The sequence below is a fragment of the Dromaius novaehollandiae genome, chromosome 5 (genome assembly GCF_036370855.1).
Source record: "Dromaius novaehollandiae isolate bDroNov1 chromosome 5, bDroNov1.hap1, whole genome shotgun sequence".
NCBI classification, from domain to species: domain Eukaryota; kingdom Metazoa; phylum Chordata; class Aves; order Casuariiformes; family Dromaiidae; genus Dromaius; species Dromaius novaehollandiae.
Window position 1 is genome coordinate 64,621,722 of NC_088102.1, and position 242,574 is coordinate 64,864,295.

The following is a 242,574-nucleotide window of genomic DNA, read 5'->3' on the forward strand; positions in this document are numbered from 1 at the left end:
ACTGTGCTTCCCTATTCCCTGATACATTTACATAACCCCAGAGCATCCCTTAAAAGAACATTTGATAGCTTCACTCACCTGCATCGTCACAGAGCACAGATGGCTGCAATATGCAGGCAGCAGGGAGCCAGAGCAGCAGCAGCAGCACATCCTGCCGTAATTTCCCCTCTGGTGCTGATCTTGATGCATTTGGATAGTCTGTTGGTTAGGAAGTCTACAGCTTTGGGTGGAAGCACCCAAAGACCTAGCAAGGGAAGCACAAGGGAGCAGCTGCACTGCAGCTTGCCCACTAACAGATGAACACAGATTTGCCAATAAAAACCTCAGTAAAAGGTAACTGCCACTAAGGCCAGTGACTATTCACTACTACGCACAGTGAATTTTCTTTTCGCTTCCAGAAGGTTGGTATTCTGTTGCAAATGGGCCGGTTCTTAAAAATTAACTCAGAAATCTGTGCATTTCAGCAGATTAACCATTATTACTATGTAGAAAACCCCGAGCAAAGAGGAAACAAGACTTCTTGCATTTGGCAAAATCAATTTTATTTCTGGATTAGTTGTAAGAGTTAAAATTTTAAACATTCTAACATGTGCACCCTACCAGACATGTTAATTGACTTACTGGAACAATACTGCAAATAAAACAAAAAAGTCAACATAATTACTCATCTCCATATAAGTACAGAGTTCTCAGGAATGTAATTGTTATTTTTCTGTGTTACATAAAGGAGGGTTTGCAAACTTTGAGAAGATAAGACAACTTGATACTTGATATGTCACAGAAATATAAACTTTTGCTCTCATTAGCTCAGGTTAGAAAAATCTGAACATGTTATGAAGACCACTATGCAAACTGGCAAATACAATGCCTTTGCACAGCTGTTCTGAAGTCTGGTATTTCAAGAGGTTTATGACAACATTCGGTCTTATTATATAACAAAGCTACTACAGTTTGCCTCTTGCCTTCTATATTTAAAGCTACAAGGTGTGGAATAGGTCAGATTTTATGGCTAATTAAAAAAACATTTAAATAACATTAAAAAGAAAAAAAAAAGGTTAAAGCTAATGCTAGATTTAAAGTGTCTGAGTTTTTGTATTGCTTATCTATCTGTGTATATTTTTAGGTATTATTATCTATGTAAAACAAGTACATTTCCAAGGAGAGCTCTTGATAATTTAAAGAAATGACTAATTGATAATTTAAAGAAATGACTAAGTCTACAATTTTAATCAGACTTATTTGAAATCAGGTTAATATAGATTCTATGGTCTAGAGGGAGTTAAGCAGAAGACAGGTAGTCCCTGACAGTAAAGTTTTATACTTGGTGTCTTCCTGCAAAGTTTGCTTTTGTGAATAGCCTCGCTGAGAACAAAGTACGTAAGTACAGACTGTGAATCACACTCAAATTTTTCACCCATGAATATCTGAAGCAGCAATTTCCACCAACGGTATGAAGACTCAGTAGTATAAATGCAACTGCACGTAATGATTTTATCTGGAATACTTGCTAGCTAAGGAAAATGGACAAAATTTACTTTGCTGTTAGAGAAGATCCCTTATACAACATAAGCATCACTAAAATTATTCAATATAATGCTAGCACTCCTGGTATAGCTGATACAGAGGGCCCTTCTGGAGGCAGAGTTTTCATACTCAAAACATATGGGCAACAGAATCAAACATTAGAGACTTACAGGGATATCAGTGAGAGCAGAAGCCACCCATATACAGCCCCATTTCCCCATGGAAAAATACTACATTAAGAATAAAAATATAATCCTTTTGCCACCCAAACTAGCCTGTGAACATGTAATCACAAATGTTGCATGTGGGAACAGACATCTGTGTTCAATCTACATTTGTCATTCTGGTGTCCATTTCCAGGAAAATTAGAAGATAGTTTGCAAAATTTGGCCCTCCAAAATGGAGAAAAACAGATTTTGAGTTCTCACAGACCAAACTACGTTCATTGGCAGTCTCTCTCAATCGTCTCAATTTATTGCTGTATGTTTATAGAAAGATTTGCAATTACTCAAATTACCTGAAGAATCTAAAGTCTCTAGTTCAATTTTCAGATCTGACTGTTCATATTTCTGACAAAGATGGATTCTACATGGCTATTAATTTGATGTGAATTTACAGAGCAGCAGGTTTCTACAAGGGAAAGACTTCATTTCTCCTGCGTAGCCTTCTTTATTTTAAAAAAAAGTCCTGATTAAAAGAAAAAAAAAAAAAGAGAGAGAGAGAGAGAGAGAGAGAGAGAGAGAGAGAGAGAGAGAGAGAGAGAGAGAGAGAGGGTGGGGGAGAGAAAAAAACAGCTGCAGTTAGCTGTAGTGGTTTGTTTGTTTTTTTTGTTTTTTTTGTTTTTTTTTGTCTTTCTGCTAAGTACAGTTTTATATAACTAGATCTCAGCTGGCTCATTTTGATCTATATTATAAGTAGAAACCGAGAAGACCACAAATGCTTCACGCAACAGGAACTCTTACCTGTCTTTTCTAGAGATCTACAACTGTACTTACAGAAATGACAACATAGAAAAAGTATACATGGTGAACTGAGTTTGTGAAACAAGGATCATTTTTGGACAAACCCAGAATATGACGACAAATTAATATAAGCCAATTTCAGTGAAAAACAAAAAGACATGAATATTTGTTTACATGCACATTGTAGTATAATACAAATGGAAATTTGTTCTTTGGACAAGCCTTATGGATGAAGTAACTTTCTAGTTACCTTTTTACTTATGAATTCACAAAGCCACAGCAGTGGTCCTCAGATAAGGAAAAAAAGAACATAGAGATTGTCTAGGCAGGGCATATTTGTAGTTAGGTGGATGATGAACCAATTCTGTAGAGGATCTCCAGGGCATACTATGAAGTGTAAACTAAATACTTAAATTTTGTCAGGACAGGCATGGCAAAAGCCCAAAGAACGCTCCAACATGCTATGAACAAACGCAAACTGTGGCATGCAACGCACAGGCAGGCACATGCTGGAAAATAACGCAGCCTCACAATGGACAGTCATGTTAACCCAGGTCTGGCTATTCACCATGAGGGAACACTGCAGTGGCTACAGCTGCAGGAGATACCCTTGTCTGTACACGGGTGCACTGCCTTCAAAAACCTTTCTGTGTGTGTTGGGACTGACTGTTGATGAGGGAATAGTAGGGCTAAATATACAGAATATGAAAACACAAATAATGAAAGTTATTTCCTTGTTTGTCAGCTTATGTACAGGTATTAAACACAATTTTACAGCAATCTTCAGTTGGTGTTAGCCAGTAAAACTATACTGATTTAGAACAGCTAATTATCTAGCACTCTGCATAGAAGAAGAGTCCGAGCTAACAGTGACTACAAAACTTCCCTCTACCATTTTACCTGGTAGCAAGGGTATCTTCAAATCTTTTCCTTCAGTCAAGTTAGAAAACAATGGTCTTGCTTTGGAAAGCTAGTTGTATCAGTTTGATTTATCTATCAAACTTTAAGCCATGGATTCTTCTGTTTCACACCTACACTGATTGTCTTTAAAAGAAGGAGTCTTTCTGAATGTCACAAATTGCCAAGACACCCAAAACACTTAGTTCTTTTGAAAATGTTACAGTTAGGTTGGTTAGTTCACTTAGACAAAGATAACTGCAATATAACAATAATAATAGTAAAACCCAGAATTAAATCTCTGGATGTGATGAAGAATGTTTGTAGCCACTTGTTTCCCCAAATTATGATCCATGGGACCACAGTAAATGATCCAAACTTGAAATAAGCAATTTCTCCAAAAACGTCCTCAAACTGTAAACCAAAAATAAGAACGTGTGGCCATGTATGACCAATTTTGAGATTCACCATTTCAAAAAGTCTGGGAACCACTGCTGTATTGCATGATAGCTAATTCAATAACCATGTGATGCAGAAGGTTATATAGTCCACAGTAAGAAAGTATTTTAAACATTATCTGTCTGATAAAGGGCAAACTGTACAGATTCTTGTTAGAAGCCATTTAATCCCCACAGAAAGAAAGGTTATGCACTTACATTTCATCATCATATTCCTTTGGAGGTGACACAGCAATGACTAAGTCAATCCAATCCTGCAACAGAAAAGCACAGGCAAATGTCTGCTGCTAAATACTGCTGTCAGAGATGGTTATTGTACCACGACAGAATATCAGATTGAGAATCAGCAATGTAATCTAGCCCTGGAAAAGTACAGGCAGCAACAGAAAGATCTCTTTTAAACAGTTCTATAGGATGGCTGTTTTAACATTCAGCTGTTCAATTTGCATCCTTAAAGAAAGGTCTACTCACTTTACAGCAAGCTTTTAAAATAATAATTTCAAAAAAAAAAGTCATCCTGTATTTGCAATTATTTCCAGCTTAGTAATTACTTCTTTCCAACTGAGCAATTAATACACTTCTTGCAGAGAAAATGCTCATGTAGCTGAAGTGCAATATTATCTGTACATTATTTCTCAAGGATTAGATAAACTAAAATGTTATCTTCAGGTTCCTAGCAGCTTCAAAATCATTTTCAACGTTAAAGAGAGATTCTACAGATAAATATATATAAACACTCAAAAAGTAATGCATCTAAATACAGATCCTGACACATGGCTAAACATCATCAATTTTCAGAGTAAATTATACGCATGACTTTCAGAGTTGCTATATATCAGTATCTTTTGCAGATGTCAGCTCACTTTAGTGATACATGGCATATCTACACCTTTAACCTTTGCTACCTTATTTGTACGGATGTGGCAAAACAACACGAAACAAAAATACGTATCATATAAGAATTGTAAGTAGAATAGAAAAGTATGCCCAGGTACTTACCCCACCCATGTTCCAAGCTTTTGCTAGAGTTGCCTGTGCTTCTGCCAGTGTATCATCGACTAAAATCTTGCCATTTACAGCCAGTATTTCATCCCCTTTCACTATGCCTCCTGGTGAAAGACCAACCAGGCATACATACCATAGTAAGCAAAATAATTTCTACAAGAGTTTTCTGTCCCACATTTATTTAGTACTGCATAGCACTAATCACTACAGTGAAAAGTAGCTTCACTAGATGCCTAGGTTTGTACTACAAGTTGACATAGATGAGAAGGTTTGCTACAGGCAAAAGAAAAAGGAAGCTTTAGGTATGGAAGAGACGCCAATCTTCTTTTATTGATCATGACCTGTAAGACACTCGTTCAATGAGATTTTCTGAAGCAGCAGTTTGCCTGAGTAACCATCAATGCAGCTTATAAATTCTGATCAATTGTAGGTCTGATGCTACTGCCATGAAAATGGCAGCAATACTTAACCACCTCAATGTATAAGTGGTTTTGTCAAGAGTTTGCAAGACTATCACACCTCTGCAAAAGCATGTGCAATGTTTAGCCCTAAGAACTGATTTTGACTTGCTGATCTGGAACAAAGCACAATCAGCTAACTGGGACTGGATTTGAAGAGGGGAGAACAAAGATCACAAAGGGACAGCCTCAGTTATAAGAGGAGCCCACAACAGGGGAAGAGTCAGCGAGGAATAGGGCACTTGGGGCAAGAGATCAAGCAGCTGAGATGTTTTCATAGCAAGAGTGACTTGAACTTAGCTGCAGGTCTGGACAATGTTAAAAAAAGACAAGCTAAGGAGATACTGTCCTATTCATCTACCCAATCATCACCAGGGTGCTTCTAGGAAAGGGTGGAGAGACTGGACACTCCAAAACAAAGCCTGGATGCATTGGGATGCCTGCATGTTCTCATGGCTTCCAGAGAGCTAAGCCTTAAGTCAGAAGGCTCTGGCCTTTACTGGGATTTTGAGAGTGGGGTCAAATTTTTACAGAACAAACTACTACTAGAAGTAGCAATAAGAACAGGCCTAAGCAGCGTAGTGTAGCCATGGCCTAGTTAACTGCTTTGCACATTTACACCCTACAAATGTTATTGTTTAGGAAATGTGAGATAATGGAGACCAGATTCCTCTTTCCTCAGTTAACTGACTCCCTCACAGAGTCAGTAACTTTTTGATGTCAGACTGGACAAGGAGACTTTTTAAGAGAACAGCTCTACATTTTTGGGCTATATTACTGAAACTTCTACTGTCATAAAAAGTGTTTAAACACCATTCAAACAGTTGACTATTTAAACACCATTTAAACAGTTTGCATAGTTATTAACGTAAGCAGCTTCAAATCTTTGGCCTCTCTCTGAGCTGCCCTTACAGCTGAGAGGGACCCTGGCTGCTTTGGACAATCTGAGTATGCCTGTCAGTAGCAGCCATAGCTATGAAGCCAGCCAACTCTCAGTCAGCATAAGGAGTCACATTGCTGCAGCATTCAAATCCCCCATAGTTACTCACCATGTCTGTCTGCAGCACCACCCTCATAGATGGCAGACACGACTATCTTTCCAATCGGAGAATCAATCCCTCCTTCAACTGCAAGGTCTAGTGATCCTTCCTATTAATGGGGTTTATTCAGAAAATGCTGTTAACAATTCTTACCATCACTGCATGCTTAATATTTCCTTCTTCCCAGTAAAAGCTGTTCTACAGGAAAAGCAAAGCATAGCAAATCAGTTTTGCTTTTTTCCAGTAAAGACATTTAATAGTAAAAGGAATTGGCCATTATTTTTACATTATAGTAAAAAAAAAAAGATTAAAGACAGCAGCAATATGATGAAGTACTCTGACCTGCTCATCCCAAGTTCTTCTGCTTTACTGCAGAACAACTCCAATACTGCAAGACTGCATAGAAATAAACTGCATCACACACTGCTATCACACAGAAAGAGGCAGTGCTTACCAGAATCCTCCAAATATCTGCAGTCAGTAACACAATATTTACCTTTTTAATGCGTAACAGTCGTACATCTTTTCCCATAATCTGCTCTGGGGTAAACTATGAAAAGACATCATGGTTAGTCACTTCAACCTTGAAGAATTGGAAGCATACAATGGTTAAGATGGTGTATGAAGTTTACAAGGGAAAATGGACCTTTCCCAGCTCCAAAATAGTGTTAGAGAATGACCAGAATGCTGGACCATCTTTTCCTGTAAGAAAACTCTGTTTCAATGTGACTAGAAAAACAGTAAGCAAGCCCAAGCAAACCAACTAGCAAGAATCCTACCCCCTCCTCCCAGTTCTCAAAGTCAAGGATATGTTTTTCCAGTATATTTCATATTAAACAATGAGACATAACTTGAATTCTCTCCTTACCATTGAATACGGGTCAAAATCTTCCACATACTTCTGGAAGCCCTGAGAATAAAACAATGCTTAGTTATAAAAATATCAGGCTCGTGCACACACTTAGCACACAAATTCCATTTCATTTTTTAGTGAGAGAACATACAACTCTGTAAGCTATAAAAGACAACCATAAATGGAGAAAAGCACAGAGAGAATTGCAGACAGTCCATCCTGACAGTCAGAAGACATTTCAAAACCTTACGATAGGTCAGCAGTTACAGGTGGTTGTACTGTGGAGCAACTCTACGGAATGGTTCACCACCCCGTAGGCTCAGCACTTCCTCTCTGCACTTGACAGAACAAATCCTGAAAGCATTTTGGGCAGGTTCTGCTATGCTTTTCTGAGCAGCCTTTTTGGGCCTATCATCATGTTGGGCGCTACCTGACACAGGCAGAAGTGACAGGCTCCAGTCCTCCTCCGTCAGCAACACTGCTCCATGGTGTCTGGGTTGTAGTACTCTCTTCCAACCTCCTCCTTTTCTCCTTCCCATGGAGTTTCAGGGAACTGAGTTGACTCCGTACCCCAAATGAACGTAGGATAACAACTGATTTTGTTTTCATAGGATTTGTGGAGGACTTGCAAAGCTTTGGCAAGGGGTGTCCGAAATAATAAAGATGCTACTGCAGATAAGCTGAGCAAGGTTTAAGCTTTGAGAGGACCCATACCTTCTTCAACCTTCAAAACCTCATTACCCTTGTCAGACCAACAGTGCAGGGAAAAGCATGAGCTACTTTTCTGCACAGGGGAGAGATCATGAATCAGCAATCAGGAATCAATGGTGCTTGGGTGGTGGTTTCTTAAGGAGGATTAGGAGTTACTGGGTGAGACTGTGGGTGAGGTTGCAGATTTATAAAAACTCAACACTTGTTTTGCATGCTAGAGTTAGGACTTTGGGATCTAACAGAAATCTTTACTGAGGCACCCAAATTTATCTGCCACACTACTCCTGTAGCTTTAGGCTGCCATAACCCGGTGAAGTGGGAACAATGCAGAACCATGCAACTCTTCACTGACACAGCAGGCAAGCCAATACCTGACTTGGGCCAGGGGTTCAGTGCTCACCAACAGCTCCAGTTGTCAGGCTCAATATCTCTATTATCAGACTTTTCCCTAATGGATCCATCTGACAAAGTCTATTCCAGTCTCAAACTCAGCTAAGCTTCTTTCCCCACTTGTAAATCAGATGAACAACTTACAGTTTCTCCTGTATCTTTAAGTGCTGTTAAATGACCAAGTTGCAGCAGAAAACACTCATGCCTCCTCCCTTATGATCTCTCTGTTGCCTATATAATTTTTATGACTGTGAATGCTCCTCTGGAGCCAGATCTCATCCTTATCACCAATATCTCCAACAGTCAGTGAGTACTACTGAAGTACACCAGGCTGCATCAGACTACCTTCAGAAGTAGAACAGTGCTGCCCATTTATCTCACCGTGTTTATTACACAGAGCATGCAACACTGGTGCTGATGCCTCTTGCATGGATTAGCAACCATTATACTCAGGCCCTCTAATTTGCACAGCATAAATCCCAGCTTTCTTGGAGGCTGCCTCTCTCCTCACCTTTCCTCTTGAGATCAGAAGATCAGCTTAAATAAACGGCATCTTCATTTTGTGACTACAGACAGAGGAAACACTTGCAAGGGTGGAAGCCTGACTGTTTACAAAGGCTCAAGAGAACTAAGTCTTCAGGGCATAACTGTAAGGCTTTTGTTTACTGTCACCAGCTTTTTTTCCTCACAAGTAAAAAGGTACTAAAAGCTTCTTTTGAGAAGAGGACCATGAGAGATCTTGTTCAGTCTTTAAATGAGCACGGGTTGCATTTGTTAACTGCTAGCTTTGAAGAACTAGATCTTAGTGCCATCTCTTTGCCACTCCAAAAATCAATGGGAATTTGATCACTGACTTTAGTGAGGCTAGGAATTCATCTTGGGAGAAGAAAAATTGTGTATTTAAAAGTATATTAATATTACAGGCACTTTTGCTAAAACTGTAAGACAAATGTTTTGCAATAATGGTTAGGTAAACAACCGATAGCTTGAATAAGTGAATCTGTATTTGACCTTTGCAATCATGGCTGAAGTAGACATCAACGATCTTGGAGCAAACAACTTAGAGCAAAGAATCCTAATTTGAGCAAAGTCACTAATTCATTATGTAATCTAAAGCATGTCATTGAACTTTGTCCCAGGTCGCCCTCATGAAAAACAGATGTTTGCCCTTGAAAAAAGTTTTCCTGGGAAAATAAATTTTAAACAGGGGGAAAAAATCCCCACCCCGCCCCCACAACAAAATACCTGCCAACAAAGAAATGATACACTCTGCAAATAAGCATACAAGTATGGCCATGATACAATGCAGGCATTCAGTGAACTGTAATAAATCTTCCCAGAGATGGGCATCACTAATCCACAGAGCAGAGAGGGCACTCCATATCCAAACAGGGGCTAATGAACCAATCAACACTACGTGGAAACCGTAAGGCTAATTCGACTTCCTGCTACTCAGCATGCGTCTGAGAAAAAGTTAAGACTATTGTAGTCCTTTCTTGACTTACTATAATTGTGTTCATAGGACTGAACATTAGTAGAGTATGGTACACTAGATATTCAACTGCACCAAAACAGCTCTCTGTGGACTTTTAGATGAAAGATAAAGCTGCTACTTTGAAAAAAATCTAAGCCAGTGGTACTGCCCCACTGAAGTTTCTAGCATCAATAGCCAATAGCAAGTGAGACCCGATTTCAACAAAAACCACCCCCCCACCCCCACACACACTAAAAGAGAAACCTATGACCAGACATAACTGACTTTTCAGAAAAACATTTGCCGAGAGCACAACTGTTCATATACAGAACATATTAACATTCAATAGCAACTGAACAGTCCTACATTTGTTATGCAAGTCAAATCCAAACTTTCCCTTCTGACACAAAGTTGCAGCTCATGCAATCTGAAGTGGGTGATTCCTCAAGGGATATAAGAGCTGATCGGGGGCCTGTTTGCAGAACCACAGCCTCACAAATGGAGCCTTACACACTTGAAGAACCCCACTGAAGTGGGGGTTTCTCTTCACCAACACCACGGAAAACATTTACTATCAAAGCTCATCTTCCATTTATTATAGCAGACTAATTTCTACTATGAAGTAATGGAAATATTAATATTTGACATTTTGCCAGCATTTCACATATTAATTTGACCACACCTATAAAATAGCCCTAATTCACCATTTTCATAAGAATGCATTATGTTTCAAGTTGTCAAAAAATCTTTATTTTTCCTTCTGATGTATAACAGCTTCACTTGTCTGGAAAAAAAGGTCTATAAAACCATTTTATTAAGAGATCCATGTTAAATGTCAGGAAAGATTGGAACTGATCAAAAGAAAAAAAAAGTTTTAATTTTCATGTTTTTTTCCACACAGTGGCCTTTTGAATTCAAGCAACTGTGCTACAACATTTTCATACAACATGGCAATCCATCTAATAACTTCCACCAGTCAAGGCGCTTTGCACAGAACCTGGCACATTTAACAGCAGCAGAGAAGTTAAACACAAAATATATTTCCTTAAAGGACAACCTATTGAACCACAGAACAGTCCACCAAAAAGAAAGAAATGAAAGCTTCACCACTTTAGTTATTCGAAGTTTGACAGAGGGAAGCAATAAAAGTAGTATTATGACAGAAAAATCCTGCACAATAAGGAGGAAAGGCTAAATGAATAGCTGTTTTCCATCCTCAGTTCCTCCGATTTCCTACCAATAACTACGGTATGATAATAGCTCTATTTGTTGAACTAATAAAATAGTTTATTACTGGAAGCATTGTAACTGGAAACTAAAATACACAAAAAGAAACAGGAATACTAAAAAAAACTTGCCCAATATCTGATAAAAGTTCAACTATCCTAAAGATTGCACTAAACATGTAAGTACCTACCAAAGATTCATCCTGAGGTGTTTACTATCCTCTCATTCCTCACTTGTCGAAGCTAGCAGAAGCTACATGCACACACTGAAAATTTACAGAGACTAACAGTTTTCATGCACTAAGGTGGCATTGCATTCTGTCGTAGAAGTTGAACAGCAGAGAAAGGAAGGAAAGTTTATAAGCTCTGATCAGTCAAAACAAGTACCACACAAAACAGGGAAAGTGTTATTTTACTTGTTTTTTGTTAGATCTAAATGATGAATTGTAAACCACCATCCTTTTAAACATCTCTTGTGGCTGCAAAAGAAAGAAAATTGCCAAACCAGATATTAACTTTTCTCTGTAAATAAGTATCACCTAAACACAAATAACCTCATTGCTTTGTTGCTCCCAAAAGGCTTGAATCACACTTGCAGTTGTTAGTGCTCATTCCCCACGTGATTTCAAAATGGGAGAACACACATAGTGAGATGGTACTAAATATAAAGAGGAAAGAATTCTAGAGAATCTACGAAAATAAGGCACATGTCCATACCACAAGATTTCTTAAAAACATTTTCCATAACTCATCTATCTCCTCTTCAGTTTCTACAAAACCGTGTTGGGGTCTCTGTTGTGTCATTTCTGATCAAATCTTTGAAAATAAACAAACAAACAAAGAGCCAAAACCGACATAAAAAAGCTAGATCAGTAATTTCCAGACTATTGAAAACTGATGATAAACATACATTATACACGTCACATTTTCTATCCTGTGAGGGAATTTCCTGTACTGAAGGGTGAATTTCATTATAAAACATATTTGAGTCTTGTGAAACAACAACGTCTTCCTACAAACTAAACTATGGTAGTTACATTTCCAAACCAAGTTCCCATTAAAACAAATAATTATCTACCAATTTCACTACTGATTCCATCTGAGGGGCCTATGTTCATATCATCTTTTTGGAAAAATCTATCTATTCCGGAGCTGATGAAAGATTTGCAGTCTGAGTGTGTATTAATACAAAGACTTAAATAAGAAATAAGCTTTTATGTCTCCAAGGACTTCTGGCAAGTCAGGCCAGATCTTCAACAACACCCCTCTCTAGCCACTGGAGAGAACGCTTTTGTTTATTTTATTATGAACACAGATGTTTTTGGCATAACTATGGCCAATAATAACCGAAATTTCTGAACATCACAGACTTGCTTTACTGCATAGGATCTAAATACCTGTCTCAGGTCCCCTGACTGCAGTCCTGCAGAATCAAGTCTCAAATCTTGCAAATTAGAGGAAAGCTTACAAATTCTTCTTTTCTGAAAATGCTTTTTCTGAAATGCTGCATCCAACCACAAAGGAGTTGGGAAAGGAAATCTTAAGCAGCAGCAATTGCATCAAAGCCTTCTAACTCGCACAACAGGATGTTTGAGATAGATGGGAGAGAATGGCCTGGTATTCACGTTGGTTTGGCTTTGAAAACTCCACTACTAAATCATAGCAATCCTCTCCCGTTCTCTGAGCCAAAACTTGAATAGCTTTGCCATGACTGTATTCCAATTCACTCTCCGGTACAGCGGAGACATGCAGTTTGCACTGATTTTGACCCAAACAGCCCTAGGCATTCAAGGCCACACAAGATTTAACTTCCACAAGAAATCAAGTTATTATTATTGTTATTTTTTTAAAACACATTTCTGGAAAAAGGCAGGTACCTATATGTCTCTAGTTTAAGCTGACATTTTCATTTTTAACTCATAAAAGTTGCCTCCTTCTTCTTACATTACTTCAGTATCCATGCAAGTCTTACTGCACACACTACTGAAAGTTTTATATGGAAGTTTGAGAAAGAAGATGATTGACATCTGAAACATTTTAGCAGTCTTGTGGTTTGGAAAACATGCGTATATGCACAGCAGATCATGAGAAATTTCCCTATGGAGGTAGCTTTTCACAATTCTTCCAATTAATGTAAGCAGTAAGTTACAATAAACTAAGCAACATTTTCAGCTTGTACCAGGACTGCTTAATCATACATAAAGGCATTCTCAGTTTTTCAAACTATACTTGCATCAGATATTTATTTTCAAAAGTTGATAATATTAACTGTACATTATGGATTTTACTCTTCATTCCTCCTCTAAGGAATGTAAAATGGCTCAGTGATAGTGAATTACTGAACACAATCAAAATAAAAGCAGGATGCATATAACTGAAGGAAATACACTGAAGGGTTCTTGTACCTATATTTAGCTCATGTACCTGCCTTCTCTTGAGAAAGCAGGAAATTAACCTTAACTTGCAAAAGCTGTTTTCTTTTATCATTTGAACCCATTTATAATAGAGAAGTTCTGAGACAAGAATGTCTGTGGTAAAACTGGTTACTAAGTATCTTTTGAACCTGTCCAAACTGTAATTAGGGAAATAAAGGAACAAAAGTATCTAAACTATTAAAGCACAAAACGATGAAGAAGTCCATTCCAGTAGGGATATGGTGCACATCATTTACTCTGAGATATCACACAAGATAGTAAATAAGTGAAATATAAATGTTAACACATTAGACGACATGTGAAAACACATGACTAAATGTGACAACACGCTCACATTCTGCAATACACTACCTCCCTCGTATATATGTGTATATATGCACATGTCCACAAATATATGGACACACGACTCTAATTGTAATAGCGAAAGTCACAGCTACCATCAAGAACAAATACTACCAAGCAGATCATCAGTTATGCTAGATGAATTTTCAGGGCTGTCATTTGGGAGTTATCAGTTAGACTAGAATGATTTCTTTCTTTTCAGACAGCCATGGCTCATCATCTTTCCTATAATACAGTTCCCAAAGACGCTACAATACTTGGTCCAAAAATATTTAGTTTAAGATTTTTTTCTTCATTTACATCTGAAGCAGATGTGAAGAAAACAAGAAAAAGAATGTGACCATGAATCAACTTTGCACAAACACCACATGACTATTATACTGGAGGCTAAGATATTAACAATGGAAAGTTTTTCTTTGGAAACGCAAAAATGGGAGATGCTTGAAATAAATATATATATATATTTCAAGTATGTTCATGATTACTTAGGAAAGAAAAATACAGTATAATTAACTTTTTACTATTTCAATTCTGACAAATGCAGAATTTGCAAAAATACAAATCAACATAAATAAAGGAAAAGTAAGATCTACAGAGTCTAAGGCTCTACGCTTCTCTGGAGTTACATATCCCGGTACAAAAACTGTCATTAAGAGCGACTTCTGGATCATGAAAAACAGCAAAATACCATTTTATACTTACCATTACTGATCACTTGAAAAATCTGCATAGATTTTATTTAGCAGAAGACAAGTTGAGCATTGGTTCTTTGAGGACAAGTCAACCAGAACAAATCCCACAGTACTGCAGCACTCAGAAAAGTACATAAAAGGCTTACCAGGGCCTCTGATTTGATTGTTGGCCTGACCATTAAGTTTGGATCAGGTTGCAGCATGACTGGTTTAGAGACTATTGGTACCCCTGGACGTCGTTGGGTAGGTGGACTTGGAGCAAATTGCTATGGGTATCAATTTAAGAAAGTTACAATTCACCATGTATTTTGCGCAAAGCCATCATTTCACCAAGACCACCCAACATAAATAGCTTACCGATATCAATTTATTACCTCTAATACAACAAAATACGTACAGAAGTATTTTAACTAATCGACCTACAAAGGTAACAAACCAAAACATAACTTCTCTTGCACCCAGAAAGCAGCTTTTTTCCCCCTTAAACTTCCTTCACCAGCAAGATTATGGAAAAATCTCATCCCTGCTTTTGGCATTAATCCCATAAAGGCAATGAACTGAATGAGAAACTACAGGAAAAAATGCTGGAATTTGAGAGTAAGAATGCAGTGTACCTGAAATAAAATTTTAGCCAAACGATGCTAAACAGATCTTTTAAGGCGAAATTCACCAGGGCTGCAATGATCAGCATTCTACATAAAGTATTTCAACATAACTTCTCCTGAGTTACCAAGGGTTACTTACACAAATTACTTCCCCTTAACTCTACAAAGTACAATAGATATCCAGGGGCATTTGAGAGCTAATCATTCAGCATGTACTGAACCCGATTCTATATTTCTTACTCAGTCAAAACTCCCACTGACATCAAGCATAGTTTTATTCAAGTAAAGAGTTCAGAACTGAGTCCTGTGGGTTTAGTTTCCGACTCAACCCCAGCAGCTCCCAGCACACTCTTGTTGATGTTTCTCATAGGAATTGTGATGTATTCCAGATATCATTCATACAGTACAAGCTGTATCTTTGGAAATTATTTGAATTACTGCCAGTAAATTGGTTAAGTCACCTTATCTGTCTCCTAAATTTTTTTAAAAAGTTTGGAACCAGATATTTGAAAGTCCCCGTGGAAAAACTAATGTTGTTTTCCCCCACAAAATATCTTGTTAAACTTTCTGAAAATTTTCTGAATTCTCAGAAGAATCTGAAGATTCACAGATATTAACCTGTTAAAGCTGCACTGAAACTGGATGATTTCCCCTAGAGCTGCACACTTGAGAGAGAGACTTCTCTAGAGCACCTCAGAGTGGGGAAAATTGATATCCAGCCATCCTTGAATCAAAAGCAGTGCTAACAGTGGTCAGGCAAACTGTTCTCAGAACAGTTTGCTTTTTAGCATCCATTATGTTTAAAATATACTTTGGTCCTAGCTCTATCTGCCTTGACAGAAGAACCAAACATACATTCCAAAACACCCAGGCTTCACATGGAATATGCCAGCTTGGACCTTATATTCCTGAAGGGTTGAAACATGATGTCTTCAGACCTTTAGGAGTCACTTCCACTAGGTGATATCACTCATCTTGTAAAAATGAGGAATCCGCATATATAAATACAAGTGCCGAATTTTAAATAAATTGGTCATGCAGAATCAGACCCCTGACATTTCCTTGACATTAGCATTACATGCAAAGTTCATAAAACTACATTCATTATTAACTATACAGGACATACCAGAGGACTGCTTGACACAGAAGATACTTTGCCGACATGGGAGGTGTTTCTTACAACCTAAACAATAACAGATTCAGTACTATGTTCAGCTAACAATAATTTTGAGAAACAGATCAATTTATACCAGGTACTTCAACAGTTGGCTGCTAAGAATATAAGATAATTGACAAGAAATTTTATTCCTTTCATCAGGTATTTGTTAGTATTGAATTTGAAATTAAATGATCCGGGGGGAAAGTTATCAATACCAAGAAGATTTACTAGTCTGAGTAACAGTGGAGAAGTCTACTTATGGGACAACAATAGTAAGTCTTCACTGTTCTCAGCTTTGGCAGGCATAAACACAAGATCTTTTATTGTTGAAGACAAAAAAATATACTGTTTCTCTTTATATATGGTATTAAAACAAGACCAAAAAAAAAAAAAAAGTCAAGGAGAAATTGTCCAGCTTCTGATTTTCTTCCATGTCTGATACCACACTGAAAACATGGGGTTAGCCGCTTATAAACAAAGCGGCTTTGGCTCAGTATTAACATTTTATGAAGAGTTTAAGTTCTTTCCTCATATCCACTGCTTATCATCTTCAGGGACAACCGCCTTATCACTTTTGAAAGTTAGGTTACTTTTTGGTAGCCTGATTTGTTTATTTTTTTTAATTGTTGACCTGTTTTGTCTGATGTACCTGGCAGTGAAAACTGCCAGAAACATACAGCAGAATAAATGGATTTGGGGTCTGATCCAGTATGGTAGTTTTTATATTCATTTCTTTATGTGAATAATTTCTATTAGCAGTAGGAGAATATATTTCTCCTCTGAATACAGATGTTTTGTACACTTGTGTGTGGTATCACATAAATATTTTCATTTGTGAACTACTTGGGAAACTTGTCATCCATAAGAACATCTAACTGACATTTCATTTTAGCGGATCCGGCATATTCTTGACACTTCAAACATGTAACACACACTGATGCAGCACTATCAGAGGTCTACTCAAGTTGATAAGAAAAAAAAAGATTCGTAGTTCACACTATGGCAACTATTCAAACAGAAGTAATCTGCCAGTTTCTATTAAGAAATGATTAATTGCCATATCCTTCCCCACCCCAGTTGAAATCATGCAAAAGCAAAGCCCATTATTCCCAGGTAAACATGCAGAAAAATGAAATCCAAAAAAAAAAAAAAAAGAAAAAAAAAAAAAGTAGTCAATCAATCCATGCAGAAAGATGTGTAGGAAAGAAATGACTATATGGGAGGTCTGAAATAAATATAAGAATCCTTTGCCACAAAAACTGGAGTATGCGAATGCTATTACACTCCCTAGCAAAGGGAAGCATCACTATGATGAAGCACCCGACATTTCTGTCCTAAAATAATGAGATCTTGCGCAAAATTTCTTATATTGTCCCTCTTTTGGGCTGAGACTGTAATAAGAAGAAAGTCAGAATGTTTCCTCAAAAAAAAAAAAAAAAAAAAAAAAAAAAAAAAAAAAAAAAAAAGCCTCTTTTGCTTACAAAAAGACCAGCACGCTTCATTTGCAAAGGGATTAGTGGCTCTTGTTCATTTAAAAATACTTTACTGATAATTTATACTGTGTTAAAATTTTAAAAGTTTCTGAGCTTCTGATTTCAAGGCTAATTTTCTTTGTCCACTCTTTTCCTCTAATAAAGCCATTTGGTGACACATTTAAAACACTTGAGAAGAGTGATTTTCACTACAGATATTTTCTCCTCAAATTGAACTATCAGTAACCCTGCTGCTGCTTTTTAAATATTGTGCAGATTTGCTATATGTCCTAACAGTCTAGTCCAAATTTTATTTTTAACTAATACACCCTGCATCTGATACCTGCACGTGGTGGGTTGGCAAACACATGTAGTGAGAAGAGAGCAAAACCCACTGGACTTAATAAAAAAGTAAAATTAAAACCATTTCTGGACTTATGGAACTGCATTCACTACTGTGCAACATAATGAAATCAGCTCATTCCTTCATTTAACGTTGTGTGTGACAGACAGATGGGCAGATGCAGCAGATAAAGTGGGTGATGGAGCAGAGGAGGGAAGCCAGGTAGGGCAACGTAAAGATGCATGCATCCAAAGAGACAATGAGGTCACCTGGGAAGTTGATGAGACTGATGGGGCTGGACCTCTTGAAAGTGGAGCATTTGATGCAGACAGCAGATGAGCTGATGATGCTGGAGTAACAGAGGGTGGTGGTGGTGGAGGTGGCACCACACGTGGTTTAGGCTTATCAACTTCATCTAAATTAATATCGTCAAGATCTGTGGTATGAAGCTGCAGGCCACCGGCAAACTGCCGCATTGATGTGGCGGAAGGAGAAGCAGAAGGGCGTGCACCTGCCAACTATGTGCAAGAGAACAGAGATTTGCCGTACTGGCTCATCTGCCTGCAACAGACCTTACAAATTAATGGCAAATCATAGCATACCACTCCACCTAACTGCTCCTGTACTAAAAGCTCTTAGCCTCTCATTCACAGACCTTTTTCTAAAAGCCTTTCTAAAAGCACTCCCAAAGATTACAGTTTAAAAAGAAAATTGGAGTGTAGTGACAGTAATATGGCTATCGGGAAAGGGGGCAGGAGGAGACAAAATCCTGCATGAAGTCTTCAGATAGAGTCATGACATAATCACAGAAAACATAGACTCTTACCTTTTTAGCCCTTAAGAACAAAAAGCAAGAATTGCAGAGGCGATCTTTATAAAAAGAAAGTAATTGAAGGCAGGCCCTAGAATTCCAAGTCATTAAAAATAAAAGGAGATTAATGAATCTGGAGTAAAGGTTGTAACTAAACCCTAGTAAAAGAAAGGGGAGGTAAACTTAAGGAGCTATCAAAACAATATATACAATGGTTTCCTTTTACTTTTCAATAAATGGGACAAAGATATAGCAGAACACAGCCAGGTCAAGTTCGGTAGTAAGAGAAAACTTGGCATAATCATTTCCTTGTCCTAGAGACCTCAAAGACTCTTGCACTGAAAAGCCACACGGTTCCAAGCTTAAGGACAGGAAGAAGAGAAGACCAGCTGCTTTTTTCAGTGGTGCTCCACATTGACCTGAAGGAAATCCAAGAGAGAGCGCTCCCCAAGGGTCCCCTCTGCGGTTGCAATTGCTCAGTGATCCCAGGGGAGTTCAGCAGATTGCAGTGTTCTCCTGGAAGCAGCTGTGCTTGGAGGAGAGCCCGAGCAGCAGGATGGTGGGAAAGCTGCTCTCCACATGTAGAGCCATCTGGCTCTAAGGCTCAATCACTGCCTGCAACTCTCTTCATCTGAGGGGATAATTCAAAAAACATCTTTGGGAGCTTCCTTATCATTCTCTTAAATATTTGCAAGGGCTATAATACCTGCCCATTTATTATTTATGATTCTGTGGAATCATACACAAAGAAGCATTTAAGAGCATCATCAATGATGATGTTATTTGCACAGGATACTAAAAAATATGGCTGGTTGTTCTAGCCTCAGTTTTATTATAGCCAGCATGTCCAACCTAGCCGAAACAGTACCCAGGAGCAAACAAAATCATGAATTCTGTGGTCATAATCCACTTATATGGACACAATAAAAGCATTCACTAACAGTGATACCCTTATCAAATACCATCGTCCCTCTGAAATGTGTGAACATTAAATGATTGTCAGTTGTTGGCTACTGACAGTTTTTTTCACCCTCCTAGAATGAGGGCTGAGAAAGAAACAACAAGACAAATTTTTCCTCAGTTCTGTCTTGTAAAAACTGTTACTTATAGGAGACGACTAATGAGTTATTTAGAGATTATACGATATATGGAGAAGCCAGGATGTTACCTCAGGAGACTCATTCTCCACAGAGGAAATCTGTTCTAACCGTGTCTGACAAAGTCTTTCCACCCAATGCTGCACCTTTTCTGATTCCTCCAGGTCTTCTCGTTCTGTCTCAGACACCTTAACCATATCACCAATGTGTGAAAAAAGATTAGAGACACAGTTACAATACAAATAACTTTCAGAAGTCAGAGATATCATTTCAGTTTTAAAATTAATTACGCTTTTGGGAATGATTTCCTATTTTGCTGTCTTTCATATATTCATCACTGCACATAGATGTTTGTTAAATGTAGAGGTATCCTCGTTTGGGCAAAAGCTGATTGTAAAAACAAGCAAACTTGGAAACAGAGCTTTTGCAACAAAATAATGATTCTTTTAAACTTCATTATCTTTTACACGATTAAACAAACTTTCTGCTAAAATACTTCCACTGAAGATTCGAATCGTTCTCTTTAAAGCACAAAAAGAGCAAATAAAGTTTCTAATAGAGTTCTAAACATATTTTCCTGATTTTTTTTTTTCAATACACTGTTCTAAATTGTTTTGACCTGTCACGGGTATACAGGTATACTTTCTAAAAATGGCTGAGCTGCATCCTTAATTCTACAGCTAATATGATTTTGCACTTGATAACAGAACACAACATACCTCTTGCACAAGACGATTAATTTTCAGTTGTTTTTCTTTTTCCAACATTCCTTCTTTCTCCTTGGCAAGTTTTTGTTCAAACTCCATTTCTTTTTTATTTTTCTTCTGTTCACACAGACTGTCACTTTTTGATTTCTTTCGCTCTTTCCCTTTCTGGGAAGTTTTTTTTTGGTTAATCAGATTTTTATATCAGCTAAAAACATGGCAAACTTCAAGCTTGGTACATGAGTGCCTGCCTTGGAAGTTTAATTACAGTCTGTGCAAATATAACGATGGTCTTTTAAAAGCAGTTCTAAAGTCCATTTGCTCAGCAATTTGCATGAAACGCAACCTTTTTTGGAGGGCCCATACAGCATCACTTAAGCCATACAACACCAGACAGTTCAACTCTTTTGCTCCTCTGCAAAGTTACAACATTAGGGCACATAAACCCACTACAAAAGTTTGAATTTTCAAACAGATTTGGTTGTCTTGATTTATCATCTCTCTGTTCTGTCGTTATTACATAAATGCAAGACTGACCGCTTTCAGGTGACAGACACTCATGTATAGGTAGGATGTTTCTACATGTAAAACACCTTCACGCTTCATATATTCTAAACACAGCACAACATGCCTTAATAGAAATGAAACAAGCAGTTACAAGGAAAAGGCAGTTTAGTGCAGAAACTGAAGTGCTTCTAGGCAAGAACTCTGCATCATGAAAACAAAGCACCATCTGCGACCACAAGATAAAATCTATTCATGTGAGAGACCTAATATAGCACAAAGCAGCCCTAAGATTTTACATGTACAGTATAAGCAAAGGGAAGAACTTCATAGTCTTTTTGAAGCCTATGTTCCTATAGTCTTAGAAACACAACTGGCTACTTATTTCTACTTTTAGTCATGTCATATTTCTACTACCCTTCCCTGTTTGTACTGGTAGGGCCTAGTTCATGCTGAAAAGCCTGTGTTTTGCTTTCTTTCCTGAAAAAGGAAGAGAAGCAACTGGCTACTTATTGTGGATTGCTGTCAATGCACAGAAAGGTTAGGCTTCAAGTTTGATTTTTTGCTCTGCTCATCTCAACAGCCACCGGCTTTTCCTTATGGTTTGGTGAACTCAAAGCATAAGCGTTCTTCATCTTGCACAGAATTAGCTGTCACCCTCCCACCTCTTGCATCCCACACAGATAACACCACTATCATTTTCCCTGGCAGCTACAAAAGTCAGTTCTTCCAGGCAAGTAGGTAATTAGAACTTTGTACCGCTGAGTTCAATGGGATGTTGTCTAGTGCTTCATGGTTAAATGTTGCTGATGTTGGGGGAGAAAAAAAAACCCACCCCAACAACAACAATCTTAAAAAGTAAAAATAAAAAAAAAAGTTTCAGCCCAAGTCGAACACCTAAGTTTTCACACTAACATTTTAACATGAACATCACACTCCTGGCATGTTTTCTTCAGGGCCAGTTAGTTCATACCTTAATACCAGTTTCTGATCTAATTTTATCCTCTAATAAATTAGAACATACATGTCTACGAAGTGTAACAAGGCAGCAGGAGAACCTGCTAGATATCAAAATCAGAAAAATGATTGAAATTAAAAGCACACTAAGCAGTACCTATGCCAAAGTGCTCCAGAATATGAACATGTATCAATCTTAGCTGTATTCCCTGTATGCAGATACATTAGGATGAGTCATTCTTTCTACCTGTTTTCCCCACGGATTCAGTTTATTTCCTATTAAAGACTTTTGAGTACAGAGGGAATTTTTGCTTTTAAAATAAACATTGATTTGCAATTTGGAGCAGGATAAGAATTCATCAGTTTCAGATTTTAAAAATATTTCAAAAAGCAAAAGAAACTACAATTAAAAGTATTTTTTTCCAAGCTTCTAGCCCACACTGTTGGAGAGTTTAACAGGACCTGGGTGAGATCTTTCAATATATGAAAAGGTATCTGGAGGTGATCTTGGTCAGCAGCAAAACAGAATATAACCTATTTGTGTTAAGAGAGAATTTTTATAACTTGCAGTTATATTTTTCAGAAATAAATCCTAACTGTACTGGCTCCAGTACCAGTTACAGCTCCAGGATGATTTACAGTCATTAGGAATACAAAATGGTATCAGCATAGAGTCATTTCTCATTCTCTACTCAAGAAAAACACACTGGCATTTCCCACCCTGCCAAGAGGTTGAAGTAACACTCCTAAATGGTAACTCGAAGACTTCACCTGTTCAATACAATCCTGATCTCCTCAGAAATCTAGATTTCTCAGGAGGCTGATGTATGAACTTTCCTTGACAGTTCCACCCCTGTTAATGACCAAAATGACTCTGTACATCGGCCATCAGAAAAATCTATAATATTGCTGAGATTTATTGCAATAAAGAGAATAAAGTAACAGCAGGAAGAGGGTGTTATTTGAAACTACAATAATTTAAATTGCAATATTTTAGAGGCAATTTTACAGACATAATAAAGTTCCATCAAGCGTAAAGACATTCAGTTGTTTTTGTCCTTTCTATGTGATACACATGCCAGAAAACCTTTTGCCTTGAACACTCCTCTTACAGGGAGATCTGCCAAGGTATAAATGGGAACTATATACTTGAATTTTTGAACTGAATTTGTCTCTGTACACTTTTTTTTTTTTTTTTTTTAAAGACTATTCTGAGCATTTTGGGAAAACATAAGACACATGTTGCCCACCTGTGCTGAACACCACCTGCAGAGTATTGACACACTCAATTCCCCCTGCAGCTGATGGGACTTAAGAATTCCAGAGTATTCAAATGGACAATTTCTAAGCAGTTGCATCCCAAAAGCATCTTAATTTTTGCATGTTAAATGAAGAAGCATTTTACTATATGGAACATCTAGGAATAATGGAGGAAGAGAAGAAAAGAGGAATTGATATTCAAACACAGCAAACTAATTTACAGACCAACAAACTTTGTACCTTGCGGATTGTGGGAAATTTTCCATCATAACGATAAAACCATCCAAAAGCTACAAAAAGTTAAAGGAAAAGGTGTTTGTCGAAGAAAAGTCAAATTTGGATCAGCCCATGCTGATACATGTACCTGATCAAAATTTATTTCAAGAAGCAAAACCAAATGTCTGATATTACATGTAAAGTTCTTATACCACTTCTTGATCGATGTTCTATAGATGTTTAGTCACAAATTGCCCATGTTTTACTGATACACGTTCTATGTTAAGCGAAGAAAACACAACAGTAAATCTTCATACAAAACCATATATCCATGGTCACAATCCTACTATACACTAGTTGTAATAAGCCTTCTTAAAATGAATCGAGTTTTCAGAGTCATTTGAGCTTGTGGCAGAACACTGTGACATTCAAAGAGACAAGAAAAGCTCCATTCCCTTGGATGAAATATTTTGAGCAAAGTGCATAAAAACACTGCTAATTAAAAGAATAACATAAACATAAAATAAAAGAACATAAAAAATCCGTTATTATTATTTCATAAACAAACACTGATGACCCACGTTTCTCAACACAATCCACCTTTGTGTAGGACTGACAGGCTTTACATTCATGTCAAAGTGTCTTTAGAAAGCAGTGACCGCAACAATGTTATAAGCTTTCATCATTTAGCCAAGGACCACAGGTACTGTCCTAGGAAGACCAAATGATCAGTTCAGCATCAAGACTGACTGTCAGGAGGAAGTGAAACACAGGAAGAATATGAATCATGATAGCAAGTTAAGGCTGAGTGGCAAACCTGTTCATCCTCTTTCATGATCACTTCATCCATGTCATCTGTTGCAAGTTGGTCATGTGCAACTCCCTTTAAATCTTCTAGAGAAACAAAGGATGAAAGGAATGAGGAGACAGAAATGACAGTGTAACTGGAGGTACCCATGAAATAAAGAGATCAGTACTGGTCAACTGGGAGTTTCCATGAAATAAAAAGAAATTAGCAATGTGATATTTTTCACATAACTGAAAGAAAACTCAGCTCCTGAACCTTCCTCTAACCCTCAAGAAGAGTCAGGATAGACGCAGATGGCTTTTCCCATAACTAAACTGTCAGTAGCTCTGGGATATCTGGCCTCAAAGAGAAACACCAGCCTCTACCATGCTGTTACCATGGCAAGAACTATACGGAGAGGGGGGAAAAAAAAAAAAAAAAACCACCAAAAAAACCCACAACTGTCCTGAAGAGCCAGAAAATTAAATGGATAAGAGACAAGGTAGCAGAAAAAACATTTCCGCACCTCAGCTTCTCAGCCATATAAAGTTAAGTGGCTTGTCTGAAGTCAACACAGAAATACTTTAATCAGGAACCAACCCAGGTCTCCCCTGAGCTATATACTGCTCTACAAGCACTTCCTCCTTTTTGCTTTGCTTAAAGCCATTTTAGAACACTTCTCACATATTACCTATAGCTCCCACTTTAGATTCTTAATTGCAAAGTAAGCTCCAGGCATATTAAATTCCTTTGGAGAGCTGAGTGATTTCCTTGTGAAAATCCTTGTGAAAATTCCTTGTAAAAAAGTTACAGTGTACAAATGGTACCTCCTCAGTCTCCCGACTAATTCTGAAGCAGGCTGCCCCATGACATAAACGAGTTTTCAGCCTGTGCAGACTACAGAATTGGGGTTAAACACTTGCTGCAATGCAAATGGATGAGAACAGGAAAAAGGAAAAAAAAAAAGAGAAGAGGAAGGAGGACAGGGGAGGAGAGAAAGGTAGTTTGGGAAGGAAGATGATAATAGGAGGGGAATAGAAAACCAAAGACTAAAGAAAATGTGCTTCAAAATAGCCAGGTAATCCATATTAGGAAAAGCACGATCTTTTTCACTCTAATGGTTGATCTATTTAAGCTATTAACAGAACTTCTACACAAATCACCTTACGGACACATTCCTGAATTTTGCAAGTTCTTGCAAGTGTGCTTAGCTTTCTCATGCAATTATGTCACCGGGAATTGGTTCTCAAGTTCTGACTGCACACTTTCATGCCCTGAGTAGACGCCTTGCTACCCAAGCATGCAGGATCTCAGGTACAAGAAAAGTCACGCTGATCAGAAACAGATTTGTGAAATGAGTAGGAAAAAATACTTAAAGTCATGGATTCCTAAAAAGATTTCGATTTTTCTGTTTTTCTCCTAGTGTTCCTGTCCCTTTGCAATAATGGCTTCTGTTGCATTGTTGTATCACATTCAGTGCATCAAATTGTTTACTCAAAGGTTTACTTTGGTTATGGTTAAAGTTGTATTTCAGCCTTGCAGTACAATTTGTAGGTCTGTATAAGAACTGAGGATTTTTTTGAAGCGATGGAAAGCAGTTGGCCATTCAGGCTGAGTGAGAAAGGGAGAGATGCTGAGAGCAGCCCAGTCGTTCCTTCCTCATGGAAGAGAAGCAAAGCAAACATTCCTACATTCCCCCAATCCCAGACATTCTCACAGTCCCCAAAGACTGCCCAGGTAGAGAGGGCTGAAGTCCTACTGAAGAGAAGATGAAAAAGATTTGTAGATTTTTCTGTGAACTAAACATTGTAGAAGTGTCAAACTTCTATGTTTTTCAATTCGAAAAAACCTCATGACTCAAAATTTAGAGGTTTCTCTTAGCTCTCCAGCTCATTTAACTTCCTCCAAGCCAAAAGCAAGTATTCCCTATGCATCTTTAATTAGTAGCAAGCCAACAAAAAACCTAAAATCCTAACCCCACCCTCCATTATACACTGATTTAGAGCAAGGGAGAAGAAACAGAAGAAATAGCATTAGGAATAGCACAAAGACCATTCATTAACTCCAACTCAAACTGTTTTCTATCTTTAAAACATGGTTTCTGCCCTCACTGTACCTCCCAAAAATCTCTTCCCAAATATAAAAATGATGTGAAATTATTCACTGATGCGCTTAATGCAGAAAGCTCAAAAGAAAAAACAAAAAACCCCACACACTTTAAAATTGCCCCTCTTCTTCTTACCTCCTTCCTTTTCAAAAGGCCCAGTAATAAAATGCCCACAAAACCTCTGATTCACTGTGAGTAACATTTCCTTCACTGAGATGAAAGCTCACATATGTATGTAACTTAGCATTTGAATCTCAGCTTAGCCACATGCACATTAAAACAGCCATTAAATTCATATATTGCACTCTTCCAGTCTTCTGAAAATAACCGAGTCATAGCTAGCTTGGCTTGGATACGAGCTAGTCATATATTCCCTACAGCTCAGTGATGTTGTGTCTGAAATAAATACTTTCTGTAGCAAGCAGGTTAAAATCAATTACTTACTCTTGTGTTTAGAAGGAGGGGCAGGGTGCACTTCTGCAGTTACAGTTTTTAGAGATTTAGGAGGCTTTTTAGGCCCCCAGTCTTCTTCCCACTCCTTTTTAAATTTCTCTTCCTCTGCTGTTATCCTATAGGAAAAAAAAAGCAGCTAAGGATTCCGAGCATAAAAGTAACATGATCGATGTAAATTCATTATAATTACTTAGTGTTCAGTATATACTTTTTTTTTTTAATAAAGGCATCATAACCTGTCCCTTTGCCCCCCCAAAAAATTCTTTTTGTCAATTTAAGTGTCATTTTACTGACCAACTTTAACACTTTTTAAATTTATTGGAAATATGTTCAAACTTTAAATGAGCAGGCACTCACATATATCTATCTTTGAGATGTGAAAAAACATTATTTTATTTTAATATAATCTATTCACAGTCTCTAGCATTTCAATGGCTATTAAGACAATCTGTTAAATGAGGTTTAACCATGTACGACATTCTTATTTTTTATTAAGGTTATAAAAGTTTTGACGTTTTTGAGGCCAGTTATAAACACAAACACCTTCACAGATTTTAAGTGCAGAGGGATACACTATAACGCTCTGACTGTCAACTTAAAACAAGCCAAAAACCATGCCTCACCTAACAATTTTTAATATTTTGAACTGTGAAGTACCCATTAGAAAAAAATTCAGGTGTATTTTTGACTTCAGCATGTCTTGAACTGGTAGATTGATACACGGTGCCAAAATTTACTAGGTCTCAGATTTATATAATGCTATTTATGTCTGAAATTTCCTCTGGATCTCTAAATTAGTTAAGTTAAATATTAAAATACCCACACGTGGTCAAAGCATTGTTAAATCTTCATCTGAGGTTAGGCTGGCATTTAAATTTTGTACCATAGCTGAGAGCAGGACACATTGTACAGAATATTTAGGCTAGCTATTACTTTTTACTTCAATAAAAAAAGGTAACTCAAAGTCCATCGAGAGTTAAGGACCTCTGTCCATGGAATACTAATATACACTGTGTTGACTTTGTAGGAGGAATTTCTGCAGAAAGGATTTTAGAAATGGAGCAAAGGGTCATCCACACAAGCTGTTAATACAAGAAAGCATCACATTCTAATGAAACTGCCTGCAACTCCTTACTAAATTTAAGCTTTACAGTATGTAAATTCCTGTACTACCATCCTCCTCCCTTCCACCATTGAAACTAAGATTGATTTATGTAATTTGGGTTGTGTTACGGAAATACTTAACAATTGTCTGAGTAGCACTTTGAAGTTACACAAGGAAGTATAAAGCTACAAAAAGTATAAAACTACAATGAGCATGCCCAAAGGCAGCCTGATCATGTAAATCTCACTGAGGGAGTAAAGATGCATTTAAATTCAGAAAGATACTGCAGATATCAAACATGCATTAAGGCAAAGAGACAGGCGATCTGGCTTTTAAGAGCAGAATCATTCCTCACTTGCGATGGTCTGCTTTTATAACATGCTTCCATTGCTATTGCAGGAATTTCTACAGCATACCACAACTAAGAACATGGTATCTGTTTCCCAGGAATTAGAAAAAGAAAACGTGTCAGAATTCATCTGTGTGCTGCTGTATAAAGCCCATAGCAGGACTGTCAGAAGATGGGGTGGTTTTTTTGGTAACAGCTGGGGAATACATTCCCTTTGCACCTTATGGAATCAGAGATCCCTGCATATGTTCCACCCACAGGCAGAGAATTTTAGCTAATACAGATACATGAAAAGGAACTTAAGTGAATGAATAAAAATGAAAAACCATTTAACATGTCAAAGGTGCTAAGCTGAACACTTCAGAGTCAATCTTAGCTCTAAAGAGCTGTATCAGAACAGATATTTTGCAGTTTCATGCTACCTTTCATAAAATTTCTCCATTCTCATTTAGCAGGGAAATCAATTAATGTGATAACAGCAGCAAATAACAACTGGTTATTTTTTAAAGTTCCAAATGTAAAACAATGCTTAAGTTGCATTTATAGTACTGACCTTAATGCAATATGATCTTTGACAGAATTTGGCTAGTTCCTAGAATCACAGATTTTTCTTTAAGACCAGAACAGACTGTGCTAATCAAAATCTGATTTTTTGGATAAAATAGGTTGTAGATTTTCCTGCCTTCAATGTAATAGTTGTAATTTAATTCAATCTCTTTCTCAGAAAAACAGAAGTCTACTTAAAATTTATGATTACAAACTCCTATTCAAGATCCCCAGATACTTAAAAATGTAGGCCTTATTTCTAATCTAAATCTACATAGCTTTGGTTTTCAGAACTTTTATAGACTGAAAACGCTATTAAATTCTACTCCCTGTATTTTCTTACAGATGGTGAACAAATTACCAGCTTGTTTTGTTAATAATGTAAGCTAAATGAATGTCATTAAACGCCCAAGTATATTTTCCAACTCTTTAGTCATTCTTCTGTGTCTTCCCTGATCTATCTCTAGCTCTGCATTATTCATTTCTTCATTCTGCTAGAAATAAATGTAGTAGTCCAGTGACAGCAACAGACTAAATAAGTTCTGAGACACAGGAGTTCCTTATTCTTAAGTTTCTGCATGCATTTATAGAGCAGATTTTAAATAATTGCTCAACTTCCAGTTCACGTTGAGTTTATCATCACCATAACCCTCATGTGCTTCCAGGTGCTGGTTTTCAGGTCACCTTCCTATCCTCTAAGTCTGATGTACTGATTCAGATATATTGGACCCTACATTTAGCTAAATGGAATATGCATGATTTTAATATAAAAAATACACAGAACATTTTCAACTAGATCTAACATATAAGCGCCTTTTTTAGGACACTATACTGCATACATAGCTTGTTACTTACTGCTCTATTTCTCTGCGATATCTTTCTTCTTCCTCTGCAGCCTTTTGGGAAATCTCCAGTTTTCTTCTATAATAAAAGAAATTAGGACACCATGATAAAAATAGTATTTTCTGAGTAAGAGTTTGCACAAAAAGTGTCAGGACATAGTTGATAAAATATATACAGGAAGTACATATGCACTGAGAAAAATGAATAATGAGCTCCCACCTCCTTTATAGAAGTTGAAAAGATATCAGGGGTTCAACATACATTCCTTGGAACCTTAAAGACATTCATGACCATCTGGATAACAAGGGTACATCATCTATTTAACTCTAAGTCACTCTCTCCTTCTGAGACAGTTCCTTACCACATTTTTGTGAGAGTATGGATTTGTAACTGTCCTGCTAAAGATAACCAAGTGGGGGGGGTGGCATCAAGAAAATATCTGATATTTCATTAAACCATAGGAGGATGACAGTTGGGGAACAAAATAACCCTTCTATTCAAGAGGTGCATTTAAATGATTTTGGCTTTGAAAACCCAGAACATCGACACCACCAAGGGATAAGGAATTATGAACGGGCTCCACAACAGCAAAATCAAGCTAACCTCAGTTGAATACCTCCTCATAGTTACCCTAATCCTCCACACCCTTTCCAAATCGAAGCTAAATTTTCCACTCTCCTATGCAGAGTCCTTACAATCTCTCTTTCTCTTGCTGCTCTTTGAGGATTTTGTTTGTCTCAAGTGCAATTCGCTTCTGATGCATTAACTCCTGGCGTTCTTGCTCACGGAGACGTGCTTCTCTCTGCCTCTCTTCTTCAGTCATGAACAGCTCCTTTCCCTGCAATCAGAGCCCCCACCCAAAAAAATCATGAAAAAGTCTCATGAATGTAGTTCTTTTAGAAAATGATTCCGAATTGACTACGTAATAGTTCACCTGCCCTTTCCTCCCATTACTTTTACTGAGGAATACTTTCTGTAAGAAAAAAAATAATTTTGGTAAAAGATCAGATCACTTAGTTCAAAAGAGCTATTTCAGTTTGGGTCCCAAAGTTGCAATGTGCTGAATGCCTCATAAGAGACATGCAGCTACTAAATTCAGCAGTACTTCAGTGGGTTCATACAAAAGATGTGCTCAGTAAGTCAGCAGGAAGAAGCTCAACGGTCTATATTCTTGAAATCTAACTGAGCAACGCTAGTTAGAATGAAGTCCTTGGGTGAAACCAACTACCCAGCTATTTTGTTGTTAATGCTGTCATGCCTGGCTACCTGTGTAAATGCTGTATCACCCAAGGAATCTAAAAACAGTGTGCATCGCAGAAAGTTGCACAGTCGATGAAAATGTTTATCTAATTCTCATAACTGAAGTTAAATGTCCTTGTCAATTAGGAAGGAAGAATTTTTTGTTTCTCTCAGGTTCCAAGTAGATGGCTCTTGAACAGAAACAGCCAGTGAAGAATGCCTTTGCACTTTGGTCTTTGCTGATGAGAAAACAGGAGTAGAGAAGCTATCTCCTTTTGCAGTCTCTCCTTCAATACAAGATGTGTACTGGGAAGAAGAGAGGCAGGCAAGGAGATGAGCTGAAGCTGGGCAGAACAGAAGAGAGTCCCATATCACACATTCACCATTCTAACAATGCAATCCCAACACTACACACTGAAGTAAAACTCAAACTTTTCTAATAGTTGATAACATAACTGGGAGTTGAAAGGAAGTTCTTAGGATATTCATTTCCTGGAGCCTAATAAATTAGTTTGGAACATGTTTAAACAATGTTTGCAATGCCTTGGACAACTGCATCTTTTGTTATTGTAAAAGTCACTTAATTAAACCATGCATTCCTTAATATGGCTACATAGCATACCCCGAGCCCTTAGGACATAGCTTAAGTAACTTATTAAATCTTGTTTTCTCTATTTAATTCAGTCGTGTAGCAATTAGTAAATACTAGCTTTGATTAGTCTATGGAGCTTGAGTATTCTATTGTATATAACCTTGCATTTTATTACAAAAAGATTAAAGTACTAAAAACATTAAAACAGTTATTCAAAGCCACACTGAAGTCAGTGGAAAGATTTAATTAATTTCACTTGGCTTTAGATCAGGCCCTAAAGGCATATAGTTCTGTTGTACAGAACAATATAAATGGAAAATTGAAATTTTTAATTTGTTAATACATTAAAAGAGGTCGAATTAACAGTTAAATGAGGAATTAATTTGGAACAAGACTGTAATACAGTAGCTATTTAGGAGGAAAAAATTAATTGACTCTAATCCAGTCCACCTTTAATGTTTCATCAAAAGAAGCCATTTATCAGAGCACAAGCTCTAAAATATGAGAAACCATTACTGTAAAATTAATTCCTGATCCTTGTCAAGCGAACATTTTTGTATGGCACTCATGGGAACAAACCCACCATCATGATGTTGTTCTATTTGAGAATACTGTGGATAGCTTTCAATGAAATAATCAGAAGGTATTCCAAACCGCCCTGGTTAGATTAGAGTTAGCAGTATAAATACTATCACAAAACGTACAGCTTTACTTCTGATCTATTTTCGTTATTTATTTGCCCATATAATAGCTTTCACAACTGTTCTGCTTTTGTAAGTTTACTACTTACAGCTCCTGCCACAACAGAGATAGTCAAGGTATGACTGCTTTTTAGCACTCTGACAGCCTGCAAATTAAACAAACAAAAAAACCAGTTTGCATTTAGTGATAAAAGTCTTGTATATTCAGGATGACAGATGCTGGTTGTCAAAGCTGGAATTTCAAGATCAATTTAAACTAAAAGCCTGGTAGATATTCAAGTCCCCAAATCCCCATGTTCATTACACAACCCCTTTGTTTAACTGGCACAGTATCAACACACATTTGTGGAGAAACGGTGAACAGATTCTTAAGAAATGGACTACTATTTATTCATCAAGTCAGAAAGTTTTAATCTTACCTCTTTATGATCCACATTAGAAAAATCCACTCCATTTACCTCTACAATCTGATCACCAACCTAAAGAAATCAACCCAAATCTTAGTATAGATGCTAAATTAGTACAGATACTAAAGCAAAATTTAGAGATACACACCCTGTAACATGCCTAATACAATAATAATGGATACAGACGGAGTACGAGGGGAACAGACTGTGGAAATTGGCCAGGCTTGTTGGCATTTTTATTGCCTCTGTTTGAGGCAAAACATTGAGCTAGGTAGTCTACTGGTCTGACCCAGGAGGGCACTTTTTATGTTCTAAAAATTTAGGAAACGTGCTTCATTTAAAGGCTTACCACACAGTATTTCTTTCCTGTGAAAAAAATCACAACTAGTGACTTTACACTGATCCAGAACTTTTTAAGAAGAAAACGCCAAATAACACTGTCTTGTGGTACCTACGTTGGAAAACAGCATACTTACCTCTAAGCCCACCTCTGCTGAAAGAGAACCTGGCTTAACATTGCTGATAAAAATGCCCGGTTTTTGCGTTGGGCCACTGGAAATACTGGTGTAAAAACAAACAAAAAAGCAAATATTGTTGTAGGATAATTCAGTGTAAGGAAGAGGTCTTTGTTTTCTTGTCATTTGTTTCTGATTCAAGAACCTTTTTGTGATATCAGCATGTTCTGAAACAATCACTGTCATTTGCCAGTATATACCACAACGGTTTAGCATGCTACTTGTCTACACTTTACACCACAGAACTACAATTAAGAGAAAAATATTCAAATTTCTGGTTAAGTTCTTAGACGCTGTAACACCCGTTCTTAGATTTTGTAACATAATACACTGATCTATACCATCTAAGGCACAGAGTCGCTGACAGCATTGGAAAGTTTGCACGTAACACAGTGAACAATTAGTAATTGCTTGCATAGTTACTCACTGAGCTGTGGTATACTGAATGTATAACATTACTATAAGTATTTATTAAAAGCAAAAAAGATGTTGCAACCAGGGGTCAACATTCGGGGTGAAAGCTAAGCTGAAGCCAAACACAGGAATAATTTCTGTGGATAATATATCCAGCAGGTGATAGTGAACTACCTTTCCATATTTGTAAATAATTTTTTTCAACTAAAATCTGCCAAACAATATGAAAGGAGTAGTTATGCTTCAGAAAATATTCTGTGCAGCCAAATCTTGCTAACTTCAACTATCATATGTTCCTAAATATATAAGAAATCTTACAATATCCCTCCTCCCCCAACTTCTCTATAACTAGCTGCAAGGACATGAGTCTTAGAAGCATCTGTTCATGTATCTGAAAACCTTGCAAATTCAGCCTTAGCTTTAGGAACTGTATACTGCTGGGTGACGGATTCTCAGTTCCGAAAAGGATCAAGAAAGGCGTCTAAGTTCAGGGAGCTGGCTTGACACCGGACAGTGCTGGAACCTACCATGCCACAGAGCAGCATTTATAAGTACACAGATCCAGTTCCATTACACAACTTGTATTAGGTCACTAAGTCTGCTCTTATTTTTAATTTTTTTTTGTTTTAAGACAGAACTTGGCACACAGATAGTCATATTTTCTTTAATAACACATAACATATGTCACAAATGTCCTCCTGATCCAGTCTGAATCTCCGTGACAGCATACCAATGAAGGAAGGGAACGACAGTCCTTGATGGCTCACTTAGATCAGCGAGGTGCTTTGCAAATGACGTTAAATAAAAATCACCTACCCACCTGCATCCCATGCCTTTGGTACCAATCAAGCTAAGGAAGACTTTCTTCTCTTTACTGTCTCTCCCTCCAGATGAAGCAAGACCAGCAACACTGCCCTTTCCTTCCTGTAGGGGGATTAAAAAAAGCTGCAGACATTGCACTGTGTTACAGTCATAGCAAGACTGCTATTAAACTTCATGAAATCAGGAACAAACCCCAGTACCGAGGTTAGATCCCCGCATGGCTCTACCGGAGTTGAATGTGAAGTGCTATGATGTCAGAGGAGATGTATGACTGAGGTGAAAAACTGAACTTATCTTTCTGTTTGGAGGGAATCACTTAAACAGTCAAACTTTGTCTCCAGAGAAGGGCGAATGAAAATTAGAGGAAAGTGATAGGGCAAATTAACGAATTAGGTGTACCCTGACAAAAGAGCTCATAAAATACATGATAGCGCTCACTATTTAAACTGAACCTTTCTTCCTGAAACCAAAGGAATGGAAGTCTCTCTCTTCATTGCCACAACCCATTGAAGTCACTTGCATTCGTACCTGTCATTCCAATCTCCACCAAAATAGCTAAGATAGGTCAAATAAACTGTTAAAGATTAATATAACAGAGCAAATGGCATGGTAAGTTAATAACCTCAAACAAAATAAGGTACCAATTAACAAGAAAATACTCCATTTGTATCATGTACTTTCCACATCCAATGATTCTAGAATTGTTTCATATCACAAAAGATGTTTCTTCTAGCACACTTCTAACAAGGCTTTGCACCATAAAAAAAAACCAAAAAAACCCAGTAACTTCTGTGATAAGCTCAGAGGACAAGGCATTTCAGAACCGTTACGCATTTTCCCAGAAGACATTTTAGTAAAATATTGATCTCTTACCCCAGAGTCCGACACAAACTGGTCCACATATTGCCATTTAAGGGGTTCATCTGCCGAACTAGAAGGAAAGAGTGATTAAAAATAATGGTGAGAAAATAAATGTGAATGTATTCAAGAAGCTAATTTGGAATGCAGCGTCCTGTTTTGCATCCACAAGCTCCTTTGGACAGCATTCACAACAACTGGTATATTTCTGCAGCTATTTAAATAAAACATCAAGCATGTATGCAATTATTTACACTAGTAAAGCTGGTCAAAAATAGAACTGAACAAACCTCAAGTGAAACAATTTCGGGAAACTGTACAAGAAATAATAATAAAAGCTTGAACAGTTTATACGATTGTCTATGCAGAGACACACCTCCCCATCAATAACATTTGAAAGGCATTCCAGTTATATTATAAAGAACCAACCTTTCAACAAAAATTGGAAAAAGACATTAACAGTAATTTGAATTTCTTCTAAGCGCTGCTGCTTCTCTAAAGCAATCCTCAAATGTTACATGCACACGGAAGCAGTGGAGCTCTCTGCTAAGCTAGGCACATGGATAATGACACTTCCAGGTAACATAAGCTATAATAAAGAAATAGAAATTGGTTCATTTAAGTAAGCACCTGGCATAAAAAGCCAGATTCATCAAACAAGACATCTGCCTGGGTATTACACAAGACATAAGCCATTTTAATCATTTACAGAGCTGATTTACAAATTTATCCTACAAAAGAAACTACAAATTTTCAGAAATACGGAAAAACACCGAGAGATTATTTAGATATTGAAAAGGCTATGTGAAAATGAATTAATCTGTATTCAAATTAAACAATAATTGGTAGATACAATTGTTTAATTTACCTTTTGACAGGTATCATGCCAATATCTGAAAAAGAAAAATACTGTGTTAAGTAACACTTTCTACAGATCGTTAGCCACCTATTAACAGCAACCTTTAGCGGTACAGGTGATTTTTGATGTTACTTACGTCTTACTTTTATGGACACTATTTTCTTCGTGCGGATGAGATTTATCACTTCCTCGTGTGTGCAGGAAGAGATGGAATATCCATTTATACGAACTATTTCATCTCCAACCTCAGAAATAAAATGTAGAAGGAAAAAACGTGAATCAATGTAAAAAAAAAGTCAAAGCAATGGTATGATCTGGCAACAAGTTTGATGCAGAGGTTTGATATGTTGAGCCCTGAACATTTCTGGAATTTCAGATAAAGTCCGGATGAGAATTACCTGTATTTGTTTGAACTTAATATGCACCAACTGGGTATATTAATGGCCAGAATAACAATTTTACAGACACGCAAGTATTTGGATTCAGATCACTTTGCAGTCATTTTCTTTTATTATACTTCGGTAGCTTAAGTTTGCTTTTACTATATACTCATCTGAGATACTTTTTTCATTATTTTGATCCTTAGGAAGCTACACTTGATCTGATTAACTCGCCTGATTCTGAATTAGTAGCCCAAGTCTTCTTGGGTCTTCTACATTAGTTAAGAAATTGCAAGCTATTGATATAGCTGACAGCTTTTCAAGTGTTTCACAGCCACAAACCATGTTTCCTCCTCCATTTACTATGGTCAGGAAGATGGTACTGCCACCCTGTTGCGGCCCCTAGGCTGTGGCATTCCTCCTGTATTATGACATAGAAAAAAAAATGGAAAAACTTGAGAGAAAAACAGAAGCAAGCTCCCACTAGATAGAAGGCAATTCAGTTACTTACTCCCAAGCTTACACAGGCCTCTGTGTATATGCAATATATGTTTGGGCTCCATGGATGCGAGGGAGCATGGTCAGCTACAGAACAAACCAAGAAAGAGCACTCTGAATATCAGAGACAAAACCACGGTTATGCCCAAAACAAATTCAGATGAAGAGACCTTAACTCAAAGCAGCAGGAACTGCCACTTATGCTCCCCACTCCAAAGGGTTGGTTCTGGGTCACTGCACAGAGAGGCAGGCCCACTTCAATTTTCAAGTCCTTCCAAACCTATCTGCCTTTTGTCTCACAAGTGGGGTGTAATATACTGAAAAAATCAACTGGAATTTTCCACACAGGTTTCACCTGTTGTACAGCAAAATATGCAGACTTTCAAGAAACATGATTGTCCTCATACAACTCTCTACTCAGAGAGAGAGAGAAAAAAAAGAGAGTTATTACAGAGAACAAACAATATTGTATTCTATGGGATAGCACCCATTGCTAGCATATACCACGTAGCTCAGAACAACTCAGTGTTTTTTCTAAACAAACAACAGAAAAACACATCAAAAAACCTCATTAAGGAATAAGCAGAAAAAAAGACAAATTATCCTCTAGCCTCTTTATAACAAAGTAGTGTACTACTGCCAGACAGAAGTAAGATAGCTAGATGCAAAAGAACTGTAGAAACAAAGGTACGTGATGCACTCAGTTCATCTCCAAAGCTTATTATCATATCCCGAAAGGACTGGCTATACACAGGGACAACATCTGCACCAGCACATTAAGTATGGAGACTGTTCTCTAGCACTGAAGACAACTGTCATGGGAACAGTCCACATTCTGAACATCAACTCTCATCTTCAAAAGCAGGGTGGCTCCATGTGAACTGTCCCCTAGCAATAGCCTTTTGCCTCTGTGATCTCCCCAGCTGTGCCTAGGAATTGATGGGAAGTGCTGCCTGGCACGGATCAAAGCCACCTCAGGGACCACACTACCTTTTACCAGCAGACAATCAAAAGGCAGTAGTGCAAGAATATTCCCTGGCACCATTCAATTTACCTGTGTAGAATAGCTGCTTTTTTTTTTTTTCTTAATTTAAAACCCCATTTACCAGCATACACATAAGAGCAAATACACCTAATACTTATTTTGTGATAAAATGGCAATATATCACCAGAAAGCTTTTATTTCAAAAGCCATCCTTTTCCCTAATTTAAATCCAAGTTAGGAATTAGATCTGACGTGACAACTAGACTAGAAGTCTCCTAGTTTCTCTGAACTCTGCCTAATGCTCATCTTAGCTAGTCAGCCTGGGAAGGAATCAGTGATGGAGACATTAACTACTTCACTTGAGGTTGTATTTCATTAGCTGCTCAAGATGATATTGAAGAATGCCAGGCCCTTGGTTAGAGCATTATAAGCAAAGACTTATCTATCATGAATCACCATGTGACATGACTGCATGAAACTACTACATACTCTCTTCCGCTAGGCAATGCAAATTAATCCTCTGCACAGAAGGATATATAAATGATTACCAGAAAATGGCTTCAATAAGAAACCATCAGTGATACCCTCATGCCACCGCACTTTGATCTTCACCCATGGCTGTACTGCTCTCCAGTAGCTTTTCTTACAAGCTACCCGATATTATTATTGTGAACATGCATTATGCAAAATGGATCAAAATGCCACTCTAACAGTTGACAGAACTTTTCTCATTAACATCAACAGAACAAGATTACATTCTTAATCAATGAAACTTTGTTTGCCCTCTTGCAAATATGTCTGTTTGGACATGAAGCTTTCATAGCAGCATTGTTCCTAGTTAATGATTGCCTAACGTTTTCCACCTAAAGATGCAGTCTCAAGCTGCCAAATTTCAGCTATTTAGGCTTAAATATTCACAGAATCATGGAATGGTTGAGGTTGGAAGGGACCTCTGGAGATCATCTAGTCCAATCACCCTGCTGGTATCTGCCTCAGGCTGCTTTTAAGTTTCAGCAAAGCTAAAACAATTCCTTCTGAAGAACAAAGTTTGGGTAGAATGCATTGTCGCGTTCATTTAAAAGAGTACATACAGTCACTTTGTTGAGAGGCTCTATGCTTTAAGTTTGGAACAGGTACTTATACTACTAATTGACTACTAAAAGATAGCTTTTTTTTTTTTTTTTTTTTTTAAACACTCTTAGCGAACATCATCATTAACTAAAACCTTTAGGGGGAGAGGGAGGTTAATCATAACACACATTTGGTGGAAGTTTGTTAATATAAAGATTCTGGCTATAATAATTATATTCTGGAGGGAATACCATTTCATCCAGTTGCTTTGGGACTGCTGGGGCACCAGCCACTGGTACTAAAATCAGTTGTGAACACTTTCAACTGTTGCTATGGGAAAGTGGAGAAGAAGTTAGCTTTTCTCAAATGCATGGGCAAAAGAGTCTTGGGGGAAACAAAGGGATGAGAAGCATCATTCATTCTTAAATGCTAAGTGAGGTAATGCAATTGTGTGAAAAATAGTATCTGTTTACATAATTAAAGAGTTGATTGTAGTATTTATACAACAATATAACAATAAAGTGTCATCTTTAACACAATGTTGGTTAAGACTGTACAGGCAACTGCCATCTAGACGACCCTGCAATCGGAATGTTTTTTAATATAACATACCAATAATTTTTTCCGGTAAGCCAGATTCTTCCAGTCTCACTGAGACTTTCCAATTTTACTGCTACTGGAAGGTCAGAAGGTAACACTGCCAGTCTTACTTATATTGAGAATGATGTTGTGTGGCCATACAGACTAAATTATGCAACGTGTCCACTGGGAAGTTTTCTATCGAACAAGTCAAAAACAAAACTAACCAACTGAACAAAAAAGTCAGTCTAGCTCACTGAGGTCTAGCTACCTTGGACCTTGCTGCCAGTCTCAGGGAGCAGAAGGGTACAGCTAGAGGCTGCTTCTCCTCCAGCACTGCACAGCTCAGCACTGAAAGCCTAAATTCACATTGCCACATTCACACGGGAGGAGGAAGTGGAACTGGAAGCAGTGACACCTCGATGTGGCCTGTGTCTTAGAGACTGTCATATAAACGCAGACTGATAGGTCTGCCTCTGGAGAAGGGAACAGTAGGACATGCTGTTGACCACTGTCTCTGTTCTTCTTCATATGTAATAAACATTATCACGCCTTCCTGCTGTGATCTGTTCATGTGAAAAGAAAGGTCTTCTCTCTTTTCTGAGAAGCACCATACCCTCTGTAATAGCATGCAAAATACTAACATGTCTATTCTACTAGCATACCTCACGTATTTCAGTCTCCTCTCCATCGCACTTAAAGATTTTTAACTGACACGACACAGCATCATAAGACTACAAAAGTGAAAAATGCAATGAAGTGCAGGGAAAGCATGAATCTCCTGAAAGAAAAAAATCGCAGAGGCCAAACAGGACTGCTGTCCCCGTCCCCAAACCAGTGGGCCTGCTCCACCTGCTGGACACCTGAAATCTCGCTCCTGCATGCAATTCTCAGCACTCCTAAGAGCTTAACTCTACCTCTGTACCTGTAGTCAGGTTTTTAATACGATCGTCCATAAGAGCAGAGGTAGGACAGTACCAGGGGCTTTTCAAAATACAGTCTGTGGTAGAAACACAGAAGCAGATGAGGAAAAAGCACATGGGGTCTGCAATTTAGTGTTGCACCCCTCACAGTTCCCATTACAAGAGTCATGCTAATGCTCACAGACCCAACTTGTTCCGAACGCTCAAAGCCACATCCATCCTTTCATACCAGAGATCTGATAGCTGTGCCCCTGTACTACCCTTCTGCCATAAATACATAGTGAAATAACAGTACAGTAACTCCCTGTCCCAAACCCAAGGAATAATATAGTCTAGAACTGCCATGTTGCCTTCTACATTTTCAGGAAATACATAGTAAATAATTTGTTTTAATGGCTGGGATTAGCACTGGCAACATGATTGTACTGTAAAGAAGCAAAACAGCTCACAGATAAATCAAACTAAGCATAACGGCTTAACATCCTGTACAAGCCATACAGATTCTCAATCCATTCAGGCTTCTGCTGGAATCTGCGGTTATTCTGGGAAATGCTAGGAAAGCAAGTGAATCCTGCTTGCCAAAGAAAGGCTGACAGGTTATCTCAGTACTAAAGCATTGGCAAATCTTGCTCCATTCCCATCTCTGGCCTTTCTCTAGACTACTCACTTGCAAAAATACCAGAAGTTTGTGTATAACTATTTAACCCTGAATGTGTAATTTATTTTATTTCATTTTTACAACTTATTCTCCACAAGACTAAATGGATTCTTGATGAGAACCAAGTTAAATAAGACCAAAACCAGAAAAGTTTAGTTAGATCCCTCCTTCACTGTCATCTTGCGAGCCATGCAGGCTATAATGGACCTGGAGGCCTGGGCTTGCATAAACCCAGCTTTTTTACAGAACAGCTTAACCTACTGTGATTAACTGCAATGTCATGACAATCATCCCAGTTTTAAGTCTGCAAATGGCATTGCTGCCATTTGCTTGCCACTTGTCAGTCTCCACACAGCTTTTGCATTAGTAGAACTTGCATTGCTTGGTAGATGTCACTACTTGCCAGAGTAGTTATACCTATTAGTATTATATTATCTCCCTAACAGGCACGCATTTTAAAAATTATAAATGCACCTAACAGAACGTTTTATTTTTTCCTCCCATATGGGATATGAATTTCCCTGTACAAAGAATTTCACCATTCATCTTTGCTGAGCTTCAAAAATGAAATGAAAAGACAACCTAGCATTTTCCGCTCATTCTGATGACATTTCTGTCACTCACTGATGATGTATAATTGACAGTGGCTGAGAAAAATCCTACCCTAGACTGAAACCACAGGAGACATCACAGGCACGTAACAAACTACTTCTGATCAGAACACTTCAATTACTTTTCCCTCAAAAAAGTGTCTATATACTTAAGTAATAACTGTTTTAATTGCTGCTGTTACTTTTGTACTAGTACTACTGTATACCAACCTTCTGAATCAGAAGCAGCAGAGAAAAGTCTGCAGGACTGAGATGAGTACAAGACTAAAAATTATTTTGATATTATGCAATGTTTTCACTTTCCCTCTCTAACAGGGAGCTGACAGATTTTTTAAAAGAGAACCTGCAAAAACAACTTTTCCCAAGTCAAATACCCATTACCTGTGACTTTTAACATAAGAAATACAGTATTTAGTGTTCTGAGGAAATTGGAAAGTTTTAAATAATCACATTGCTGTTTCAAATTTCTCATTTTGTATACTTCTACTTTCATCATTCATACCAATCTCAAACACTCTGTATTCAAAAGAATCCCCACAAATATAAGTATCTGAGAAAGCAGGGATGGGGGGAAGGGGAAGGAAGTGAAGTATTCTTCTGCATGAAAGGACTAAACACTTGCCTTTTAGAGAAACTGTAAAAAGAAGGGTCAAAACTACAAGTGCCTCAGTTAAGTTCCACGATTATTCAATCATTTTAACGCAACTTGGAAACTACTTCAAGGAAAATTCATTGTGTAAAGTGAATTAGAATTACAAAAAAGGTAGCAAGATGTAAAACTAATGTTATAATAGAAGATCATTATACTTTTCTCAGACAGCATTTTTCAGCTAGAGTATGTGTAGAGATTTAGTTAAATAAAGCAGGTGGATGAAATTTCAGAAGCAGTTGGCTTTACTGTGAGACAGCAATTCAGAACAATGGACTGCCTGTCAATTCTTGTTATTTAGCTGGTTTTAGAAAGCGTCCAGTGCCACCTATTATGAAGGCACTTTAAGCTGATCTTTAACACCATGTTTAAACAAATTGAAGCCAGACAGTTAGATTAGCTGCAAAGCACCATCTGTTCATATTATTACATATAATCTAACCTTAAATTCACAGTAAGAAACCTGAGGACTTCCCCTCTTTTGTCCCTACTTTGTCTTCCAAACGCTAGTGAAGTACTGTTGCAGCACAATTCGTAAAACTGGCAAAGAGATCCCATACAATCCCATCCACTGTCAAACACCAACATGGAGCATGATGGCCACAGTCATAGGGAAAGCTACTAATACCTCATTTGCACCCAGAAAAAAATGCATATTGACATCCATACAGCAGCATAATACCTGAGCGTAAACTCTGTATGTATCGATTGTGTCTATATATTACTCTGAGACAAACTGACAGAGCAGCAACACAGCGTTAAGATTAATGTACTAGCAAGGCAGTTTAAGAGAGTGGCCATTAAATCCTTTATTGCTCAGCCCCATTAAACCCTTCCAGTATTTTCCAGGGGATGTTTTCAAAAGCAATATAAATGACTGATCTTTGTCTTTTCTCAGTTCTCTGGCAGTGGAGGAAGGATATAACTGGAATAACTCACAGCCCAGGAACCCGTTGTCTATACTCCCCATTCGCACTGTATGAAATAGTGCATGAGGTACATGAGTTTCCAAACTCTGGGAAGCTGTGTGAATGTCCTTTTCTGAAGTTTCCCCATCTGCAAACCCCATCCTTACAGGCAGGCTTCTGACACAGCCACACATTTGTGGTCCTATGCCACCCTCTCAATTCTAACTAAACAAATATTTTGCACGAGTGTATTTTGTTGAACTTTTGGTTTTGTTCCAAGAGCAAGCTTCTACAAGTGTCCAGAGAGTGGCTCATGTAGCTGGTCAGAGCAGGTAGCTGGAAAACGGTACTAATCCAGCAGTGATTCTGAATTAGTAGATGGGATATATAGGTATGAATGCATAAGGACAAATGTATGCACACATATCCAGAGAGGAACATTTATTTCACTTTTAGAAACATCTGAGTGAATTATATAAATATGGAACTCTAATTGTGACTGCCTAACTTGTGGAACAGGCACTTTTTGATTTCTCAGAATTGTGCCAGTCTGGCATGTTTTCGACTCATGTTAAATATAATCCTTAAACATCAGCACTTCCAGCAACTATTCACTCTACAGATGGAAATCAATCAGACATATCAGCGCTATTGCTTTCTACTGAGAAACACACCAATACTTCACTTGACCAGCTACACGGGCACAGAAGAGGCAGACATTTCCCACAGCAATTGCTCACTTTTCTTTTAGCTAAGGTATATGCATAAACAATATACGACACATTAAAAATAGATTTTTTTCTAAGTCTGTACATCTGTAATGCACCTTAACAAAGATTTTTTTTTTATATATATTTGTCAACCTTGTTACAGTTCATGTATCTAGAATTTAAACACTGAAAGAGCAATTGCATGCAGCTCAAAGGATATTGGAAAGGGTTAAAACTGGGTTATTGCTTTTATGCACTTCCACAGAATAAACAAAAAACAATCTATGCTTGGAAGTTTAACTAGACATCTCATTACACAAATGATATCACTGCAAATTGGAATTAACATTTTTAGTAATTTTGTACTATGTCCTACATTTAATCAGAATTTGGTAGCTTGAAACATTCTCTCATAGGCAGTTAGAAAAGACCTTTTGTTCCACCTGCTTACACTTAATTGTTCCTAGGCAAGAAGTATAAACACTCCGGAAAGCCCTTTTATCTTCAAAACTTATCATACCCCAAACAAGAAGAAAGGTTTATATGTCATTATAATTGGCAGGGGAAACAAAACAAAATAACCAATAACTTAATTCACCATTGGTGTTAATGATAATTACTATGACTTAAGTATTTTATCAATTTTACTACAAGAAGCAAAGAGCATGTTAGTGACAGCTATCCATAAACATTAAAGAATGTTTCTTACCGGATGCATCCCTATCATTATAGTAAAAACGCTTTTTTTTCCTCAGCACAATCACCACAAATATCATTTTCTTACCTGAAGACCAACATTGTCTGCTTGTCCTCCTTTAACTAACTGGGAGATAAAGAGGCCGCAGCTAAATTCCACTCCACCTCTCACACTTATTCCAAGTCCTTCAGGATGCAAACGATCCAACCTCACCTCTTTCAGCTTTCTGCAAAGTTAAAAGACATCTGGCTGTTCAGCTGCATAATACTTTGTGGCAATAATGCTTCATACTAAAATTATGGATTACTTCTCTCTTGTCACATTTACACTTGGAAAAAAGCAAGCTGACTGAAGCTTTGATGGAGGTGTTTGCTAAAACTATTAAGGTTTTTTTTCCCCCCCTTTTAAAACCTGCTACTGTTGAAGCTGTGTATGCTTCTAGAGGGCTACAGCTATAAGAAAATTTATTATTAATTGCAGGAAAAATGAAAGAAGGATTGTTTCAGCTGGGGAACATTGTTTTTGGACTCCCATACCCTACTTCCACTAGATTAAACTATATGGCAAACAATCTCAGGTAGCTCAAAACTGTTCTTCTGGCAATTATAGCAAATGTCAAAAAATTGTGGCCAACTTTAGAGAGGTGACAGGTCTTTTGCTCAGAGTTTATTTGAATAAGAAATAATTCTTTAACAGTTATTGTTTGTATTTATCTGAAATTAGTTACATTGTTCTGCATTCCCTTACCGTGATCTTTTGGGTGTAAGCTGATCATACTCCACCTGGTGTTTTAATGGGATAAGTGGGCGGATAGCATCAAACAGAGGCAATCTGCTTGGTTCATTAATCACAAGCTTTAGGTCCCCCACAAGCACTGGGAGATTCATAGATCTACAAAATTACAGTAAGAAAAAAGGCTTAGCTAACCAACATAACAACACAAATTATTATTAAATAACTAGTTCTACATGTGACTTAAATATCTGTGTACCTCTTCAACCTACTAAGGAAATTATTTATGTAGTTCTTGGTTAAAAGAAAGCAAAATAGCCTTTGAAAAACTAAAACTTCTGTAAGCAAACAGGAACAGTAACCACATCTTTAAAAATAACTGAAGTCTCCTATACCTTACCTTTATCTTTTAAGGTCACGTACATCACATCTTTATAGAAGACATCTTTAGTTTCATTCTCAGAGTCCCCAGAAGATTTATGGAATTGTTCAGAAGTAACTTTCCAGACCAGTTATACCTACTGTACATATACCTACTGTATTTCTATTTCCTTGCTAGTTTGCAATCTTTCCAAGTGAATTAGGGCCACAAAATGTTTCCTCTCCTGAATTCAGGAGACTAACTAATTGTTTCCACACAGTAAGAAATCACATGACACTCAGTAGAGAAAAGACCTGTTTTAAGATTTGTTTCAAAGCAAAACAAATCAAAGTTGAAGTGCCATTAACCAAGTTAACCATCAACAAAATCTACAGAAGTAAAACCATTGTGACCATCTGTTTTCATGAGAGCTATGCTCATGAGAGCTTGATATTGTCAGCACTGAGATACTCACAGCTCTAAAAAAAACGGTCTTTGTTGCCCAGCTGGAAGTGTGGAACAGCCTACATAAGTAGAGCTATTCCTACATAGCATCTGGTTAAGCTTAATCTACAGTATCTGCTGTTCTCTCTCTTACCATTTAGATTTCCTGGCATTAAATATTTTTGAGCTCTCTTTACTGAAAATACAGATCAGGAATGGCTATTACATGAAACTAGAGGTCAAATGCTTTGATTCGCAAATGTTATTCACAGTGAAGTGGATACTAAATGTTAACTCCAATAGCAATTGTATATATTTTTGTCCTTGAAATGCTTTGTAATTAATTAAAAAAAAGAAGAAAAAATTTAGTCAGTAAATCCTCATAGCAATATTCAAAGTTTTACTCAAAAGTTATTGCAGTTCTGAAAATTGAGGAAAAGTTACTATATGCATTGTTAATTTTGTAACTGCAAGAAGATTTTAAATAATTAAGAGCTACCAACTCTACCTGCTTTCCGAACAACAGGCATTATGAATGGAGAAGCTATTAGACAGACTCGACTGAAATGGAATCAGATATGCAGCTGAATACACCCAAAATGATAGCTCAGTACAAACACTGCATGGAAACATCTACATTTCACTCAACTGAGATGCTATTAATTAAGATATGAATGGAAACAAGGTCTATCAGAGCCAGTTGTCTGTGATGAGTGGAAAATACATTCTCATATTCTTCAAGAAACAATGGATCAGATGCTGATCTCATTTGCAGTGATATAAGTCCTAAGCAACCATGGTTTAAATCAGTTCAGTAAAAGGACTGGTAATTGGCCTATCATCTTACAATTTTTTTTCTTTTCATTATGTCTTAATAAACCAAAGTTGTTAAACATGCTAGACAGATTCCCAGCCTAATTTTTTTTTTAGCTTTCAGATAAAACAGTTGAAAATAATTCTTAATCTGGATAGTTTACAAAAATCTTTAGAAAAGCAAACTCAGCAAAAGCCTCTGACCAAAATAAATATGCATTCTTTGAAAACATTAATGAATTTGATCAATACTCTCTTCCTTTTTCTTAAGTACAGCTTTATCACCTACATTCTTTTTTTCCCCAATAGAAGTCCACAAAACTGACAAGTCATAAAAACAAAGTAACTTTAACATTAGCTATAGTAATGCTTCTTTTTCGTCAGGAGGCAACACTGTGAAAATATAAGACTTCGTTAAACAGAATTAGAAATTATCACTTTAATTTCTAGATGGTATTCAGAAAGACTACTTAAATAAAATCTTGAATGTTCATTCTTTAAATGTAAAAACATTGCTAAAATTCAACACAAACATATATAAAGCTAGATCTTACTGGTGGTACATCCGCAGCACATCATAAAGGTAATCCTTCTCGGCTTCATTGTCAATTAGCAGATTAACCTGAAAATCCAAAGACTTTATTGTAATTTTGTTACTAAGTAGCTACAAATATTGAACATAGAAGGCTTTCACTAAATTCCTAAGCCTCAGACCAAAGATTTCAACAGAGAAAGACTTTTTTAAAAAAAATAAATAAAAAATAAACACACTTTTGCAAGAAGGTATTCTCTCAAAATATGAAGCTTATGACAAGATTTTTTAAAATTAATATTGCAGCAACTGAACAAAACAGTAAATACTGAAGTCACATATTCTGTATGCTAGATTTCCTCTCGGTAGAGCAATGTCATTACAATAATATCACATTTATCTTACCTGATAATCACTGTACTGTTGAATAAATGTTTTCAGAAACCTTTTTGGCCATTCATTAATATAGCACATGCTGTCACAGATAAAAACATCACACTACTATAATCATAATCTATGCCCTGTGGCTCCAAACCACTGATTTCAGCATCTCACTTAAACATTATGCAAACTTCTACACTACTGTTGCTCTTCGCTCCAGCTCTGAAGCAACAGAACTTGTTAGTTATTCTTTCCTTCCTTAGTAATAGTACATTTACTTAAACCAGTGTCACATTACGACGCTTGCTCTTGGATAATTACAGTAAAATAAATAAAAAAAACCCAGAAATCTGATATGAGGAGCTAAATTTATATTCAGTGACATCAGTGAGACCCCAACAGATCTTACTTGCAGTAAGAGTTCATATCACAACAACGTTACATTTAGACAAGTTTAATGTTTAGGAAAACAATTTACATCTGACCTAAAGGGTAATATTACTGTGACGTGCAGTCTGAAGACCAATTTGCATACTTAAACAAAATCCCTTTCTTTCTAGATTTTCACCAGTTTGTTTTATACTGTAAACTAAATAAATGCTTCATAGTCTCTTCAACCCCTTCTGCTCTCTAAAGTCAGCAAGACTCCATTTATAAGTGATTTTTTATTAATTATATCCTGTGGAAGAGAACACTTTCAAAACAATTGAAGGCTTCAAAAATTACATACAGGATGAGACTACTTGAGTCCTACTTAAGATTGCTTTACCAGTAAGTAAACTAATTTATTCACAGTGAATTTCAAAACACAAAAGAGAAAGCTTGCCTTAAAAGAAAATAACACATTTGCATTCATAACTGACTGGTTCACCAGTGCCACACACAGAAAAAATTCAAAGTGATAAATACAAATCTAAATCCAATACTCATTCCTCCCTTCCCCATCAGTAAAAATGCTCACAGCATGAATCAGCTTAGGGCCTATTCTAAGGGACTCAACTTCTACTGCCAACTATGGTTCTGGATAAGCCTACTTACGTGATCTCGTGAAGAGCACCAAATATGTCAATGCATTTCCCTTACAGACAAAAGGGCAAAACCCTCATCATCTTTCCTTCTAACTAGAAAAGCAACCAGTAACACCACCACAATTTTTCTCTGATGTGCTAGCTAGTAAACACATCTACCACACCCCTCAGTGAATGAAGGCCTGTATCTAAATTTCTTCTCACAAAACATTCAGCCTTTCCTTTCTGTTTGATTACTGCACTTCTCTACAGCACCAAGCAACTTCCAAGTGACTTCTCATCTATTCAGAACACTACTGCTGGAAAAGTCTTCCTGGGCCTTCTCTCTAATTAGGTCATTCTTCTCCTGTTGCCTCCTATTTCACCAGTTATCACTTTATTGTAGCCACCTGCCATCTCTTAACATTTTTCTAAATAATGAACTCCCTAGGACAGCCTTATTGTAGGCATATGCTTTAGCTAGGCTCATAGCAACTTCTAAAAGATGACTGTACAGAAATCCCCAAAAGATCATGCCCTAATATGTTAAGAAAAAATAAATGAGTGGCAATATGATGTAACTTGGACCAGTAAAATATTTTAGTATCTCTCTAGTTCTCGAGAAATGTAACTGTGGAGGCATAGATGATTTCATAGCTCGTAAACCCAGGAGAGTCCGTTCTACTCATTTTCATTACAGTAAACTTCTGTACAACTTTTGTTGATTTGGCATCCAAATGAACTGCAGCATCTCTTTTAGAAAGTTATCCAGCTCTGAAATTAAAAGACTGTAGGTGGCAGAGAATCCACCCCATGTATACTGCATTTCTAGCCTGAGCAGGAGGGATTCATCATCTCACCTATCCTTTTCTATCTGTAGGCTAGACATACAGCTTAAAGCATATAACTGTGATCCCTTCACAGTCAATGGATAAAGGCAGACACTTCCATTTGATACTTCATCCTAAACATCTTCAGAAGACACTTCATTACATCCTTTCTCCAAGGCTACAGAGGAATCCTCAAGTGACAAGCTCTGACTAAAATGAACTGAAATTCTACCCAAAATTAGGACAGATTACTCCCCTCCAATATGTGAATTATCAGATTATTTTACATAGGGGTCTGTTAAATTTAAGCTTTTATTTTCAGAAACATCTTCTCTACGTCAGAGGGCTATAACACTCCATTCTTTTTCATATATGCAAAGGTAATTTACATGATGAGTGGATCTAGTACTCAGTGTCATGGACCTCTCCTAACCTCTGACTTCAGCATAGTGAATTTTTGAAGCTCCTTTCTAACCTCTCAGCATTATTCTTTGGATAGTCTGTCTGGACACCATGTTGGAGTAGTGCTGTCATTAATACTACATTGGTATTGCAATAGCAAGCTTAAAATAAAGAAGCATTCAACAGACATTTATATAAAGAAAAATAGCACCTCAAATTAAAATAGAGACTACAAGTGATAGAAGCCCTCTTGGTTATAAGCACAGGCCAATCTCAGCGAGTGAGTTATGACACAGCTCTCCATTATGGGTTTATTTCACTAGCTGCAGATGCGTCTTGCTACCAGCTATTGTAAAACACAGACCTGACTGCTGATCTAATCAAGTATACTAATTTATTTCAATATCTGCGTAATTGTTAAAGGCTTCAGGTTCAAATGTGTTTTTAAGAAAACTGACATAGACAGATTCTGTAAGCAAGAATGAATATGTATAAATGCATACACTGATTTACTGTTTTCTCAGTGAGCTTCAACACACGCACCATTTAACTTGAAAGACAACACAGTAAACAGGGAACAGCATGACATCTGCTGCCCTTTCTAAAACACAGCACAATCTATCAACTGAAAAATAAATCAGTTCTGAGGAGTCTTGATAAAATGTATACGTGTCCTGATTGTTTAGCATATGGCATTAGCACTGTATTTGTAGTCTCTTATACGAAAGGTCAAAGCTCATGTGATTACACATCTCACAAAATCTTATCTTGCAGCAGGTACAGAAATATTACGGTAAACAGCAGCAGATACTTCCATTAAGAAGTAATATGTTATTTGGGTAGACACCCAATGGATTTTCTTAATATAAATGTATTGTATATTCCTTATTTAAGGGATAGTATAGCAGTTGTGCAACTTTCACATACTTGTTTTCCAACTCTCAATTCTAGAATACATATGAAAAGTTGCTTCTGTTCTATTTCTTACTAGATAAATCACACACAGTTTTGTCCATTCAAATTAATAAGAAATCATCAAAAAATTACACCTACATACAAAAAAAAAGTCTGCAATAGATCTATATCAGGTTATTCAGTAGAATAAGAACTGTGGAAAAAAAATCTGGAATTTTCCATACCAAAAAGTGCTTATTACAGTGATGCACTACTGTAGCTGTAGCCCAATCTGTCAGCTTTCGAAAATTACTATAAAGCTGTATTTGAACTGTCAGGCCTTTGGAAAACTATTTCAGAAAATGGAAGAACTGGCTAATACACTCGTGAATAATTTATCTCTAGGACTGCTGCTTGGTTGATAAGGAGAACTGACTAAAATTACAAAGAAAACAAAAACGAAACGGAAGTAGCAAATAATTGGCAGGAAACAGATCCTATGGCTGTGTATTTTCATTGTTTTGACACAGCTAAAGCAAGTACACAAGATATTAAAATCTTACAGAGGCCACCAAAAGCGTGCTGAAACAAAACAATTTAAAAAAAACACCTGCTCCAATACTGTCTTACTTAGATAAACCATTTTCACGTAGACATGCACCATATTTACTTTCACCAACGAATGCTGCTGATGAAGCTTCCTTGTGTTAGCTGGGTGGGACTAGTATAATTTATGAATTATAGCAGAGATGAAAAGGAAGAAGGTTTAAGGTTCAAGATGGTAACCATTTGCCTGGACTTTATAGATCTGTTGCACAACCCACTGCCAAGTTATACAGTAATAGGTAGCAAGGCAGAAATAACTTGCTAGACACCTATAGTCACCAGTACACAGTATCCAGGTCCTTCTTGGACTTCATTTTGTATATAGGTGGTTCTTTGCAGGCCCTCTACTTCATTCTGACAATTCTTTAGTTAAGGGTTTTATTACTAGTTCATGTTTAAATACTATAAAACACATTACACTAGTGTCTTTTCTGGAACTACCTCAGAGAGCCCCATTCAGTAGCAGAAAAGTATGAAAAACTTTAGTCTGAGACAATCATAAACTGCTACAGCAAAACATCCCTTGTATGTATACACCTTTCCCCCCTCATTTCCTTAAAAACTGCTCTTGGAGCTTACTTTGCCCACGCAGTTCTGAGCTCTGCCAAGCACTTATTTGACCGGGTAAATGACAAAACGACGTGCCAGGCAGACGGAGCCGCTCCATGTACCCAGCGCGTTTGCACATGGCTGCACATGCACAAACGTACCTCGCAGGAGAGTTAGGGCGGCTCCGAACGCTCCCGAGCCCCGGCTGCTGCTCCAACGATGTTTTCTGATACGATTATATTGGGGCGGGGGGGGGGGGTGGGGAAGAGGGGGGAAAATCGTGTCAAGCGCTGAAAAAAACCCCCTCACGCACTGAGGACTGGTTTTGTCTCTCCCTCCCTTTTTAGAGGCCGGACCCCCCGCCTTACCTTGTGCCTGAACTCCCGCGCCACCCGCCGCTCCATGGCGCGCAGCGGCTGCGCCCGCAGAGACCGCGGCCCGGCGAGGGAGGCGCGCCGCCTTCCTCCTCCTCCTCCTCCTCCTCTTCCCCTCCTCCTCCGCGGCGCCTGCTCGAGGCTCAGCCCCCGGCCCCGCCGCAGCAGCCGCCCGTCAGCCACGACCGGGAGGCTTCTGCTTGCCTGAGCCCCCAAAAGAGGGCTGTGCCCCCCGCCGCGCCTTACCCGCGCTTTGAGCTCTGGAGGGGCGCTCGCCACGCGCTGCTTTTCCCGGCGTTACGGCTGGTGCTTCCCCGTGGATACAGCCCAACACCTTCCGCTGTTCAGGTGCGGATGGTTCTAGCCCTGTTTCAGAAAAGCTCGAATATGTGGGACTTAAAGCATACTGACACCTGGAGGGGGGGGGAAAAGGAACTGCTTCAGTGAAATGCCATGCTGCAAATAATCTCAACTATTTTATATTTATGTAAGCAGGAGGAGTTTGGTTTATGATAGTTGGGTTTCCAAGCCTGACCTCACTTCCACCAGCCTTTCCCACTACAGGAATATCGTTACTTACGTATGTAGCTCCTGACCTGCCAACTGCCACTCCGTACCTGGATCAGAATCAAGCTCAGACTGTTTCAGACTAATCTTATTTAGACAATTTTGTCTTGGGCTGGTTCTCTTCCCACTTTCCTTAATCTAGTACAGGATAACACAGACTTCTACAGTTAAGGTTGGAAGTGAGTGCAGGAGCCTAGGTAGCCTATGTCCCTAGGCCCGTGGCAGAACCAGCTTTGCCTGCATAACTCTGGAAAGAACTAACACAACTGGCTTACCTAAGCACAGGTAGCTTACTTCACCCTCCTGCTGATGAGGTGGAAATGTATATGAACACATACAAAAGAATGATAAAAAAAATTCCATTCTGCCAAATACAAACTGGAAACCATCATATTATTTCTGTGTGAAAACCAACTTAAGCTAAACTGTCTGTCTCCTTTAGAAATTGCTCTTACCCCTTTCAGAAGGCAGCTTTGCTGTATAGGAGCATTTCAATGCTACAAGCACTCCCTAAGGTAACTTGTAGTAGCACACAGCATTGAAAAGCTATTCTATCCAAGCATTAGATACACAGCCATATAATGTCTTCCCTGCATGTTTCTTTACATTTCACGTATCTCCTTTCTTCTGCTATCAAATATAAGACAAAGAAGGAAGGAGATATGTGAAATGTAAAGAACGCAGATGAAATATCATATATATTTCCTTTAAGTTTACACATAGACTATAATACTAATTGATACATATTAATCCCTTCTGGAAGTCCTCACAGAAGTAAATCTTTCATCAGCTGAAAGAGTTATATACAGTTGAAAGAAAGTGACCTTTTTATCATACAGATGATAAATGTTCCTGGAATCAGAAACTCCTCCTCCTGTAGTAAAATATTGTGGAATTAACTTTATTTGGTGATTTGAAAACTGCTCTGAATAAAGGAAAGAATAAAGAAAAGCAAACAAACTTACAAAGCTATCACACGCTCCAAAACAGCAAGCTTAATAATCAGTAAATTTGCAAGATAGTTCTGAAGTTTCCATTACTTCAAACATATCATATTAAAAGATGGTACAATTATGACTGCTTATTAGTTTTGGGTAATAAAATCCTTCTTAGTGAGAAATCATACTGCATCTAAATGAGCTTTAAACAGGTGCCAGATATTGTTTGCTACCTGTGGCTTTAAGGGAAAATGGATAAAGTAGGCAGCCCATTTACTAGGCAAAGAAATACGTTTAAATGTGTGTTGTGTAGACTGATACCTGTTGCTTTTGATCTACTCTCTCTACTTCCATTGATGCAATCTGGATCAGAGAAAGTGTACCAAAGCCAAGTGCATGGTGTACTCAGGGCAGATGGGCTCTGCTATGGGCTGAGGGTAGTACATGTTTCTAAAAAAACATTTAGGATTATTTGGAAAGGGCTGTGCTGAAGTTAAAGAATCTCTTTTCTGTCTCCCCTTCCCTTCTTTCACACACAAACTCCCCCAGCATTTATGGGAGGGAACAGGATTCTCAGTGAAAACATCACTAGTTTTCCACCGCTCCATTAGAAATGAAAACTTGTTGCAGCAAGAAATACAATCCACAGGGACAAATTACAAAGGCAGAAAAGAGATCTTTTTAATGACTTACTGTTAACAGACTTCCCAAAGCAGTCAAAAGGGCCCCTTTTCATCTGAGACAGTTTCTCACCTGGTACGGGCAGCTTCTAAAGCTTCTGTTACAGGATCCGCAAACCTGAGGAATGACGGGAAGAGAGGCAGCAGCAGATGGGAGAGGGAGAAGGACAGAAAAAAAAGAAAAAGAAGAGATAATAAGAGGGGAGAGAAAAGGGGAAGGAAAAAAAAATAATGGAAAGGTAGCAAGGACAGCAAATTAAGTCATATGAAAAAAGGAAGAATAAACAGAGAAGTGGGTCCACAGAGAGCTCCAAATTCAGGAGTGCGAATTTGTAGTAACAAAGGTTTGTCAGAAGCTGTGAAAATCATTGATTCTGTTCATATCTTATTCACTTCATTATCCACTTTTTGACACTTGTTTCAGGGCTTTCAGGCCAAAGCTGCGTATTAAAACATCGGTAACGGTCGCGGGCCTCTCGGCAGGAGCGGGCAGCTTCCCGGGAGCTTGGCGGCACCAAGCTACGGGAGTTCCCACAAGTTTTGGCTGTAAGCGCCATTTGGGGCGCTCACCTCGCAGCCGCGCCTCACAGCCCGCAGCAGGACCGCACCTCCTACCGCGAAGCCACGACAACCGCACGTTTCCTGAACCTCGGAATCGCGAGGAACTGGGGGGGAAATGCCAAAAACAACAAAAAAAAAGCCAACAACGACAAAGAAAACGACAAACACACACACACACAAACCCCCAAAGAGGCTGCGCAGTCACTGCCCCCCCGCCACCTGCGGCGGTTGCCGCGGTGCCAAGATGGCGGGCGGGGGGGCGGCAGGGCCGGGCCGGGCAGACCCCGCCCGCGGGGCGGGCAGGAGCTCGGGGCGCAGGTAGCGGCCGGCGCCGCCGCCGCGCGGGAAGCCGCTACCGCGCGCATGGAGGCCCGGCTGCTCCTCGGGGCGCTGCTGTGCGCCTGCCTGCGGCCGGGTGAGCCCCGCGGGGCGGCGGGCGGGCGGTCCGGTCCGTCGCGGCGGCGCTAACCTGTCGCCTTTGCCTTTCAGCTCCGGTCCTCGCCGACGGCGACCGCTCGCTGCCCGGACCGCGCAGAGGGGGGGCGCAGGTAGGGCGGCGCGGGGGGCGGCCGGTGCCCCCTCAGGAGGCGGCCGTTGGGGCGCGTGATGGCGGTGCGGGAGGTGTTCCCGCTTTCACCCCAAAATGCGCTCCCGAGACACCTTGCTTGAGCGCCTCTGTGCCTCGCTGCGATGCAGTTATATATTTATAGTTGTATATTGTACAAAACAGCCTTACTTCAAGGGAAGAGGAGGTCTCATACGACCTATCCTCGTAATGGCTAGATTTTTTTCGAAGCAAGTGAGATAACGGTATCGGCCTGCTGCAGCCTGGTGCTGATTTTTGCATGTGGTCTGTCTTGGCAGCCCAACTGTATCGTTCATGCAACGTTGCTGAAATGTAGTTAAGGTAGGTGGTTCCTGCTCCTTTGGTGGAGGGCAGGAAAAGCAAAGCTTGCTTCGTAGCTCTTGCTCGCATCTCCACAGAGAAATCTGAAATCTGCTCTTGTCTCGACTTTGCCTCCATCGTTTCTTGGAGAGGCTCAGTGGAGAGAGAGGCGTGCTACGTAACTGCAGACCGGCAACAAAATCAACCACCGATAGGACTAAATGTTTGTTGAATGGATTTTTTGTATTTTGAAGAATTCAGCATACTGTGATAAGTTATTTGTTACCTTCTGTGCTGGGTTACTGAGGATAAATCTTTCAACACAGTCTTTTGTAAGAAATATGTTTAGATGAGAGAGGAAAAGATCGGTGTTAGTTAAAAACGGGAAGTGTGGTGAGAGCATCAGCAGTAGTGGTTCTGGCTATTTGAACCTTCTAAAACTCAGTATGAAGCATTTTTACATGTTCCTGCTTTTAGTAGGCTTTCCCAAGAGGAAGAGGTAATTTGTGAAGGGACACTTGGGGCAGTGGTTAAACTCTCAGCAGAGTGCTATGTCCATACGGACTTAGTTAATGATGTAGCTTCTACAAATCGGTTCTCAGTCAAACATCTAGAGAAGGATTTACAACGTGGGAAATACCTGCTGGTTTACGGGTGCTTTACAGAATCATATGCAGGGCTGAGGGATTTGAATGATAAAACTCAAGGGCACAAAAATTAAATACAATAAATTTAACCAGGTACTTAGACAAAACTATGCAGATGTAGTTGGTGTTGTTTATAATGTTATTTAGGAAAAAACTTGCTCAGATATTTGTAGCAGTCTACATACAAAATGTAGTTAACACTGTATGTTATCAAATAACACTTTTTGACACTGAATTTTTCTTAAAACTACTTTACAAACTAACGTGCCACTGACTGATACGGCTGTTGTAAGGATATAGTTGCTCTTTAAAATCCTTCTTCTGAGATGGAATAGGTGGAGAAATCAAATTAAATGTTTAACATGTGTGTTACTATACTAAATAAACTGTGGTCATGTTAAAATTATTTAGGTAAATATAATTAGATCTTTCTCATAAGGGAAAGCTTATTATCAGAAGTCTTTGATTTTGGGGGAATGAAGTGCTCAAGTTACTTTGAGGAAAAGTATTACTCACCCTATATGTAGCTAATTCTAGGACAAAGATAGAGACTTATAGAGTTGATACGTAACAATTTTATTAAAAGCATAATAATTAGATATAGGCATACCTACTATCATGAGCATAGCAGTACTATTGCATCATGACAAAATTCAAAGGATTATTTTTACCTGGCACAGCAGATCTACTCTTCTGTTTTCTCAGGTAGATGGTACAGGCTGAATTGGCTTTTGCAGTTAGTTTGTTTTTTAAGGAAATGTAAGTATTTAAGTTCTGAAGAATTTTTTAAAGCACTTTTGTATATCTGTACTGACTCTGCTCTCTATTCTGCTTAGTATTTTCTGCAGGACTGGCTGTTTGGTGCATGCTAAAAACACAAAATTGATATTATTTCCTTAAAGCACACCTTCTACAAGACCTGGCATGGAAATACTTTCTGTGTATTATAAGAATAAAATAAGGATAAGAATGTAATTGGTCATCTTTGATGCTGTTTCCTCTCAAAGAAATGCTATGGAAAATGATATCAAACAAGTTTGAGATGGTCAGGTCTTGTCCTATTTCTTTCCTTTATTAAAATGCTCCCTTTGAGCTGGGCTTATCTTTGTTCACAAGTTTCCTTGAATCTGGACATTCAAAACTGCATCTCTGAGAGCAGTTTCTAAAAAACATATCCGCAGTAGCTCTGTGTATAAAAAAACTGGGTTTGTGCATAGTTCCATTTTGCTGTAAATGGGGTAGCCAAGGTAATAAATTTTAAGTACTGTGCTAAAACTTTGCACTTGCAAGCAGACAGGAAGAAACTCCTACATTCACGCATCGTACCTTTAACTGTAGGCCATCCTGGCACCATTGATAAATGGAAGATCGAAGGATGGAGTGGAAGGTGGATTAACAGCGGAATATGGCAAGAACAGAAGATATGAATGAAGCACTTGGCGGGGGCAGGGGGAGTCCAAGTATCATGACATAGTGGAACTTATAAAAGGAGTTACAAGGAGGAATAGATTAGAAGCATTGGGATCCCGAAGGGCAGTTTATTAGAGAAAGTTTCATTCCCTGCAATGTTGAGAACTAATATGAGAAAACTCAAGATGTCTTCCTGCTTAGGGATGAAGGCAGAAGAAGTCTTTGTGAGAAAGGAACATAAGGGAATTCAAGTTGTGGGTTTTCATTGTACGTGTTTTTGTTTTTTTGTTTTTGTTTTTTTTTCTTCAAAGAGCAACTGAAAAAGATCAAGGGGAAGATGGTAGGAAATATTTTGGTAACTAATATGGGCTTTATTGAATTTGGTGGAAAGACCCTCCCTGTTGATTTCATTGTGTTTTTGGATTGGATTCTTGAAAATTGGGCATGAATTTATAGCCTTACAGGACATCCTGTTAATAATTACAGTGGTGTTTAGTGGTTTCTGCATGCATATACTATAAAAGGATCTAAAATAATGGTAACCTAATCATAAGGATTTCCAAAACAGCAGGATTTTTATACTGAGAATTATGTTATATCTGTACCAGAGTATAGAGGCCGAATTGTTGGAGTGAAAAGAGTATGGTGAAGAGCAAAGGGGGAGGTGTTTGTATATGCAGTTTTTGTAATTTTCATAGGTGTTTTGGGTTACCTGGCTTAAAATCTGCCTGCTGTCTCAGACTTAATGTGCTTTTTATAAGAGTGTTTAATATAGAATGATTATATATATATATATTTTTTTACCTCACAGTGTTGCTTATTGACAACTCATAAGTCTGTAAGGAGCAGTGAGCTTACTAAAAATGATAAATTCAGAAATCTCTTCTTTGTGAGTGAAGTGTCTTAGTTATAGCCATTTAAATGGATTGTTGTTGTTGTTTTTGAAAGGAGTTCAGAATGGCAGTTTATAATGCTTCATCTGCTACAATATCTTCATCTCAGAACAGAAGACTTCACAGTATGAAATGTGGACCATCCAGTAAGTTACTTATTGTTTTTATCTGAAATAGCTTTTTCCTTTGTATTTTGTATCATTTAGTTAGTCCTATAAAGAAAAAAATTTATTAAAAAGGTATCATAGACTCTTAAACAAGGGGGCCTAACTTGATTGGTCTTGAAGGGCTACAGGTGTATGGCAGTTAATCATGTGGTCTGAACTAGATTTACATTTAAACCTGGTTCTAGTTTGATCATTTGAAAGGGCATCTTTAATTGCGGTTTGTTTCTGACAAAGGAGCTTCAGCAGGCCAGTCTGCTCTGTTATTGAGATATTTAAAGATGTGGCTAGGTGCCTAGAGCAATTAAATTACCTGTCCTGTATCTGGTATATGTTGGGAAACTCTTTTTTGTTGTTGTTACTTTTTTCCTGAAGAAATGTAGGGGTACACTTTATGTGTGTGTAATCTATGGGTTAGCAGGACGAGGTACTCTTAGCCATGAACTTGCAGTGCTAGGCGGGTAGCTTGAAGAGTTTGCATTTTGATGTTTTGGTTCAGTCTTACCTTCAGCAATGAAGTGAGTCAACTACATGAGCTTTTCTGCAGAACCCATTTCATATCTGTCCTGTATAAAGGAGACAAAATAGTTAAAAATAATTTTGGTTAGACGTGTTTTAAAACCTTGAGTTTCTCTTCAGTAAGTCTGGTTGGTTCAACTGGGCATTTGGCCTACCTAACAGTGAATACTCTGGATTTTCATTCCCCCCTGCCCCAGCTTTATAGAGCAAAATGCAAGGCTAGCAGATAGATAGGACTCCTGTCAAGTGTGATTAGAGATGTGACATCTCCAAAAGCTTTTGATTTCTGTGCTAACAAACACTCTGAAGCACTGTTTTCAGAAGCTTTTGAGAAGTGTGTCCCTGAATGTGGAGGCAGAAGGGTTTGAAGAAGGATAATCTTATTCAGACAAAAACTTATTATTATGTATGAACCTCTTGACTATATGAGATAAACTTACTCTACAAATACAGCAGTCGATACCAGTACAACTCTCTCTGCTCTTGAGGGTTGCACTAGCTTATCGACCAAGAAGTAGCTCTTTTCTTAGGTCTGTTTATCTTCTTTACCAAATAAAACAGCTTTCAAAGATGTACAAATCATGCTAAGAAATTTGTTACTGTAATCCTTGCTCATTTTAAGTGCAGAACTGTGCAGTTCCCTGTATTTGGCTTTGCCAAGTGAGTATTACTTTAATGGGCCTAGTGGATTTCACGTCCTTTTTCAGGACCACCAGCTGGCAAAAAAATCTTTTTAGATACCTTATGTTACTTTAGCAAAACTCTTGCAAAGGATTTACATGCAAGTCTATCACTTCTTACGAAGGCCTGAGGTTTTTTTTTTTTCTTAAAGGGAAGGACAAATCTAGAAAGAGGGAGAATGAGTTAGCATGAAATACTTGATACCTGCTTCATCACATGTGTAAGTTTTTAAAGGAGGATGTAGTCATGATAGCAAGAATTAGGTTTTTTTGCCCTGCTTAGATGCAATGGGATAACCTTCTTGTTTTCTCTCTCATAATCCCATATTTCTATGGGCCAAAATATTACATAAGGTTTTTCCATTTCTGATGTGCTTACTTTGGCAATATAATGGTGTTAGAGACGTGCCTTAAAAATTGCTGATGACTGTCCATACTTAAATAAAATCGTGATTATTAAATCCTTTAAAAGTGGAATACCTAGATTCTTAAGTTCCCTTTTTAATCCCTGTAAACTCTGGGAAATTGAGCTTCTTTTTGTCTGCTACCTTCTTTTCATGGTGTTGAGTGTGACTGAAACTATTACACTTTCCCACATTTCATAAGAAAGCTATGTTATGGCAAGACATGTTCTGAACGCTTAGAACAATAGCATCATTTTGACCTATCTGAAGAGAGAGGCAAACTACTTTAGTTCTATCCTTAACTGGGGTTTGCACTAATGTGGGTATATATGAAATACTAAGTTGTTGATTTTTATTTTATTTTTACATTTTTTTAAACCAACCAATAAGGTAAGTTACCAGCTTCTTTCCCAAGTCTACTGATGAGATACTGTTATGAAAATTTTCCTGTAATGTACTGACAAAAACTGATTACCACATATTTTTACTTCATCCTCTAGCAGACCCTGTTTGTTGCAATAACTTTTTTTTGTTTTTTGGCTCACTTCTTATAACCCTGCCTATGTAGGTTAATTGAACATGTTTTATGTGGGCTTTTCATATGAAGGGTGCATGATTTATTACCCAGTAGATCTCTTCACCTTTCTATTGTCTTATTCAAATATAAGCAGTTTAGGAAGCAATCTAATGTCTGGTATATTTCAGTGCAACAAAAAAGCTTGGTGTTGTGGGAGTAAATGCGAAATTAAAATAAAATGAGAGAAATTCTTGTGTTAGTTTCTTGTATCCAGTGAAGGTGAGTGTTTTTTTCTTTTTTCTTCAATGTTTCATCAGAGCAACTGACAACAGTTAACATGTTGTTTACATAGCTGTTGAAGCTTCTAACTTCCCTCCACACAAATCTGTTTTTCATATTAAGTTTAAAGCAAACAAACAAAACCTGAAAGTGTATTAAGAATTTGGGACTAGCAAAGCAAATTATTAATGGAAGTAAGTTTCACACTACTTTTGAAAACTCCTAAGAGGTTAAATATTTTTAACTTTCTTGCATTAAAGCGCTGTAGCAGGCATGAATCTTTAATGTTGTAGGTCACCATTACTACAGAAAGAAACTCCTCTTTTACAATATGCGTACTTAAAGATTGATTTCAAGAGATGCATCAGAGCAGAAAATCTGCAGCTGACTGGAAGTATCTGAGTAGTAAAGGATTAAAATTACATCCTATTCATTCACCTAAGAATCTCAAAAAAGAAAATTTTGCATCCTGTTGTAATGAGATCTTTGTCCTTGTTTCAAGGCTGTATTGCATCCTGCTGAAACCTGTATGTCACAAAAAACTTGTCATTATGGGCATTTCAAAGACTTAGTTGAAGAACAAAAGACAATGCAAGAAAATGTACGCAGGGACCTCAGGTTTGTTATATTAATTCTCCCATAATCAAAGGGGCACCTGGAAGCGTTCTAGAGAATGTGCACAGTGGAAATTATGCCAAGTTACAAAACATAATAATTCAAGAATGCTGACAGCAAAAGTTAAAATATTCAATTTTAAAATCATAAGTATAACTTCTTTAAGAAATGGGAATAGATTTAGTTAATGCATCTTGCAAGTTCTTACCCCAAACTGCTGATTTTCCCCCCCCACACACACTTCCTTAGTCCAGAATACAACTTGCAACATTTACAGTAATTGATCTTTCTAGTAATTCAGGAGCTTCCAGGAAGAAATGTTTTCTACAACTACATAAAACTTTTAATATGTTGTCTGTTAAAAGATCTTGAAGAGTCTTGGTCTGTTTCTGCAAATGACTATCGAGATCTCTGAAACTGTCTTTGGACCAAAGTTGGTAAATAGGCAGAATCTTAAGAACTGAGGAAAAAAGCTGGACCTTTTATTTGCCTAGCTTGAGTAAAACTGCATCACTTTCAGATAACTCCTCTAAATTTTCATACCTCAGTTTTTCTGTCCAGGTGAACCTAATAATGAATATCCTGAAAGGAAACCTGTCTTCAGTGATTTATGTTCAACAAATAAGTCTTTCATGTCATATCTTAGAAACAGCAGTAACAAAATACTGAATTCCAGCAAATGTTTAATGTTTTACAGAAAAATACCCACATGAAGGTCCATATCAGCAAAAATATCTTCAAGAATTAATATAGTATTAATGGTAATTTTTATTACAGTGAGGTCAAAATTCAGTTGGTGGAGCAACTTGATCGATGTGATGGTTAAAAAACCAAGCATTTATAAGTCAAAGTGCATAGTAGTTTTAGTAGTCAGGCATGTTCTTGAACGTGTTGGCTTGCTTTTACTTTTGTGCAAGGAAACTTTAAGTTAGATGCCTCCCTGAGTTAATACTGTAAGTTTTGTATGGGATACAAATGCATTCTTTCTTTGCAGTTACCTCTTTGTGCTCCGAAAGTAGACTTGTTCTTCAGTGACTGTATCTCGTTTCATGCAGAAGGGCTTTGCATTATTTAAATTACCCTTTCCGTTATTCCTTTATTTTTCCTAAGAAACAAGTTACTAAATCAGAAGTGCAAGTCATGAGTGAGCAAAGCAAGATGAGTAATTGATTGGCAATTGAAAAATGTTTAAGAGCAGGTTACCTGAGCCATGCTTAAAGTAGGATCATTCAACTTGCAACATTAAAAGGGGGCTAACTTCCTCTGCTGCTAACAGGCACATGACTTGCAGTCTAATTGCAGATTATTGTAACTGGACTGGCAATAGGGCATAATCTTAGAGGAGCAAAGAGCGGACTTGATCTCAGGTTACACAGGTCTCACAACACTCAAGATGAAAGAGATCAATGTCTGCCTCTCGATGAGAAGAATGTGACTCTTGCCTTAGTGACAAGATTGCTTGCTGTGAGTATGTAAATTAGACAGCTCACTCTCACTATAACTAGGGGCCTTTCTATGTGGTGCTTGCCATTAATTGTTAAAATGGAACTCACCCACGCCAGGCAGGAGGAGAATTCAGGCTGGATAGCTGCAGTAGCCAGGCAAAGGAGCATTCTCTTTTTTACTCTGTCTGCCTGCTTTGTTCTTTTCAGCATGGCCTTATCTTTTATTTTTTGTGAGGGGAGGGACAGGCTGGAAGGAAAATGAAAATAATCAAAATAGTTTGTAAGTTGTTGTATAAATATGAGTAGTATTTCTAAAGTTTTTGCAAATGAAAATGGCCATAGAAATATCATCAGGAAAATACTGACAAATTGCATAGGAACTTAATTATTCTGTAAGTTTGTAATTGAAGACAATATATAATATTATATGGTCTAATTTGGGTGAATATATATATATTTTTTAAATAATGGTAGTCCATAAGTTTCCTGAGAAATCTTCCTCATTCTAGCATTATACTAGCACGTGAGTGAGCACAGAGCCTTCCTTCTAAGTTGCTAAGATCTCACAAAGCAGAAGAAACTTATATGTGACATTTTTCCTCATGAATCTTCTACATTGATCACACATTGGAAAGAGTTAACAATGAGATTTGAACTATTTTTGAAGTAGCCTCATTAAAAGTAATATAGGATTCAGTCCATAAATTTTGACAAGTTAAAAGCTTGCAAATTAACGTGTCAGGAGCACAGTTAACCTGGTGGTTGCATCTAAAGGCAATTTGTGTGTGGTAGGTAAACATGCAAACTGTGAGTGTGAGATTTTGTCAGAGACCTTTGAAAATGTTGCCCAAACTGAAGTAGAGGCTTAAAATGAAGCTGGTGGTTGTCTATAGTGGCTTGTTAAAAATGCTGTTTGATTGTTATCAGAACTTCTGTTACTTTTGGCTGGGACATGCTCACAGGATACCCTCAATGTGCTGCCTGCCTTCAGATTATTTTAGTGGATTTAACGCTCCTAATAAGAGTGCATGACTCGCTGTCTCCTATAATAGTGTTTCTGTTGAAGTTCTTGTTGGCAAAACAAACTGATTACTTGCTATAAAAGTTGTTGGTAGGAAATTGGTATTGAAAAACACCAGGAAAAAAAAAAAAGAGCTCCTAGAATAGGAGGGAGAAGTTAGGTAAGGAAAAAAAAATCCCTTTGAATTTGAATTTATATTGCTGTTGCTATTGTTAGGATCAAGAATTCAATGTTGTTTAATGGCAGTAGAGATGTCAATGTTCATCTCTTGTTGGAAGGCATTTGTTACCTTATAATCAGATTACAGGAAAAAAATTCAACTGTTCTGTAAAGCAGTTCAGAATCTACTTGTGATATTTGTAGTTTTCTATGTATTTTTAGCAAATACCAGTATTTAGAACAGAGCCTAAAGATGAAGTGTGACCCATGAAAGCATGAAATGGTTCGTATCCTAGAAAGGCTTCCCTCCAGTTCTGTTTAAATCAATTGTAGAATTTGTGTGGACTGTTGGAAGTAGAGCTTACATTAGGTTGTCAGGATCAGCAAAGTTACAAACCCTGCCGGTGAAGCTTTCTCGAAAGCCTAAACGTGCTCTAGGTATGTCATGACTTCAGTATACACCACTGACTGATCAGACACTTCATAAGGAAGGGTTCTACTGGAAAGAAGGAAAAGGTCCTTTTTCTGTGAAGTCTGATTTTTTTGGGGGGGGGGGGATAGCACTTAAGTAATTCATCTGTAAAGACTATTTTTCAAGAATGGTGTATTTCTAAAGACAGGGAAAGTGAAAAGGCTAAAGTTTGTCTGTCTCTTCCCCTGAGCACTTTCTTCCAAACAACTTGTATGCTTAGCTCTAGTCTTTAAACAGCAATAGTTTGTTTATTCTCACATAACAAATACAATCTCAGTTTCTTTTCTCCAAGCACTACAACTACTATGACTTTTTTTGCATAGTATACAATTACTAAAATGCAAATTCTTTTCTAGGGAGACTCAAATTTTAAAGGGGCAAATGTTAGCCCCTTTAATAAGTGAACATATTGCAATGGTCAGAAAAGCATTTTAGTAAAAGTGCAAATTTGGTAGCAAGAAGCATATTTCAGCTTGTGCACATCTTTGCGCATACTGTGAAAACTTGTGTTGTCAGATTTTGATGGATATTTGCTTGCGGGGGGAGTAGGAGGGGAATCTGTCATTGCAAGTCAGAGACCTTGTTTTATCTACAATAGGCTTACTGCACTTGAATATCGAGTTTTTCCTCTGTTAAATGTTTGTCTCTTACAAAACTAGAAACCAGAATACTTCTCTGTCCATTTATGGAAAGGACTTGTAGTCAGTATGCTTAAAAGTTGCAAGATAGAGGTAGGGCAGTTGAAAGACCTACAGCTGGGATCTGAAAGTCTATACTTTCTGGGTAGTATGCTCTCATTGTGGCAGGGCTTGACCCATCCAGTGTTATGTGGAACAGTCTTTTATATAAAGGACATTTGCACCATGCTGTTTTGCCTTGTAATAGTAGTTCACATCCTTTACTCATTCCTTAGGGAGGCTAAAAGTATTGCAGACTAACTAAAAGGGCCATTTTGATGTGGTATTCTTTAAATGTGCAGTAGATTTAGCTGCATCTGGTTGTATTTCTTGAAGCAAAACTTTTCCAGTACGCTTGCTGGTTGTGGAGGCCTATGGGATTCTTCTGGGCTCACATAGTCTTTAGATGCTCAGCCAACACCTCTTGTCATTCATGGAGTTGCATTCAATGGCAGAATTGGGTCTTAAGAATGGAAATTACCACCATTTATTTTTAAAATGCCTTGTTTTTCCACTCAGATTCGTTTACGTGTTTTAATGGAGGTGAGTGTGTCCACAGAGAGCTCTGCAACTGCAGTCGATTTAATGCAACTGGACCAACATGCCAGACAGGTGTGTAGAGAGAAAAAACACTAGATTTCTGGGATTGTACTCAGGTTCCCACAGCTACAAGGACAGCTTCCCTCTGTCTACATCCCCCAGTATCTTTCCTGTGGTGCTATATTACTACCTATGCTACTACATCTCAACTATATTGAATCCAGAAAAGGTAGCACTACTTAAGTGACTTTTGTTTTGTTAGTGTATAACACAGGTGCTGAAAGAGATCATATATGCAGAACATGGGGCCAATACCACTTTGAAACTTTTGATGGACTCTATTACTATTTTTCTGGGAAATCCACATATGCCCTTGTGAGACATACTGAATTAAATGAACAGAGTTTTTCCATACAGGTAGGGGAATTCACTTTTACATTCACTTTTGTTGGTGATCATGCTAATAGTGCATTAATTTTAAGACATTAAAAATAATTTGAGATTATAGTACAGGGTTCTACTAGGTAATCTAGCAGTAATGTATGCTACCAGTTAGTCTAGCCCAAAATGTAGATGGCTGGGAATAAACTGACGTGTGTGCTTTCAAATCCTACTGCTGCTGTGGAAAGACTGTTCCAGAAAGAGAACTAATCATATTCCTTTTTGGGGGGAGGAACGGGACCACACTACTTACTCCTAATCCCACTCTCAACTTGTAAATGTTAGGTGTGTAGTATGTGGAATACTAAGAATATTATTAAAATCTTAATTTTAACACTAGTGATTTTATTTGGCAGGTCAATAATGATCCTGAATGCCATTCGTCTCCTTATTCATGTGAACGGTCCATTAGTTTATTCTTTTCTGGAGATGATGAGATAAAGATGAGCAGAGAAGTCACCTATAAAGGATTTGGGTAATTGCCTTCACATTTATGATGCTGTTTTTGCACTGAAATTAATATCATGGTGTTGTTTTGATCAACGCTTTTGTGCTGAAATTTCCGCATTTGAAGTTGTTTTTGATTCTGTCTCTGATGTTGCTCGTTTCAGAGTACAGTTACCCTATGTCACTGGGAATTTACGCATCCAGAAGCTAGCTGGGTACTTCCTAGTTAGACACCAGTATGCTTTCACTCTGGCTTGGGATGGTACTTCTGCAGCATATATCAAAATGGCACCAGAGTACCTGGGCAAAACACACGGACTGTGTGGAAACAATAATGCTATCGTGCAGGATGACCTTGAGACTAGTTATGGTGAGTATCTAAAATACTTCCTGATGTGTAATAGTGTTCCTTCCCCCCTCCCCCCGAAAGATTTTTCTGTTGAAAACACTACTTTGCTAAGTGTAGTTTTTTAAGTGTAATGCTAATTCAGTTTAAGAGGGGCAACTTTTGAAATGAAAATATGTGGAAGTGCTTCTGCTAGTTGCTATTGTTAGTGAAGGGGGCCTATATGGATGGGGGCTCTGAGAGGGAGTTCTTTAAAAAGCATGACAAATAATTGACTCAATCCACTACCTACAGTGGTACTTGTACTTCAAAGTCCTGGGACCTGAAAGGTGGACTTCTACTTTTAAGTGCTCGCTACCCCCTTAGTAAGTTCACTTAGGAGCCTGTTTTTTTGTTTTTCTTTTGTTTGTTTGTCTCTTAAATCAGAGAGGACTGTCAGATTTCATATGATCTGGCATTCTATTTATGCTAACACTTTCAGAAGCAACAGTGATTCTAGGACTCCCAGTTCCTTGGATACTAACTTCAGATGCCTTCAGGGATCAGGAAAAATGAAAAGAATTGGGCCCCTTGAAAAATATCTGAAGTCAGACAGTAAAAGCTTCTGGAAATCATTCCTTTAGACTATTTACCACTATGTTCCTCCTCTTTAAAATGAGGATACTGTTTCTGTAGAGTAATACTTCAAAGTGCAGAGTACAATATGTAGTAGCTTTCCTTTGTTGGTTAAGCTATGTTACGCAGTTCTGCAAAGCTTCAGCCCTGTGCTAGAATCCCCCCTTACCCCATTGAATAATTTGCTTGCTAAATCAAAATGCTTAATTTAATACCAGATCAATAGCTCATTGTCCTCACTGCTTTCAGAGGCTTTCCCCTACCCTCTCACCTTTCGGAGAATATTTCTGTCACATAAGGCTGTGATTGTAGTACAGTAGATGCACCGCATACTAGCTATATCCAACTAGTTCAGGGAGTGGCAGTAATAAAGATACAGCAAGATAGGCTGTAACATTTGCTGGTAATCCAAGTAATAATCAATGTCACAAGATATTAATGGTAGGTGATATCTTTATGAACTAGCTGAAAGCTCGCATATGCGTTCTTCCATGTACGAAAATGTTGCACCTTTATTTGCCTAATATAGGCAGTCATTCTGCATCCTTGCACTGGCCCCAGGAGTGCCTTCCTTCTCATTCTTTGTTATTAGGCTGTCTGTGGGGAATTCCGTATAAAGGAACGGCTTGGAATTATATATATGCAGCTCATCACAGTTCTCCTTTCCTTTCTTTTCCGTTCAAGGACTTCAGCAGGCACAGTCCTGCTCCTGAAAGCCATCCTTGCCAAATCACCTGACTGAGTTACCTTCTTTACACCTTTCTAAAGCCTTCCTACAATATTGCCTTTTAAAGGGACTTTGTTTCTTCTAAGGACCAGATGGTCTTCAAACTAACATGCAATTCATTTAATCTGTTGTGGGTAGTGTTTGCCTGTCTCTGCTTAACATGTTAGGATTATTGAAGTGTTTCTCTGGAAAGTCCTATAAAAACATTGTTGTTAATCTTCCAAGTCACTGTGTGACTGTATGTGTGTCTTGTTTAGGAAAACTGACAGATGACGTAACAGAATTTGTAGAGAGTTGGCAGGAAAATCCTCCACGAGGAACACCCGATTGGGATAATACTTTTGTCAATGAACCACCTTGCCTGACACAAAGCCATGAATCTCTACAGGTTTGGATAACATGAAAGGAATATTACAACAGTCTGTGATTCTTACTAGAGCCAGAATTTGTTTTAGTGTTTTGAGGGAGGCTGGAGATGTTCTCATTTTGCCTTTGGAGAGGAGGATTAAGATGGCATCTGCAACAGAGCTTCCCTTGTCCATTTTTCATTTGGCTTCTAGAAAAGTTTATAATTTAATCCTTGGTCTTTTTGGCACATTTTATTGTATGGAAAGTAGTCAAAAGAAGTATTTTTGAATCTGTGGCTAAATGAGTGAAAAGTTGTAAAGTAGGGGCTTATTCTAGAGCTGGTTCCCATTTCTTCCCTTAGGAAGTATAGGAGGAAGCAAACCTATGAAAGCGGATTTAAAAAAAGCGTTTTAATTGTTAGTGTTTGGAATTTAGTTATTGCCACTTTTGTCCATCTCCATCACAATAGTTTCTCCTTATAAGTAGTATTTTGAAGATTTAACCCTGAAATGAAGCATTTTGAAGCTAAAGCTGATGCCAGACATGTTTTATTTCTGATGCCTTTTACTGCATGATTTAGATAAAATGAGTACTGTACTAAAAAAATAGTTCAAAACTTTAGGTCATCTAGGCTTAGCTGCAAAAAAGTCTTTTTTTGGGGGGGGGGGGGGGAGGAAGGCTATATTGCATTACCATCAGTACAATGTTGGATAAAGGATTCAATGTTCTGAATACTGTGGGGTGGAAAGCAACATGTTACTGGCCACTGCTTCTAGTTAATAAGAGGAAAGGGATTCCTAGTCACAAATTTGAGGTGTCTGTTCTGCTTTTGCACAGTATGCTATTCTGCTGTTTGCTGTTGTTTGCTGTTGTGAAGTTTTTCAAAAATAATCTCTTTAATTTTAGAGGATGTATACTCTCTGTAATACTCTGTTACATCCCCCGTTTGAACAATGTCATGAGTATGTGAGTCCTCTTCCTTTTATGGCAAGCTGCACCAATGATCTTTGCATGTAAGTGATTGTTTTGGGGTAATTCTGAAGCTCTTAAAAATAAATAAATAAATAATAAAAAAAGTTGTACCATGAGAATGAATCATGCTAACATGTAAGTGTTAACAGAACTAATATGTTTCTTTTTCTGCATATCAGTTTGTATCTAAAATGCTTTTAATACAGTAAAATGTCTTGATTTTCTTCTCGCTGCTTCTGCTTTTGCTGTCAGAAATGTCTGGAGTTGTTCCTGTTTCCTTTGGTGTAAGGAAGACCAAAATCAGTCCTAGCTATTTGCGTAATTCATTAGTTTATCCTCCCTTGAATATGGCATCTCTTTTGATGCTGAGTGTGCAACATCATTAATATTTTTACTCTTAATGAAAAGTAGTAATGAATATATCAATTCTGCATTTGCAAGTCATGTTAATTCAGCAAAAAGAGGGATTTGATTGTAAGCACGCAAGCTATCTGAATTTATGCGATCATTTCACAGTCTGGTATGCTACTTGTCCAAGTGGTTCTGACCCTTTAAAATAAAAGGCAGGCGGGGATAACTTTCTTTTCTTGTTCACTGGTAGAAGTCATATACTTTCTTCTTGTGACTTTTCTGAAGGATGTTTTTCCTTTTGTAAAAATAAAGACCTTTAGTCAAATCTCTCTTTATACTACTGTATCTGCTGGTTTTCGTGGATTTATTTAGGAAATCATTGTCAAGTTTCAAATATATTTATCAGCTGTCTTCAAACATGGCAGAATGTCTTAGCTGTTTTAGATTTCTAACTTACCAAACAATACAATATTTTAGAATGTTATTTATTAATGTTAGTTCAAACACCACATGATTGTGCACAACTAAAATGATGCAGAAGCATTCATGAGGTTATGATTGAGTATTTGAATGTAGGGAGAAAATAACATGATGTCAATTTTTATTTGTATAAGGTCAGCAATTGATAATGAAACTTGGTGTCGAGCATTAACTGAATATGCCAGGGCCTGTGCCCAAGCAGGAAAACCACTTCATGGATGGCGAACGCATTTTCAACAGTGTGGTATGCAGATGCTTGAGTAGTTGTATCTCAAATACTGTTCTTCCTTCCTTTTTCTCCTTCCTATTATGGACTAATGCAGTTCTCAATGGAAGTGTAACTCTGGCTTCACTTCAGTGCTATGTAAACATTACAGAATTTCTTTTTTATGTGTGTTTTCTGTAGAACTACTTTCTCAAATATTGACAGACTTGATAGATTTTTGATGTATAATATGTGTTACGAGTGTTAAAAACGAATTTGAATTACAGTTGAATTAAGTCTTCATCTTAGTCACTGAAAGAAAGTTTGAAGGAGATCATGAGAGATCATCTAGTTTGTCCACCTCTCTGTAACACAGCATCAAAAATAGCTTTGTCATCCATGACAGAAGCATTTATCACGTGTTTCTAAAAAAATCTTGGTTAATGGATATTCTACCATGCTATGCTGGTCTCAATATTTAAATAGCTTTATTGTGAGAATGTTTCCCTAAGTCTCCCGTGATGTAACTGAAGATTGTTAATTCTTGATGCGCCTGAAACAAGCATCTTTCTCCTTGTGGTTTTATTTATCTATAGAGAAAGAAAGAATGAGACGATTCAACATTTAAATACATATTTGTGTTATGAGAGCTGTTGATTCATGGTTTTAGACAATAAATGCTCAACTGACTTACCTAAAAGTAAATACCTGAGAGAAACATGTGCAAACTATTCATGCCCTGAGGTGGTATGATAACACAGTTTTTGTTTCTCAACCTGTTTCTATTTTGTAGTGATTACCTGTGCTGAACACCTGACCTACAGTGAATGCATTGACTGTTGCCCTGTTTCGTGCCATCAGCAATCGCAGTGTGTTGGCAGTGAGCTCCCCTGCATTGATGGGTGTTACTGTCCAGATGGTAAGTTTTTCAGATTGTTCACATACGTATGTGGTCTGCCTAGATTAAGGTGTCCACAGGATCTCTTTATAACTACCTTGTCAACAGACTGAATGAATGACCTTATTCTCCTCACTAGTGGCAAAAGCCCTTTCCTCCATCTAAAGCAGAGGAACAGGTTTTGTCACAGATCCACGTTTTAGCTATAGAGCACCACAATATGGACAAAAGATACTGTTTGCCGAGTTGGTGATCTTGTGGGTAGGGGAGCTATCCTCCTGATTCTGGTGGCTGCCACTTGTGTTTCTGTTGAAGGATGTCTGCAAGTCCGGGTGCATGCTCAAAAGCATGACAGGAGTACAGCTCATTATTTCTTTTCCTTCTGTGGCTAGAAACAGTTTGTAACAGTGTTTCTTATACCGCTACATGGTTCTGGTAACAATGTGGCTTAAAGGAAAACTGTACACCTTTTACCAAAAGGTAATTTACTATCCAATTTTCCTCTTGTTACTGCCTTATCTTGGGTACATAATTGTGTCTGAAAGATAACAGAGAATGATATGCGGTGGCTGTTCAAACTATGCCTCTTATACATACTCTCTTAGTTAATAAGTGTAGTCATCTTTGTCCTGCACTTCATTTCTAATGGGCTGTTAATGTCTTTTAGGTCCTGGTTATAATAATGGAATAATTAAAAAAGCAAAACTAAAAAAACCCTACCATAGTAAAATAAGGACCAAATGGTGCCTTAAAATATCAAGGCAAAGATTTATGAAGGTGTCAGAAGAGATGCCATAGGTACTTGAATAGATCAGTGTGATTTTTCAAAATATAAAACATTTATGATTCATACTAGCACTGTTGTATTGGAGGCAATTTAGGGACTTGGTCCATGTAATATAATTTATTCAATAAATTTGAAATGTATAGTTGTTCTGAAAAACGATTCCTGAATGGTCTGCAATTTTATTATGCTACCTGACTGTTAGTGTTGTTATTAAGTATAATTGCTAATCGCGGTACTTCATTAGCCATTTGTAAAGATATTTCACTTTTTTCTTTTTCTTGTTGTTTTATTTTTTCAAGGCCTAATTTATGAAAATGAATTGTGCATCAAGCCTATGGACTGCCCTTGTGACTACCATGGAAGTTTTTTTGAAATGGGTTCTGTGGTTTATGAGGAATGTAACAACTGGTTAGTAAATTTCCTTTCTATGCTGTCCCTATGATTTAGTCCTTTTGTGGTCACCAGAGAGGGAAGATCTTTAAGGCCTGTGTTTCAATTAAACATTGAATAAATTCGATAGGAGTCTTCACTTGTCCCTACATACAAAAACTACTCTTCCACTGAGATGTTGCAACTAACAGAAAGACAGAGGAAGTTAGAGCTATCAGTTTTAATAAGGAAGAGGAGCAAAAGACACATACTGGAGAGAATACTGAAATGTTTGGTAATTTTTTCATCTTAAAATCTGCGTCAAACTAAGAACAATCTAGAATTCAAAACCTTAAAAACTGAATTAGTTTGACATTACTTTATATCTCTTTGTTTGTATTGTCTCACTTGGAGGCAGAGTCTAATGTCATTATGACATGAAGTTGTTATTTTTAGAATTTCTAAGTTAATTTTGCACTTCAGCAAGCAAGGTTTGTAGGAAGAGATAATACCTTTTATTGGATGAACTTGGAGAAAATGGATGAGTTTGCAGACATACAACCTCTGTATTTTCCCACAGCAGTTGTTTTTTTGAAGTTATTTTGTTCAAACTGAACCTGTATATTCTTCTTAATATCAATCATCCTTGACTTTTTACAATGAAGCTAAGAATGGGAGCTCCTTTTACAATGACCTAAAAGAAAGAGAAGTGTTATTAGACATATGGATGAGACTTCGCCTGGCCATATATTCTTGACAAGTCCTTGCCACAGCCTCCAGGCTTTCTAGTGATTATAATAGCTCTCTTTTACCATTTTATGAGACTTATAAGACATTTGGTACTCTCTTCATGGAGTAGGAAACCAGGAAGACCTGAGGGATGCATGCCATATGCTTAAAAAACAAAACAAAACAGCTTTTCACTTTTATTTCAGCACTTGCATTGGAGGAAAGTGGATTTGTACAAATCTTACATGTCCAGGTATGTGAAAATAACGAGTGTTGGATACTTAACCTTTTTTTAGTAACTCTGATTTTTTTTTTTCCAATTGGGATAGAATATTGCTCTTGGACTTTTACATGATTTTTTCACTATATAGTTTGTATTTTTGTTTGTATTTGTACAAATACATTTACACACAGTGGACTAAATATTAAAATGATCTGAATAACAGCCATCTGCCCTTTCCTGCTGAGTGTAGTAATGCCTCTCCCAATGGGTCACTGTAATGTTTCTGATAGGTGGCACTACCTGACTGTGCCTGTTATCCAACTAAAGTTTCCTATACAGTCTTCTCTTGACAGACTTAGATATATATTATGGAGGCAATTCTATGTGCATGATTACTTGTTTTTTCCTCACAAAGTCACAGGCTAGCTATGTCGTATCTAGCTGTTACACAAATAGTAGTTAATTGCTTTCACAGTATGCCTGTGGAATGAGGGGTGTTACTATTTTTGCTTCCCAGGTGGGCAACTAAGCTATGGAGAGGTTAAGAGCTGAAGGATTTTGAGTATTAGGGGTACCCATGGCCTCATGATTTATGTAGCAGTTGATGGTTTCAAGCCTTTATCTCAATGATGTTAACTACTGTGTAAGTGCTTAATATTTCAGCGAATCACTTCTTAGACCCTCACGTATCAAACACTGGGAATTTAAGGAGCACCCAAATTATTTGCTCCTGTGACAGGGAAAAAAATGTTTCAAGTATGCTGGCCTAGCATCAGATAAGAGCTCCATAGCAAAACCAAGTGTAGGATTCAGTTCCTAACTATGTTCCTGATACCTGGACACAATTTCATAGATTAGTATGACACGATTTTAAACCTTGTTTATATCTGTTGGAGCATGTGAAGTCTACAGCAGTGATAGCTGTCAAGAGGATGAAATATTTTCTGCATACTTAAATCTGTTTTTTGTTTTATCTGTCAGCTGAGTGCTCAGTTTCAGGAGACATTCATTTCATGACCTTTGATGGGCGCAAATACACTTTCCAAGCTACCTGCCAATATATTCTAGCGAAAAGCCTTACATCTGGAGAGTTTACTGTATCCTTGCAGAATGCTCCATGTGGACAGGTAAAGTTTAAAACCTTCAAATTAGGTTTATATCCTGAAGGGAAGCTGTGTTATGCAGGGCAAACCCTGCCCCTCTCCCCCTGCAAAACCCCAGAGCTACTTGCAACTGAATATATTAAAATTAATCAGTAGCAACAATTTTCCTTACGCTTGAAACAGTCTAACAACAGTGGCGAAGGAAGCCCATGCAGAAGTCTCATGTTTTCTTGCAATAAAAGGGAAAGATTATGCTCTAGCATTTCTGATTCAGTGTTCAGCGAGGTTGTTAAATAGCATATGATGGTCCTTGAAAGAATCCCTGGATGATGGCTGATTTTTCTTGAGCTCTCTGAGTGTGTCTTTGGGTTTGCACTCAGCACATAAAAAGCCTACTGCTTATTACTGTTTGAAGGAAGAATGACTTTTTTGTGCCTTGAATATAGATTTCTCTTCTGGCTTTGTTCTTGCAGCTTGAAATTCACTTTATATAAATTGATACGGAAAACTTTTGGTAGCTTTTGGATTTATCTCAGATTTGGGTGTGTGTATGCATCTGTTTAATGTTGTAAGTTGTTACTCTGTACAACTCAATTCAGCCAAGCATATGTGTGCATGTGCTTATACATAGCTGATACTAATGATACTCCTACTTCGTATTTGCAAGTGTCTGATACCATACACAGAAGTCGCCAAAGTTTGTCTGCTTTATCTTGAAGACCCCATTCTCCTTCCTTGTGTATTTATGAATATGCATTATAGAAGCTGTAATGCTCTACGTGTGAGGTATGGAACACCAGATAAGATTTTTGCTAATATATGGGCTACTAATACAATTCTGATGAATAGAGCAGCTACAGCATTTTATTCTTACTGTGGTCTTGACAGCTCTTACTTTTGAGAAAGTTGTGGCATATTAGAACAGGTCTTAGGCGTACATAGGTGCTGTGAGAAGTGTAGTTGAAATGTTTTCTGGATTCAGGATTTTCTCACTGACCTCATTGTATGTATGTCTGACTTTATATATGCATGGAAAGGCAGAACTTGGCCAGCATTTTGTTCAGCTAATGCCCCAATATTGTGTTAGGGTCATAATGCTACTACTGATGCTAACTTTCGGGTAAGGTCAAGGACTAAGCTGCTGGCCCTGTGCTCTAAGAGCAAGGTGTTAAACTTGGTATCTTGGTGAGGTTTGCCTTCTGGCTCTGATTTTGATCTTTTAATGATTTTAGCTTGGGAGCAACTGAACAGATATTTGAACTGTTTATAGACTTAAACATGCTTTGTTATTATTTGCTTTCTATATTTCTTCATATGCAATATGTTAGGCACAAATTTCCATTCTTAATGTGACAAGTGTAAATGTTGTTGCAATTACGTACTTTGGGTAAAATCAGATTTAGAGGTGTTACTGTTGGTTTCTTTGGAGGTAACTGTAGTTATACTTGATTATAGTATTTTACCTTTGCTCTCTAAACAAATGTGTGTTTCTAATAAATCCTCCTATTACATTAATGATTGCATTCATTCTTCTCTGTGGCTTATATTGTTAATGCACTTCAGGTTTCCTTGGGAAGAAGAATGCACATATAAATGTAAGGTTGTCAGGCCTCACTGTAGAAAGGCATATTTCAGTAAAGACTCTACATCCTTGTGCCCAAAAACCTACTTCTCTGTATGACAGAGAAGGTCACCTCTAAGCAGAAGGAAGTGATATGAAAGTGTAATCAATAAGCTTATTATATTAAAATTGATGACTTATTTGCAGTCCAGAGAAGATAAGAGGCTGATTGCCTGGAGTCCCCTTCTCATCTTAGTGATGGAAGTTATATGGGAAATTAGAAAAATAACTGGATGGAGACTAAATATATTTTCCATCTGGATGACCAGCAAGGAGATGCCTCAGGGTCCTATGATTGCTAGCAAAAGTGTATTTGGATATCAGTTGAGGCAAAAGTGACTGGGTGTTGGAGAGGTTACGAGTACTGAAAAAGCTGATACCTGTGCTGTGAATACCATTGCTTTTTTAGACTGTCTCTTTTGAGATAGAAAACGTATAGTGGGGGCTGTGAAATGAGATCTTGATAAAGACATACACATTTTAAAAAGTTTAAGGTTTAGCCTCTGGCTGCATGATCCTTTGGGTTGGGAAGAGCCTAATTGTTCTACTTGCATTTCCTATTCGCAGGCAAATTGAGACCTTTTTATGGCGCTGTCTAACTGATAGTTACTACAGTTCCCACTTAAAGTGCATGTTCAGTCTAGCTTATTCAAATCTTAATGATTTTTACCTGACTTAATTTTGTGCTAGCTTTGGGATCCTGAGAAGTTGCTTAGGTCAGTATCACAGTCTAGAAGAAACACAAATAGAATAGCTGTGAAACTAAACAGAAACATAGGCACTACAAAATCTGTTACACCAACGTAATTTTCTTCCCACTTTGCGGAGTCCATGAAACTTGGGAAAGGTGGTTATGTATGGATGCTGTGTCCTGTACTATATAGCTGAAGATCAGCAAGATAGGATCTCTTGAGGAAACACTGTTAAATCATTTACCAAAGAAAAGTTGAGGCACGATTGACTACTTCCGGAAGCCCAGCTTTTCAGCCTGATGTGTTAAAAATTCCACCGACAGACAGCAGAAGTCTTGAACAAGTATCTGCTGTGATAATGTGCAAGAGATGTATTGTACATCTCATTCACTTGTATGTTACAGAACACTTATCGCCTGCCAAACAGACAGAAATTTGGATTTTCCTTTATTGATGCTTTAGGTGATGGTCCTGTTGGGGACTGTGACAGTCGAATTAGTTGGCATTCTGCAGCACTCCTGGGACTGCGAAGAACCTTGCATTAGTTTTTGAATCTTCTTTTTGATTGTGACTTCAGGACTTTACTTAATGTATTTTATTGTCCGGGTGGTTTGTACATGACAAAACAGCTTCTTTTGGCTTTGACTACATATTGGGCTTCGCACTTCACCTAGCCTTTAACTGAGTTAGCCAGATCAGAGTCCCTTAAAGGTATAAACTTCTACAGAGCTTTGAGCGAAGCATTCTGAAGATAACAGCCAGGTGGATGAACAGAGGTTTATGTAGCGCATGCCAGGGTTAAGCTCTATTAATTTAATTATTGATGTAAAAGTGGTGAGAGGATAGTGAGAGCAGTTTATCTGTACTGTAGCACAAGGGTGTGGGGCTTCAAAGCAGGTATTCTGATATCTAATAAGTAGCTGGTACCACCTGGCAGAGGAACTGCTTTACAGGTCTTGAGGCAACATCCAGTATATTCTTTCCATTTATAAAAATTAATGAATTGAAATAGGAAGCTAAAAGATCTGTAGTGCACAGTCTCATATTTCTCTGTGGTTTGAGAATTGTTTGCTTTTTAAAAAATTCTGGGTTTTTTTTTGTTTTTTTTTTTTAACTGATCAGTCCCATCGCATTCAAGCAGATGAAAAAAAGGTAGAAAGAAAATACCTGAGGAGACTTTAGCTCTTTCAGTCACAAAGAAGCCACTCATCTAGTGCCTTAGAGCTGGTGACATAAGCAGTCATCAGGCAACAAGTGATTTCAAAATGATGTGAAATTTTGTTTAAGCACTTTTTGGAAGGAGAATCAGTCAAGTGATCAGCACAGCTTAACCTTATCTGAGTTTCAGGTGACAGCCTCCCTGGCTTTGTAGTTTGTATGATAAGAAGGTCTTCTGAATATAGGAATTGTTGTTAAATGTCTAGTGAGAGAAATGGTCATTTCTGTGAAAACACCTGCTGAAAGTTGGCAGGGTCAGTGCTGTGAAAGAAACAGTTCATTGGAACAGAAAAGAAGTCAGGCAGAATTTCTTTAGTTTCTGTGTGAAAGAATAATAAAGCTTTTGTCGATATTGTGTAATTAAGGTATATACTATGGATGTTTGTCCTCTTGGCACTAGTCTGCTGTGTGTAGGAGTAGTACACTTTATTTTCAGCTTCTTAAAAGGTAGGCAAAATTCTGAATTTATATCAACTGTTACTGAATTATATGCACAGATACCAAATTTCCTAGTGCAGAGGCAAGACAACAAGATAAGCTACAAGGGCACAGCTTCAAGATTCAGACATCTGTTTTCACCATCAGTCCAGGAGAGCTGGCTGAGCTGATGAAATATCTTCATTATTGTTGTGTTTTGCTCTTATTTTTAAATTTAGTTTTATTATTTCAATTTTTGATAAAAGATCACTGTTGCATTATTATTTGGAGACAAGGAAATTCTGAATGTAGCCTGTATTCTTTGCATACCGCTCTGTATATCTGTGTGCCCATGAACTGATGGATGATCCGCTCTGTGCTAGTACAGTATCTGTGTCTGAGCCACATGGCAATGTTCAGAGGTCCTTGGAGCTTAACAAGTGTGGCAAGATTTGCCTCATGTTAGGCAAATCCCAGTGAAAGTCAGCAGGAGCTGGATGGTTAAGACTGTAAATCTTTGAATTGAAAATCCTAATCTCAGTTTGCATTGTTAATAGTACTATTTGCCATATAATTTTACCACTTCTGTGACTGTCCAAAGGTAGGGATATTTTAACTAACTCTTATTCAGTGCCTCTTTCAACACTGATGATGCTAAATGCTTTAGTATTGCATCGGCAGTTACTTCTTCACCACAGCCAATGGGGCAGAAAGGGCAGCCTCCTGCACCTCTTTGGACTGCTCTGGACCTCAGCTCAAGGCCTGATCCGATCAGCGAGATGTTTCCTGGGGAAAGACCGAGGCTACTCTTTGACCCAGTGACTTCAAACATCCCGCTGTATGTTTTGATGTGTAAGACATTGAGACATAAGATGTGTAATCAAGAGTGAGAGTAAAATGAACAAATGTAATGAATCAGTATTGACCAGGCTCAGTTTTGTAATTGTTTCTGATTACCTTTTAAATGGGTGCAAGGTCTTGTGATGGAGAAGCCTGATGCTGAGATGGTAGGACTCAAGAGATCCGTTAATCTTTCTCTGTGCCAGATCCACCACAACTGAACATTTTTCTGTTCATAAAATTAAATGAGCTGTCAAATTCATTCTACTAAAAAAATCCGCTAGTCTTTTTTGATTAATAAGCAGCCTTTAATAAGCATTCTTTCCCCAGTGGCATTAAAAGCCAAAGTACATTTAGTTGCTCAGAAAGGTGGAAGTCCTTGCTTAGAAACGTTGACAGCCACTGACTAGTGTTAATCATATGTCTGGCTAATTGCCATGTTACTTAGTACAGGTGTATTTGTTACTGTAGTATGCTGGAAACATTCAATATTCGATAGGCCCTACGCTCATGCTGCCTTGCACCTGCTTGGTGTGATGTCTAGTTGAAGATCTCTACTGTAATACAAAACATGCAGGAATACTAAGTAACTTAAGACTTGATTTAGGTACCAAGTTGTTTCAGGACTTGCTATAGGATTTTTTAAAAATCTGTCTTCTGGAAGGCTTTTCTGTATGTTTATTGGCTTTGCTCTTTGTGCTACAGTTGATAAAATGTGGGCCACATAGGTTTTTCATGTCTTGCCTGGGTCCTGGGTATCATCCACCTTTCAAAATTGTTGCTGATGAGCCACTGGTTGCATGAGTACAGAACTGCTTCCTTCTCGGTATTTTTAGGTCAGAAAGTGTGTGTAAAACAAATGGCTGAAGGTTTAAGAAACACATTCTATATATATAGCAGCACAGACCCCAAAGTGTTCCTTAGAAACCTAAAAACAACGTACCAAAATCAAAGAATGTAAAAAAATCTAGCCTGATACAGAGCATGTGTACCGTATTTGACTTTGAATTCAAGTTTTGATCTTTAGGCTGCTGTGAAATTTTCCTGTGCAGGCAGTGTAGTTTATTTCTGCTATGAAACTATAGCAACATGAGTCTCAATATTTCACTTTTAGAGGCAAAGATCTGTTAATCACAATGTGTTTTTTAAAAAAAAAAAAATCCAGTCTATCAGCTCCTTTTGGTTCTGGTGACAAGTGAGTGCCACTGAGCGGTTGGGTGCAAGTAGGGTAGATGAGGTTGATCTAGGATTCTCCTGGAGTACGCTTCAGTCCTGCTGACTGAAACCCAGTATTCCTTTCCATGGTTTTCCTGTGTGATCTGCCTGAATTGTAGAGCTGAAATGGTGATAAGAGTAAGGAAGTCAAGCCACCTGGATGCTGTGATTATTGTATGCTGTTATGATGCTGCCTTTCTTTCATCAGTATTCATCCAGGGAACTCAGGGAGTGATTGCAACTCTCTTGGAAGTAATGAACTTAAATGCTGCTTTATAAAATGATTTACAAGAAGCCTCTGTCTTTTGTTATTGTGTGTGTTAAAAGGAATTATATATCTTAAATATATGTTAAAAGAACCTAGGTATATCAACACAGTTTAGGTTGAAGAGAGTTACAAATACAGATTTCTTTTTTTTTTTTTTTTCTGTGTACTGCTGTGTGGAGAATGCAGCCTTACTTGTGAATATCAGCTTGGCCTCAGTGAGTTTTGGATCAATGGGTTTCATGATTTGCAGATGGCTTTATACAAAGCAATGTAAGAGTTCTTTAAACTTCTCTTCACAAATCCCAGTTCGAACTGTATTTGCGTAACATGTTACAATTGCAATAAAACGCATGTGAAATTATTCAAAATATTTAGGTTTTTAACTAAACTCTAAAGCTATATATTTTGCAAGTGCACTTTGTGAAGTTAGATGCAACTGAGAATGTTTAATTTTCCCCTTCATTATAATTTTACTTGCAGTCTAATTTACCATTCATCCTGCTTTAATATTTTTTTAAAAAATTTGTTTTGCCCTTACTTGCAGAACCAAGATGGATCATGTATCCAATCAGTCAGTCTTATTCTTAAGCAGGACCCCAAGAGGCAAGTGACTCTGACTCATTCGGGAGATGTTTTGATATATGATCAGTACAAAATTAGCCTGCCTTATACAGATGGTAAGGAATAATATATATGCATCTAATATCTATTGAGCACTAAAACAATATTTTAATGTCATATACATATGTTGTGATATTGTCAGTATTGCTAACATATTAAAGTTAATAATGTATTGTTAGTTTTAACATTGTTAATATTTCAAGAAATACGAAGTATGTTTCACAAATTAACTGCTGTTGTACCTTGTATTCTGATGTTGAGTTGTGCAGTAGCTGTATTGTGCTAGTGTCTCTTATGTTAATGTTAAGCATGTTGTGTCTCTAACAAGCCCGAATACCATCCCTCACACTTACACTGCTGGTTAGTTCTTTCCTGAGGTGAATTTCTTTTCTCTAATGTTTCTTGACTGAATAATTTCTTTTCTCTTTTATAAGCAACTCAAGTACATATAAGTGGAAGGGGCACTCTTGCTCCTTACAGATAAACTACAGATTTTCAGACAAAAGTTTTCTTTATTTATTTTTTTTGTCTCAGTGGATTTTAAATCTGTTCTTGTCGGAAGATATTATCAAGTATCCACATATGAATATGTGACTGTTCTGCAACGATCAATGTTAGCTTCAGTGAGGGCTTGATTTGCAAAGATGAATTTATTTGATATCCGTGGGGACTTGGCTCTTTGGGAATTTCCTAAAAAGGTCTTTAATACAGGAAGCACATTGATACTCTTAGGATTTTTTTGTCTACAATAAATCATCTGAAATATTTATACCTTTAAATTGATTTGCTTTTAATTAACCTTTATGAATCTCAGTGATTGCTGGATGCATTTTCCGAAAGTTTGGTGATTATTACAAGTTTCTTATTTTCTTTTTTAAAATTCTGAATCACATCCTAACCTCTTATGATAAATTGATTATTTGGGAAGAATAGGGGCAGAAAAGGGGAAAAAAAGTAACCTATCTAAAATTCATATAAAACAAAATAGTGAAAATGACTAGAAAGAAAATACAAATTAGTAATTTTCCTTTGCCTTTCAACAATCTCTGTTCTTGCTTACCAGATTTATTTGAAATACGGAAACTCTCCTCTGTATTTCTTCAAGTAAAGACGCACATTGGATTGCGGATACTGTATGACAGAGAAGGACTGAGGCTTTATCTTCAAGTTGATGGTCGGTGGAAGGATGATACTGTGGGCCTTTGTGGAACCTTCAATGGAAATACGGAGGATGACTTTTTGTATGAATAGCTACAAGATTTCTATATTTGTATATACATATATCTATAGTTAGAATGTAGATGAAGTGTATGCTAAAGCTGAATACATAGGTACCAAGAATGTTTCATCTTAATGTTTTGAGATAGTGGTGTCAATAGTAGGTTTTAGTTTGCTAATAGAAAATCTGTAACTTCAATTACATGGTTTTAAAATAGGTTTTGTTTAGAGTATCTTAATATAACAGTACAGTGAAATATATATGACTCCAAAGCATGAATTTATTTGAACAGTTTTGTCCAAAAGATGGAGTGGCCTGTGTAAGGGACCTCCTATTTTTCTGCCAGCTTTTTATCTCTCTCCAGCTCCTATTTTCTGCTACAAGTTCTAATCGTCTTTTGCCAACATAGCCTCTTCTGTTCTGTGTCTGCAGGCCGGCATTAGAAATTGGCTGTTGCCTGAGCTCTGCTTTGCTGTGATGCAGTGAAGGATGGTTAGAGCTGCCTGAGCATCACAGTCAAGCTGACTGTTTCTGCCCAGCTTCTTTATACCGTTTGTCCTGCAAATGCCAAATAACAAACTGGTGTCCAGAGGATGAAGTAGCCCAATGGAATTTGGAGAAGGAGAATATGAATTTGGAGTGTGAAAGAATATTTCTCTGAGCAGGAATAAAAAAAGGAGTTGGAGATCGTCTATCCCTCAAATTGATTGGAATTTTTAAAATTAAAGCTGATGGAAAAATGGAAAAACTGTCTATAATTGTTCCTGATTTAAAAAGAAAAAATCCTTAAGTTTTGGAACAATTTCTCAATGATAAAAAGTATTAGTAGAATAATATTTTTATAATGAGACTAGAAAATGTACAGACTAGATCTCAAGTAGCAGAAGATAATATTCATGTGCAAAAACTACTTAAAACATTTCTTTTTGAAGCAGATAGGCTTTGTAGTGTATTTTTGATGACAGCCTTTGGGCCTGTTTTCAAGTAACTGAGAAGTTGCTTGGATAGTTGATATTTGTGAGAATAGCCCTTAGAAGCTACAGTAACTTATGAACCGTGCTGAGAGATGGCACAAACCATATTGGGTGAGCATCTCTACACGTATACAAAACTGCCTGCTCCACACCAGGTTTTGGAGACTTTCCATATGCAGTGGTGCATTTTACAACCTCTCTCCCCTCTACCTCCAGCAGAAGTAATACTACTGGTTGTATGACTAATGCTGTCTTTTCTGTAGAGTGTGACATCCTGCATTGAAGCACATAGTTTCCATCTTTCTCCCTGTACAGTATTAACGTGCCTTCTTATTTTGATTGGATCCTGTCTGTCTTTCAACTTCTGCTGTGCCTCTGTTTGTCTGGGCCTCAGAGATACCAATTGCTCATGCAGTTGTATCTCTGGACCTTGGCTTTTCTGCCCTCCTCTTTCTTCCAGGGACTAGAGAGCCTGGGAACTGAGATGACCAGGAACAGACAGGAAATTATAGGCAAAGGAGAGATGAAAATGGATCAGATATGATTTGGGGGGTAGAAGTATGGATTGAAAGAGTGCAAATTTTCAGGACAGCTATGCTCCTCCCTCATCCTCTCTTGTGAAAACAGAATTTGCTGGGTTTTGACTCTTCCTTCCATGCCAAGTATCAAATGGCTCTGGATCACATCTCTTTTTTTGTCTGCGCCTGCCTGCTGCCTGGAGGGAAAGAGAGGAGCCCTGAAACTTAATCTGGCAGCTAGTACTTTGGGGGAGGATGCCTGATAATATGGTGCAGTGCAAGGGAAGCTTGTATCAGCTGTAATGAAGGAGGTGATAAAACAGAGACCATTCTGTAAATTCACTTTTTTGACTGATTTCTCTTTTGTAAAAAAGATCTCCGGCTGGAGTACCAGAAAGCACTCCACAGCTGTTTGGAAATGCCTGGAAAACTTTACCAGTGTGCCTTCTTGTGCATGACAGTTCGCAAATGGACCCATGTGATATTCACCTACAGGCAGGTGGGCACTGAGACTCCATTGTTATTGATAAAAGCATTTCTACTTATTACATCTCTGATTTTCCTAGTTGGATCAGGAAAAATAACTACTAGTCCTCCGTGCTGAAAAAATGAGTGCTTATCAGTAGCACTTGTTAATTTTGAGCCCTAACAAGCCATGTAGTATACTATTTAAATATGTTCTGATATCTGAAACACCCTTTGAATACCCGCTTGAAATACCATTTTTTATTTCTTCTTGTTTGCAGTTAGAGTATGCAAAGCTACATGCATTAATGTTTAATGTAGTAGTATGTCTAGTATTGGTAGTGCTGGTGGTTAAAATGGAGACTCATAAAAATACTGCAGTATTCATTTTTGGAAATGAATATGAAACATTTTGATTTAGTTGTGTGCTGTGGAGTAGAATCAATAATATAAAGATACTTAGGCTCTGCTGTCTTCAGACTGAGCTGAAACAGTCCAGTCAGGGAAAGGTGCTAGTTGCTGATGCCATGAGGATCACAGCTAGTTGGTCAGTGTAGACATCCTTTTATAATGCAGAATTTTGTATGTAGTCAGTTATAGTCCTCTCGCAGCTCACACCACTTGTCCTCTTGGACTGTACGTGCTTCTGGGCATGATAAAAGGGTGAAATGTTAATTAAGATTTTGCCCGTAACTTCAGTTGTGTGAGGAAATCATCCCATGCCTTCTATTAGGAAACACTCAGAAGATATAGGATGATTTATGTAATGTGCTGTGTAGCAAGACTATGTTCTTGGTAATATGTTTGGACATGGGCATAGAGAAAACAGTGGCCCGTATAGGAATTCAGAAATTCTGGGAGGGAAACTTGGAAGTCCTGGTTTTTCCATCTATCTCATTTTGTGGAAAATGCTAATGTTGCATATTGATTTTTTTTTGACCACTATTGCACAAATATTTAATAGGTTCAGCATTAATATATTCAGATGGTTTTTGTGTTTGTGGTTCCTTATGTCACTGTTTGATACTGCTTTTGTTGTCCTCCTAGCCAATAGTATGGCCCCAAACTAGCAGCTGACGTTATGGTTGCAGCCCTGTGCAATGTGAAGCAATGGGTAGCAACAGATTATTCTTTAAAATACTGATATGTTGAGCTAGTACTGGGAATGACTTAAACTCAACAGGCATCTACTTCTTTATGTTTATGAAAAGCACTGGGTAGTGTCTAGTGCCTTTTGCCTAACCCACATCCATGAGTCACTTTAAAGATAGGAGACCATACCTAGGCACTGCCTGCCTGTTGTAAAGTTTAGCAAGTACTTTGAACTTGTTCTGGGAATAAGATTAAAGCTGTGAGCAGCTAACTGCTTCTCTGTCCTTCCATGCAGTTCTACTGATATCAAAGGAAGTTATATACTACTGCCATATATATCTTGCTGTGATCAGTTACGCTTTCTCATCCAAGTCTTCTTCTCCACTAAAACAGTGTTTAATCTGTTATTTGTATAGCATCTTACGCAGCGGAAGCTTGTAGCATCCTTACGAAAGAACTCTTTGCTCCCTGCTACCCCTATTTGAGTCCCATTCCCTATTTTGAGCAGTGCAGAAGAGACACTTGCAAATGTGGACAGGCTTGTTTTTGCTCTGCTCTGGCCCATTATGCTCATCACTGCCGAAGATTTGGAGTTGTAATAGATTTCAGAGGAAGTGTCCCAGACTGTGGTAAGTTGTCTTCCACTTCTCATCTTACTAACTGTTGTTTGAAGGCTTTGGAATAACAATTAGAAAACAAAATTTAAATGGATGCTACCTGTTAATTAAGAGGAGTGAATTAATCCTAGCACAATCTTCTATGTACAGAGCAAGATTCTTTCTTGCGAAGGAAGAATCGGCATCAGCTTTTTTCAGAGGATGGTTTCTTCTGTTAGTTTTCTTTAGCTCGTTTTGACTTAAGAACCAATGTAAAGATTTTTTAATTCGTTTGGGGGGGGTTTAAATATATACAGAATTAAAAATGCATCTACATCTTTTATATGGCTTTAAATATCTCATCTTGTTCCTGTTGATATTATTCATTAGCTGAGTAAATAAACTTCTGTTCTTTTTGCGTGTAGGCTTTAGGTTTCTTTTCTGTAACTTATTCTTTAAATGAATCCTTAGTTGACTGAGATGAAAAATTAGGCTAATATATTTAACAATTTTAGCTGGATTATTGTCAACTTGCCCTCTGCCTAACAACCTCTAAGAGCTTATTCTCTTACTTTGAGTGATGTTGAAATACAAGAAAGTGCCTTATGCACTGATATTGCTGGTATTTAATTTAAAATGAAAGGAACAGAATAGATAACATACAGGTAGCCAAAGGTAACTTCTCTGTTACCTTCTCTGTAGCTACACCTCACCAACAGAAGGTAGGTAATGTTATTAAGTTCTTTAATTTACGTGAAATTTCAGTGATACAAAAGATGTCGATGGGAGATATAGTACCCTCGTGTACGTTTTAAAAACTACAGGATTGGGGAACCTATAAAGTAATCCTTAAAGCCACGTAACCTGACATTTCAGTAGGCTTTTCTTCATTAACAAGGCTGAAAATCTTTTCTAAAGAACATTCAGGAATTTCACATCTTATTGTAATTATCCATGTCTTAATGCATGATAAAGATTTGGGGGAAGTTGATCTACCATATGCATCTCAAGTTTGCATAGCTGTTTATTCCTGAAAAGGCTGCCTTGCTTGCAGTCATTCTGGCATGAATGGCAGCATCCACTCTTTCTGAATGGTTCAGTTTCAAACCATTTGATTTTTTTCTTTTGCTTATCTACAAGCAAATATAGTTTAATTAGAATGTATTTAAAAAGTCATACTCGTAGGATTTGAAATAGAGCAGTTGTTTGTTTCAAGAACTTCAACTTTTTTCTCAAGTGGTGTTTTATAGGATATATAAGAAAACTTAAGATAGTATTGCACAGCAGCTGCAAATTGCATGCATTTTATCTATTGCTTTTAATATTTTCTTTAAGATGCTGTGCACTTCACAAAGCCCATGCACAAGAGCCAAGTATTTTCAGAGTTGGAGACAAAAAGCTCCAACTGTTTGGTTTCCCCAGTGTAAATCTGGATTAACCGTGCTGACTTCATTGTACTCATTATTACTGTGGATTTACATCTGTGTAGTTTACAGAGTGTAGTGCCAAGATGGCAATTTTAGTGGAATTTAATGTAATTGGGAATGAAAGAATAGAGAGATTTATCAGAAAACTTTTGGGAGGTACCAGTGTCTCTTGCACTGTAACTTGAGAGATTTGTTTCATTTGGACAGCTCTTTCATGTGAAGACACAAAGGAGTACAGTACTTGTGTATCTACCTGTGGCAGAACCTGCCAAGCCTTGTCTGTGCCAGAGACGTGCAGCAGTGATTGTGTTGAAGGCTGTGCTTGTCCCTCTGGAATGTATTTGAATTCCAAGACTGAAAGATGTATACAGAGGTAGGTGAAGCTGCGGTTCTGTACGCACGCTCTCTGTTTCAGGCCACTGTATTTGCAAGTCGGCGTGAAAAATTAATAAACGTGTAACCCATACATATTATGCATCTATAAACTTGGCTGGATTTTAGAATCATACAGAATTGTGTGTTGATCAAAAATAGTTCTTTATAGTACTTACACTCATCCTGCATTACTAAAACTAGTCATTACATACAGTCTGGTTTTAGCATATGAGAGAGAAAAAAGGTGTCTTCGTGGGCAGCTCCTATTTTGTTACTGGTTTCACATGGAATGTACTCAGATTATATGGCAATGCGTATCAGTAGTTATCCAGATCAATTTCTTATATTAAAAAAAAAAACCTTGACTTTTGAATAGCAATTATTAATAGTCAATGGGAATTTTTTTCCTCCTTCAATTTGAGGTGTATAGTTCTATTCTATCTGTTACCTGTTTTCCTCTACTCCAGGAGTGAATGCCCTTGTTATTTTCAAGGAGTTGACTATCCCCCTGGAGAAAATGTTATCACATCATTGGGCAAATGGTAAGTTACATCAACTGTTTGTGGTTTTTTGTTGTTTTTTTTTTAACCTGACTAAATGCTGTGTTGTGTGGATTTTTATTTGAGCTCTATCAAATCATTCTTGCTAGCCTGTTTGTGGTTTTGTGTGTGTGTTTATTTTATTTTTTTCATTCCTCATTCCTTTTTCTGAAATAGAGAGCAAACCTACATTGATTTTTCTATACGTCTTTGGGCAGAGCTTCTGTAAAACTTAAGTTTTAGATTGCTATAATTATAATCCAATATTCTGCTGTGCAAGTAGAAAGAAAAGTCCATATTATGGAGCTCCATGCTAACGTGCAGAGCTCCAAAAAACACCACCCCTTTCCTGACTGTCCTTTCAGGTCTGTTTAACAAGACCATCGTTGTCATTCTCAGTCCCTGTACAAGATATGTTTTCCACTAACACAGTTTAGTGTTACTGAGCAATGTGGCTTTATGAATGGAGAAACAGAACAGGAATAACGAAACTCCGGCCAGAGGTCAATGAGTCTCTCTGTTACTGTTACATTTAGCATTTGTTTTTGTCCTGTTTTTTGCCTTTTGCATCACTGCATTCATGACATCCTTTCCATGGTTTAGCTTTAGAAAAGGTAAAATACCATGTACAACAATTTTTTTGAAGCAATGTTTGAGCTCTCCCTCCCTGTATCAACTGTTAGAGCAGTTAGTTAAAAGCAGAACAGACCACCTTAGGGCAGGTGCCCTGGAGAGTACCAGGCAATGCACCTGGAACAGTTCCTCTCTGCATATGGGGCTGTGTAAAGTCTGGATGTCGTGTTGCATGGCTTCCCAGATATTTTTGTTCGCAGAGCGTGTGCCAGACCGTGCTGGCAGTCATGGGCTCAAGCTTTGTGCACAGTTTGCTCTTCTTTGCTGTAGCGTGTCGTGTAGAAGAAACCTTTTGTTTGTGCCTGTTTCTCTCTGTGTGATGATTTGTATATGTCAATGGGTATACACATTGCAAGCTTTATACTAAAAATGTATATTTTAAATTTTGATTAGTATAGAATTTTTTGAGTTCTGCTTATGAAAATCAGGCATAAATATTACACGCTTTCCTCCCCTGAGCCAAGAACAGTAAATTTATTGAAACAACATTTTCTTTCAAACGGTGTTATTAGAAATGAGGTATAAATTCATGAAATTGTGGGTTGTTTTCAGATGGATAGTTTGTTCATGGTCCGTGTTAGGAGCAATTAGGAAATGACAATGGTGTTGAACTACTCTTCCTGTGCGTTGCTTGGAAAAAGTCTTAACCATCCTAGTTAATAACAAAATTTGTTGCAGTTAATTTTTACCTTTATGTTGCATCAAATTAATTTTGCTTCAGCAATATGGTAGCAATCTGGAGTATCAAACTACTGTAATTGTATTATATTCAAAACTGGGGTTTTACCTTCAACTATGAGATAACTTAGAATTATTGGAATCTTCTAGGTTTTCATGTAAGCTAATAGCTCGCTTTTCAGCAGAGTTCTGAGCTGTCAATGAGGAAAAAGTTGAGCAGTTATGATCGTGTTAAAGGTGGTCATGTAAGAGCACATACAGAGCAGGGTAGCTTGCTTGCAACTATATATATATATTTGTTTTTGTCTTGCTGTAATTACTCATTGAATTTTCATTTTAGATAATAATAATAATCCTGTTTTATATACAGGACTTGGTTTACTCTTATTGGCACCAGTGATAAAACTCCCACTGCCTTTGGGAGCAGTGTAGTGGTATATTTCTGTATGTATTTTTATGTCAATCTATGCATTTTTAATTCCTTACAGTAATATTTGTACTGTGCAAAGCTTTTTATTTTTAGGGCTTTTTCTGCATCCTTAGATTACACAGAAAGCAAAGATTGAAATGTTATTAATACTCTATTCATTAAAGCAATAAATTTTTCTCTAGTTACCATCCATAATGCATATGTATTTATACAGTTCTCATATTGATTCATACTGTATGCATCATTATTAAACAGTCAACAAACACTAATGTTTCAGATCTTCCTGGTGCTCATTACTTATGCATATATTTTTATTGCAGCCATTGCAAGGATGGAGTAATGAATTGTGATAACGATGTAATTGGTGAGTGAAGAGACAAAGGGAAAAGATCCTTCAGTTTTCATGAAGACCATATCCTCTCATCTCTGTGGAACATCTTGTATAGTAGTGGATTGTGCGATCAGTACAAACGCGTATTTTGCAGGATGGAAGCTCTAAATTAGAAATTATATATTTGTATGGTTGAAAGTAGGGCAGGTGTAATGCAGGAGCAGATTTATCCAAAATACTGCTACATCTGAGCAACTTCCCTTTTCTTCTGATGCTATAAAATAATATTTTTTAGATTGCTAATGTAAACAATTTTAGTTACATGATGTAAACATCAGAACTTCAGTAGAGTGAAAAAGGCTAGTTTTGTCCCGTAAAACATGGTTGTAGGAACTGAACACTGGCAGTGATTTTTCAGATTTCTATTTCTCTTCCACAGCCACTGAATAACTTTGAAATGTCAAAAAATGATACTGCTTCTGTGATACATAAGAAAAAGAATATAACAAATGATTTGTTTTTTATTTCATGTATCATTAAGTATTAGGGTCCAGACTTTGTGAATGATGCTCTTTTACTTCAGTTCAAAAGACTTTTCCTCTCTTTTTTGACGTTTCGTTTCCAGAATTGCCAGCTCTTTGGCTTTTAGCAGAAATTTCATCCCAGGCACTTTTAAGGTGGTGGTTGTACTGTTTGACAACTGTCTGGAAATGCTCCCCATAAAAATGAAAGTCAAAAAAAAAACCCCAACCAACTTAAAAACTCTTTAAAACCCCACCATCACTTTGGGTGTTTCTATTGCACGTGCACAGTATATGCTCAATGTACACCAAAAGTAATTGTGTAATAGAGTTGTTTTATTTCTGGTCAGCAGCTCCAGCACAGAATCTCAGAACTAGCTCTTAGACCTTTTTACAATATTTTTATTTTCTTTTAATTTCTGAGTTAGTTTAGTAGAACTTCCCTTTTCTGTTTCAAAGGGCTAATTTCTGACTAACTCTTTAGAAAGTCATGTCCCTTACAAAGCCGATACATTAATTTCAGTATTTTTTATTATTTATTATTATAGGGATTCTGTGAAGCTAACTGTTATTGGTCCAGTAGATCTGTGTTTTAAATGTTCTAAATCTAAGTAATCTAGTTGCACACCCCTATCAGATACAGAATTTCAGATGTGATGAGAACTGTTTTTTGTCTTTTTTTTTCTTTTTTTTTTTTTCCTTCTCCCAGCGCACAGCTGCCCGGTTGGCCAGATTTATGTCAACTGCAGTAATCCAAAAACTGATCCTGAGCTCAGCAGAGAGAGAACTTGTGAGAATCAGCTGCTAAACCTCACTTTCTCAGCACATCTTCCTTGTGTTTCAGGCTGTGTCTGCCCACGGGGGTGAGTACAGACCATCTCTTATTTTTTGGTGCACAAAAATAGGTGTCTAACTTCAGCAGTGATTGAGTAGTTAATTCTGATGAGGACATATCACTTTTCTTGGAGATTTTGAGGTGTCAAGGAGTGAGTGCCCTGCAAAGATACGGCCCTTTGAAGGCATAAGTGATAAATTAAAATATAAGTGGAGCTCAAGGTCTTATACCCCCCACAGTAATAAAAACAAAATGACAGGAATGTACAAGGGACATTGAAGTCATGTAATCCTATCACTGCACTACAGTAGAATCAAATATATCTAGAACACTTTGTGCAGCTGTTTATCTAACTTGGTTGGTTGGTTTTTTTTTTGTTTGTTTGTTTGTTTTGGTTTTTTTTGTTTTTGAGAACTTCACTGAGGAAGTATGTTTCTTCATCTCTAGGCATTATTTTTCAGTATGCTGCCCCTTGAAAGGATGTTTTACCAGTCACAGGGGTTTAGGCTGCAGGTGTGCACACAAGCTGTTTGGGGTTTTTTGGAATCAAAAGTTTATAGAATAAGAAGTTTTATAGTATATAGTATCAAAAATTCTTGAAATCAAAAGTTTATGTAAAAATTTATATGATAGTCTGTTTTTCTTTGCATGATCTCTGGGATTATAAACTTCTCCTTTTTGCCTCCAGATCTAAGTTAGTTCTAGAACTGAAGCAACATGTTTTGTGGTATTGGAAGGCTCAGTGTCAAATAGTAGTGATCCCAAAGCTGTGATGGTATGTTTGAATGGTTACAAGAGGCAGAATTTTCTCATTTCCTAGAGACAAAATATGAAATTAGGAGGTGCCATATTTAGAGTAACTTCTACAGACTTAATTCCGTTCCCCATGGTTCTACATTATGTCTTCAGAGATAATAACAGCCTACTACTCGTGTGTGTGTTTGTGCGCGCGCGCAGGCCCTCATCCTCAGTGCTTAAGGTAGATCTAGGAAGTGGTGTCACAAGCTTAGCTTTTGACCAGAAAGTCAATCTTTGAATTAAATTTTCTGCTTCTGGGTTGCTGTGATTCAAATGCTTTTGCCTCTTTAATTATACCAAATGTGCATGATTTGGCATGAAGAAGCAGTCTTTAATCAAACTGCAAAGAGACGATGTCTGTATTCCTACATGTTGTACAGCACGTTTGTATCAAAGCCTAATTTGGACATATGCTGTATTCTGACTGTCCTTTTCCACTAGCTTTCCATGGACTCCAGGCAGACTAATAATTAACTCTGAAACAGCCAGCTTTTATTTGTTTTTTCTTAAAACCTACTTTTGCTGTTGCTGTCAAGCAAAACAGTCTCTTTACTGAAGAAACTTGCCTGTGTTTTCTCCTTTCCTACTGACCTTATTTTACCCCTGACTGCAGCAGGAGCTAGATTTGGCTGCTACCATGTTTGTCTGTGTATATATAGAGCTTGGCAAACTGACAGTTGAGGGTTAACTGGAATTTTGGTGGCTACTTCGAGTGTTTTAAAGACTGTAAGATGGCAACTCTGTGGGTACGTGCCCCGGAATGTATTAACAATATCACTGCAACAAAGAGGCTGCAATCATGTTATGCATGTAATTATCTTCTCTTTCTGAAACAGGCTGCCTTTGTGTCCAAAAATCTACGAGGAAATTTGACCTACTTCAGTTATTCAGTTCCCCTAATCAGTTTTTTTGTGCAAAGCAGTGGTATTATCTTCCTGCTTCACTCTTTGTAGCATGTGGTGTATTTAACTTTGAACGAATCATATTTGTGGGTTTTTTTACAATACTATTTTTCTGCTCATTTGAGATGTAGTTTTGTTCCGTGGTCTCATCTTGTGCTTAAAGATGCTGAAAGGAAAGTGTGGCTATTTACTGTGATTCCCAGGTGTGTGATTCTCTTTTGCAGTCTCCACTGTCCATGTTTCATAGACCTTTTTCTTTTGTTGTTCCTCTTGATGTAAATAAAAACTGATCAAAACAGTAAGAGATGATTGGTTAATTATGTGCAAAAGAGAGGGATATATCCTACCCTGTGTGTGTGTGTGTGTGTGTGTATGCAGTATCTCTATACATTTTTACTCTGAATATATTGTGAATCTTGTGCCTACATGATTGCTCCTTGATTTTTTTTTTTTTAACGTGTACGTGAATATCTGCAGCTGTTTCACTGCCAGTTTAGATGCTGGTCTATGAAACTTCAAAAAATCAAGTCTAGCAAACCAGACCTGAGTCTAACAAAGGACAATTTTTCTTCTCCTGTCTCTTCATTCTCCCTGTCAACCAACCATTCATAGAAGGTGGAAGAAAAGAGAAATTTAAGAAAGGTGATTGCTCCCTAATTAAGCAGCATTTTAGAGCAGCCCCCATGCTAGTCTTAACTTGTATGGTCTAGTAATCGTGATAAAGGATTCATATAATCCTTGAGGCTGCAGGAATGCACCATGCTCCATCCTGCCATGCCAAGGCAATCCCTGGAAGGGATTTGCAGATGTTTCCTGTGTGTTTTCTCAGGAGGCACATGGAAATGGAAGAGGACAAAATCTGACACAAGATTTGTTGTATGTTAAGGATTATCTCATTGAATTTTGGAAGTGTTGGTTGCCTGATTGCTCAGAGAGATTGAACATGATCCTATTTACAGAGTTATCAGTGTAACAGATCATGATATTAGCCCATCTTTTGTTCATAATATCTCGTTAAGCCAGCATAATTATTGGAGGAAAAGATCCTATGTAATCTAAAAAGCTAGTTCCCCTATCTTCTCTTTGGAGGAGTTTTCAGAAAAAATAAAGATGTGTAAGTTTGTTTATTATTATTTATTTGATAGCTAAAAATATTAGAAGTTTTACTTGTCTCTGTAGACTTTTTGGCCACAGTTATCAGAATGTCCTAGCTTCACAGAACTTGTAGCATTCAGTAATGTCAGTGGCCTTGTCTCACAACTGTGCAGTCAACAAGATGCATAGACTAAACAGACTGGCTAAGCTGCATACCCTGAATCAGTTTAACCATCAGCTTCTGACACCTGTGCCAATCATGTTTTGTATCAGTCTTTTTCTGATTAATTATTTTAAATATAGCAGGTTCTAATAGCACTATGGGCTTTAAAGAGAGGACAGATAGATGTATCTTCACAGTTGTAAGGTTAAGGCTGAAATCAGGCAGGTATTTCCTACTCTTTATTTCCTGATCTTGGTGCTGTGAAATGAACTAATCAAAAATGTTACTGCAACAAACAATGAATTAAAATATTGGAAAACTGAGTATATATCATTGATAAAGAAAATGACTAGGTTTTTTAACAGATTTTTTTCATAAAGACAATTTTCATTCTACCTTACATGTGAGCTTTTCAAAAATATTTATTGATAACTGGATGTCTTAAGTCCATGCTTATAAATCTCCTTACCAGAAGAGAAAACTGAACATTATATACCTGCTGTGTACTTCTGTTGTATATTCACTATATAACTGTATAACTGTATTCACTATATAACTGTTCTATATTGACTATATTCACTATGTTAAGCACCCAATTCTAGAAGAGGCACCAGGAGAAATGCTGTCATCTTTTTGAAGACAGATGTTTTCATTTAGACTGTCCCAGTTGAATCGTTTAATAAAAGACATTAGTGTTTATTTTTGATAGTGTTAATCCATTCAGATTTCCATTAACTGAAGTATATAATAATTTTCATCTCTCCTATACATTATTTCTATCTTACTGTAAAAATTAAGAGGTCTTCCAGCCTGCAAATATGAATAATAAATACAAATTCTTAGGGTTTTGTCAGAAGCCTGCGATACACTTTGCCTAAATGTAAAGCGTAATTATTTCTACTTCTGTTAATACCTCATGGTTTTCCCTATTAGATCATCTACATTTTTGTCCCCTCTATAAGTTATGTTAGCAAACCAGCTGCTAAAAAAAACCTATATAGTGAGAAGTTAAGACTCCTGTACTTCAAACCATTAATAAATCTTTGCTATGACAAACTTTGTTTTTGAACTTAAATATAACCGTACTTTATAAACAAGGTTAGGAAGATATTATAAAGTTAGCTGTTATGTTTTCTCCCTGTTTTTAGGGAATCAAAAATTAATTTTGCCCAGCTGGCTGCTACTACCAGTAGAATTATCTGTAGGTCCAGCTATGATCACTTAACTTCTCACAGCTCAGCAATGTTCTGCTAAACCTCGACAGTGCTCAGCTTGCACCAGTTCAACCTAATGAGCATTTTGAGGTCTGTGCCCCCCCCCCATCACTTGTAGTTCTTATAAAATACACTTATGAAAAGATAGTAAACTGAAGGCGGTAGTATCCTCCAGTTGTAATGAGGTTTTATAACTCATGAGGGAATATTGTGCCAGGTTCTTTCTCCAAAAATTTATAAATTATCATTGTATTTCTGTAGTACAGAGGTGGAATACTGTATCAAATAACATGTAAGGAGCTTAAACACATTCTTGAGAGAGCTTTCTCTAAAAAAGAAGTCATCACTTTCTAATTTGCACAAAGAAACACTGAATTTAATGTCATCTTATGCGTCTGTGGCAAAACAAACCAAACAATGTGGGAAGAAGGTAATTTAGTTTCAAATATTTTATAAAGCTACTTTTTATTAGAAGCAATTATATTAACCATATCATTTGTTAAAATATGTCCCCTTAGCTAAATTGAAAATCCTGTCCTTTTGGTATGTGGCATACTTTTACAAAAGTCTTGCTGTTCATCAAGTATACAAAATTTAAGTAGTAAAACTCATAAATTATTATTCTTAACATGAAAATAAATAAAAATACTGGTCACCTCCCTCTTCCAGATACCCTTGTCACTACCATCACACTAACTTTTTAGTCTTTTCCCTTCTGTTTTCTGGCTTAGGTGGAGTTCTAGAGGTGCGTCTTGGGAAACTTGATGCCTTTCAGGATAAAAGTATTATCCCCAATGGGGATATCATCATGGCTACGCACTCAACTGTTTGCTCCATGACAAAAACTGAATGAACGTTCCTGTATTTTCTTGGGCGCTTCATGAGCTGATATTTATTCACATTGTTTTCTCATGCTAATTTCTATTTCTGGTGATTGTAGAATTACAGCATGCTAAATGTAGTGCATTGGAGTTCATTTCCAGAGGGTGAACGAGCATCCTTTGCAGTGCCTTAGCAAGCCAATGCAGTTGTTTTCCATCCTGTAGCGCTCTGCAAATCTGCTGCTGTCCGTGGTGCCTTCCATTGCTTCTTACCTCCTCTTGCAATGCTTCCAACACCCTATTGGTCTTGCACTTTCAAGTTCATATTAGATGCAAACAATTTTTTTTTCTCTTGCACTTTGTATTTAACTCAGATTCCTTCACCAACATCTTTCAGATTCTTGAGCAGCTTTACATACTACCTTCTGTTATTTCAGTTGTGCTGAAGCAGAGAGTCATTGAACTTTCCGCTATTTGGTTTGAAAGGAAGACTTCTTTTATGCTTGGAGTTTTTTTCTGAAATTCTTTTCTATTACAAAAATATATTAGCTGTTTAAGCTTGTTCATTAATTCAGCAAACTTGCATACTAAAATACTGTTAGTGTAGTTAGAGTTGTAGGGCTTTTTTGGCTTCTTTGAGAGGACCTGAAATCATGAACTAGTTAAGCCATCTTTTGTTTGCTTTGTTTTTCATCTCCACTACAATTCAGGCAGGCATTTGATATGACTCTGAAAAGCAGGTGCTATTATTTATTGGTGAAGATGTGCAAGTTCATCAAGCCACCAGCTCTGGCTGAATTGTCTTCCTTATTGAAAACTGCTTCAGCTATAACGTTATGTTAGTCTTCTAGTAAATACCTTATCTTCTGTTACTACAGATAAGGAACTTGGAAATCAGGAATATTCTTTGATATATGCCTTCAAATATTTATTGATTCCCCCAAAGCATAATTCCTTAAAAAGAGAGAGGGAAAAAAACAAAGTTGATTCCCCGAGAAGTATAATTCTTTTCAAAATGAATATATCTCTCTAAAGAAACTTCAACTAGTAACGGTGATTCATGAAGAGTTATTGCTATCCTCTTGCCCGTCTTTCTTTAGAGTCCTTCCTTACATGATTTTCTGTCCACAGCTCTCTTGAAAATGATAACTATTTGAGGGAAAGTAGAGGTAGGATTTTGTCCACTGTGTTTAACCAAACATATTAAACAAACAAAAAAAAAGTCATAGCTCTGAAGTACATGAGGTACAGCTGAGACAATGTAGAAAGGTATCAAACCACACACCACCCCTGACTGGCCATGGACTTCTCATTGATGAAATATGTTGAGACAAAGTGTAGACCCCCACCTTTCTTTCTCTCCCTCAGTCTTACCTTGGGCTATGCTGTACCACCTCCCCAGCACTGCCCTGAGAGCTGCCGGTGCTCCTGGGGAAGACCTCCCCCTTGTTAGGCCTCCTGGAGCTGAGAGCTGGGGAGCCAAGCGCCTGCTTTCTGAGCGCGGCTTTTACTGGTGGGCTTCACTCTCTGCCTTCTGTGCTCCTTTCCCACAACGCAAGCTGAAAAATAAAACTTCTATTGAAGAAGAAATAAAAATGTATTTGCCCCTATTCTTTCAGTCACTTTACTTAATTCCTGCTGTGTTTGTCTCTTTAGAATAAGAGACTTCATGACCAAGTCCCTCTCCTGCTCAGCTCTGGAGTTGCAGTGTCCTTTGCAAGATCGGTACCCAGGTTTCATGCGGTATTGCACCTTTGGCTTCTGAGATTATTTTGCGTCTTCTGTCCACAGCAATCAGAAGAAGGCATGGGGAGGCAGGTGCTCCTTCAGTAAGGAGAGGAGGCATGGGGGCAGGTTTATGAGCCAAAAGATCCAGAGACAGCTGGGAAGAAATGAAGAGAAAGCAGGAGATGAACGGGCCTGTGGAGAGGGTTGCAAAATATAGCAGTCTAGGTGGTCCCCTTGAACTCTACTTCTCCTTTTTGTTTTTCGTATTCTCACGTACCTTTTTGTCTTTATGCTGCTTCTACTATTGCTGTGAATTTTCTGTTTTAGGGATCTCCTCTACTTAGCGGGGTGCTGATGGTAGAGCTGAATGCAGAGTGTGTCTACTAACACAGGGTGAAACTGGATCATGAGGGAGAAGTGCAGGTGTCTGTCTGTAGCTCAGCTGAAGCAACGAAATCAGTCCTTACATGGAAGGGTAGAGCAAAGATACTAAAAACCCTACAAGTATTCTGCAAAATACCTGATGCTTGGCAAATTTGCTCAATGTTTCTTTATAATAAACTATGGGAAAAAAAAAAGATGGACTATAAAAAGCACCTCAAACAGTTAATAGTAAACAGTTAATTAAATCTTGCCTTTGTGGCAAGATTTGTGGAACTCTTGAAAAGCAGGTTTGTTGGTGGGGCAGAAGAATTCCTGGCTGCATAAATCAGTTTGCAGTAGGCTGTTGCCTGAGGAAAGGGGAAGAACTGCGTGATGCCCAGAGCCTGCTGGAAACTGCTCTGGTGGGGGCTGCTAGAGAGGATTTTCTAGTGTTCTGGCCCAGCTGTGCAGGCTTCCTAAAAGCAAAGAAGTATTTATTATCTCATACGAGATACAGATTGCTTATAATGATACCTTTACTGAGATTATTTAAATAGTTGTTACATTTATGTTAACGAGCAGAACCGTATACAATAATGAAATAGCACTGAGACTTAATATTGGTCAAGCATAGTGAGCTATAATAGGGATACGTGTATCTTTGCAATTCATTGTATGTTAAGCATAGGTGTCAAGAAAAACATTTGATACTTCAAAGAGGAAAGGTATCTCAGTAGCATTTTGGTGATGAATTCTTAGATCATTGAAATCTATCTGTTTGCTTGGCTTTACAAGAGAGAAAGCTGTTATCACTTGTTTTAGGGTAATATTGCAAGGAAGAAACCGCATTTAGTGTTACCTTGTCAGTGCGATGCCTTTTATGTCTGAAAGGGGCCTGTTCAGTTTTGAGCTTGGAGCAGTGGGAAATTCAGTCTCCCAAGTGATTGTCCACAAGCGATAGAATACTTGAATAAATATGAATTACAAAGAACACTTCCTATACCTGAGGGAAAATTACAGTATTTCAGTTTAAATTTATTTTTGTATGAAGTCTGTATGTTCCCAGAAAAAAAAGCTGCAGAGCTGTGAAATTTCCACCTGATGTAAATAACACGCTGAAGAAGGGTCTAAGTCATGGTTCACAAAATACTGATTCGTTAGTATGAGTTAATAAAAAGTTCTGTGCCAAATGCAATAATTAGGTCTTTCCTTTTGGATACTAGGGAAACAAAATAGTGTTACCAACCAGTTTGTTAAGGATTATGCTTAGCACCTATGGTCTGTTGTTATTGGTGCAGGTATAGTCTTGCACAAATTAATATACTAAACAACAGAAAGGCCTAATTTGTTTTCTTAGGAAAAGCTCTATGGTTACGTATCAAAATTTATGTTATTACAGAGAGTTACTTTTGTCTGAACAAGTTTATCTTACCAAAAAAAAAAAAAAAGTGTTAGTCTAATAGTGCCATTTTAAGAGACTGTTTCTTTTCCAATATAGGTACATTTCAAAACCTGGCATTTAAAAACAAGAATCATTTTAGATTTTATGGGGCCTTCAAGAAATTCTTTTATTATGTAACTAGCGTGTTTCTTACTCCAGTTTTTCATGATGTCTCAAACAGGATTGTGCCTAGGAACAGATATTGAATGAGAAGCAAGTTGGAGCTACAAGACTTAGAGTGAAATACTCTCTTATATGCTATTAAGAATTTACGTATTTTAAAAGAAGATCATGATTTTCACTATGCAAATCTGCTTGTTATTGAATGTGACTGGATCTTCTGTATGTTATGGACCTTGAGGATCCCTCCTGATATCTGCTGGCATACCAGATAACATAAAAATATTTTTAAGAAATGAATCAGTCTTTGGAATAAGTAAAACTGTCTTAGATTCAGTGAAGAAACAGCTTTTTTATAAAATCATTCAATATTTCTAGTATATTTTCTGAGTTTTATTAGTTTTGGTTTGAAATCTCTTTTTATCTAGTTCTCATACCTTTTTTTCAGTTTTTCTGGACATCATTAACAACAACAAGTGTTTTATTTTAAAACTTAGATCGGTTGCTTTCTTTTGTCTTGCTGGATGAGAATTCCTCTGTTCTTTCTCTGTTAACAGAGTCTTTTTCGTACTTGGAGATTTCAGCTTTTATCTATTACCGGAGGAGCTGTGATTATGAGCAGATATTTATAGCTTTAGTCTTGAACTGTAAATAGCTGTGCATATGGTTGTCTTTGTTATCATGAAAATCTCCTTTGAAGGCTATGGGGATATTTCTGCTAATAAAGCTAAGCATATTTGTGACAGTTTGCATGAAGGTAAGGTGCTGCTTGTGCCTGAGATGCATATGCAGTTAGTTTCATACATCCTAGATAGCTCTATCTATTGATTAGATTATTCTCAGAGTGGAAGGTTAAACTACAGCTATGGAAAACTTCTTCAGCAAAACAAAACTCTTGAATTCAAATAAAGAAAAGGTGTGAAGACCATGACTGCATCATTTAAATGTACACAAGTGGAAGTAATCCACTGATTTTTGACAGTGAGGGCACATACTACTAAAGCGAAAGGGCATGATGGCTCTTCCATCTCTTGGAAGGTTTATTTTAGTTGAATTTAGTTGAATTTACTTTAGTTAATTGGCTGAGTTAAAAGGTAATTTGGTAAAATTTAGAGGAGGACAGACTTGAAAAATCTTAATGTTTCCCTGACCTTAAAATTTGCACATTAAGGAATAAGTCTTCACAGGGTCACTGGTTAAAAAGCTAATGCCCAAAGTGCTAGCACTTACTAATGATAAAATATTCAGGTGCCTCTGAAAGGAAATTACCAAATTATACATCTGTAAGTATTAACAAACTTGTGCCTTTTTCAATTTCAGAAGATTTTAAATATCGCTTCTGTTTTGAATAATAATCCTACAAATCACCTAAAAATACAGGAAAAGATTTTTTTGTATGTAGACATCAACTGTATTTCTATTGAATGCGTATTTCATGTTGTGTTTTTGATAGCCTTGTTAAACATGGAGATACATGCTTGGAAGCTGATGAATGTCCATGTTCATGGAAAGGAAAGGAATACTTTCCAGGTGACAAAGTCATTTCTTCCTGTCATACATGGTAAGCAGAAATCTATACAGGTGTTTATTTCATTTTAATTATTTGGTTATATTTCTCTTTCTGTTTCATCTTCATGTTTCTTTATTTGGGAATGATAAAATTTGGATTTGGGTAAAGATTGACTTAGAAAAATCATTATTTTGATTATCAAGATAATCCAAATTAATATTCTTTGGCCAATATTCCTAAAGTGTAGGAAATATATTTCAAAGAGTATAATTCAGTGATGTTTATGAAATTGAATCTTTTTACTTCTTCATTTTCAAATTTAGCATTGAACCTAAGCAGTCTGAGAGTCCAAAACATATCCCTATGTCCATAAGTATAAATTTGAGAGACCTACTCAGCAGTACTGTTTACTGAACTTAGCAACAGATAAATGAAATTGGTTGTTAATTCCTGTATGCAGAGGTAAGATAGCTGATGAATACATTAGCTTTTAAAGGAAGTGTTCTAATAGACATTGGTTGGTAGGATCACTCATTTACATGTAGAAAGTTATTGCTTTTATTATCCAGTGTTGTGAATGCGGCATGTACCCCGTACCTACGCCACTTTGCAAACTGTCCTTGAGTGTTCTCAGTAGAACTTTGTACACTACCATTTCAGTAAGCCTCACAAGAGTGATGTGAAAAAATACTAAATCTGCATGATCCTGAAACAAACCTGTTTCCTGATGATTTCTGTGTGTTTTCTTCTCTGTCCACTGCTGAACATTGCCAGCTGGCGCTAAGCATTTGTCATACCAGAGCCTCAGAACAATCAGCCGTATTATCAAGCATCAGGATGTTATGGTAGAGCTGGAGCCTCTAGCTTATCAGCAGAGCAGGTCCTTTAGTCCCCTTCTTTTAGCCTACCAGGAACATTTAACTAGTGTGCCCTGGTAAACTGCTGCTCCTGGCCTGCACAGCTCAGTATAGCCCAGTACAGTGAAGGCTTGTCCAGTCAGCACTAATCACTGCTTCGTCTGGATGTCGTCGCCCCCTCCAGCCTTGTGCTGACTGCCTACCTCTGCCTCTCGTCAGGTCCTCAGTATCTGCTCTAGAAGATATTTGTAGCCCTTTGGTCGACTGGTGAAGCGACTTACAAGCCATCTCCACTGGGCAGGCAGGTAAAGCGACCCGGGTTATTCACCCCCTTATTTCCAAAGGCCTCTCTGAGTGGACCTGATATGGGATTGCTTGCATCAGAAAGAACCATTATATCCCGTTTAATCTGTATGAGACTTCACCAAAGGCAGCAGCAGTGCAGGCAGGAAGATACTGGATATTTAGCCTTCTCTCTTTTTTCTGAGGCCAGGCCCGTTAATTCATGCACAGATCCTTAAGGCTCTCATGGCTTTTGTAGTCTTCTATGTCAAGAAGTAAAGACATGCAAAGTGATAATGGCTTTTTGGCAATCGGTTGTCCACAGACAGGCTGGAAGTCTGCAACAAGCTCTGCTTCCCACAGAAGTGACATGCTTGTCATGAAGTGCAGAAGGTCTTTTAAAATGCTGTATATGTATGCATAGGTGTATTTGATATGTCACTGGAAACGTGCATTTTTGCTCACGTGAAGCATGACAGTGCTATGTGAGCAAGCCCACATAAGCACTCATAGCGTTATCGATGACTTGAATGTTACTTAGTGCACAGGAATACTGTGGTATTGGTGTTCAATATCATCTTATTAAAGCATGATATAATGTTAGTAACATAACTGTTAATCTTATTTCTCCATCGAACAGTAAAATGACAAACAGAGTAACTTGGTAAGTTGGCAAAACTATCTATAGAAAGCCGAGAACCTTCAAACGTAGCTCTGGGGTCTGGCTGAACTGAAATTCTGTTTCCCAGATTGTGAGATGGACTGGTTTGGTTTTCACTGTCAGCTGTAACTGCCTGAAGATGTTGTTAACATATGCTAGCTAGATTATACACAAATGGTTTTTATACTAACTGAAGATTATCAGAACAGCATTTTGGTGCTGTGTTGGGCAAGGTAAGATGGATGGTGCAGTTAGCAATGCTAGTTTGTTGTTGTACATCGAGACCATTGAGGGAATACTAATACTGGTTAGTCTCTATGGGCTGCTTTATTGGGCCTTCTATGTTCTTATGTAATTACTTATTTGAAATATGTATTAAAACTAGTCTAAGTTTAGAAAAAGCTGATAGTTCTGCTTTTCCAACCAGGACTCTCTAAATGCTGACATAAAAATATTAGTTTATTTAGTATGAAACATGACTGCAGTGCAGAGGACTGGTTGAAGACATAATGTATCTCTGGAGGCCTGCCTTTTGGCTTAAAAAGTACGCAAAGGAGCTCCCTACTCACTGCTTGTTAGGAAGTGATTCTGCATGAGCCCCTGATGGATCAGCATGTTGAGAAGGTTTTGGATAGGCCAAGAGAAAAACTGAACCCTAGTGTCTCACAGACAGCACGAGAAGCAGCACTTAACTCTTTCAGCTCAAATACACTTTCTTTCAATAGCATTTCTCTGTCAGTACGCTTGACTACATTCCTGCCTTAGGCACTACTTTAGAGTGAGCTGGGGTGAGTCCTACTGGCATCTGCTTGTGCTTTGTTAAAGCAAATACTTTTTACATGTAGTACTTTTAACTTATTTTAGCAATATGCTTAGTGTATTTATATATGTGATTATATGAAGCACAAGCAGTGGGCCAAGCCAGTGATGGGATAAGCAGAGTCTTGGAAAATCTGGAAGATGACTCCACATTTTTTTAAGCTATGTGCTAAGGGAACAGAAGGAAACATGATGCTTCTAGTAACTGGAACTGCCTTTAGTTTATGTACTCTATTTTCTTGACAACTGCCTTTCTTACTAGAACCACAGTATTCTAACCCTGTCACATATGATAGCAATATGAATAGAAAATAAAAATAATACTGACATAAAGCTTAATATTAGTTGGCACTTAAGGATTTGAGATGACAAAAATCAGCAATTTATCAAGTATTTCCGTAAGTTAAATTCATAGTTTATTTGTAAGATGTGAAACACTTTCACTTTAATCAGGAGATTAATCAATTATTGATTTTGAAAATAAACATACTGCATAGATATGTGCTGAAATTATATTGCATAGTATATTTAGTTTAACCTGTATTAACAACCTGTATTTAGTTATACCTATAATAAAATTATACCAGAGGATAAGCTGTGCAGCTTTTATCAAGGGAATTTTTTTAAGTGTCCAAGTGATTTAGGAACTTACAAAAATAACATTTTCAAAGATTGCTTGTGCATTCAGGAAATGAAATCTTATCCATTATTCTTTATAAATGCATTTTATTGATGTAAAATTCCCATTCAAGGAGAGAGTGAATAAGAACCATAGTAAAAGGGAACATTACTTGTATTCTATGATTCAGCTACTACAGAAACAAATGTACTGGGAGGATATGATAAAGAAGACTTTACTCTTGTGGCTCATTATTGATGTGAGTTACTAGAGAGCAAGTTGTATTAGTTTTGGAGGCATTTTTTGTTTTCTTGTTTCAACGAAAGAAATGCCCTTCCAGTGTCCATGTATTCTGTAACCTATAAAATCTAAAAGGAAGAAGCACGGACTGTGTGAGTTCAGTATGTAACATTTTTTTCAGAGGGTTCTTTTTAATGCTGCTTTTAGTTAACATTTAAAAATGCTTCTGTCTATGAGCCTCATACTTAGTAAGTATGGCTGTAGTGTTTTTGCTTCTTCAGTGCAGTAGCTGTAATCATTTGTCCCTGGTTACGGTTGATATTACCATAATTGGTCATACATTTTTCAGCATTTGTCAGCATGGATCATTTCAATGCACCTTCCATCCTTGCCCATCAATGTGTACCGCCTACGGGGATCGACATTACAGAACATTTGATGGACTTACTTTTGACTTTGTTGGAACTTGTAAGGTTTATCTAGTTAAGGTGAGACTTTTTTTAAAAGCCTCTGCAAAACTGGATTTATAGATTAGAGAAACCTTCTACAACTGAATCTCTTATAAAATTTGTTGCTACTTACATTTTAATCCTTATTTACTATCACTCAAATAATAAATATAATGTTCCAAAGGATTTTATTTGATTCTGTGCAGTAAGCAGGAGAAGACAAAGCTTACATGCAAATTTGTGGAAACAATGAAGGTAGAGCTGTGGATTTCCGGTCTGATATGTAGTGTACAATCCACTACCCCTGCTACCTGTTTCCTGTCTGTACATCTACTGAGCTTTACGTATTGTTTTTTAAGCTTTGATGTTGCTTAAACTTTGAACCATGCATAACATAATAACACATTGAGGTTTCTGCTAATTGAACTATATAATATAAATAGTTATATTAATTTATTATTATTTAAAAGTGGCTATTTTATTGCTTTCTCTGCAGGGTACTTCAACCAGTTTCTCAGTTATTATAGAAAATATTAACTGCTTTAATACTGGAATCATTTGCAGAAAATACATTTCCATTAATGTTGGAAAATCTTTTTTAATATTGGATGACGAAACTGGGAATCCAGTAAGTTTCGTTCTTTAACACTGCTTAAAAGGTAACAAACATACTTTTGGGGGGGGGGGGGGGGACAGTTCCCTGTTCATTGGTAAAAAATTGCCATGCCACTTCAATTGCAGAGGCACGAAAATCTTCACTGTGAATGCTAATTGTATCTGTATTGTTCGCTGGAAACCTTAGACAAAATCTGGGGTATGTTTCATGAAAATGGTAAATGAAATGATCATAATTCTCTGTAGCCTTGATGTGTCTAAGGAAGATCTGGGCATTATGAAGCCAGTGGGAATTTTGCTATAAATTCCACCAGAACTAAGATTTTAGTCTGTTCTGGGATATAGTTATATAGGAGGATTATTCCTATACAGTTTCAAAAAATAAATTGCAGTTTCTAGTGTGCTCCAAAGCGTGAGTTTCGCTTGTGTTATTTTTGGCCAAACTGCAAACTATTACTGTAAATATTTAGTATTTATAGCACTTAGTATAAGTAGTACTATTTATGTTTTATCGATTAACTACACAAAGAAAGTTGTGCCCCTTTGTATTGTCTAATTAAACCAGACATCTTCATCCTTGCTATAAATAATTCAGAGTCTGATTTTCTTGTAGGCAGAGAAAAATGCTTTATTGCATTAAATAAGATGGCAGTCCCTGCACATACATAAACAAGTTCTTATTTCAAGAAGATGTTACATGCATACTTATACCTGTTTGTATTCAAAAAGCATGTGGCGGAGACTTTCTGAATGTAATGCCATATCATTAAGTGAAAATCTTACCTAGAACTTTGTGACTAATTTTGCCCCTCCCTGTTGGACCGTTGACGTTTTAATCTTCGTTCCATTTGTCATTATCTATTCTATAAATTTGATATAAAATCAACCTATAAAAAAAGGCAATTTATAAAAAATCAACACTGTTCACAATCAAATTTCAGACCACTTTTATTTAGGCCTGTATTTTCTGTGTGGCCTTCTGTGTCAGTATTGGGACTTCTGTCTGAGAACCACCTAGATCATTCATTTTACTGATGCTTTTCACTTCCTATCAAGTGAATATTTTGTAAAGAAATTACTTGCATTATGAGTTGCTTTGGTTTATTTTGAATAGAGTTCATCTAGTTACATAGATGAACTACAGAAAATACAGGTGTGGAAAGCTGGATTTTTCACTGTTGTTCATTTTCCTGATGAGCACATCACCGTCCTATGGGATCAGAGAACAACGGTTCATGTACAGATGGGTCATCAGTGGCAGGTAAGTGGAAATCAACATACTTGATGCCATTTGTATAAGATAATTATTTAAGTCTTATTAAGTAAGCTATGTTATCATGGTTTAGAGAGCAGGTAACGTGTCAGGAATCACATAAGAACTCAGTGGCAGAGTCAAGGAGAGAAGCATTCAACTACCTTGTCGATTAAAATACTTTTTCATTTACAGTATTTTTTTACAGTCACTATTTACTATTTAACTTCTGTAGCAAAGGAAACTAGTGTCTTTGGGGCAACACTCCCCTTCAGTATGCAACCTTTATGCAACTGGAGCAGGTGTTGTTTTATTGAAACATCTAAAAGCACATTGCCAGCAAGCAGGTCACTTCTCTGAGCAAAAGATCAGCACCCTTCTCAAAGGCTTGGAGATTCTCAGCATCATCGTAGTTGTAAGGGAATGATATTGATGATGTCAGAATATTTTCCATAGATTTATTATCACAAATGGCTGAACTTTTTTGTTTGAACTTCGCTAAAAGCATCAAATCCTCACAAATTTATAATGAAGCAACTGAAAACAGGAACTTAAAACAAAAAGCAAATTTGAAAATGGCTGTGGCTGGTAGTGTTTCACATCATGTAGAAATATATGGGTATATATGCTTTTTTTTTTTCAGGGTGAATTGACTGGATTATGTGGAAATTTTGATTTGAAAACGGTAAATGAGTTGAGGACTCCAGATAATTTTGAATTAACAAACTCACAAGAGTTTGGAAATAGCTGGACAGCTGTAGAGGTGCGTAGTAACAAGAATGTATTTGCTAGTAGATTTTGAGCTGTTACATTGTATAATTTATCTTTGAAATCGGAAATTCATTCCTGGAAGTCCTGATTAGGCAACAATAGAAATCACAGTATCTGTGGTTCTTGTAAGTATCAAATCCATTAAGCAGAAGAACAAAATAATGACTTTTTTTTTTCTCTATGCAGTGCTATAGTGTAGAGAAAAATGATGTACAATATTCTGAATGTACAACTGTTTTGGAAGACATCTGAAGAGTAATGGAAATGGTTCAACAGCCCTTCAACATACCTCCATTATTTATGTAATGGAAGATCAGTCAATGTAGTTTAAGTTTTCAAATTCATTATCTCTTGAAACAGTTGTATATTTTACATTAAAGAATTTTGAATATTAAGCTTTGTATAATGAAACTGTGTTTTGTGACAAGTACATGGATTCTGAGCTTGTTAATCAAAAGTCGAATATATTTTAAAGTAAAATTCCATTAAGTGACTTGAAAGGAAAAATGGAAAAAAAATAACAGCAGTGATAAAGACTACTTGATGCAAATCAGGATGATTACATCAAATGATTAGCAGAAAACTCACAACAGTCATATTATCCCATTCATCAATGCTTAACTCAGTCAGTTGTTAGTGCAAGTAGTCATTTTTGCAGATAATGGAAGAGTTGAGGGCACTCCCTTGACACTGTGTTGTCAGCTTAGCTGATCTTTCATATCAGGGAAAAATTTAACTGTGAAACCACAGCAATGGAAAGAAAAATTATTCTTTCCATATGCTATAAATTTAAAAATTGAACTTTTTATGCTCCTGTGTCTCATGGTATTTATAGAAATGTTTCTTCCTAGTAGTTAAACTAAAAAGATCTAATTTCTAACTCTGAATGAAAGTCATCTGAGTGATATTTGTTATTTATATAAGCTGGACTGTTCAGGTGAATAGAGGCTGCAGATTGGGACTGCACAGCAGCTCTGTATAAAATTGCATGTTTATGTTTTCCTGAGTTACACAAATGAAACATTTCTTCATACTGGGTATTTTTCCTTTTCTGCAAATTAGCATCCGCTTTTAATTACATATCCTAGTTTGTCATAACTCAAACATATGTTTCATAAATGATGCATTTGCTTTGTGCTTTATGTCTCTTTAAGAACAAAACAAAACTGTTTTGTAAGTTCAAACATAAAGTGGTTATGAAACAAATTTCGCACCTTGATGATTTCTCTTTCTGCTTAAGTGTGTTGACAGCTCTGACATTCGAAATCCGTGCAGTTTGAATCCACTTAGAGAATCATTTGCCAAGAAGGAATGTGGAATACTGTTAAGTGAAGCATTTGAAGCTTGCCATCCAGTGGTGAGTTGTGATGACAAATAGAAAGATGTGAAAACCTGAATGTGTATCACTGGAGGAAAAACTCACATCATTTTAAATCTTAATCTTGTCTTTCATAACAGAATAATTTTAAATGCCATAGCAAAACAGAACACAGGAAAGCCTAATCCATATCTATTCTGATTCTAAAAAGTGAATATTTAACTGGATCTGTCATAATGACTATCTGCACTTAGCTGATTTAGACAGTAAGGCATCTGTTAGTGTCTCCCTATACCACTTTGGCACCTAGCATTCTATGCTTTGGTTAATCCTATTAGTCCCCTCATTAATGGAGACAGAATTATACCCAGTTTATGTTACCTTTTCTTTCATGCCAAGTACCATTTGCATAATCACAACCACTTGCTTTATTTTCCTCAAATATATTATATATCAGGCACATTTTCTAGGCATATTTAAATAACTTCACAGCTTCTAGGCAGTATCAGATGTGGATGGCTTGTTCCTAGAAAATAATGGATACAGCTCACTCAGGTAGCCAGCTAAGGAAATAAATGGGCCATGCAACTTGTTCTGACAGTGAACAAGCTCAGGTTCAGTTGGAGAATGCGGGGACTGATTTCTAGAGCAAGGCATATCAAAATAAAGCAATTATACTGAAAATGGCATATGCCAAAATGTTCAGGTGTTGAGACTGTGCATTGCTTAAAGACTGTAAGTGTCAGACTGGCTTCTTGGGAGAAGGGAGATTTCTTGTGAAAGACAACCAGGAATCTTACAGAGAAGTTTCATATAATACTATTTTGGAGCAAAACGGAAGTTGATGTATAACTTGTAGCAGTGTAATACTGGTTTAGTCCACTGCCTAAGGCAGTGACTAAGTTCTTTCTAAGTTTGTAAGTATTATTCAAGTGTAAATCCATGTAGAACATGTAACTATTTAGTAAAGCAGTAAATTAGCACTGACAGTTTTCTGTGAAATGTTGTTACGTAGGAGAAGACTTCAAAATAATCTAAGAGAGAGAAATCACTAATTCCATGAAATTGTCTAATTATATGAAGAGAAGAAACCACTCTCACATGAAAAGGAGATTTTCCATCTACTTCATTATTTCTTATCTTTTATCTAACTTTCTTAACACTTCTGAGATTTATTTATTTGTGATTATGTAAAGTGAGTTTCTCTTACTATTTCATAAGCTTCTATAAGCTTCTGTGTAGTTTAGTAAGGTTTAAATATTACAAAACTGTACAAATCATAAGCTTGCAGGAGCATCTTAGCATGTTTCTACTGGATCATTGATTTGTAGTACTGTAGTACTGAGTACTGTAGAAGATTTTTGATGTTTTTTAGTTAACTAGTCTTCCTGTGTTTCAGCCAGACATTTAAATTAAAACCTTTAATACTTAGACATCTTATATGCCAAGTTTTGAAAGACTTATAGCTCTGTATTGAAATGAATGTTGCCAATGTCTATATGAATAGTTTTTGATTAGTGATGTTTATGTTTCCAGATTGACGTCACCTGGTTTTACTCAAACTGCTTGGCAGATACATGTGGTTGTAACCAAGGGGGTGACTGTGAGTGTTTCTGTACAAGTGTATCGGTGTATGCGCATCAGTGCTGCCAGCATGGAGTGACTGTAGACTGGAGGTCCCCTAGAGTGTGTCGTAAGTTTATTTAACCAGCATTATCAGTGGCTGCCGCAGTATATTAGACCCAGACTAAAAAAGTCAAGCCTGTTGAGTTGCCTGAGCCCAGGAATTTAAACACTAAGCCACAGTAGCAGAACTACTCGAGGGACTGCTGTGGGAAAGGAAGATCAGTAGTTGCCTTTCACTGCTCTCTGTGTTCGTTTTGGGCCAGCTGGATTATAAGTTCCTTTTTATATTTGTGGATGATATACTTCCGTCATTTTTTCGTGTCCCATGATGTGAATGGAAAAGTCATGGAAAATCTGTGTTATGATGTGGCATGCAGGGCTTCTCCTGAAGCACTGGTACAAAGTTTACATTTTATGTTACTTCAGTCTTTAGAACTTCATTTCTTAACAGGGTCTAGGAAGCATATCTGGCTAACAGCTACCCCTAGAGCAAGAGTGAAGGATTAAAGTGTTGTGAAGAAAAGCAAATAGGATTTTAAGCAGCACTTCGTCATTAGTTAATATCCCCATTCAGCAATGCTGAGGGGTTATAAACAAATCTGAGGCCTTGTTTTATGGTAGCTAGTGTGAATGCCTGACAAGAGATGGTGATTTCCCCCCAAAAAAAACGTGATGGAAGAGGAAAGACCGTAAGAATATTTTAAAGCAAACAAGCATTGTTCTAACTTTGCAATGGCACAGAGAGACTATGTAAAGTGCTCAAAGTCACCCAGGAAATTTGTAGCAGAGCAACAGGGTTACTATTTCTTTTTTTGATAGAAATTGTATGCCTGTGTTTTAGTGTCATCATGGAAAGACAGTAAAGCTTAGTCTTAACCACTAGAGGTCACAAAAAGACAACCTTACATATATGATCTTAGTACTTGCTGCTAAAAAATAGTATTTTATTTAAATTAGTGTAATTTAAATTAATATTTTATTTAAAGTAATGAAATAAATATTTGGCAAGTGAATAAATGTGTGTAGCATCTAACCTGGCCAACTGCCGCAGTAAGGGGTAATGGAAAACCTGTTTATCTGTAGTTTTCAGTGCTTCAGAACGCCTACAACTATTTTTTTTTGTCTTTTTTAGCTTATGACTGTGAATATTTCAACAAAGGTAAGTGTGAAAGGAGCTGATAAAACATCAACAGAATCTTTGTGTTCTGTATGTAACTCTTAATGCTTTGTATAAAAATATGTTGATGAAAAGAGTTGCAAATGATATCTAATTTAAATAACCAAGATTCAATATTAGTGGTTTATTTTGCTTCTCCGAAGGCTTTTAGTTTCTCGACCTTTTTAGTGTTGATCATGGGCCTTTCTCACTAATATATATTTAACTCAGCTGCTTTGCTTTTATGGGTCATGAATAAATCATTAAGTGATTAAGAGAATATTCAACCCAATAGTACTAGTGGCTCTGCTTGCTTAAGGCATATTGCACTCCAGTGTTGATACGTGATGGTTCTGTTAAATCAGTCATGTTCTCCTGTGCAGCCCCTGGAGGGAGCCAGTCAGTAAGATATATTTCAACTTCTTGTGATTAGGGAATGACTATTCATTTAAGTATGCCCACTTTGCTTTAAATTCCTAAGTGACGATCATTGCAGCTGCATAAGAATGGATTTCAGAGAGGGGTGCTACACTGGTCCAAGATGTTTGATTAAACTGAAGTTGTCAATCTGCACTGGGCTCTGTATTGCTGTGGTAACATTGCAATCAATATTCAGACTATTTTGAAGTTATATTGAGAGTTTCCGCATAGTTAGATGTAGCATAAATATTACTATGTAAACCAGCCTGTTTTAAATAATGATCAGGTCTTCTGCTGTTTTATAACTGTTTTTTGTCAAACTTATGTAGAAGCCAGTCTATGTAGATAGATGGTCTGTGATATTTTGGTCTTGTTTTAGGCTCTATATAGCAGCAGCTCACCCCGGGAAGAGTCTTGGAGAGGGAATGAATCTAAGTTAGAAGAGGCTTGTGTAGTATGTGTCAGGCCCAAAATATACGACCAAGAAATTTACTGTCTTTGGTGTAAGATTTTTGAAAAGACTTTGACTGGGGTCAAGTTGCATCTATAGAGGAATTTTATCCTAGTCAGTATTAAACATTTAATTTATATAAAGTCCAATTGAATGTAAGAGATTATTGTAGTCTGGCATTTCCTTTTTGGATTGGTTTCTTTTGCAAATGAAATACAGTCTGACACTAGGTGATCTTACTGCACTTACAACAGATTGAAGTGCAGTGCCTCTAACACCTCTGGTGGTAATGAAGTGAAGTTAGATGTTAAGAAGTACACTTTTAAAGTGCAGTATTAGTTTTATTTGTTACTGAATTCTCATTGGCAGAAATTAGTCTGCACAGTAGAGGGTTTTGCATGTGACTACTGTGTAATAAGCATAGTCGTAATATACTTCCCACTTCTTACCTTCCCACTGTTTGCCTGTCCAGCTCATCGGTAGTCAGCATAGGATGTTTCAGAGCTGCTAGTGGGGCAAAAAGTCATTGCAATGTGGAAGATTTTCTTCTCTACCTTGAATATAGAAGCATTGCCAAAAATTAGTTAGGTTTGGAGACAGCTAAGAAACTGTCTTGGACCAGGAAGAGGCTTTCTCAGTGTAACTTTATCGTGAATCCAGAGCAAAGTAGTTCCAGTCCTACATAACCTAGAAGCAGAAGCCTTTTGTCATTGGTAGGGAGAAATTCTCAGCTGGTAGCTGTGGTTTCTGAAGTTTTAGAAGGGCCTGAGATTTAAGACTTTAACATACAATATCATTTCCAGAACAAAAGATTTTAAAGTCATTTTTAGATGGTTTTCAGCTCCCCCTGTCCTTTTACCACTGAAGGTAACCAAGTATCATGGTGCATGCTTAGCCTGAAGCTGGCCATGGGCTTGTGTCCTACTTGGGCTGCTCATTCATGCCATTAGAATCCCAAACTCTTGTTGAAGTGCAGCCCCCTTACAATTTCCAGACTGTCAATGGCCCTTAAGATTAGGGAGAGTCAGAAAACTAGGGAAAGCTGCAAATGGTTGCAAATTGCAGCTCAAATTTTTAACCTCTTTGAACCAAGTTCAAGAGTCTATAGTATTAGCTGCAGCTATCAGCTGAGAAGTTCTGGATGATTTGTAGCCTAGAGGTCTGCTTGCCATGTTCTGGTGTGTGCGTAAAATGGAAGTGAGGAGAGTTCCTCAGGTGTAGTCTAGTATGTCTGGTTTTAACAGAGAAAGTTAAAAAAGTCATTCCAAATAGTGTTTAAAAAATAATCTACTTAGACTGCTCATGGAATTTTTTGCCATTTGATGACAGCAAACTCTTATTCCATGCAAAATTCCTCACACTTTGGGCATTAATCAAATTGGTTTTAAATAATAGTAAAAAGTGTATATTCAGTTCAAGCATACAAATAAACAATTTAGAGCAATCCCAGGATAGTCTTTGTAACTCTGTTTACTTATAGATCAAATTGCTTGGGTATCTGTCCAAGGGAAATATTGAGGACTCAGCTAACTTCATGAAGTGACTATGAAACCCAAGTGCATCAGAAGCAAGGAGGAAAAGGAGAAGCTAGTCATGAATCTTGTGAATTGAAACTAGATATTTTGCAGTTTTCAGAACAGGTGTTTTCTAAAGAGTTTGGCTTCATTCTGGTTGTCATTACAGTTTAGTGCATGGCACCTAGAACACTTTTCAGATGTGTTTTTTTCATTATGTGCTGTATCATAATATTTAGAGCTCGATCATTTGTGGAACTTGACATAAAAGGTAATTTTGACTTTTTTCTCAACAGCTCTGGGAAAGGGCCCGTACAAACTGGTCAGCTATTTGGATGGAGAATTTGCAATGGCAGTGAACCTGGTGAATGGTTTTGTTTTCCCAGTGAGAGCAGAAGATACTGTTCCTGGACATGCAGTGAGCTTTATGCTGACTTCAGGACTTTATAAACCCAGAGCACATGGTAAAGTTACTGTAACCTAGAAACTTAAGTAAGACAAAGCAAATTCTGCCTTTGAACACAAGCCTACATCTGAGGGCAGACGTGGGCCAAAAAATCTTTTTCTGTATTTATCAGCTGGTTCTGCACCTTAATGTTGTCTGTCCATTTGGTTGGTTTTAATTAGATGATTGTAGCTTTATAAAAGGATGGATACTTTTAGTTGAAAAGCATCCTTCCCCCCCAGAAAACCTCCAAAACCCCAGAAAGGAGCATTGTAGCCCTGTGCTCCAGATATGTATTGTCCCCTTCACCTTTCATGTGGCAGAGCTAGAACATGGAGAAGAATGGGAGAGGAATGATACCAGAAAAGTGCTCTCTGGACCATGCTGTTTGCCACCATCGCTTATTCTCTGCTGACTTGTAGAGATAGCCACTGGCTCTAATCTGAGCTGCATAAGGGCATGTGCTGCGGATGTCTCCTTCAAGTCCTAACCTAGGTTTCTGTTGAAGGAGCATGTTGCTTATTCAGCAGATGAAAGAAGTCTTGCACGCCTTCAAATAGGTAGAGAAGGCTTACAGTAATACATTCAGCACATTGGTACATTGATTAAATGCAGTAGTTATCTGCATACCCAGTTTTACAGCCTGCCCATAGAGCACTTGAGTTTCAATACAATTTTACTGCCCATAGTGTCTCCTGATCAGGTCTTTGGCAGCCTGAAGGCTGTCCTTGTGTAGTTGGAAAAAGTGATATGAGCTGGGTCGAAAATGGCAAGGATTTGATTGGTAATACTATTGTGTGTAGAACTGATACAAGAACACGTAACAGAATATCCAGAGCCAGATTTCTTTTATTAGTCATAGTTTTGAGACACTTGTACGTTGCATTCACGTTTGGTCTGGAAAGGGAAGGTTAGTCTTCCTGTTCTATTCCCCCACAAAATATCTCTCTCAGAATTTGACCTACCAAGCAGGATTTCTGCCATATAGTCCAATTTAAGAGGATGACATTTCCTCATCTGGCCATAGAGGAGGTTGTAAAATCAATGCAATATTTATCATATCCATGTCTTCTTTCATATATCTGTGTACCTGTTTTTTTTAATATGTTAACCCAGGTATTACAAATTTGGTTTTATTTTACCTCAGAAAAATTAATGCATTTCATCAGTTTCAGACAAGTCGTGGAATATGGGAAGTTTGGGGCATTAATGTACTAGTTGGATACATGGCAAGTATTATAAATTGTACTGACTGTCCAACATTACTTAACCAAATAGTTACTCGCTGCAAACAGCTAAAAAAAAGAGATAGTCACAAGTGCAGCTATGTTTTTTGAATAAGTAGAAGTTTTTATGCTGAGAAAACAAGTGGCTCCTCCAGAAGTGTTAAAAAAGAGCATGCTGCAATATCTGTTTAATAGAGATTTTGTTCTGTATGCTTTTTTTTTTTTTTAAAGAAATGCTCTCCAGGCCTGGGTGCACAGTTGATTTTACAGTAGTTTGATGGCTATTTTAAACAGAACAGCAGAGTTTACAACAAACTAGAAAGAAGTAATTCTGTGAGCAACAGATGCCTGTAACAGGCTCAAATTCTGCCAAGCTGCAATTGATCCTACAAGGGCTTGCTTGAAATCAACAGTACTGTTTTAAGGGTAACATATCATGTGGGTACGTTTGCCAGAAAAGAGACTTTGCTGTTAACATTCTTTGGGGAAGGGCTATAGAGCTGACTGCTTAGAAATGAAGACATAAAACTGTAAGCTGAATGCAAGATACATTTTTGTAATTTATTTTTAAAGAAAGGATGAGTTCTTGAGCTGTAAATTCCTGATGTGGTAAAACTAGTTACGTGAAGATTAATTAAATTGCATAATGAAGGCTGTAAACTGAAGTTCTGCTTGCCTACTGGGCTAGATTCCTATATCCAAGATGCCCATCTTGGTCTGGGCAAATGTCTTAATACGCTGACAACCCAGTTGAAATCAGGATGGCATTTAGAAAATTAAATATTCAGCTTATCAATGAAACCTTCAGAATCTAGCATTCTGAAATCCGTATATAATGTATTTCCTTACAAGACTCGGGCTGTTTTTGTCAATAATGCCAATGCCCGTTTTCATTGCTCATGCTACTGGTATCCGGCAGTGTTACATCAGGGTGAGTCTAGCTCATCATGGGTATTTCGGAAAGTAAATGAGTTCTGTGTATTTTTTCAGATTCCAACTTGGTTTCATTTGAAACAGCAGAGAGACCAAATTATTTTCTACAGCTGGCCTCCAATAATTCTCTTGTTCTTTCTAAATGGGAAAAAAGCGAAGAGTTTCACAACAAATCTACATTTGCCATTCACAAGAATACATGGCTTTCAGGATACAGTTCCTTTGAGTCATTTGCAAAACCAGGATACTTCATCCATGTTTCGGCCTCTTCAGTTGAGCTTTTGAAGTACCATCATACAGAGGAGTTCAGACTGTCAACACTTTTTAAACTTGTAGGTAGGTAATTAAACTCATATTTTATAAACAGCGGTTTGCTCTCAGTGGAAGCATGATTTAAATGGTACTGATTTTTTCAGAGTTGATGAGATTACTTACCTCTCCTCAAAAATAGTTGGGAGCAGTGTGTAATCTGTGACAGTCAGGCTCAAAATCTTTCCCTGAACTATGTAGTGAGGACTAGATTCTATTTTCATGTCACAAAGCCATTAAATACCAGGAGGCATGACTGCTGTATTTGCCAACTGGTTTTGGAAATGGGTAGCCTGCTGCATGGTTTATGGAGAACATTTGCCTTGTAGGCTGTGAGGAAATTCTTAAGGAGTAGGACATTGATGGTGATGAATAATGGATTCATGAAGGGAACAGAAAAGAACTGAATACATCTTTTAAGAGAGTCTGAAGAAAAAAATTTCTCCTCCTTTTCCTCTGATTACCTGAAGGAGTTTTCTGTACGGTGGATTCTCACTGCAAGCTTGATTATTCCATTTCTGAGAGGTCATGCCATCCAATGCGATGGGCATTGCTTGTAGATTATGCCTTTCAAACCTCGTGTTTCCCCTGAAAAAGACCTTGACCCATATCTGCATACCCACTCACTGAGATGTCACAGAGGCTCTGCCTTCTGGGATATCATCCCGTAGTGTTTCAGGTGCCATGTAAGTGGAGATGCAGATCTCTTCTTGAGGATCTCTGTGTCCATTTCTCTGATGACTCTTGGACAGCTAAGGACTGTTGCATATACAGTGCAGACTGCCATGAAACGGTTCCTAAATACCGGAGAGATTCCTGTTTCCATAACAATAGTTATATTCCACGAAGGCGTAAGAGAGAGAAATACAGGAGATACGAACCCTTCTGAGGAGCTGGATCTAGAAGTTGCTTCTAGAACAACTGGTGACAAACAACACCCATTAAAAAAATTCCATTAATTAATCATGCTTTTTCTCTTTTGGATTAGTAAGGAAAATAAACAACAAGAATAACTGTTTTCACATATTCATAAATACTTGGAAGTTATGTGCTAAAATGGAGATGGCCTGCAGATGAAGAGAGAGACACAAGAAGTTATTTTGGCCTGTAAAATAAAACAAAGCAGATTATTCATGAGGCTATCATTTATTCTAGTGTCTGTTTGCATTGATGCATCAGTTACATCAAACATGTTTATACAATGTTATTTGTGAACCTCAGTGACACTTACTACTTGCTGAATCCACTGGCCTTTGTGTGGTGTATAAAATTCCAAAATCGCTACAAAATGTTTATTATTTGTATGTATTAAGGCTTTTTATTGTGCCATAATTTTAAATGCATTCATAATGCATTTATTGGGGTAGCAGAAGTGTTTTAATAGGTATTCCAGGTAATACTTTTTTTTTTTTAATCAGTGCTTCATACACTGAAAGGAAAAGTCTGCATTACAAGCAAAGAAAGAAAATGAAATATTGTAACAAATGAAGCATCACCTGGCCATCTTTTATAGTCACTGTTATGAATCGCTAGCACAGACAAGTCTGAAACAGGCACTGACTTCTGACAGAAGAGGCCAACTGTGCCTCATGGAGCTTCTTGTTATCAAAACATTGAATTAAAGTGTTAATGGTGGCATTGTGAATCTGCCGATGTTTTGCGGTGCATTATGATGACAGCCTAATGCAGCTGTTGACTGGCACGCTCCAACTTCAGAAAAAATGACAGATTTTGTCATTGCCAAATGCCTGTTGCCTCTTGACAAATGCTTGTAATCACAGAGCTGTTGAGATTTTGAACGGCAGAATTATAGAGCTAATGCTATTACCAGGATGTTCGTACAGCATTTCAAGCAAAGCCCTTTTTTTTGACATAAAAATATCTCTCTAGTCTTTTACCTTTGAAGGAGGAATGAAGAAGGTTAAAACATGTTCTAATTCTCAGCGGTCATCCATTAACACAGAGTGGTATGTCTTTTTAGCGTGAAGTCTTTGCCTTCCAGTCATTATACCAAAAAATCCTATCTATGCCAATGGAAAACTAAAACAATTTACCTCAGCAAGTGGGATCAGATCAAATGATCAAGAGGCATTTCATTAATCACCACATCCGAGGGCTTGGGTTTCAGAGTTTTATAAGCAGAGAAGCATAGGGCTTGAATCTTTCTCCAGTGTACTTTCACAGGGCCCGGCCTGCTGATATAGGGTAATTACATGGTCTAAAAATACAGCAGCATTTGTTTAAGTTAATGGAAAAGTTACACCAGCTCCAGAGTGCACAGGCAAAAGCAGATTGAGTTTCCTGCTGACTATCGTAAATGCTTTGCATATTAGATCAGAAACTCTTGAACCGGGAACAGCTATTCCTGCGGAATCAGAGGATAAATATCGGGAGCAGAATAATAGGCCCAGTAAATCCCCTTGGCCAGAAAGTTCCTCATGAGACTTCTTCATGCTCTGTGACGCACGTTCAAAAGGAAGAATTTTAAATGACCTGATCGCCACAGCAATAGATACATGTTTGTTTAAAGTCAGATGACGAGTCACTTTTTCCACTTTCATAGCAAGAAATACGGTCATATTGAAATATGTTCGCTATAAATTACACAGATATCATGGGCTAATACTGCGAAGTATTTTGCATGAATAGTCACTTCATTTTTAAAGTGAGTTGTTTTTTTTTATGCTCAGATTTGTCTGCTGTCCTGTTCCCACAAATGTTTGCTACAAACATTTGATAATAGAATTTGAGTACAGTATCTAGGGTATACATGCTCACAAGAAAATACATTTTGTGCAGGAATTTTCCCAGCGTTGGATGGGTATACATGCAGTCGAAAAAGTGTACTGAGTCACAAACAAGCACAGAGATTAAATGTCATGTAAGAGTGATTAATTCATATTTGAAATTGTTGGGAAATTAGTGAAAGTAGACAACTGATGATCTTTACAAGGATTTAGTTGCAGTTTTCTTTACTTTTATTTTTAATAATGTGCTCCAGCTAGCTACTTTTTACCTTTCATAGAATCATCATAGTGTGCCTTACCTTTTTAACATCATCATGTGTTAATTTTATATATATTATAAAAAAAGGTAAGCGACTTGCCCTAAATCCTATATAAATTTTGTGGCAAAGTTCTTAGTAATATTAGTTATGTGTTTAACAACTAATTTGTTGTAAATATAAGGCCTGTCTCAGTGAGAATTTTCTGCTAAAATTAAAAATTTTAATTTTTTCATGTGCAGAAAATATGCACAGTGCACAGAGATAATTTATCAATCTTTACATCTGATATAGGGCCTTTCTGGTTGATTTTAATGCTGGAATCTTAATTATCTGAAACACATTCAGAAATAGAAATGGTATAAAAGTGAAAATGAAATTCATTTTTTATGAAAACTTTTTTTAACAGAGGCATCTTTCATGTTTAGTGAGATTTATTGATGTTGTAATTGACCAGCTTAACTTAATTTACTCTTATTTGTTTCCCTCAGTAGAATTCATGTTCTAAAATGTCATATTTTACTTATAATGGATTGCACTTGAGTTTGATTTGAGCTCTTATGCTCACCAGTCCAAGTGATCATGACATGGGGCCTGCTCCTAGATAATGCTGAGCAGCTGCTGGATACCTGCAAATCCTGGGTATGTCACTACACACATCTGCTCAGCAGCTCTTGCAATCAGACTGAGGTTACTGTAGCATTACAATATCTTTTCAACTTATACCACAAACACAGATTTTTACCTCCTATGTTTGTGTGAATAAACAGGAGATTAGTTATGCTAACAAGAGTATATTCATCTAACATAATCTGGGGAACCTAAAGCAAAAGTATTTGAGAAGTAGATGAATATATTTTGCTTTCAGCAATGTTTTGGCTAGGCACAAAGTTTATTTTTTCAGTGATACTTGCTCTCATTTCTCATTGCAGAAACTTAAAGTCATGAGCAGAGGTTGTTGGTAGTTTGTGTGTATAAGTGGGTAGATAGGATTTCATGTTTCTAAACTTATAACTGAGGAGATAGGCAATCTAAGTTACTAAGCAGTGTTTTGCTGCTGTTATAAATAGAGCTAATTCTAAAGTGAATTTTCATCCTTCTAAAATTTTCAAAATTTCTAGAAAAAATAACAAAAGTGCCAGATCATAATGAAAAGCCAAATACTCCATTTTTTCATGATTTTTGAGTCAACTAAAAATGTTTAATTTGAATTTTGCTTTTTTAAACAAGTGAAGCTTTTTTCTTTTACGTGGCTAATTGAGATAATCTGATATTTTAAATATAACTGTTTGGTAGAATCAATACAGTTCACATTTTAGGATTATTTTTAAAGTAAACGGAGATTTTTTTGAGTATGGCATGTAAAAAATGATTCAAAATATGTAGATTCTGGCAGTGACAAATTTTGTCCTTGTAAGGTAAAGAAAGGGCAGGAGAGGAGTTGTGAACAGTAGAAACTGTCAACACAAATAAAAAAGCAGCTAAGCTAGTAAGAAATGTTGTCATGGCTCAACAAAACACTGCGGTTTCTCAGTGATAAAAAATAAAACTCTTCATTTAACAGTAGTAACTGCTCTTATTACCACAGAATTAATTTTGAAAGACATGAAGAATGAAAGTCGTAAATTGTAGGGAACAAAATGCTCCTCTGACATCCAAGCAAGTGACAAAACTAAGTATGGGGCTGGGCAGTATCTTTCCAATATATTGTCTTTGGCAAACTCTGCCTGCATTTGTAGAGAAACTTTCTCCAGTACCGTAACGTGCTGTGTGCTCGGCTCCTGCTAGGTAAAAGAAATTTGGGTTCAATTAGCATGCAGACAGGAACAACTGCCATCCAGGGCATAATTTACCATTTTGTTAAGGATTTGTTATGTCACCGAGGAGAAGACAAATGCTGATAGATTTCACCAGGAGATGCATGGTTATTTTCAAATGCCATGACAAATCCTTTTGAGGAACACATGCTCGATGGAAGGAGCTTGACTCATTGTCTGTAAACTGTGCATCATTCCTTTGTTGTGAGGGAACTGGACTGTTGCAGTGCATACAGTAAGCTCGTGTTACTGTTTGCTGCAAGGGGAATTTAAGTATTAAAAAAATGGGAAGCATGTAATGGAGATGGCTAATTAGTATCCTGGGTAACATAAAGCGTTCGTGCCATGACACTGGTGAAATCCAGTTTCTGCACTCTGGTCTTCTCTGTCATGGGAGTAGCAGTACAGCAGTAACAATAAAGCTGAGATCTGTCTGGCATCAAAGTTAGTCTGAAACCAATACAGAGAGTGAAAGGAATATTTCCATCAGTTTAAGGAGAGGGAGACTTAAATTACTTTAAAGAACTTTATTACCACTTTTTCCTGGTACCCTGGTGGTTGTAGGTAGTACGGTCATAGTTTGTATACAGAAGTAGTAATGTAAAAAGTAAAACTGTCTGTTGTGTAAGGCATTGAGCTAGGTATAAAGATGCTTTATTATTCTCTTGGCTTAGTCTTGAATTCAGTGTAGTTCAGGACAAGTCTCTGTGCCTCTGTTTTTCCTCCCCTCTATTTTCTGTCTAGTCTCTAGCCCAAACCTTTTAACAGAAACTGCATCTTGGTGCGTTTCATTTTACAGTGGCTTGCACACTTGACCAGCTAGGTCCTTGATCTGCTTAGGCTTTCTACAAGTGATGCTATCAATACTGAAAACTTACCGTATCTTGAGCAATTGAACCAAGAGTCACCTAATGTCGGAGAAGCAGTTTCCCGCAGTTCATAACAATGCACAGGTTTGACTTCATCAGGTGGATTTACTGAGACATACTAGAAACTTTTGAGATACTGGAAAACAATTCATAGAATATATTCAGCACTCACAGTGGTGATTTGGTCTGTTGTTTTATGTAATTTGCGCTCTAAGAAAACCTAATATAGCCTAGCCTGGCCTACTCAATTCTCTTAAGTTCCTTGTCCAGAAAATTAAGCGCCCACTGGCTGTACAGTTCTTTTTGGAAACTCTTTTCATAGCAAAGTTCATAAATTCACCTATTCTCCATCCCTTTTTCTGGAGAAGTAGAGAACAAAATTTGCAGACAAGCATGACTTTGTTAGTTCCTGACTGAAAGTGTTGTTTATCAACCACACAACAAATGCTATGCCTTTGTGTACAAATTACCCCTATTTCCTACCAAAAAAAGGCACGTAACACTTGGAAACCCTGTGAACTTAATCTGTAGGAATGCTTGAGGGAAACGTGGCAATTATTTCATAGAGATCTAAGTTTATTTGAAGAGTGGGAGAAAGTATATTAACACCAGCACAGTGTTAATCCAAGATTCCTGTTCTGCTGAATTGAGAAAGTAACATTCTTCATCAGGTTATTGTCTCTCTCATGCAAGACTTCGTTGTGTTTGAAACTTCTTTTCTGATTAATAGAGAGGATTGTGGCAAGAGTTGACGTTACGTATCTGTCTCAGTATTTAATCTAGGGTAGTCTGATGAATGACATTGCCTAGATTCCACAAGGATATACTGTTATTGCTGGTCATTACTACAGTTACTGGTTGCCTGTGTCGATAGGCCTCTGATGCGTTCTGTCTTGTATATCCTCTTCATTTGTCCCTAAACCTTATGACTCTGACCTGACAATGACTACAAAACCCCAGGCATCCTATCAACAAAATGTACGGAAATAATGCCCTTCCTCTGTTAGATTTAAGCAACTGACATCGGTTTCACTAGAAGGGGTCACAGATATATTCAGTGAAGTGTACATAGTTATTTGTGAAAATGTAACTTCATAAATACCTTTGCTACTCTGCTAAAAGTTGTGTTTCCAAAAGCAATGACAAAAGCAAGTTACGTGCTTGGATAGAGGATGCTGTTGAAGGAGAACACTAGATGGCAACATACACACCCTTTAAGAAGAGCGTGAGTGTATTTGATTTATACCTCTGATTTAAGAGAATTATTTTTATTAAGACAGAGGACATTGGTAGTTAATAATGATAGAGGGGTAAATCCCCATAAGTGCAGATGTCCCTAAATTGCAGGAAGAACAATTTCTTAGGATTTGGGGGGAAGAATGTTAGTTTCTTCATTTCTCACTCAAGCAAAGATTGACAAGACTTAGAAGCACAAAGACTTCAAAAGACCCCAAACTGAAGCTTTTTCTATGTAGTGAGCATTCTCCTTCCACTCATTAATAAAAGCACTCTAAATGCAGCTGCTCTTCCTAAGCTCTGAACAATGTAACTCCAAGATCAGTTTTACCAGTCCAGAGGGACCAGTGTGTTGAAATGGTGGTGTTTCATGGACTTAGATGTAACCAAAATGCTGCTACCCTGTTCTTACTGCTACGGGATGGGGGCTCAGCTGGGCTGTCATAGTTTAGGTCCTGAAATCCAGATACGTTGCCTGTAACCTGTAAGTCAGACAGGTGTTGGAAGAGCTGTTAAGCTGGTCTAGCATGGTGTGGGAAACCGTTCTGCATGCAGAGGGGCCAGGGTTGTCATAGAAAGGAAAGCATGATGCTGTATTTGAACATGTAAGCATGTGCTGCCTAAAATGTCACCCATATAATTGCCACAAATTTGTTTCTTGGAGCTTTACACTCAGTCCGTGGCTGAGCCCCTTTATTTTTCTTTTTTACATTCATTCTGTAAAGTTAGAGCTTAATAAGCATTGGAAGTATTGCTGATGCATGCCATTTTTCCTTATTTCCATTTCTTTCCCCTCCTTTGGAGTTTAACTCTTCCTTTATCTGGATTTGTACTTTGGATTTCAATTATGTGAATTTGAATCCTTTCAATAAACACTTTCCTGCATAGATACTATTAAGGCAATTTGGCTCTTTAAGTTACCGTCATGTCTGTTTCACTATTGGTACTATTTTGTACAGTCAAGTATAGATTACAAGTTTAGTTTTCCAAGACTACATGTCTCTGATTACTTCTCAGTTGCTCTCATCATTAAAGGAATGGTTATAATTTCAGATTCAAAGCTATTTGGCAGTTGAATTAGTATCTTCTTTTGAAATGGCTTATATTGCTTCTGTAAAGATCAGTTATTGAGATAAATTATTTCTGATTTCTTTTTGAAATGGTGTTTCTGTTTTGGCCTTTAAAATACAATTGTATCATGCAAATTATGTACACTTTGTGCTGTGTCAGCTAATTTTACACACCAGGTAAACAACCGTTCTGATAGTTATGTTGGAAAGAATATCAGTCTCGTTAATACAGCATATGCAAGTGGTGCTCTTTTTTTTTGATTCTCATAGCAATAATTGTACTGAATCAACATCATGTTGGTTTCACATTTTGTATGAATAACCAAAAATATAGTTTACTTGTTGATACAATTTTTAAAACCTAAAAAACAACAGCTCTCACTTACCTGGCCTTGATTTCAAATGATTGTAATATGCACTAAACAAGGATAATTCAATGTCACATATTATACTGCATAGAGGAGAACAGGCTGCAAATCCAGTACTATTTACTGTACTGTGCACAAACATAAGTTGTTCCTCTCTGTTTTAAAGACCTTAAAATGGGAAATATTTTTGGAACTGTTATTTATACAGAATATAGCTGGAAGCAGTAAGGGATTTAGAGTTGCAGTGAACTTTAAGTATGCCTCTTACTGATATGTATGTGTGTGTGTTTTTGTAAGTACGTGAGAATAACTGATCTTGGCTGTTTTTCAGATGTCAAATTTAAACTTCTGTCCCATTCTGCATGTGAGTGGCGTTATGATGCCTGTACAAGCCCTTGTTTCAAAACATGCAGAGACCCTTTGGGAAAGAACTGTCAGGCAGTACCAAAGTAAGTATCTGTATTTTTATGGAAAAGCATGGAATTGGGATAATGCCTTTATACATCATAATAAGCATTTGTGGAACCAGATATAGGCTCAGTAGAGCAGGTCTATGCTTTTATATAAGGAAATAAGTGAAGGAGAAAAGAAATGGAATAAACACTGCTGTGGCAGCTACATGAAATTGGTATTTCTACGTGGCAGTTGCTGTCAGGGTCTGGAATTACTAGTATATTTGTAACTTTCAAGCTGGAGGATATTACAGAATATTAGCAAAGAGAAGGGATGATCAGTTTGTGTCAAATAGTTTTGTCCATACTTCTTTGTTATGGCATTGCAACAACCACATCTGTCCTTGCCTTTTTGTTTTCTGTACCTGCTGTGCTTTTTGGCAGGACTGGAAGTTGCGGTAAGTCTGGTTGAAGTGGCATTTAGAGTACTTCTGGTGTGTAAAAAGTGTTTGACATTTCCTAAATAATAGCATTTACAATCAAACCTGCCAATGTTCTTTTTAAAAACTGAGTATAGTGGAGTCTATGCTTTAGTTTAGATCTGTGTGAGAATGGAAACCACAGCAATGACATTTTGAAGGAGTACCCTGAGGTGATGAGATTTAGAACAAGGCTCTCTATTCATAAATACTTTACAAATGACTAGTGTTTTCCTAAAATTAAATGCTTCATCCAGAGGATACTGTTCAACTAGTTAATACTAATTGTTTTCCTTTTAGAGTAGAAGGATGCATCCCTGCCTGTCCTCTGAATATGGTGCTGGATGAAGTCACTCAAAGATGCGTTTATTTTGAAGACTGTATGTTTGAAAAATTGTATATAATATGTATAATATTTAGCTTATTAATTTCCTAGGTGATGTTTTAGTCAAATTTTCCAAATATGGGTGCTTAATATTACGTAACTATGGCCTTTGTTATGCCAATATTGAGTTGTCACTGAACATATATTTTGGTTAAAGTAATTTCACTCTGAGACAAATTTTAAAATAAGAAAGTTCTTTCTTCACAAAACTTTTGAGTAACATTAAATATGAAGCAAATGATTTAGTCAATTTATTTTTGAGTTTGTTTATGAATTTTGGAAGTCCAAAGGCAATTAAAGAGAAAAGATCAGAGCAATATCAGTTAACATAAGTTCATTTTAGCATCACTAACTTTATAACTCTGATTTATTTATGAATTACAGACTACCACTTATTCATGTCTGATTTCAGGCATTGAACCTGCAGATGATAGTCAAGCTTTGCTGTCCAGCATTAGAACACCAGCATTTTCACACATAACATCAACTACTGTTGCAGTACCCAGTTTGGCAGTGTTCAGTGAAGCAGTAACTTCATTTCCTGTACCTGAAGCAAAGGACATGGAAACAACACTTGCTTCAAAATGGCAACTCAATGCAACTACAGGGAAAACTAAATTTTCAGCTGTTACATCTAAAACAACAGTTTCAACCATAACTTTATTATCAAATGTTTCTTCACGTTCAATAGAGATGACATCGTCTGGGAAAAGTGCTATGCCTGGGACAACAAAATTGAATGTAAGCTTGTCTTTTCCTAGTGATATTTCTCCATTGTTTCCATCTGCGGTCACTTCAGAAACCTCCACACGTATACAAATAATCAGTAGTGCTTCTGCTAAGCCACTGAGAGCTGCAGAACCTCAGACAGCAACTGCTACACATGCAGTGACTAGAAGCACAGCATCAGAAAGTAAACCAGTTTCTACTTCAGTTTTTACTGGGACACCATCAATACTCAGAACAACAGAATTGCCAGTGAAAACTAAAATAATGGAAACATCAGAAATTGCTACAAGGACACTTCCCACAAAAGAGGTAGAAGTAGAACCAGAAGGACTTACAAAATTTACTCCCAGTTCTTTTGAAACAGTAACAGAAAAAACTACTACATATTTGACCCAGTACTCCACATCATCATCTTTGGGCATATCTTCATATGCCTCACCAGTAAATCTAACAGGAACTTCAGAAAGAATGAAAGTAAGTGTAGAACAGTCTTTTAGCACAGTAGCTAATGTTACAGTAACTTCATTTTCTCCGGTGATCACTACTTTGTCTTTGCTAAAGCCAAGCATAAAGCCAGTACCTTCAGAAACAACAAAAGCAACAAGTATTGTAACCAAACAAAGAGTAAAGACTACGTTTTCCCCAACATCCCCACTGCTTATTTCATTAGCAAAGGCAATTACAGAGCGTCCTATTGAAATGATTCAACACTTGACTGGTACTGCAGGGGTAGCTTTCACTACATCTCTAGGTCCGAAGACAACAACTCTGCAAACTCAAGAGATATCATCAGAAACAACTGTGTTACCATTTACAACTCTTAAAAAGGAAATTCCTAAAACAACATCTCATGTGGAGCATTTGTCAGGTTCCTATTTCTCTCCATATTCACTACATCCTAGTTCAGCTACAACTGAAAAATCCCTCACTCTTGCTACTAAAAGACCTTTAGTGTCTGTTTCTACTGCTGCTTCTCCAGCTTTAGGTGAATTAAAAAAAACATTTAAAACAGTATCAACTACTGGATATCCCCCACACATAGTTCTAAACATAACAGAGTTCCTGACTACATTATACACTGAATATCCTGTTTTGGCTGAGACTACAAGGGCAACACCTTTGCCTGCAGAGGTAACATCCAAAATGACATCCACTTTTGAATCTTCAGCAAAGTCAACTTTACTTTCTGGAAAAACATCTGCAGAATACAAGTCACCTCTACTTTTAAGTACAATGAAGAAAAGCACTTCAGCATATTCAGATAGTGTTACCACAGCGGCAACAAAAACTTCTGTCTCATCAGAAGAAATGACTACAGTTCCTTTGGTAGCTACAGACAAAGACACAGTTCAAAGAATATCCTTCACTGGATCTCTATTTACTCTTAGTGCAACTGAAACCACACTGTTGACAACACGACCTGATAAATCACAAGTGGAAAGAATTACTAGCATCTCTACTAGAAAGCCACCTGCTTTCCCTTCTTCATCATCACACACTCTAACCTCTTTAAATGTTTTTCTTCCTTCGCTACCCACATACAGAACAGAAGCATCACTGACAGCTCTCAGTCCCATGCATACATCACATGAAATTGCTACCTCTTCATATCCAAGATCAACTATAGCAAAATCTGTTTTTTCAATGGAAAAGACCTCGGCCATCTCAGCTTTCCCTACTGTATCCACTATAGCACAACAATCAAGTCCAATAGCAACAGTATCACGTGACAAATTGCCAGCAAAAGCCATTTTAAATGTCACTTATGCCACATTCTCTCCATCCTCTGAATTCAGCAGTCAGCTTGTAACAACCAAAAAAGCAATGGCAGCCAAAGAAAGATCAACTCTATCCACTTCTGTTGTACTTCCATTGACAAAGTCTTCTCACACTTTCTCCACCTCTCAGTATCTATCAGGTAAATTAATTTCATCTTCTTTAACAGAAAAGATACCTGAAGTAACAACCACAGCAAAATATCCAGTAGAAACTGAAATAATTTCTATAGCAGCAAAGTCTACAGTACAAAATATGACAGATGCAGTAAAACTTTCAGTAGCTACAGCTCAGCTGTCCTTTACTCCTTCTTCAGTAGGCCCCTTTTCTGAACAGACATCTTCAAGAGAGAGCATTTCTGCACAGACCATAAAGGCAGTGGTTATACCACATTCTTCTACTCAGATAGCAATGGGACTTGCTCGTCAGACTTTAGAGCCTTCCTTGACAAGCCAAAGCAGCACCCCAATTTACCAGCATCCTGCGGAAATGCTAACAAAATCCACTAGTCGACCACAGCTTCTCTTAAGCACAACTGAAGCTACGGTAGCATTGACTTCCTCATACCCCTTAACTACCTCACTACCTGAAGGCATTCATTCAGGTGTATTACCTACCTCACTAGTTCCTACACAAGTTATTTTACCAACTGGAAGGGAATTATATTTAACTGATTCAGTCACGCAGCCATATGTATCAAGAACTTCTTCAGCTTTACAGTCTACAGTCCCGACTAGAAAAACAGCTGACTTGGGTTTTGGCACCAGAATTCCCCCTTCCTCACCAGAAGGGCTTGCGGCTTTATCCTCTTTAGCAACAACTAAGAAGGAAGAATTTCCTTCATTTTCCACACAAAAGGCAGATATCGGTCTGAAATTCACCTGGCAGGCCTCAGTTAGTGAATTACGTGTTTCAGGTCAAACACTTGAAACAAGTACAGCTTCACCAGAACCTAAGTCAACCTTTCCATCTGTTTTGTTAACAGAAACAACAGAAAGGCCCATCGTGATGGGAATCGAGTCATCAGTAGGTGCCCTTTTAGCACCTGTGATCTCAACAGCATCCACGTCAGTGGGCAGAAGTGCTACGGAGAAAACTGCAGTGTTGTCTAAGCAAGTCCCACTTTCAACCACTGCCTACAGTTCCGTGTTTCTAGCAAGTACGATGCTGCCAGGTACAGCCCATTCATCAGCTGCAACTTCTGACTCTTCAATGAGAAGCAGTACAGGGCAAAACCTTACTATTGTATCAGCAACTTCAGAGAAAGCAGAAGCAGTGAGAGAATCTATCACAACCTCTGTGAAGCCCACTTCTTTTTCTCTTACTTCAGAAACAAAAGGGTCCATGCCCCCTGAAACAGTAAAATCTAAAGAGCCAGAAATAACAACAGAAGTCCAAGCCGTCCATACTCAAGGTATTACCATTACCCCAGAAACTCCTCAGATGTTTTATCCTCTAAATTTCACAAACACAACTGAAGTTCCTTTTAAAGCAAGTATATCAGTACTGTCCACCATACATTCATCCTCTGAACCAAAACCTTTTTCTTCTATAGCTGCATCATCGGGCGGTGCTACTCAAGCTTTGAAACTTGGAATATCATCTGAGGTACAAATGCCTTCTGTGAGTTCGCTATTAATGATATCTGACCATCCAAATGACACAACAGCTCCATCAGTTTCCTCATTTCCTTTTTTATCCACCAAACCACTTTATCCATTGACTACAACGTTTTCTGATGGATTGGCAACAGCTGAAGCTATCTCAGGAGTCACAGCATCAGCTTTTATGCCAGCTAGAGAAACAGCAACTCTCCAAACTTGTACAGTGAGTAGCGTTATAAATAGTTATCTGTCTGGATTTGAATATGGCTAGGTCACTTTGACATACTGATAAAACATTATTTGTGAGCCATGTATTTTGATCTTTAGGATCTTTAGGTATCAAAGAGGGGTCATATTATGTTCTTAATTACATCTGAAAGTCTGGATTATTTCTATTGTTCCTAATGAATTTCATAACTGCTATAATATAGCATATTTGGGACCTCATTTTTCAGACTGTGATTGTTGCAAGAATTTTTTTGGCAAAATATGGTGCTTCGTATTGTTCAATGACAATTTTCTGTCAGGTAGCCATCCTTAAAATATGTCTTCCCAGAGATCCCTATTATTATTCCTACTTATGCTCTTCCATGCTTTTTCTTTCTTGTCTTCTTTTTAATATATAGTCATGAAATTAATAATGCTGTTCTGCGCTTTACAGAAGGATGGTGGTTTTATACTGTCCTCAAGTTGGTCACATTTTCAAAGGTGTTCTTCACTGATGGCTTCCATCAGTGTCATAGGGATTCATAAGTATTCTGTACCCAAAGAATTCAGGCCCCTTTTTTGAGGAAATACTCTGAAATACTGTGTTATTAGCTTGGTAAGAATGGTAACCTCTGTCTCTTAAAAATGCCTTAGCCAATCACAGAGAATGAGTGCATAAAACACATATGCTTGGATGGACACCTGATTCAAGTTAATAAGTCGCAGAACTGCCCGTACAATGTGACTCAGCCCAGCTGCGGAGTTTTAGGATTTGCTGCTCAAACAAATGGTGACAAATGCTGCCCAAAATGGGAATGTGCATGTAAGTTTTAATTATGCAGTACTTTTGAACTGAATTGAGGTAACAATTCAGTGAATTTGTAAGGAGGCTAAGATTTGATGTTTCCATACCATGGCGTAGAAATAGAATAGTTGGAAAATGCATTTATTCTATTTTTATTTTTATTAGGTCGTTGTACAATTTTCTCTGATATGAGCTTTGTAACCTATGATGGAAATCATTTGGCTTTATTCAAAGAAGCATTCTACATTGTTAGTCAAACTCGAGATGAAACTATTGCCATCCATGTCCTTGACTGCAGAACGGTAACTAACATTTATCAGTTACTAACTTAACCAATGGTGCTCAGTACTGCTAATAAGATGTAGCCTCTAATGTATATCCTTCTAAATAAATAGAGCATGGTATTACTGCATAATAGTCATGAATTATTCACTCATATGCAATATCTGTGAATTGTACTTGCACAGTACAGCACTTTGTCACCTGGCTGAATATGCATGATTCCTTCTGAAAGAGCTTAGAAGATGGGAGGTAAATCAGTGTTAACTTGTTATATGGGTAAAATAGACAAGACGGTAAGAGATTAAGTGGTCACGTATTCGTCACTTTTGTGAATGGCATCATGTAGTAAGTACTGCCATAGAGTATATGCAATTTTTTTGTCCATCTCATTGATAGATAACTTGATTTTACTGCACTGAAGAAAAGGTATGTAGAATTTGACAAAATTCTTAGAAGAGGCATTAGCCCACTTTGCGTTTTGTTGGGGAATATCCTGCAGAGTGAGAATTAACACCTGAGCTCCTTCTCGAGTTTCATTCCAGTCTAGATTTGGTTTTCAAATGAAGGAGGAATGCAGGCTAGCACAGCCTAGCAGTGTATTTCAGTGCATAGTTCTTATGTATTTTCATATGGAGACATTTGCATTGGAAACACAAAACTTCAGAGACGTAAAAGAACGTAAGATTATCAGACTAAGTTAGACCACCTTGTCCATTCCAAATCTCTGACAGGGGCAAATGTATGCTGTTTGAGAGAGGAAAGAGAGAAACCCTAAAGGAAGCCATTATGGAATATCCTGCCTTGTGGGTAGTGTAGAAATTGTCTTTACATCATGAAGAGTAAGTGCTCATGAGCCTTTACAAAACTCTTTTTACTCCAGTCTTTATTATGAAAGCTAGGTAATCTTGAAATATATATAAATATTCAACAGAAGGTTTTATCTTCAGTAGTACTTTGTGGAGGTTGGTTCCAGAAGCTCAGTGCGATTGCTGTGAAAAAGATCTGTTTGACTTTCACATTGTTTCTTTTTTGTTGCATTGAATGCTTTTGATTTCTGTTTTGTTCAGCATGTATTTCTGATCCATTACTTGATCATGTATATTTATCATTCTCATGTCTACTTTCAGTATATTTTCCTACTTTTTCAGCATCCAAACTGCTGTTCTTTCTTGTTCTTTTTTCTGAAATCCGTTATTTCTGTTGTAATTTTAAGATGGGGTGATGCAACAAAGTCCCTGAACACTAGAAGATGATAATATTTTGTCTGCATAATTTGGAGGAATGCTATCCAGATGAACCTTGTAGTCCAGATTTGCCATCACAGCTGAGAGACAGGAGCACGGATGCAGAAAGAATATCTTTTGTTTATATAAACTACAATTCACAGCAGTTTTCTTCTTTAAAAAATACAAAAAAGAAAAGCCTTGATGTCCCATTACTTAAAAATAGTAAACAGCTAACGTATAAAGATTTTATACATCTTAACTGTGGTTCATATAGTTTTGTTTTCTCCACAGAGTAATTCAGATTCAACTTCCTTGTGCCTGGCGATGTTGAATTTAACCTATATGTCAAACCAAATTACTATTGATCGTTTAAGTAGAAAAGTAGGTATTTTGGGGTTTGTTTTCCTTTCCTTTTTAGATAGCATCTTAATTCTTCTGTAATCATAAGCTGCCACCTCATTTGGATAATGCAAATTAGATTAAGATACAATAGGTAATATAGTTCATTGTTACAGCATTGACATTTAACAAACTGCTCGTATATTCGAAGAGTCAAACTGTGAAGAAAGGACACAAGGTAAGTTGCAGAGCAGGACACATTAATTGATTGCTAGTCTCTTTAGTGCCTACCTATAGTGCCTTCATGCATCTGGGCCTGACTTCTGTTGAAATTAATTGTGAGTTAGATTCCTAAACTGTCAAGAATCAGGCCTTATTTCTTTTGCCTATAGCATTTGATACCTGATGTTTAAACTCTTATTTATCTGTGTGTGTTTTAGATCACAGTAAATTCAAGATTTGCTTGGCCTACTGTTAGAAAATATGGATATAAAATTGAGGATTCAGGCTTCAAGTATGCAATTGAGACTCCAACAAATACCAGAATTCAGTGGTTTCACAACACAGGTGTGATGATTATAGAGTTTAATAGTACCAGAGAACCAAAAGCTTTGGGACTATGTGGTAAGTATAGAGTAGTGCAAGAAATAAAGACATTGAGATGCTTTGCTAGAAAGTAGCTCAAGTCACGTTTTCCTAACTATATAAGCTATTTTTCTGCAGGATTTTGCCTAAAAGAGTTATTGCAGGTGATTGCAAAGATTGAGATACTGTCAACATGGAATGATTATTAATTTTGTTAATTGTTTGAAATGGTGATTGATGCCCATCCATGTAATCACTTGTTCCCCACAGTTTTGCTTCTGACTGTAGCCTGTTTGAATCACAGGCATGACTGCTGTAACCATACCCAAATAAATAAGTCAGACATAAATCCATAGTGACAAATAAATTCATTTATAGATTTAGTGTTGGTATCCAGCTGATAGGAAGTGATATGTGCTATTTTCAGTTTCTAAAGGTCAGAATTCACAGGAGCAGTAATTATTCACTTCATAGAACCAATCTGAGTTGATCTTTTGGAAGGAATAGTTCAGAGGGAATTTATTTAAAGTAATGGGATAGATAACAATTATGTCGAGTTCAGTGTTAGGTCTGTACAATAGTTTCACATAGTTTCATTCTCTCTAAAAATCATAACCTTGGTAAACTGTTGGTGCTGTAGCTTTTGCAAGCATAGATGTGTTGATGTAAATCCCTACTCGGACACCTGAATCTGTAAATTTATCTGTTGTAAATTGGAGCTGGAAACCAGGGATATAGAGTTCATAATTACAGTGGATATCTTGCCAATTTCAGAAAGGGCAAGTATCTGTAGCTCAGTATCAAATACCAGTTATAGCTTAGTCAAGTTCCAAGTCCTGCCGTCAGTAACATGTTTCTAGCAAAGGAAGAGAGCTTGTATTTACTGCCATGTTGAAACTGGATTATTTTCTGTAATTTGCCCTAAGCTTCTGTCTCATTATCATTTTTATTCTGTATAGCTAATTGTTACTGTACTTAGATCGAAGAGAAACAAGACAAAAAAGGTAATACTTTTCACTAGGTCTGATCCAAGTTATCCTGAAAGTCTCTTTTGTCTTTACTAGTCTGATTACTGTGATAGGGAAAATAGGGAACATTATATTCCTGGTTCACACGGCCAGTTAACAAGATGACAACACATTTGTGTCGTCTTTTGCAACCAGTGTTCCAGGTCCACCTTCTGCAGGGAATGCACTGTATTTTTTTGGTATTCGTCCCTGGCTGGGCTTCTGTGCTTAAGTCTGCCTGCACAGTGCTGTCTGGTGGGATTTACCAGAGCCAGCTTTAAACAAGCTATCTTTTCTAGGGTAAAGTAGTTCACTCAGATCTCCTGTGCTTTCTTTGTTAGTCTACTTCTTGTATTTGAGCTGTCTCAGATGCCTTTATGCCATACTGTGCTACTGATACATCCTGATTTCTCATCTTCATGCATATGATGAACTGAAGGCACCACTACTGTTTTGTAGCAGCAAGTATCACTTGGAGGGATCAGCATCAGAAAGAGCAGTGTCTTTTACAGTGGAAGGCAAACAAATGGCAGCTGATGAAGTAAAGTGGGAGAGGAGGGCTGTGGGAATGGATCACAGACATCTCTGTAAAATCACTGGTTGAAGTGAAGTGCAAGCATGTCAGTGTCTTAGCCAGAACCAGATCCAGCTAAGCCATGGTTTTAAATCTGCTGTCAACAGGTGTACAAGAGAAGTGGAAAGAGATATCCCAGACATGGTAGCAATCCTTTGAAGACACTCAGAACCATCAAACGCTTCCTATTTGGTCTGCATAGACTCACAACCTCAAAAATTTCAACCAGAAACATTTATTGTCGATTAATATTTACAGCTTCAAAAGGTGTTTTACTTTCTGAATGCTTACTGCTGTATCAGTTTTGTCAGTGGTTTACTCTGAAGAAGTCTGCTGGATCTTAAAAGACCTTTCAGAGGAGTTTGATGTAATACTCAGCATTTCTCTGTTGACCAAAATAGCTCTCCTTGTGTTACAGTATTTCCTTTGTTCCAAAGAGTTTCAAAATTGCCAACTACCTTAATTTAAACAGAAAGGAAATCTGATGCTGCCTCTGAGAAACAAGTCCAGAAAAGATTGATTCCTTCCAGCTGGGGGGTAATATTAATGTACCTGAAAGTGCCAAAACTGCCCTCTTTTGTGGTTGCTATTAAGCCAATAGGTGCTCAGCTCAGCCCAGAAGCACAAGTAGAAGAGTGTGTTACATTTTTGTAGTTCAGTATCAGATAAGCATCTTGGCATTTTGTGCAAGTTCCCTTTCCCACTAACATTTACAGTTTTCATTTGTTGTTATACATGAAGGTGCTTCACAACCTTTTAAAAATACATTTATCTTTAATGCTTATGAAACTGAAGAGTGAAGTTTGTGTGCTATAGTTGGGCTCTCTTTGGGCTTTCCTGAACAGCTCTTTGACACATGATAAGTCTCTTTTTACCCATCTGCAATTCACAAGATAGAATTCTGCCTTTTAAACTTTGTACTTCCTCTTTTTTTTTCTTGTCCTTTTACATCTTTACTTTCACTTCACTTGTTTGTGGGTAAATTTTGTGTATTTTCATCCTACCACATCCTTTCCACATCTGTTGTGGATTGCAATACTGGCATGCTGTGTTAGTTGCCAGGTACTGGACCTATTTACTTGTTTGAATATGCCACTTCAGACATACTAACAAATGTATTGTGCAGTGTTAACCTGTTTTTTTTTTTTTTTTTTCTTCTGGTAATACCTAGGTTTTTGTGATGGAAGCTTGCAAAATGACCTGATGCTACCCAACAGGACAGTTTTAAGCAAAAGTGATGCTCCATCGACTTTTATAGACAGCTGGCAAGTGCCAGACACGTTGAAGTATGTTGGAGAAGACAGGCATCAGGAAACTAATTGCTCAGTCATGGACTGCTCAGAGTGCTTAAGCCTGGTATTGAACCAGACCTTCAGCAGCTGTCATCCTTATGTATGTTAACTATTTTAGAAGCTTACATTTTGGGAGAGATGCAGTTCTGATATAATTTTGTATACTTGATACTTGCATTAATGTGTAACTATGTGTAACCACATCTAAAGAATGATGTGTATACTTTTTTATAGTTGCAAGCTAAAAAATAATTGAAGAGTGCAGCAGCTTGATATGACAACTGCAATATGCAATTAACACTTTCAAAAATTAGTAGTATACCTCTGTGTTAGCTTTGACAATACCGTTCAATTTATAAAGCAGTCCCACATAATTCAGTTGAGTCAGTATGATGTCAAAAAAAATAAAATAGAGTAATTTTAGATTTTAATTCAGGTGGGAAGATCCTTAAGTGTTCAGTAAGTTACCAGTTTCCAAATGGCGATAGATAATGTCAGAGCCTACATTCTCGAAGGCTCTAGGGCAAGAGTTCCAGGTTAGAGTTACAAAAGGGTAGAACAGACCGTTTAAAGCATACTCAATGCAAATAGCAAACTGACAGTGTGCTTGAACAATCCATGGAGGAAAATCATAGCATACCAACTCCCCTCACTGTAAGAACAGCGAATGAAATACTTATTTACGCTCATATCAGTACATTTACCATTTCACCTCTTTTATATTGTTGAGTTTGAAGAGGAGACCACAAACAGACAAAAACATAGATGAAAAGGAAGAAGAACAGAGAATGACAAGTAATTATGCCTTCCATTGGAAAGACTCTATTAGCTCTTGCCTTGGCATTTCTAGCAAATGAGACTGGGGAATATAAGGTTGTCTTGCATTTTTTTGACATTCCAGGAGCCTTACTTTTAAGTGCCAGTAGAGAATAGACTCTCTTCATCCACTAATGATGGCTGATAGTCTCTTGCTTGCTATGAACCAAGAGCTTTTGACTTCCTTACTTCTAGCGATACAACTATAAGACAAGGTCGATTTATTTCCTACGTAACAGGGTCCGTAAGAAGGTGCAATATTTTTGATTTTTTTCTGTATTAGGTTCCACCTGAGCTGTTCTGTGATATATGGGTTAAAGACAAAGAGTACATTCGAAATCCATGCATCGCTCTAGCTGCCTACGTGGCAATGTGCAACAAATTTAATATTTGCATAGAATGGAGAAGCTCTGATTACTGCCGTAAGTATTCTGCATGTGCGTGTAACTCTAATGTTCGCAGAGGCAAAGCTTGCCTTGCTGTAAGTTGAGAATATCAGGGCTTAAGAAGTTCTCAGATACCTTGGAAGTGATTATTGAGATAATAAATTCAGCAGTTTCTATCATACAATTGAAAGCAATATGCAAAAAGAATCAGTCTCACAGTACTCATTGCACAGGTGGTAAATTAAAGAAACTTGCTCAGGATCCTACCTCTGGCCTGTAACGTACTAAATTGTGGGAGTCAGATCATCTCATTTGTGTTACAGTGGTCATTTCTTGTAGCCACTTTCCCCTGATACAGCCAGAACACGGCAGAATTGGTTGTGGGGAGGAGAAAGCCATAGAAGGAAAATTCTGTGTTATTTCAGATTGGCACCATCTGCCTAGTGGTGCTCCAGAAACGTGTGGAGGGCTCTTCGCCTGGAGGAGGGATTGCAGAAATGAGACACATTTGAGGTTAGACGAAAGGAGTAAAATCTGAGAGCTAGAGGATCCTGGCTGAATACATCTGCCTTAGCAGTATACTAAAGGGCAAGGCCAAAGGGGCCCTGTAGTCATCAGAAAAAGCAAATACAAGATTTAGATTACTGCATCTCTTGATGCTGTCAATGATCTCCTAGGAAAAGTCCTAAACCACAGAGGACTGTAGTTTTAGTGCTTGAGAAGGGAATGACCTATTGATCAAGTGTGGTCCCCCAAAATAAGAAAGCTCCCTGTGCATAGAAATTGAGTGTGGTTTCTTGGTTAAAGTGATTTCAAGTGGATACATGAGTGCAGGCTTCATGCAGGCATGTGCTACAGTGCTACAAATAAAACCAACAGTATGGAGTCTAAAGTTCAAAACTGGTTAGTTATTTTTTTAACAATTTTTCTTCTATTTATATGGATTTTACTAACAATTGTTTAAAAAGACAGTTCACAAAATATATGTGTAAATATAGTTAAGTATTTAATCCGTCCTGAAAGGACATACGAGACTCTTATTTTTATACCACAGTGACCTCTGGCGGTGCATGCCTAGTAAGCAAAAAACATGAAGTCACTTCTGTATTTTCATGTCCCTAAGCCTTGACACGCTGTGGACTGTGACTTTAAAAGCCTGAGCTCCTTTGATTATAGGATTAGAATAGCTATTTCCTGTGGGGCAGTATGGTTGTTCTTAGAAGCAAGGAGCTGAATAACATCAGCCTCCTCTCCCAATTAATCTTTAAAATCTAAACTTGAACCTTCCTCATTTCTAAGCAGACTGTCCCTTTGTGAATTGGCCTTTGACCTCCCCTCATTGCCGTGATTCCAGGTTGTGTTGCTGTGTGATTTAGGTATCATTACATCCAGCAATGATGAGGAGCCTTTATTTTGGCTGTTCACAGGGCTATGCTGTTGGCATTAACGAAAGATCAGGTTGGAAGCCTGCAACACCGAGAGTTAAATCAGAATGAAATGTTTATTCAATCTAGTCCTGCCTGCACCCATTACATACATATCAATGAATTTACATTAGTAGCAGAATTAATGTTAAATTTAACTGTTCGTCAACTTAAAAATAATACATCTCATCCAGGACAGTGATTAATATGGATATCTATTAAATATAGCAGTGAATTCATCCCATTCTTTATTATTCCAGGTAAAGCAATACTGAATTTGCCTTTACATACATCTTTTAGTAATTGACAAAACTCTTTTGTAATCAGTGTATTTTCTTTATCCACTGCAAAATATTCTAAATGTTTCAAAACACTGTATCGTTAATCAGTATAGTATTTGTAAGTGTTTTTCAAAGCTGAATTAATTTGCGTCAACACAGTTGCATAATTTGATTTCTCTCCTGCCAAAAAGCAAACCGAAGCCTGCTGAAAATGTTACTACAAGAGGAAGAGAAGAGGAAGTGTTTATGAAATTTCCTCTGTGCAATTTTTTGTGAATTCCTCATGTAGAAAGTAATTGATCTGCGTCTGTGTTTTAGGTTTGTAGATTGTATAAAACTGACAAGCACAAAAAGGTTTATGCCTTTTGTTTAGGTGGTGCTCCTTCATCTGATTTCAGCTTCAGAATGAGTGATTTGTTTATTTGTTTCCCAGCCTTCCTCTGTTCAGAAAGCTTCTCCTATCAGGCCTGCATAGCTGCCTGTGCAGTTCCGGAGAGTTGTCAGGATAGCGAGGTGGCTTCCCTGGACTCAGACTCTTGCTCAGTGTTGACGGAAGGTTGTGTCTGTGCTGGAGGGACCATCCTTCACCGAGCTCACACTGCTCTCTGTATTCCTGAAGAAAAATGTGGTATGCTTTGATATGTTTTTCTTCTTTACTGCCAGCAAGTTGGTGGTCAGATTCTTAATTATGAGTAAGTCCAGCTCTGGGTTGGTGCTGTGTGGGTTCTGCATATGTCATTCAGCTGAAGACTCTGCAGGTTCAGTAAACATTAACAGTACAAGCGAGTAAGCAGGGAATCTCATCGTGACGTGCCATTTTGCCAACTTTTGTCAGCTGGAGGATGCACTTCAAAATGTTTTGATTATGTGTATGAATTCTAGTATTCAAGTATGTTAATCTTGAACGCCTTTCCACCTTGCTTTTGCCAAGGAGTCCAGCTTATTGATACTGAAAGGCATTGAAAAGGCATGCAGCAACAATTAATTATACAGTTAGAACAACTATATGCAAATGTCCTACGTTCTTGCTGCCAGCATTGATGTTTGTTTGCATTACAATTTTGCCTGTGCAGAATTGTGTATGCACCGAATTGTGCATCAGTATTAAATAATAACAACGCAGAAGATGCATTTATTATAAATCAGATTACATATATCACCATAAATTAATAACAATTTTGCCATGTGTCAAAAAAGAAAGCAACTTCTTTTCCAATCATTGCTTCAAAAACAAAGGATTAGATTGGGATTTTAAGTGAATGGCCTTGCAATGGAGACATGAAATGAAAAGGAGGATCCTGATGGGTATGAGTTGTCTCAGACTGACTTTTTGGGGGGTGGGATGGATAGGCAGTGCCTTTAAAACTCTGAGATTTTATCATTTGTAACTCCACACCTGGTGCAGAAAAAAAAGATGGCCAAAATTTGAAGTAAGGAGAAATTATTTCCATCTTCTCTTGCCCTCATCTAGCTTGTACAGATAGCTCAGGAGCACCTCACGCAGTAGGTGAGATCTGGAAAACTTCTTTGAGTGGCTGCTGTATGCAAAAATGTGTTGACAGTGAGGCCATTATTCCAGTGGAGTACAACTGTTCAGATATCCACTATTTGGACTGTCAGCGATTTGCAGAAGTGGCCGTGCTTGTTCCTGGTGATCAGACATGCTGTCCTCAGAAGATCTGTGGTAAGTATCCTTTAATAAATGTGAATAGTGCCTACTGGAATCTGCAGATATCCTTTCTCTGTGGTTTGTTTTCCTGTTACATATCCTATTTTTGGAGTAAATGGAAATGATTTTGTTCTGAATATATAGATTGTGCAAAAAACTGTAGAAACTATTTGGCTAAATATCTAGTGAGCTTTCGGGGGAGGGGTAAGGAGAAGGGTCAGGAGTTCTAAAGATTGAAATGAGTCTGTGATTGCTGGGATATGAATTTGTTTCTCAGCTGTCCAGGATAGTGATTTGTTTTTAAAATTCAAATACAAATAAATCAATGATGTAACTAATTACTAGAAAAAAGATTACATGACTGTTTATCTACAAAGTCAGTGAGCAGTAAGAGAAAGGATATAAAAGCGTTCTGTATCCTTATTTAGCTTAAAAAAAAAAGACCATCTTGAAAAAAAAAGGTTGCAAGCAGTTAAAGTATCTCATGTTTTGACCACTTGGGATTACATTATTGCAGTGAGTTTTCCATAGGAAATAATTTTTTTAAAGTGGAATTTTCGCATGGACTCTAGGTTATCTTTTGATAAACTCCATGAAGAGTATGGCGAGTGCTGGACACTTCTGAACATTATCTCAGGATTTTTTGACAGTTTGTTGTATTTTTCATATACATATTGTTATTTGGAGATTTGGGGTATCAAACTACAAATACTGCTTGACACTTTTCTCCTTGACTTAGAAATGCCTGAAATAGTTTAGAAGTTCTTTTTTTTTCTCTTTCCCTTTTTATAATAGTTTGTAATCGGAGCCTTTGTGAACCCCTAATCCCTGAGTGTAAGGGCTTGGAAAAGCTGGTCACCTACTACAGTGAAGATTCCTGTTGTCCCAACTACACTTGTGGTAGGTTTCTTATAAAAAGGTAGAAAGATCACTGTGTAAAAGATGTTCAGGAAACTAAATAGCTCAACTTCAGAGCAAAAAGAAAGTCAGTGTAAACATCATTGTTAATATGACCATTTACAAAGTTCTCTTTCATCTGAAAACTCAGGGTTGGATTGTACCTCATTTTGTGCACATACAAGGAGCCTTGTGCTCCAAGACCAGGCAAAAATGTGTCTTTGCTCTCTTGTGATACAAAGTAAAAGCTTTTCTAAAGTGCCTTGTAGTATTTCTCTACTTCGCACTGCCATTTCTTAGGGATATAGCATAAGGAAGGAGGAATGTTATACTTTGTCTAAAGAGTAATGTAAGAAATAAATGTATTGTGCTTGTTTCAGAATGTGATCCAGCAAAATGTGAACCAATGGAGCAGATTCCAACCTGTCAAGAGGATCAAACACTAATTGCTGCTCGGGTGGAGAGTACCTGCTGCATATCCTATATTTGTGGTATGGTGTCCGGGCTAGCTGAGACTATTAGTATTTTCACATATACAATAAGGTGTGCACAGTAGCTTACCAATTAAGGCTCCTTGTATTCAGCTCTCCCAGCTTAACAAGGCTCAGAAGTGGGTAGTAAAATGGGCATGAAGTTTACAAAGTATAGGAAATGGCAGCAACCATCAAGAGTCACACAATGGCTTTGGGCAAGTGAACTGTATTCTTGAGCCATGTAAAAGACAGCTGGTGGAGTCCATGGATGATGGAATTGAGGGCTATTGAGAGAGTGTCCATGTGCAGTGTGTGGGTTGGCTGCATGAATATTTTATTTAAAAGAAGATTGAAGTTATATATGCTCTTGCTCCACGTATCCTGTGGCATCAGCCATGGCCCATCTTTCTTATCTTAAATGTCGCAAATGAGAGTATCATGCAGATTTGTTCAGTTCTCTTGGGCTTTGGCCCTTACTGAGTTAATTCAGTAATAAAATTCTGCTCTTGGCATTAATGTAGGAGTTCCATTCGTTACCATATGGTTATTTTCTGCATGCTAATTATTTGATAATACGTCCTGTGTATCTCTTGAATGGACTCTATTTTTGTACATAGATTTCAGTGAATTGCAGACTGAGTCTTCTTGATTTGCTCTTCCATGTGCAAAAAATTTTGCCTTAAATGAAAACTTGAAATACGCTGCTGTTTTTAACGGTGTTCTGGGGGTCACTTTGTTAGTGTGGAAGCCATGTGCTGCATTTGGCTCTTCTCTTTATCAGCACTGTATTCTTCTGTCTCTTTTTAGATATCATGTCTTTGCACTGAGAATACTGGAATGTCCTTGTTGTGGTTTTGCTATATGTTCAAGTGGGAGGATAACACTGGGATCAAAGGAAATGCCCCTTATTGGGGATCCAAAGATACTCAAGTCCAGTCAGAAGGAGCATACCTGAAAAAGACAGAGTGATTCAGCAGGAGAAAAAAATTTCAAAATCTATCATAACAAAAGAAATGGAGAGAAAATCCTGTTTGTTCCCGTTCTGACTCACAGTTAATATCTTCATTCATTATAGCAGGATAGGGGACAAAGAAAAAACAAGCTGCACTGAAAATTAACCCTTTCTGTAGGGACTGCAGAGTACCTCTGCTGTCTTTCATGTGCCTGTGAGAATCTTATGGGCATGTGTTTCCTACGCAGTGGGAAAACTTTTTCCTGTGTTTTAGTTTTAAATAATTGTTTTCTTCAGCATGCGGGGCTTGCGCTGATCAAATACCCAAGTGTGAAGAAGGAGAAGTGCTTATTGTGGATGGCAACACTACAGAGAGATGTTGCCCTACATACCAGTGTAGTAAGTTTCACTTGATTTTGGTATTTTAAGTAACAGAGAACGTGTAAAACTTTGTAGTGTGGATGTGGATTAGAGACAGTGTGGATGGTGGATTAGAGACAAAGTTACAGTTGTGCATATAAGCAAGCTGTCGTCTGCTGTGCCAAACATGTACTCTTTAATTTTAGAACTTCACATGCCTGAAACAGTATGTGAATATGTGCATCATAGAGACAAATGAATAATTTCAGGCCCCAAATTCTGGAAATTTAAAACTGTTTTAAATGTTTGCCTAGAGTGGTTGTACTGTACGCTGTTATCTACTGGCTAACAGTTAAATTTTGATCATCAGTCTTTTCAAGTAACATATTCTCTAATGGTATGTATTATGAATAAGCCAGTTAATCTCTCTTGATTTGTGTTTCTGTTCCTCAAAATAATTAAAAACTTGTGCTGACTGAAGCTTCTTTTCCTTAATTTTAGTTTGTGAAATACATCGTTGTCCTGAATTCAAGTGTATGCTAGGCATGTCTTTGGTGGAGGTATGGAGCCCAGAGAAGTGCTGCCCATTTCGGACGTGTGGTAAAATGACTGATTTCCATTTTAGTTGCCTTAGACAGTAAGACACTGACAAGAACTTTGGCCTTTTGGGTTTAAGTCAGAAAAATTGCTGAAGACATGGACTCTAAGCTGTGTGAATGGTGATTTGCCATGTGTATGAAACAGCTTGGGTTTCTGTACCAGAGTGACCTGCTTATGAACAGATGGAATAGAGAAGTCATCTCATGGCACGCAATGTCTTAATCTACCTCTTTTTTCTTCTTCCTTCCCAAGGGTGATAACACTGCAGAATTTGCTTGTTCAAACTGGGAGTCCTTTCATACTTAAAATTTGTTAAGAGTCAGTAAATTATTCATGATGTTAAAAAAAAAAAAAAAAAAAAGGGGGGGGGGCAAAAACGGGTTCACAGGTCAGGACCTTGCCAGTTTACTAAGATGGTAGTATATCATACAGTTCTCTGTGATGCCTTAAACACAATTCTCCATTGCTTTATATTGATGATAAGGATTGTCATCACCACAAAGGGGCTAAGAGCTACGATGATCACATTTTTTCTACATGTTCAGATGGAGTCCAGATGATACAATGCTGTAAATTGTTCTAATAGGTAAAGGAGAGGGTGGTCATGGAAGCTGTTATTAGGAGTCAGGATGGAGTAGAAGCCAAACATAATTCTGAACTCCCTAGATGGATATATTTCAAAAGCCAATAGGGCTGCTTCAGTGATTACTTGTAAATCTGGAATTTCTGATCTCTCTGATGCTCTGTTTTAAGCAAATGGCAGAATGACTTCCTAAACTATTGCTTCTGTTACTGTGTTTTGTTTTAGAATGTGCATGTGAAACAATCTCCAAACCTCAGTGCAAACTGGTATGCAACTCATTTGTCAGTATTTCTATTACTTTCTTAATAGTACTATTTATCAGTATCTTATTAATAGTTTTTCAGTGAAATATGGAATGCCATATGATTCTCTTTTTTTTTTTTAAGTACTTTACAAGAAGTTATATCAGCTTAGTTAAGTTTAAATATCTTGCAGAATAAAATGACTGTATAGTATTGATATTTCATTTATATTTTAGGACCAAATGCTGTCCTGCAGTCTATCTGGAGTGAAACTGCTTTCACACACTTATGGATAGAATTTTGTTCTTGAAGTGTCAGAACTAAATGCTTAAAGTTTCAGCATTTTGTTAATGTTATTTGCTATAGCAAATATGTTAACCTGTATTATGTGCTCAGACCATAGACTCAGCAGCTTAAAAATTTTATTTCACTATGACTTGTTTTAGTTTAGAAAAATGCTTGTAGCTTTGCTGGGTTCAGTTCTCAGTCAGTACTGTGTATGCTTTGAGTTTACTTTTGGTTATTTTATCCAGAAAGTATCTTGCAATGGGAATAATCAAAAAATCTAGTATGGAATGCCAGGAAGGAATAGGAAATTACAACAGCAATTAGTTTATATAAAGGAATTTTGATCAATAAAGTTCAAAATGCTTTGCAAGCAAAGTTAGTATTCTCATTTTATAGACGAAAAAAGTGGGATACAAGGAATGGGGTGTGCATACATATAAAATCAATAAAAAGCAAAATTAAAAATGTGCGTCTATTCTGTGCTACTGTAATACTGTTTACATCAAGTTATTACTTGAAAGAATATACTCCAAACTGTATGGAGAATTCTTTGCACAGGCAAGCCATTGCATTACACTGTTGACCAGCCATAGTCTTTTCCGTCCTAAATATCCCCTGGACTGACACCAATATTCTGTTTCTGTGGTGTAAACAAACTCCCGTTTGGTCACCATTGCTAAACTGATTGTCACTCTGAGTTATCAAAATGGATTCCAAAATAGGTTTCTAGTGGCAACAGATAAAGCTACTCCAATCCTGAAGGAAAGATGTTTAAAAGGAAAAAAACGCAGGCAGCTAAGCAAACACTGTCATTTCACTTCTCTTTTTTTCTGCTTTTGTACACTTAGGGGCAGAAACTTCAGATAGATGAACAGTTTCAGAACAGTACAGAAAATACCTGTAACTGTGTTAAGTACAAATGTGGTAAGTAGGAAAAGAATCTAATTCAAAGAAATATTCTTTCAAGTGCTGAGGTGGAATAGAAAGTATAAAGCAGATGTTCATGCTTCAAACATGGTACTGAGAAGGAAAGAATTGACTGACATAATTCACAAATAGTATAAGGAAAAGCAATAAAAATAGGACCCCTCACTAAATATTTGATTGATTATAACCTGTCCTTGTATTCTGTTAATTGCTGCAGCAGGAGGTTTGTGCAGGAGAATAGCAGGTAGAGTTTGAGGAAAGTTGGAAGGTGTTAACTGAGCAGCCTGCACATTGCTGAGTTGGAGTGAGGACTCCAGCAAGAAACTAAAGCACCCACTCAATGTCCAGATTAAAAATAGTTCTACTAACCCATTGCAATGACACTCTGCACCGTCATTTTCATGGTCCTGCTAATAGAATATTGTAATGTCCTTATTTAGATTTCATGAATAATTGTTTGCAGTGACTTTGGGTTTGTTGCGATGTATTAGAACTATTACTAGTAACAGCTGATGCTTGAAAATCTCACCTGTAATTCTTGGAGAGGTACAGTAGCTTTTTCCACTCTCATTTTACAGTTTGAAACTTTTTTTAAATTGAATTACGACATGAAGCTGATTTTCCTGCACTTGCTGTTTTTGTGTTTTCTTGTAGTGAGAGACAAAGTTTGCCTGAGTAATGAGAGAGGGGTGCTGCTTCCTGGACAGAAAATTATGGAACACGCTCCTGATGGCATTTGCCGTATTTCTTACTGTACAAATGTGATTGATCCCTCCACTAAATATTACCAGATAAATACCTCCTCGATAGACTGTGCTGTCAAGTGCAAAGCTGTAAGAAATTCTGCATTTTAGACTTGTAGATTGTGACTGATGGTCTCAATAACATTTTTTGTTTTTTTTAATGAGTAGATTACAGTTGTGGAAACAGGAGTGTACCTATGAGACCCCCCTCTAAAGATGTGCTACAGCTCTTCTAATTGAAGTTTATAAAAATTTCTCTCCTTTTAGTGTTTTTTTCCCCCAAATGTAAATAATCTATTTATTCTGTAAATTTTTTGCTCCTATACATTGACTGTCCTAGACTCACAGAGTGCTTTGCTGGGTGATTTACCCTCCACATAAATGGAGACCTTTTCCCCTTCTGGAAGAGAAGTAGACTTTACTGGGTCTAAGTGTCTCACAGCTGAGAGTATGTTTAGGGAGGGTTTTGCATTAACCTTACCCAGAGATGGCTTGAAGATCTGGACAGATTTGTACCCACTGAGAGCAAAGAATGATGCAAGTTGGGATACCAACTCTGGTTTTAAAAGTAGCTAGTTCTGGGTCCAGTGCTCAGCAGGCATCCATACAGAGTACAGTGCTAATCCCTAAAGAACAAATAGCATACTGCCACCCCCCATCCCTCTATGGCTTTATCTGCATTATGTGTAAACTGGTACAAATTTCTAGCAGACATTATGCCAGTAAAAATGAGGAAGAGAAAAATATTTATAAATGAAAATGACTTTATTAAATCAGCAAATGAAATCTTTTTACAGAGTGTGACACATTAGCACAGGAAAAGTTCCTGCTAAATACTTTATGCATTAGTTTTTCTAATTACGTATGTATTTGGTGTCTAATGTGTGAAAAGTCAAAATTTCAGTGGTTGTTGAGTAGGCTGACAGACATTTTGAAAATGGTAAAAAGACCAATTTATTTTCTCAGAGTTGGAACTTCTTCCCATTTACTTCAATTAAAATTGAATGTATTTTAAAAAACTTCATGAATGTACAGTGCATGAAAATTTAATCTGTGCAGTTTTGAAAGTTATTTAAAAACTGTCCCTAAATTCCAGATAACTGAAAAAAATCTGCCCATTACACTAGTTAAGTGTCAAGGTGTAAAATGATATCATACAAGGACTAACCTATTTGCTTTTGGCAGAACCAAGTCTATGAGCCTCCAAAAGATTTAACAACTTGTTGTGGTAGCTGTAAGAATTTGTCTTGCCTCCACACTTTCAGCAACGGCACAGTTTCCAGTTTCAAAGTAAGTTTATAAATGTTTTATTCCCTCAAAAATATTCAGAAGTAAACAAAACCTTAATAAGATACTCTGCACACACTGGCATAGAAAGAGTGTAGAGAAGTGCTTTTTTTGGCCAAATACTAGCAATAGTTTTGCATTTACACATCATTGATTTCTTGGAGAGTCATTCATATCGATGTCTACAAAGCTTGAATGATTCTGATATATCAGAGAATTATAGTCAACTTGGCTATTTTAGAGGTTTCTTAAACTATTTAATGGACTTTATTGAGCTGTACTTAAAAAGGTGCATCTAGGTCATGTTCTGTTATAAATAATTACCTTTGGCTGAGACCGGATTGTGTTCAACAGAATTGTATAATGAATATTTGTAATACTGTTTTTGCTAAGCTCTTAGTAATGATTTTGTTCTGCAATTTTTAAACAGCCTGGTAGTACTTGGATTTCAAACTGCATCAGATATGAATGCACTAACACAGCAATAGGACCAGTTTTAGTTGCATCTTCAGTTGGCTGCCCACCCTTTAATGAAACTGAATGTGTGAAGGTCAGTGTTCATTGCATTGTTTATATTGCAGCTATGATTTATGTTTGCATGAAAAGCTTAACATTGACAAAAGACTTAAGAAGGTAGAAATTATAAATTGTTGCCGTGCCTGCATTTTTCCCTAATCTTTGAAAGTGAAACCTCTATCTATATACGTGTAGTGTGCAACAAGACTCCCCAGTTACACAGCTGGAGAGGCCACTGCTTACTCTCAGAGGATACTTGCTCTTTTCATGGAGGCTTGTAGTGTCAAATTTGTCCTCATGCAGCTGTCCGAACTTGCATGCTTTTCTTTGTTGGACTTCTCCCTTCTAACTGACTTTCTGCGTATAGCAATTCAATTAATCAGGATGGTCAAAAAAGATTAAAAAGAAAAAAAAGATTGAATATCAGGAAAAACTTTTCTACAGCGAAACATAAGGCTGTGGACTAGTTTTGCAGGAGAAGTGAAGCCTCCACTGGTTTGAATGTGTAAAACTAAGCTAGGCTAGGTACCAGCGAATGTATGGAGGGAACAATCTCCTATTGTTCTCTCTAATTCTATGTTTATGCGTAGGTGGAAGGACATTTTCCTCAATGAGTGTTGGTACCGAAGTAGGGAACAGTCCTAAAGGAACTAGGTGGCTGTAATTCTTTCTAGCAGATAACAACGGATTGGTCCCTCAGAGAGAATCCCAGTCACACAGCTAGTGAAAGGTTTCTTGTTGTAGGCAGATTAAAAAGAAAAGTTACTGCTCTCCTTTCCTTGTAAAAGTTCCTAATCTTAGTTCCTTTCCCTGGATCCCACTGTGTGCTCTGCAGGGACTCTACTGCTCGGTAAAAAATGTCTTCCTTTCCTGTCTCAATATGGTAGATGGATATCAAAAGAAAAGATAACTGAGTGTCTCCTTAGATATTTTGGGGCAGCTTAGAAGATGACCCTTTGATTAGCATGAAAGCCATGGTGAAGAATTAAGGCAGAGAAAAATCATCGCAGAGAAAAATCATCACAGCTTGAGATATTGAGATAGACATCAAAAATTGAACTCTCCATCAGAGTAATCCTTAGAGAGCTTTTACAAAACTGCAGCTATTCTTACTGCAGTACTCTGGGTGGTGCTTCATGCTGCAGCGTTGAAGACAGCCAAGTATGACTACAATGGTCTCCCATTTAGATGAGATTTCTTTCTATTTTGAATTCAGAATCCATTTTTTTGTGACTGTAGATATGGCAACTACAGCAAGTCAGGGTATTCCTCTGAGTACCACGTGACAGAATCAGAGAGAACACAGTCATTCCCTCTCCAAATGTAGCATTTAGCTGGTGATGTTTAGTAGCATTCAGAGAGAACCACTTAATACTCACTTGTGTTAAAACAGTGAAATTAGATCATTTTTAGCCAGACTCTGATCCATGCACTAGAGTGCTGCGTTTGCCTGAATAAGGTTACAGAGATGTCAGGGTAAAGTGCAGAGCTTTATCTGGAAGATATTTCTAATAGTGCAGATATATGGGAATTAATGTTTTTTCCTCCTTTTTTTTTCCTTGGTCAGGTTGGAGGCTATGTTGTACCGTTTCTAGAAGGATGCTGTAAAACATGTAAGTAATTAATGAAACTTCGTGACTTTGGAGAAGTCCATCTGATCTGTTGTCATGTTTAGAAATAAGGTTGATTCCTTATTCCATGAAAGCTTGGTTTTGATCAAGCTTGGTTCTGATCGCTTACAGTATCAAAGGCCATGCTTTTCCCAGTGTTACTCATGTGAATACGAGCCATGTGAAACTGGCGGAGTTAAACCAGAAAAAAATGGTTGATCACTGAAGGATTTACTACCCTGATCCAGATTGTGACTCCATTAAAATCTGTTGGGATTACTATTCTGACTAGGCATCCTTTAAAATTGTCCCAATGTAACTTGAAAACAAGGACTATAATTAACATCTCATTCTAAATTAATTTTATATTAATCCTCCAAGAAAATTGGTGTTTTTTTCAGTTCAAGTATTAGATTAACTTTTTTGCATGGAGTGTTAATTATGCTGTTTGTATTTCTTTTGCAACATTTTTAGCTAGGTTATCACACCAGTAGAAATGTGATTTTTGCTGATGGCAAAAGTTACAGAAATTCGTTTAAATCATATGAGATCATGTTAAGAGATTAGGTGATCAGATGTTGTGTAGAGGACTTGTGTATGAGAGGCAGCATTGTCTGAAAACTGAAGGAATAGATCAGGAAGTAGCAGTTTTCCACGCATCTGAGCTACTGTTTTACTGTGAAGAGCTGGTCAAATGGCTTTGTGCTCTGCTTTTTGATGCTAAATTGTTCTTTATTCTGCAAGTAACTCCACTGTAATGAATCAAGTTACTCAGAATAAACTACTGTACTACTCAACTTGAGAAAGGGTTGGCAGAATATGTTCCTTACCTCCGCAATCTCAATTTTTTTAATTGAGAAAAATCTTCTCAGAGTGGTCTGGAATATTACAGGAAGACATAAATCTCCCCTAATAAATGAGGTTGATTCAGCTAGCTAATGCTTGTACATAATGTTACTGACATGAAGTGCTAAATATTGTTAAGGAGACAGATTATTATTGCACTTTAGCCTGAATTGAAAAGGAATTCTCATTTAACTAGAAACCATCTCTCCTGATTTTATTGTAATACTGAAGTAGCTGGGGAAGATATTTCTTTCCTGAAGGAAGGGGGAAAGAAAAAAAGAGGCAATAAATAAAGGTTTTACTCTTTTAAAATAAAAACATAATACATGGCAGAGATAGCTAATGTTCAAATCATCACTTTCTACTCTATGTAATTCATTTAAAGTGCCATTAAATATCTCACATTACGCAGGGAATTCAGAGTCCTGATGTTATATCCATACTTTTTAAAGAGTGTTTAGATGTTTCCAATTATACATAAAAAAACATTCTTTCCTTCTGTTTTTTGTCAAATTTGGAAAATTACTAGGAAGAATATTAAACGATAGAACGGTCCTACCAGTGTTTTACAGGAACTTGGTTACATTTGATTAATTCTATCTCTGACCCAAGGCAAAAAGGACTTTTCATGTTCCATCTAACTATTCAGTTGACTAGCGCTCACATTTCCTCTATAGCAAAACATTTCAGAGTTCTTGGCTATTTTTTCTGAAATACATGGCTAAACCTCCCAATCCAATAATGCTACAGACTTACTGTAAAGAATATTACTGTGATGGGAATCAGTCACATTCAATAATCTTTGAAGAAATGGCTAACTCTCAGACTTTGTAATAGACAAATTTAAACAATACACAACAAGGAGCAAAGAGAAAGGAAGCAAAATTAACAGAGAAATTATCATGTGAACTTTACTAAGTATAGTCAGCTGGAAATGTAAATTTTCTTTCTTTCTTGAAAGCAGCACATGAATCCCATTTTGCCCATGGAGCGCTGTGTCAATATTGCTCAAATTCCCTGCCAAGTCACTGACATTGTTACCTTGAGTATTCTCGAGTTCTACTGTAAAACTCCTCAAAATATTAATTACTGTGTTTAGTGTAATGTAAGGTACTATGTTTTGGAAGGTGCCTTAAAACATGTTTCATCTACATTCATGTCTTTATATTTGGTAAGGATGGAGATTGATCTGTGCTGTAAATAATTAGCTAATTGTAATATACTGTTAGGTTCCATTAATAGACATAGTTCAAAAGCTTTCATGCAACTTCTTTTAAAAGAACTTAAAATGAAAAAAAATCTCTCTTCTGTGATTACAATGACATGTTTTGACTTCTATGAGAGCTAATAAAGAAGCTCTTGGAAAAATACAATAATTCTGCACAGAATATGTTCCAAATATGCTAATCCTTAATATAAATCATGAGCTCGGTACCTTTTTTTCCTTAACTTCCGGGTACATAGCTGAAACACTTTGACTGATTTAGTGAAGAACTTAGCCTGAGGAGACACCTAGCCTGAAGAATTTAAGCTCAAATATACCTGAAGCTGGCGATGATATGTGCAATTGAAAAGGAGCTCTTATACTGCGCAGTATCATGCTATCTTAAAAGAGGTAAAAATACCTTACATCATCTGCATAAGCAGGTGGAACAGCAATTTAAGAGCTAAAGATAGTAGGTGACCAAGAACGGGAGAGGGCTGAAGAAAGAGGTGCAGGTATTTTCTGCTGGTTGGGATGGGAATTGAGAGTCATGACAGGTTTCTGAGACTACTCGATAAGGTGCCATGTGCAGACGTCCTGCACTGAGGTACGTTACCAGCTGGGAGGTACCTTTTTGTTTTATTCATTATGTGCTATGCTTGGTCATACAAATGTCTTTTGAAAATGTGGAAGATTCGTCTTTTTTGTTCCCTAGTCCTGATCACTGTAAGAGAATGATAGTATCTCTGTAGGTTTTTTTTACTTCCATAGACCTGTGTTTCAAACACTTGTTCCCAGTTCTGTAGCCCATTCTCTATAGATTCTTGTTAGTCTTCAAGATGATCATAATCCATCTCTGACATTACCCTTCAATTACCCTTAGCAGCCATGTAAGCCAGTTTCTGAACAGACTCTTTATTAAGACCGTTATAAATCCATTAAGCTCTTTTTCAGCAAGGTAGAAGATCTTGCTATTGCACTTAGAGAAAGATCGAAACCACACCCTTAAATAATTTAGGCAAAACAGTGTTGTTAATCTGGGGCATGCATCATAAAATAAAATTCAACCCATAAAAAGTCCAGTGACTCTGAGATTGACATGTGCAAGTAGAGTCACGTAGCTGATTTCACACCTGTTTATAGACAACACAGCGCTTCCATGAATCATGTAGCTCAACCTGACTGAACAGTTCTGGCCATGAGAGCAGATCAGTCAATTGCAACTGCATGAGATGTTTTATGAGAAAGGCTGTCAGCTTCTTGTTTTCCTTTGAAGCACTTTATCATTAGAAACCGTTGTGATTTACATTTCCAGTTTGAAGTGGTATTTGAAAATAATGTCCTCTGTGTAAACCTCATGGGTTCCATCAAAATCTAGAGATTTCTGTAAACACTGCTCGGAGGAATTTACACGATTTCTTTCTTGCAGCCCCAAAGATCAGCTTAAATCCAGGGTATCAGATTCTCTTAGTTATACCAATGTAGATCAGACTTTTTTGAAGACATTTGGGGCAGAACCAGTTAAAGAGGAAGTAATTGGTTCACGTTCTGACCCAGCATCCTAAGCAATATGTTTGAATTCTTCCAGGTTTTGATATTATGCTTAGCAATGCAAGTAATACACAGACATTTTAGGTTGAATTCTCTTCTAAAACATGTTAGAAACTGATAACTATAAAATGTTTCATATTGGTAGGGAGTCCTCTGTAACGTGTACTGTGCTCAATATGTAATATTTTTACCAGGTTCTGCAGTGTCTGTGTTCCTCCCATTCCCAGTTAGCCCAGTCACTCCTACAGCCTATGTTCACTGTAACACAGGTACATTTTCCTGGAAATCAGTAGGATCAACCCAAACAGCGTCATTGTTGATTTGCAACAATGTACTCCCTGATAGGAGCATTAGGCCTCAGCTTATCCAATTGTGCCAAAAGCTGCAGTGTGGTATTAACTACTCGTTGTTGGGAATGGCTCACATTTTGGGTTTGCTTTGTTTTTCATTTTGCGCTGTGTGGGCAGTGCGTTGTTGTTAGCCAACAATGTACTGTTGGTAGTAAGCGCTCGCATAGTCTTTAGCTTGCTGCATGTGTAAGATTGCTGTGTTTAAAATGTTAAGCTAATTCCATTATGTTCATGGTGCTGTAGAACATAGAGGCTAATGGCTTTGCTTGTTAAAGCTTATTATATAAATAACATTTTTGCAGATGATGTGTCATATAGCTTTGCTTTCAATAGTGTATAGAAGAAGCAGTTCATTTCTTTCTCTGCCATACTTAGGACAGTATACTGAAAATAGCAAACCTGTGTTTATTCCATGAAAACTGGAGATTATTTTTGTTCTTTTTTATAGAGCACAATAAGTTTTGGAGTCGTAACATGATACGAGTGCAATCCTTTGTGGCATTTATTTTGCAAAACAACCTCTCCATATTCATATAAGGAAAATGATGTTGAGTATAATTTTTTACATCCCTGAGTGATAAATACTTCGTTAAATTATGCTCATGACTCTGAGATTACTGCATGGAAGTCTGTATTACTCCTTCATACTGACATCACTTTAAATGACAAGAGTATTATGAATCAACCTGAACACCAAGCAATGTTTTTTGACTGGACAGAATATGAAAAAGAATCTCATTACAGCATGTGAAATGCTCATGTGTTTGTAAGGCTGTTCATGGCAAAGTGTATCTATTTGTAGAGTTCATTAAAAGCCTCTGGATATTAATGTACATGCATGCAAATACATTATATTTTTTTGTGTGTGAGATATGATATACTTTCACGGTAGCCCAGATGAAGTCATAGTCCCAGCTGCACTGAATTCCCCATCCCACACACCACATAAAATTTAGTAAAAGAAGAAAGGACAGTGAAGAAGACTGGTACTATGAGAAACATGGAACAATGGTGAGTTGTTTGTTTTCCAAAACAGTTTAATTTTTTCTTTGTTTCTCAATTTACTCTTTTCCTGAGCAAATATAATTCAATGATATTCAACCAGTAGCCAGCTATTTCTGATTGTAGATTTTTATTTGCTTCTAAGCGGACTCATTGCTATCCTTTTCTTTTATGTTCTGGAAACCTCTGCTATGTGTAGAGTCAGTAGCTGACTTTTTTATTAGGAAAAATAAAAGCTTCTCTTCTCTTTGAGAAGCAGCATTGCCTGGCTTGACAGTGATTTGAGCAGGGAACTGGACATTGGGTGTCAAGAAGTATTAAACCTCTGCCACAATTCAGTATTAGATCTTGGTCAAACCAAGGAGTTTTCCATTGCCCTTGCTTTTCTGGAGCTAACAGTATTCACCTTGCATAGACCTTTGGGTTTTCTTGGCTAAAAGAAAATGCAGTTGCGTAAGTGGAGAGTCATATGGGACTGTATCATGCTATTTAAAATCTGCTGTGAAACTGTGGGAGCTATTAAAAAGAAATGGACTTTGATTTTTCTTATAGATCTTCAATCTGATGTGGTTTCTTCAGCGTAAAGAGGATCATCATAAGAACATACTGTGCTTCCTGACCTCTAACAACTGGACTTCAGACTGGACTTTGTCCCTTTTCTTCAAATGTATAGGATTCGCTCATTAAATTAAGTTTAACCTCTTTTAATTTCATTTTATGATTTCTTCTTAACTTTTTTATTTCATCCATATACTTTGTACATATTTTTGTGAGGGAAAAATATGGAAATAATGCTAACGAAAATGTAAATAAAAGTTTAATCTTCACTGGTGTTCTTTTTCTTCTTTATTAAACACATACAAAAATGGAAGGTCCTCCTGAGCCCTCATGTTGTTAAGTGTTCATTTTAGATTTTGTTTAATCGAATGGAATGCAATTGTTAATGTTTGTTACAGTAACTTCATAGAAAATGTATTTAATGCATTATTAACAAGCCTTCTCACAGGAGTGGTTGATTATTTTTAGATAATTTTCTGAAGGACAGAGTGAACTTACTCTTAAAATGGTTCTGAATGAAGAAGAAACTTGTTAGAGTTGTTACTGGAGATAGGAGGAGACAGATATTTTAATGCATGAAACATCATCTTAAAAGCAGTGATTTAAATGCAGTATATAGTTAATGTCACTTTGTCAAAGAAGCTTTGTGTATGTTGTGATGTATTCCGTATTTTGTATCTCTTCATTCCATAAAACTTCAGAAGCATTTCTGTCTCTGAAATTTGAGCTGATATTTTTCAATCAATGCCCATTTTGCAGGTAAGGAAGATGGAAAATTCTGTAAAAAGGTGGCTGTTAGGATGACCATCCGCAAAAATGACTGCAGAAGTAACACGCCAGTAAGTAAACACCAATCATAATTTCTTTTAATAGAAGGGGAAAAACTAAGAAAAGTAAAAAATAAGGAAAAAACGGAACAAAAATTCCATGTTGCTACTGTCTGCATCTCTCAGGGAGACAAAGGTTTCTGTGTCTCATAGAGTTGTTTTAATGTTGCCCTACACTCTCAGAAGTCATCTTCTCAAATAATAAGAAAATGGGGATGCTACTTCTCTTTTTGAATTAAGTAAGTTAGGCTCGTGTTGGTTTAGGGTAAATCTAATGGCTCAGTTTGACCACAAATGCAGTTATATGCAAATTATTGCAAATATATGCAAATTAATTTTGATATAACTGACACTTGCCAAGGATGCACTACAGTTCAAACTATTGAAGGTGTGTTTAATTTTCCATTTGTCTAGGGAGTGTATTTGAATGCCAACTTCATGAAAAAAGGAGTCTTGGATCCTGAACTTTGTCTTTAGGCAAAAGCACATTGCGGTATCTGTAGGAAGAACAAGGCATAATCTTTGTGTCTACTGAAGTGCTGATGTTAAACAGATGGATTTGCTGTAGGAGGACACCAAGAATGTGTTGCTGAGCAGCAGCGAAGGTGCAGACAGACATCTCATGTGAGATGTCGATCCCTGAAATTAGTACTGTAGACAGCTGAGGACATAACATTCAGTGCTATGTTCAAGCCAATGTTGCTGTTAATACTTTAAAATTCAAAATTGAAATTCATTTGTGTCTGCTAGTGGCCAAAGCCTGTCATACTGAAACGAACAGGAAAGTCATCATTAATCTCAGTAAGATAAAAATTGAAACCTATCTGGGCAACATACTTGAGAGTTTATTATTCAGACACAGTGGGATTTCATAAGGGGCTAGGGTAAATACCCAACGCTTTTGCATGGCATCGCAGTTGGATTTGGGTGCCTAATTTCTTTGGGCCTTCTTGAGAACTCCTAACTTTATTTTATAGCTGATTAAATTTGCTGATTATTCTTCATGTGTGTTACCAGGTGAACATTGTTTCGTGTGATGGGAAATGTCCGTCTGCAAGCATTTATAACTACAACATCAACACATATGCAAGATTCTGCAAATGCTGCAGGGAGCTTGGACTGCAGAGACGAACTGTGCAGTTATATTGCACGAGCAATTCAACCTGGGTCACCTATTCAATCCAAGAACCAACAGACTGTTCTTGCCAGTGGTCTTAAAACACATAAAAGGGAAAAACCCAGCAAGCCCAGCTATTCCCAGCATAATATATTTTGAATAGTTTAACCCTAGAAAATACAATATGTAATCCACTGAATTTTATCAGTTCATGTTAAATGATGAAGGAACAGCTACATTTTTTGGACTTTTCTAAATTTCTAAAGAATGGCTTTGCATCATTTGTTTTGTGAGTTGTCTTCACGTTCATTTCACAGGAATTGTTTCAAGAGTTCTTGTGATTTGTGCCAACTTAAAAGAAGAAGTGGTTACTTTAGAGAAACCTCAAGAGGAAGAATACCTTCTGATGTATTTTGGAAGGCTGACCCACACTGTGTCAGGCACCCATTCCTGTTTTAAATCGTTGATACACAGGCTCATCTGGCAGCAGTCTGGTATTTTGAATGTGTTGCAATACTGTAAATACATTCAGTGCCTATTAAGAAAAATTTGGGGGGGAATATGAGGAGAATTTTCAGTTTAAATCATATTCATATTGCAAAGTAGAGCATCTATGAGAAATTAAATTACAGATCTTTTTATCAGGGAAACATTGTCATTGCTGGTAACTGTATGTAATTTTCCCTGGTAATAATTTCAATTTTTGTGGTGTATTTTACATTGTAGTGAAAAGCATAATGGCCAACATGTAATCTATTTAGATTAGTTAGTAGAAGTAAAATTATCTTTCTTACAAACAATATGACATAAACTGAAAATACACAGATTTAACAAATGAAAACCGTTTTACATTCCTTTATACAGAAATACCTTAAATGAAAACATTCCGCGTATAAAATGCACCATATTTGAACTGTTTCCTAGGGAGAATGAACTTTTTTTAACACTAATTTTAAAGATATGTGATATGTGATCAGGAAAAATGAAAGCCAGGATTCTGTATCTATCTAAAAGAGAAACAGATAAGCTGAAAACATTTGTTACCGATATAGTGGAATGTAACTTCCTATGTCAAGAGTGTTTGATATTGAAGTTGTACGATTGTAAGGTTTGGCATTGTAAAAGCAGTTTTGCATGTGAACTTGAACGGCCAGCATTCTGTTTTAATGAAATTAATATTTTTCTCCTCTAACCCAATACTGCTGTCCTCTTCTTTCCCAACTAATGCCACCGTGATGCAGCAAAATTTCAGTTGCTTCAATTTTGTAGATCAAAACTGTAGATAGCATGTAGCCTATACACGTTAGATCCCAAAATATAAAAAATAGATCACAGAATAACTTGTTAAAAAGCTGCTTCTCTGCAGTTAATCCAAAGAAAAATGTGTTGCTAAAGTCATGTGAGCATTTTTGGTATTAATTTTGTATACTGTACATTTAATTCTTACAATATCTAATAAACAACAGGAAGTCTTATTTTGTTACAATTAAATTTACTATCAGTGTTAAAGCAGCTTACTATCAAGTGATTCAACACATAGTGTTTACTAATTTCTTTTTCAGCAGTGCATATTGTTAATTTTAGTTTTTTTCTGATATCAGTAGTACTAGTGATCTAATACTACATCAAAGAAGGCCTACAGATGTGTTTTTTAAAAATCTTCTAGTGTGAGTGGTTTCACTGTTCTGATCCCATCACAATTCACTTTCCTCCTCAAAAATGCAAAATTCAACTATGTTATTTTATTCAAAATAAAAATTGGAAATCCTTTGCTTGTTGAAGTATAACAGCTATTTCTGACATTGAGGCAAAAAAAAAAATACATGGATCACTTCTTCACCATTTCCTTTTCACAGCTTTTCCTTAGACTGTCACTCAGGATTGACTGCAATGAGTAGACCCCCCCCCCTTTTTTTTTGAGACTCATTTTTTGTTTTGAGTAAGTGTAACAATTTTATTATAGTATAGTTGTTGTGTAATGATAACTACCTTGTAGTACTCAGGGCTGGATAAGTTATTTTAGATCTCACTATAGTATGTGCATTCAGTAAGAGATGTTCCTTGTTCAAATTCGTCCTCCTTACTATTTACAAGACACAGAGTTGAGCTAAGTCTTGAACCCAGCTGCCTAACATTCAGGCTTTTGCTGTTGTGAAAGGTGAACTTCTGCCTCCCGTAATACCAGCTGGCAGAAGTCATCCTAGAGAGCAGAAGTGAACAAAAAGAGCTTTTTCTTTTGCTCCCAAGCAAGAAGGTACTAGATGTGAAGTGCCAACCACCAAAACGAAGAAAAGAATTAAGACAGGAATTCAGTCAGTCTCCGTATTTTCCTCGACTGAGGCGATGTTTCCTCCTGTTACCACTGAAGTTACTGGCAAAATTCTCATTGCTTCCAGCAGCGTGAGGCAGTGATTTTGGAAACCGTCTGAGATCCAAAGTTTCAACTGTTGCTGGAAGAGCAGGTTAACGTTGGTCTGTCCAGGCCGTGACAGTAGCAAGCGGAGTATGGTGTATCCACTAGCCGTAACCAAACACGCTGCCGCTTCTTCCACTTCAGAAGTAAAACAATAAACATTGTGTTAAGACCCTACTCCCGATTTTGTAAACATTAGGTTTATGTTGAGAAAAACTAGAGGAAAGATCCCTTTGGCTGGGCAACGGAAGCTACTTTTACCCCTTCACCAATGCTAAATCCCTTCGCAGATGCTCAGCCTGTCTGCCTTTGGGCAGGCCAAAGCAATCCCAGCCCTTACAGTGCATTTACCTTGCTCTGTTTTTGTACAAAGCAACTCAGCTGGGAGAAGAAACTGGCCTTATTTATACTTTCAAGTCTTTGGAAACCGAAAGGATCTCACTAGCTTTGGAGTTCATCTGACCCTTTCATACAAGAGGCACTTGGACTGTAACAAAATCTGAGTCCAAAAACAACGTTAATATTTTTTGTGCTAAGAAACTGTTTTGCTTGGTTATGTAGGTGAAATATGAAAGGTACAGAGCACTAAAAACACACTCCTTAGAATTCAGATGAAAGTATGTGCATCTTACCATCGCAATGTTATGCATAGCTTCATTACTCTAAATGCATATACACACTTGGAGCTAATAAAATAATTCAAGCTTTTACAAAAGTTCTCACAATGGCAAAAGTTAAATCTTGCATTCAGCATGTGAAACAAGTCCCAGGAAGGAAGCATGCTTTCTTCGAGCATTGCAAAAAGGACATAGTCTGTGATTTTCTGCCACAGCAGCGCACCAAGCGCTGTTCAAAGACAAAACCCTAACTCCAATGAGTTTTGCAAAACTTCCTTGCAAAGTTTTGCAGAAGAAACATGTTTCCTAGGAATCTAAAAGAAAAAAATAATCAAAGCTGGTTTTCAGCAGGTGAGGTGCAGGGCGCTGCTCTCCTGCAGGCGTTTCCGGGGCACCTCTGTCCACGGCGGCAGCAAGGGCGAAGCCACCCGAGTGACAGGCCGCAGTGCTGGCGGGAGGGCAGCAGCTGAGGCTTATTCTGCGTTGTGCCCTGGTGGTTCTCCAAAGAGAGCACAGGACCCTGAGAGACCCCCAAAAAAGATGCTTGTCCAAGAAACGTCGTCTGTGCACAGCTACCTACTGGGTGGCCTTCTGGAGAGGGGCTTCGGTTGGGTGAGCAGCGGGGTGGCAGCTCCAGGGACGACGGCTGGAAGGGAGCAAGCTGCCGTGGGCACCCAGACTTCTCCCCCTTGCAAACAGCAGGATCAGATGGGAGAAAACCTTTATGCAGCCATGAAGTACTCGCTTCCTTCCAGGGAGGAGAGGTGGGGGCCCCCGGCCACGGCGCAGGAAGGGTTACTGAAAGGCCTGGGCACCTGCGTGGCCAAAGAGCTGATCTGCAGCAGCTGAAGCCCGTTTGTGCTGGGTGAAGGGGTGGAGGTGGTGCCTGCTTGGGGCAGGTACCTGGGGAAGAGGGAGCATAAGGAGCCTGGTGCGAGCGGTGAGTGGCTTTTTTCCTGAGCTAACCTCTATTTTAAAAGTGAGGAAAGGCTTTTTAATGGGGGGGTGAAAGCTAGGGGAGAGAGAGTGAGTCTGGTCTCAGGGCTCTAGCAGGGGTCTTTGCTTCAGCCTCATCCCTGTTTGGCTTTGAGAAAGATTTGAAAAGGTAATTTTTTATTCTGTAAAAGCTGCTTTCAAGTAATGAAAGCAACAAACCAGCAAATAAAAGTGCTGCTGGTGTTGCAGCCTTTGTGGTCTTACAACCCTGCTGCACTTTACTGGCTTGCTGCTGTGGCTGGTTGGGTGCTTTAAATGTGCTAAGAGATTTAGCTGTCAGCAGGGAATGTTTCTGCTTCCTTCCTGTAAATTGAAAACTATGAGAACAGTGATGGGAACACACGGAATTGCCAGCTCTGGGCATCTCATTGCCTTTCCTTGGCTTTAAGGATATCTGTGGAAATAGGCAGCCTGCTCCTGGCTCCTCGAGTCAGGCTCGTCCAGATTTAGCTCACAAATGGTGCTGAGGAGCTTCCTCCAAACACATGGATGTTGCCAGTGCTTTTCCATCTTTTAGTAGATGTTTCACTGCTACCGTACTGCAGTGCTAGCTGCATTGTAAAGCGGCTTTTCCCAAACACAACAAGCCAACTCAAAGCTTCTGAAATATCTTCAGAAGGTAGGCAATAGGCTGAGGACTTCTCAACAAAAGCTTAAAAGGATATGTGTATGGGAAGTGGGCAGGAGGTTTTTTTTCTTTTCTTCTTGGTCTCTAATGTCACAATAAAGAACTTCTTAAAGAAAAATAAATCCTGCAGGAGAGAAATCCAGTCCCTCTTGAAACTGCTGAGGCTTGTGCTGTTTTCCTTGCAAGCCTCAAAACACTTCTCCAGCACTGCAAACCGAGGGCCATATTCTTCTACAGGCCTTTGCGGATGTGGAGTTTCCCTGCAAAAGTGATTCCTGCTTGTAGCGATAGAAACATCCTAGGCTTGTCATCTTAAAGTTGGGACCCACACGATCTTTTTGATGCTGAGTTGGTTTCCATCTTGGAATAATGTATTTTGTGGGTGGTTTGAGTATGGAAACATGGCTCGTTCATTATGGTGCTGATTGCTCATCTCTACCTCCTTTAAAAAAACACATTACTTGGATTACTTCAAGCAAGCTTACCCAGCCATGACTCACAGGGCAACCTAAGTGGTTTGACAGCTGGAACCTTGAGCATGATGGATAATTGGCCATTAAGAATAGCCTTTAAAAAGAAATATAATGATACCAACCGATATCAATAGTGCCATCTAAACTTTTGCCTCAGGGTTATTAGTGTGTGATCTGCTCTCAGAGTAACAGCCTCATTCAATAACACTTTCCCTAATTGGTGACAGTGCTGCCTGGTGATTTGGTGAGATGATTAATCTAAAATATTGGCATCTGTTGGTCTACAGTTTAATGCAAATTATTAGTCACAAGTTGAGTAACTTGCTTCTCCTCAGACGGCCTCTAAGGCCTGCAGCCCGTGAAGTCAGACACATAATATCCAAAAAATTCCTTCCTCGCTCTTATCTCGGCCCCCACCAGCATCCTGCCCTCCTGTGCAAGCAGCTAGCCAGGAGTAATGAAAAGGAGGTAACAGCTGCTATGCACATGGTGATTTGGGGGAAAAGTCCCCTCTCAGTGTGATGAAGACATCCAACATTTTTAGGAACGGTACCTGAGGGACCGTCAGCCCCTCCGGTCTGCTTTCTGTATTGAGGGGTTTTTTTTTGTTTGTTTTGACCGATGCTTTGATTGTGTCGGTGATTTTTAGCTGGTTAAAAGCTGGATATCCGAGTTGACTCGGTTGTCGAGGCTCCCCCCACGATGAAAGGGAGCGAGGCGCCGCCAGGGAGCGACTCGTCCCAGGCGAGCGTGGGGGCCCAGACAGACGGGACGAGTCGCCCTCCGGGTGCACCAGCTCCCCTTCTCACCGGAGAGGGGGCCCGGACGGCGAGATCAGGTCCGGCACCTTGTTTGGGGGTGTTAAAATTAGGTGGAATGAAATTCGCCCCTCGCGGTCAAGGGCGGCTCGGCAGCCAGCCGCTCTGGTAGGAGGTGTTGCGTGCTTTACCTAACCTCCTCCTCTCAGGTGATGGGTGGCGATACTTGAGTTGCACGCAGCGCAACGGGCCGTACTTGGCCTTGTGTAGTTCTTCCTGTATGTCTTAGAGCATGCTCATTTTCTGTAATAGCTACACCTAAACTCTCCCTGTATCTCTAGAGCCGGAGAAAGATGTCATCATCGGCCACATCCTCAAAATGGGAAAATGCAGCTAGCTGTAGTCGTTGCCTGCCCAGCTAAATTTGAGAAGACGTGAGGTATCTGTCGCCACAGCAGAGCGTTGAGTGAAGAGACCTCTAAGGTGAGTGAATTTTGAAGTATTTCTGTTTTATAGACTTTTAATTATACAGGTATTGAATCCTGAAAAGTGATCAGCCATCTTGCATTCCTAGCTTTTGGACTTCCAGGATCTTTAAAGTAATGTGATTCGTCAGGAAGTCGTGAAACCCACCTTTGAAATATCAAGGGCTTTAGTGCATCTGCAGCTGAGTTCTAGTAGTGCAGAAGCTTTGCGACACAAAAGCGTTCACTGACTTTTTTTTTAATATAGTTACCCAGGAGCAAGTTGCAACCTCAGTTACGCGCTTGTGATGAGCATAGCTTCAGTGTTTGGTTTTCCTCAAGGCTGATGTTGGTTCATAAACTAAATATATGAGATTTGTTCAATATATGTGTTGCATGCTTAGAAGATGGGAAAGATGGATTTTTTTTTTTAATAAAAAAGAGCCTAGGTAGGCCCTTGAATAAAATTTCCCTTTGATTAATAATGCAGAAGTTCGATCGTAAGCATGAAGTATCCAAGGCAGACTGGCTGGATGCCAAGAGCACGCCTGCTCTTGATCTCTCACTCTTAATCCCCCGACTGTGACTGCTGAACCGTCTTCCCCGTCGAGCCGCGTGTTGAGTTTTTGTTTTGCTAAGTAGGGGGAAAGAGCAGACGAGGCCCTTTAGGGAGGAGGCCGTGGAGGTGCCTAGTCGGCCTGATCTCTAAGGGGGCTGTGCGGGGTGAGGCCCTCGGGAGCTGCCTTTCCCCCACGCTACCCGCGGTGCGACCGGACACCGTCTCCGTGGGCTGTCCTGCCCGTTTTCAGCTCTTCAGCTGGGATTTCTGGCGTTCCTTCGCGGGGAATGTCTTCTCCCGCCTCCCTTCCGTGGCAGCCGGGATGACCGCGGGGAGGGACTGGCCAGCCCGGAGGAGCTCCACGGCTACCCTCCGCGTCCCGCCGGCACCGCGGCTCCGTCCCTGCCCTCGCTTTCCCAGCGTACGTCCCAGTACCCGTGCGCCGAGCGGAGCAGGGGTGTGAGGGAGAGAAACCTGTCGGTACAAATGCCCAGCCTGTTTCGGTGATGTTTTGCAGCAGGTAATTTTGCAGCCTGACGGCGCGCTGCGAAGAAACACGTGGCTTTGGAGCTCGTTGGGTTCCAGCCTGCGGGAGAGGGACGGGACACAGAAAGAGGGGCACGTCACGGCGAGTGCCAGGTGCGCTTTCTGCTGCGTTATTTAGCATCTCAGGAACTGAATTATTCATTTTATATATATATATTTTTTTTTTGGTGAGAAAATATTCTGCAAACCTGTTTTTACTAGAAGGTTCGCCAAGCGTTGCTCACCTTTCAGAGCACAAACTTGCAGCCCTTGGCTGCGTTTAGTTGGCGGTCTCGCTTCCCTGGCTTTTCGGTGCGTTGCGGGGGTAAATGATGACTGCGGGGGTCCCGAATTTACCCGCGGCTGAGGAGGCACGAAGGGGAGCACAGGTGTCGCGAAGGCTCGCGCTCTGCAGACGCTGCACGCGAGGCGGTTTCGGGAGCCCCCGTTTGCCGCCCGGCCCCTCGCGGAGGCGGGGGACGAGGGGGAGGCCAGGTTTTTGGGCGCTCGCCTTGGCCGTGCTGCAGCGCTTCCAGATCTTCTGTCAGCGCTGGCATGGCGTTGCATTCGTTTTTAAAAAAAAACACACGACCTTTTCAAGATCCATCTGTTATATAAATAAAAATAATGCAGCCCTATGTTTTTATGGTATGCTAATCCCGCGTGGCCGTGCTGTAATTATCAAATGATTTCATGCTACCCCGGTGGCGGGCCGTGCCCAGACCGCCGAACACTTGCGATGGATCTCTTATTAAATCCCCCTTGCACAGCTTCATTCATAAATTTACCATGGCTTTTAAAACAGAATAGTCCGGTGCTTGTACAGCAATATCAGATCGGCGCAGCACGTTTCCAAAATGCCGCAGCATTTTTGAGCTGCTCCGCTTCGTGCGTGGCCGGATAACGGGCGGCAAATGCCGTCTTCGTCTCTTCTGACCGTCACCGGAGGCCACCCGCACGCGGGGCCCGCTGGCGGCGGCTGGGACGGGGCACCCACGAACCCGACTAACACGCTAACCGTGGAACTATCGAAAGCAGAAAGAGCAATATCTGCCTAGGTTTACTGTAGGCTGGAGTTGACCCCAGACAGCCGGATGGCGCAGGCATTTGCTGGAGCCGTCTTTCCTCCGGGCTTCGCCCGGTCCGACCTCGCAGGAGATGCGGTGCACAGTGCGAGGAGCAAGCAGCCACCCTTTCTTTGCGCTCCAGGAGCAGCTTTCCCTTTTCTCCTGGCCTCACCTAATCCCCAGCCACGTTTTCAAGGCAGCGATGGAGGGAGCGCGGAGGCCGCCGTGCCCGGAGAAGGCGGCAGCGCGGCTGGGGGGTCCTGCCCTGGCCGGGGCGGGAGAGGGACGGCGCAAAGCCAAGGGGCAGCCCGCGCGTCTGGCTTCATTTCCCACCTTGTTTTTTCTCTTTGACGTAAGGCTTCCGCGTTGTTCGTGTTGGGAAACCGATGCAGAATGGGGGCAAAATCTGGTCTAAATTGTTGAAGTGTAAAGTGCCCGGGGATAGGACAGGCGGGGAAATGGTGCCGGGTGCTGGGAGATAGATCCGTATTTCACATAGGGCCAAAAAAATAACTGTTTGAGCTGAAAACATCAACAGCGCTGATGGCAAATGTCCATTATAGAAAGCTACGGTTTTGGCAAGTCAACAATTCAGACTGAAAACTTCCCAAATCAGGATTTTTCAAAGTTCTGGGCAGAGGAAGCTGATGTTCCAATTGCACTTGGAAAAGATATATATATATATATATATACACACACACGCACACACACACACATGCACACACATATATTTATATATACATATATATATGTATATGCACACACTCACTCACTCCCTCACTCTAACAAAATGTGATACCAGTTGGCAACAAATAGCCCGCCATGGTCACAGATGTGTTCGGTTTGTACCTCTTGAATATCCTGTTAAAACACCTTTCAGTTTATATATGTGTATGCTTAAATAAGCAGATAAGATCAGGTAACATGACTGTATAATATGTGTAATAACACAGTTTTGTATTCAAAGGACTGGCTGCTAATCAGATTTTCAGTTCCCTGACCTTATTACATCTCTGCTGTTTTTAGAGATGTTATGAGATTTGACCATTTGGAAAAGATTCTTGCTTAAAATTCTAATGTATTTTACATAACATGAGAGGTTTTTAGCACCAGGAAAATTCCATTTTCCTCAGTCCAGTTTCAGGTTCCTAACCTGATTTTCTGGGCTTAATCCTCTTCCTGTTGAAATCAATAAGTACATTGTAATATAATGATTCACGCTCAGGGTTCAACCATAGAAAATTAAGGCTACATGCTGATTTTTACTGCCATTGTTGAAAGATGATCTCGTAAAACGTGTAAAAGCACAATAAACCCTTTAACTCTTTCAGCCCGACTCCTCTTCTCTCTTCCCCGGCTGTCCCTTCGGATGGCCCAAACACTTAAAGCGGGTCTGTGTTTCTCACCTGGTGGGAGCGGGGCGACGCGGTTGGCGTAGGAGCATCCTCCTGGGCTTTGGGTGCTTCATCCCGGGTACCGGCCCCCGGCGGTGCCCTGAGCCGCGGAGCATGGTGCTGCATCCCGGGAAAGCCTCGCGCGGGTCTGCCCGGCTTTCCCCAGGCCGCACCGTCGCGGGCAGGGTGAGAGGGCGCTTTCCCGCCGGCCGGCTGCGGGGACGCGCGCGCACCTTGCCCGGGATGCAGTTTTTCCCCCCGTTTTCCTTAGCAGGCAGGCCTTTGGGAAGTTAGACCGATGAGCGCATGTTTCCAGCCCTTGTGCAACCGAGGCTTTTTGCAAGTGTAGTATTTGGAAAAAGTTGTAGTCTGAGAAGTCACGGTAAGGGGGCCATGCTTGGGAGTTTCTGCTCAAATGCAGCCCTTATACTGTAAAATATACATATTTTCTAGTTGTCAATCCCGCCACAGCAGGCCTGTCGGGTTGTCCAGCCCCCCAGCACCGGCCTGTAATAAATCAGTCAGGATTAGATGTTTTTGAACAAAAGATGGAGGGGGAAAAACGGCTTATCCGTCTTCTACCCGTAATGCACCATTGAGGAGAAAAAGGCTTAAAAAGGCGAAAGCCGGCAGAGGCCCCGGCGTGTGCTGCCCCGCGAGGGGCCAGCGCCAGCGGTCCGTGCTTCCTCCCGGGATTTTGTGTGAGCTTTGGCAAACGGCAGTGCTGCCTTTTTCGGTCGCGGCAGAGGGAAGGCTGCTGGAAGGAGCCCGTGTGGCCACTTCGCTGCCTGAACCAGAGCAAATTGACTTATTTTTAGGCTGGTCTTGATGTGGCTGCGTGGGGCGGTTGATGCACGTTAGGAATTTCTGTTGTGTGGTTTTCCTGGCGATGTCCAGCCCTCGACTTCTAAAAGCGTAATACAGGATATGTCCCTGGTCAAAGACTCGCGGGGATCACGCTATTTGGGTTCAGAGTGGAAGTTTTAAAACATTTCTTAGAAAGATGCTACAGCATGTGCTTGCAAAAGCTTTGGGGCGCTAATGTGTGGTGAGACCCTTCTTACGTCTTACGTTCATTAGATAAGAAGACCTTGAAGCTATATTATATATGTAAATAGTCTGAAGTTGTTGCCACCAAAATGTTGTGATTGGAAGGGTGGCATAAGAACAAAGCAATACAATTATTTGGGTCCGGGCAGCGTTTGGCTCCAGGCACAGAGACGGTGCCTTGCAGGCTCACGCGGTGCCAGCGGACGGGGCAGCTCCTCGTGCCTCGTCGGGGCAGCCCGCGGCGTGGAAAGCCACGGTGGAAGGGCTGCTTCCGCAGAGAGGAAGCCGCCTTTCTGCGAAAAACGGCTGTGCAGTGATTAATTTTCACCCTGACTGCTGGGATCTAATTTCCAGGTTTGTGGAGGATATGGCAGGGTTTTTTTTTTTGTATCTAAAAGAAATGCGTCTCTGACTATATTCTGTATTTGACTTTCTGTTGGACCTAAGCGTGAGATCCCGGCTGCTGGAAGAGTCAGACCCTTATTAATACGCACGCTAGGGGGACGTCGCAGACGGGAAGTTGCTTTCAACTCTTGCATCCCGTAGACACGTTGGAAAACCCGCGTTTCGGCTCCACCTGGGCTGCCGCGAGCCTCCCCGCGGAGGCTGGCGGGGCGCGCGGTGCCGCCCGGCGCGGCAGCAAGGCGAGGGGCGGCTGGCGGCTGCGCTCGGCGAAGCGCTCGCTCGTTAGAGTTAAGCTGAGATAAACAGGAATGGGTCATGGTGTGTGTTTTTGGGTTTTTTTTGCTTGCACGTTTTTTCTGAAGGTTCAGGGTTTTTTAACTGTGTTTCCAACACCCAGCTATGCATGAAGCGTTCACATAATTATGAAATTTCTACTTGCTGAGTCCCATTGGAAATCAGGTTGAAGACGCATTTCTATTTGGAGAAACGCTCGGGTCCACGTAAGAGGTCCCGTTAAGCGCCATTTCTAGTTTTTCATTCTTGTCCTGGCTTCGTTGCTTGCAGATAGACGCTTTGTAAGTCAGATGCGTGTTTTTGTGTTAAATATGTGAAATTGCCGTCTGTTGCGAAGCCTTAGGTAGAGCGCGGGAGCTGGGCTGGCAGCGTGACGAGCCGAGGGGCTGTGGGCGGGCAGGGAGAGGCGCCCGCCGGGGCGGCTTGCAGCAGCCGAGGATTTGCTGTAGTGTCGCGGGGCGGACGTGGCTTTCACGGCAGCCGGGTTGCTCACCCGGAGGGATGCTAGACGTATCTTTACATGAAGCGTATGTAGAAAGTGTCCTTCTGTAGCAAATTCTTGCACTGATGGAAAACGCACCGGGAGAAAAATAAGGCAAAGGGCTCAAAGTCTGGACTTGGAGCAGTCGGGCCGTTGCTTCTTGTCGCTTCTGCCTACCGCAGAGCTGGTGGCTGCGCTTAGCCCGGCTGCTGAAACCGTGCTCACAAATTCAGAGGTGGCAACGTTTCCTTGCATTTCCCGACCCTCCCTCTGCTACGCGGTCGTCCCCGCCGAGGTGCCGGGGACTGTGCCCCGTCTCCCGAGCGCCCAGGGCAGGACTTAATTCGCGAGGGAAAGCCGGAGAAGTAGCCGATGAGCCCCTGAGTGTGGCCTGGAGGACCGTCCCCGGCAGAAGGGACCAGCGGCACCCAGGCCGCCTCCACCGCGGGCTTTCCAGGCGCTCCGGGTGAGCGAGAGGTTAATAACGGTGCTTGCGGCAGGGACGAGCCCCGCGCCGGGATGCACGCTCTGCCCTGCGCCCGCTAATCCCCGGCGCGCGGGGCTCTGGGGCGGTCGGCGGCGCAGCTGTCCCCCACCACAGCTGCCGGAGCAAATGGCGGCGGCAAATGACACACACGAGATGGCGGGCCGGGCCGCGCGGCGGGCCCCGGGCTGCCTCCCCCTCGCTGGCGCGCGGCCGAGGGCGGGCGAAGCCTTCCCGTGCCCGGGGGCCTTTGCAGGCTTTTATAACCCCGCGCTGCGGCGCTTGCAAAAGTCAGAAGTTGCCCTCTGGGAGCTGGTTCCCAGTGCAGTTAGGAATAAAATCAGATATTCCTCATTCTTAGGAAGCTGAAAGAGGCTATTTTTGACAACCGTTTCACCCCAACCCCTAGACTGAGGGAGATTTTCCAAAAGTTTCGACTCTAAAATATCCATGAGCCCAGGTGCAGATAGTCATGGTGAAGACTTTTCAGTAAATTTTCGGCCTTCCTTTTTCTGTACCACGGCACAAGGGCGTTTCCGGGAAAGCTGGGAATGGCGGGTTGGGGGCGGGGCGCTGGGCGAAGGGCTGAGCGGCGGCGGGCGCTGGCCGGCCGGGGTCTCGCCGGGGTCCCGGCCGCGGGGCCTATCGCTTTTGGCCATCCGTCCCCCCGCGGGGGCCGGAGCGCTCAAGAGCGCGGAGGCTTTGGGCGAGTATTAAGTGACTGCGTTGTTATTGTTTCTAAACTCTCCCCCAAGCTTCGGCCCATCCCGTAGTGGCAGGGAAAGGCAGAGTTTTCAGCGTGATACCAGGGATTCAGGGATCATTACGGCTCGACAGCTGTACTTTGATGCTAAATTTTGCTAAGACCAGATTAATTAAATTATTCGTAAGTACGCTACACTGCCAAAATAAAGCTCTTTGGCTTTCCTCATTGTGGGTAAATTAAATTAAGGATAATACAGATTTTATTGTTAGAAAATTAATGCTTAACTAATATTTAATATCCTTTCTTAATTTTTCGTTAATACGTGATAGTCAATATCCTACGGATTAACATCAATGGCAGAACAAATCTAATTCCTTATAACGCACGAGTTGGGGGACGAGCTAGGGGTGCGCGGTGCTTGGGGAGGCTGCCCCTTCCCTTCTGTCCCATCCTGATATACTTAAGTAATAAAGGGAAAAACAGCGATGCTGTAAGGCCCGTGGCATTTTCATTATATCAGCTCAGGCCGTGCTGCACTGCTGCTGCTGTCGACTCGGTCTGGTCTGCTCTAGGTTGGGGGGATTTACGTATTTATTTTATTTTCTGTCCCCTCCGTGGCAGGCCTGCACTTCCACGTTGTTGGGAATCAGATGCGTATGTATCAGAAGTAAAATTTATCTGATGTCGTGAGTCGCCGGTGTAAGCAAGCACAGGTTTTATATTGCAGAGGTACGTTACTGCTGTTACCGTGCCCTACGGGGGTATAAACGAGCTCAACGTTCATTTAAAAATGTTCAGCCCAGTTGAAAGTAACCTTTTCCACCTCCATGCATGAACGAAAGCCAATGTTGCTGAAGTCTCTGTTCGCTTCAGACTAAAGCTTAATCTTTCCCCAGGAGTCATAACAAAATCGTGTCATTTCCTACCTATCAAAATCAAGAAATCTGAGGTTTCTTTCCTGGACTGATTATGCAGAAATGCCAGTGTGCTCTTCGTAATCAGAAGGCTAAGAAGGTGCACAGGGGCGGGCTGGCACCGCGTCCCGCCAACCGCTGGGCTGTAGCCTTGGCGGATTTCCTCCCAACTTCGCTAAAGGGATCCTGGATATGAAAAGTTGTCCGTAAAAGGTTATAGTATGCAAACGGATTGAGGCGCAGGACTCCCATCATATTCAAGACTAAAATTTAAGCTGTTTCAGCCTTTCTGATGTTCACCTACTTGGTCGCTGCTCCCTGTGTATGCCCGAGTTTGCAGGAGCTGGAATTGCGGGTCTTTGCTCTCAAATGGAAATAACAAATTCACCAATGCAAGAAGGGGCTGTACGACCACTCGTGGGCTGCAGGCCGGCTGTGTAACTTAAAAGCTGCCCACGCACTCGGTTCTTAGGGAGCTTTCACTGGTAAATGGTGAAAGTTTGAAAAATATTACGTGAAAAGAGGCAGCTTTTATTTGTCGATGTATTTATAGAAAGGGAGGTGCAAAAATGCTGCTGGACAGTTGTAAGCCCATTGCTATTTCTGCTTGCACCTCCAGTTAGGTAATCTGTGCACGCGCTGGGGTACAGCATTTGCGATCTTTGTAGCTAATCTGAGAGAACACTTTTTTAGAAATTTTTTCATATCTATTAAACTTTGTACTTCTCTTAGAGCTAGTTCAGATGCTCTCTGGTCTGAATTGGCTCGTCTTCCAAATGTCACCTAACATGGGGCCTCCAGGACTTTGCTATAAACTTTGTGTTAAACTATAATTTTTGGAAACACAGGGATGGAAAAAAGCCCCCGAAGTTTGCATGAAGCTCTAATCCCGTCTATTCATTCTGTCAATGCCTGCTAAATGCTACGGATTTTGTTCCTGTTTAAAAATAATTAACTTTTCCATTGAAGAAATGCAGTTCTTAGTTCTAGGCCGTGCTTGGTGGGTGAAAGGGATCTCCTCAGATCCCCCTAAAAAGGGATCTCCTCAGATCCCCTCTCAACCTGCTTCCACGATTTACCGGCAGCGCAACGACGCTGAAACGGGTTGCGATGACCAGAGAGCTGGTGGCTGCTGGGTGGCTTCCTGAGGACGTGTCCCGGGGCTCCCCGGCGGGCAGCCCCAGCGAGGAGCGAGGTCTCTCCAGGGAGCTTGGTGGGCACGAGAGGCCGCGGACGGGGCACGTCCCGGGGGCCGGAGCGCGCGAGAGCGGAGGGGAGAGGTGGTGCCACGCGGCCCCCTTGGTCGCTCTTCTGCAGGAGGAGCGTGGGGTGGCCTGGGCACCGCCTGGCCACGAGGCGTCATCCCCGACGGCCCGAGCACACGGTAGGGAGACTCTCTCCCGCAAGATAACCCGGACCTGTGTTGCACTGCTAGGTATATGGGGCTGGCCCCGACCTTTATTTATCCGTAATCTTCCAGAGACGTTCAGCTCCTGTGGACTTGGGGCAGTCTGCTCCGAAATGCAGGCGAGAGGTGGCCAAAACCAATGCCAACTAAAACGACAAACTTATTTTGTGAAGGTGATCCCAGCTAGGGACCTGGGAATTGGGCTGCTTCAGACAGATCACTGCAAGGGCTGTTTCTTCAAATACAAGCTAGTTTATAAGTGTGTGTATATATACATACATACATACACATATATATATATTTATATATATACATACATATCAATTTTCTTTGTGCCCTCGGGTGGGAAGGACCAGTTAACATGCAACATGGTGAAAATGTCTTCTTCTTTTTTTATTTTTAATCGTTTTTCTCCACACTTAGCAGCATTTGCCCGTAGGGATGAGGCGCGGTGCCGAGCCCTCGGCCCCTCCGCGACGCCTCCCGCGGCCCGGGGCAGGAGGTCCGCTGCGCCCCGGAGGGCCCGAAAGCCCTCCCCGAAGCCGCCTGCCCCGGGCGAGACGAGGAGGATCGGGTTGCGGCTCTTGGCAAAAACAAGGGGGAGTGAATTTTGCAGACGGGTGAAGCGTTATTCATCTGAATCTGCCCGATTTCTTGCTGCAGAACACCATCAAAGCTTCATTTGCTTATTTTTTGGACCCCCTAGCAGAGAGCTGACCAGCAGCAGAGAGTTTCTAAGATGGGTTTTTTGGGATTTCCTGGTTTCTTAGGGCTTGACCTGGCTGTGCTCACAGTAATGCGCTTCTGGAGGGTTTCGTGCTGCAGAGCTGGCGTATTTAACTATTGCTGGCCAGGACGCGGGGCAGCCGCCAGAAAGAAGCGGGAAGGGCTTAGGAACGAGCCTCTCGCGGCCATCCTTGGACATTTCCTCTGCGTTTTTGCAAACCAGAGGTTGGCCACTAGTACCGCCAGCGCCGTTATTTACGCCGTTCTTTGTGGCGTGGCGCAGGCAGAGCGGCGGCCCGACGGGCACCGCAGACCTGGCTCGTGTTTTTACACTCTGATGTTTTGGTGGGAAGTAACCGGAGACGACTCGCATTAGCTATGGTGCAAGCGCCTTGGAAAAAACCCCTCCACGGCTTTTCCCCGTTTCGCCACTTATTTAAGCCCCGCGTTTCTGCGGGCCGAGTTACGGCTCTTTTCCTCCCGGAGATGTCGCATAGCTCTGGGGGAGGCCAGCGTGCGGCCTCGCAGCTGCTCTTGCTTTTTTTACCAGGGTTTCTTCATTCATAAGAAACACACGGGGAGCGCGTCCGTGCGGCTTTCTTTCTTTTTTTTTTTTCTTTTGCGTTTGCCTTTGACCGACGCGTTTTTTGAGGGAAACCCGGCCAGGAGGCTTTCGCCAAAGCTCGGCGCGGTCTGAGCCCGGCTGCGCTCGTCCCCTCCGTTGCAGGCAGCGGCGGTCGCGCGGGCTGCTGTTTGCAGGGGTGCAACAGCAAATGCCTTAGCTCATCACACCAATATATTAAAATAAATATTAAAAATAATAATAATAAAGAAGGACCTAGTTATTACTAGTATTTCTGCCGGCAGGCGCGAGAGACGGCTCTGCCTCCTCCTCCAAGCCGCGCTGCTCGTGCGCCTTCTCTGCGATATTTGGCTTTATGTCAGTTATATTTTTGAGGGCTCAATTTAAGTAAATGAGAAATGCATTTAACCTGACATTCTGGGGTATGCGTTAAGGAAATCTTTGGCTAGGCTGGAGCGTGAAGGTCGCTCCCAGCACGAAGCGGGGGCTGCGCGTGCCAAAAGCCCGCGGTACGGGAAGGTAAAGCGGGGGTTAAATGGGGAAGGGTGATGCAAGAAGTCGAGGAGAGGCACCAGGAGTGACAGCGAGCCCTGGTGCGGTGCCCGCCGCGGGCTGGGGCGGCCGCGGGGGAATTACTGCAGGCGCCAGCTTTAAGCACCTCTTGGTTGAGGTTTTTCCTCCCTGCTTAGGTGGGATGATTAACATAATATGGAGAATAATTGCAAATCCTCAAGCAATAGACAAATGCATGTGTGTGCAACTTGCCACGGTCACCCCCGCGCGTGCCTTAGCGGGGCTGCAAGCGCGTCGCCGCGCTCAAACAGGGACCCGCAGGTAAAGTCAGGGGTTACCGACCAGCAGCATCGGCTGTTTCTTTGGGCTTTTTCCCTAAAGGGTCCACAACGGCGCAACTTGTTCGGTGACGTAGCTCGGTCCAGCTCATTTACGCGCTTGGGAGTAGGGTTTGGGCGGAGGGAAGTGCCACCGCTTCCCGCACCTCGCCTCTCCGGGAGGATATTTAGTATATGGTACCTGCTGACGGCGGGTGGCTGGGAGGGGGAGCGCAAACGAGAACCATTTCTTTTCCCTGGAAATGTCTTTGGACAAGTACGGGTCGTTTTGGGCAACACGCTTGAAATGACACCAGTAAAAAGGCTGAGCGGGAGATGCTTGGCATCAGGTTCCCGGTACGGGGCTGGAAGCAGTATCCTCCAGTTTTAGCTAAGGAGCGCGGATGTGGGCACAGCCCGTTACTTTTGACATACATATACCATTCACCAGAAATATCGACCTTACCGACAAGGATTCCTGTTCATCGGGAGAATGCTACCCTGGCTTGCAGGGCCTCTGCAAATTTTATTAAGTTTTTTTGGCACTGAAATATTCCGAATGTTGTCAGAGGGATGGGGGAAAGCAGGGGGTGGGCCGTGGGGAGGAGGCAGGTGGGGAGCAGATAAGAGAAAATAGAGGTGAGCTCACTTAGGGGAGTCCTGAGCTGGACCCTGAAGCCTCGGAGCTGCGAGAAAATTGGCTTTATCCAACTTAAAGGGGACTAAAATGTCTCAAATCTCTCTTACGCGGCTTCTTGCTAAAGAAAATATTTGCCAAGACTGTGCAGATGCCGCAAAATCAACTGCTTCAGAAGCTGCAGTTAATGGCGCAGCGTTTCCACTGCGCAAACGGCTGCCTGCGTGCCGAAACGCAGCACGGTGCCGAAGCGCGGTAACCTTTAAGGGCGTTTACACGTCGGAGGAAGGAACCGGTTGCTGCTCTCTGCAGTACCGAGAAGAGCTGGTGGGACCCTTAAGGTGTGCGAGAAGTTGCAGTCGCGATCAAGACGGGTTGTAAAAGTGCCAGGGAGCTGGAAAAGAGCAGTAACTTGGTGCGTCGATGAAGTGTAGGAGCGCTGAGCACGTACGTAGCTGAGCGAGAGGCCGGGAGGAGAAAACCCATGTCCATGTGACAGCAGGGCGTTTGCTGGGCATAAATTGCTAAAATTCGGTAACTCTTTCCTTATTGGCTTTATTTAGAAACAGCAGGTCTGCGAGCTGGGAAAGCGGTTAGATGCAAAATCTGCTCTTTCTGTAACTCTACAATTACCAAGACCAAGGAAGGCTTAAAGGTGGCGTTTCAGGGCCTACCCATGTTTACAAAACCACGCCGAGGGCGAGCTCGGCGCTCGGCCTTTTGCCATAGGCGCAGCGTACGGATGCACGCGCTGAGCCTCAGCGAGGCGGCCGGGCGGCCTGGGAAAAGACGAGTTAAGCTGTTCGGTCCTAAAAGAAGATGTGGAGCTCCAGTCCAAGATCACGTTTGGACGTGGGAAGTGATGCCTCTCAGAAGGTTTTGGAAGATTAAAGCATACGGAAGCGAAAGTGTTAACCCTAATAGAGTTCAGAGCCAAGCTGCAAATACAAATACCCTGATGAGTATTGCAGAAAGCCCCATGGTGGCCGATGGCTTATAACAACAGAGAAATTGAGGGAAAGAGTGATCTTAAAAAAAATTATTATTATTATTATTATTTATTATTATTATTTGCCCTTGGATTTGGCTTCAAGTCCCTGCTCCGTGGCAGGCTTGCTGTGTAACATCGGACATTTGTCACAGACTTTTCTCCCATCTTTGAGGGGTTTTGCGTGCGTATTTAGTAGGGTGTGAGGACTGTGGGTGCTACCGTAACAGGTGCTAGAAGAACTGTATTTGGAGGATTTAGTCAAATTCTAGTAGAATTAAAATGAGGCTCCTGCTGAGAAAGGCTTGCAGTCGGGGAAACGCGGCGTGCCTTGCGTCGAGAAGACCGACTGGGGCAGTACTTCTGTCACGTGTTTTGTGCAACGGTTTTGACACGGTGTTGGAAATCCCTTCCTCTGTATCGGTCCGTCTATGAAAACGGGAAAACAAAGCGTCGTTGTGGAGGTGGCTCTGCACAACCAAGCAGCGCAGTGTTTTCTGGCCGGCTTAACGAAGAGCGCGCGTCTATAAAACCTTCAAGTAGCGTCTGCTGCTGCGGTTGGTGACATTATCAGGTTTCCCAGTGCAAATTCCTTTCCGTGGAGCAAGCCTTCGCTTTTTCTTCTTAGGATCGTTTAATGAGTCATTATTTACTCCTGTCACACAGCAACATCGGGGTCGATTTCTGGGAATAAAAAATAATTGTGCCAGGGCTGTTGTTGAACAGGGGTGACATATTTCCCGTAACAAAGTTTCAGCTCATCACATGCGACATTTCCAGATACAACTTTCATTCTGATTTCATTTTTCCATTATACTCCTCACAGGCAGCCGCCTCCATGCAGATACGGTCTGCCTAGTCATGAGCTTAAAAAGTGCTTTTTGCCTGGAAAAGGGAAACCCATTAACAACGCAGAAGTCCAAGAGTAAATTAGGTGGTAAAGTTGAGAACAACTCATTTTTGGCCGTGAAAACAGGACTTTCAGGGTGAGCCGGGACACTGGGGTCGCTGCCGTCCCATCACGGGCTGGGACGTGGGGCACTGCTGGGTCAGGGTCTCATGTTTAGGTTTTTCTGTGACCACTAAAGATGAGTAGTTTCAAGATTTCTGTGCTTTCACATAGTTTTGAGGGTTTGCCACTGACCTGACAGGATTCAGGGGGAGATGGGGAAGGAACTGGGCTTGTCTGCTCTCCGCTTTGCTGGGCTCCTGTTCCCACACAGGCCGAGCTTTGCCCATTTTCAAGCCCAATAGCAAAGCAAATAAGCTAGGCCAGCTTATGGCGTGTTCTCCCAGGTTAACGAAGGTGGGGCAGAATATCTGTTTTGTGTCCAGCCGAGCCCGGTGTGACGGGGGTGGGTATTTGTGTTCACCGTCACGCCGTACAACAGGCAAAAGGAAATCTGCTTTCCTGCTGTTGGGCAAGAGTGGTTTCTAGTCCTCACCCGGACAGAAGCATTGCCCTGGAAGGTGTCCCTGATAGACCCAAGTGCTGTAGGAGAAAGTGGAAAGGAGCAGCAATGCGTTTCCCCCGGGTTGGCCCTGGCCGTTTACTGCAGCGGCTTCGGACAAGCGGCGATAACGTGCTGCGTTCGCCCGAGACGTGCGTCTCGGCCGCGAGCTGTGCTAGCTGCGCGTGCGTGAACCGGCTCTTCTAATTCCTGTGCGATTGAAGCGCCGGGTCCTGATCTGCTATAAATAGAGCCCGACCTCAGCAGAGCTGCTCTGATTTATGCCAGACGGGGATGTAGCCCAAGATGTCGGGCTAAAATGTTTATAGGAGCTCCCTGATTTTTATTTTCAAAGACTCAAGTTAACAGCTCTGGATGCATGCTAGGGCTTTTTCTTATTTTTATTACCTCCTTCTCTTGCCTTTTTTTCTTTTTGTTTTGGTTGGCTTTGGATTGCATCAGTTTAAATCAAGGGAGATTTTTGTCTTTAACTCTGTTTTTCCATTGAGTGTCAACTCTGGTGGAAACACAAAGGGTTTTGGCTCAGCTCATGAGGCATGACCTGGTGGTGGCCCATTCCTAGGGTGACTTTCTCCTAACCAAAATACGTAATAGACATCTTGCAGCAGCAGACTACAAGAAATGCCTTACAGCTTTCTGCAAAAGAGGCCCGGCTAAGCGAGCAGGCTCACCTTAGACGCGAGTCTGCCCGGCTCTGAGTGCCGGGTCGTGAAGCTGCCGGGCACCTGCGGCATCAGCTCCCCCAGGGGTTACTACGGGGGCTGCTGAAGGCCTTATGTTAGAAACGTGGAAGAAGAGTCTCCTTTCATAAGCACCATGACGCCAAATGATGCTCCCAAAGACAGGCTGCTAAGATTTGCAGGCAGAAAAGGGAAGAAAAGGTGACCTTGGCTGGTGGCTGTGCTCACAGGGATGCTCCATAGCAGAAGGTCTGACCGCGATTCACGAGTGTCGCCACAAAATCCTGACTGTTTGCCCAAATCTGATTATCACTGAGGGAGTGTGTGAGGAGCAGGCTAAGCCATACTCCTGCAACGCAGAGGCGAGCGCGTGGGAATACCCACCTTTTACGGCGCGGCGTTTGCTGGCAGCGCTGGCTTGGTTGCAGCAGGCGAGATTAAAGGATTAGGGAGTAAGCCAGATACCAAACTGCTGCTGCTAAACTTGTGATTTGCCAGTATATTGATTACAGTAGACCTTTTTTTTCTCTTAAGCCTTCAGAACAGCATCCTGTATCCTTATTTCTCTGTTGGCTTGTAACCGTATATCTGGAATAAAACGGAGACCGTATTTTGTGAGAAACGTCGGGTGTCCCGTTGCTGCTGTGTCACCCAGGAGACGGCTCGCTTTCTGCGGCTGCCTCTGGGGTTCAGTTCCTTCGTTCTCCTGTAACGTGTGCTGTGACGGATGAGTAGCGTCTCTGCCGAAACAATGGAGGAATTCAGCGTTTTTTGAAAAATTAGCAATGTGAATGTAAGGAACTGAATGTTAAACTCCGGACTTTGCTTTTCGTGCAAGGTAGCGCTCAGCAGGGAGCCTTCCCACCAGGCTGCAATCGTGTTTTAGTGGGTTTTTCACTCAAACCAAGGGAGGAAGCTGGGGGGGAAACGCTTGGGAGCTGCCGAGGCAGCGCCAAGGTGGGACGGAGGGCGCCGAGGTGGGAGAGACCCAGGGAAGCTGCTCCATCCAGGGAGGAGACCCAGGGAAGCTGCTGCATCCAGGGAGGAGACCCAGGGAAGCTGCTGCATCCAGGGAGGAGACCCAGGGAAGCTGCTCCATCCAGGGAGGAGACCCAGGGAAGCTGCTCCATCCCGTGTCGAGCGGTAAAAGCGGCGCTGCCGCGGCCGGTCTCCCTGGGTCCAGGCGCGAGGCGCTTCGCCAGCCTCTCCTGCCTGTGCGGGGAAACCCGCAGAATCGCCCTCAGCACTCACAGGGACGCGTTGAGCTTGGCCCCGGTCCCCGGGGGCGCGTGGGGCTGGGACGCCCCGCCGCGGGCAGCACTGGCTTGTTTTGCCGTGAGCTCTGCGGTTCCTCTGTACCGATCTTGCAGCGCGGGTACCCGGCGGCGACGGCCGCTTGCGGAGCAGGTGTCGCCACGCAGGGGCCGGGCCTCAGCTTCCAGCGCTTTCTGTTGCGGGAAATAGGCCTCCAGGTTCCTAAAACTTCGCTTTTAAGAGAGCAAAAAATTAAAAGAAAAAAAAAGCTGAGTTGAAAAAGTCAACCAGAAAGCATGAAGATATACTTTGTTTTTCATTACTATGAGCTGGTTTTCATAAAAACACAGCGCTGCCAGTAATTGCGTTAAGAAAACAGATCTCATTAGAGAAGAGCTCTTAAAAATGCTGGGGCCCCTCCTTGGCCCTCGTGCCCCCGTCACACGGTGACTTCCCGGCGAAGAAGGCCCATTGCCTGCATCAAGCCCCGAGCAAAGCGTACGCCCCGGCAGACGCGCTAGGATGGGCTAATTTCTGACTTTCAGCAGAAAAGCTCTTGCCTGCTTCTGCCAGCCTCCAGGACATGCCCCAGGACCGGTTTCGGGCAGGTCCCGACCGGTATCTCGGGGAAGAGCGAAAGGGGAGGGAAAAAGGCGCTTTTTGGGTGTGATGCAGGTGGTGGGTGCTACCTGCCTGCCCTCGGCACTGCTAGGGGCCGGAGCGACGCTGCATGAAAAGAGGGTGCAGTTGCCTCCCTCGGATGCAAGAGCTCATGCCGTAGACGTGCAGCTTGCGCACGCGCCGCGGGGACGGGCAGGGAAGAGGGCAGCACCCACGGGCTACCCCTGCGCAGACGGAGCAACGCTGGTGCCCCAGCAGAACGCACAGGGCACTATTGACCCCCCAGGACCTCCTGCCTGCGGCGGGTGCAGCAAGGGGCTTGCGGGCTGGGGCGCTTCCCGGGACGGCAGGGCGCTTGCACGGCTTGCAGCGACCAACCCCTGGGGACCCGGCAGCAGAAAGCAAGAAAACCCAAGGAGGCTGAGTCGCGGCGCCGAGAGTGATACCGGTTTTGGGCTGAAATCCGGAAAACCCCCTTCGGCTCCTGCGGCGAGGAACAGGTGTAACCGCAGGCTTTGCCCGCTCCCTCCCCCAGCCCAAACTAATTTCGGCTTCTAAGCCGGTGGGATGAACGCAGCGCCGCGGAGCCAAATCTTACGAAAAAATATCCGCGCTAATATAGACTGTGAAATAAATGCAAGCAAAAGCTAAAGCAAAACAGCTTTAACTCACATGAAAAAATAAACCTGTTAGCTCTGATAATCAATTAAAATATTATACGATCAGGCAATCGCAGATGTAGAAGCTTATCTTCCTTAAAGTCATTATAAATCACATCCTTTCCTAAATCTCTCTATTCCCTCTTATTGCTTATATTATAATCCCTGCCCGGGTATCGTTTTCATTGCTAAACATACTGTTTGCCAGTCAGTTTATTAAGGTTTGTCTTGATAGTGCCAAAACAAATGGTCTTGTTCAAAGATAAAAGGAAGCCTAATATTAAAATAATAATTTCCCTTCTTTACTGGTGGAGCCTAATTATTGAAGAAATTGGCACGTAAAATCTCCGAGGTGCTATGGAATCGATCTGTCAACAGGAGTCCGCTTTGAAGTTGACCCACGCTCTCCTTGGCTGCGTCAGGCGTCCCAGGTCTTTGGGGTTACAGTTTTGGGGAAAGAAAACCTTGGAAAAAACCTGTTCTTTGAAACGGCTTTGCCTTTTACTGTTTGCCGCGTGAAGATGTGGGAAGACAGTCACTGCGATAGCTGCGTGGCCTTTGGTCGGGAGTAAAACGCGATTCGGACCGAATGTTCTTGGATGTTTTTAAGCAACGTACCCTAAACCTGAGCCTGGTAAGAAGAGCAAAGGGGCTTTAAGGGCACTGGGACAACGAAAGAAACCTGCTTGCACGGGAAAACTCTTCCGGATGAGAAGCAGACCTGCTGCGCCATGGCCTGAAACCAAGCCCGAGGCCAGAGGAGATGCAATGGGAGGTGCTCCGTTCCCTGTGGTCTGGCTCCCTCGTCGCGGTGGCAGAGGACCCCAGCGCCAGCGTGCGGGATGGGAGCTGCTGGCCTCTGGGAAGGCTTGTGAACCCCGAACGCCTCCGTCCGAGACCCTCCGGCTGCATGCAGGGTGGGTGAAACAAGGTCTCAGTGACACGGCACCCAGATGTGTACTGCGTGCCGCGGCTGGTTGCATGGGGCCGAACTCGTGAGGGATCGTGCAAGGCTGGAGGAGCTGGAAATATTGGGAAAACCCCCCTTGGATCCAGCGGGCTGTGCATCAGCCTTCATGAGCGTGGAAAAGGCTGCAAACTGAAGAACGTTATTGAAACTGAGTTTTTACTGAGAAATATAAAACCAAAGAAAATCACAATGCTGTGTCCTAGTTCATAGCAGGTTAAGAAATCCCTATAACCCCATGCAGCTCTTCCCAATGTGGTAGACTCATGTAGCTGCATTTTGGTAAAACAGCATGTCTATATTCTTTGCTTGGCTTAATCTATATTATTATTACATGTAACAACACAGCTGATGGAGCATTATGCTAGGAGCTGTATGGACATCAGAAATGCCAGTCTGCTCTCACACAGGCTAGGAGTAACAGTGCATGAGATAAATAGGTTGAAATGACGTAGAATAGGTGAAATGTACATTTAAAAAAATGTGGTCAACTAAGAGCAGTCAAGTGTCCTCCTATCCAGCTGCCTTTCACTCTGCATTAAGTGCAAAACTCTGCTCCTTGATGTTTGTGACGTCCCTTAAATATCAAGCAAGCAATAAATAGTTGATTGGTTCATGACTGTGGTCCTGGAGTTGCATAGGTGACCTCGGTGGACTGATGTCAATTTACGCAATTGCCAGGCTGGACAATAGTGTGGTTCCCTGTTTCTCCATGAAGATCTGCAGCACGCGAGCTCAGGGAAAGGCAAACATTGCAAATGAAGACTTGACCGTGGCCGCGTTGCTTTGCTTTCCCTCACGCAGCCACGATGACTTCAGTGTAGGTCCTTCTGATTTGTGTTTCACAAATCGAATGTCTCCCGGGATTTATCGGTGGGGAGCTGGACTTTGGTGAAGCTGTACTCTTTTCCATGTGTAAAGCTTTCCATCCGTCGCCGCCTTGTAGTGGGGAAGGGGGAAGATTTCTCCCGAGGGGCCGATAGCCGGGTTTCGGGGACGCTGGCGGCATGGAGGAGTTGGCCTGGGATGGGGCCGTGCGTGCTGAACCGTGGAAACGCCACTCCGAGCCTTTCCTGGCATGCGTGCTCTGGGCATAAAGGTATTTTGACATTTCTAACGTAATATGGAAGCATATGGATGTCCTCTCGTGAAATGCAGTGAACTTCTGTGCTTTATGTCACTCTGCTGGGACGGAGCGGGAGGTGAGGATGGGCCCTAACTGCAAACACCATTAGTCCTGTCTTTCCGTGCGCGCGGAGCACGGCCGGCCTCCCTCCTGCACCTGCAGACCTCGAAAGAAAGCAGGCGGCCTGCTCTACCTGCAAGCGACCGGGGAATTGAGAGGCACCGGACAAACTTGGACTCTGGTGGCTAGATGTTTCTGCATATGAGGTTGCGTTAATATTTTCTGGCTGTGCAGACATTGCCTGAAGCTGAATGTTAGTTAACACTTACCCATAAGGTTTGTGTGTCGAGGTCGTAAGAGCATTCAGGTCATTCAAAAAAGGAAAAACAAGTGACACTTAGCTGCTCTCTGTAAAAAGATGCTTTGGATCAAACGGGAATTGTTTGATCAAGCGCTGAGCAAAAATCTGTGGCCTTCGTTAGGTAGGTGGTCATGTTATTGCTGTCTGGTCTCAACACGAGTTTAAGCTTTAATAATTCATTTCTGTGATCAAAGGCAAATTTCGGTGTCTAGGAAAAGTATGGGGCTTTCTTGTTTTTGTTTTTTTTTAACGTGGTGTAAAGTGAGCTGATGCGCGATGGTGACAGGAGCATCCTGAGAGCAGCAAGGGGCAAATGTGCCCTCGGGAGGCAGCTTAGACGTGCAGCTGGGTGGGGTTTGGTCGTGTAACGTGCAGCTGGGTGGGGTTTGGTCGTGTAACGTGCAGCTGGGTGGGGTTTGGTCGTGTAACGTGCAGCTGGGTGGGGTTTGGTCGTGTAACTCTACTAGCGGATGCTATTGCCTTGCTGATTTTGGGTGCCGTACCTCACGCGCGTGTTGTGGGGAGGGTCCTCGCCATGCACGCGGGAGCGCGGTGGTGGGGCTGAGACAGCAGGGCAAGAGGCTCGTGGGAGAAGTCACCGGTGGCCGGAGAGGAGGCAGCTGCGGCCCCGACTGCTAATGGCGAGGAGGAGCTGTCTGCTCTCGGGCTTGCTCTTCCAAGGCCCCCGCGACGGGGGAGCCGCGGGCACGAGGCGCGTGGCTGCTTCCCGGGGGCCGCCGCGAGGACCGGTGGTGGGAGGGCGTGCGGCACGCGCGCCGTGTCCGGAGGACCCCCTCGGCAGCTGCCTCAAAGCGGTGCCCCGAGGCGCGGGGAGGCGAGGAGGAGCTCCTCCGGCCGGGCTCCTCCCGCAGCGATTCGCGCCGTCCCTCGCAGCAAGCGGGTCGGCGCCCGGGCCGCGCTCGGGTTTCAAAGCCGGCCCTGCGCACCAGCTGCGTCCGACGGAATCGGGCAATTTTTCCGAAGACGTAGCGCCGAGCCTTTTGAAATGAAAGCTGAGGCGGGCCCGGCGGAGATTAGCGTGGGGAAAACGCTGCTTGCTTGATAAGCCCCAGATGTCCGCGAGATCTGCCGGGGCCGCTGACAGCTCGTGACGGCTCGCAGCTTGCGGCCGCCCGGCCGCGGGCCGGCGAGGACGACGCGCGAGGCTCTTGGGCCTGGCCTGGGCGCAGACCGCTGCGGCGTGCTTTCGTAGGGGCTGTAGCTGTTTGTGGGAAAGGAGCGATATTTAACAAAATAACGTCACCGCCGGAAAGCATAGCTGCAACAGCAAAAAGCGAAGGCAGAAGCTGGCGAAATAGGATGAAGGCGCAAGGTGGTGGTGTAAATTTAGCTTCCTACCCGGATCGTGGGGGGACTAAAAAGATAACTCGTATCGGTGGAGTTGTACCAACAGCATAGATGGACGTCATACTTCCGTTAACGCCACGTGTATAATTAAAACTGTGCAACTTTTTTCTTTTTAGAGGAGACCTTCGCTGACTTCTCCCAGCTAGTGCCAGCAAGACTAATAAATTAACAGCAACTTGCACATCTTTTTTTCCTTTTTAACCTTAAGAGCCTCCTCTCGTCAAATGTGGTCATCTGTCTGTTCGAAGTGTGAAGGAAGGTGTCACCGGGGCAGGTCAGGAAACAGTATTCCCAAGCAGGCCTTGAATTCCTATTAGGAAAAGAAAAATTAAGTTTATATGTTGATCTCAGAGCATAGTAGTTCAAATACTTTACTTTTCTTTTTTGCCTCCTTTCTTGGCCTTCTGAGCTGCTGAACAAAGCAGCTGACTTCACTGTTGCAAGTTAAATAAAACTAGGATAAAGATATAGTTCAGGCAGATAAACTGGATTAAATTAGACTTTATAACCCCATCATTTAGGATAGCAAGGTATTGGTCTGGGGGGGCAGCGCTGAAGGAGAGCTTTTAAAAATTCTCTGCTGCCAGCTCACGTTTGTATTAGCTGTAACTTCCTAAAAATAGTCACCATTTACATATAAAATAAAAATAAATCCTTAATTTCATGATGTTTTCAACATCTGTAGACCATGTTCTTTGGGAGCTGCTGGAAGTTAGATTGTTTTCGAATAAAGTTTTGCTGTCTTCACAATACCATGGCCAGGTATTCCCCGACGCTTGGAAATAACGTGCACGTGACGCTGTACTTTGCATGCTCTCAGTGAACTTCCTCACGGAAATCCCGTGGGTATTTCATCCTCTGTTTCGATTAAGGGTCCTCCCAGCCTGCGTTCTTGAATGCCCAGGCATTGTATGTTCAAATTCATTTTAGGCAAATATAATTAAATTTGCTGTCAGTCTTAATTTTGAAGTGATGCTTTTCTTCATCACCTTAAAATACCTTCACACATACTAGTGTTTATGTGCAACTTTGGTCCCTGTTTTTTCTGAATCTAGATTACAGCTGGGAATTGGTACAACCCCAGTGTCCGCCAAGTCTCAGACAAGCGCAGAAAACTGCTTGGCAAATAGACTTTGGTTCTCTCAAGAATGTCAGTTTTCTCTAAAATTGCTAATTCATTTACAAATGCATGTACTGCTTCATATTAAAGATAAATCTGCTTTTAAATCACTGTATCCATTTCAAGATAATCTGAATATGCGTTCTTCTTTAATGTTTATTGCAAAGATTCAAGCCTTCCTCATCCTCTTTGCAATGCCATCGTTTTTTCCTAATGACAATCTCTATCTCATACCCAGGCTGGCAGTTTGTCCCATGTTTAGTCAGACTTTGGAGGCAATTGGTTTTTATCATGCCCATTTTTTATGGGTAAATACATTGGTAACATAGGTAAGTTTGATAGAAGTAGTTGAACGAGAATATCCATCAAAAAGTAGGAAACCTGTTATTCCCCACACCCTTGAAAGTAGCAGTCGTTTTAGGGGAATTCTTAGAGGACAAAAATATAAGTCTTCAACAACATTGTCATTTTAATTTCTTAGAATGTGTTCAGTGAAGAAAATCTGACAATTGTTGCATTTCAGTTTTTCCATTAGAGAAATAAGCCATAACATTTTCGGAAGTGGTAAGAGGGGCGGAGGCTGGCGATATTGTACAGAATCAGCTCAGTCTTATAGGTCTTGCCAATGTTCTGTATTCACAAGCAAAAAAAGTGTTTTATATATAGTTCTCATTTGATTTTGCTCTTCGTTCATGAGCACCCGAGAGGCCGGCATAGCAATAATAAAGTAAATATGGGGCGCCGTCCAGTACCCTCATGGGCATTATTGAAGGAAATGCTGTTATCTGCATTTACAGGTGGGAAGCTGAAGCATAGCTTAGGTGAGGCCCAGATGTGATTTTTTAATTATTCCTATATTTTGGTCATGTATCATCTATGGGCTCTCAGTGCACAGAGTCTCCTGTTCTGGCTGGGTTTGCAGCCAGCACCTGCGTGCTTACGGTTAAGCTCCTGGAGGTTATTCTCCCGAAATCCTGTCTCCTTGGGTGGTACTTGGAGCTCGGGTATTGCAGGACATCCCCTCCTCTGCGTAAGGCAAAAAGTCACCCCGTCCGTGAGCCGTGGGGACGGCCGCGCGCCGTCGGTGCAGAACCCGGCGGTGTTGGTGGCAGCTTGGCCACGGGGCAGCAGGCGAATCGTCCCCTTGTCCGGGGTGGAAAAGGCAAGGTGGAGGTTGGTCTCCGTCCGGGCGAGGTTTCTTCTTGGTGGCTCCGGGCTGTTGTGCCAAAGCAAGCTGCGGTGACGGCGTCGGGGTGGCTTAGGGTGTTCTGCCGTGACGCGGCAGGGTAATGCAAGGCACAGCCAAACAAGCTCTGAGGAAAAGGGCGTTTAAGAAGTTAAGGGTAATTTATGGGGTCGCTTCGTTTTTGACGGACACCTGTGCTGTAGCTAAACTGTGACTTCCAAGCAGTTCTTAGTGCCATGCATCTTATTTTCATGATTTTTACGGTTATATGTTATTTAAATCCATTTTGGGGAGCAGGGGCATGGTCTGAGGTATCCGAATAAAAGCACTCGCCGAGTTTTCTTTGTGGAAATAAAAAATACAGCACTTGCCTTATAAAACACCAGAAGCGGTAGTGCTACGTAAAACCCCCGCCGGACTGTTTTTTAAAAGAATAAGGCAAAACGTAATTTACGCCTGGGTAATTAGCGGTGTCTTAGCGCTGAAATGTACACCACACCGCCGGAAGGAACAGGCGCTGGCCCTTCCGCACCTGCAAGCGGGATGAAATTCCAAACAATCAAACCAATTACTATCGCCTTGGGAGAAGACGACCTCTATTGTACTCGGTAAAAGGCGTATCGCAGGGGTGAAAACGAAGGTGGTAAAGCACAGTGTGAAACGAAGAGAAAACACACCCTCCAAGGAGGAGAATTTCTGATGCGCCTTCTCTTTCCAGAAATTAAATAGGGAATAAATCTGTGGACAGGTGTCATTCACAGGCCTCCGTTTACTTCAATATTCTTTGGGAAAAGCTCTTGCTTCTGAAGAGTGGTAATGAAGGGTTGTGTTTCTGCTTGTTAAAAATAGTTAAAATAGAAGCTGGTCTTTTGGTTAAAAGCCCTATACAAGCAATATGGGGTTAAAAGTCACCTTAAAATGAATAACTTGTCTGTACTTCTAAGTATCTTCAAGATTAAAGGGAATGCAGAAGGAGAAATTCCACCCAAGTTTCTGTATTAAACGTGCAGGTCGCTTTGTCCCGCGCGTGATGTTTTGGTGTTTGCACTCTTATTTCTCTGAAGGGGGAAACAGGCTGTTGTGCATCCGCCACTTCATTTTTATTCGTCCACAGAAGTCATTAATTTCTGGTTGTTGGATTAAAAAAATAAGTTTAGGTTTACCTTGAGAAGATGAAAAAATAAAGAGAGGCCTCGTGGAAGGACGTTAGAATGATTCCTTTAAAAGGGAGAAAGAGGCGTTTGACTGGAAAAACGTCCGACTCTCACCAGCTCGTGTTTTCCTGGTTGCCTTTGCAAGAGGGTAAAAAAAGCATTTCCAAAAAATAGAAACTGAAATTCTCCTTTGCATTTCTCGCGCAAAGCACGGGCTGCGAGCCTGCGCTCTGCAGCGTCCCAAGGCCCCGCTGCCCCCCTCCCTCCCCCAGGGCCCTATTTTTGGAAGAAGCTGTGGAAGGTCAGTGGAAAATATCAACTGCGGTTCCTAAGGCAAAAGCAGCCTGGATTATCATTCACGAGAAACTGAAGACGGATTGCTAGTATATAGCAAATAGTAACTCCTCTTCGTATTTGCTAGATGAATGCAAGCAGCTTGAATTTCAGTTGTTCCAAATTAGTTGCTGACCAAAAAAAAGTTTAGGTCAAATTTTTTTCCCCCCCCTTGGTCAATCATTCATAGTTTCTATCTGACATTTGAAACCTAAGCGTTGTTGCTAAGAAAATATTTCAGGAGAGTATCCAGACAAGGCCTTTTAATATAACTATTTGAGAGCATAGTTATGTACCAATTTGATAAAAAGAATAAGTCATATCTTTTGTTCTGTTTGCATGCGTTATTGTGGCACTTGCGAGAAGCCTAGTGTTGAGTGCAATAAATATCTATATTGATTTGATACCTTATGCATTTTATTAGAAGTAGCCATTCAAAGCAGGACATACAAGTAGGTCACAAGAGTTGTTTGGAAATTTGGTGAAAATGTTCCTCTTGTTTTCCCACCCATTTCCCAGACCGTTGTCTATGTGGAGACCTCTTGGCTCCTGCATCCCCGGTCTGTGCTGGCACGTGGCTGGGCAAGTGACCCCCCCCCCTTTGGCTTCTCCCTTTGCGTTTGGGACCCGTCTTGGAGGAGATCAGACAGGGATGGGGGGAAAATGTCATTTAAAAAATATATCTATGTTTTTTAAAGGGGGAGATGGGAGGGATGGGCTTGCCCTGGAAAAGGGGTGAGCGTGACATGGGGTGGGAGCACAGTCTGCGTGGGTGGGGGGAAGCCGTCCGCGCCTGTCCTCTTGCATGACTCCCCACCAAAGAGAGATCCGGAGAACTTTGTGCTGGGGGAGTGAAATTTTCTTTCCTCGACCCTGAGATACGAGATGGACAATTTGCCTTGGGTGTTTGGTCCTGGCAGGCCTGTGCCCCGTCGCGCGCGTCAGCTCCAGCTCGGCGGGGCAGCGCAGCCCTGGTCCGTGGAGCTCGCCTTCGCGGGCTGCGTCCCGGCCCCACGTCGGGCGGCGCGGGGTCCTGCCGGGCCAGCCCCGAAGGAGCCTGTCCTCCGTGGCGGTCGGGGCTCCGGTCCCCAGCGCCTCCCCGGTCGGGGCTACAGGGGAACTGAGGCTATCTGCGGCTCTTCTAAGGAAACCTCAGCACGTGCGTTCTCCAGGAAGAGCTGGATTTTGTTGTCTTTTAAAAATATTTAACGTTGACTTAATAATAAATTTTTAAAGCCTTTTTAAAAGTTGTATTTTAGAAATCTAGTCTTTCAAAAGGGGAGAAAGCGGCAATTTCTTCATTTGACACGCAGTGAAAGCTGATTTACAGCTTTTTTGCCACTCGGCTATGTGGCAGAGGCAAGGGAGCAGCTGGTAATGCAACTGGTAAAAGCTGAAGGAAAGCGAAGGAAACGCTATATAACAGAACCAGAGGGATATAATTAGCTCCTGCTCTCTGCTAGGGGACATTCGGGGAATGAGAGGAGCTCTTCAGGAGGCCAGGAAAATCTCCAAGAGGTGGCACTGTGTAAGGCTATACTGTAAAGCAGGGACGTGCTGGACTTGCCGCGCTCTTTCCTAGTGGCAGCTGAATCCTTTGCTCCTGTTTCCCGCAATGAGGAGCCGCTCCGGGGTTTGGCTGCTCTGACGGCGTAGCCCTCTCGCCGCGCTCCTCCTCCGTCCTCCTCTTACTCGGGAGCCGTCGAGCACGGGAACGCGGCGGGCTGGCGGTGAGCGTGAGCCGCTGCGATGATCTGCTCAGGTTCACATTCCTGGAAGGAGTGAAAAGGCGAGAAAACCTTAATAATGCTACACTTAAATTAAAAAGCTCAGACATCATTGAAACAAAAAGAAGGTCCTCACATAGGAAATGGGAAGGAGCAGCTGGAAGGCAGAGAGGACTTAGCATTGGAAAGTGTGCGTGTGGTATCAGATGAGGCCGGGTCTGGCTCGGTAGGGTTTTTGCAACCCTTCTCTGTGCATTTTCCAGGCTAAATTCCTCTTTATGAAATACCATCAGAGGTGAGCCATACCCAGTATACCGACTGGGGTATCATTAACCCTTGCGCAGTGGCACAAATACGCCCCTGTGTCTGCTGGGGGCACCTTTTGCGACCCCTTCGAAGATCATCTTCACTGTTTTTACACGTGCATCACGCTGATGCCGATGGTGCAGGATCAGCGTGGACAAACAACTCCTTTGCGAGTGTTTGCAGCTTGATGAGCCACCAGATTGTAAAATAGATCCTTGCAATTAGTCTCATACACACGCTATTACATTTTACCCTATGGAGAAGTCATCCTCTTAGTATCATTTTATTTCTCAAGTTTATCCAGTTCCTTCCATACAGTAGCCCCAAATTCCTCTGTGTTGGCAATGCTTTTCAACTTCATTAGGTTCTGTATTTTGGTCTCAAGATGATGAATGAAAATATTTAAAAGATCTGTCCCGTAGCGGTTCTTGGCAATTTCTGCTAGTAGTCGTTCTCTAGCCAGGTACTTTGCCTTTCAAAAACACTCATTTCCATCTTGTCTTGGCTCAACTTCCCATCCAACTTACAGTTTCTCTGCTACTCTTTAATCTTCTTTTGAGTAATAGTTTCTTTTGTGTTACCATGTCAAGTAGTTTATTAATGTCCTAATATATGAGATCCGTTAAATTAACTTTCTTTAATAAAATTTTCCTAGAAGAAGCAGTCACTTAATTGGGCATGGACAATACTTCATAATATAACCTCACTTTCCCCTCTGTCTTCAAGTTTCTGACTCTCTCCTTCAAGACTTTTTCTAAAGCATTCAATGCTTAAGTTTGTATTTGTTTCTCTGAACTCTATTTTTAAATGTTGCCACTGCATTCCTGCCCTCTGATCATCTGGAGCCATCTGTGACCTGAAAGATTCATTATGAATACTTGCCATACCTTCTTCTGCCCTTCTTTCATTTCTGTTTCCTCCAACCTGGATATACTGGATTCCTTGAGGTTTTGCTTCCATCACAGTTGCGATCCTTCTATATCCGAACTGCTGTTATTTACATCACCATCTGCCATGTTGCATTTGAGGCCGTATCTAGATGGTCTTCAGCCTGTGTCCGACCTGTACTGTACAGGGAGCTTTTTGTTCACTCCATGTTCTCCGCTTACTTGTACACAACAAAGTCCCGTTACTGCTCTGGGATACAACTTTCACATCTGAAAAACTGCATTTGCTCAAGCTGTATTCAAAATAGAACAACTCTTTTCTTACAGACAGTGTGATTTCTTTCACACATCTTACAGAAGCTTCTTCTCCTAAAATTGTTTTGCGTGTCTTAAAATCAAGTGTATGTTTGTGTCAGCTTAGAAAGTGAGGCATGTTTTATTAAAAAAAAAAGCTAAAAAAGAAAAGCACCAATTCCCACACTGCAGATTGAAAATTAGTTTGTCCTTAGCGAGTGAGATGGTTTTGGCAGCAATCGTACCAAACAGGGATTTTCCAAGCTTGGCTGCTAACACGAGATTCCTTGTTTGGGATCACATTGCTTGTAGATTACAGAATTGGCCACAGAATAGACACACTGCTCAAATGACAGATTTGTCCAACCTGTGCTGTGTTACAGGAAACGGGGCCATGTTTTGTAAACCAGAGCTAATATTTTCCATCTGTAACCAAGTACAAGGCTGATGAAGGACATAAAGAATATTCTGCAGTGGGGAACGACTGAAAGAGAAATCTCGAGTCTCAAGAAATTACATTTCATTTGTTTGTTTCTCTCATTATCACTCGTGGTGTCCTGAAAATTAATACGTCATTCCTTTCTAGAGAAGTGCACTTTAAAGCAGTCTAAAATAGCTGTGAGCAAACAGATTCTCCAGAGAGGCTTTCGTAACGGCCGTACTCTAAGAAAGCATTTCTAGCGAGGAGTTGCCTGTGCAGCATTCCCATGAGAATGCACTGTGTATGTTGTTGGGCAAGATGTCAGAGGTGGATCAGTTACCATGTGCTTCTTGCCTCGCTCCTTCCCAAGGAATTGAACGGGCTCTGCCAAATTTGATTTCTCTTCTAGTATGCCCAAACATATATGTGTGTGATAAGAAATATAAGACTCCCCCTTCAACCAGAAATCCTCCCTGAACATGACAAATCTAGAAATGAAGTGCCAGAGTTCAGCCATAAAGATCTTCCTCTTTCTCACGGAGAGTTTGAGCAGAATCAAATCTTTTGTGTGCGTCTCCTTCCAAATACACTGTGCTATCCAGGGATAGTCAGCTTTTGGTAACTGTTACTAGATATTTAGCTTGAAAAAGAGATGCCGAGCGTCTCGCCACCTGTGAGCATGACACGTAAATGAGCATCCCCGAGGGAAGCGCTCTTGGCCCCGTGTCGTGGACGGGGATGCGAGGCACGGGAAGCCGGTGACACGCTCCTCTGCGCCGCGAGCCTGTGTCTCTTTGGGCCCTAGTATTTGGAGAGATCATTAACCCTTGCGTAAAAGCCCTGCATCCCTGTACAATGTGCAGAAAAGTCCAGAAACGGACCAAAGGTAGATGACCTTGCGTCTTTGCGGAGATGTTGCCTGGCATGCCATCCAGTTTTGCTCACTCCCCCGAACCAAAAGCACGTCGTGTCGGGTTGTTCGGTCTCCTGGTTTTTTAGACCCAACTAGAGGAGACCTCCCTGTGGGATACCACTGCGTCTCTCAAAATTCATTTCAAGCGAAGGCAGGCTTTGGCTGAGGCGGTGGCAGAATGGTCCTGTGGGAAGAGCCCGTTCCAAACTCGTCACGCGTGAGTGAGACACGTGCGAACAGGAGTTCGTACGTGTGAGACTGGAACCATGTACTGGAAGATAAGGCCAGGAAGTCCCAGTGTGGACGTGTGAGCCGTGCAAGGGAAATTGGGGGCTAAAAAAATCGTAATAGCCCGCAATAGCTCATAGCAGGTTGCTCAGAGAAAGGTTTGCCAGGCTGGGCCTCCAAGGAGCCGGGGTGACGTACCCAGCAGCTTACACTGGTTTTGTGCTGAACGGGTGGCCACAAAAATTTCGTATTTATGGAAGGAGATTTCTAAAGGGCAGAATTTGGCTCTAAGTATTTCTTTTATGTTGTGGCACCTGCAGCCGTCACGGGGCTGTGTTTTATCCTCGGTGTGAAAAATGCTCTGTGCTTAAAGTACGTGGTCCTCTGCCCCGTTGTATTTGGTAGCAACTGTTTGCACAAAGCCGGTGAGTGGCTCTTCTTGGTTTTTGGGAACGTTGTCATTCACGTGACTCACCGCACAGGCGTCCACCCTGATTTCCACCCGCACAGAGTAACACCTGGCTAGTCTAGGGCTGTCATGCAGTTTTATAAATGTTTTAAAGTGCTGCTAAAAAGTAGTTTTTATGTATGAAGATTAGAAAATCACTGGTGGAAAAACTCAGTTACGTGTTTCAAGAGAAATAAAGCAGCAGAGGTGATTTTGTTTTGCTGGACAACGGATGAGTTGGCTGTAAAACTTCAGTTAGGAATCACGTATTTCTGAAATACACAGAAACAACTTATTTACTCTATTTTACTCTATGCTTATAAAATGCCAACGTTTTCAAGCAAAATTTAGTATCAAATAAGATGGCTTTCTAATACTGACTAGCAAACATTTCCGATGGAAATGTTGGTAATGTGCTGGACAGGCGTGATACTAGGAACTGTTACGATAAAGAAGCTGTCATCGTACCTCAGGTAACGAGTGCATTAAAATACTGCAGAAAAAATTCAGAGCTCAGTCTTGAAAAAGCAAACCCAGCCCCCTTGCTGGTTGATGCTACGTGAGCACGTGGGTGGAGGTGGGTGCAAGAGTTCTGTCGCTGTGGCTAAAACTGGAGTCTGTAGCTGTAGTCTAATCAGCTTGTGCCCGCCGAACCTCCCTCTGCAGCCCCTGCGCTTGGCACCTCGCGCTTTGAGCAACAAGACTTGTAAAGGGGAGTCTGCCGGTTTGATATTTTAGCATTTTCTGAATCCTGAAAAAGTGATCAGTAAGAACGGGAAAACACAAGCAAATTATTTGCGTGCTGCTAGGTACTGGTGTGGGCGAATCGTGAAATAGTTCAGGGGATGTGGTGGATTCAGGCCTTATTTCTGCTGGTACCTACAACAGTCCGGGATGAGCGTAATAACCTTATTGTCAGTGTCCTGCCGTGACAGGAGGGATGTTTAGGACAATAGTTTGTGGCTGAGCGTTGTGAAGTTGTGAGCATTTTGGCAAAAATACTTCCCTTCGTTTAATAGTTGTTAATAAATGTCTTTCATTATTCTCATGTGTATATTTGTCTCATGTGTTGTCCTGAAGAATATGTACGTAAACACCTGTGTATTCAGCATATTAACTCACTAATACGCTTAGTGAAAGCTTGGGTTTAGGGGTAGTGTTGAATGAGATTAGGGCTGGAGGAATATTTCTGGGAAGTTCAGTTTTGAGTCTCTCCTCTGAATACTACCACCCAAAATACAAAAGGCAGCAAACACTCCTGCTGCTCTCAGATCGTTTCTGATTTCTCCACGACTGAGAAAAGCCCAAGCATATCTATCTGTTCTCCCACCTTCCCGTACCCAAAGGAATTGGGTGGCCGGGCTGGCTTCCTTCTGCTTCTGGAAAGGACAAAGCTTCCCAAATGCAACCTTAAGTCTGGCCTAAGATGAGGGTTTTGGTTCAGAGATCTTGTTTTGGCAAAACGAACTTGCAGCTTAATGCTACTCTCCTGATGGCCCCGCCGTTCCCAGCTCTCTGCCGGAGCAACACAAACCATTGATTTTACGGCCTCCTCCATTTCCTATTTCATTAACTTATCCCTAGTGCTAATCCTAACTACCTCTCGCCATAGCTTCTCCAAATAATGGAAAAAATATACAGTCCCAGTCAGTTTTTGGAAGAAGCCTTATGAAAGGGAGTTATTATTTTGATAAAATGTCTTCTTTGATCCCCAAACCTGTCCTCATGCCAAAAGCATCATTGACTCAAATGCGAGTGGTCCGATCCCGGTCTGGTAAAAGCTCTGAGAAGTGAACAGGACTGTGCTGCCCTCAGACCTCGCCCTCTCTCTTCTGGAAAACACAGCTCAGAAATGCTTTAGGCTCCCTCACCCCTCAGTTTAGCAGCCCTCACGTGCACTCTGGCCCTAGAGCTGGTCCCACTCACCACAGCATGTCCCTGGAGCTCATCCGAAGAAGGGATTCAGCTCTGCCAGTCCTGGTCAGCTTCCCCAAAGACCAGATACCAGGAAAAGAAACTTACCGTTTTAGCAAAACAAAATTTCTGGTCTCTAACGTCATGCCAAAGCCAGCACTGCCACTAACTCCGATCTCAGGGATGGCAACGAAGCTGGCAGACCCCGCCGCTGCCTTTGCCCTTCCTCCCATCTCACCTGGAGCAGGTGAATTGGTGGTAACTGAGGTTTAAGCCCTCTCTGTTTCACCGCCCTAAACCGAACTCTGACCCACGCCACATTCATCTCAGAGATCATCCAAATGCTGAGAAGGGAGTTGACTTTACAAACATGGTCCACTTTCTGGAAGTGCAGAATCTAGCAAATGCATCCCAGCTGCCATCAAAAAGCATCTGAAGCTCTAGCCTCTCGCCAAAACCACTGCAGGCCCCAGCAGTTGCTCTGTGACCCCAGTCTGCTGGAAACTGTGGTGAGAGATTCTCTTCCGTTGCCCTCAGGCCTTCCCTCCCCTCCCGGGTGCACCGCAGACCAACGCGCAGGGAGGATCGTGCCCCATCCCCTCTCCCACCCCGGTCTGAACCCTGCCCCAGCCCAAGGCCATCACCGGGTGTCTTCCAGAAGCCGCCCCAGCCCCGAGGCCCAGCCCAGCGGTGTCCCTCGTTTGCTTTCCAGGGGAGAAATGCTTAACGTGCGCTGCTGTTCCCCCGGCAAGAGGGTCCCTGATCCCAGACCCTCGTCTTAGCCCTCATTCCCTGCTCTCTAACTCCCCCAAATGAGGGAGTCACAGGCACCTTCTGACCCCGGCCTTCACAATTCGGGTTACACGAGCCTACCCTGCCCTGGACCCAGCCCCATCCACCTTTGCTGTCCTTCAGCGTGTGCACAAAAACTAAGCTGGGGTCCAGCTGTACCGAGCTTGGTCTGTTTTATGAAAGAGCAGGGCTTAACGATGGCAGCTGTCATACTGGCAAAACAAGATCTCAAAACTGAAACCCCATCTCCTGCCAAAATCAGCAGTGACTCTTAACGCTAGTTGTCTGACTCCAATTTGCTGAAAAAAAAGAACAAGCTGCATGTGGCTGTTGTCTTCAGCCCTCACCCTCTTTCTCCTGAACAAGAATCAGTAATAGCGGAGTCTCAGACACCTTTCTCGCTCCTGAAACTGATCCTAACCTTGAACCATAACTTTCACCGCGTCCATCACCACACATTGCCCATTACATTCAACCAACGAATGGGTTCAGCCACACTAACCTCACTGAACTTCCCTGAAGAGTAAAACGCAGCCAGTTGTGTCAACAGCTGATGGCTGATCTGGAAACTTATCTTCATGCCTAACTCGACACTGGCGCCCACACCAGTCGTCCAACTCCTAGCTGCTAGAAAGTATGAAAAAAGCATGTGTCCCGGCTATCTTCAGCCCTCACCCTGTCTTGCATGGCACGATGCACATCGGTAGTAACTGAGGTCACTCAGCCTTGCTGTGCAAGGCTAGCCCTGAAATGAGCCCTCCCTTGACCTCTGCTTATTACGAAGCTTCCCTGGAATTCTCCCCAATACTAAATAGAGGTTCATCTAAAAAACCCTGTTCCACTTTCTGGAAGCGCAAGGTTTACTTCTGTATGAGTACGAGCACGTATGCCCTTGCTCACATTTAGGTAGGCAGTGCTTTTCTTACTCGGTAGACTTCATGCAGCTGAATCAGAGCTTCCACTGATGTTGTTTTTCTTAAAATATGTGTATAACTGCTGTTTAAGAGCAGTTGGTAGCTATTTTTCAGTATTTTCCGGGGAGTGGTGAACAGTAAGATGCAGAGGATACAAAAGGTTTAACACCACCTTAGGTTTGGACTTGGAGGCCTTGGTGGACGAAAGTAATTCATGCCTTTGGTACTGCAGGATTTTGCATAATCAGAGCTGGTGCTGGTGTCGGTGACCACATCAGGAGAACTGTCATCTCCTACAGGGGTAGCTCGAGGCTGAACACAGCCGTGGTCAGGGTCCAGACTGACAGATGGAGGTGTTGTCCTACCCATGTGCGTACTAATCTGTGGCTGAATCAGACTGCCAAGGCGTTGGGCTCTGGAGCGCCAAGCAAATGAAGATTTTGATAGCATTTGCTGTTAGAAACTGAGAGCCAGTGCTCGTGGCAATGGCCAGACTGGGAGAGATCCATGTTAGTACCCAATAGGTAGGATGAGGGCTGGAGGCAGCCATCCCTGTGAGCCCACTTGTGGGTACTCATCTGGGAAAGGTCCATGGGGCACCAACAGCTGTCGTAGTTTTAGATTTGCTTTAGTTTTTGGTAGGTTAGCGGCAATGCTGCTGTCGGTTTGGCTGGAGATGTCCTGAGATATCCTTTTCCCTAGTGGGATGCTTCAGGTGGACCATGGCTTGTCAGAGGTTTAGGATTAGGAAACGCAGATGTGATGGAGACCATATCAGCAGTGACGGATGTCAGTCCGAGGGCTAGGAAAAAGGAGGGAGGCAGCTGTGCACTCTGTCCTATTTGCGAGCACTCAGCACAGAGAAGTCCACGAAATAGCTGCTAGAGGAGCCTACGGCTGGGTACGAACCCGGGGTGTGGATTTGGGGTCTGAGTTCTCCTCAGAGGGTGCGTTTGGTGGCCGGGTGCCTTTTGTTTTTCTCCACAGACCTATCGAATAGGAAGAGCAAATGGGAACAGAGGGTCTGATGTTGTTTCAGTGTTCGACTTCTCAGATTGCCTTCAACTGTGGGACTGGGGCTCAACATTATGCATGCAGCTAGTAAGTCTTTCTCTTCTAGAACTTCATCTGTGGCTAGTATGGTATAATATCTCTTAGTCCTTATGTTGTAAACCCCATATAGAATTTTAAAGCAAAATATTTCTGATTTGCGTTACTACCATTCAGATAGCGTGAGAGCTATGGCAAGAGGTGTTGGTGGTGACATTTTAGCTGGCGGAGTCAGAGCTCTGGTGGGGACTGTGGTGGGTTGGCATTTGGGTCAGTGTTAGTGATCAGAAGGTGGTTCACCTGGAGCAACGGATATCCTCTAAGGGGGCTGCTCTTGCAGAGTGAGTATCTGTGCTAGCCTTACTGAAAACCATGATTTTGAGCAACAGTCTGGGGTACAGCATGTCATACTTACGACTGCAATTCCAGTTAGGGTTGAGATAGTGATCTGGAGGAGTCTAAATGTTAATGGTTCAGTTTAGACTTAGAGAGATGGATTGAGGTGTCTAGGAATCAAGGGAGTGGTTGCTTTTTTTCTGTATTTTCAGCTCATAAGGGTGAGAAAATAGTTCTACGATAAGTGTTCAAGTTTGGCTTTAGATTAGAGTTTCAGATCAAAGACCTTTTTCGGCCAAAAGGTAGGCATATTTGGTGATATTAAGTCTTCCATAATGAGTGATCGTATTGTTGTAACTTAATATCTTCTTCACCTTATGAGACAATAATAATTGATCCTTGGTGTTGATTTTGGTAAGGTTAACCCTGGGGTTTATGCTTTGTTTAGGTCTGATTTGTGAAACAGAGAGGTAGAGAAGCTCTGTCTATTAACCGTTCATGTTAATCACAGAATGACATACCAGACAGTAACGGGGGGCACCAGAGATGAGGAGCATCTCCTGCATTTTCAGCAAGGAGGAATTGAAAGAGCGGTGCTTTGGCTGTTGTTTGGGGATTAGGTTAGGCCTGGAACTGGAGAGCTCGTTTGACCTAAATAACAGGGACACTTCATAAAGCTAATTCTTCCACAATGAGAGCTGGTGTTGGACTAGCTAAATTCCTTCTTGCTATTCCATACACTGGTTCGGGACAATTGGCTGTGTCTGTTGATAAGGTCTGGGCATAGTCAGGGTTATGTTTTCCTAGACAGGTAGGATGAAAGCTGGTCAAAAGTCTGCTGCCTTATGCTGATTTAGTTTAAGGGCAGACGTTAGCTGTCACATGCACTGTCTGGTAGGTTGTAGTTGATTTTAAGACTAGTAGCAAAGTTGTGAAATAGGGCTGTTTCAGAAAAGTAGAGGTAGTTGAGTCTACATGACTAGTGACTCCCTTAATGTTTGCAGCTACAGGATAAAGGTCAGCTTTGGGATGTATTTTTGTTTAGCATTCATTAGAAACACCCACAGCAACTTGACTAGGTCTAATGTTAAGTCTGGGGCTAGGACTGAGGAATGCAGAGGATCACGAAGGTCCTGCTGACTGCGGTTGTGTTTATGAGTGGAAGTAGAGGCAAGGCTATGCCTGGTCAGCACGGAGGATTTAGGGCCACATTTCTTGTGGGAACACAGTCCTGTGTAGATAGGATGATCGCTGGCACTTGCAGGACTCTGCTCTGCTTTGGGGTCAATTTGCGTAAGGTTGATGTTAGCAATGAGGTGGAGGCTCCTTCAGGAAAGCCAAGGCTGTTGAGTCAGTTGTTGGATCCTTTAACATCTGTCAAACTAGGATGAGGAAAAGGAGGATACTTTATTACTTACACTGTTGGTCAGGGACACCTCTACCCTAAAAAGTAAAAGAGAGCCAGGGAATGGATTCAAGCATTGAACCCCACGTTTGCTATACTGTTGAATTGTTAGCTCACTCCCTGAATGTGTTTTGGACTAGCTGTCTCTTTGTGACGAGTCTGGACATAGTTTCTCCCCGTGACTGTTCCCAAAGGACAGTATCAATGAGACCATCTTGGTTTTAGCTGCCTTTGCCCCAGACAGGAGTCCACCACAATCCCAGTGGATTTTGCATACTCAGATGCACCTACATGTCCTCATAGCAAGTGAAGGGTAAAAACCACATATCCTGAATTTCATCCTTCAGAAATACCTTTCTGGTTTGCCGGGACACCAAATTTCACATTATCTCAGACAGTTTTAACAAAAAAGCAAGCAAAATAATCATAATGTTTATAAAGGCACTAGGTGAGCCCAGAAGAGACCCAGCGACTAGCACTGGGAGGTGGGGGTAGGCAGCACGTTTGGTTTGGAGAGGGCTATGTTTTAGAGACTTAGGGCGAAGGTATGTTTGGAAGACTTCAAAGGGAGACTGGCCGCAAGGCCCAAGGTGGGGAGGCCTGCGGCACCGAGGAGTTTCTCCGGGGGTGCCCCTGAGCGTCCTCCCAGGAAAGGCATCAGAAGGAAACTCTTTCCTGCACCCGAGTTACCTGACTTAGGCTCTCAGACAGGCTCTACCAAATAGATGCAGCCTGAGGTGCGTGTTTTGTTTACCAAAGCTGGGTAAGGGAGAGGCCTTTTGAACACAACCCTACTATCAGTCGATTAAATACCGTTTTCTTTGCTTTCATTATATATCTCTTTTATAAGCATTTGTAACAGTGTTTGCTGTTTTGGATGCTATGAAAAACTGATCTTTATTTGGATCCCTCCTTAACCTGCCTTGAGTTAGAGGTGTTTTTAAGGTAACTAGATCCACAAAGCACTGCAAGGCCACCATGGCAAGTATAAACCTCTTAAAACCTCACGGAAGTATGAAAGGCTCTTAACAAGGCCCCTACCTCCTCACCACATCCTCCGCTGTTTTTAAAGGGTAATAGAGTAGGTCTCCGTTTCATCTGCACAGGCCAGTCGGAGAGCTTCCTCATAGAGGTCACGGGAGGAAATATCGCGTAGCGACGGCTAGTAGTCAAGAAACCTCCCTGTCAGGCAGTAAAAACCAGGGCTGCAGCCTTGAACCTGGTGCCACAGGGAGCACAGGATATTACGCGGCCAAGCTTACTGCTGGATTGTACGAGTCCTCAGCAGATTGCCTGAGGGACAGATCTAGAAAGCCTGATGCCTCCTAGCTACGTAAAAGTGAGGTAGAGCTAGGAAAGAGTATTGGTTAGGCTTGGGTTGGGTTAGGCTCTTAAATTATGGTTAGCCTTCAATTAACATTAGGTTTGGGATAGCACAGGATTAACGCTGGCGTTCAGAAAACCAGAGACGGACACAAAGCGGGATGTTGTATCGGTGCCTTGTGCCTCATTCAGAAAACGAGAGCTTTAAGAGGCAAGCCAACTGCTGGATCATGCTGGGCTTGTAGAGAGAAGTTGGTGGTTTGAGCTCGCAAAGGATGGGGCTGGCTGGTTACATTTTGGGTGGGTAGGATCTTGCTGACAGATTAGTGTTAGGGGAATCGAGAGACTAGCTTTTGGATGCAAGAAAGCAGAACCTGAACAGCAAGTTTATTTCTGATCTTTCAAGTTTTGAAGAAGTGGGATAGGGATTCGTGAAGGCAGAGGAACTGCGTTTCTGACTGCTTCAGCATTGCTGGCGAGCCCTGGTTTCTGCTTATGGCAAGAGCAAAAGTTGATGAAATTAGCAGATGGACAGTCACATTTTGTATTAAATCATTAAATTCTCGTCTAGTATAGGCAAAATACTTATGAACAGAGCCAAGACTGTGACAAAGATATAAGCAGCGATGGTTATGATCTGGGTTGGATTTATTGCTGGCTTTCTAGCTCCCAATACCAGGATCCCAGCAACTGTAACTGGTTTGCTAGTTTTGATTCAGGAATGAATTACTGAGCGATAACTAAAGTTACAGCTAAGGCTGGAGATTAGTAGTGGGACCGCAGACTCACCTCTGCTCTTTGCTGCGTCTTTCCGGTTGGGGCTGAAGGCCGGCGCTGGGTGTGCAATCGTCCAGTCGTTCGTTCTAGGACCGCAGTTAAAGGTGGCGTTGGCAGTGGCACTAAGTAAAGCTATGGGGCCAGAAGGAATTAAACACTTTATTTGCTCTATTGTTCCCATTATTTTCCATTTTGGGAACTTTACTTTTCAGCCTGTGTCCAGCTTGCTCAGAAATTCCTTTTGTGGGTGACATGTGAATCTGTGAGAGCAGCTCTGACCCTTTGCATTTCTTTTCAATGGTAAACTGTTATTTATAGCAAGGAGTTTGACAGCGCCTGTGGAATTACTAGCTGTATGTTTAATAAAGCAAGCCAAATGGGGAACAAAAATAATTCGGATTCAAGTTCCTCTAAACCCATGCTCTGCATTAGCTCTGCTACTATTCATGGGACCCATAAAAATCCTCATTAAAGCGTTTCAGATTTGTTCAGTTCTTGCATTGTCTTGCAGGAGGAGTTGGACATTTGGTCTAATTAAACTGTGGGAAGAATAAGAATTTGGTGCAGCCGGAAACTTGGGGGAAACAAATTATAAAGCTAAACTCTCCTTCTGTGAGAAAGGTTCATCGTATGTTTTGCTGGTTTCCTCTCTAGATGTGAGATGCGGATACGTAGGTTCCTGGGACTAAACAGTAGAGAGGTGGGAGGTTTGGGTAAACTAGGACCCTTCAATCGCAGAAAGTGAAAACCCTAAAGAAGTAAAATGCCTCGTGCAACAGAAGGGCAGATGACGGCGCAGGTGTAGTTAGCAGGCATGGGAGAAGATAAACACTTAATTGCTGTCACTCGGGGACGCTGGCAGGAAGAATATATGGAGCCAAAGGCAACTGCGCTGTTGCCATTTGGTGAAAGCCGCTGCTTTTCGCGGTGCGTCTCTCTGGCATGCGGGATGACGCAGGAGGCCCCGGAGACATGCCTGGGCACGGAGCCAGCGTCACGTGCAAACGCGTGGGACGGGTGACTCGCACTTGGCCTCGATCGTCCGCCTCTCCCTTTGCACAGCGAGCGGGTCGGTCACCGCGCAGACAAATTAGTGGGCTGCCACCAGCCTGTGCTCCCCAGGTCTGCTCTGGAGCGATGCGAGGTGGTCGGAAAAGTCGTAGCTGGAGGGGTCTGTAAGCTGCTTGGAAGACAGAAGGGGAGGATGGGGAGAAAAGGTTTTAATGTCTGTAAATATTAGTGTTGTCAAACTGCACGTGCCTTGGCGCTGTGAAAAGCTTGGACAGCATTTTGCAAAGAACTAGGTTAGCGATGAACAGGGAGTGAATGAAAACCGAGAGCGATTGCGCTGGACGTTCGTGCCTTTCTAGTGTTTCAGATATTCACCTGGGCCCGTTTTCGTTGTTCATGCAACAGGAGGAAGCCTCTCCTAAAGCCCTGGCTTTCTTCTCCTCGTCACTGGCGCTGATACCCAGAAAGAGGCGAGTTAAATGTCTGGCAAACAGGCGGGTGGAGGGGCTAAACCGTGAGCTGCTTGTCCCATACTCCCTGAGCTTGTCCGAGTAGCAACGGAAGTTTTGGTGCTGCTAAAAGGTCAGAGAAATCAGTAATTGTTTTCCCTTTTTTTAAAGAAGCCCAAACTTGCTCACCGGGGGTTAAATTCAGCCAGGCGCGTTAGGGTGGGCTCTCCGATTCCCTTCTGCGGGTCCTTGGCTCGCCATTCCCTTCTCCTGCCCTTTAACGCATCTGGTCTGCGTCTGTACCGGCTCCGAGGGCATTTATCGAACCAGAACTGGCTCAGGGCCGCTCCCTCCCGGCCGTGCGTTTCATTCACACTTTGCTCACCACGAGGAACGCCCCAACGTCTGATATTTCATATCGCCGCGTTGCCGCAAACCTCCGTGACGAGGAGAAAATTTCAGTCGTTTGCCTCATTTGCTTGCAAACCTTTATAAATACCGCAACGAATAGCCCGGGTAAGTGGAAGATTAATTTCGATACCACCTGGCGGCAAGCTGTGGATTAGGCCCTTGTCCCTCTCGCGGCTTTAATGCTCTCCGAGCAGAGCCCTCAAGTACCCAGACAATTGGCCTCTTGTTTAGACAATGCGCTTACAGGTCTTGTTAGCCAGCGCGCTTAAATCTTCGTTTTATTCTGGTATGCAGCCTTGCGTGATGTGGAGAATTGCTTCAGCGCAGAAAGACTGTAAACCTGTTCAGTTGAAGGAAATGCCCCGGTGCAGCTGCTGGAGCCCCACGCATGCCAGTGGGTCTAGCAGAGTAAAGAGGGCAGCCGCGCTCTGCCCTTGGAACAGATACGAAGATCCGTGCCTGCATTCTCCCCCCAAAGAGCGTCTTTGTCTGGAAAGGAGCAGTAGTTAAAATAGGAGGAATGCAAAGCTTGGTGCATAAAATACCCGGTTAGACAAAGTCTTCTGCAGATAACAGTGAGGTCTCTATACTAGGACTGTAGTAAAAAGGCGCTGTACATATCACGTACAGTACAAGATCCTGTTACAGTTACAGAATTTTCTTGTAAATTTTGAGTGCCTTCCTCTCTTATGGAAAAACATATGTTGCAGATTAACTTATCCTATACTTTCACTTCCAAGAAAGAGGCTAACAACCATGGCCACGGCGTGCGCACACTCGCCGCGTCTCCAAGTGCATGCCTCGCGCGCGTGCCCGGACGTTAGAGCAGCTCTTCGTGCGCTTTTTCCTCTTCTGGCTTTCCAGTCGCCCGGGTTTCGGGGACACGTCGCTCTCCTTATCTGTGGGCAGCCAGAGCCGTCTGGGCTAGGTTCGGGTGGCCGGCTGGTTACGCCAGACGTTTTGCTGCAGGCCAGGATGTCCATAGGGCGTTTAACAGGTTTCGTCAATAGATGGGGAAGATGCTTGAGGCTGGCTCAAGCCTGGCAGCCTACCTGAGGACTGCCTGCCTGCCTCGTAGGGGAGCTGAACAGCTGAGGCTATGGGGAAAGGCAAGATGTGCTGCCGGGATGGGACAAGCCGCGGGAAGAAATGAAAGGCCTTGGTCCGGGCTTCAGCGCGGTGGCACGAGCCCCGTGTCGGCCACAGATCCGCAGTCTCGCTTCGGCCCTGGGCCGGTCGCGGCGGTGCTGCAGGCGGGTGGTCAGTCCTTCCCCCGCCCTGCCCCGGGGGCTCTGCAGAGCAGGTCCTGCTCGCAAATGGCTTCCAGCGGCTGGTGACCGCGGCACCGCAACGCGCTGCTGGTGAGCACTGCTGCGGGGCCGCGCGCCCGCCCCGGCCGGCACGAGGAAGCGGTTGCTTGCCGCTGTCGCCCACCGCGTTTGCGGTTACTGGCGTCGCTTCTGCACCACGGACCCACCTGAGACAAGAGCTCAGGGCTGAGCAAACGCGCTCAGGAGGGCAAAGCTGTCCCAGAGGGCTGGCGCTCCAAAGGGACAAGTCAGGGAGAAATAGCACCGGTGCTATTTGTCCTATGCTTCGAAACGGAAAAGACCGCGCTGTTGTTTCCTCGCTGGGGCGCGGAGGCACGGAGGGCTGCAGCCGCCCCAGAAGCCCAGTGCTGGACTGGGAACTGGAGCTGCGTCTCTTGCTCATTGGCTTCTCCAAGTGTCTTTTTACAGCCCAGCACATACCTATCTTTATCAGTGCGTGCGTACATATGTATGTGCGTGTGTGTATATATATATATATGTGTGTGTAAATAAAATGCTTCTATGGCTTGCCAGGTTGAGACAGGACCGTGGCACTTTCCACCGATGCAGAAGATGCTCTGATCCAGCTGCGACTGCTGCCGCTCCACCAGAAGCCGGGCGCTGCGTTTCAGCCGGCAGCTCAGCGGCCGAGCCGCCGGCCTCTGCGCCAGGACCGGCCCTGAAGGCCTCCCCTCCGCAGGGCGCGTAGCCCAAATCAGCCTCGCGGCAGCAGCGCGAAGCACCGGCAGCCCTTGGAGGGGCTGGGAGGGAGGTGAGGAGCCCATCGCCGCCGGGCATCTTGGTGTTAAGGTGAGGTGGGAGTAACAGCAACCTAGTTGTCCTTGGTGTGGGATTTACCCTGTGCATTTAGAAGAGGTATATTACTAGCCACAAGTGGAAAGAGCTGCTTCATAAATCACAAAAATAGGCATTTTTCTGGTAGTTTTCTTTCATCTAAGTTAAAATAGAAAATAGAAAGAAAATCTACATCCCCGCTGGTGTGGCGGTGGGCGTCAGAGCTGCCATACCGAGGTGAGTGGGCTGAAACCACGTGGTGCGTCCCAAAGATGGGAGATGGAGCTTTTTATGGACCGTTCCTATCGGTTTAAGAACATGGTGTCAATAGTCCATGTTGGAGCCGAAGCCTTCTGAACAGTTTAGATTGTTTTGGGGCTTCTCCCTCAAATGTCTAACTTGTTATGCCCCCCTTTTAAAAATATTGACAAATCCAGATGAAATTCTGTCCCTTATTCTTAAAATGTAAAGTTATTATTTCCAGTTTAAATGCAGATGGAGCAAGAATGACAGCTGTGTGACACAACCGGCTCCCAAAATCTCTTCCAGGACACGGGCAGCGTTTCAGGCCGCACGTTACAGGGCAGCACGATGGGGAAAGGCCAAACCCCGACCCTCCCCGCTGCGTGATCCCCGAGGAGCCGCGGGGATGCTGCGGGCTCTGGTTGCAGGCAGGCAGACTGGCCGGCACCCGCGCGGGGCAGCTTCATCCCCGGACAGCTGCGCTGGGGCCGTGACGACATGGCTCGCGGGGACGCACAGCGCGAGGGATCTGCCCCAGCACGCCCAGTGCAGCCGCCCGCCAGCGCCAGGAGCCCAGCTGCTGGGGACCGTAAACACCATTCCTGCAGCGCAGGGGTCGGGCGAGAAAGAGCCGTCCGGAGCAGCCGTGGGCAACAGCGTCCAAAAATGAGCTGCACCCAAGTCAGGGCTCAGGGATGCTGCTCTCCTGCAAAGACAATGTGACACAAAAAAATGGATCAAGAGCTGTGTGCCTTGTGCCTTGTGCCTTGTGCCTTGTGCCTTGTGCCTTGTGCCTTGTGCCTTGTGCCTTGTGCCTTGTGCCTTGTGCCTTGTGCCTTGTGCCTTGTGCCTTGTGCCTTGTGCCTTGTGCCTTGTGCCTTGTGCCTTGTGCCTTGTGCCTTGTGCCTTGTGCCTTGTGCCTTGTGCCTTGTGCCTTGTGCCTTGTGCCTTGTGCCTTGTGCCTTGTGCCTTGTGCCTTGTGCCTTGTGCCTTGTGCCTTGTGCCTTGTGCCTTGTGCCTTGTGCCTTGTGCCTTGTGCCTTGTGCCTTGTGCCTTGTGCCTTGTGCCTTGTGCCTTGTGCCTTGTGCCTTGTGCCTTGTGCCTTGTGCCTTGTGCCTTGTGCCTTGTGCCTTGTGCCTTGTGCCTTGTGCCTTGTGCCTTGTGCCTTGTGCCTTGTGCCTTGTGCCTTGTGCCTTGTGCCTTGTGCCTTGTGCCTTGTGCCTTGTGCCTTGTGCCTTGTGCCTTGTGCCTTGTGCCTTGTGCCTTGTGCCTTGTGCCTTGTGCCTTGTGCCTTGTGCCTTGTGCCTTGTGCCTTGTGCCTTGTGCCTTGTGCCTTGTGCCTTGTGCCTTGTGCCTTGTGCCTTGTGCCTTGTGCCTTGTGCCTTGTGCCTTGTGCCTTGTGCCTTGTGCCTTGTGCCTTGTGCCTTGTGCCTTGTGCCTTGTGCCTTGTGCCTTGTGCCTTGTGCCTTGTGCCTTGTGCCTTGTGCCTTGTGCCTTGTGCCTTGTGCCTTGTGCCTTGTGCCTTGTGCCTTGTGCCTTGTGCCTTGTGCCTTGTGCCTTGTGCCTTGTGCCTTGTGCCTTGTGCCTTGTGCCTTGTGCCTTGTGCCTTGTGCCTTGTGCCTTGTGCCTTGTGCCTTGTGCCTTGTGCCTTGTGCCTTGTGCCTTGTGCCTTGTGCCTTGTGCCTTGTGCCTTGTGCCTTGTGCCTTGTGCCTTGTGCCTTGTGCCTTGTGCCTTGTGCCTTGTGCCTTGTGCCTTGTGCCTTGTGCCTTGTGCCTTGTGCCTTGTGCCTTGTGCCTTGTGCCTTGTGCCTTGTGCCTTGTGCCTTGTGCCTTGTGCCTTGTGCCTTGTGCCTTGTGCCTTGTGCCTTGTGCCTTGTGCCTTGTGCCTTGTGCCTTGTGCCTTGTGCCTTGTGCCTTGTGCCTTGTGCCTTGTGCCTTGTGCCTTGTGCCTTGTGCCTTGTGCCTTGTGCCTTGTGCCTTGTGCCTTGTGCCTTGTGCCTTGTGCCTTGTGCCTTGTGCCTTGTGCCTTGTGCCTTGTGCCTTGTGCCTTGTGCCTTGTGCCTTGTGCCTTGTGCCTTGTGCCTTGTGCCTTGTGCCTTGTGCCTTGTGCCTTGTGCCTTGTGCCTTGTGCCTTGTGCCTTGTGCCTTGTGCCTTGTGCCTTGTGCCTTGTGCCTTGTGCCTTGTGCCTTGTGCCTTGTGCCTTGTGCCTTGTGCCTTGTGCCTTGTGCCTTGTGCCTTGTGCCTTGTGCCTTGTGCCTTGTGCCTTGTGCCTTGTGCCTTGTGCCTTGTGCCTTGTGCCTTGTGCCTTGTGCCTTGTGCCTTGTGCCTTGTGCCTTGTGCCTTGTGCCTTGTGCCTTGTGCCTTGTGCCTTGTGCCTTGTGCCTTGTGCCTTGTGCCTTGTGCCTTGTGCCTTGTGCCTTGTGCCTTGTGCCTTGTGCCTTGTGCCTTGTGCCTTGTGCCTTGTGCCTTGTGCCTTGTGCCTTGTGCCTTGTGCCTTGTGCCTTGTGCCTTGTGCCTTGTGCCTTGTGCCTTGTGCCTTGTGCCTTGTGCCTTGTGCCTTGTGCCTTGTGCCTTGTGCCTTGTGCCTTGTGCCTTGTGCCTTGTGCCTTGTGCCTTGTGCCTTGTGCCTTGTGCCTTGTGCCTTGTGCCTTGTGCCTTGTGCCTTGTGCCTTGTGCCTTGTGCCTTGTGCCTTGTGCCTTGTGCCTTGTGCCTTGTGCCTTGTGCCTTGTGCCTTGTGCCTTGTGCCTTGTGCCTTGTGCCTTGTGCCTTGTGCCTTGTGCCTTGTGCCTTGTGCCTTGTGCCTTGTGCCTTGTGCCTTGTGCCTTGTGCCTTGTGCCTTGTGCCTTGTGCCTTGTGCCTTGTGCCTTGTGCCTTGTGCCTTGTGCCTTGTGCCTTGTGCCTTGTGCCTTGTGCCTTGTGCCTTGTGCCTTGTGCCTTGTGCCTTGTGCCTTGTGCCTTGTGCCTTGTGCCTTGTGCCTTGTGCCTTGTGCCTTGTGCCTTGTGCCTTGTGCCTTGTGCCTTGTGCCTTGTGCCTTGTGCCTTGTGCCTTGTGCCTTGTGCCTTGTGCCTTGTGCCTTGTGCCTTGTGCCTTGTGCCTTGTGCCTTGTGCCTTGTGCCTTGTGCCTTGTGCCTTGTGCCTTGTGCCTTGTGCCTTGTGCCTTGTGCCTTGTGCCTTGTGCCTTGTGCCTTGTGCCTTGTGCCTTGTGCCTTGTGCCTTGTGCCTTGTGCCTTGTGCCTTGTGCCTTGTGCCTTGTGCCTTGTGCCTTGTGCCTTGTGCCTTGTGCCTTGTGCCTTGTGCCTTGTGCCTTGTGCCTTGTGCCTTGTGCCTTGTGCCTTGTGCCTTGTGCCTTGTGCCTTGTGCCTTGTGCCTTGTGCCTTGTGCCTTGTGCCTTGTGCCTTGTGCCTTGTGCCTTGTGCCTTGTGCCTTGTGCCTTGTGCCTTGTGCCTTGTGCCTTGTGCCTTGTGCCTTGTGCCTTGTGCCTTGTGCCTTGTGCCTTGTGCCTTGTGCCTTGTGCCTTGTGCCTTGTGCCTTGTGCCTTGTGCCTTGTGCCTTGTGCCTTGTGCCTTGTGCCTTGTGCCTTGTGCCTTGTGCCTTGTGCCTTGTGCCTTGTGCCTTGTGCCTTGTGCCTTGTGCCTTGTGCCTTGTGCCTTGTGCCTTGTGCCTTGTGCCTTGTGCCTTGTGCCTTGTGCCTTGTGCCTTGTGCCTTGTGCCTTGTGCCTTGTGCCTTGTGCCTTGTGCCTTGTGCCTTGTGCCTTGTGCCTTGTGCCTTGTGCCTTGTGCCTTGTGCCTTGTGCCTTGTGCCTTGTGCCTTGTGCCTTGTGCCTTGTGCCTTGTGCCTTGTGCCTTGTGCCTTGTGCCTTGTGCCTTGTGCCTTGTGCCTTGTGCCTTGTGCCTTGTGCCTTGTGCCTTGTGCCTTGTGCCTTGTGCCTTGTGCCTTGTGCCTTGTGCCTTGTGCCTTGTGCCTTGTGCCTTGTGCCTTGTGCCTTGTGCCTTGTGCCTTGTGCCTTGTGCCTTGTGCCTTGTGCCTTGTGCCTTGTGCCTTGTGCCTTGTGCCTTGTGCCTTGTGCCTTGTGCCTTGTGCCTTGTGCCTTGTGCCTTGTGCCTTGTGCCTTGTGCCTTGTGCCTTGTGCCTTGTGCCTTGTGCCTTGTGCCTTGTGCCTTGTGCCTTGTGCCTTGTGCCTTGTGCCTTGTGCCTTGTGCCTTGTGCCTTGTGCCTTGTGCCTTGTGCCTTGTGCCTTGTGCCTTGTGCCTTGTGCCTTGTGCCTTGTGCCTTGTGCCTTGTGCCTTGTGCCTTGTGCCTTGTGCCTTGTGCCTTGTGCCTTGTGCCTTGTGCCTTGTGCCTTGTGCCTTGTGCCTTGTGCCTTGTGCCTTGTGCCTTGTGCCTTGTGCCTTGTGCCTTGTGCCTTGTGCCTTGTGCCTTGTGCCTTGTGCCTTGTGCCTTGTGCCTTGTGCCTTGTGCCTTGTGCCTTGTGCCTTGTGCCTTGTGCCTTGTGCCTTGTGCCTTGTGCCTTGTGCCTTGTGCCTTGTGCCTTGTGCCTTGTGCCTTGTGCCTTGTGCCTTGTGCCTTGTGCCTTGTGCCTTGTGCCTTGTGCCTTGTGCCTTGTGCCTTGTGCCTTGTGCCTTGTGCCTTGTGCCTTGTGCCTTGTGCCTTGTGCCTTGTGCCTTGTGCCTTGTGCCTTGTGCCTTGTGCCTTGTGCCTTGTGCCTTGTGCCTTGTGCCTTGTGCCTTGTGCCTTGTGCCTTGTGCCTTGTGCCTTGTGCCTTGTGCCTTGTGCCTTGTGCCTTGTGCCTTGTGCCTTGTGCCTTGTGCCTTGTGCCTTGTGCCTTGTGCCTTGTGCCTTGTGCCTTGTGCCTTGTGCCTTGTGCCTTGTGCCTTGTGCCTTGTGCCTTGTGCCTTGTGCCTTGTGCCTTGTGCCTTGTGCCTTGTGCCTTGTGCCTTGTGCCTTGTGCCTTGTGCCTTGTGCCTTGTGCCTTGTGCCTTGTGCCTTGTGCCTTGTGCCTTGTGCCTTGTGCCTTGTGCCTTGTGCCTTGTGCCTTGTGCCTTGTGCCTTGTGCCTTGTGCCTTGTGCCTTGTGCCTTGTGCCTTGTGCCTTGTGCCTTGTGCCTTGTGCCTTGTGCCTTGTGCCTTGTGCCTTGTGCCTTGTGCCTTGTGCCTTGTGCCTTGTGCCTTGTGCCTTGTGCCTTGTGCCTTGTGCCTTGTGCCTTGTGCCTTGTGCCTTGTGCCTTGTGCCTTGTGCCTTGTGCCTTGTGCCTTGTGCCTTGTGCCTTGTGCCTTGTGCCTTGTGCCTTGTGCCTTGTGCCTTGTGCCTTGTGCCTTGTGCCTTGTGCCTTGTGCCTTGTGCCTTGTGCCTTGTGCCTTGTGCCTTGTGCCTTGTGCCTTGTGCCTTGTGCCTTGTGCCTTGTGCCTTGTGCCTTGTGCCTTGTGCCTTGTGCCTTGTGCCTTGTGCCTTGTGCCTTGTGCCTTGTGCCTTGTGCCTTGTGCCTTGTGCCTTGTGCCTTGTGCCTTGTGCCTTGTGCCTTGTGCCTTGTGCCTTGTGCCTTGTGCCTTGTGCCTTGTGCCTTGTGCCTTGTGCCTTGTGCCTTGTGCCTTGTGCCTTGTGCCTTGTGCCTTGTGCCTTGTGCCTTGTGCCTTGTGCCTTGTGCCTTGTGCCTTGTGCCTTGTGCCTTGTGCCTTGTGCCTTGTGCCTTGTGCCTTGTGCCTTGTGCCTTGTGCCTTGTGCCTTGTGCCTTGTGCCTTGTGCCTTGTGCCTTGTGCCTTGTGCCTTGTGCCTTGTGCCTTGTGCCTTGTGCCTTGTGCCTTGTGCCTTGTGCCTTGTGCCTTGTGCCTTGTGCCTTGTGCCTTGTGCCTTGTGCCTTGTGCCTTGTGCCTTGTGCCTTGTGCCTTGTGCCTTGTGCCTTGTGCCTTGTGCCTTGTGCCTTGTGCCTTGTGCCTTGTGCCTTGTGCCTTGTGCCTTGTGCCTTGTGCCTTGTGCCTTGTGCCTTGTGCCTTGTGCCTTGTGCCTTGTGCCTTGTGCCTTGTGCCTTGTGCCTTGTGCCTTGTGCCTTGTGCCTTGTGCCTTGTGCCTTGTGCCTTGTGCCTTGTGCCTTGTGCCTTGTGCCTTGTGCCTTGTGCCTTGTGCCTTGTGCCTTGTGCCTTGTGCCTTGTGCCTTGTGCCTTGTGCCTTGTGCCTTGTGCCTTGTGCCTTGTGCCTTGTGCCTTGTGCCTTGTGCCTTGTGCCTTGTGCCTTGTGCCTTGTGCCTTGTGCCTTGTGCCTTGTGCCTTGTGCCTTGTGCCTTGTGCCTTGTGCCTTGTGCCTTGTGCCTTGTGCCTTGTGCCTTGTGCCTTGTGCCTTGTGCCTTGTGCCTTGTGCCTTGTGCCTTGTGCCTTGTGCCTTGTGCCTTGTGCCTTGTGCCTTGTGCCTTGTGCCTTGTGCCTTGTGCCTTGTGCCTTGTGCCTTGTGCCTTGTGCCTTGTGCCTTGTGCCTTGTGCCTTGTGCCTTGTGCCTTGTGCCTTGTGCCTTGTGCCTTGTGCCTTGTGCCTTGTGCCTTGTGCCTTGTGCCTTGTGCCTTGTGCCTTGTGCCTTGTGCCTTGTGCCTTGTGCCTTGTGCCTTGTGCCTTGTGCCTTGTGCCTTGTGCCTTGTGCCTTGTGCCTTGTGCCTTGTGCCTTGTGCCTTGTGCCTTGTGCCTTGTGCCTTGTGCCTTGTGCCTTGTGCCTTGTGCCTTGTGCCTTGTGCCTTGTGCCTTGTGCCTTGTGCCTTGTGCCTTGTGCCTTGTGCCTTGTGCCTTGTGCCTTGTGCCTTGTGCCTTGTGCCTTGTGCCTTGTGCCTTGTGCCTTGTGCCTTGTGCCTTGTGCCTTGTGCCTTGTGCCTTGTGCCTTGTGCCTTGTGCCTTGTGCCTTGTGCCTTGTGCCTTGTGCCTTGTGCCTTGTGCCTTGTGCCTTGTGCCTTGTGCCTTGTGCCTTGTGCCTTGTGCCTTGTGCCTTGTGCCTTGTGCCTTGTGCCTTGTGCCTTGTGCCTTGTGCCTTGTGCCTTGTGCCTTGTGCCTTGTGCCTTGTGCCTTGTGCCTTGTGCCTTGTGCCTTGTGCCTTGTGCCTTGTGCCTTGTGCCTTGTGCCTTGTGCCTTGTGCCTTGTGCCTTGTGCCTTGTGCCTTGTGCCTTGTGCCTTGTGCCTTGTGCCTTGTGCCTTGTGCCTTGTGCCTTGTGCCTTGTGCCTTGTGCCTTGTGCCTTGTGCCTTGTGCCTTGTGCCTTGTGCCTTGTGCCTTGTGCCTTGTGCCTTGTGCCTTGTGCCTTGTGCCTTGTGCCTTGTGCCTTGTGCCTTGTGCCTTGTGCCTTGTGCCTTGTGCCTTGTGCCTTGTGCCTTGTGCCTTGTGCCTTGTGCCTTGTGCCTTGTGCCTTGTGCCTTGTGCCTTGTGCCTTGTGCCTTGTGCCTTGTGCCTTGTGCCTTGTGCCTTGTGCCTTGTGCCTTGTGCCTTGTGCCTTGTGCCTTGTGCCTTGTGCCTTGTGCCTTGTGCCTTGTGCCTTGTGCCTTGTGCCTTGTGCCTTGTGCCTTGTGCCTTGTGCCTTGTGCCTTGTGCCTTGTGCCTTGTGCCTTGTGCCTTGTGCCTTGTGCCTTGTGCCTTGTGCCTTGTGCCTTGTGCCTTGTGCCTTGTGCCTTGTGCCTTGTGCCTTGTGCCTTGTGCCTTGTGCCTTGTGCCTTGTGCCTTGTGCCTTGTGCCTTGTGCCTTGTGCCTTGTGCCTTGTGCCTTGTGCCTTGTGCCTTGTGCCTTGTGCCTTGTGCCTTGTGCCTTGTGCCTTGTGCCTTGTGCCTTGTGCCTTGTGCCTTGTGCCTTGTGCCTTGTGCCTTGTGCCTTGTGCCTTGTGCCTTGTGCCTTGTGCCTTGTGCCTTGTGCCTTGTGCCTTGTGCCTTGTGCCTTGTGCCTTGTGCCTTGTGCCTTGTGCCTTGTGCCTTGTGCCTTGTGCCTTGTGCCTTGTGCCTTGTGCCTTGTGCCTTGTGCCTTGTGCCTTGTGCCTTGTGCCTTGTGCCTTGTGCCTTGTGCCTTGTGCCTTGTGCCTTGTGCCTTGTGCCTTGTGCCTTGTGCCTTGTGCCTTGTGCCTTGTGCCTTGTGCCTTGTGCCTTGTGCCTTGTGCCTTGTGCCTTGTGCCTTGTGCCTTGTGCCTTGTGCCTTGTGCCTTGTGCCTTGTGCCTTGTGCCTTGTGCCTTGTGCCTTGTGCCTTGTGCCTTGTGCCTTGTGCCTTGTGCCTTGTGCCTTGTGCCTTGTGCCTTGTGCCTTGTGCCTTGTGCCTTGTGCCTTGTGCCTTGTGCCTTGTGCCTTGTGCCTTGTGCCTTGTGCCTTGTGCCTTGTGCCTTGTGCCTTGTGCCTTGTGCCTTGTGCCTTGTGCCTTGTGCCTTGTGCCTTGTGCCTTGTGCCTTGTGCCTTGTGCCTTGTGCCTTGTGCCTTGTGCCTTGTGCCTTGTGCCTTGTGCCTTGTGCCTTGTGCCTTGTGCCTTGTGCCTTGTGCCTTGTGCCTTGTGCCTTGTGCCTTGTGCCTTGTGCCTTGTGCCTTGTGCCTTGTGCCTTGTGCCTTGTGCCTTGTGCCTTGTGCCTTGTGCCTTGTGCCTTGTGCCTTGTGCCTTGTGCCTTGTGCCTTGTGCCTTGTGCCTTGTGCCTTGTGCCTTGTGCCTTGTGCCTTGTGCCTTGTGCCTTGTGCCTTGTGCCTTGTGCCTTGTGCCTTGTGCCTTGTGCCTTGTGCCTTGTGCCTTGTGCCTTGTGCCTTGTGCCTTGTGCCTTGTGCCTTGTGCCTTGTGCCTTGTGCCTTGTGCCTTGTGCCTTGTGCCTTGTGCCTTGTGCCTTGTGCCTTGTGCCTTGTGCCTTGTGCCTTGTGCCTTGTGCCTTGTGCCTTGTGCCTTGTGCCTTGTGCCTTGTGCCTTGTGCCTTGTGCCTTGTGCCTTGTGCCTTGTGCCTTGTGCCTTGTGCCTTGTGCCTTGTGCCTTGTGCCTTGTGCCTTGTGCCTTGTGCCTTGTGCCTTGTGCCTTGTGCCTTGTGCCTTGTGCCTTGTGCCTTGTGCCTTGTGCCTTGTGCCTTGTGCCTTGTGCCTTGTGCCTTGTGCCTTGTGCCTTGTGCCTTGTGCCTTGTGCCTTGTGCCTTGTGCCTTGTGCCTTGTGCCTTGTGCCTTGTGCCTTGTGCCTTGTGCCTTGTGCCTTGTGCCTTGTGCCTTGTGCCTTGTGCCTTGTGCCTTGTGCCTTGTGCCTTGTGCCTTGTGCCTTGTGCCTTGTGCCTTGTGCCTTGTGCCTTGTGCCTTGTGCCTTGTGCCTTGTGCCTTGTGCCTTGTGCCTTGTGCCTTGTGCCTTGTGCCTTGTGCCTTGTGCCTTGTGCCTTGTGCCTTGTGCCTTGTGCCTTGTGCCTTGTGCCTTGTGCCTTGTGCCTTGTGCCTTGTGCCTTGTGCCTTGTGCCTTGTGCCTTGTGCCTTGTGCCTTGTGCCTTGTGCCTTGTGCCTTGTGCCTTGTGCCTTGTGCCTTGTGCCTTGTGCCTTGTGCCTTGTGCCTTGTGCCTTGTGCCTTGTGCCTTGTGCCTTGTGCCTTGTGCCTTGTGCCTTGTGCCTTGTGCCTTGTGCCTTGTGCCTTGTGCCTTGTGCCTTGTGCCTTGTGCCTTGTGCCTTGTGCCTTGTGCCTTGTGCCTTGTGCCTTGTGCCTTGTGCCTTGTGCCTTGTGCCTTGTGCCTTGTGCCTTGTGCCTTGTGCCTTGTGCCTTGTGCCTTGTGCCTTGTGCCTTGTGCCTTGTGCCTTGTGCCTTGTGCCTTGTGCCTTGTGCCTTGTGCCTTGTGCCTTGTGCCTTGTGCCTTGTGCCTTGTGCCTTGTGCCTTGTGCCTTGTGCCTTGTGCCTTGTGCCTTGTGCCTTGTGCCTTGTGCCTTGTGCCTTGTGCCTTGTGCCTTGTGCCTTGTGCCTTGTGCCTTGTGCCTTGTGCCTTGTGCCTTGTGCCTTGTGCCTTGTGCCTTGTGCCTTGTGCCTTGTGCCTTGTGCCTTGTGCCTTGTGCCTTGTGCCTTGTGCCTTGTGCCTTGTGCCTTGTGCCTTGTGCCTTGTGCCTTGTGCCTTGTGCCTTGTGCCTTGTGCCTTGTGCCTTGTGCCTTGTGCCTTGTGCCTTGTGCCTTGTGCCTTGTGCCTTGTGCCTTGTGCCTTGTGCCTTGTGCCTTGTGCCTTGTGCCTTGTGCCTTGTGCCTTGTGCCTTGTGCCTTGTGCCTTGTGCCTTGTGCCTTGTGCCTTGTGCCTTGTGCCTTGTGCCTTGTGCCTTGTGCCTTGTGCCTTGTGCCTTGTGCCTTGTGCCTTGTGCCTTGTGCCTTGTGCCTTGTGCCTTGTGCCTTGTGCCTTGTGCCTTGTGCCTTGTGCCTTGTGCCTTGTGCCTTGTGCCTTGTGCCTTGTGCCTTGTGCCTTGTGCCTTGTGCCTTGTGCCTTGTGCCTTGTGCCTTGTGCCTTGTGCCTTGTGCCTTGTGCCTTGTGCCTTGTGCCTTGTGCCTTGTGCCTTGTGCCTTGTGCCTTGTGCCTTGTGCCTTGTGCCTTGTGCCTTGTGCCTTGTGCCTTGTGCCTTGTGCCTTGTGCCTTGTGCCTTGTGCCTTGTGCCTTGTGCCTTGTGCCTTGTGCCTTGTGCCTTGTGCCTTGTGCCTTGTGCCTTGTGCCTTGTGCCTTGTGCCTTGTGCCTTGTGCCTTGTGCCTTGTGCCTTGTGCCTTGTGCCTTGTGCCTTGTGCCTTGTGCCTTGTGCCTTGTGCCTTGTGCCTTGTGCCTTGTGCCTTGTGCCTTGTGCCTTGTGCCTTGTGCCTTGTGCCTTGTGCCTTGTGCCTTGTGCCTTGTGCCTTGTGCCTTGTGCCTTGTGCCTTGTGCCTTGTGCCTTGTGCCTTGTGCCTTGTGCCTTGTGCCTTGTGCCTTGTGCCTTGTGCCTTGTGCCTTGTGCCTTGTGCCTTGTGCCTTGTGCCTTGTGCCTTGTGCCTTGTGCCTTGTGCCTTGTGCCTTGTGCCTTGTGCCTTGTGCCTTGTGCCTTGTGCCTTGTGCCTTGTGCCTTGTGCCTTGTGCCTTGTGCCTTGTGCCTTGTGCCTTGTGCCTTGTGCCTTGTGCCTTGTGCCTTGTGCCTTGTGCCTTGTGCCTTGTGCCTTGTGCCTTGTGCCTTGTGCCTTGTGCCTTGTGCCTTGTGCCTTGTGCCTTGTGCCTTGTGCCTTGTGCCTTGTGCCTTGTGCCTTGTGCCTTGTGCCTTGTGCCTTGTGCCTTGTGCCTTGTGCCTTGTGCCTTGTGCCTTGTGCCTTGTGCCTTGTGCCTTGTGCCTTGTGCCTTGTGCCTTGTGCCTTGTGCCTTGTGCCTTGTGCCTTGTGCCTTGTGCCTTGTGCCTTGTGCCTTGTGCCTTGTGCCTTGTGCCTTGTGCCTTGTGCCTTGTGCCTTGTGCCTTGTGCCTTGTGCCTTGTGCCTTGTGCCTTGTGCCTTGTGCCTTGTGCCTTGTGCCTTGTGCCTTGTGCCTTGTGCCTTGTGCCTTGTGCCTTGTGCCTTGTGCCTTGTGCCTTGTGCCTTGTGCCTTGTGCCTTGTGCCTTGTGCCTTGTGCCTTGTGCCTTGTGCCTTGTGCCTTGTGCCTTGTGCCTTGTGCCTTGTGCCTTGTGCCTTGTGCCTTTCCACTTACCTCCATACCTGTTCAGTAGAAGTACAGTGCATTCCTACTTTTCTGTGTTGTTTCCATGTAGATCCAGCTCTTTCCTCTCTTCATGTGTATTAAATCAACCCCTGCATTTTACAGACATACAAATAATACATTCAAGATATGCAAAATTCTCATCCTTTTTCTGTATCTTCAGTAATTATTATTATTTCCACAGTTAAATCACATGTTTATTTCACTTCTACATGTAACAGCTTTTTATACTTCAGCATTTTTCTACAGCAAGTCACTTTCCACTTTTGTCTGTCCATCTTTAGGCTAATGCACATCACACATTTAGGAAGCACAGTATTTTATTTGTCAAACATACTTTTCATCCAAATAAAATGATTTCACCATTCTTAAGGCAGTGATCAACACCTTCATGCGCACGTAGCCACCATGACATACAGAGATAAGTAGGCATTGAAAAGCATTACATTCACAGGAGAATACGTGCTAACTTGACAACTCCTTCTGTGCTTTTGGCGCAGAACAGCAGATGCTCAGTCAAGGAGACACAAAACTTTGTCATGAGGGAATGAAGTGACATGTCATAGCCTGAGTATTTCAGCTGTGAATCCATCCTAGCAGCCAGGAGCTCCAACATTCACGATTCCTGCTAGGACTAACTGTGAGAGTCTGCTCAGAGAAGACCTTGATGCTTGCTGGCGAACGTGCACATAGCAGGGCATGTCCTGGATGCCCAGCTTCCCTCCATGTTTGGCTCCCACCGTGGTATCGACAAATGAAGCCTTAGAGGACAAGTCTGACTTTCAGCAAGCCAGGATAGACTATACCTGAGTTTAGGTGTATAGGCTTTTTTTTTTTTAATAGTTCTTAGAGCTTGAAAATTTCTATTTGCCAACCGTATCACTTCAAACTGCAGTGATTACATCATGTAAGGGACCACTGCCAAACGCTACCACTGAAGTGCAGTACGGAGAGCTCTACTCCGTACAGCCTACCTTATGCACGGTACACTGCTTTTGGAGGAGCTGCATCTTTGGTTAGCTACACACGTAGTACGATTGCTCCTCTTATTGGAGTACTCACTTTTCATTACCCATGCACATGCATTTGTTTTTAATTACTATTTGAGACATGAAGACAAGTTGACCACAGGTTTCTCTACATTTGGAGTCTCCTGGCAGCTCTGGGCTCCTCCCTTCACTGTTTCTTGTCCACCAGCAGCTCTTTCCTGGGAGCTTCAGGCCAGCACCACTGCGTAGCAGCAGAGTTGCTTGGAGGCATAAGCCAGGAGTTTAGTGCCTGACTTGCGGGTTACTGAAGCTGCCCCCATGCACCACTGGCAGCTGGGTTTGAGTGAAGACTACAGGTCTCTCACGCCTCAGGCTCGGCCTCCGCCACCGCCGCCCTGTTACAGGTTTGGTGAATGCTAGCAGCCCCGTGGTACAAGGCAGGCCCCCAGGGCCCTGCTGGGTGGAAGGACAGCCGGGAGACTCATTGGCCTCTTTGTGTTTCACCTGAAAAACCACGTTGCATTATCAAGCCTCCAGCTACCATTTAAGACAGGACTTCTGTTGTCATCTACTGTGCCATGAGCCCCATGTTGCCAGCAGGGGCACGCGTGTCCCGCAGCAATCCTTCATGCTTCCAGGTGGCAACGTCACCTTGTAACGTGGACGGCGACAGCAGAGTACTCACTGCTCCCGTCTCACTTCCCAGGACTCAGGCAGACCCACTGCCACCTCCCGCCCTCCGGTATGCAGTTACCATCAAAGAAGTGCTGCCTGTCTGCCTTCCCACACCAGTGACGCGACAGCAGGAAAAAGATTAACCGGTTAGAATTGCAACCCAAAAGGTAAATGCTGCCTCACTTATAGATATTGCTGCAAATGCAGGAAAGAAATTAGTACAACCATTGCAGTGGAAGCCATGGAAGCTTGGCACTCTTATTCAGCATTTGTTTTTTCCAAGTAGCATAGACAGTGCAGGGATGGATTATGGCACAGATGAAAAGAGTATTGCCCCCCCCCCCCCCATGGCATTACAATACACAGGACTTGGCAAGTTGCACTCAGTTTTAGTTAAATATTCCACAACAGAACAAGGCAAAACAGATTCAGAGAAAAGTTTTTTTTGCAAACACGGGTTCCCTGAAGTCCACACTGGATTCTGACACTGTGCTCAGACACTGCACGCTGGCACCCATTAGCCCTTGTCACAGTTGCAGTGCAGCAGTTTCAGGCTAGAGGTGCACTGCATTACCACCCCGTCACCCTGCCTGCTGAGGTGACACCCCCCCGCTTCAATCTCTGCAGGTACAGACAGCCTTCATCTGAAGTTGAGCTGTTCAGTGTACTAAAAAAAAAAAGTTTGTGTAAAAAGTAAAGCTACATGATTATATGCAGGCTAAGTAGTAGCATACTTCTCCCAATCACCTCAGCCCCATCTGCCTAGCCTCCTTCCCTGTGCTAAGTAGTATTATTTAGCTTTTCACATGCACAGCGCAGCTAAGTCATGGAAACCGAGGAGAGGGGGGGGGGAAAAAAAAAAAAAAAAAAAAAAAAACCACAAACCATCATCAGCTGTCAGAGTCACTTCCATCCCCAGGCTCCAGCCAGACTAGCCTTGAACCATGCTGGCCAGGTATTCAATGTGTTCATAAAGTCGCTAATGCATCCTGTAGGTAACAGTGCTGGAGCATCTAACTCCTAGGGCTATCTGTTATGTTGAAGGTTCCCCCCGCCATCCATCCTTCCTTTTCTCCAGGCAGCTACATTTCATGTTTCAACCACCTCTGCTTGAAGTGAAACAGGTCATTTCTTTTGTGTTTTTTCCCCTCATATGGCATGTTTTCTAGATGCAATCATTGGGGCATTAACAACTGCAGCATTCGAGGCAGGACCAGCTTCTGTCATCTTGGCTTAATAGCCAAGGAGAGTCTAGCAGCAAATCCATCTGGAGCCTGTGTGTATCCTGTGACCTGGAAGGCATCATCCAAAGCACAACATCATTCATTTTTTTTTCCCCCCTGCAGCAAGACATGCTGTATGCCACTACGCAACTGCTGGAAGTCATGGAAAGGCTCCCCATTTATCAAGAGCTCCTGCTGAGCATTACAAGAACTATGTACCTATACAGAGGTCTTGGGTACAGCCCTGTTACACTGATCATGCCCAAACATGAGTGGGCTGGAGTACAGGGCTTACCTGTGAGCATCTTTCATGGAAAAAAAAAAAGACAGCAGGTAAAGCCTCTTAAGCTGCACACAGCAGTCAGGAATACCTGCATTTACCTCCTAGTGATTAGTTATGGTCTTGTGAGACAGCAGCTGATTCTTCTAGTGCTTAAAGTGCATGTGGTATTTTGATTGTTCCTTTTTATCTACCACTTCCCAGGCTGGTTGTATTGCGCTAACCCTCTAGATTAGCATTAGCCCCTTCATCTAGCAAAGCACTCATTTGTCCTCCACCTCAGAAACTGGCAGGACCAAGAGAATTAAAGTGGGCCATAGGCCCATTGCCAGGTCAGTCACCCTCAAGGAGCCACGCTTGAATGTCCTGATGGCACCACATGCGTGCAGCCTGCCCTCAGCATTTAACATGCACCTTAGTTTTCCAGCACTTTATGGGTGCTTTGTCAACTCATGGAATTAGTGTTTACTTGGGCCTACTATTATTTTAGTCCAGTACTCTGCATTGGATAGTCATGTCTAATTCAAGTAAGCTTTTTAACCTTGAAATAACTTTGGACCAGCTGCTTTTAAAGAAATACCAGAGGGCCCTATTTTGTCCTCCTCCTCCCTAGTGATATATATATGTAATGTGTTCTAGAGACTTTGAATACTTGGAACAAGAGATAGTCATTTGTCATTATGGGCTGCATCAAATGGAGGATTTAAAACAGTTGGAAGTGTACAGAATATGGTTAGGAATGAGGAAACTTGGTTTGCTTCCTTGGTAACAAAATCTACAGCACAGCAGGAGAACAGAGCATGATAATTAGGGAATTACAGCTGTTAGTCACAGAAAATATGCTGCAGTTGCAGGTCAGGGGCCTGAGGTCATGGCACAGGAAGCAAAACTGTAATTTAGAGTCTGTGAGGAACTCGCTGCATGCATTGGACTTCTTGCTACTTATAGCATCTCTACACCTGTTTTTTCAGGGCAGAAATCAAACAGGCAGAAACATGAACCAAAAACAAGCACAGATGAAGTAGAGTTTGTCCGGCCTTCTTACAGCTTAAGAGAAGTGAAGACCTACTTTTTAGAAGAACAGTTTTTAATGGCTATTCTATCAGCATCTGTTTAGCCCCCCTCCTCTTCTGTAGGGCAGGTAGCATGACCTCCTAAGGTGAGGGAGAAGACACTGCTTGACCCACTGAGTTCTGGGAGCTAGCAGCTTCCCTAAGAAGCACCAGTTGCTAGAATAGAGATGTAGAATTCAAGTCTCACTGCAGCAGGGTGTTGGTTAGAGACCTCTGCATATTATGCCCAAGCATTGCATTGTTTCTGTGCAAGTGATAACTGTTCCTGAAGAGAATTAGAAAATAGGAATGGAAATAAAGTGGTATCCTCTTTCATCTATGAGGAATTGTATTTATTTTCACAGGCTTGAGCTTAGCAGAACAGTGGCAAACCTCTGATCAAAGATACCCAAATGAACCCAAAAGCATCCACAGCATCATTCAAGCTACTCTAATCAGAATTTGCCCAAAAGCTGTTTAAAGGAAGGGGCCTGTTGACATTGCTGATGACTAAGGTGTTTGCCATGCACCTCCTGTGAAATAGTAGGTTCTCTCCCTTCTTTCGAGAGAAGCCACTGGTGAGAAGCAGGCTCTGCCATAGCCCCCCGTGCACAGAAGCTTCCAGCTGGCTTCAGGCACCTGCGGAGCTAGACAAGAGCAGCCTCCAGAGGCTGTCCCCACTGCCCCCGTGGGGAGATGGCATTTCAGCAGGACAGACACGTCAGGGTCTTCTTCCCTGTCATGTGCTCAAAGCCATAAACACAGACTGTACCCAAAGCAGCTTAGAAACTGGACTGATTCCAGCAAAGGAAGCATGCTGTTTCTGCAGACCTTGAACCATGCTACGTTTTAATGTTCTTTCAGTGAGCTAAGGGAATTCACACAGGCTCAACCTGTTTGCACCATGCTGATGCACATGATCCTTGGAAAAGTTTCTCTATTCAAGTCAGGTGTGCTTTACTGTAGCCTTTGCTCCCACAAGGTGCTTTGTGTGGTCCCTTATTGCCATTCTACTAGGAGTACTTCGGGCTGACTTCTCCATCCATATCTCAGCCATCCTAGGTCCCACAAGGGTTATGTTTGGTTTTAGCTTTCTATTTGGATAATCTAGTTCTTCACGAAGCACCTTTAGAGCATGAGAAGGCTCCAGTTTCAAGACAGATATAGAAGCAAGATCAAGTGGCTTCAGAGCCCGAGAGCTGTCTCTTATAGGTGAGAATTGGAGCATGAGGGACCTTGAGCAAAGCGAAGCTTGCCGAGGAATAGGAACACCCACCGCTCCTCGAGGCTGGCAGCCTCCGCTCTTCAGGCCTCTGGCTACGTACACCTGACCAGCAGAACCACACAGCTCAGAGTCACGTCCCAGCACCAAGAGACCTCAGGTCACAAGGCTTGAGCTAAGCTCTGAAGCCCTCCACAGGGCATAACTTGCCCATTCAAATTTTAATAACCAAAGCAGTCCAGCATTTGCTTGTATCAGCAGCACCATTACATCGCACACCTAAGCCAGACCCCTTCTTTCCACAAGGGACCAGCTATTCGTAACCCCCTAGCACACCAGCGCCTGGCACAGCGCGCAGGCTTCCCTCCTCCTCCTCGAAGGCTGACAGCGTGCCATACAAATCAGCCAATTCCAGCTATTTGGGGCAGGAGGAGATTACAGCATCCTAGACACATAGCTATAGGGCAGGCTGAGGGTATCAGCCTCCACTTTCTTTGAGAGGCTATTGCAGGAATTCCCTCACTGACCCCCCCCCCCCCCCCCAGGTCTGCAAGGTGTCACAGCAAGAGCTCGCAGGGGTGAGCCAACAGCTGGCTTTTGGGGTAAAACCCACCCTGCAGCATACCACCAGCAGTCAGGCTGCCACACGCTTCCTGACCCTGTGACTTCCAGGGATGTGTGGTGAGCACACAGCCTCAACTGAAGGAGCAAGTTATTTTTTCCTCCTCAGGGAGCTTCCCGTGTGTAGGAGCTGGGCCTCATTCCGAGTTAGCTGTCAACTAAGCAGTTTACTCCGTCGGAGCAGGGGAAATCGCATCAATACTTGACTGGAACGTCCCTCCTGCTCAGTTATTAGACTGGCAAAGGCAAACTGGCTCCTAACTGCTACCCCTACACTCAGCCTTACTGAGCTATGGCACCCCATCAGGAAGAGGCACTGATGCAACTTGGGACAGGGTTTATTTTTTTTTAAATAAACATTAAGAACATGCATTGGCAGAGATGCACCTCAGTCTTGTTTCCTTTTCACTAGAGCCACTTTAAGGTTAATAATGACATTTGATTTCAAAGCCTTCTAGAGGAAGATAATTTGCACCCTAGAGTGCTGTGCAGCAGCTTGCCCAGGGAGAACCTACACCCACTGACTTGCTTGTTGGTACCTGCGCCGTCCTCTCGCTGGGGCAGAGGAGGGTTTGCCCGGTTTTGGTACAGTGCAGCCAATACTGCTCAGTAAAGCTCCAAGTCAATGCCGATAGTGCCGAGTGCCTGATACTGTTTTTAGCAAATGGAATAAGTAAGTATGTAAGGATGTCTCTCCTTGCCCAAATAGTCCCTAGAGGGGAAGAGCCAGTCAGCAGCTGCTTCTTTGGGAGCACTTTGCCAGCTCTGCCGCCGCTCCATATGGAAGCAGAAAGACGCTAGTTCTGACCAAGAAGTGTGTGTCGCCTGACACTGCTGCTAAATATACCTGGTGACTGTTAGCACAATTGTTTTGCATCCAGTCTGGTGTCCCTCTTTGGTACCAGCAGCTGAAGCATCTTAAAGCAAACTGCCCCAAGAGACATCTTCTAGTTTAATTACCAAGCAGGGAGGGGGCGGGGCACAAAACTTAGTATTTCATAGGAAACTCGTGCTGAGAGCTGCTGGGGTATTCATAACGTACTGAACTAGTGAGATGCAGTCAAAGCTGTAGAGATTCTGCAACGTTACAGCAGCTGCTACTACAAAGTAAGAGCTTGTAGCATGAACCTGTGTATTTACACCAGTAATTGAAGGTCTGGGCACTAATTCCACTCCAAAGACCCACCAACACAAATGCATTAAAAGCACACACAGAAAGCCCCTGTAAACCCATTAAGCACAACAGCTACAGTTTCCATAAGAAATTTTATATATGTATGTGAGTGACCGTAAAACAAACATATGAGCTGAGAGCCTTGGTCTGAGATGTGGACTGACCATGGAGTAGAAGCTCTTGCCAAAAGTGGCTGCGCTGCAGCAGCCCAGATGCCCTCTGGCTGTCTTCATGCTTTAAAGGGACTAGTCCCAGTGGGCTGCTTTAATATACTGACCTTTGCCCCAGAAGTTAAAGCTTCACTAGCTACTGACCTAAAAAAAAAGTCCTGAAAACCCAGATATAATTTTTTTTTTTTTGCATGCACCTAGTAGACAAACCAACTTTGCCTGCAAGAGATGAGTTTAGGCATCTGTTTCCTCCAAGACTTTGATTCTTGAGATTAGGAGCCCCTTTAGCTCTCTGCCCCGCTTCAACTGCTTGAAGAACAGGGAAACCAGCAACACAAAGGAGTTTCTTACAAAAGACAGATTTTGACCTTTGTCCTTGAGGGGCACGTTGGCCACGGGGAGAAGGAACATACAGGCCCAGCCTCACACTTCCGAGGGCAGAAATCAAGTTTCCCCTCAGGAAGCATCAGCTCTGTGCTGTCCCATGAGGCAAGCGGACCAGGGCAAGCCAAGGTGCAGGCCTTGCCCAGCCTGCTGCAGGAGGGCTGACTGGTGCCCAAGCTGAGAAGCAGCAGTGTCACTCTTGGCATCTCTTTGGAGGGCTGGTGCTACGAGAGATCCTGCTGAGGTAGGCCTGCCCATGAGCTTTAGTTCTGGGAAGAGCAGGGCTTTGCAGCCTGAAGCAGGACACTTTCTAAAATTGTCATGATGGCACAGGGGTTTCCCCACCCCACCAAGGTGGAGACACCCCTCCCCCCGCAGAAAGCGTAAGAAGTCTGTGTCTTCACTGTGAACCTTATAAGAAGGGGGAGAGAATTCAACAGACCATACGTGTGTGGTATCGGGCACGCTGGGGCCGCTAAGAAAAAGCTGCAACTGCAGTAGTAGAAGAAGTACTGCTATTGCCCCAGAAGCACTAACATTCTGGTCATGGACTAGGACCCTATTATGGAACAGGCAAATACACGGTATTCACACATTATGGATGTATGAATAGATGAATATGGCCTCTATCCTGAAAAACTGCAACTGAAGACAACAGATGCAAACAGGACCAATATTATCCCCTTGGACTCCTCTGCAAGACAAGTAGTGGCTCTAAAACGCCTAAGACCATTGCCAGAATTAGCAATTCCAGCAAGAGCTCTCTGAACCCTCACTAAGCAGTAGCCTATGCTAGAGAGCAAGGTATCAGGACAGTAGTAAGTACTATTCTATTACAAAAACTTAGAGATCAGTCATGGTCTTCAAGACTTATTTTCTTAAGCTTTAGTCACTGGAAGAGTTGGGGGAAAGAAGAGAGGAAAAGAGTCTGGTTACTTAACTGTTGTTATGAAAATCATCTAATGGAAGAGAATTAACTCGAAGGGAACATTGCAGCTCATAGTAAAATTCCACTATGCTTCATTAGGTGTGTCCAATTACTTCCAGTGCAAGTTAACTAAACCGTTCAAGGAAGGTTTGCAGAAGATGAGTTCAGCATTATGACCAAGTGAGAGAGGGAAGATCCATTTCCCATGAAGCAGTCACACAGTTTGGAAGCTACTTTGGGTGGTTCTCAGACCCTTCAAGGCCATTCAGGCTTCCCACCTGCTACACTCGTAAGATCCAGGACTCTAGTGATAGCACTCGATATCAAGTTTGTGGAACATAATGTGTTTTATTCCCAGCACCACTGGGACTGACCTGAAAGTACACTTTGGAGCTGCACAGCAACTGCAGGAAGATGTCATGAGCCACCCAGTAGCCATCACTTTCCTACCACCTCACTGCTACCACCTGTCTCAACCAGATCCACGCAAGCAGCATGACACACCTCCTGCAGCCCTGCGGCAGGTTCGGTAGAGGTTAGTGCTGCAAACTAAGACAGCTCAGCTTCAGCGCCTTCAGGCCAGGTGGCAAGCAGGGAAAGGCGAAAGCAGGAGACTGATACCATGCAGCTCTATCACTGCTGCAGACTCATGGCTGATTGAAGTCCAGTTCTCAACAAAAACAGCCCATGAGTTCAGAGTTTAGGCAGTCCTGCAGACTAAGCCACAAGTTTTTCCTTTTTCCAGAAAAACTTGGCAGTACCAAATTGCCAAGAAACAATCTATTGCACCAATATACAGAACATGGAGAACCTCATCCTGTTTGCAATACCTGATGTCAACAGGAGCAGAAGATGCACCTTGTGCAAAAGGTGCAGTAACCATTTTACACGCAACAAACCTGCAGGGGCCCTATTTGCTTTACCTCCACTTCAAGCGCGGGCAGACTGGTTTACGTGATAACCTGAGGAGAGGGAGCCTGGAAAAGCCTTGCCATTGCAGTAACCTGCAGGACCGTTTCTGCACAGATGCCCCGAGACCGAAGAGCACCCCCACCTCCACTGGAGCCCCCCCCCCCCACCACACACTTGACTGCAAGGCTGGAGGCATTTCGAGACTTTCAGTCTCTCAGAAAAAGGCAGAGCTACATGGAGAGCAAACAGGAGTCCACAGCACCCCTATGAGTAGTTGTTCTATTGCAGCCTGCATCTTCCCCCTGCATTTTTTTTTTTGGGGGGGGGGGCGGGGGGGAGGAGCAGACCTATTTGGATAAGTTGAAGTATCTGGAACAGCGTGGTGAGCCCACACTTGGCCTTGCTGCAGTTGGGCGGAACTGGGCTGGGTGTACAGCATTCCCATGCAAGCCATGAACGCCTGACAACGATGCAAGGAGACACTCGCAAAACCCCCAGGGTTTCTCACACCATCCTGTCACTTAGTATAAGAATCATAGCAGAAATAGCTCCACCTTACCTGAGCTGTGCATTGAAAACAGAATCAGTCAAGCTCCTCAACATTTTAATTTAACAGACAGTTGTTTAAGCAAAGGTAAAGAAATACGCCAGGTTTTTTGCCTTTTTTTTTAAGTATTAGCACCAAGTTTCACCAGAAACACTAGCAAGACCAAAATAAAATAAAAATGTGTGGACAGTTACATGTTTTACATACAACTAGGCTAAGTGACTAAGCTAGAGTTTCAGTTAGGGAGAATTTTGCCATTATATTCCTCTTTATTCAAAGCAGAGTTTCAACCACAGTCAGAGGCCATGAAGACAGAGGTTTTGTGGCAGGAAGCCCATTCTTCGAAGCAATGTTTGGGGCCAGTTACAGCAGTGATTATTAATGTTATCCGAGCCATTACTACACAACACTTCTAATACAAAGTCAAAGGTTTTAATAACTCAAGATGCTGATAGCTCCTTTATCTGATACAGTAGTCTGAATATATCAGAAACACAAGTGTTTCCAAGACAACGGGCACAAGGATACCAGCACTGAACTTCATGCGCAAGTGGCTGTCACTAATGCCATGCTGCATGAGCAGAAGCCAGGGCATCACAGAGAGTGTTCTGCTGAACATTAAGATTTCATAGGTCTTTAGAGAAAGTATTTTCTCCCACTCAGGGGAAGAGAGAAAAGAAACCCCCTACACACACCCCCACCCGGTGCCACCATCAGGTGCTGCTGCAGCGTACCAGCAAGCTCAGCCATCCTGTCACAAGAAAGAAAGCTTCTGGCACTGCTGCTCGTAACTGCCACAGCAAACACCATGGTGGGAAGCCTAGTGCTCACTTGGATGCAGCAAGGATGCTGGAAATGAAAGTCCTTTCCCACAGGCTGCTACAGCGCATCCTCCTCACTCATGCAGCTTGGACTCAACTGGAGTGCAATCTTGCAGTTCTGAGCTGTGGACATTTGCTTTATTAATATAATCAGTATTACTCTAATACAGCGGCCTTCATCCACAGGCAGGTTTCAACGTGGATCAAGTGTTAAAGTTTTTCCTGTCCTGTGTCTGGACCAGCTACCACACGACTACCAGAGTCTGATCAGAACATGTCTTAACTGAGATTCAGTTAGTGATTCATGTCAGCCCAACGATAACTGAAATAGGTGTTGAAAGCACAAGTAAAAGCCAGCAAAAGCAATGTGTGTGTGGAAACAGGCAGAATGACCAGGCAGGAAGAACAGCAACAAGCAGGTCACAGGAGCAATAGGTGCAGAATCATCTCCAGTATTGGGACTTAACCTACAAACTCTGATGTCAATGGGAATTTTGACCCTAGTTCACTGGATGCAGGATGTGCCCACTGTACAGACAGGTCAGACACCAGAAACGTTTCTATCTATTTCATTCTAAGCACACAAGTATCAGTTCTCTTCCACAAACATGGTCCTATGGCAGGGAAATGCAGTCAGCACCACAACACCTGCCAACTGCACAGCAGTGTCAGACAGGTCCCCCCCAGTCTTCTCTACTGAATCCACCTGCCTCTGGTTTGGGGGAGCTTTGGTTTCCTACCAGTCAGCAGGGAACTTCCAAGCTGCCACAACAGCCCTAACCCAGTGGAAATCTTAATCCAGCAGAGTGTGAAAGCTGCATGACAGATGGCATTGTGCATGGAAAAAGTCTTAGGAGTAGCAGATTTGAGCATTAGAGTTACATTCACACAAGAAACATCAGCTGAGAGACAAAGGTGAGATTAAGATGAAGTTTACCATTAGATCCTCCTAGATCCGAGGCTCTTGACCATACTTGACGAGGAGGCAAAGAGCAGTCACTGGGGTCTGGAAAGAACCTTACAGTTAACAGGCTTTCCGTGTTCTCTACATAACCAGAGATCTGCCCTAACAGTGTAAGGTACTTCCAGTTTTGCACTTAAGACTTGCAGGTTATACAATTTCCAAAATATGCACCATGAAGAGAGCTCCAGTAAAGATGGAGAGTATGTACATGCATGCAGTAAACATTCCCAGGTTGCTGCAGAGCCAGCTGACTGTATTGGGATCCTAGAAGTCCCTCACTGTGGCCATCAGCAGTTCAGTGGCCAACTCTGACCCTTGGTTTTACTATTGCATGTTATCCCTTCCCCCTGAGCACACCTGGATGGGCACGACATGGATGGGTTCTGGGCATGACTTCAGAACCATGAGTTTGGGGAGATTCAGCAAAATAAAGACCTACGGAAGAGTAGGCAGCAGTCTACTACAACTAAGTCTCAATACTTCACCATAGGAAAACCAAAGGTCTCTTGGCCTTTGGGCTTCAAAATGCACACATACAGTCTGTGGAAGTGTACCAGAGCTCCTTTCCCTATCATTCAGGGACAATTAGCAACGAGAAGCAGTTGCAAGACAGATGCGATGGAGCTCCATAAGCTTCTTTTCTACAGCTTGTCAATGAGGTAGCTGCAGGCCTTGGGATTGTGCCCGGACTGCAGAGCTAAGGTCAGGTTTCAGGCACAGCCCACTCCTCTCACTCCCTGGTAATTTTGCTCAAAACACCGATGTCTTCACACCCCTCCTTGGGGCTGGCATGACTACCTGTCTGTTGTATGACCTTGATCCAACAAGAGAAGGGTGTCGGTAGGGGGAAGAGCACAGTTTGTGCATGAGCTCAGTACCCAGAGGAATCAATCCTCCCTTTCTGAGCGAGTGCCCACCCTTGGGCAATTGCTCAGCTGCTGGCAGCAACAGGCTTGCTGCACCATGAAACAGGTGGTTGGAGAGTCACCCCCTTTCCTCAAGTCCATGGATCCTACCAGCTAAGCTGGACTCATGCAGCAAGAATTTACCACTTATTTTCTTTCCATGTTTCTGCCAGCAAGGGAAAAGCGAGGAGACAGAGTGACTGGTTGCTCGGTATTTCTGCTCGCTGCTTCCATGGTGCATTACTGTCAAACAATACCAGCGGAGCTCCCCCAGGTTTTTACAAGTCTTAAGTCAGCAGGCCTCACAACACCCCGTGCGACTAAGGAAAGGGTCCTGGCTCACGCCACCCACCACCGAAACAGACCCCTCTGGGCTGGAACCAAGCAGCTGCATGACACCACACAGCAACACTTCACAGCAGTTTAGGGTAGAAAGTGATTAACCTTTGGCTGAATCTCCTTAGCTTCAACATGCAGGGGGAGGGGGAGGTTGTTCTCTTTTGTTCTCCACCCAGTACCCCCCCCATCTGCACAACTCTGGTGTTCTCGTTAACCCACTGCCCTTGCTGTCTTCTGGATCCTGAAACCGAGATAGCAGCTCCCAAGCTACAGAAGGCCATGTTTTGGGCTGTTTAGTCAAATATCCCTTTTGGCTTTTGCCTCTAATCCAGAGGAGTGGCAGCCAGTTCAGATTAAATTGCCATGAAGGCAAGGCTGTAGCACACTGCATCTGCTCACCAAACCTGTTCACTATGCACTAGCATATAAGTCTGCTTGAGCCATGGTTATATTTTAAGGCAAGTTAGGGCAAGCTCCTCTCTGCACAGATCTAACCCGAGTGAATACTTCAGCTCAAGACAGACACCTTTCTCTTTATTGTTGCATCTTTCTAGGTTTGATTGAAGCTTGGCACTCAGTTTTCTGTGCTTACACAGAACCTTCATCTTCAGGTCCTGACCTAGGACAGAGTGTCCCAGGATTTCATCTCCCAACTGTGCAGCAAAAACCTAAAACTCCCAGCACAGTCAGATGTCCCTTAAAATTTAAGCCCTGAATGAGCATCTTGGAATTACTCTGAAATTACAAAGCAGATGGGAGAATCAGGACTGCAATCCAGGTCTGACTCATTAGGTGGGATTTATCCCACCTCACCCCAGATGTGTACTTCCAAGCTCATCTGCCTGGTAGCCAGAGAATGGACTCATCTCAACCCAAGACCACCATCTAACAGGTCTGGTGAATCCTGCCCTTGAAGGACCAGTTTCTTCTGTTGTTTAGGCTTAGTCTAGTCAGCTACCTAGCTCAGAGACAGCTGAGCTCATGTAAACTGAGCCTGTGGCCATCACTGCAGTGTGGCCATCCCTGTGCACACCGCTGCTCCCTGCCCTTCCCCATGGCCCTCAACTTCTACAGACAGAGACTGTCTTTTAGGACAACCCAGAAAAGAGCAAGTCAAGTTCACAGCTGTAATGCAAGCCTTGAATTTAAAGTATATCCCAGGCCACAACAAGGAGAGATACATCATCAAATGACTTGCGCTCACACACAAGCAGTGCCAGAAGCCTAGGAAGATGAGACCAGGCAGCTCACCACACTCTTCCGTAAAGCATGGTCATAATAGCATTTGTAACTGCATCGCTTGCAGCAGTTACGGAGGGCACTTCAACACCTTTCTTTCAGTGCATGTGTACGTAGCAGCAAGCTTCCCCAGAGCACGCTCCAGAGCCCTCAGAAAGAGAAAAGTGACCCCAGCCTCCCCAGCCATAGCTAGCAGCAGTGTTCAGCAAGCACAGACAGGCAAAGCAGCAGCTTTATAGTAGCTTCTAAATCCAAGGGTAAGCAAAAGCCTGCCTGATGCAGGGGTGGTAGTAGAAAAGAGTGTGCTTCTCAGTTTGGAGCTCTGGGAGGCAAAAAGTGATCTTCCCTGTAATCCTCAAGCACAACTCAGACCTGCTTAGTCACAGCTAGCATTTTGCCTCCCAAAGCTGGCAAGGGGAACCCACAGTAGGCTCAGCCCTAGTGCAAAAACCATTTTGCTACCTTCTGTTTCCACCACCTATACAGAGCAAGACCTTTCCCCAGCCTCTCCTGAGCTCAGGTTCCCAGCCACAGAGCTGAACCACATTAGAGATACACAAAGCTATCTGCACTTAACACCATCTCCTGTCATGTCTTTAGATAGTGACTCAAGTGAGCCTCGTCACTCCCAGACCCCTTCTGCCAGAGTCCCTCCCGCCCTGGCCAGAGGCAGCGAGGGTCCCCAGGCTGCTACTCATCCCCAGGGGCTACGAGGCACCACAGGCTGGTCGTGTGCCGCAGCACGGGCCACGCTCACCCAGGGCAGCAGCACCACCACCACTCAACCAGGAATGGCAGGCCCCTGTTGTAGCACCTCTAACTCCTGTTATGGGTTTGGTGTCTTACCGAGACTTCACTTTGTTACATTCACCTTTTCCAATACCTGAAGTCCCTTTTGCCTTTGCTGTCTACAGAAGCAGCTTCATTTTTCTCCAAAGGGAGCAATCAAGCAAAATCAGAGAACTAAAGAGTCAAAAGAATTAAGAGGTGAAACCAAGAGTACTACCTTCCTTGAACCTTCTTAAAGGTCAGCCTTGCAAGAATGACGTAGGCCGGAAGAAATAAGCCTGCATTAGCTGATAACATGCTACTAGTGGCCTTAAGGGAGAAGGAATCCGTAAAACCTCGAGACATTCCTTGAGGCTGGGTACCCTAGATAGTTTCCACAGTTTAGGAAACAGTTTCATCTCAACCCCCACAAACTGACCTTGGCAGAACATGGAAAAATTTGCGCATAACAGCCATGTTTCTGCTGTGAGTAATCCAGTACTCTAACTTAATGCTCCATTTTGTTGGTGGAACAAAACATCTTATCATGTTAATAATACATTAAAAACAAAGAACTAAACCACATTAAGATAATATTGATGAGAATTTTCTCAGTCCATTTAATACGATCCTTCTACCCATGGAATTTCATCCTTTTTGTGCATCTTCACATCTTTCCCACATAATTGTCAATTATACACATTATCACATTTTCCAATACACCAGAAGCAAAGTATGTATTCTCAGGCTGAAATAACAATGTACTGGAGAAAGGGGGGAATATTTTCATGGGAAACAACCTAGCATGGATCTTTTGCAATCACTCATGGTGCAGTGAAGACAAAGTGAGTGGCTCTACATTTACAGGCAATATATCCAGCCTTACAGTAATATCTGCCTTTCTTTTACTTAGAAAAGTGAGAGCTTCTTTTCTGTCAAGCCCGCTGCATCCTTTCAGAGCAAGTCTCACAGAAGTCAGTAGCTGCAGTTACGGTTCACCACACACCTGAACATACAATAGACCCGTGCTGCCCACTGGCAGGGAGGGAAGGCATCCACTACTCCTAGTCGGTGTGCTGTTGTGTATGGAAAGCACTCGTCAACTCTTTGGAAAAAATCATGCTAAAAACAGAGCCTGGAAAAAAGCCAGAAATGGGAAGTGCCATTCATACACCTGCAATCTTAACTAAACAGCTTGATTAAAGAATATAACACTGAGTTTACAGAGGTTTGTTAGCAAAGTTGCTCATTTGTTTTGTTGTCTCCCAACTCAGTTGCAGCAACTCACCAGAAGCCTTAGCAAGTATGGCCTTAAACAACCGAAGAGAAGGATGCAGGAGTCTCATCTTTGTGGCCTACAGATGCTACAAGACAGCATACTACTACTCAGCAAGGCTTGCATTCGTCTCTTAGAAGAGACAGTAACTTCAGCAAGTTACCTGTGCTAGCTACAGGAAAATCAGATGAGGTACCTTACCTACATTATACTCAACTATAACTTAAATCAGTTTCTTGCAGTAAGGAGGGTATTTATCTAGAACTAACCGATTTGGCCATGTAAACCATAACTTCAGAGGAAGGTAGAGAAATACCTTACAAAACCAAAAAAGGCTCTGAAGTCCAGTGAAAGGAAAAGATTCACTTTTCTAATGAAAAGAAACACCTGTTTCTAGCCCAGCTGGACAAGGTATTATGAATTTCAATAGTTTGCTTAATTTAAAAGCCTGTCACTGGCTCTGGATTCAGTCATGCTTTGCCACAGCAAAATATAACAGAAAAGTGGGACTGCTGAGGACAAATTTAAGTTACAGTATATCTTTGAAGCTCTTCAGCCACATGGTGTTAGAGGGATCCACAGACAAAAGGAGAAATAATACAGTGAGAAGTATGCGGTATCCAAGTTCACATAGCACATGGCTCTGCAGATTTGCACAGAATTAGCACATTCACATATATTTAAATGTAGATATATAAATAGACTACATCTTCAGCTGCATTAATACTATGCTTATTAGTACTGATAGCATTCACAGGCAGTCCTTTCCTCCAGTCTTTTCCATACAAACATTGCAATTTTGATATTGTTCATTATACTAAATAGCTTACAAGTAGAAGCTTCCAACAGAACAGTTGAAGCTTTTCCCTTCAAAAAAACCCCGCACAAACCAACCTCCCTACACTCTCAGTAAGCCAGCGTCTTACTGCCAGTTTCCATCGCTCGGCTCGGGGAGCTGTTTGTTGTCTTTCTGGATAGACAGCTCCTCACAAACTGTTGCCTCAGGTAGTTTTCCAGTGTGCTGCCCAGTCCTCCAGTGTGAGGCTTCCGGTCAGCACGCTACTGCCCTGACATTTGAGCCCATTGCCCAACGCGCGTCGGCCAGTGCTGCTGGCCGATTCCTGTGCTCTGCTCAGTTGCAGAGCTCCATCCACAGCCTCAGCTAATCAGGCAGTGGAGGAAGAGACAGACAGGAGTCTCCATAAAAAAAGAAAGTCCTTTAGACCTGTGCAGAGCCACATGCAGGGAAAAGCAAGGCAAACAAAGGGACAGATGTGCTAAGGCAGCTCAGTGCACTGATTTCAGAAGCACAGGCCTGCCTTGCAAAGGAGTAGTGCTCAGCCTCCTAAGTAATTTCAGAGCTAAGAGGGGAACTGACATGCTGATGAGGAAGTTACAGCTGATGAATGGCTTCTCAGTGTCCCAAACACACCAGTTAAAGTCCAATTGCCACAGTCCTTTGGCAACAGACAAGGCATAAGACTCTAGGACAGGTTATGCCCAATGCACACAGAGGGGCAGGCTGGGCACTCAGAGGTGAGCAGTTGCATGGGACAGATTTCACCACCGGTCAAGGATGCATTTGCCAGACAGAGGTTTTGCAACTTCTAGGTTGACATCATGGGACTGCAGCTTCTCAGTAAAGAAACAGGATGACTTTCTATGGTTATTCATTCATCTGTCCATGGTCCGAGCCATCGCAAGGCAAAGACAAAACATCCCGTCTCCTAGCTGGTCCTACTTAAAGGGTGAGCCTAGGCATGGAGCAGGCTGGATTCACTGCTGAAAGCCAGTGGCTAAAGCAGTCTGTCAGGACTCTCTGCGTGCCCCCCGAAGATAAGTTGCTCCACAAAAAGGACTGATGAGCAATGAACTCTTCTAGAGCAGGAAGAAAAGGTACAACTCAGACATGCCTGGAACAGTTTCCCCAAAGTCTGCTCCCAAAACAGTGCAGCTCATGCTACCCCTGCCTATGCACACGTGTGCATGCACACACACTGAAGCCTTGAAGCAGCTTTCCCCAAGACAAGGGTGACACCATGCACTCCCCCGCTCCTAAGCCTGTGCTCAGAGCACTCCTCTCATCCCAGCCAGCCATGCAGCCAGGCGCACACGCTTCCCCAGCTTGCTCGCTGCAGGCTGGCATCTACAACCCTCCTGCTATTACAAAATGAAAGAGGGAAGCAAACCAAGAAGGGACGCATTCATTCAGCCTGGTGTTATTTGACAAGGCTGCAAACAAGCATTAAGCAGCTAGGGCAAAACCCGTATGTAATAACTTGGAAAGGCTCCTGGAAGATCTACAGAGCCTTCTTTCATTCCTGCCTCCCCTTACACAGGCAGGTGCAAGCAGTAAGGCAGGAGTGTAGAAAGAAACTCTTAACCCTCCAGACGGCAGAGTCTCTAAAGTTGATATTGTGGTCAAATAGCACAATCAATATAGCAGCCCTTTTCTGTCTGTCATCATTCTTGCCTTATTGTCCTGGGCTTTGCTTTGTTCGCTGTGAGCGGGCATGCTCCATTTCCCAGCCACATGGCAGCAAGCATGCTGGCATGCTGCCCACCTTAAGTACCGTGTAGGCAGGATGGCGCCTCCAATACTTAAAACAATATTTAATGTTTTACATCATTGTGGGCCTGCAGATTATTTTCTAAATCCATGAAGTAACAGTGGATCAGCATGTGGTTTACTAATGCTACACCAGGAAATAATGCATGGGGGAAGAGATTAGAGTGGAATACATGAAATAATAGCTACCATTAGCTACAGAAAAACATATAGCATGCAGTAGCCAGCTCATCCCAGGCTCCATAGTGCCCCTAACAATGCACTTGTAGAAAAGGCACATATGGAAGGAAAACTGTGGAAGCAGTAGACAATTCCACCCTCTCAAAAGAGATCCTCAAAAGAGATCCTCAGGAAAAGAGTTTTTGGGAACTGCTTGGAGGAATGAAATTGCTAAAATATGACTAGAGTCATTGTTTTCAGAAGAGAGGCACAATTATATGTTTAAAACTCAACTGCAAGTCTGCCTCTCACTCACAAGCAGAATTCAACAGAACAGGCTGGAAATTATGCACTCAGGTTGATGCTGACATACGTACCACAGACCTTCCTGGCAACCTCAAGGTTGTGCTTGCAAAGTATCTGCAGGATTGATCCTCCTCTCACTAAAGAGAGAAACAATCTTAACAAGACCTGAGTCAGCATCATGGCACTGAAGCTATTAAGAGGATTCTGGTACAAAAAAAGTGTAAGCATCCAAAACCAGTATCATAAGTGGGGGGAAAAAAAGGTAGTATTTAAGAGCAGAGAGCGCCTCAAACCACATTATTTACCCTGTCACATAATTTAACAGTTAACATTGTCAGCCAAGTTAGTTTTGCAAGATTAGAGCCAGAGGTTCCTTTTGGCAGCCTTGTATATGTTACTTGTGAAAATGGCAGCATGAGCTAGAGCTGTGTTTCCAGAACAGAAGTTCAATAACTAAAGAGTCCAAGATGGATACTCAGGCCTACAAACCTCAAGAACAAGTGATAATTAAGACTTAGAAAATAGAATTAAAAAAAATTATGCTCTGGATTATAAACAAGAGAGGTTAAGTCCTGATCCTTCAGATATTTGCATCACAGCTCCTTATTTGTTGCTTAAAACTTAGGCTAATGGACTAGACACTGCAGCTACCTAGACTGGCTTTTCCTGGAGCA

General features: G+C 41.5%; 3 protein-coding genes across 7 annotated transcripts; 1 reads left to right on the plus strand and 2 right to left on the minus strand.

Annotated features, from left to right (window-relative positions):
- Window positions 1-517: 517 nt before the first annotated feature.
- On the minus strand, window positions 518-53,166 carry LOC112985690 (harmonin). 4 transcript variants are annotated; one of them, XM_064513106.1, is made up of 21 exons: window positions 53,033-53,166; window positions 47,766-47,833; window positions 45,609-45,752; window positions 44,949-45,087; window positions 36,329-36,437; window positions 36,202-36,226; window positions 35,349-35,406; window positions 34,474-34,577; window positions 33,201-33,285; window positions 32,737-32,796; window positions 32,407-32,463; window positions 30,481-30,623; window positions 29,798-29,863; window positions 26,934-27,058; window positions 24,413-24,489; window positions 7,213-7,254; window positions 6,841-6,894; window positions 6,354-6,453; window positions 4,841-4,950; window positions 4,040-4,095; window positions 518-2,211 (listed from the first exon to the last, which is right to left on the minus strand). In XM_064513106.1, the coding sequence occupies exons 2-21, from the start codon at window positions 47,774-47,776 to the stop codon at window positions 2,199-2,201; spliced, it is 1,578 nt and encodes a 525-aa protein (XP_064369176.1). In that variant the 5' UTR covers window positions 47,777-47,833; window positions 53,033-53,166; the 3' UTR covers window positions 518-2,198. The 4 variants fall into 4 exon arrangements, with proteins under 4 accessions (XP_064369176.1, XP_025960295.1, XP_064369175.1 ...); XM_026104510.2 differs by lacking the exon at window positions 53,033-53,166 and adding an exon at window positions 52,781-52,885; XM_064513105.1 differs by lacking the exon at window positions 53,033-53,166 and adding an exon at window positions 52,574-52,610.
- On the minus strand, window positions 14,669-24,406 carry LOC135328525 (harmonin-like). Of its 2 annotated transcripts, XM_064513108.1 has the most exons (4): window positions 20,674-24,406; window positions 20,026-20,142; window positions 18,316-18,564; window positions 14,669-16,255 (listed from the first exon to the last, which is right to left on the minus strand). In XM_064513108.1, exons 1-4 carry the CDS (start codon window positions 20,758-20,760, stop codon window positions 16,184-16,186), a joined length of 525 nt encoding a protein of 174 aa, XP_064369178.1. In that variant the 5' UTR covers window positions 20,761-24,406; the 3' UTR covers window positions 14,669-16,183. The 2 variants fall into 2 exon arrangements, with proteins under 2 accessions (XP_064369178.1, XP_064369177.1); XM_064513107.1 differs by lacking the exon at window positions 14,669-16,255 and having other exon boundaries at window positions 17,403-18,564.
- Window positions 53,167-55,853: 2,687 nt separating the features above from the next.
- Window positions 55,854-162,871, plus strand: OTOG (otogelin). The gene is made up of 56 exons (XM_026104560.2): window positions 55,854-55,947; window positions 56,022-56,080; window positions 59,424-59,514; window positions 66,840-66,932; window positions 67,123-67,277; window positions 67,658-67,776; window positions 67,913-68,118; window positions 69,694-69,824; window positions 70,691-70,797; window positions 71,722-71,831; window positions 72,586-72,711; window positions 73,777-73,885; window positions 74,782-74,828; window positions 75,780-75,925; window positions 82,717-82,849; window positions 83,857-84,034; window positions 85,879-86,003; window positions 87,478-87,690; window positions 89,292-89,457; window positions 89,927-90,001; window positions 92,060-92,103; window positions 93,301-93,454; window positions 103,525-103,632; window positions 107,409-107,547; window positions 108,005-108,136; window positions 109,238-109,384; window positions 110,019-110,138; window positions 111,387-111,503; window positions 113,001-113,157; window positions 114,223-114,249; window positions 116,928-117,095; window positions 119,293-119,571; window positions 128,240-128,357; window positions 129,080-129,159; window positions 129,577-133,083; window positions 133,225-133,496; window positions 134,135-134,303; window positions 134,451-134,587; window positions 136,085-136,174; window positions 136,573-136,756; window positions 139,470-139,690; window positions 140,690-140,828; window positions 142,931-143,125; window positions 143,969-144,181; window positions 144,962-145,066; window positions 145,444-145,554; window positions 146,786-146,887; window positions 147,350-147,448; window positions 148,257-148,297; window positions 149,410-149,485; window positions 150,143-150,321; window positions 151,417-151,521; window positions 151,949-152,068; window positions 153,602-153,647; window positions 159,915-159,994; window positions 161,000-162,871. Exons 1-56 carry the CDS (start codon window positions 55,896-55,898, stop codon window positions 161,198-161,200), a joined length of 10,623 nt encoding a protein of 3,540 aa, XP_025960345.2. The 5' UTR covers window positions 55,854-55,895; the 3' UTR covers window positions 161,201-162,871.
- Window positions 162,872-242,574: the final 79,703 nt, after the last annotated feature.

Coding starts and splice junctions, on each gene's coding strand:
- LOC135328525 (XM_064513107.1), bottom strand. CDS start 20,760: ATGGAGTTTGAACAAAAACTTGCCAAGGAGAAAGAAGGAATGTTGGAA. Junction 20,143..20,673: donor TTAATCGTCTTGTGCAAGAG/GTATGTTGTGTT, acceptor GATATGGTTAAG/GTGTCTGAGACAGAACGAGA. Junction 18,565..20,025: donor TGGAGAATGAGTCTCCTGAG/GTAACATCCTGG, acceptor TCTTGCACATAG/TTGGCAGGTGCACGCCCTTC.
- LOC112985690 (XM_026104510.2), bottom strand. CDS start 52,816: ATGGAGCGGCGGGTGGCGCGGGAGTTCAGGCACAAG. Junction 36,438..44,948: donor CAGACAATGTTGGTCTTCAG/GTAAGAAAATGA, acceptor TTTATTTCTGAG/GTTGGAGATGAAATAGTTCG. Junction 4,096..4,840: donor AAGCTTGGAACATGGGTGGG/GTAAGTACCTGG, acceptor TTTCTGTTGCAG/GATTGGATTGACTTAGTCAT.
- OTOG (XM_026104560.2), top strand. CDS start 55,896: ATGGAGGCCCGGCTGCTCCTCGGGGCGCTGCTGTGCGCCTGCCTGCGG. Junction 90,002..92,059: donor ATCACATCATTGGGCAAATG/GTAAGTTACATC, acceptor TTTTTATTGCAG/CCATTGCAAGGATGGAGTAA. Junction 134,304..134,450: donor CCCAAAATGGGAATGTGCAT/GTAAGTTTTAAT, acceptor TATTTTTATTAG/GTCGTTGTACAATTTTCTCT.